Source organism: Saccopteryx bilineata, chromosome 4 (genome assembly GCF_036850765.1).
Source record: "Saccopteryx bilineata isolate mSacBil1 chromosome 4, mSacBil1_pri_phased_curated, whole genome shotgun sequence".
Lineage (NCBI taxonomy): Eukaryota > Metazoa > Chordata > Mammalia > Chiroptera > Emballonuridae > Saccopteryx > Saccopteryx bilineata.
The window spans coordinates 165,597,288-165,812,277 of NC_089493.1; the positions used below are offsets into that span (position 1 = coordinate 165,597,288).

At 44.9% G+C, this 214,990-nt stretch overlaps 2 protein-coding genes, 1 long non-coding RNA gene and 2 other non-coding genes across 9 annotated transcripts; 1 reads left to right on the top strand and 4 right to left on the bottom strand.

The window, feature by feature from the left end:
• Window positions 1–4,169: 4,169 nt before the first annotated feature.
• Window positions 4,170–62,877, top strand: LOC136333480 (uncharacterized). The gene is made up of 3 exons (XR_010731044.1): window positions 4,170–4,298; window positions 29,557–29,778; window positions 61,792–62,877. It is a non-coding gene; the product is annotated as an uncharacterized lncRNA (long non-coding RNA).
• On the bottom strand, window positions 18,926–19,071 carry LOC136336873 (U4 spliceosomal RNA). Its single transcript, XR_010731622.1, has one exon. It is a non-coding gene; the product is annotated as a U4 spliceosomal RNA (small nuclear RNA).
• On the bottom strand, window positions 60,293–158,194 carry PFDN1 (prefoldin subunit 1). Of its 4 annotated transcripts, none has more exons than XM_066272688.1 (5): window positions 158,127–158,194; window positions 154,251–154,417; window positions 126,497–126,581; window positions 106,343–106,485; window positions 75,845–76,781 (listed from the first exon to the last, which is right to left on the bottom strand). In XM_066272688.1, the coding sequence occupies exons 1-5, from the start codon at window positions 158,157–158,159 to the stop codon at window positions 76,751–76,753; spliced, it is 459 nt and encodes a 152-aa protein (XP_066128785.1). In that variant the 5' UTR covers window positions 158,160–158,194; the 3' UTR covers window positions 75,845–76,750. The 4 variants fall into 4 exon arrangements, with proteins under 4 accessions (XP_066128787.1, XP_066128785.1, XP_066128788.1 ...); XM_066272691.1 differs by having other exon boundaries at window positions 158,021–158,157; XM_066272690.1 differs by lacking the exons at window positions 75,845–76,781; window positions 106,343–106,485 and adding an exon at window positions 60,293–60,552.
• TRNAS-GGA (transfer RNA serine (anticodon GGA)) lies at window positions 141,712–141,787 on the bottom strand. Its single transcript has one exon. It is a non-coding gene; the product is annotated as a tRNA-Ser (tRNA).
• Window positions 158,195–187,972: 29,778 nt separating the features above from the next.
• On the bottom strand, window positions 187,973–200,671 carry HBEGF (heparin binding EGF like growth factor). 2 transcript variants are annotated; one of them, XM_066272694.1, is made up of 6 exons: window positions 200,335–200,671; window positions 199,960–200,133; window positions 196,713–196,890; window positions 190,667–190,822; window positions 189,747–189,837; window positions 187,973–189,392 (listed from the first exon to the last, which is right to left on the bottom strand). In XM_066272694.1, exons 1-5 carry the CDS (start codon window positions 200,378–200,380, stop codon window positions 189,765–189,767), a joined length of 627 nt encoding a protein of 208 aa, XP_066128791.1. In that variant the 5' UTR covers window positions 200,381–200,671; the 3' UTR covers window positions 187,973–189,392; window positions 189,747–189,764. The 2 variants fall into 2 exon arrangements, with proteins under 2 accessions (XP_066128791.1, XP_066128789.1); XM_066272692.1 differs by lacking the exon at window positions 189,747–189,837.
• Between the last annotated feature and the right edge of the window lie 14,319 nt (window positions 200,672–214,990).

Here is a 214,990-nt window from a genome sequence, read left to right on the forward strand (position 1 = left end):
GTAGTATTATTATCCCTATTTTACAGATAAGTCTGAGGCTCAAAGAAGGCAGTAGGGTGACTTGCCCAAGTTCACAAAACGGTTATATCTCAGAGCAGTCTCCCAACCACTGTGTCATGCTGCCTCCACAACTGGATGGTTCTCCTGAGTTCACAAGTGTTGAAAATTCATTATAGTTCTGTAGCTAATGGACTTTCACAGAAAATATGCTTTGTCAGGGCCTTCTTTCTGCACAGACATTTTTCTCTATTTCCAGGAATGGAAAGTCACTGCTGTTGTAAAGGAACTTGGTAAAGCTCTGGCAATTTCTGCATCTGGCCACTGCTTAGTCCTGGGACTTAAGGTCTAATCCGAGAAAAGAGCCACGTGGAATGCAGTCCTTGGCCACGTCTCTGGTTCTTGGATGCAGCCAGCAACAACTGCGTACTCATGTAACACTCCCTCCTCACAGTGGAGGGGGGAGGATATTCTATTTTTTCTTTGATGGTTATCCTCTCTCATGACCAACCAACTTAGTAAAAGGGAATTAGCCAGAGACCTCATTGAAAACATGTCCTACCATCTCTTCTCCCGCAGCACTGCCAGCTCCCATATGGCCCAGCTGCCGGCTGCCTGCCGTACCAAGCTGCTGGGAGAAGCTTCCCTCCCTTCCAAGATAGTTATCCCTGCTTTCTTCCCCCATCCTCACCTTGCCCTGCCCCGATTAGAGCCTCAGAGGCATGTGCTTTCCCCAAGGGCCTGGAAAACTTCCCAGCCCCAAAGCCCTAGTGTCAGAATGCAGTAATGGATGTACTATCTCTGCTCTTCTCGCTGTACTATCTCTTCTCAGAAGGTGACTCTTGTCCCTTCCCATGGTCCAAAGATGGTTTTGGGGAGTGTGTGAGCAACCTCCCTACTCAGAAGCTACCAGACAGTGCTGTACTCTCCTCCAGCCTCTGAAGGTCACTGCCTGCTTTTTGGTCTGGAGGAGACAAAAATGTCAGCCTACCCCAGACTCTGCCCACCTGTTCCTCCTTCCCCACAGTCCTCACTTCTGTAACCTCCCAGCCTCCCTTCTCTTATTGCTGTCAGCACATGCTGTGTTAGGTATCTCTATACCTCACCCATCTTTTCAGCAACTCTTCCCCAAATCCTGGGCTGCTTCTCCTCCTTTCTCTCCATCCCTCTCTCCCTTCTCTCTGCTCAAGCACTTTCACCTCCATTCTGACCCAACTCTCCCCCCCCCCATTCCTCCCTGACCTCCAGTTATAGTTCTCTTCCTCAGATCTGCCCACCACCCCAGATCTGGCTGCCCATACCCTGCTCCCACCATCTTCCTGACTAGCACTGATCTCTGCCACTTGGGCCCTGGCCTCATATTTAATTTCTTTAAGATTTTAAAAAAGATTTATTCATTTTTAGAGAGGAGAGAGAGAGAGAGAAAGGAAGAAAGAGAGCCCTGGCCGGTTGGCTCAGTGGTAGAGCGTCGGCCTGGCGTGCAAGGGATCCCGGGTTCGATTCCCGGCCAGGGCACACAGGAGAAGCGCCCATCTGTTTCTCTACCCCTCCCCCTCTCCTTCCTCTCTGTCTCTCTCTTCCCCTCCCGCAGCGAGGCTCCATTGGAGCAAAGATAGCCTGGGTGCTGGGGATGGTTCCTTGGCCTCTGCCCCAGGCGCTAGAGTGGCTCTGGTCGTGGCAGAGCAACACCCCGGAGGGGCAGAGCATCGCCCCCTGGTGGGCAGAGCTTCGCCCCTGGTGGGCGTGCCGGGTGGATCCCGGTCGGGCGCATGCGGGAGTCTGTCTGACTGTCTCTCCCCTTTCCAGCTTTGGAAAAATACAAAAAAAAAAAAAAAAAAAAAAAAAAGAAAGAAAGAAAGAGAGAGAGAAGGGGGTATCAACTCCCTTTTGTGCCTTGACCAGGCAAGCCTAGAGTTTCAAACCAGAGACCTCAGTGTTCTAGGTCAACACTTTATCCACTGTACCACCACAGGTCAGGCATCATATTTGCAATCTCTTATCCTTTTTTAGTACAATTATTTCTGGTTAAAGCCATCATTCTTCTCTACCTTTAACACTGTCTTCCCTCCTCCTTCTTTTATACACTAGTTTATTTTTTAAATAACTGTGTAAAAGTAAAAAAAGAAAGTTAAGTAAATAATAAACAGGACAGGTGGTACTTGGATATTAGACATGCTACTCATAAACTCGTGATCTTCAAGTACCATGTGTCAATCATCCTGGCATGGCCCAATGCCAGGCACCAAATGGCTCTCACTAGATGTTGATTATAGATAACATTTTGGTCTAAAATCCCATAATCTGACAGCATGAAGCCTCCACAGTGATGCAGGGTATAGATGAGTAAAATATAGATGAAACTCAGGAAAAAGAGAAGAGATGAGAGAGAAGCAGTGACTCTCAAACTGGGACCTCTATCAGGTGTTAAATTTTTATTTTGAAGCTGATGGTCTATGTCCAGAGACTCGAAAGTCACAGAGTAAATATTCCATTGTGTATATTTACCTCTTCCTTATCAATTTGTCTATGGATGGACATGTAGATTGTTTCCATATTGCGGCTATTGTAAATAATGCTGCAAGGAACATGGTGACGCAGGTATCTTTGCAAACTTGTGTAGAGGTGTAGGCATACGATTATATCAAGCGAGGGAATTTGAAGGGAAAATCAATTTCTAAAATGAAAAACAAAAATTTTTTCAACGAGGATTTGCAGGCATGTTCTAGGATTTGCTCTGGGACTGTTTCAGTGATTTCTCTTTCTGTTGGAACAGGAGAAGGAGGCCTTCAGGACAGGCCTGGGCTTCAGCCCCTGTCTTCCCGTGTCCTTCCTCCCCTCTCCTAAATGAATGAAGTCTAAATACATTCTCTGTGAAAGGCCGCACTATTTGCTGTGAGGTTTAGGGGGATAAAGTTGCCAGAGAGCAATCCAGGTGTCAGCCTCAGCCCCAGTCCTCCCAACTACAACTCCGAGCCTAGTTGGGTCTAGATATGAGGAGGAGCAGCCTATAACTAAACCCTATGTGCCATTCACTGGACCGGGTACCAAGGGGACAGAGACCCTGCCTTCCAGGTACTTGCTCTAGCAGAGAGGGGTATCGTTTGGAGTCTCAGAGAACTGATCCAACGCGAGGCGAGAGCCTGTTGTCATCTCAGGCATCCAGCCCAGTGTACAGGCCTGAGCAGAGAGGCCAGAGCCCGATCTCTAGTCCCCGCAGTGCAGGCGGCTGGATAGCATTCTCCTCCGCACCCGCTGGCTCCAGACTGGGGCGGGGCCGTGCTGTGACACCACCCCCTCCTCGCCCCGCCCCGCGAGCGTTGCCAGGGTGATCAGGTGACTCGCAGTTTGCGGCTTTTGGGGCTGCTGTGACGTCAGGCGTGCCGCGGCTCCTCACTCACTCGGAGGCAGGTGCGGTGCCGCCTGTGCGGTCTCGCTCAGTCCCGTCCGCTCCCGACCCGACGGGTACCCAGCTTGTTAGTGGAGAGGTGAGGCTCGGCGTTCCCGGACCCGGCCAAGCTGGGACCAGGGAGGGGGTGAGGCGCGGGCAGGGCCCTTACCGGTTGTGTGCGTCCCGGAGCTCCCCAGAGTGAGCTCCAGGAGTGGCGGGGAGCGGCGTGGGATGGGCCCGCCTGGGTGGGGGTTTGCGCAGCCCCCGGAGAGGGGTGAGGATCCCAGAGAGCCTTCCGATGCCCACCCGGGTGTCTCCCCCTGTACACACCCTCACTCCGCCGGCTGTTCCCCCGGCGCCGGGTCGCCGCGCTGGCGGAGGCTGGCGGGGGCTGGCGGGGGCTGGCGGGGATGGGGTGGCGGTGTTCCGGCGCCCGGCCTCCGTGCCGGAGACTAAGGCGCTCGGCGTTACAGTGGTCTTGCAGCTCGAGGAGTCGGCGAACTCCGAGCGAGACTCGCCACACCCCGTCTCCGGGGACGTCTGCGGGAGGCTTCTGCATCTCTTTGCCTTGGGCTGCGATTTCTGGGCGCTGCCCGGGACCTACTAGGTGCTCTGAGCCGGGCCTGCGGGGGGCGGGAGGCCGCGCCCCAGCCCGCGGGTGGGCGCAGGGCCGGGGGTGTTCAGACAGGGGCTGCGGTGGGGAGAGATCCTGACGGTTGAGAGCGGTGGACTGTGATCTGAGACCTGTTGGGGGAGGTGAAATCTGAGCGGAGTCCTGAGGAGTGGCGACTGTTCTCCCGGCCACCGCCGGGGACTGGAAGAGCAGAGGGAGAGAGAAAGGAGACCTCCGGAGGAGACCGTAGTCCTTGCCTTGGAGGAAAGACGATTCTGTGACTGGACTGAATACTAGGGTGTGTGTGTGTGTGTGTGTGTGTGTGTGTGTGTGTGTGTGTGTGTGTCGGGGGGTGGGGAGTCTTGGAGAATTAGGTTAGGACGGGTTAGGAAAACTCTGGAGTGCCCAGGGGAGGGTTTGTGTGCTGCCGGAGTCAATGGAGCGTCGGCAGGATTGGTGTAGGAGGCTCACTGGGATGGGGAGACACTGAGGAGGCTGTTGTGACAACCTGGGAAAGAGGTGACAACATCTGGGACTCTGGTGTGATGGGATTCTGCGAACCCGGTTTATGAAATAGTTATAACGGACAAGGATGGGGGCGCAGGCAGCCAGGTGCGTACACGCAGCCCATTGTTAGCAGATTAAAACAAAAATTCTTAATTATGAGAGAAAGGAACCACCAACTTCATTTTATCTCATTTGGCTAGATTTAATGACTACCTGAGAGCTTTGTGCCCTTCTGCAGGGTTGGGCAAAAGTAGGTTTACAGTTGTGAGTACACACAACAGTTTGTTCTTGTTTAATTTATTATTGTATTTTTTCTGTACAAACTGTAAATCTACTTTTGCCCCACCCTATATATTCATGGTGGTTGGATTGTCCACAGCACTTGTTCAGAGGTTTCAAACTGTTTATAAATACCTCTTGTCCCCAGGATGAAACCCAAACTCTAAATGACAGGTAGGAGATTTAGTGGGGGAAGTTATTAAAAGATAATCAGTGCCCAAAATGTGAATCTCGGCATTGGGGAAGCTGCAAGAAGGCCTTGCTCTTTGTTAACTGTAGAACAAAGCGTTCCCCTTTTCTACCTGTTCCCCACAGCCTGTGGGCTTCCCAGTGTTGGACTGCTTTCAGACTTCTTATGTGGTAATTGGCCATTTTGCCTTAACTTCCTGAGAAACAGGAAGAAAATATTTTTATTACTGGAAAGGAATGATTTGGTGATTTATGGTTTTTCCCAGCTCTGGAATTTACTGATTCTGTGACTCAAAAATAAATAAATAAATAAATTTATAAAGCACTGATGTCCCTTTGGTAATGAACCTTAGGAACTTTCGTTTTCTGGGAGGAGGTGAAATGGATGAATCTTTTCCATCAATTTGTTTTGTATTTGTTTGACTCCTGAAAACAGAATTGAACCCCCAGGGATCTCATACAAGGCAGTTTAGGGAATTGCTGAGAATTTGGGAAGGTGGCTGTAGCTGGTTGGTGTGTAAACGTAGAAACATGCCTAACACTCAAGAGAGGCAAACCAAGAGTGGTGGCATCTGGGGAGAGCTAACTTCCAGGGAGCTTCCAGTCAGGTCAGTGAAGTCATTTTCTGCAAAAAAACAAAAACAAAAACTCTTAAGGTAGGTAACCTGAACAATGTGTTTGCCACACATTACTACTTATCCGATGAGTCTCCAACCCCATTCCTCCTGGTTATGATAGTGATTTTTAAGGGGCTTTGAAGGAGCCTCATAATGTTAAAAATCACTGGAAATTAGATTTCTTAGACACATTTTTTAAAAAAATTGTTAACCATTCTCCCAATCTCTTTGGAAATATTTGAACCGGCCAACTAATCATGCTTCCTTTGGAAAGAAACAGTCCACCCCCTGTCCCCCAAACCCTATAACTGGGTGCTGTCAGGGTGGTTAGGTAGGCCTAGAGTTTTGGGGAATTTTCCACTTTCATGCACTCCTGCTGCCTCCACAAGTTTTCCCAATCATAGAGCATTTAAGACTTCATTGTCAGGGGGGAAAATGTTAGTGCTTTCCCTAAAGGAGACTCACTGGGGCTGGGTGTTGTGCTGAGAAACTGCAATGCCCTCCCTGAAAGGGTAGCTGGGCCCAGGTGAGAGGCAGAACTAAGGTAAGAGCCAGAGACCTTCCATAGAACATTCACCTTTGTCACCCAAAGCCTTGGGCAAGGCCCTTCTTTCTTGGCACTGAAATATTCTTCAACCTTGAAATGAGAGAATGGTTAGTACTCCCTTCACAAAGGTACTAAGGAGGAGTAACGAAAGGCTTATATGAAGTTTGAGCTCATCCAAAGCAAATATTTTAATTCTTGGATGAATGTTAAATTTTGAGATGCAGTGAAATAAAGAGATGTGGATATTCTACAGTTTTATAAAAGCCTCTTTTAAACCCTAAGGCTTTTTTGTTGTTTTTTTCCTGGAGTATTTGGGCTTGGTTACTGATAGGCCTGTAATCAAGATCTGCAGGCCTGGTGATAAGTGCATGTTTGCATTTCACATGTAAATCAGTTCAGATTTTTCCCTACTCTTTCCTCTAGCCTTTTAGAGTGCCTGGAGTAAATCAGTAACCTTATAGGGGTGCTTTAGACCCAGCACCCTTTCAATCCTAAAGGATTTTGTTACTAAGCTCATCAGAGACAGAAGTGAGTAATAAAACTCACTAAATTGAATGAGTGAAATAGTCATTTTTAAAAATTACCCTGTCCTATGTCAGTCCACTGGTCCTACTACTTAGTCATATAGAGATTCAAGTATTTGCTGATGTTCCCAGAGACTGTACAGAATTGTTACATCCATATCTTAGACTTTAGACATATGTTGGGCAAAATTCTTTTTTTTTTTTTGTATTTTTCTGAAGCTGGAAACGGGGAGAGACAGTCAGACAGACTCCCGCCTGCGCCCGACCGGGATCCACCCGGCACGCCCACCAGGGGGTGACGCTCTGCCCACCAGGGGGCAATGCTCTGCCCCTCCAGGACGTCGCTCTGCCTCTACCAGAGCCACTCTAGCGCCTGGGGCAGAGGCCAAGGAGCCATCCCCAGCGCCCGGGCCATCTTTGCTCCAATGGAGCCTTGGCTGCGGGAGGGGAAGAGAGAGACAGAGAGAAAGGGGGGGGGGGGGTGGAGAAGCAAATGGGCGCTTCTCCTGTGTGCCCTGGCCGGGAATCGAACCCGGGTCCCCCGCACGCCAGGCCGACGCTCTACCGCTGAGCCAACCGGCCAGGGCCTGTTGGGCAAAATTCTTAAAGGCGAAGAAGAGGCTTCCTGTTTTTCTTGCACTGAGCTGAGGGCTGTGTCCCAGGCCTTCAAGCTCCCCACGCTTGGCCAAAGCTACTAATTGGCTTGGCTATAAAATGGGAGTCAGCAATTAAAAAAATATCAGCATGTGTAGAAGAGGATTGGTGGATGTAAGCTGACCCTCCAGCCAAAAAAGTTTATACCATTTTGGGCACTATATCCAAAGGGCACTTAAAAAGGACGTGAGCTGTGAGCTTGGAATTATTTCTTTTTAGTACTTTTTAGGAGACGTGGAATATTTGTACTAGTTAGGCCTCAAGCAAGGGAAGTAAATGGTTTCAGTAGTCTCTGTGGTCAGCAAGCCTGTGGTATGACTTTGCCAAAACCAACGGATGATATATATTTTTCTGAAGCCTTCTAATTAAATGGTTTAAAGGAGAGTTTGTAGTCATAGTGGGAAGAGGGCTTGGTTTACCTGCATTTATGCATTGGAAAGTAATGCCTTATTAACAGGTTAGTTCTCTGATTTATGCTAAAGAAATGTTAGTCCCTAGAGAATTGTTCCAAACTGTATATTGTTACCTGACATGATCTGACCACATGATCAGTGTTCAAAGAAAAGTAGGGATGGAGAACAACTGAACTGCAGAGATTTGGGGGGAGAAGAATTCCCAGAAGTGGTGCTAGACTTCTGCCACATGAAATTTCTAATGCTGCCTGCAGTATTTACCAGTCAGCTTTCAGTGTCTGGACCTTGGGCAGGATCATTTGGGGAGGATAGGTACTGCCTGCAGCCAAAGATATGACTAAGTGAATTTTTTCAGAGGTCAGGAGGCAGGTGGTAGGGATGGTTTGGGGTAGGCAGGCCTTCAGGGCAGGCCCCTTAAGTCCTATGTTCTGAAATTTCATGTGCCTCTATAACACCAGGAAGACAGCAGAGTGAAGAATATAGGAGTTAAAAAAAAATTAATGCAGTCAGTGTAAAACCACTGGTGTTTTTATATGAAATTTGCCAAAAGGAGGCGGAAGCGGTGGTGTGACTGTATGCTATACCACATTCTAGGCCCTTCACTGGGGGTGTGACTTCATTGGCATATTGTTCTTTCTGTGCAAGTATGCTCTTGGAAAACAGGTTTTAGTTCAGGGTGGATGCAAATTTTTGTTTAACTCATCAATACCCCATACTTTGAGCCCCTTGTCTTCCACATACATAGCTCTTTATGGATATTATTAATGACAGAAATTTGAAGATATCCTAGCATTTGTGTTTTCTAACCTTTGTGGTCCATAATGTCTGTTCCTTTAAAAATCCTATGAAAATGAAGAGAAGAAAAGCAGGAGAGAGTGGCTGTCCTGGGGTTGTCCATGGTCTAGGAGTGCTGCACATGGTCAGCGTGAGTGGTACTTGCTGGTGTGAAGTGAAATTTACTCGTCCATTAAGAGCCACCCTGCAGCGCTGGCTAAGCTGCAGCTTCCTCCAGGGGTCAGGAGGGGCGTGCTTAATGGGGGAGCAAAGCCAGGGCTGGTTTGGAGTCCCTCAGGAACCAGAAGTTCAATTGCCAGCACATTAAGCTGTAGGGGCCTCTTTCTAAGCCATCAAGATTTCAACTTTCCCACAAAGCGTAATCTAATGCTGGGGGTGGAGAGGAGTCAGGCAAAGACTGTCTTTCAGGGGCTGTGCTGGGGGTGGGGGGGACCTGGCCCGGGAAGTGGCCTTGTCAGGCTTGTTGGGAAGGATGGACCATTCCCCTTTGTAGTGTATCCCCCCAATGTGGCAGGGGGCAGAGCCATCCCTTTTCTCTCTATGCCTAACCTACCTTTTATTTCCCCAGCTCACTTGTGTTAACAGCTTTCTTCCCTCTCCTTTCTCTTCTGTTCACTGCTGCTTTCTCTTTCTATCTGCCCTCTTGCTGGGCCTCATTTTCTCTCCATTGTCACTTAGAGGGCTGGCTATTAGAAGTTCCAGAGTTACAGCGCTATCCTGTATGTCCCAGTGACTAGATGTAATTCAGAGGTCCCCAGCCTTTTTTTTTCTGAGGAGGAGCAACCTTCACTTCCCTTCCGCTTTCAGGTAGCATTGATGGGGTACTGATGAGAGCCCCTGACCTGAGTCAGTAGATGAGATTGAGGTGCCTCTCCCTTCCTGGGGGCCCCAGCAGTGTGGGAAGGGGGCCATGGGCACGATTTGCTGGCAGTGTAAACTGTCAGACAAGGGACTGAGGTCCAACGTCAACGAGTCCTGCATCCAGAGTCCTCTGGCTTCTGTAGAGAACCGTACATTGCTAACGAAGGCTGGGAAAGGGGCTCTTGGTTAGGTGGGCCTGGAACTCATGGGACTGTTTGTAACTGTGGATCCTGCCCTGTAGCTGGGTTTTCCAAGGCAGAGTGACTAGAGCAAACTGTGGTAGCTGGGTGGTTATTGGAAGCATCGCGAAGCATGGCTTTCCTGCTCAATGAGTTCAGAAATGGATTTTTTCTCCTAAAAGCTATGTGGCAGACTTTACTTAAAAATGATTAGCAGGGTTTTTTGTTTGTTTGTTTGTGTTTTGTTTTTTTTTACAGAGACAGAGAGAGAGTCAGAGAGAGGGATAGAGACAGACAGACGGGAACGGAGAGAGATGAGAAGCATCAATCATCAGTTTTTTGTTGCAACATCTTAGTTGTTTATTGATTGCTTTCTCATATGTGCCTTGACCGCGGGCCTTCAGCAGACCGAGTAACCCCTTGCTCGAGCCAGCGATCTTGGGTCCAAGCTGGTGAGCTTTTGCTCAAACCAGATGAGCCTGCGCTCAAGCTGGCGACCTCGGGGTCTTCCACATCTCCAGTCCGACACTCTATCCACTGCGCCACAGTCTGGTCAGGCATTAGCAGGGGTTTTAACGTTCATTGTTAACTATGTAAAGAAAAAATATATAACAAAAGTGCAGTTTAATGAATAATTATATTCATCAATATAACTGTAATCTATTCAGGTCTAGAAACGGAACTTTACTTTTAAACCCAAATGGATAGTAGAATGCTCTGTGTTGCAGTTTGCTTTTTTTTTAACTGTGTTGGCACTTTTCCATACCGGCACATGTGATTCTACCTCATTCTTCTTCAGGGTCACATAATAGCAGTTTCATGGTTTAGAAATTTCATGGTTTATTTAATCATTTCCATATTGATGGACCTTTGGGATTTTATATAGCATATAAATATGTATGTGTATATGTATGTTTTATATATATACTATATGCTATTATAAACAAATACAACAGTAATCATGTGGTATAAAATTATGTGTATATAATTTTTATTTTCCATTGTATCAGTAATATATAAATTCCTAAAGGTAAAATTGCTGGTTTAAAAAAATATGGTGTTTTTATTCATTTATTTGAAGTTTCACTTAAAAATATGTCTTTGTTAAAGAATTTGTAAGGAAAAAAAGATGGACTCAATAAAAAGAAGGCTGTTTCTTCCAAACATTAGGGGAAAATGGGGTCTAGTGCCTGGGCAGCTCAGGAGTAGGCCATTATTTTTTTAGGGCTGTTTAGTAAATGTTATAGATCTTATATCTCATAGAGCAGAAGGTTCTGGATCCTGCCAGAAGTTCTATATAGAAAAGTTTATGAAAAAAAGATTTTAGCAGATGATTTGTTATCCTCTGTGTTCCCTCAAAGTCTTCAAGGCCAGAATAATGCTAAAAAGTACATTACCAAGTTTAATGTTGGAGGGAAGCGAGATTGATTGGCAATATCCATACAGGATGTAGCAAAAGAAGTTTACTGTTGTTCATCTGGAAAAGAATTGATAATAGTACAAGAATAGGCCCTGGCTGCTTTGCTCAGTGGATAGAGTGTTGACCCGGTGTATGGATGTCCTGGATTTGATTCCCAGTCAGGGCACACAGGAGAAGTGACCATCTGCTTCTCTCCCTATTCCTCCCATTCTTCTTCCCCATTCCTCCCCCCTACTTCTTCCCCCCACCCTTTCTCACCCCCATTTCTCCCTCTTCCCCCCTCGCAGCCAGTGACTTGATTGGTTTGAGCATCAGCCTGGGTGCGTCAGCCTCAGGCACTAAAAAAAAAAAATTGCTCCTTTGTGCATTTTCCTCCAGATACAGTACCAAATAGAAAAGATAATTTTATTTTTATTAGCAGTACTGAAAAAGAAGAGCAAGCCAGCTAAATAGAGTTTTTTCTCTCATATCCCCAGTGCTTGGCCTGTCATGTAGTAGGTATTTATATTGATGAATAAACAGTATTAGGTTTGCCAGTAGTATCTGAAAAGTAAACATAAGTTACATGAAATCTTTTAAAAAGAGATAAAGAATAACTATGGAAAGGAAGCTGCAATAGTCCTGAAATGATCCTATTCTTAGCAAGACTGTTTGTGAGCTGAGCCTTTGGCCTCATCCCATACCATCTGCTTCAGCCATAATGAACTTGTTCAGTTCCTCAAATACATTCAGCCTTTTCTCAGAAATTGTTACCTCTGACCAGTGTGAGTCTGCTTAACCCTCAGGTGTTCATCACTTCCTCTCAGAAGCATTCTCTGACTTCCCTGATCTGTAGTCTCTACTTGGAGCTCACGGCACCAAGTGTTTCCTCTCTCTTAGCTTGGTTTCATAATTGCTGATGTTAATGTCTTTCTCACTAACCTGAGCAGAAATTGTCTCTCGCTTAGAGTGATCTCGGTAGTGCCTGGAACCACTAGTGCTGGGTCCACAGGTTTACAAACACTGTGAACATGAGATGATAGAATAGCACAAAACCAGTAATTCTAAAGCTTTTTTTAGGCTAACAAACCATACCCAAAATTATGGGTGTCAGAGTTAAGAAAAATTGAGGGACCTAGAATATAAAATAACCTATTTATAAAGATCCTATTAAAAGACCAGCTAATCAGGGAGTTTTAAAAAGACACATAAGAGGCCCCTGGCCAGTTGGCTCAGCGGTAGAGCATCGGCCTGGTGTGCGGGGGACCCGGGTTCGATTCCCAGCCAGGGCACATAGGAGAAGCGCCCATTTGCCTCTCCATGCCCCCCCTCCTTCCTCTCTGTCTCTCTCTTCTTCCCCTCCCGCAGCCAAGGCTCCATTGGAGCAAAGATGGCCCAGGCGCTGGGGATGGCTCCTTGGCCTCTGCCCCAGGCGCTAGAGTGGCTCTGGTCGTGGCAGAGTGACGCCCTGGAGGGGCAGAGCATCGCCCCCTGGTGGGCAGGGCATCGCCCCTGGTGGGCGTGCCGGGTGGATCCCGGTCGGGCTCAGGCGGGAGTCTGTCTGACTGTCTCTCCCCGTTTCCAGCTTCAGAGGAAAAAAAAAAAAAGACACAGAAGAGGTCTTTAGAATAAGATCTGCTCTCATGTTTTTAAACTTTAAAGACAATTTATAAATTCCCAAGAAGGATGTGTAAGGATGGAAGAATAAGCGTGACTTCTGGCTTTGACCATAGATCATTACAAGGTGGGAAAGTCTGCATGTGATCAAGAGAATTTTGCTTTTTATCCCACATCTAATACTTAGCTAAGTGACCTCTCGGTTTGAAGCAGAAGAAAACATTTATAGAACTTAGGGAGCTGAAGTCTCTTGTGAAAAAAAGAATCACCATTTTAAAACTGTAAGAAGCAGTGAAAAGTAGATGTAAAATAGGTTCCCAGAAAGGGGAAGATTAGTAATAGGAAGGGAAATTGGGGTACTGGAAGTGGATAGAAGATCTACAAAGGCATTGTAAACATTTTAAAAAAAAGTGAACAGTGTAGAAAACACTAAGAAGACTTAATTTTTTTCTGACTATATAGGTTGCCTTAGTCAAACTTCCAGAAATACAGAAGAATATAAATAAATAACAATTGCTTTTAATTCCAGCCAATTTTTCTCTTCTAGCCAAATTTTGTCTGTCTGCTGTTACTGTACAGCTTAAAGTGTGAAAATTCTTAATATACAACTCAGTGTGTTTATAGCACTCATATAAACATGACTCAGCCCAAGATGAGAATATTTCTATTATCCCAGAAGGCTCTCCTTGTGCCTCTTACAGTCAGTATTCATAGACTCATTTTGGCTGTTCTTGAACCTTGTGTAAGTGGAATTATACAGTGTAAAGTCTGTAGAGTCTGGCTTCTTTTGCTCATCTTTGTCTGTAGGATTCATCCACATTGTTGTATGTAGTATTCTATCTTTTTTTTTTTATTGATGAACAATTTTTTATTATATAACTACACTATAATCTATTGGTTCAGCTCTTGGTGAACATTTAGATAGTTTTTAGGTTGGGCCTATTATAAACAAAGCTGCTTTGAATGTTGTTATTTATGTCTTTGGTGGACTTATGCACTCATTTCACCCCAGTATATGTCTTTAAGAGTCAAGTTGCTGGGTCATAATACTGTCAATGTCATGAGGATATTACATACTTCTAAAAGCTTGATTGTTTTAGCTTTTATATAGTCAGTGATATAGTGTGAATTATTTTTTTGTTAATAAGGATGAAGATCAAGGTTCATCCCTCCACTTTTGCAAGAATATATATATATATATATATTTATTTTTTTTTTTGTATCTTTCCGAAGCTGGAAAAGGGGAGGCAGTCAGACAGACTCCCGCGTGCGCCCAACCGGGATCCACCCAGCATGCCCGCCATGGGGCGATGCTCTGCCCATCTTGGGGCATTGCTCTGCCGCAGTCAGAGCCATCCCAGCACCTGAGGCAGAGGCCACAGAGCCATCCTCAGCGCCCAGGCAAACTTTGCTCCAGTGGAGCCTTGGCTGCGGGAGGGGAAGAGAGAGACAGAGAGGAAGGAGAGGGGAGGTGTGGAGAAGCAGATGGGCGCTTTTCCTATGTGCCCTGGCCGGGAATCGAACCCGGGACTCCTGCACGCCAGGCCGATGCTCTACCACTGAGCCAACCAGCCAGGGATTTTACAAGAATATTGTGGAATGAACTCAGAAAGAATCTGGAGGCGTTACTACAAATAAATACTAAAGATTTATTCAAAAATTGGGGTTTACAAGTCCAAAACACAACTAGGCAATACTGAAAGTGTTTTGAAGAAGAGAGAAAAGCTAAGATTTCTTATAGTAAAAAAGTACATTCTTAAGAAGAGTTAGTCTTGCCTTCTTAGCCTCTGGAATTGTCCAAGATAATAATCTTCTGGATGACTGTTGGTCTGAATAATAGAAGTCAGGTGGTTCAGATATTGAATGTCAGATGGTCTGGATATCTAGATAAGTGAACATTCTTTCCTTAGTCCTTCAGGGGCCAATCAAAGGGTTGTCTGGGGATTCGATGTATATCCAGCCATTGATGTAGTACTAGAAATTTAAGTTTAAGTTTCCAAGCCAGTTAAAATAAGAATAGAATAATTCTTGTTTTAAGAATTTAGCAACTTGACTATGATGATTCCATTTTATTTCTTCACTCTATTCTTTTTTCTCACTTTTTTTTTTCTTGTGGGAGAGACAGAGAGAGAGGGACAGATAGGGACAGACAGACAGGAAGGGAGAGAGATGAGAAACATCAATTCTTCGTTGCGGTTCCTTAGTTGTTCATTGATTGATTTCTCGTATGTGCCTTGACCGGGGGCTACAGCAGACCAAGTGACCTCTTGCTCGAGCCAGCGACCTTGGGCTCAAGCTGGTGAGCTTTGCTCAAACCAGATGAGCCCACGCTCAAGCTGGCGAGCTCAGGGTCTCGAACCTGGGTCCTCTGCATCCCAGTCCGACCCTCCATCCACTGCGCCACCACCTGGTCAGGCTTATTTCTCACTTTTGATCAGTATTTTTCTCTCGCAAAACATCATAGATTAAACAAAGCATTTTAAAGTCCTTGAGCCAAAATGGCAATACTTTCTTTGTGTCCATCATGTCCCTTGGGAGGCAGATATGAGCTAAAGACATGCTTGCCAAATATGAGTTTGTAGTGAGCTCAATATTTGTGTCAATTTTTAGGTGGAAGCTTTAGGAAAGAACCAGTTAAGACATTATTATTATATATCAGTTTTAGAAACTAGTCTCAGTGTTGAGAATAAGTTCAGTTAAACAGTTGTCTTATTTCAGGAGGTCATGATGCTGGTGACTCCAGAAGTTAGGCATATAGTACAAGCCATCAGTTATTTAACAAGAGGCATCTCTATGGACACAAAAGAAAACAGTGGTTAATGATAGAAGCAGACTATAATCCCAGTTTCTTAGTTGGGAAGATTGCTAGATGTCTGGCTCTAGCAACTTCAATTGGAGTAAGGGTAGACAATGACAGTCCGACAGATTTTACTGTCTGCAGTTTGAATGTTTCTTGTGATCTCTCTGAGATTTATATCAAGTTGTCCCATTTTAGCTTGCATGGCTTTGGGAAAAGGGGAGTTATAGTTCTCACTGATTCTAAGTCAAAAGATGGGAGGAAAAAATGGAAATAGTAATTTGGAGAGTAAGAGCTAGATACTGAAGGAAATGAGAATAATTCAGGATCCAATCCAGTTTATAAAGTAGGAACAAAACTTCAAAAGACAATGAGTAGCACCAGAATCTACTATCCAAAAAGGCTATTACTAAAAACACAATTTTTCTTTCCAAGATCACCCTTATTTTTATAAAAGAACCAAATTAAGACCAATTTATATGCAAATAAGGCTAGTGTCAATTAACTTGACCTGTTATGCACATAGGAGCATCAAGAATAGAATAGTAATTAACCATGCCTGACCAGGCGGTGGCGCAGTGGATAGAGCATTGGATTGGGATGTGGAGGATCCAGGTTTGAGACCTTGAGGTCGCCAGCTTGAGCGCGGGCTCAGCTGGTTTGAGCAAAGCTCACCAGCTTGGACCCAAGGTCCCTGGCTCGAGCAAGGGGTTACTCGGTCTGCTGTAGCCCCACGGTCAAGGCACCTATGAGAAAGCAAACAGTGAACAACTAAGGTGTCGCAATAAAAAACTAATGATTGATGCTTCTCATCTCTCTCCCTTCCTGTCTGTCTGCCCCTATCTATCCCTCTCTCTGTCTCTGTAATAATAATAATAATAATAATAATAATAATAAAAAGAATAGTAATTAACCTTATAGGCTCTTTTAAATCTGCTTTGCTGGAATTTTTCATACTGAATCTTCAGATTGAACTTCAAAAGACCTCTTGAGGCCAGAAAAGCCAAGGCAAGTACTTACCATCAGACTTTACCTGCAATACCTATAGATTTGGGTGAGGTCCTCTCTTCTCAAGGTCCCCAAAATACCTTTAAGTTCCTGTACCTGCTAGGAAGTGGCCTTTCTTACTCACCTGGTAAGGCTGCTGGGAACCCAGTAAGCAAGTAACCAGGCTGATACTTTCAAGGGTTTTATTAGCTTCCTTAAATCAATCTTAATTCTTTAAAGCTGTCTGGTCCTATGTGAGTCTATGCATGTTTCTCTCAAATGTGACATTCTAGTCAAAGCCTTGGTAACATAATCAGTTCACAATTGTGTCCTGTTGCAAGGAAAATATTCTTATTATGCAAATAATAGTTTTGCCATGAAAATAAGAATACTCACTGAGAGTTTCTGAATTCTAGAGGGAGCAGTTGACAAATAAATTTGCTCTTCTCTGTATCACACAACATTTTAAGATAACTAGAATTGCAAATGAAAACATAGTATCACAGGACATTGTAGATCCTTAGAAATTTTATATAATTTCTAGAACATTTATTTTAACAACAGTAATATGTACATACACTATAATTGTTTATTTGACAGTACTTCTTGTGTAGTTTTAGTATATCAAACAGGCCTAATTAGTTTAAATTCCTTCCTTTATAAAGAGAGAGAGAGAGAGGAATTTTCTTTGATCTCTCTGAAAAATTATAGTTATTTTCAGGTTAAGAAAAACAATTTTGGGCCTGACCAGGGGGTAGCTCAGTGGATAGAGCATTGACCTGGGACACAGAGGACCCAGGTTTGAAACCCTAAGGTCGCCAGCTTGAGTGTGGGCTCACCAATTTGAGCATGGGGTAACTGGGTTGAGTGTGGGATCATAGACATGACTCCATGGTCACTGGCTTGAGCTCAGAGATCACTGGCTTGAGTAAGGGGTCTCTGGTTCGACTGGAGCCCCCCAGTCAAGGCACATATGAGAAAGTAATCAATGAACAGCTAAGTTGCTGCAACGAAGAATTAATTCTCCTCTTTCTCCCTTCCTGTCTGTCCCTATCTGTCCTTCTCTCTTGCTAAAAAGAAAAAAGAGTCTGACCAGGCGGTGGCGCAGTGAGTGTAGGACTGGGATGTGGAGGACCCAGGTTCCAGATCCCGAGGTCGCCAGCTTGAGCGCGGGCTTAGCTGGTTTGAGCAAGGCTCACCAGCTTGAGCCCAAGGTCACTGGCTCGAGCAAGGGGTCACTCGGTCTGCTGTAGCCCCCCAGTCAAGGCACATATGAGAAATCAATCAATGAACAACTAAAGGAGCCGCAATGAAGAATTGATGTTTCTCATCTCTTTCTGTTCCTGTCTGTCTGTCCCTATTTGTCCCTCTCTCTGACTCTCTCTGTCTCTGCCACAAAAAAGAGAAATAAATAAATAAAAGGAAAATAGGGCCTTGGCTGGTTGGCTCAGCAGTAGAGCATTGGCCCAGCATGTGGAAGACCCGGGTTCAATTCCCAGTCAGGGCACACAGGTGAAGCAACCATCTGCTTTTCGCCCCCCCATCTCTTCCCCTCCCACAGCCATGGCTCAAGTGGTTCAAGCAAAGTTGGCCTCGGCCACTGAGGATGGCTCCATGGCCTGGGCCTCAGGCTCTAAAATAGCTTGGTTGCTGAGCAACGGAGCAGTACCCCAGATAGGCAGAGCATTGCCCTCTAGTGGGCTTGCTGGGTGGATCTTGGTTGGGGCGCATGTGGGAGTCTGTATCTGCTTCCCCCATCCACCTCTCACTTAATTAAAAATAAGAAAAATAATTTTGGCCTGACTGGTGGTGGCACAGTGGACAGAACATCAACCTGGTATGCTGAGATTCAAGGTCTGAAACCCCAAGGTCGCCAGCTTGAGTGTGGGATCATCCAGCTTGAGCACAGGCTCACCAGCTTAAGTGTAGGGTCACTGTATTGAACATGGGATCAGGTTGCTGTCTTGAGCAAGGGGTCATTGGCTCAGCCTGAGCCCCCTGGTCAAGGCACATATGAGAAGCAAACAATGAACAAGTGAAGTAACGCAACTATGAGTTGATGCTTCTCATCTCCCTTCCTGTCTCTCTCACAAATAATAATAATAATAATAATAATAATAATAATTTGGCCTGATGTGCAGTGGCTTAGTGCATAAAGTGCTGACCTGGAATGCTGACCAGCATTTGCTTACTAGGTCTTCAATGGTTTGAGACCCTGATCTTGCCCAGTATAGGCACATATGAGAAGCAATTTGATGCTTCCCATTTCTCCTCCTATCTCTCTCTCAAATCAATCAATAAAATATATATTTTTTTAATTCTGAATTTTGGGGAAGTTTGTTAAACATCAAAAGTTTTAAAACACTTAAGCATTTCCGTACCTTATATCTTCTACTAAAAACACATATTTCCTTTTATATTAATTAGAATTCTTAGCTCTTAAGAACCTTAATTTCATTTTTTCCCCAAAGATTTTATTTATTGATTTTAGAGAAAGTGGGAGAGAGGGGAGAGGGAGAGAGAGAAAGAAAGAGAAAGAGAGAGAGAGAAGCATTAGCTCATAGTTGTTTCACCCTAGCCATTCATTGATTGCTCCTTATTTGTGCCTTGACTGGGCAAACCTGGGTTTGTTTGTTTGTTTTTCCAATTAGCAATAATTGTGCCTTGGATAAACCTCATTGGCTACGATACTGCCACTGCGCAAAGCTAAGCCTGTGGTTTTGAACTGGCAATCTCAGCATTCTGGGTCAGTGCTTTGTCTACTGTGCCACCACAGGTAGGCAGAAGAAACCTTAATTAATTTAATGACAGCTAAAAAGTAAGCAATTATCATTCCTTAGATTAACAATTTTATGAATACATTTCATAATCTCTGGAAACACAGGTCTTTCAATCTCATATTTTTAGAAACATATATTTCCTCAACAAAGCACAAAACATTTATTAACAAATCCAAATTTATCTTTTAGTTTCTCTAATACAGCGGTTCTCAACCTGTGGATCACGACCCCGGCGGGGGTCGAACGACCCACAGGTTGAGAACCGCTGCTCTAATAAGAAGTCTAAAGTAGATAAACTTAGACTTACATAACAATTAAAAGTTTCAGTATATTATCTTATTTAGAAATAATCTAGATAGTCAATGAATTTAACTTGCCTCATCATTTGACTTAACTTGGAAAAACTAAGTTTTCAAGTTACCAAAAGATTTTGAGAAACTAAGCATGCCATGAAACATAATAATGCTAGAAAGTTTACCTAAAAACTTTATCCCATCTATATCTTTACTTGTTCTTAATAATTATGGTTAGGTTACTTATGAAAATTTTATCATACCTAGTTTTTCTTGCTAATACATTTTGCAATAGAGATAACATGAACTTATTTGACGAATAAACCCAGGTAGAATAAGAAATATTATACTTAATGCTGATACTCTAAAGACAGACCTGTTTAAACCAAACGAAACTCAACCCAGCTTTCATGTCAATTATTTCCCCACACATGTGATCCTGAAAAGCATTTGTGTTAGTTTCTATTGTATTTTTGAGAACTTTTAATATAAGTTTTTAGTTCCTTAAAGCCAGTTAAACGGAGCTTTTACAAACTAAGTCTCGTAATACCCTCCAGAAATAGACATACACGCACACATATTGAGAGATGCAACCGGAGAGACCTGACAGTTTCGTCTTCAACTTTCAACCATGAAACATGTACAATAAAAGGCAAAACCCCACTAACTTGGAACAGTTGCAGTAAGTTATTTGTTCAGATGGCCATGGCTTTTTCTTAATACTTATGGAAAAGACAGTGAAAATTTGTATTTCTTCCTTGGCAAGGAGTCTTGGAGCCAGAGCAAGAGTTTGTGCTTTTTTAAAACAAATAATCCAAAAAACCCTCACTTTCTTTTTTTTTTCTTTTTTTTTTTCAGTCTTAGGAATTGAGGATAATAAAGATAGGTGGACTTTGAACTTATTTTAGAGTTATGTTTCTGGTTATACGAAGATTTGTAAGATAAGGACAGTGGCTCTCAGTTTCCAAAGAATTGGGTTGTAATTTAAGTGACATCATAGGTTGACCTACCCAACCAGCTACATCTTCTTGGTTGTTCTTTCCCTCTGGATACCTAGTTTAATTTTAGTTTAGGGGAAAAGGCTCTAAAATTTTTTCCTATCAGGCTCTAATTTTTTTTTTTTTTTTTTTTTTTTTTTTTTTTGCATTTTTCTGAAGCTGGAAACAGGGAGAGACAGTCAGACAGACTCCCGCATGCGCCCGACTGGGATCCACCCGGCACGCCCACCATGGGGCGATGCTCTGCCCACCAGGGGGCGATGCTCTGCCCATCCTGGGCGTCGCCATGTTGCGACCAGAGCCACTCTAGCGCCTGGGGCAGAGGCCACAGAGCCATCCCCAGCGCCCAGGCCATCTTTGCTCCAATGGAGCCTTGGCTGCGGGAGGGGAAGAGAGAGACAGAGGAAGGCGCGGCGGAGGGGTGGAGAAGCAAATGGGCGCTTCTCCTGTGTGCCCTGGCCGGGAATCGAACCCGGGTCCTCCGCACGCTAGGCCGACACTCTATCAGGCTCTAAATTTTTAGCTTCTAATTTTGCCAAAATTCTGATAAAAAATTATTAAATTCTTTCAAATATCTTATCAGGTTAAGGCAAGAGAAACAAATTTTTAATGCACCTGCTCAGATGACCAACATTTTTTTAGTACCCTTTTAGAGATTTTTTAAATCATTTTGTCTTTTAAAAGCTTCTACATAGCCTGACCAGGCTGTGGCACAGTGGATAGAGCGTTGGACTGAGATTTGGAGGACCCAGGCTTGAGACCCTGAGGTCACCAGCTTGAGCGTGGGCTCATCTGGTTTGAGCAAAGCTCACCAGTTTAGACCCAAGGTCACTGGCTCTAGCAAGGGGTTACAGTTATTGATCGACTTACGACCTATGCAACTTACAACCATTCGACTTTGTGACCACAATCGCTAGCCACGAGTGCTCCACGTCTGGCAGTGCAAGCATTGCCCAGTTGGGCGTAAGACAGTGAGGACCTGCTTCTGGCAGCACTACCATCTCTGCGTGCACCATTTCAACTTATCCCAGACTCAGTACAGCAATTTGTGTTTTATGTCTTGGATATTTTTCATCAAACCCCTCCCAAGATGTCAACCAAGAGGAAATTGTCTTTGTCTACACCTCAGCCTGCCAAGGAGGAAAGATGGGCCATCGATCTCGACACGAAAATGAAGGTAATTAAGCAGTACGAAGGAGGAAAGAAAGTGAATGTGATCACACGTGGTACGAAGTTATCACACTCGACTGTGTTGATGATTTTGAAAGAATAGAGAATTCGTGAAGCTGTGAAAGGTTCTGCACCCATGCAATCAACAGTTATAACAAAGCAACGAAGCGGGCCCATCCACGAAATGGAGAAATTGCTATATATTTGGATGGAAGATCAAATTCAAAAATGGACACTATTAAGTCTTTTTACTGTGCAGATGAAGGCAAGAAGTCTATTTCAGACTCTGAAGGAGTGTGCTGGAGAAGATTACAGTCAAGAATTTGGCCTGACCAGGCGGTGGCGCAGTAGATAGAGTATCAGACTGGGATGCGGAAGACCCAGGTTCGAGACCCCGAGGTCACCAGCTTGAGCGCTGGCTCATCTGGTTTGAGCAAAAGCTCACCAGCTTGAGCCCAAGGTCACTGGCTCAAAGTAAGGGGTTACTCGGTCTGCTGAAGGCCTGCGGTCAAAGGCACATATGAAAAAGCAATCAATGAACAACTAAGGTGTCACAATGCGCTACGAGAAACTAATGATTGATGCTTCTCATCTCACCGTTCCTGTCTGTCTGTCCGTCCCTGTCTATCCCTCTCTCTGATTCTCTCTCTGTCTCTGTAAAAAAAAAAAAAAAAAAAAAAAAAAAAAAAAAAAAAAAGAATTTGTAGCAAGCACTGGCTGGTTCCAGAGATTCAAGAAAAGATTCCAAATGCATAGTTTTCAAGTGACTGGAGAAGCAGCGAGTGCGGATGAGGAAGGAGCACGTAAGTTTGTTGATAGTCTGAATGAATTAATTACAGATGAGGGATATCTAGCAGAACAGATTTTCAATGTTGATGAAACTGGATTATTTTGGAAACTGATGCCAGCACGCACATATTCACAAAGAGGCCAAAAGCATGCCAGTATTTAAAGCATTTAAGGACAGGCTAACTCTGCGGCTTGGCGGGAACATCGCAGGGTTTAAGCTGAAGCCGTTCTTAATTTATCACTCAGACAACCCACGTGCGTTCAAGAATGTTAACAAGCGCACACCCACCACATCTAGGCGATCTCTATCCAGATGTAAAATTTGTTTTTCTTCCGCCAAACACAACTCCACTCATCCAGCCTATGGACCAAGGTTCGATTGCTACTTTAAAGGCCAACTACAGTATCTCCAAACCACCTTCGCTCAAGCAGTATCCACTATAGATGCTGACTCAGAACTAACATTGCGAGATTTTTGGAAACACTACAACATTTTGATGTGTATCAAGAATATCGCTACCGCCTTGGAGGCTGTGACGACAGTGCATGAATGGCATCTGGAAAAATTGTGTTAAGCGCTATGTTAATGATTTTGACAGATTTGACAGTGAACATGAACTTGAAACGATTCAGAAAAAAAATAGTAAAACTTGCAAAAGACCTTTCTTTGGAGTGTGAAATGGAAGATGTCAAAGAGTTGCTAGACAAAGAATCCGGAGAACTTACAAATGAAGAGCTAATCAAACTGGGAGAAGAAAGAGTGGCGGAAGAAGAAAGAAGAGGAGAAGCCAGAAAGAAAGTTCACCACTAAGGGATTATCAGAAGGTTTATATTTACTGAATAAACTTCTTATACATTTCAAAGCAATGGACCCACAGACATCGAACGGTTTGCAAGGATTGAACAGATGGTGCATGATGTGTTTTGTCTGTATCATGAAATTTATGAAGAAGAAAAAAAACAACATACAATTCAGACAAAGCTCACCATGTTTATGAAAAAACCAATTCTGGTAACCCAAACTGCTGCCTCAGATGACAACATCAACGATCCGCAGCCAAGCACCAGCAGCCAATAAAATGTTTCGTACATGTTTATATATTTTTATATGTTTTGCAATTGGGAAAATGTTTCCTATGGTTATTTTTTACACCTGTATTTTGTATTTTTGTATGCACTTGTATTTTGTAATTTTGTATTTTTACAAATATTAAACCAGTTGTACTGGTAATGCAGTGTTTTAAACCTGACGAATGTAAAAATAAGAAACAATGGTGTAGAGATAATACAAATGACATAAAATGAACAAAGAAAATTATGATATATAACAATAATGAAAGAAAATTATAAAATATGACTTAAAGATTTTTATAACATTTCACAGTACTGTACATATAGCCTACTCAACTCACGACCAAATCATGTTACGACAGGTCTGTCGGAACCAATCGTGGTCGTAAGTCGAGCACTAGCTGTACTCGGTCTGCTGAAGGCCCGCGGTCAAGGCACATATGAGAAAGCAATCAATGAACTAAGGTGTCGCAACAAAAAACTGATAATTGATGCTTCTCATCTCTCTCCGTTCCTGTCTGTCTGTCCCTATCTATCCCTCTCTCTGACACTCTCTCTGTCTCTGTAAAAAAAAAAAAGAAAAAGGCTTCTGCATAAGCCCTGGCTGTGTAGCTCAGTTCGTTAGAACATCATCTTGATTCACCAAGGTCCGTATACTGAAAAGTACATTCTTGAAAAAAATCATTTCTGTATTCTTAACCTCTGGATTTACCAAGGTTGTAATCATCTAGATTAGTGTTTTTCAACCACTGGTCCACAGACTGGTCCTCAAGAAATTTTGTGCTAGTCCATGAAAAAGTTAACTACCCTGATGTATGAGATTATAGACTCAATCATCTTAGTCAAATTCACTTATGCTCAGGGTAATTTCTGCCTTAGTGGCTCCCGAAATAATTCTCCTATTTTCACTGGTCCCCAAGTATAAAAAGGTTGAAAACCACTGATCTACATATTCATTGGTCTGGATAATGAATATCAGGCAGTCTGAATATGTGAACAGTCCTTCTGTAGTCCTTCAGGGGGTATTCAGGGTTATCTGGTTTGATATATATCGGCATTTATTTTAAAGAAAATTGGGATCATGCTGAATATGCATGCAGCTTTAATTTTTTTTTTTACACTTACTATTATATAATGCTTCAAAAACAAATTAAAATGACTGCAAAATAACTAGATGTACTATCATTTATTTCACCCTTTTGTTGGATATTGAGTTTTTTTTTCTTTTTCCTATTTTGTTTTGCTCTCTTTTATGTTGCCAGCTTTCCCCAAGTGTCTGATAATCTTTGTCCGTTCATTTATGTATGAGGTAATAAGAAGTCGATTAGAAGTTCTGTGTGTATGGGCTTTACTGATGGATGACTGAATGCATCTCTTCAACTATTAATATTGATAATTTTTTTCCAGGGGAAAATTCTCCCGAGTACTGACTGCAGGTTTAATGCCAATCTTGTGCTTTTTAAAATATTGAATAATAACTTTAAAACACTCTTTCCTGCATCTCTGCTTTGATGATGTTTTTTATAGTGATCTTATCTCCATGGGCCATGTCCCCAAATGGTTTCTGCTTTTTTCATTGTATTGTTGAATATCTGCTAATCCTGTGACTGAGAATGTCTTGAATGGGATCTTCGGACAGCAGTGGTCATTCAATACAATCTATTAATGGATTTTGGTTGCTGCTCGATTTGAACTCTTTTGGAGCTCTGATTTGTCTTTAACGCTACAATTTCCACTGTTTACATTTGATCCTCATAGTAGGACTTATGTTTCACCTAAGCAGATTTATAAAGCCCATTTGTGTTTTATGTTAAGTGGTTTGTACTAGACAGTGTTAGTGTTAAGTAATCTTTTTTTATGTTGCTTTCTTTCTGTATAAGCTTGGGAATGATTGAGTCCCACTGTGTAAAGTCTTGCTTTTCAAAAGGACTTTGATCTCAGCATAGATTCTGTTTCTGTGACTTTTGCTATTCTCTTTCTCCTACTGTTCTTTTTTGCCTTGTTTAGAGGAAACTGAAAATAGATCCAGATATTTATTCCTCTAAGATGACGGTGTCTTAGGAACACAGGGAGAATGTGTGTATTGGTGGGGGTGGGGAGGCTCACGGCCTCTGGAGCATCTGTATGGCATATGCTCTTTCCAGTGTCCCTGTGAATAGTACATGCTCATTGTTCTTACAAAAACAATGTCTTCCAAGAAATATAGTTTCAAACTTTGCTAGAGTGAGGCTAATCATTACTGCAGGCTCTTGTTGAACTAATCAAATTAAATTATGATTTTGGTAGAACTAGGTCAGTCTGAAGAACCCTTCTCCCCCAATACACACACTGAATTTCAGGAGAGTGTGAGCTATGGTAGCTGTGTTCTACTTCTGTGACTTAAAAAACAAATACTGGAGTAACCATGGAGGGGTTAACGAAACTGATTCCTGTGCTGACCAGGGTTCACTAGGTTTTCTGCAGGTTTACCAAAGTGTTCTCCGTGGGTGGGAGAGAGGAAGTACAGAAGCAGTCAGCAGTTACGCATGCCCAAGCTCATGTGATAATCGTGGTGTCGGTCACAGTGAACCTTTGCTTAGGGTAGGGAGAAAGGCTGTTCCCAGGTCGGAGTGTGGCTCCATGTTGGCATAGACCAGAGAGCAGAGAAGAAAAGAATTCTAGTTCCCTGTCAGATCCCTGGGAAAATAAGGGTCTCTAAAATGGGGGACAGATTACAACTGTGGTCAAAATAGAGACCCTCAAGTTATTCTGACTCTATATTAAAAAGTTTCAACTTATAATCACCTCCCTCAAGTGCCACTCTCCTCACTCCTTCCTTCTCTTACTGGGTTTAAGCCCCTGCTTCCTACCCAGCAGTCTATTTGACACTTTATTTTAAGGTGAGAGAAGGGGAGATAGTGAGGCAGATTCCCACATGTACCCCAACTGGGACCCACCCAGCAACCCCATCTGGGGCCAGTACTCGAGTACTGAGCTATTTTAGCACCTGAGTCTGACATACTGGAACAGGGGTCCCCAAACTTTTTACACAGGGGGCCAGTTCACCGTCCCTCAGACCGTTGGAGGGCCGGACTATAAAAAAAACTATGAACAAATCCCTATGCACACTGCACATATCTTATTTTAAAGTAAAAAAACAAAACAGGAAGAAATACAATATTTAAAATAACAAACAAGTAAATTTAAATCAACAAACTGACCAGTATTTCAATAGGAACTATGCTCCTCTCACTGACCACCTATGAAAGAGGTGCCCCTTCCAGAAATGCGGCGGGGGCCGGATAAATGGCCTCAGGGGGCTGCATGCGGCCCGCGGGCCGTAGTTTGGGAACCCCTCCACTGGAACCAACCGAGCTATCCTGAACGGCCAGGGCCACACTGGAACCAGTGGAGCCACTGGCTGTGGGAAGGGAAGAGGGAGAAATGGAGGAGAAGGGGGGGAAGAGTCACTTCTTCTGTGTGCCCTGACCAAGAATCAAACCCAGGATGTCCATATGCCAGGCCAACACTCTATCCACTGAGCCACCGATCAGCGCCTTGCCACCTTTTCTAAAGGTCGCTATTCTTATTGTTTGTTTTTTAAAACCAGTTACCCAGGAGAAGAGTATGAGCCATATTCATCTTTCTACCCCACCACTTAGCACAGTGGCAGGCACAGTCAGCACTGCCTGGTGCTTGGTTGAATGCCACTCGGAAGGATTCATTAGCTTACCATACTATTGGTTCCTAGGACTGGAAATTCTATGGAGGCAATTTAGGTTAGGATGGGATTCAGTCTGATCTTTGAGCTGTTATAAAGTCATCTGGAGTCCCATTCCTTTCCTCCTTTCTGCTCTGCCTCCTTCATCTTAAGACTGGCTCCCTGAGGTCTACACATTGGCTGTCAGCAATTTTGTAGGACATGTCCTTGCTAGACTTTGTGCATGCCTGTGTTAAGGGGAATTGAAACTTGGGAGTTTGTTAAGAGAGCCCCAAGTTTTTATTTTATTTATTTTATTTTACTTTATTTTAGTGAGAGAATGAGACAGAGAGAGGGACAGATAGGGACAGACAGATAGGAAGGGAGAGAATGAGAAGCATCAACTCATAGTTGCAGCACCTTAGTTGTTCATTGATTGCTTTCTTGTATGTGCCTTGACTAGGGGGCTCCAACTGAGCCAGTGACACCTCCGTCAAGCCAGTGACCTTGTGAGAGCCCTCAAGCTTTTAACTGATCAAACCACTTCAGAACCAATCCCAGTGGCCAAGAATGCTATTTATGATTAGCTTAATCCTGATTCCTTTGAATCAGTCTTGATGCAAAGGAAGGGTGACCTGGATTGACTTAGGTTGCATTGGGTTCTCCTGGGAGCTGGTAAAGAATGAGCCTCCTTGTAGCAGATGAAATGTAGGGAGAATGGATGGATACCTAACTGGGAATCTGACTACTGTTACAAACAAGGATATGGTTGTTGTGTGGGCAACCAGCAAAGTTGGTTAATTCAGATTACCATTTTAATTCAGATTTTTCTGGGGACCCTTACTTAATGGCTATTTTGTTCTTCATAGAGAGGCAGTTACTACTTGTTGAGTGCATGTTGTGAAAAAGAATTTAGTATTTACTAAATTTTAAGTAGTTACTGAGTATTTAGTAATACTCAAAATAGTAACTTTTGAGTATGAGACTCTCCTCTCTATTAACTTACTATTTAGTTGGGAATAGAAGACACTTAAATAAGTAAAAAGTTAAATAGCAATACAAGAGATGGGTCACAGTACAAGACAGCAAGATGACAGGTATCATGCTGTTCATCCAGCATTTGGACTTTGCATTCCCCAGTAATGCTTTTACTCTAAAGTCATTGTGGAGGTTACAGAGATGATGGAAAAAGAGATGTTGGCCCATCAGACTTGAAGCCCAATCAGGAGAGTGGTTAACACACTTGGAGGCTGGAAAGCAATGGCCTCTGTCATAGAAGCAAACCACTGAGAACAGGAACCTGTAAACACTAGTGGGAGTTCCTGGTGAGCCCTCCAGAGTCCCTGGAGCCTGGGTGGTCAGGAGAGATATTCAGCGTCCTCTATAGACAGCTCTGCCCTCTGTCCAATGATGACTGAGCATGCTGCTCAGAGCTGTGGTCTGGATAGGGGCCAACCAGATCACCCCACTGCCCTGGGCAGTGGCAGCCATTACACTCTTTGGTAGGTCACTGCTGGCAGTGTTGCTTGTTAGAAGACCTCGTGTGCCCCAACCCTGTTTATTGGAGGATTGTTAGTACTGAGTTAGCATCTGCTGATTTGTCTCATTATTACTGCTTTTAGCCTTTGTGTCTTCTTTTTAGAGCTACTCAGTCACATTTATGGACATTTCAGAGAATTGGAAAACAAAATAATATCCTGTTCTTCAACACATTTATTGAGGGGCTGGCCTTGTGCCAGGCACTGTGCTAAGCTCTAGGGTCATGGTGATGATTCAGAATTGTCCTGATCCCTGCTGTCACAGCCTACAGTCTAGAGGGGAAGGCAGCAAAGGCAAATAAACAGATTCATGAGAAATTTGCCAATTGTGATGGTGAGAAGGAAACAAAATGGACAGAGCTGAAGATTTGCAGGTTTGAGATACCTTTAAGGCATTTTAATTTTTCTGAAGCTGGAAACGGGGAGAGACAGTCAGACAGACTCCTGCATGCGCCCGACCGGGATCCACCCGGCACGCCCACCAGGGGGCGACGCTCTGCCCACCAGGGGGCGATGCTCTGCCCCTCCGGGGCGTCACTCTATTGATACCAGAACCACTCTAGCGCCTGGGGCAGAGGCCAAGGAGCCATCCCCAGCGCCTGAGCCATCTTTGTTCCAATGGAGCCTCGGCTGCGGGAGGGGAAGAGAGAAACAGAGAGGAAGGAGAGGGGGAGGGGTGGAGAAGCAGATGGGTGCTTCTCCTGTGTGCCCTGGCCGGGAATCGAACCCGGGACTTCTGCACACCAGGCCGACGCTCTACCACTGAGCCAGCCGGCCAGGGCCCCTTTAAGGCATTTTATAAATGATCTCTTGAGTTGAATTTATTTCCCCTAATACTGATTAAATGCAAATAATTTTTATTGTTTGTCTCTTAGGTACATTTGGCAGGTCCCTAATGAACCCAGGGAACCCTCCACCATATCCGGGCCCCGGTCCGACGGCCCCGTACCCACCTTATCCACAAGCACCAATGGGGCCTGAGGTGTACTCTCCAGGAAATATGGGAGGACCTTACCCACCTCCTCAGGGATACCCCTACCAAGGATACCCGCAGTATGGCTGGCAAGGCGGACCTCAGGAGCCTCCTAAAACCACAGGTACTGTGAGGGGGCTGCATGTAGGTGGATATGTGTCTGTGTGTGTGCACAGTCCCATATCACCAAAGGAAATGTTTGCCTGTTTTCTTTGGCAGAGAAGAAACTCTGGTCTTTGTGTGCTGAGGTTGGCATTCTCAAAGCTTGGTGACTGTCTAGGGTGGCTTCTTACTCCTGAGAAGGACATCTTTCTCAGGAAACCTGAGTCAGTTTTGCCTACTTACTTCATTTCTCTTGTTCCTCTTGGGGCTGATGACTTCTTGGCCGACATGTTGTCTTAGGGCACGTCCAGGGCACCAGTGGGGGAAAGTACCAGTTGGGTTCTTGCCCTGGCCATCAGTTTTGTTTTTCAGATTTAGCCTGTTGGGATTATTTTATCTCAGCTTGTTGACCATCAAGTCATCCTCTTGCCCCTGCTGTTGGGGTTGCTTTTCTTTACTAGTATGTTTTCTTAATTCTATTTAATCTGCCAGCTTAGTTTTCAGCTGGCTTATGAGACCCTGTGTGCTGAAACAGTGCTACTCAAAGTTCATTCTGCAGACTAGTGCCAGTCCATGAACGGCTACTGGGCTATGATGAGATAAGTACATAAAGTGAGAGTAAACATTTAAAAACCTTTAGAGCAATTTGACATTTCTTTGACATTCAAGCATGTGATCTTGCATTTTACAAAATGTATCAATCCGTGAAGGGCTAGAAAGGACACATCTTGAGCAGCACTGTGCTAGATGTCTTGGTGACTGCTGTGACTGTTCCATGACCTTTTGGTTTGCGGAGTGGTTCCCTCTCATAGTGCTTTTGGCTTAGTTCATACTGAGTGCTTATTGTGTGCCACGTGGTCTCCTAAGAGCTTTATATACATTAACATTTAATCCTTGCAACGATCCTAAGAGGTTATTCCCATTTTACAGTGAAGTCATTGAGGCGCAGAGTGGAGTAATGATTTGGCAGAAAGTGGTGGATCCCAAAATTGAATTTTGATAGCTTGACTTAAGAATCTGTACCTGAAAAAAAAGAGAATCTGTACCTGTAACTTCTTGCTGTCTCTTGTCCCTCTCCTGTCTTTTCTGACCCACATGCGTTTGAGTTTAGGGCCTTAAGCTGCCTTAGAGATTTTCCTATAGCTTAACCCCTTATTCATCAAAAGTAGTAACAGAATTGATGGCTTGTTTTATTCCAGGATTTGAGGATTCTTTAGAATGGGTTGATGCCATGGAGAAAAAATATGTTTAAGAGGAATTTTGCACTCAGTACGGGAAAGATAATATCAATACTTTTATAGTGTCAAATGAGAGGCTGTGTTAAGAATGAATAGATTTGAATACCTTTATTTATTTATTTATTTATTTATTTATTTATTTATTTATTTACAGAGACAGAGAGAGAGTCAGAGAGAGGGATAGACAGGGACAGACAGACAGGAACGGAGAGATGAGAAGCATCATTTAGTTTCTTGTTGCACATTGCGACACCTTAGTTGTTCATTGATTGCTTTCTCATATGTGCCCTGACCGGGGGCCTTCAGCAGACGAAGTAACTCTTGCTGGAGCCAGCGACCTTGGGTCCAAGCTGGTGGGCTTTTGCTCAAGCCAGATGAACCTGCACTCAAGCTGGTGACCTCGGGGTCACGAACCTGGGTCCTTCCGCACCACAGTCAGAGGCCCTATCCACTGCGCCACCACCCGGTCAGGCGATTTGAGTACCTTTAAAAGATTTACTTATTTTGCCTGACCAGGCGGTGGCACAGTGGATAGAGCGTCGGACTGTGATGCAGAGGACCCAGGTTCGAGACCCCGAGGTCGCCAGCTTGAGCGCGGGCTCATCTGGTTTGAGCAAAAAGCCCACCAGCTTGAACCCAAGGTCGCTGGCTCCAGCAAGGGGTTACTCGGTCTGCTGAAGGCCCGCGGTCAAGGCACATATGAGAAAACAATCAATGAACAACTAAGGTGTTGCAATGCGCAATGAAAAACTAATGATTGATGCTTTTCATCTATCTCCGTTCCTGTCTGTCCCTGTCTATCCCTCTCTCTGACTCACTCTCTGTCTCTGTAAAAAATAAAAAAAAAAATAAAAAAAATAAAAAAATTTACTTATTTTGAAGGAAAACTGTTACAACCCAAGATTTCTGTTTGTTGTCAGGTTTTATTTTGTTTTTTTGTATTTTTCTGAAGTTGGAAATAGACAGACTCCCGCATGCGCCCAACTGGGATCCACCCGGCATGCCCACCAGGGGGCGATGCTCTGCCCATCTGGGGCGTCAATCTGTTGCAACCAGAGCCATTCTAGTGCCTGAGGCAGAGGCCATAGAGCCATCCTCAGCGCACGGGCCAACTTTGTTCCAATGGAGCCTCGGCTGCGGGAGGGGAAGAGAGAGACAGAGAGGAAGGAGAGGGGAAGGGGTGGAGAAGCAGATAGGCACTTCTCCTGTGTGCCCTGGCCAGGAATCGAATCTGGGACTCCTGCACGCCAGGCCGATGCTCTACCACTGAGCCAACCGGCCAGGGCTGTTGTCAGTTTTAATAGCACATGGTCAGAAGAGTGCAAGAAGTATAACCTATATAATTAGAGTAGTTGGCATGCAGGTCTGTGACATCAGAGGGGAATTTCCTGAAAATAAATTGCAGTTTCTGGGTTTTCCACTTCAAGACAAGGTAGCCCTATGATGAATGAAAAAGGCAGACCAAAAAGACCAGATAATGAATGTATGATTCATTTATGAGAAATTCAAGAACAAACCAAACTAATCGATGGTGATGAAGATCAGAATTGTGTTTACCCCTGGCTATGGAATAGGGAGCAAGAGTGGGGTTTGTTATTGATTGGCAAGGGCACAAGGGAATCTTCTGGAGTATTAGGAATATTCTTTACCTACCTGGGTATAAACATTCTTCAAGCTATACACTTACTATTTGTGCACTTTCCAAAATGTTTTATGTCAATAAAAAGTAAAGTCATCCCAGCATTTGGTTTATCCAATAGATTCAGCCCAGTGCCTACCTGGAGTTGTGTCCTTCACCCATAGCCCTCATGGTCTGTGGTATGTAGGCCATTCCTGGACCTGCATTGTTTATATTGACTGTAACTAGCATTTGAAGTATATGGAACTTTATATAATTTGTCTAGAATAAGTGCTTCTTAGGCTTGGTAGACTTTGTCCCCTCATGCAGAATATACAAATTTCGTTTTCTTTCTTTACTTTTGGTGTAATTTAAGTATTATGTCAGCCTTTTTGAGAAAATAATATCTTAATTCTTCTTAGGGTTAAAAGACTCTGTTTATCTTGATTTCATAAACACAGTTGAAAGTTGTTTAATGTCCTTGCCTACAGGATTTCTTTCCATGTTATCATCTTGTGAATTGTTAACTGTCAGGTGATGCCAGATGGCCAAGTTCTTTTCTCACCTGGGGTCCAGGTTCTGTGAATGGGACTCCTTTATCCCCTCACTAAGGGATGCAACCTTTAGGGACCCATTTCATTCCTTGCTTTTTATACTGCTTCTGGGATCCTCAATCAGAGTCATTCTTGGGGCTTATATTCTGTGCCATGTCTCTGAGCTTTCTATGGAAATTTAAGGGTGTTTTTTATTTTATTTATTTATTTTTAGAGAGGAGAGAGAGACAGAGAGGGAGAGAGAGGAGAGAGAGACAGAGAGAGAGAAGGGGAGAGGAGCAGGAAGCATCAACTCCCATATGTGCCTTGACCAGGCAAGCCCAGGGTTTCAAACTGGCGACCTCAGCATTTCCAGGTCAACGCTTTATCCACTGCGCCACCACAGGTCAGGCAAGGGTGTTTTTTTTCCAACTGGATGAATTTAGATTTATCTACTACTGCAGATATCATCTCTCAGACAAGTTCAAGTCCATTCTGTTAACAGCTACCTCCCTGGAAATGACTTCTTTGTCAAAGGAGGGAGGGTCTTCCTAGCCATTCTAATTGATGTCTGATAATTAGTAGGGACTTAATAAAGGTGTGTTGAATGGATGGATAGGTGGGTAGATGGCTAACCAAAGCAGAACCTACTTTGGTAGTCTGTTTATGGTTCAAAGTTCATTCTTCAGAAATTATAGTTAAGAAAAACCTTTGTTTTTTCTCAGTAAACCAGCTTTTTGGAAATTGTGTAATTGGAAGGTGATTGTGGGAATAGGACTTCCCAGAGAGCAGTATGTCAAAGGTCCCCTGGGGTGATTTTTAATAATAATAATAACTATAACAACTACTGTTTCTTGAGCACAGTTCCAGGTACCAACCTTATGTAATCTTCACAACAATCGATAGCATTAGTCCCATATTACAGTGGTGGCATCTGAGACTCACGGAGATTGTGTTTCAGTTAGCTATTGTTTGGGATATTGCCCCAAAACTCAGCTGAAAAAATAACGATTTATTACTTCTCATGATTCTGTGAGTTGGCTTCATGTGATCTCTCCTAGGGTCACTTGCATGACTTCATTTAGCTGTCAACTTGGCTGGGGCTGGCATGTCCATGATGGCCTCACTCACATGACTGGGCCCTGGTCTGCCTCCCTGAGGCCTCTCCCTGCACAGCCTCTCATCTCGCCTGAGTGTCTTTACAGGGCAGCTAGCTCCCAAGTGGGTGAAAGTAGAAGCTGCCAGGCTAATAGCCAGGCCTAGAGCCGGCACAGCATCAGTTACCCAGTATGCTGTTCAAACAAGTCACAGGGCTGGCCAGGTTCAAGAGGAGGGGAAATAGATGTCATTCCCCCACCTTTTTTTTTTTAATAAAAACTTTATTGAGATACAGTTTATAGACTGTATAATTCCCCCACTTAAAGTATATAATCCAGGGGGGTTTAGTATGCTCAAAGAGTTGTACAGCCATCACCACTGTCTGATTCTAGAACATGTTCATCACAACATAAAGAAACCTGGTACCCTAGCAATTACTCCCTGTTTCCTTAACCCTCCCCCTCTGTTAATCTACTTCTATCTCTATGGATTTGCCTGTTCTGGACATTTCTTATAAATAGAATCATATAATAATATATAGTCTTTTATGACCAGCTTTTTTCACTTAGTATAATGTTTTCAAGGTTTATCCACGTTGTAATATGTATTCATATTTCATTCTTTTGTACCACCAAATAATATTTAATTGTGTGGTTATACCACATTTTTATTTATACATTTATAGTTTATCCATTTATTAGCTGAGGTCACCAGTTTGAAACTCTCGGCTTACCTGGTCAAGGCACATATAAGAAGCAATCAGTGAACAACCAAAGTGAAGCAACTACAATCTCGTTCCCTCTCCCTCTCTCTCTTCCTCCCTGTCCCTCCTTCTTTCTCTAAAATCAATAAATAAGTAAAGGCTATTATAAACATTCATGTAAAATAAACTCCATCTTACTAAGAGGATTGGCATGCGAATACAGGGTGAGAGGAATTGTCGATGACGATCTTGGCAGGCAGTCCACAACATTCCACTCTTTGCTTTCAACAATTCACATCTCCTCCATGTGCAAACTATAGCCACCCCCGTCAAGACCGCCAGACGTCTCATCCAATAACTACATTGGCTTGACGTCCAGGATGTCATCATTTAAGTAGTCTATGTGTAGATAAGGCTAACCCGCCATGCATCTCTTTCCATAATCAGTTTTTGTGTTCTGTCTGGTTTACCTCTTTAATGTCTGAATTCAGTCATCCTTGCTCTTGCTGTCTTACCTTAGGCTTTCAGCATTTATGTTAGTCAACACTCAAGGCTGTAAGGTGACAGAACCTCAGCCTTAGATATTAACCAACAATAGAGGATCACAAAGAGACCTGAGGAAAACCTCAAAAATGATAGATGATAGCCAAAACAGATTAAAAAGGGACTCTGAGGGAACAGAAACCATGCAAGGAAGAACCCCGTTACAAAAGAGGGCGGAGACCTCTAATGTACTTTGACATACAGGAAGATAAATCTTATTGAAGAGTAGGGTGCTGTATTGAAAACAGAAAGCACAGAAACTTATGGTCTTCTATGACCAGCTTCTTTCATTTAGTAAAATGTTTTCCAGGTTCATCCACATTGTAAAGCTCAAAAAACAAAAGCACTTGGCAAAGGAGAATCTGAAACTGACCTCAGCCCAAGAATTAGGTTCAACAGACACATTGGACAGCCAAATCTTGCCAGACCAGAATTTAAGGCTTTTTGCCACAGGTAGACATTTGTACATACTTTTTTGGTTATCTATTGCTACATTACAAACCACAAATGTGAGATATTCTGTAATTTGAGTAGGGCTTGGCAGGAAGGCTTCCTTTCTGCTCCCCATGGGCGTGTACTGGGGCTGGAACATAGACGATAGCCAGTGTGCTGGCTTTGTATTCATAGCAGGTCCAAAGGGGTACACTATGGGTTTGTCTTCCACCTGTAACACGGAGGAGGTAACCATGTGGCTTGGCAGATGTTCTGAAGGGAGAGAAGGCAGGGAGTGGAATGGCAATTACTGCTGGGAGGGGTCAGAGAGACCCATACTGAGATGCTGTTATCCTGTGTGTATTCCAAACCAGTCTTCGGCTTCTCCACTCATATTGGCTTTGGTTGACCCTCTTAACTTCCCTTGAAGGTTTAAGTTCAACCATAGTCTATCAACGGTTTTAATTTCGGTGAACTCTTATACTTCTGGTTCATATAACAAAAAATTATTCTTTCAAATAAAAAAAAACCTCACACATCTGGCATCTTTCTTTCTCCCTCCCTCCATGTGGCCTTCCCACATGGCTAGCATGGGCCACTTCACAGCATGATGGCCTCAGTAGCTAGGCTCCTTTCATGGTAGAGTGCAAAGGTGGAAGCTGCCAGGCCTTTCTTTAAAAAGGAAAAGAAGCAAACAACTTTTTCTTTAACTTAAAAGCATTGCAGAAATAGTTCAAACGACTCTACATACCTTTCACCCAGATTTCCCCAAACCTTACATAACCACAACAGAATGCTCTGCCAGGCTGTGTGGCAGATCTCTGAAGTCTCAGAACATCCCTTCCGTCACTCTTCTGTTGATCAGAGCAGCCTCAGGTCTATCCAGCATGAATTCTAGGGGAGGGGAAATAGACTTCACTCCTTGATGGGGGGACGTGGCAAAGCCACATTGCAAAATGGCGTATGGTTGGGGGATCTTTGGGAACATGATCACAAGTCCCAGTGGTGATAGGCGAACTCCTGTTAGTGAAGCATTCTAAAGAACAAAACTTGGGCCTGACCAGGTGGTGGCACAGTGGAAAGAGCATCGGACTGGGATGCAGAGGACCCAGGTTCGAGACTCCGAGGTCGCCAGCTTGAGCACGGACGAGCTCATCTGGTTTGAGCAAAAGCCCACCAGCTTGAACCCAAGGTCACTGGCTCCAACAAGGGGCTACTCGGTCTGCTGAAGGCCCGCAGTCAAGGCACATATGAGAAAGCAATCAATGAACAACTAAGGTGTTGCAACGCGCAGTGAAAAACTAATGATTGATGCTTCTCATCTCTCTCCATTGCTGCTGTCTGTCTGTCCCTGTCTATCCCTCTCTCTGACTCACTCTCTGTCTCTGTAAAAAAATAAAATAAAATAAAATAAAATAAAAAAGAACAAAACTTGGACTGACCTGGGTTGGCGCAGTGGGTAAAAGCGCCAACCTGGAACACTGAGGTCACCAGTTTGAAACCTCGGGCTTGCCTGGTCAAGGCACATGTGGGAGTTGATGCTTTCTGCTCCACCCCCCTTCTCTCTCTCTGTCTCTCTCTGTCTTCTGTCTTCTCTCTCTAAGAAATGAATAAATAAAATCTTAAAAAAAAAAAAAACTTGTTCTAGGTTCTTGTAAAAATGCCATAGCAACAGAACTGTTTAAAGTTAAAAATTAAACAACAGTATCTCCAGTTTCGTATCAGGAAACAGGCAGTGTCTTTTTAAGGAACATTCTATGAATTGGTTAAAAACTCATGAAAGAAAAGGTTTTAAATTCTGTCACCAAAATTAAAATGACTCCATTCAGACACCTTAAATCATCAGAAGTGGGAGAGTCCTCAGATGATCACCCCAGGTTAATCTCCATTCCAAGCTCATGGCAGACATCACTAATCAATCTTGGCTCTGTCTGCTTAGCCCAATTGTGCCTTCAGCCACTATGAATAGGTTTGAATTGTTAGGAAAGAGGAAACCATTCACTATTCTTGTTAGGCTAACCTCTTTTTAGAGATACTCAAAAGCCCAGAGAGGTGTAGTGAGTTTTGGCTGGGAAGTTAAGTCCTGATTCCCAGCTAAATGCACACGTCCTCATGACTCCTTGCTGCTGTAACCAGCACAGCTTCCACGACGGTCAGCAAACACCCACCTACAGAAAACACCTGCTTTTCTGCCCACTCCCTGTCCTGTCCTGTCAACCCCCCCCCCCGAACCCACAGAAGCCTGGTAATTACAGCAGGGTGCCAGTTTTCTTGTAGACAGAGGTAAGTGGAGTGTGATTAAGCTGGATTCCAGTTCCCTTCACGCTAGGACCAGCAGGTTACTTAGCCTCCTTGGGTTGAGTGTGCCTGCTTCCCCTTGTAAGCTTCACAGAGGCAGTCTTTTCGCACCTTCAGCTGTGCCCGGAGCATCTAGAACAGTGCTGACACAATGTGTATGCTCAGTAAATGTGTGTTGGATAAATGGAAATACCATTTCGAAAGGTTGTGATTTCATGTTAGGTATCTGGCCTACTCCCTTTGAGACCCTTCCCTTACTCTTTCAAGTCCAGATATTAGGGTTTTATACATGCTCTTCTGGGTTAGTACTGTGGTATCAGGCAATGTATTGATTTAAAATAAATTCTACTTCGAGTCCTTGGGATGACCCCATGGAGATCAAAAGCCCGGTCTTTGCCTGGGTTTCTAAGCCTGTAGATGGAGAACTAAAAGTAAGTCTGTCAAATTTCTTTGTAATTCGAAGAAGCAAAAGCAGAGTGCCTATTCCAGGAGTGCCCTGCCAGGTCACTGCCAACCAGGAAGAAGTTAGGAGCGGCCTCTCCTTCAGTCCACAGCACAGACGGGAGGGGAGGGGTGCTAGAATGGCATGCTTCACCTTCTGCACACTTTCTTGGTGTCTGACTTTCATCAGTCAGCATGAGGACAGAGGAAGGAATTTAACGGTCTGGCATCTCTGGCTAATTGGCTCGTGGTATAGAATTACAGCTTGGCTTTTTCGAGCCTTTTATGCCTCTCTTTATCATAAACTGATCAGGCATTTTCATTGCCCTGAGAAGCCTTTCTAGCATGAAATCCAGCTCAGTACCTTCTTTCTTTGCCAGGTATCAGATGACAGAATGTCCCAGCAAGGGCGCTGCATGGTGCCACTATAAGCCGTGTTGGTTTAGGAATCTAGGTATAGTTTCTCCAGTTCCCTGGGCTTCTGTTTCCTTATCTATGAAACTGGGATTACAGGAATGTGGTGAAGAATAGAGCAGTGTGCTTTGTATAGTTAATGGCACCTTGATGGGCACTGAGGAAGTTAGTACCCTATTTCAGCCTACAAAAATGTTCTGAATTTTTGCTTGTGGGTGGATGGGGGTGGTGAAGACAGGAAGCTCTCGTGGGAAAGGTGGGGAAGACAGTGGTTGAGCATTATTCCTGATCTACCCTGAGAACGCCCACTGGCCCGAGGCAGCTGTGGGGCAGTCCCAAAGTCATGTCATCTGCAGGCACAGCCACACAGCTGGTCTCCTTCTTCTTGCCCCCGCCGTTTCCCACCCAGACCCCCAATAGCTTCCTGTGTCACTCAGATTAAAAACCAGAATTTTTACAGTGACTAGCATAGCCCTACCACAGAACCCAAGTTTGTATGCCCAATGCTTTGAAAGGCCAAAACTCAGAACGCCAGAGTTTGGAGTTAGGAAAATTTTCCCGATCAAGAAGGTGTCACTGAAGATGGGACACCTAACAGTGCCTCCATTCCATTGCACTCGCTGGGCTAGAGTCACGCTGGTGGGGCAAGTTTTAACTGGAGGACCTTGGAACTTGGCCATTTATGGTAAGGGACGTCAGCACTGGATCTTCCTGGACAGTGGACCCTTTACTTCTGTAAGGATTCTTGTCTTCAGGTTCTGGTCCTGTCCTTTGGTACTGTGGTGGGGGTGGGGAAGAGGTGGCAAGACTGGTTCCAGGTATAGCTGGAGGTCAAAGTTCTCTTCTCTCACATGCTTCAGCTGCAGAACATGCTGTTTCAGTCTCATGTCTGAATAACAAATTGGTGTCTTGTTGAACAGAATGGGACCATTTTGAGCTGGCTCTGCAGCTACACCTGCACTCTCTGCTCCACTTTTACAGGCCCTCAATTCACTCACCAGCCCACCATCACAGCCCGGCCACAGCCGAGTCTTTGTACCTGGCAGTCCTTTCCTTCTGCCTTGCGCTTGCCTCAGAAATCTCTGCGGTTCCGTCCTCTCTCGGTTCCGCCGTCACCTAGTCAGGGGCCTTCCACCCACCTCCCCTCTCCCTCCGCCCCCTTTAATGTAGCGCCCCAACTTGGCTCTCTGGCCTATTCTTCCCACTTCCCTGCTGAACATAGTTTCTGTGGTCCTTGGCCGCCTTTTCCCTCTTGCTGGAATATAAGCTCTTCAAAGGTAGGGATTTTGTATGTTACTCCACTGCTCAGTTCCGAGTAGTTGTTGAATGGTTGTGTCTCCGCCCCAGCATCCTCTGCCCGCCTGGGTATCTTGTGAGGCATTCTCCGTCAGGCCTTACCTTGGTTCCTGTTCCTCGTCTCCTCTGTCAGGATCCTGCGAGTGGCCCTAAGCTCCTGCTAACTGAGGTTTTGCTGCTCTTGTGTTAGGCCTTGTGTAAAACACTGTATGTCCCTCGTCATTTAATTGGCATGACAGCCCTAGAAAGTCTATCTTATTAAAGAGTTTACAGAAGGACAGAACTGGGCAGTGGTGGAGCAAGCATTCTAATGCGGGCTCTGACCTGAGAGCCTGCTCTCTGTGACAATACTGCCTCCCAGGCTCCAGCTCTGGGACAAGCGGCAGCACCAGTGGGCTCTGCCCCGTTGCTACCTTCACACCTGGCTGAGGTCCATGCTTCGTGCACTTTGTGCCAGATTTGCTTCTTCCTCCTTGGCCTCCTAGTTCATCCTGGTCTCTGCCATCTTCATGGCCTGAGTTACCATCTTGCCAGACACTCCTTTGTATCTTACCCTCAGTTTATCTTGTTCACTCCATTTCCCCTCCATCCTTCCTCTCGCATTTCTTAGCATATACTTGGGACATTTGTTTGTATCTTTTTTTTTTTTTTTTTTTTTTTTGAGAGGGAGAGAGAGAGAGACGGGGGGAGGAGCAGGAAGCATCAACTCCCATATGTGCCTTGACCAGGCAAGCCCAGGGTTTCGAACCGGCGACCTCAGTATTTCCAGGTCGACGCTTTATCCACTGCGCCACCACAGGTCAGGCACTGTTTGTATCTTCTAATACCCAAATTTCATGGATTCCTTGGGAAAGTGCCCTTATGTCTCACGAGGGCCTGAGCCAGCGTCTTGATGACTTTAGTTAGGCCTGTCAGAATTGAAAAGTCATGTTTCTGACCCAGCAGTGGGTCTAGACACAAACACACTCTGCTGGGAGAAAAGAGACAGATCCAGTAGCCACGGCAGGGAGGCCTCTAGAGAGGGGGAAGAAGATGAACAAGGAAGGAGTATGAGGTGGATACTGTGGTTCCAAGACCTAGCACAGTAAGGTCATAGGACTTCCAGAAAGATCTACTGAAAGAATGAATCCTCAGGTCCTGTGCAGAATAAAGCACAGAACCTGCAGACACATGGGAGAGGTGGTTTGATCCAGCCTGGGCTTGGCCCTCAAGTAGGAGAAGAGGGGCTGCTTATGGAGCCCTCCTGGGCTTTGTGGCTCTTAATAAGGGCTTTGACATCAGATGTTTCTTTCAGCCTTGCCCTGCCCCAGAAGGGCACAGACCTTCATGGTTCACTGAGCTCAGAACTTGCTGATCCTTGCTTTGGAGGGGAAACTGCTCCTAAATTTTTACAGCGTTCTTTTGGCTTCTGTTTCATTTGGAGGCTTAGCTGCTGGCCTGGGTTTTCTGTTATAGGTCAGAGGTTTTGGTGGGAGCAGTTTCTCACCTAACCCTTGGGCATGCCAGCATAAGAACTCTTCATGTTAAGGGCTTGAACCTTTCTTTTGATCTCCTTAACAGTTTTCTGTCATTAGAATAAAAAGCAACATTCCAAAAGGCTGCCAGGCCCTCATGCTTTGCGTAGCCACTGTTTCAGTTTTCTTCCCCAGCCTCCTCAGGCCTCTCCTCCCACATGACTTTTGCAAATGGTGTTTTCTCTATATGGCCTGGAATTTATTTATTTATTTATTTATTTTGTATTTTTTTGTATTTTTCTGAAGCTGGAAACAGGGAGGCAGTCAGACAGACTCCCGCATGCGCCCGACCGGGATCCACCTGGCATGCCCACCAGGGGGTGATGCTCCGCCCATCTGGGGCGTGGCTCTGTTGCAACCAGAGCCACTCTAGTGCCTGAGGCAGAGGCCATAGAGCCATTCTCAGCGCCCGGGCCAACTTTGCTCCAATGGAGCCTTGGCTGCGGGAGGGGAAGAGAAAGACAAAGAGGAAGGAGAGGGGGAGGGGTGGAGAAGCAGATGGGCGCTTCTCCTGTGTGCCCTGGCCTGGGAATCGAACCCGGGACTCCTGCACACCAGGCTGACGCTCTACCACTGAGCCAACCTGCCAGGGCCGTCCTGGAAATTTTTTTCATACATCTTGTGGCTCAGGAAAAGTACCCCGTTAATCCTTTCCATTCCCCTCCACTCCCCCAGTCTGGGTCGGCTTTCCTGTCTTTCTAAGTACTGTCTTCAGTTTGTCATTGTACAGTTGTAGCTCTCATATAGAGTTAAGGTCTTCCCTACTCTGAAAGCTGCTTGATAGCAGAGACCTTGTCTAAATTGACCACTTGCTTCCTTGGTAGCTACTTACTGAGTGACTACGACGAAGAAGAGTTCAGAGACATGCAGAAAGATAGGATGAAATTCTGGAATAAGCTTTTTTAAATTGTTAAACTCTGCATTTGAATTTGCAGAGAACACTGCACTATATTTCCCTTCCTCACGTTATTCGTTTTCTTTGGTCAGGGATCTGAGCAGAATAGTCATTGTGTATCAGGGGGCAGAGCACTACTATAATGCTAGCAGGCATAGATACGTGAATCCTCAAAACCAGCATCACCCAACTAAAGGGGTCCATTTATCTGAACACATCACAGCCCAATAAAATACAAAACAGAGTTTGCAGCAAAGAAGGTAGAAGTTGCCCTGGCCGGTTGGCTCAGTGGTAGAGCGTCGGCCTGGCGTGCGGGGGACCCGGGTTCGATTCCCGGCCAGGGCACATAGGAGAAGCGCCCATTTGCTTCTCCACCCCCCCTCTCCTTCCTCTCTGTCTCTCTCTTCCCCTCCCGCAGCCAAGGCTCCATTGGAGCAAAGATGGCCCGGGCGCAGGGGATGGCTCCTTGGCCTCTGCCCCAGGCACTAGAGTGGCTCTGGTCGCGGCAGAGCGATGCCCCGGAGGGGCAGAGCATCGCCCTCTGGTAGGCAGAGCATCGCCCCCTGGTGGGCGTGCCGGGTGGATCCCGGTCGGGCGCATGCAGGAGTCTGACTGTCTCTCCCCGTTTCCAGGTTCAGAAAAATAAAAAAATAAAAAAATAAAAAGAAGGTAGAAGTTTATTAGTTAAGGAAATGGTGTCAAGCCAGGAGACACAGGTAAGCTAGCACTCTAAAACCTGACTTCTCGATGGCTTGATGGGGACAGATTAAATCTAGGGGAAATGATTGATCATGGTGACTAAGGGAGTTGAGGTCCTGAGCTCTGCTGATTGGTTGGGGCCAGGGTAGGGAGTAGTTGATCATTGCAACAGGTCCTGATGTCAGCCATGATGGTAGCTCTGTCTCGTTTTGTGAGGGTATGGTCTGCTTTCATGGGTGAGGGGCTTAACCACAACTGAGGTAAAGAAGTTATCCTTAGTTTGACAGAAATTCTGTTTCTGTGGTCTCCAGACCTGAGGCTATCTTCTTAAGACAGTTTGATGCTAACCAGAATCTGATGTCTTAAGGGCTTAACAATTAAGGAAGGGAGTGGACGGACAGAAAGGAGATAGGATCATGTTAAAGAAATGGCGTTTTGGTGCAGTTACACCAGATGACCAATGTTTGGGTCATTCTTTCCTCCACTGAGTCTTGGCCCTCACTCTTTTTTTTTTTTTTTTTTTTTTTTTTTACAGAGGCAGAGATAGACAGGGACAGACAGACAGTAACGGAGAGAGATGAGAAGCATCAATCATCAGTTTCTCTTTGCACGTTGCGACTTCTTAGTTGTTCATTGATTGCTTTCTCACATGTGCCTTGACCGTGGGCCTTCAGCAGACCAAGTAACCCCCTGCTGGAGCCAGTGACCTTGGGTCCAAGCTGGTGAGCTCTTTGCTCATGCCAGATGAGCCCGGGCTCAAGCTGGCGAGCTCGGGGTCTCGAACCTGGGTCCTTCCGCATCCCAGTCCGATGCTCTATCCACTGCGCCACCACCTGGTCAGGCGGCCTTCACTCTTTCTCTGGTCCTGAAACATAGTAATAACACTCAATGAAAAAAATTTTAAACTCCCCTCATAGTCTAAATTTTTGTGTTCTTATTTCCTAGGCAGTTCTTGCTTCCAGGCACCTGTCCTTTGTGCCTGGCTGCCATTGTAGTCTGCTCGGTCCCCACGCCCAACTTTGCCATAAGCAACTTTCCTACAGGGCAGGATTTCTCAGCTTCAGCATTATTGCCATGCGGGCTGGATAACTCTTTGTTGTTGGGAGTGGGTCTGTCCTGTGCTTTGCAAGGTGTTTAGCAGCACCCCTAGCCTCCACCCACCAGATACGGGTAGTACCTACTCAGTTATGACCATCAAAAATATCTCCAGAAATGACCAGATGTCCCCCTAGAGGCCTGAATCACCTTCCTTTGAGAACCACTGCAATAGAGTCTTCATAATGAAAAATTTAAGCTGGCCATTGCTTTTGAGTCCAGTGGAGGAAAAGGCCTTCCTAATCGGCTTCATCAGCAGCTGAAAAATACATGACTTTTTCTGGTGGTTTGCCCAGGAAGAAGGCTCCGGGAACTGGGAACTACAAAGCACTCCCTCTTAGCTCTGTCTGGACAGGCTTTGCTTCTGAGCCTCTTTGTAGTTGGGGACTAGAGAAACTGGGTGCTTGATACCAGTTTCTAGATTAAAACCCAGAACAAGAAGAGTTTATATATTAACTCATTTGGGCCTGAAAACTACCCTCTGAGGTAGGTCTTTTCTTATCTCCTTCGTAGAAATGAAGAAACTGAAGCATAGAAACTGATCCATACTTCAGTCAAACTGAAGAAACTGGTCCATAGACACACAGCTAGGAAGCAGTGGAGCTGAGACTCACACCGATCAGTTCAGCCCCAAAGCCTGTGCTTCTCAATGACTCTGAGCTCCTATTAATGTGCCTGACGCTGGGCTGAGAGCTCTGTGGGCGTGGCTTTGATTCTTGCACTAGTCCTTCATCTTTTTTCCCTTGGAATCACCACTAAATTCAATAATTGTTAAATACCAGTTAAATGCTTTCTGTAATTTAGTGCCAGGTACTAAATAAAGTCAAGTAGTAACTCATCGAGCCATGAATTGAACCCAGGTCTGGTCTGTCAGATTTCAAATCGTAGTCTTAATTTTTATGCTCTTTTGTATTCCATTATAAATATCCTTGAAACAGTTCATAATTAGCAATGACAGGCATTGTTAACAGCAGTAAAGAGCCAGGTGCTCTGGGGACTCAGTTGCCACTCTCTTCCTTGCTTTTCATAAGAGCAGATGAGATTGGTTTTTAGTGAGTGCACTGGGCTCTTAGACCAGTTATGACTCTTAGCCCACATACGGTGACTTCAGGCTTTAACTTGGCAGGTCTGCTCAGGTAGGCCCAGTGCTCTGATGAAGTCACCAGGTGACTGCACTAGGTCTGGTGGACCTGAGGGTCATGAGGACACTGGGGGACTGTAGGCTCCTGAAGATGGCCTTGGGATTTTTCCATCTTCTCAGAGAGACAGTCTGTTTTAGTCAAATACTTTATGCAAAACATTCTTTTTGCTTTTCAAAAGCCTTGGCCTGCCCAGCACTTCGGGACAATGGAGTATAAAAAGGCAGCTACTCTTTGCAGACCCAGTTTACTCAGCTGACCACGGGGCAGTGCCCGTGCCTGCTGACTGCCCACAGACTGGGCACAGGCTGGGCTGGCCAGACCTGGCTGGCCTGGGCAGACAGAGTGGTGGAAGTCCTGCCCTGCTCCCAGGCCAGTTTGCCTCATTGTCCTTCTTAGCTCCCTTCCATCCAGGTGCAGCCTGGGTTTTCTGCTCTAATACTTGCCCTTCGCTTCTTACATAAGCTTTTTAAAATTAGGCTGATGTAAACAATGAGGAAGTTGGTTTGATGGGCAAGAAAGAGAAGACTGCTTTGGGTAAACCCTTCGAGGGAAGTGGAGGGTGCAGGTGGGCTAGAAGAGGCCTGCCGCTAGGACTCGAGCCAGGGCAGTGGTTTCGGGCCCTCCCTGTGAGTGTGGGGTCACTTAGAGTGGCAGGGAGCCTTCCTGGAACTTACCCTTCCAAATAATACTGAGGCATTCATAATTAATGAGACAGTAATACTGCCGAGGGCCAGCTCCAGGCTCTGTGCACAGGTGTGTGGCATGGTGCCTGTAGGCACCTGGCTCCTACTTTCCAGTGGTCAGTGTGGTTAGCCACGAGGGAAAAGCTTTATTCTGCTTATATTGCGGCTCTCCAGGGTTGAGATACTCTAAAAAGCAGGACACGCATGACACGGGATGATTGTAACTCAAATGCTGATGGTGAAGATAAGGATTGGTGTCCGAATCACCAGTGAGGGCTTAGCAGGCATAACCGGGGGCAGTGACCAAGTCTGGCACTGTTGGGGGCTAGAGAGTGGCTTCTCCCAACTGCAGCTTAATGTGGCTCTGCTTTACCTCAAGCTGCGACTCCTGGGTGACACCTAGGTTCTTGCACACAGAAAAGGGGCCTTGTTTTTGTTGTTGTTGTTGTTTTAATTTATTGATATTACAGAGGAGGGGGAAGCGAGAAGTATCACTCATAGTTTCACTTTAGTAGTTCGTTAATTGCTACTTTGTATGTGCCTTGACCAGGCAAACCCAGGGTTTCAAACCGGTGACCTCAGTATTCTAGGTAGACATTCTGTCTACTGTGCCACCACAGGCCAGGCAAGGGGACCTCATTTTTAAAAGTACTTTTTTTTTTTTTTTTTTTTTTTTGAGAGAGAGAGAGAGAGAGAAGGGGGAGAGGAAGGGAGAGAGATGAGAAGTATCAACTCGTAGTTGCGGCACTGTAGTTCATTGATTGCTTCTCATATGTGCCTTGATGAGGGTATGGGGCGGCTCCAGCTAAGCCAGTGAACCCCTGGCTCAAGCCAGTGACCTTGGGTTTCAAGCTAGCAGCCTTTGGGCTCAAGCCAGAAACCTCAGAGTTTCAAACCTGGGACCTCTGCATCCCAGTTTGACACTTTTATCCACTGTGCCATCACTGGTCAGGCTTAAAAGAACTTTTTTTTTTTTTTTTTTCATTTTTCTGAAGCTTGGAAACAGGGAGAGACAGTCAGACAAACTCCCGCATGCGCCCGACCGGGATCCACCCGGCACGCCCACCAGGGGCGATGCTCTGCCCACCAGAGGGCGATGCTCTGCCCATCCTGGGCGTCGCCATGTTGCGACCAGAGCCACTCTAGCGCCTGAGGCAGAGGCCACAGAACCATCCCCAGCGCTCGGGCCATCTTTGCTCCAATGGAGCCTTGGCTGCGGGAGGGGAAGAGAGAGACAGAGAGGAAAGCACGGCGGAGGGGTGGAGAAGCAAATGGGCGCTTCTCCTGTGTGCCCTGGCCGGGAATCGAACCCGGGTCCTCCGCACGCTAGGCCGACGCTCTACCGCTGAGCCAACCGGCCAGGGCTAAAAGAACTTTTTAAATTATAGAAATACCTCTTTTTAATAGAAAGTAAATAATACCTATACATTGCTACCAGAGATATTTGTCAGCATCTTGGTTTACATCTTTTGGTGCATGTTTATGGTTTTTTATGATGCAGCTCCTTTTTGAAATTCTACTAGTATGTTCGTCTCTGTTGAGGGTATATATTTGCAGGTAATATGCTACATAAAAGTATTGTTGGGTGTTTTTGTTTTCGTCTTCATTTTAAATTCATCAAGCCTGGGTATCCTTGGCCCCATAGAACATGCAAGTCCTTTCTGAGGAGTAGCGATCAGTTTTCCTTGAGGTCTCCATTTCAAATGTCAGAGTCTCAATGCTGCTGATCATGGAGGGGTTTTATTTTCCCCAGCCTAAATTATTATTCTTTTTAAAAATCTTAGTACAAAAATGAAAAAGAAAATAAGACAAAAGAAAAAAATATCCTAGTACGGTGGAAAGCTCTACAGTAGAGATTGTTTTTCCATTTAGCCCTTTATCTAGTTTATAGCCATTATTGTTGCTGCTGTTCTGTAATTTATTGTCTGTTTACTTTGTGCTAGGCAATAAACTGGCTGCTTTTTGAGGAGTTAATCCTATAATCTTTATAAAAATTTCAGAGGTCAGTGCTGTTATTGTTTCCACTTCAGGTGAGGAAGCTGAGTCATTGAGAAAAGTTTAAGGGAATTGCATTTTACTTAAATGGACTGTACCAGGTAGAGCTGGCATAACCCCCGAGCCCAGCAAACCTGTATGTGCAGGAGCTGGACTGGGGAATACAGGGGTAAAGAGGCCCTGGTTCCTGCCCGCTGAGCTGAGCTGACAGATGGGGATAGACTAGTGGGTCATGGCAGTATTTGCGGCCTGCCCTGTTTCTCTGCTGTTCCAGACTTGCCCTGGCTTCCTCCTCCAGGGAGCGGTGACTTCCCAATGGATTCATAGGGAAGCCTCACCAGCTCGCAGCCAGGAAGTTGCTGCTGTTAGGGCTGCTCCCCTCCTGTTCCCTCTGTGCGGCTCCGAGGCTTTCTCCTCATTTGCTCTAAAGTATCTTGCAGATTCAGGCTGGGATCCTGATGAGAAAGGGGGCACACTCCCTAGGAATGCCCTTGCCCAGCCTTAGCCGCTTTACACTCGGGAGGTTTCTGAAGCTGGAGAAGGGGGTAGAGCCCTGCCCCCACCCTCCACACATAACACGGACACAACACACACATGAGCACACACAGTCTTCTAGGGATCGCACCTGCTGTGTGTGTGGTGACATGAAGAGCGTTCTCCTTGTGGTCCCAGGTGTCAGACCCTTTTCCCAGAGTCACACCTGCTTAAAGACCAGCACTTGGGAACAGCCAAGGAAAGATTGTGATGCCTTTTCCTTAAGGAGAGAAATCTCCATTAGACTTCTTTTAGTAGTGTCTCCATTCCCTCTGAGCTTTTCTGTTTACCTGAAATAAGTTCATGTGGTGGCCAGGGCGGCCTTGTCAGCTGGAGTATTTTAGGGTGACTGTATGAGATTGTATCTGAGTTATTCCTAATGGGTAAAAATAGATTTTTGTTTTGGGGGGTATGTGTATCATGGGTAGCTCATGAGAGATCAATTATCTTTCTATCCCAGCCCCTAATAAAAAGCCCTGTCCATGTCCCCTTGGGCAGCTGTGGGTAACCATGAACTCCTGAAGGCTCCCAAGGGGCCCCTCTGGAGACCATGTCTTCTGTGACTGTGGGGCCCCCTCTCCCTGGCCCAGCCAGGCTCAGGACCCCTGAGCTCCCTCTGCTCGCTTGACGCTCTCCTAAGACCTCCTCTGAGACAGCCTGATCTCTTCTGGGTTAGAGTAATGGCTCCACTACCAGGGGCTGCCCTCAGCCATCTCAAGAAGGAGGGGTCAGGATGAGCTGAGATCTCCTGAAAGGTTTCAGCTGACAGAAGGAGTACTCCCTCTCTCTGACAGGGTCTTCATTTTTTTTTTTAATTGATTTTTGGAGACAGGGAGAGTGAGAGAAAGGGAGCGTAAGAGCAGGGAGAAGCAGGAAGCATCTACTCATAGTAGTTGTTTCCTTATGTGCCTTGACCAGGCAAGTCCAGGGATTCAAACCAGCGACCTCAGCGTTCCAGGTCGAGGCTTTATCCACGGTGCCACTACAGGCCAGGCAAGGTCTTCATATTTTTAGTTAGTAATGCCTTGCTGTTGCTTGAGAAAATAGACTCAGCCCATATCTGCAGCCTACTTACAGGGCAGGCTGGAAACAGCCTTTCTTACTGAGGTGAAAGGTGCAAGGTAGGTTGAATCTTTGTTTGTTCATTCGTTCATTTACTAATTTTTAGTTCATTTGTTCTTTGTTTCCTATTTGCCAGGCCTACTGAGTGTGCCCTGTGCGAGACTAGGGGCATAGAGTAGTAAGTGACACCAGAGCCTTCAGGATTTTTATCCAGGTAGAACTGGGAGCCACGGGTCACCAGGGTTCATCTCAGAGGTCAGAAGGAATTCCTGAACAGAACCATTCCTTCCCCTGTCCCAGTGTGGGAGAAGGACGGTGAGGCAGGGGTTGGTGGAAGGGTTCTTGGTGGTTGGTGGGTGCAGGTAGCTAGGAGGGCTGTGTGGTTGGGAACGTCATCAGGAGGCAGCGCTCCTGCCTTCCTGGGACATCGCCCAGTGGCCTGGCACCCACATGGAGATGGGCTCCGGGGTATTTAGGGGAAAGAAACTCCTCTTACCCCATTTCCATGTCTTTTGTTCAGTCTTTATAAAGATCTCAATTCACTGAGTAGAATGAAAAGCTGTCTATAGATCTATCACCAGCCTCACATAATACCCGTGTTGCTCCTAGATGTCTCATCCAGTAGGGAGTCCTGCCTTCTGTCCTTTTGGTCTCTGTCTTGGGAATAATAACAGCAGCTAACACGCTGAGTGCCTGCTGTCCGCTGATCACAGGCCTGTGTGGATCAGCTCACTAAGTCCCTGAAGAACCCAGTAAGGGAACAGGTGCTATTATTATCCCCATTTGACAGGTGAGGAAACTGAAGCTGGGAGAGATTGTCACACCCTCAAGGTGGCATTGAGCGTGGACCCCAGGATAGCCAAATCTAGAGCTACCTCTTCCCGTCTCTCTACAGTATTTCTTGGCAAGCTGCTTGGCCCAAGAGATTGGGGTCTGCTTGTGCTGCAGTCTGGGGAGGGCCACCCCACTAATGATGACAGCAGGGCTGCCAGAGTGTGCCCTAGCTTGCGTGTGAGTCTGCTGAGTCCCTCCCTTCTCCAGACTGGTGGTGCTATAAATAAACCCGCCACTTTCAGCAGCTAAGCCCTGCTCAGTGGGTGGGGAGCAGTGAGATGTCTTCTGTTATTTCTGACACTGGAGGCTCCCTGCATACCCACTCCGCCTCCACAGCAATCCCATCGGTTTCCCACCAAAGGGTTTCCATCACAAGGATTAGCTGTTTCAGTGGAAAGGTGGTTTGGTTGGTCATGACGTTGGAGACTACATCGAGCTTCAGTGACAAGCTGACTAGAACTGGGAGAGCTGACCATGGAAGGAAGTCCGGCCCTGTCTACCAGACTAGCAGAGTTCTAGTCCCGGTCACAGGCCAGGGCACCCGTCCATCTCCCTTTCCCCACTGCGGGAGTCTCTGGCTTCACATTTGCCAGATGGCACATCTCAGTGGGTGAGGTGGCGGTTTCCAGGACCTTTGGTCGCTGACTTCTGGGTGGCTGTCAGCGTGGAGCAGTGCTGTAGAACAGCAGGCAGCTGTGGGGAACGGGGCTGAGCCTCCGCCATCCCATTCTCTCCGGCTCTCTAAGGATGGCCTTTGTTGGTCTGAAATGGTGGGCAGTGTGCTGTGGGGAGTAGATGGAGGGGTGGGGACTGTCCTTACAAGGGAGGTCTGCCTTGAATTGCCTCTTCACCATGTTCATTGAGAGTGGTCACCGTGTCCCCTCCCTGACCTTAGAACTCACATGTACCAGGCCTCTGAAGTGCATTCAGGTGAAAACACAACTATTTTTACTGTCGCCTGACAGTGGAGGAAGAAAACAACCTGCGGTGTTTTGCATAAATATATCTTTCAGAACTGTTAATCAGTAACGCAGGAATCTCGTACGTGTTGAAGCCGGTTGTGGTCTGTAGACCTAAGATAACACGTGCTTTGTGTTCAGTAAAAACGATATGGTAATATTTGCCTTGTTCAAACCACAGCGAGTACTGTTTGAACAAGACTCCTGAGGCCGGTACTCAATGTGAGTCTGACCAACACTGCCGATAACAGATCGGTATCTGTGCCCACCTGTGCCTGGACACCAACTGCTAGAACCAACAGCTAGCTACCTCCTTGGTGATCTCTGCCCATCTGGATAAGTTCCAAAGAGCCAGCTCCCCTCAAAGTAACCTCTCCACCACCTCTGCCTCCCCCAATCCAGTACCTGAAAACCAGGAAAATAATAGTTTTTCTCATTTCAATTTAGCTTCTAAAATATTGGCAATCGTTTTATACTCAGGGGCCACTGACATTGGGAATTTGTGGTTTCTGAGGCTATTTCTGTTCTACTTTTGCTTTTTTTTCTCACTTTGTTTCTGTGGTTCCAAGAATCTTTCCTTCTGCTCAGCAGGGAATGAACAGAACGTGTGTTACTCCCCATCACCACCATCCCTCCTTGGGGCCCTAGCAGTCAGGCCACGGTGACTGTGCTCAGGAGAAGCCAGGGCTGTGGGAGCTGGCTGTGTCCATTTCTGGGGGAGCCACTCACCAGCCATCGTTTCTTTACATTTTCTTGTATCAGCATAAGGGGAGAGAAAGAAGGGCAGGGCAGTGAGAAGGTTGATATTCCTTAGCTCATTGTAAGGATCTGCCCCGATTTTTTTATCTGGTTGTGTTGATTACTAGTCCCACTCAGTGTGGCATGGACGGTGCTTCCTCAGTAGGTCTTTGGCTTTTCTTTCCAAGTGGGCTGTGAGCTGCCTGAGTTGGGGAAGACGTCTTTTATTCCTGGAATCCCCTGCAGGGTTGGCTGTCAGGAAAACGAGAAGTGAGCACGTGAGGTGGGAGAGGGACCGAGCATAGTGTCAGCAGCGGCATCTTCTCCCTCCTCCTGCATATCCTCTGTGAGGTGCACTTGGAGCAGTCTGGAAGAGCCTTTGGGCAGGAGGGTACACAAGCAGGCAGGGCGGACTTTTTGGATGACTGCGATGTGCCTCGAGCTGGCTGGAGTCCAGGCTGGCCCCGGGGACCACAGGATTGATTCATGCTACCAAATGGAAGAGATCTGAAACTGCTGCAGAACAGGATGTCCCGAGCCACCAGCATACAGAGTTCTGCGTGCCGTGAGGCTCAACTCTGGTGTCTTTCCTCCCTGGGGTGCTGAGGTACTTGGAACCCTCAGTAATAAGCAGAGGAAGCAATGTAGAGTTTTTTGTGTGTGGTCAAATATTGATAACATAAAAGTTATCATTCTAACCTTTTTTTTTTTTTTTAACAGAGACAGATAGATAGATAGGGACAGACAGACAGGAACGGAGAGAGATGAGAAGTATCAATCATCAATTTTTCGTTGTGACACCTTACTTGTTCATTGATTGCTTTTTTATATGTGCCTTGACCGTGGGCCTTCAGCAGACCAAGTAACCCCTTGCTCAAGCCAGAGACCTTGGGTCCAAGCTAGTGAGCTTTGCTCAAACCAGATGAGCCCGCACTCAAGCTGGCGACCTCGGGGGTATGGAACCTGGGTCCTCCGCGTCCCAGTCCAATGCTTTATTCACTGTGCCACCACCTGGTCAGGCTCATTCTAACCATTTTTAAACATACAGTTCATTGGCATCAAGTACATTCACATTTTTATACAACTGTTGAGAATCTGATGCTGAACACAGCTGTGAACAAATAACCTGTTCAAGTCTCTACTTCCATTTCTCCTGGCTAAGAGTTTTAAAAGACCGGAGCAAGGTGTCTTTCGGGGTCAGTTGCTGATGAATCACCCTTCTCCACCAGGGCCAGACTGGCAGACCAAAAGTCAGCTTTACTCACCATCTAATTTTAGATGCCAATATAACCACAACTGGTTACTTGTAACATCACATTTCATTTTGATATTTGATAGGCTTTCACAACATGTTACAATTCCAGTTTTACACATTGTCTGTCATTGAACACTTAGTTGTGATTGTGGGGGCACCCCTATCACTCAGGTGGGCATGGCACACAGCAGTGCACCTCATTGTAGCTGGCTTGCTCCCGGGGTGCAGGTTCCAGCCAACTTCGCCCCTTCTGACCCAGTCGGGTGGATCTTTTGGCCATGTCCCCAGACCAGGCTCCATCTTGGGACTGGAACCCTGAGCCCACTGACAGCCAAGGCTTGTCTTCCACTTACAGTAGTGTCCTCCATGTCTACTGGTTCTTATAGTCTGTTTTTGTTTAGTCCAGTTCTTACACAACATTTAGCATAATTAGATTATATGTATATTTTTTTCCTAGGGAGAGTAAAATCTTCTTCTGAAATATCATACCTTTGCATTTGGAGTTGCCATAAGGTCTGGTTTTCCCTGCACCAGCTTAGAGCCAGCCTTAGGGCCCTCCGGAACTAGTGAGGTGCACGCTCCTAGGGGATAGTGCGCTTGTGATGGATTCAGCTGTCCTGTCATGGGTCTCTCTACATCTAGAAAAGACTTCCTTAAGCCAATGCCCCTCTCTATTTGCCAGACTGGTTAGGAAGTAAAGCTGGCTGGTTGTGAAAGTCTTATCTTGCCTGACCTGTGGTGGCGCAGTGGATAAAGCATCGACCTGAAACACTGAGGTCGCTGGTTCGAAACCCTGGGTTTGCCCGGTCAAGGCACATATGGGAGTTACTGCTTCCTGCTCCTCCTCTCCCTGTTGTCTCTCTCTCTCTCTTTCTCTTCTCTAAAATGAATTTTTAAAAATATTTTTTAAAAAGTCTTATCTTAATGGGTACAGGTTATTCTCTGTGTTAGAAATTGACCAAATGAACCAACTCCAGCCTCTTCTGCATAGCGAAGGACAGTAAGGATGATCACCAGTGTCCCAATAGACTTTGTGCCCATGATATGGTGAGGACCTAGTCCGTGAGACCCACGACCTTTGTGAGGGGGGCGGGGACACTGTCACTGCCCACTATAGCTACCTGCCCCTGGCTGGAAGGCTTTCCGCGCTGTGTGTTGGCTGCCCCTGCATGCCCCTGGTTCCTGTTCACCTCGTGCTACCTTCCCTTGTGTCTCAGGCCCAGGGGGGGTGGCTCATGGAGAAAATCTGTACCCTGTATCAATCAACTCTGAGGCTAGTTAGGCAATTGGAAACCCTGATGATAAATGAGTCATTTCCGAGAGAGTCCTGTTTTCTCGTTCTCTTCTAATGATACAAGACTATAAACCTTGCTGTCATACGGAGGGCAAGTCTCCTGTTTTCCCCCCAAGCTCTGTGCTGGGTGCTCTGTAACACATACTGACTGTTCTGTAGCCTACCCTTCTCATCTGAAGACTTCCTTTGGGCCCCTCTCTGTCTCGGTGCCGCATTCTTCTTTAGGACCGCTTGGTATTTATAAGGCTGTTTTTGAGAGATTGTAGTGATAGTGTGGTAGCAGCAGTTCTGAGTCAGAAAGATCTTGAAGGGCAGGACTCAGTCAGGAAGGCCTCTCAGCAGAGATAGCAGGGAGCCTTTGGGTGGCAGACACCCTCCAAATTGGTGATGCTTCCTCCTCCTTCTGCTCTTTTCACGATGATGACTCCTTCTCCTGCCACTCACCACGTGCTGCAGGGCCAGGAGGGGAGAGGACAATGATATGTTGCCAATGCATTTTCCTCTCTTTGGAGCTTCACTACAGACACCACTGTCAACCCAGCTTTTCACAGGTCAAGACACTGAAGCCCAGAAGTAAAGGGGAGGGCCCACCTTGGGACAAGCTCAACTGGAGCCTAAACCAAGAGGGAAGGAAGGAGTGCAGATGAGTCTGAGCTGGGGATGAATGGAAAAGGCACCAGTTCATGCTTACAGTGGCCAGTGGCTGCTGTGTTAGGTCCTTCGTGGTTGCCTTATTTGGGTTTGTTTTAGATGCTGGAAGATGAAGGGAGGAGTCTACCAGACTGCAGATCAGATGCTTCTCAGAGAATCAGAAAGGTCTGGGTGGGGCTGGGAAAATCCTTTCACATAGTAACTCAGGCTCAAGCAACTCAGGCTCAAGTAACTCTGGCCTAAACCTGGGCGGGGCTCACTAAGTCAGGCTGCTATTCCTAGAGGTGCCGTGGAGGAGATGGGAGCACTCTTCCACCCCGCAGCGGGAGAACCATTCCTCTGGCAGGGAAAGAAGGAAGAGGTGTTCGAGGGGTGCACAGCCATACCCTGGAGGTGGCTGGTGTCTGGTCACAGGTGTCATTTCCAGAAAGCTAAGGAGGGTGGCTGGTGTAGGCAGGTGTCTGTGAAACCCACTGTGGCTTTCCTGCTGGGGTGAGCGGCCACAGAGCCAGGGTACCCAGGCCTTCAGTGGACGGGGCCGGTTGTCACTAGGCATGGGCCTGGTAGTCAGGATGCAAGGTCTGTCTGTGGCACTTGGGTCATAGCCCCTGTATTGCTGCCCTGTTTGTTCCCATGTTAGCTAGGTCCCTCTTCTGTCCCAGGTTCAGTATATCAGCTCCTTCCTCCTGCCCTGGGAAGCTGCTCTGTCCTGACCCCTGTCCGAACTTCCCAGAGTCATACTTCTCAAAGATGTGACCATGTCTCCCCAGCCTGAACCTGGGTTCTGATGCCATCTGGTTGGTTGAGGCCAAAGGCAAGGTGACAGGGAGTATGTATGTGTGTGTATGAGTTGGGGTACGGGCAGACCTTGAGTTTCTGGCAGTTCCCCCTCCAGCATTCTTATGTTCTCCCTCCCCAGGTCTCATGGAGACGGGGCCCTGGCTCTGTTTGCTCGCTCCCTCAGGCTGGCCCTGTGACCTCGGTACAGTGAAGGCCTAGCTGGTCTTGCAGGCCCTTTGCTCCCGGAACAGCCTAGGACTCTGCCTCCCACCTCTTGTTTGTTTCTGAAGCTTCTCCCCAGAGTTGGGGTGAGCCCTCCTTCTCTCTGCCTATCTGGGTCTGTCTACGAGAGACCCGTTCCTTACTCAGTCATGGTCTTCCTGAAGGGTCCTTGTCATTTGAATACAGTAATAACATCAGTGAACATTTATTGAACACTTTACGATGTGTTAGGCACTGACTGCTAAGTATTTTGCATACCTGGTCTCTTCATTTCCCCAGCAACCCTGTGGCTTGTAGATGACTAATGTTACCCCTATTTTACAGCCGAGGAAATTGAGGCCAAGGGAGGTGGTCACCTGCCCAAGGTTACATGGCCAATGAGTAGATGAGCCCGTTAAATCCAATTTGATATGTCTTATTAAAATCTCTGCTCTAAAATCCTAATTGTGGTTTCTCCCACTAAATTGGAACAGTTTCTAGGAATTGTGCCCTGGGCTATAATGGCATCAGGTAGGGAGGTTCCTTCCCTGCTTCTGTCCATAATCTAGTGAGATCACACTGCTTATCCCCCCACACACACATCCTACCCACCCACCCACTACTTCTTGCTGAACCTCAGGTTCCTGGGAAGAGATATTGGAACTGCTGGGGCCAGTGTTGATAGGAGGAGGTCTGGGGAGGTGGGACAGAGTTTTTCTGAGAACACAGCTAGTGCTGCCACGACTTGTCATTTTGTGTGTTGCAGGGTGGGGCAGTCTCTGCCACCCAGAGGGACATGCTGACACACACCTGGCCCGCTACAATCACCAGCACTGCTGGAGGTTCTGGGTAGCTGTCTCTGCCCTGTGAATACAGCCCTAAGTCGGCTCCTGCCTCCTCTCAGCAAAGCTGTTCCCACCCAGCTGTCCAGAGACCAGAGTTCTACAACCACCAACTGCAGGCCTTGGTGCTGGAAGCCCAGCAGAATTTCAGCACATAGAATTAACACTTCTCTTTGATTAGTCAGCCAAGTGCCAGCCTTCACACTGTGCCTGTGCCTAGAATTGAGTTCCCTGACCCAGGAAAAGAGCTTCCCAAAGAGCACTCAAGTCTCCTGAAGGGAGATGTACCATGTGAGGGTTGAGGCTGAGCCGTGCCATGCCAAGAAGCATATGATCCTATAGGATGATCTGGGTCTTGCAAAAGCAAGGGAGTTTGGCTGTGAGGTACCTGAGGCCCTTGTGGGTAGGACTAGACAGTGGGATTGCTGAGCATGGCCAGATAAAGACCCATGGGACCCATGTGATCTGTGAACACTCTAAGTGGCCAAGGAGAAAGTGCTGTAGGAAGGAGCCCAGATGCTTTTGAGCAAAGGAGTGACATGATGGGCGGTTAAGTTTAGAACAATGGGAGTGTGCTGCATGAGGAGGCAGGCAACCGACATGTGAAAGCCCCCTTCTGGTTGATTGTGCACATGCCGTGTAGCCCTCCTCGTGCAGTTGCCTCCTCTATGAAATGGGACCACAGTGTGGTCTCTGCCTGGGAATGTGCAGGCACACAGACTTCAGCCTGAAATGATGAAAAGAATGATGCGGGCTGGGGCTAGGAGCAGCAGGCAGGTGCTTGGGCTGAGGAGGCTTTGGTCTCATGTCCTCTGCCCAGAGGCAGAGCAGAAATGTGAGGGGGACAGCTTCCTGACAAAGAAGACGATGAGCCCAGTGAGTGTTGCTGGTGTCAAGAGAAGAGCAAGAGGTGGAGTGGGTGCTACCTTCCCGGTTAGGTGAACAGACACTGGAGTTCCTGACACAGTACTCTGGGGTGACAGGCAGGCAGCGGTGGCGAGCAGCAGCATGGGCCCCAAAAGAGGGGTCCCAAAGACCACTGAATCCTCAGGGGTTTGCAGAGGCAGAGGCTGACTGCATCTGCTCACTTGCTGCCCTCTCTCTCCGGGCCTGGGCTTCGGTGGGCTCCTACCTAAGCCCAAGGGGAGGAGGTGAAGAGGACGGGGTTTGTCTGGTAAATTTTGAATGCTGTCGGCTGGTGTTGCTGGAAGGGGGCCATGAAAGAGGAACCCCAGCAGTGGGCTGTTTGGGACCTGGCATGTCAGGGGGTGTGCCTGCCTCCTGGGGCTCAGCCTTAGGAACCGCGCCAGTGCAGGGGCGCTCTGGTCTGAGCTGGAGGGAGGAATGCCATTTGATATATTGCTGCTCCCCAGTGTTTGCCCAGGGTGGAAAGTCAGCAGAGCCTGAGGGAGGTGTCAGAACTTCATTGCGGACATCTGATAGGTGGGACTCTGGTCACAGGGGCCAGACCAGGCCCTGAGAGGAGCAAGAATAACTGGAAACACAGATGAGATGGAGTTGGGCCAAAGGTGTTGAAAAACTCAGTTTTTCAACCACTGGTCCACAGACCAATGCTGGCCCACCAGAAATTTTGTGCTGGTCTGAGAGTTAACCACCCTGATGTTGTATGAAGACCAGTTCGCCGTACTGGAGGTTGAAAACCACTGGTCTAGGCAACAGTGACATGCCCGCGGGCTGCATGCAGCCCCCTGAGGCCATTTATCTGGCCCCCCACCGCACTTCTGGAAGGGCCACCTCTTTCATTGCTGGTCAGTGAGAGGAGCACTGTATGTGCCGACCCTCCAACGGTCTGAGGGACAGTGAACTGGCCCTCTGTGTAAAAAGTTTGGGGATCCCTGGACATGAGGAAGGTAGTCCAGGAATGAGGCCAGTGCCACCAGGGAGCCCAAGTCGGGCAATGCCCGCTGTCCCAAAAGGCCATGGAGCTAGTACTTGTGGCAGAGGCCAGAAGAGGTCCAAGGTGTGCAGAACCGGACAGTCCCTCCCCCCTGCCAATAGGACTCCAGCAGTGACAGTAGAGGAGCAGCTTTGAGTGTGGCTCTGGAATCAGACAAGCCTGGATTTGAGAAAAATGTAAAATGCAAAGTAAAAGTTTCTGGCCCTCTCCACACTCTGAACTCTAAGTTTCTTGTATCCTTTCAGATACTTGTGCATGGATATGTGTGTTTATATGTATGTCCTTTTCATTATGCAAATCAAAGCATGCTATATAGCTTGCTTTTATCCTTTGCTTAATTTTTTTGGCAACATGGGAGAACCACTTAGTTTTGTTTTGTTTTTAAGATTTTATTTAAGGCCCTGACCGGTTGGCTCAGTAGTAGAGCGTCGGCCTGGTGTGCAGAAATCCCGGGTTCGATTCCCGGCCAGGGCACACAGGAGAAGCGCCCATCTGCTTCTCCACCCTTCTCCCTCTCCTTCCTCTCTGTCTCTCTCTTCCCCTCCCGCAGCGAGGCTCCATTGGAGCAAAGATGGCCCGGGCGCTGGGGATGGCTCCTTGGCCTCTGCCCCAGGCGCTAGAGTGGCTCTGGTCGCGGCAGAGCGACGCCCTGGAGGGGCAGAGCATCGCCCCCTGGTGGGCAGAGCGTCACCCCCTGGTGGGCGTGCCGGGTGGATCCCGGTCAGGCGCATGGGGGAGTCTGTCTGACTGTCTCTCCCCGTTTCTAGCTTCAGAAAAATACAATAAATAAATAAATAAATAAATAAAAAGATTTTATTTATATTGCCTGACCGGTGGTGGCGCAGTGGATAGAGCATCGGACTGGGATGCGGAGGACCCAGGTTCAAGACCCTGAGGTCGCCAGCTTGAGCGCGGGCTCATCTGATTTGAGCAAAGCTCACCAGCTTGAGCTCAAGGTCACTGGCTCGAGCAAAGGGTTACTCGGTCTGCTGTAGCCCCACGGCACATATGAGAAAGCAGTCAATGTACAACTAAGGTGTCGCAACAAAAAACTGATGATTGATGCTTCTCATCTCTCTCCATTCCTGTCTCTAAAAAAAAAAAAAAAAAAAAAAAATTTATTAAGCCTGACCAGGCGGTGGTGCAGTGGATAGCATATCAACCTGGGACTCTGAGAACCCTGGTTTGAAACTCCGAAGTAGCCGGTTGAGTGCAGGCTCGCCAGCTTGAGTGTGGGATCATAGACGTGACCCCATAGTCAGTCACTGGCTTGAGCCCAAGGTCACTGGCTTGAGCAAGGGGTCACTGGCTCAGCTATAGTCCCCCCCCCCCATCAAGGCACATATGAGAAAGCAATCAGTGAACAACTAAGGTGCTGCAACTATGATGCTTATCTCTCTTCCTTCCTGTCTGTCCCTCTTTCTCTCTCACTCTTGTTAAAAAAAGGGGGGGGGGGTTATTTATCAATTTTTAGAGAGGAGAAGAGAGAAATAGGCAGAGGAGGAGCAGGAAGCATCAACTTGTAGTTGCTTATCTCATATGTGCCTTGACCAGACAAGTTGGGGTTCCAAACTAGAAACTTCAGCATTCCAGGTCAATGATTTATCCACTGCACCACCACAGGCAAAGCCCACCTAATTCATTTTAATAGCTGTTTTGTATTCTATGACCTGGTAGGCACTGATTTAGCTAATCAGTGTCCAGTGGACAGACACTGACATTATTGCTAGTTTGGGCTTTGGATACAGCAGCAATAACAGTGTACACTGGGAGAATTATTTTGTAGAAAAACCCTAGATACATATTTTCTGGGTCAAAGTTGTATGTACCCCCACCCCAATTCTCTTTCAAAAGTGTTCCACCAGTTCACACTCTGCAAACAGTGTTGAGAATCATACATGGTGATAGTAACACAGCGCTGTTGTGAGGATTAAATGAGATAATGTGAAAAGCTTTCAGCCAGTGCCTGCCACATCAGGCCACAGGGCCTGGCTCACAGCACGGCCGGGGTCACTGGTTGCGCACCAAGAAAGGTGCTGGTTTGGGCTTGTCAGCTCAGGGAAGGTTAGGCAGTCTGACAGTTGCCGAGCGGATGGCATCTTTATTCACAATTCAGGAAATGGTGTGCCAGACCCTGGTGTGAGAATGGACAGTGAACCAGGTAGGTGTGGCTCCCACCCTGATGGAGCGGCAGTCTGGAGACAGCCAACATGGCTCCACAGAGTGTGTGCCCTGTGCTATCCGCACAATGCTGCTGCTCTATTCCCCCTGACCGGCTCTCTCTCTTCCCGCCCGCCCCCACCCCTCTTCTGCCCCTCCCCTACCCCCAGTGTACGTGGTGGATCAGGCAAGGAAGACGGACGACACTGGCTGTCAGGCAGCCTTGGCTGCATGCTGGGCCGCCCTCTGCTGCTGCTGCCTCCTGGACAACCTTGACTGAGCAGCCAAGACCCAAGTGCTCCCTCCAGGCATGCTGCCTCCTGTAACCGGAATAAACTAGTGCTGCACAATTTCCATGTTTTCTCTTGAAAAAGACCTAATCTGCAGACTTTAAAATTTTAGTACCTATGAGTGTGAAATGTTATCTCACGATTCCAATTTACCTCCCCTCATTACTGGTAACCTTGAACATAAAATAGAAAATTTTGGTGTCTTGCTTTTTCAAATCTTGAACTGCTTTTATATTTTCTTAGCCCATCTTTTTCTTACTGTTTGTTTTTCTTACTGATTCTGTAGGGAGTTTTAAAATAGTCTACATACTAATATTTGTCACTTTTATAGGTTTGCAAATATCTTCTCCGTCTCTTACTCTTTCTTATATTTTCTAGTATGAGTTTTAAAATTATATTTATCAATCTTTCCTTCATATTTTGTCTTAGTCTTTGAAAAATAATTTTCTATTCTAAGGTTATAAAGATAAGCCTGTATTCTAAAAATTTTTACATAGAATCTTTGGTCCACCCAAATTTATTTTTATTCTGGTATCAGATAAGGTTCTGGTTTTCTTTTCCCATTTTGACAGTTCCAACACCATGTACTGATTAGGTCATCCTTTACCCATTGATTTTGATAGAGACTCGTCATACCTAAGTTCCCACATGCAGCTGGGCTAGAACCAGAGTTTGGTATGCTAGGCACCTACCCCAGCCCCAGCACATGCCCATTTTTCTTCCTCAGAATTTTCTTGGCTGTTCTTGGCCTTTCACTCTTAAATCTGGACTTTAGGATGAGTGCATCCATTTCTATGGAAAGCCACCATGTTTGGCTTTAACTGGGGTGACATGTAATTTATGGAGTAATTGGGAAAAGAGGTGGCAAGTTTACGTGATTGTCCTCCCATCATGAACGGGGTATCCCTCCACTTATTTTGGTCTGCTTTTACATCCTCAATAAAGTCAGATAATTTTCTTCACAAAGCTTGTGCATATCTTTTGTTGGTTTTAAAATTGGATTTCTTCTGAGGTACATTATAGTTTTCATACTACTGTGAATGAATTGTTTTTGTAAATTATTGCCTTTTTGGTAAAAATTATTTCTTCACCCTAGTGGGGTCCCAGATTAGAAGATTCTAACCCAGTTTTATCACAGCATTGCTTTGGGGTGCTTTAAACTGGGAGGAGCAGTCCTTCAGTCTGGCCCTTGCATTCTCCCAGAGAAGAACCCCGTCTACCAGGACCCACATTCACTCAATAAATGCTGAACAGCTCTGGTGTACTAGGTGATGGACAGAAAACAGACCCCATCTCTGCCCTCATGGGGCTGACACTGTAGAGAAGGAACCAGATATTAAATAATCCCACAGGTAATAATTGACAATCTATTTTCCTATGAAGAGAAGATATATATTGCTAAGAAAACATAAAAGGGGGACCACCTTGCAGTCTGAAAGATAAATAAGTGATAACAGGCAAAATGGTTTTAGGAAGAGCAGGTGCAAAGGCCCAAAGGCAAGAGAGAACATGGCTATGAAAAACTAGAATTGGTGTGGCAGAGAGCAATTGGATGTTGGGGAGCAGATGAGAAACAGGCAGAAGCAAGACAAGGGGCTTATAACCCTAGTTTGGGACTGTTGTTTTTGTGCTAAGAGTGGTGGGAAGCCATTGGAGTATTTCAAACAAAGGAATGACATGATCAAATTTGCATTTTAAGAGATTCCTTTGGCTTCCATGTAGAGAATGGTTTGGAAGGGAGCTCAAGTTCACATGGTGATGATGGAGAGACATCAATGCATTTGAGACATCTGGAAGTAAAATCAACAGGACCTGATGGATTGGATATAGGGATTGAAGAAGGGAGTCAGGAATGACTCTGGGCTTCTGACAAAGTAGATGAAAGTGGTGGTATCTGGGGAGGCTGGGAACCAGGAAAAGGAACTATGTTTGGTTCAGAGGAGGAAAATCAGGTTGAGCTCCAAACATGGTAGGCTGAAGTGTCAAGGTGACTATGAGACATTCAAGTGGTGATGTCATGTAAGAATGTGTGTGTACACCTGGAGCTTGGAGGTGAGGTTGTGCTGGAGATGTAAATGCAGAAAGCACTGGCATACTGGTGGTAATTGTACTGTGGCAGTGAATGCGATCAAACTGGGTAGAAACATGGAGGGAAAAGAAAAGGGGGCATGTAGGGCTGAGCTTTAAGGAAAACAAGTGGACCTGTAGATGATGAACGTGCAACGGAGTCAGAGATGAAAAACCAGGAGAATGGGGCGTCCTAAAATGGCTAGAAGACTTTGTCTTAAGAAGGGAGTGATCAGTAGCATCAAGTGTTGCTGGGAGGTCAGGTCAGGTAAGAACTCAGAAATGTCTGTTGAACTTAGCCACACTATTACTGATGAGGGTGGACTTCTTGCCAGTGCCTATTCTGTGGAGGACACCAACAGAGGAAATATAGGACTACTAGCACCAGAGACTAGGCTCCTCAGGTCTGGAGGAAGGCAGACATTCTGTGGGCATGGAAGAGACAAGCCCAGGGGTACAAAGAACCAGCTGGGCATAATAAGCATGCAATAAAACCTCAAGTTCCAGAAAGGCCAGACACCAAGTAAGAGAGTCAGGCTGATGTCACTTAGCTTTGAACCTAGACAGAGAAGATATTGCTCAAGCAGAATATGTCCCCTGGGGTGGTTGTTGGAGGGTCCATCAGGATAACCAAGCATTTGACTATCTCCATGCTCTCGGGAAGCCCCGCTGAACAGCAACAGTATAGATCCTTTGTGCCTACCATTTCAGACTTACTGATAATTTTTCAATTTTTCTGTTTTCAAAAGAAACTACATTCTGCTCCAGTACAGGGAAACATACACTATGGAATTGCCCCGGGACCTGAGGAATACATTTGAAAGCCTTTGATCTTTACAGATTTTCCAGTATATTTGGCCAAGCCTAGGGAGATTTCAGCTGGATTTTCTTTTCCCAGGCTGTTTGGGTTTTGCCCTCTAATATCCTTCTGGGATACTGCCTCACAAGTGAAATCAGTGAGTAACTGCTGGTGTGTTGTTAACATCTGGAGGGTTCTTTATTGCTGGGTCATTTCCACTTTTTGGCAATTATAAATTTTTAGGTCTTTCTGTAAACGTAATTTTCATCTTTAAGGGGAATAGAATACCCAGGAGTGGAATTTCTGGATATGATCAAGTGTGTGTTTAAGAAAATGCTACTGATTTCCAGAGTGGCTGTCCCATTTTGTATTCCCATCAGTAATGAATGAGTTCTAATTGCTCTGTTGATATATTAATATTTTCCCATTTTAGCCTTTCTCGTAAGTGTAAGAGTGGTATCTCATTGTGGTTCTAACTTCCATTTTTAAACGCCTAATGATGATGTCATGTACTTACCTGCCCTCCTTATAGTCTCTTTGGTGAAGTGTCTGCTCAAGGCTTTTTGCCCACTTTTATTTTTTTATTTTTTATTTATTTAAATATTTTATTTTTATTGAATCCAGAGAGAGGAAGGGGGGTAAGGGGGAGACAGAAGCATCGATCTGTTTCTGTATGTACCCCGGCCAAGGACTGAACCAGCCACCTCTGCATTTTAGGACAATGCTCCAGCCAAGCGAGCCATCCAGCCAGAGCTATTTTTATTTCTTTTAAGTGAGAAGAGGGGAGATAGTGAGATAGATTCCCACATATTTTTCCCACTTTTAAGTTGAATTGTTCTCTTACCGTAGAGTTTTGAGTCTTTATTAATACTCTAGCTACAAATCCTTTATTAGCAACTGTCCCCTTAAGTGTCTTCCACAGAGCCAGTTTTAAATTTTGATTGTCTGACTTTTTCTTTTTTTAAATTTTGCCTGACCAGGCAGTGGCGCACTGGATAGAGCACCAGACTGGGACACGGAGGACCCAGGTTTGAGACCCGGGGTTGCCAGCTTGAGCCCAGGGTCGCTGGCTCGAGCAAGGGGTCATTCAGTCTGCTGTACTCCCCCCCCCCCCCCCGTCAAGGCATATATGAGAAAGCAATCAATGAACAACTAAGGAAGCACAATGAAGAACTGATGTTTCTCATCTCTCTCCCTTCTTGTCTGTCTGCCCCTCTCTCTGTCCCTGTCGCCAAAAAAAAAAAAAAAAGGGGAGAGAGAGCAACAACAGAAACCTCGGTCTGTCCCTGTATGCACCCTGACTGGGGACCAAACCAGGCAGCCTTTGCGTATTGGGACGATGCTCTAACCAACTGAGCTATCCGGCCAGGGCCTTTTCTTCTTTACTAGAGAATGCTCTTGTGTTAGGTCTGAGAACCCTTTGCCTAACCCAGGTCATGAAGATTGTTTTCTTTTAAAAGTTTCAGTTTTGTGTTTTACATTTAAATCTATGATCCCCCTTGGGTTTTTATGTAAATTGTGAGATTTAAGATGGTTGAGGTTTATTAGTTTTTGGTATGCCACTTTTTCACAGCACTTGAAGACTGCCCTTTCTCCATTGAATTACTTTTGTGTGTCTGTCAAATATCAGTTGATCATGTTTATGTGGGCCTGTTGTCTCTGTTTCATTTCTTTGATTTGTGTGTCTGTCCCTTCCCAGTACCACACTTGTCTTGATTGTAGCTTTATATTAAATCTTACTTAAAATAAGGTAGCAGGATTCCTCCAGCTTCTTTTTCAAAATTATTCTACTTCTCTTGCCTTTCCATAAGTTTTAGAATCAGTTTACAGAAACTACTGGTGGAATCTGATTAGAATTGGATTAAATCTAGATCATTATGGGGCCTGATGGGTTGCCGTTCAAATACACCATAACCTCTGACGCAAGAAAGCGTGCTCCTTCCTTCCTATGCTGTGTTGTGATTACTCCTGAGTTCAAGGCCCAGCTTATGACTGACAACACTGGTGTCTTTTGAAGTTTAGCAGTAAATGAGCTGTGGTCTATGTCACATTGGGTAGGAACAGCTGTGGAAAGATAACTAGCATGATGAGGGGCTTGTCAGCCAGACCAGGCTCTGGGTCAAGTAAGCCACCATCATTCACAGCCTTGGTTTTCATGAGTCTCAGTTCTGAGCAGTTTGTGAGCAAAATCATGATAGTTTGCCAGCCATTAGCGGAATCTCCCTGCCCTGGGGTCATAGAACTGTTGTGTTATGGGCATGATCAGATTTTGTTCCTCTGGATTTTCCTTGATTTCTTCTGCCTGGCATAGCCCCACTCATACTTGTTTCTTCAAAAACTGCATTAGAAATATATTCGTGATACAATGAATTGCTTCCTTCCTTCTGCTGTCGTAATGTAACCCATGACATTTGGGCTCCTCATATTTGTTGACACCACTCTCTCCTTTGATCCCTTTTTAAAAATTTTTTATTTTTTTAGTGAAAGAGACAGAGGGACAGACAGACAGAAAGGGAGAGAAATGTGAAGCATCAATTCTTTGTTGTGGCACCTTAGTTGTTCATTGATTGCTTTCCCATGTGTCTTAACTGGGAGCCTACAGCCAAGCTACTGAGCCCATGCTCAAGCCAGCGATCTTGGGGTTTCAAACCTGGGCCCTCTGTGTCCCAGGCTGACGCTCTATCCACTGCACCACCACTTGGTCAAGCCCCTGTGATCCTTATAGTGATACCTTCCCCAGCTCACGCCCAAGGTTTCTCTCGTCTGTCTGATACAGCCTTCCAACAGAGCAGTGGGGTGCCTGGGAAGTGCCTGTTCTTGTGTTCTCACCCTGTGCCCTCCTGCCCATTACTGCCCACCACCCCGTCTCTTGGCTGACATCAGGATAAAAGAACTGTTTTCTACTCTATAAACAAGATACAGGGGCTCTTTTAAGGCTCTTCTCTTCCCCTCTGGGTATATGAGATTATTCACTGACATCTTGTGCAACACAAGTGGGCTGTCACCCTAGTAAACCATTCAATTTACCTTTTGGTGGCTTCTGTCACCAGTATGAGAGGCTCTTGATTATCTCCTCAGATTTACAAAAAAACCTAAAATTATCTGTAAGTCTTTCATTTTATAAACTCATCTGGACAGACCCATCCCACCCCCAAGGTCTGGGGGGTGCGGGTCCCTGTACCCTCGGGCCTGGGTGCGTGCTACCCGGCTAGCATCATGAGTGTAGATCTGAGTCGGAGCGCCTGGCACCTCAGGTCCTTAGCTCTTGGACATGAGCAGTGGACTGTATCAGATGATGGATACATTTGAAAGGTACTGTATGATCTCACTAAGCATCCCCATGATGAAACTTTCCTGTTTGTAAACTAAGATCTTTGTCCTTTTCTTTTTCTTTTTCTTAGCAAGAAAGGGATGGAGACAGGGAGATGAAAAGCACTTATCTCCCTGTCACTTTAGTGACACTTTAGTTCACTGATTCTCATTTGACTTACTACCCGTCTCTGTCATTTTCCCATGTTCTATCATTCAGCAGCTTCTACAACTATCTTTCCTTTCTACAGAGGAGGAAGTGGAGGCTCCAAGAAGTTAACTTACCCAGGGTCACCCAGCAATGAACAGAGCCAGGCCCTCAGCTAGGGTCTGCCCACCTCCCAAGTTTGTAGCAGGGATGTGGACTGGTTTTGACCTTTTTTGTTGGTACTAGCGTGTGTGGTGGTGGGGGGGTGTATTTTCTCTGTGATTTAAGTGGGGTGAGTTCCACTTTCCTGCCTGCAGAATAGCATGGTCTCTCCTGAACAGTGTCTTTGGGTGGCTGCCAGTACTGCACTAAGTGTTACACGAGGAACGTGCACTGTGCGTTCTGACACACTTGCTCAGGCTCCTCGGTGACCTCCTTGTCTCCTGCATCTCCATCTGAGAGGTGAGAGTGTGGGGGGAGGAGGAAGAGGATGGTCTTTTCACCTTAATATTCCATGAGCATAGACAGAAAATACCGTCAGCTCCTTTACCCCATTTCTGCGTTTTCTTTTCCTAGACAAAAAAAAAACAGACTGGAGAGAAAGCTGCCTCTTTAAAGACACCATCTAGTCCTCAGAAAATTCAGTCCCTTTCCTGAGTCAATTAACAAGGCCACCAGTCTTGATGGAATTTCTGAGATGCAGCTGTGAGCTGATCACACACAATTAGCTTTCTTCTTTTTTTCAAGGCATAAGAAAAATACCTTACTCTTCAGTTTTAGTCTTTTAAGTATGTACATTCCTTCTGACTTGACTATTCTGTGTTTCATGTCCTGTTCTTCCTATGTTGTCTTAATGATCGTCACAGACAGTTTTGGGCAGTTTCTTCCGTAGGATGTCATCACATTGTGACTTCTGGTTATTAAGTCCTCCCTCGTTTTATGCCAGGCCCTAGGTCAAGCATTTTATATTCTCTCGTTTTTGTCATAAAAATGTAGGCTCTTAGGCATGACTTTTTCCAATTTTCTTTATATATGTTTATTTTATTGATTTTAGAGGGAAAAGAAGAGAGAGACAGGAATGTTGATCTGTTCCTGTATGTGCCCTGACCAGAAATCAAACTGGCAACCTCTCCACTTCTGGCTGACACTTTAACCAACCAAGCTACTGGCCAGGGCTACTTTTTCCCATTGTTCAAGTGAGAAGACTGTGGCACAGGGAAGCTGTGACTTGTTTAGGGTCACACAGCCTATTGGTGGCCATGTCAGGATTGGAACTTGGGCAGTGCCCCTCCAGAGCCCACCTACATAGCTACTGTCCTTCAACAATGAAGCAACCCAAAGGGTGGGTGGCGAGGAAAGTGTAAGTAGAGCTCTTTTGGGGGAGGGGCAAACCCCCTCTCCTCCCCAGCCCCCAGTGGTGCCTTGTTCTGAGCCAGCAAACACACCCACTCGCCTGCCTAGAGACTGCGAGTGGCTGCCAGGACAGACCTGACATTCCCTCGTCTCCCAGTTGGTTCCGAGCTAATGGGCACTGACCCCCTGGGGACATCTCTGGAGCACAGCAAGGCCTAGATCTTGCCCTCCTGCATAGAAAGGCCTTTTACTCTCCAGCCAGCCAGGCTGCTGTCTGATGTGAAGTGAGCCTCCTCTTGGTGTGGAGAGCACTAGTCCAGGACTTGGTGACAAGCCAGGACCTGCCTTTGATTACCAGGTGACCTCAGTCAAGTCACTTTCCTCTTTTGAGCTGCACCCTCCTCTTACTAACAAATGACTGGCCATCATGATCCCGGGTCGTTTCAGCTGCAGCTCTGTCATCCACGGTATTGCAGCTGTTCCCGGCCCCCCACCTGTCCTAGTTGCCCCAGTAGGTCTGGCCCACAGACAGGGCCCCAGGAGGTGATGGTGCAGTCCTGCTTACCAGCTGGCTCGGTGTCAGTGCTCCCAGGTCTACTCTTCACAGGGCCGAATGGGGTGGACAGGGCAAAAGCACAAGCTGGCCTGTGACTGAGCCCAGGGTGGGCCTGGCCCCTCCCTCCTGGATGCTTTGCGGGAGACAGACCTGGGGTTCCCTAGACTCTGACCAGTCTCTTCAGGTTATTTGGTCAGCAACTGCCGTCTCTCATAGGGTGATGGCAGCTGCACTTCTGGAGATGGAAGAACAGGGACCCACACACAGGTCAACAATCCACATGAACACTTAACACTGGAGTGACGGCAGGCAGCATGACTGACCAGCTGGGTGGCGGTCAGTGATGTGCAGCTCCCAGACTGTTCTACCTTGAAGTGGGTATCTTGGAACACTGAAGTGAGAGAGGGACAGAGCTGGGAGACATGCTGACTCACAGCTTCACAGAAGAGACAGTAAGGCCAGAGCTGAAGCTACAGGAGGAGGCATGAGAAGCAGGGCAGGCAGAGATCCAGGAGGCGTGGGGAAGGCCCCCAAGCTTAGCAGGCACAGGCAGCCGCTGCTGCAGAACCTGGGCTAAGGCTGTGCCAACACTGCCAGCCCCGTGTCCCACCTCCCTGGAGAACATGGATAGTGGAAGATACTCCTAATCTCTCCTGCTCTTAACCCTCAGCCTCCAGTGAAAACTATACACCCTCGATCGCCTCTGCGATTCCTGGCCACCCCTTCCCCATCTTGCTCCCCCCAGCACACTGACCTGGTGCTCATGGGCTCGCACAGGTGGCCTGGCCGCACTGCTGCAGGGCCACTCTCACCAGTGCACCTCCTGTGCAAAGTAACAAGTGGTCTCACCACACACACACATCAAAGGAAAGAAGTGAATCCTCAGCAAGTTGTGTGCACTCCCCTCTGCCCTGCGTGGAAAGGACAGGATCCATCCTGTAGCTACCTTGAGATTTTCCTTATTCCTAAAATGCTTACAGATTTCTCTCCTTCCCTGCGTCTTGGTCTGAGAAGGAGGGCTGTTCCGCATCCGCTGACACCTCTGGAAGGCTGGCTGGGCATCTTCTGTTTGCTTAAGGGCAACTGACATGAGTTCAGGCTACAGGCCTGCTGCCTCTGGGAAGCTGTCATTCCCACTGAGGGCATTTCTGAGAAGGTGCCGGGGCTGTAGTGGTCTTAGCAACTGAGGAGCAGCCCTGGGTGCCATCACTGGTCAGGGCCACAAGAGGCCAAGGTGTGGCTTTCGCGTTCCTGGAGCAAGAAGGCCCCAGATAAAGAACTCTGTGGGAGGCCCGTCTTTTTGTTTGCTTCTCCTTATTAGCCATCCTGGGTTGGGACTACTACAGGTACATTCACAAATGGATGGGCCTGGGCCTGATAAGGCTCAGTTACCACCAGCACTTGATTAATCATTTAAAAAGTCTGAGCCGAGTATGTAGCGGTTTCAGATTTCAGGAAGGAGCTGACTGAGGAGCCTTCAGCTGAAAAGGCCTCTGCTCACATTTCTTGAGAGTTATCTCTGCATGGCCCCCCTGTGGCCTGGACTCCACCTGCCTATGGCCTGTCCAGAACCAGGTTTTGTGAATGCACCCTGGGGTGCACAATACAGTAGTCCTAAAACTTGGTGCTGCTGGGCTAGGTGGCTGTGGGCTGGTGACCTTGTAGAAGACCTGGGCTTGATGCACAAACAGTTGGGCACAGAGGCAGGAGGGGAAGTGGGAGCCTCTGCTGGACACTACTCTGCACCCAGGACTTGCTGGGTCTTTCTGACCTAGTCTAGGCCTTTGGGTCACAACTGTATGCTCATGCACCCTTCCCCCCTCTGTTCCACTTGCATTCACATGGCAAAGCCCCGTTAGGCCCCACCCTGGGCTGAGAACACTGAAGGTGGGTGCCAAGGGGCTGTTTGGGGGCAGCCAAGACAAGACGGTGAAGGGTTTCCCTGGATCTGAGCTCCACTCAACCGCAGTTTTCTGGGAATGGAGAATCCCCTGTCCCTTCTTGCCTAGGGCAGGGCACAGGCTGCTGGTTGAATAGGGTGGTCTTGGCTACTCAGACACTAGACAGGGAATGGGAAAGTTAGCCTTTTGGCTGATGTGTATGTAAACTGACCACAAGGGGGCACTTGATCTCCGAGGAGGAGCAGTGGTCGCCAGCTGGGTGGTGTCAGGGCAGACTGAAGCCATGCAATTCAGCATAGCAGGCACCCTCTGGGGTGCAGTGCCTCAGACCCCCCATGTAGGTAAGGCATCTAGGAGTATACAACTATAAAATGCACCATTTCTGGGGCCGGTAGTGGTGCTGTGAGGAACTGTGAGGCCTTCCTCAGAGCAAGTCACTCTTACTCCACTCCTGCCGTCCCCCCATGCACTCTCCCATCGCCCCTCATCCTGACAGCCCTGTCCTCAGCTAACGAAAAGGAAAAAATCCTCAGGGCTTTGGAAGACTTGGTGCTCCAGGAAATAAGGGATTCGGGTCTCAAAGGTACGTACAGCGCCGACCACCCTATCAAGGCGGACGCAGCCCTCCGGTCAGAAGTCCTTTGTCCCACAGCCAGACTGACACCTCTGTGGGCCCATCTGGGAGCAGCGAGCTCCAAGTGCCCATCACCCAGGCTTCAGGGTATGCCGTGTGAAATACGCCCTGGCAGGGACAAACTGAACTACAGGAGAAAGTGACAGAGGAAGAGAGACTGGGACATTTGTTTCCCTGACTCGGCTGCCTGGGGTTCAGTGGTTCTGACAGAGGGAAGTGGTGAGGAGACAGGGTTGGGAGGCTCAGCGGGACTGTGCGTGAAAGGCCCTTGGCGCGAGTCAGGCCCATGTGGGACCCGCTATAAATGGTGGCTTAAGAGACAGGACCTTTCACATGGCAACCCAGCCCTGGGCTGGGTCTCAGGCCTGGGTCAAGCAGGCTACTTCTAGAGCCGGCAGGGGAGGGGGCCTTTCCAGCAGTGGCAGCAGAGCCAGCGCTCTGGTGGGAGACTACAGGAAGGGCTTATGCAAGGGTTCCGCAGCCAGCTGTGCCCTCGGTTTCCCTGTCCAGAACTGCCCATACAGAATCAGGGGACTTTGGGGACTTGGGCCCATCTTCTGGGCAGATGGCAGGTGACGCCTTGCTTGGGGCTTTCCTCCTGTGGTGATCCTAGCGTCTGAAGTGCCCAGGCCTTCAGTGCATAGGGTGGGCTCTGGCTGGGGGAAGAGATGACTGTCTGGAGCCTGTTCATTCCTGGACCCTTTTCTACCCCAGCTGGGCCTGAGTTTGGGTCCTGCCCCTGGCTGGCCACGTGGGTTTGAAGAAGAGACTTAATCTCTTCAAGCCTAGAGTCCCTCACCTGTGAAACAGGAATGATGGTAATACCCATCTCGAGGTTACTCTTAGGACTAAATCTGGTAATATAGCTCACCAGGCCTAAGAATAAACAGGTTGTCGTCTTCGACTAGACTTTCCTCTTGGTGGGTACTTTGCTTGTGTTGCTGAGTGGGGCCACATAGCAGCGGACTGAGATTAAACGTGTGCCCTGGAGAGAAGGGAAAGGGACGCCTCTGGAGGGCAGGACCAGGGAAAGCTCAGTACTAGCTGGGCGTGTTCCAGCTACTACACCAGGCTCCAGAGGGAGGAAGTTACCGAGGAGGAGGTATAAAAATAGATGTGCAAAAAGAGAACTGACAGACTGTGCAAGGGCTGGTTTAACTTATAAGATTCACGTATTCACAAACTTCCAAAAAGTTTAAAGTCCTCACTGCTAAAAGCGGCCACAGATTCTCTGAGGCCAGGGTTGACCATCGCCATTTTAAGGATGTCCTTACGGGAAGAGGCTAATGTCAGCTGCAAGTCAGCTGACAAGTAAGGGTGGCCCTATGGATTTATTTTGCACTCAAATCTCTTAACAGAGTACTTAGTCCTGACAGGACTCAGATTTCCAGCTCCTTCCTGAGAAAAGGGAGTGAAGTGTGCCGGGCTCCTGCCTGCTTTGCTGCTCTGAGAGCTGGCGGTGGGGGCCATCCTGACACTGTGTACTGCCCAGGTGTGAAAAACTAAGACCCTTGGTTATTCTTTTAATGATTCAAACCCCTTTCTAGGAGATTTTGGTTACTCGCACGCTTGGGAGAGAGCTTAACTGCTTCTGAAGAAAACTCCTCCCAGGCTGTGCAGGGAACGGAGCCTAGTGCTTGTCAGTGTATAAAGCAAGCTGGGTTAGCCAACACTGCCAGAGAGTAATGGACATTTCTTATCACAGCTCTGGCTGCCTAGGTGCGAGGCAGCTGTAATAGGTTGCCTAGTGCTTGTTCCTGTAGGGATGTGTCCTGAGGAGGGGAAGGAGCTCAGACAGCCTCCTCCAGTCATCATCACAACAGCACAAGCAGAAAGGCCGGGCTGCTCCCGTGTTCTGGGAGGCATGGGTTCCATAGGGCCCAGGGTCGTGCCAGGTTCAGTCTAACTGTCTCGCCTCTCTCCACTCCAGTGTATGTGGTGGAAGACCAAAGAAGGGATGACTTGGGCCCATCCACCTGCCTCACGGCCTGCTGGACTGCTCTCTGTTGTTGCTGTCTCTGGGACATGCTCACCTGACCAGACCAGCCTGCTGTCCTGCCAGTGCTGCAGCCACCTCCGAAAGGTGTGCCTGCCCCCCATCTCTTCTGATTGCTGAAACGACTAGCTCTGCAGACACTTCTGCCTTCAACACAGCGGGATTCTAGATTAGCGGGCGCTGCTGTTTAATTCAGTGACTCTATCTTTCTAATGTTCAAAATCCATTTCCTGTTGGCCTTTCACAAATGTGCTAAATGACTTTACTTCTATTTTTTTTGGCCAAAGCCTTAGTTATGAAATATATATTTATAATTTTAAAATTATACATTCAAGGTAGTGGCATAATGTAACACCACTGAATGATTTCTCTGCTAACATCCTGTATGTTTCAATAAATTTGTGTAAACCTCAACTGTCTGAATTATTCCAGATAAAATTGAAGCCCTGTGTATCGCAGCTAGTGGCCCCTGTCCAGTATGAGGTGAGGGGCCTATTTACCTTTTCATTCTGGCTGCTAGATTTCTTAGGAAAGTGGGTCCCAAGGCTGGGAGGCCTTGGGGCAGGTAATGGGGCCCTTGTGGAGTTAGTATTCTTCCCCTAGTCTCAAGATGGGGTTATCAATAAGCCATATCTGCATTTACCCAGAGCTAGGAAAGGGCCACTTGGTAACTGTGGGCTCTGTTGCCCACAGGGCAGGGAGATCAGGAGCCCACAGGCAGGGTGGGCTAGACCCAAAGAATTTTTTTCCTGCAATCCCTTCCCAACACCCACCCACCCCCTTGTCACACGTACAAGAGAGAAGAGCTGTCACAATTCACACCAGGCAGTCGGGCCGCCCATCTCAGCTTTGGCCACAGGGTGGCGCCGAACTGCCATAGCAGCAAGTCAGCTTCCCTGCCTGGGGCAGTCGGGGCCTGACTGCGGAGTCTGTCTGCCTGCCCCACCTTCCCTCTGAGCAGTGATGTGCTTATAAATATTTAACTAGCAGCTCTCTCTCTTCCCAAACAAAAACCCACAATTCTGTAGCACCTGATTTCCATGGTGTCAACAGCCCCACCACGGCTGATTTCAAGCTACGAGGATGTCCTGGAGTTGGGCAGAGAAACATGGAGTGCACTGTTAACCTCAAAAACACAGATCATGGGCAGATTTAGTTATTAGGAAGGGATATGTTTTGAATATTAACTTTATTCTTTAATAACTTAATTGTAAAGTTACATCATTTAATTTTTAATAATAGTTGTTGCACAACTGGCTTGCAACAAAATTCCTAAAAATTGAGTGACTGGCTATCCTGAGCCAGAGTCACCAGCTCCAGCACACCAAGGGGACGGTCCTGGAGGTGCTGGTTTATTACTAAATTTCCTTCTGGAATGTTTGGGACGAAGCAGGAAAGGAATCTTGAGGCAGACTGCCACCAGGGATCTGCTGTCCCACTCTAATTCAGTTGTACCCTGGTCTCCTTTCCCATTGGTCTGCATGTTCCATGGAGGCTGGGAACCTGAGGGGCTTACTGGAAGGATGAGAAAGGGAAAACGAAGAGGGGGAGGCTTCAATGCAGAAGGATGAGGGCCAGAGCCCCAGGGGGGGACAGGGCGGAGCTCAGGAAGGGCTCGCTTCTGCCTCTGTTCTCATTCTTTGGCTCAAGAAAAGCAGGCTTAGCAATGTGGCACAGATGCCTTTTATTAATCTGACCAGCATGACTAGCAGGGGGTGTGGGCAGAGCTCCCCAATCTGTCCTGGCTCCCTTCTTCTGGGACTTCACGACTTCCCTCCAGGGGAGAGCAGTGTCTTAGGCAGGGTGGTAACAGAGCCAAGATAAAAAACACAGGACTTAAATTTGAAAGGGGCTCAGGGCGATGTAGAAAACACAGGTTACCAGACATCCCAATAAAACGTCCATCTGGGTAAAGCAGAGGCCACTTCCCCACATGGCCCTGTGTCCTTGCCAGGGATGGGAGGGGTCAGGAGGAAGCCTAGTCTGACAGGCCTGGCAGGGAAAAGCTTCCCCCAGAGGCTTCCTACTGTGCCCTTCGTGCCATCAGCATTTCCCGGATGTTGTCCTCGGCTTCCTTCACACTGCGCTCCAGATAGGATTTTTTCTGCTGTAATAGGAGAAACAAGGATTAGGTGAATGGGCCGGGTTGCCACATGTGACTTTATGCCCAATGGTCACAGCCTCTCTGTGACCAGTGACCGACTTTCAGGAGCATATTGTCAACTGGGTGCCAGGTACACACACCTGCTCCCCTCACCCTACACACAGGGAGGAGTTCACTTGATACAGAAAGCAGAGTGCTCTGCAAGACAGTGGCTCTTTCCCCAGAAGGAAGTGGACTCTAAAAACAGGTGTCTGGGTACATGAAGTTGTACCAAGCAGACAAAGGCCAGGAAATTCCAGGAAAAAACTCTGGCCCCGCAGCAAACTCTGCAACGTTTTCCACGGCCATGGCCAGGTCCTGTAGCCGCCACTGCCGATCGGACAGTGTGCCCTCTGCTCTGTCCAGCAAGATGACAGGCTTCATGAGTCCTAAAAAGCTGTATCACGTCTCACCAAGGCAGATGAGTCAGGATGAAATCTGCTTTTCTAATGAAACTGCTGCCTGCCAGGAATCCAAGACAGTGACACACTGAGGAAAACAGACCTCTGGAAGTTTACCTCCTTCCCATCTGAGTCCTCAATTAAACATCTCAACTTAGACAAAGAACTTGACTTTCAGAAGCCACATCTGGACCAGGACTATAGAAGATGAGTCAAAGGAAATATTGTCTGCACATTATTTGCCCTGCAGTCACCTCAGAAGTATGGTGGCTTCATCACTGGTTCCTGCCCTGAGAACATAGTTGTGGCTCCATTCCCGCTTAATGGACATGACCTGAAGGCTCCCTTTTTGAGAACACTCATCCCATACAAGGATGCACGTGGCTGAGCCACACAGGAGCCAGGAGTGCAGAGCCCTGGCCCAGGCGCCCAAGTGCAGCCAGTGCCGTCTCAAACCCACCCTCACACGAGCATCTGTGGTTTCACGCTGACCACTCAAATGCCCAGAAGATCTGGGCTAAGGCTAGGGTAGAGGGCAGGGGAGCAGCCTGGTCTGACAGGCCTGGCAGGGAAATGTCAATGAATGCCCGTATGGCTCAAGGCCTATACCAACATACCTCTCTACGTATCCCTGCCTCTAACTTCTCCACTTGGCCCAGATACTCATTCAATGATAGAGACTTTTCCTCGTAGGTGCCAAATGCTGTGGCATCCACAAATCTTCATCAGTTTTGTGTGAACCCCCAATTCCTGTTCGTCTTCAAACTTTCTGAAGACAAGAAACAGCCATATCTCTTTACTCATTCTCCCAAGTGTCCGACTTGTACACGAGTCCTTGCAAACAGGAGCACCATAAAGACTCATAGTGACCAGAATTTGTTGGTCACAAATGTATGTTATTGCTACAGAATTTCATTTAATCACATTGCTATACCCGATATAATCCTATCATTGTGATATCAGAGTGAGAATTTCAGCATCCTTCAATAAACAACTCTTAGACTGTACTTGAGATTATAAGAGGGAAATGCTTATAACATCCAACAATAGAGCACTGAAGAATGCACTTGTCCAGGTGTTGTGCAGAAAGGGGGCAGCAGCCGGACAGTGAGTGCCACATAGCGTCGGCCCCGTGGGGCCCTACGGAACAGGCCTGCACTCCTACAGCAGTCAGCTCCGGCCCAGGAGACTGCATCGGTCTCTGCCACCTTGCTACCCCCGCTGGCAAAACCACACACTTGGAATATCAGCAAAAACTTCTACTTATTGCCCAGGCTTCTGGACAAATTCAGTATCAACTCAGACCAAATTCATATCAACATCAAAGTAATTCTTATTTTCAAGTCTTCATTCTATAATGTCTATTCCTTCTGTCTTCCACGTCCAGTTACACGAGTTTTTCATGATTTTACCACTGCATATCATGATGTCTTCCAGTTTCAAAAAATAATGCAAAATGAACTTGTCTATTTTTAAATCTTCAGTTTAAAATTGCTAGACACAAAACTTTTTCATCTCAAGAGATGGGTGTATGGCCAGTGGCCAGGGCCACCACCATCACAGCAACCTGGCCCATGCAGGTTTGCATTGGATTCTGACAGACGGTAATGAAACAGAGCCACGAACTGGTGGGCCATTATCTTTAATCCTAGCTTGCACCCGGCGGGTAAGTAAAAACACTGGGCTCCAAAACCCACTCATTCAGTGCTCACAAACCTACTGACTTATCCGAGTTTCCTAGAATCAAAGGTTTCTAGCTCACTAGCCTCATTCTCCTTTGTTCCCCATCTCCTTCTCTCTACACAAACTCTGCACTAACTGGCTTCTCTTTCAACATCTGCCATCTTGGCTGCCTCTCCTCTATTCCACGTGGCCTCTCTCTGCTCTCCTCTCTGCTCTCTCCTCTAATGCTAATCTCAGGAATCCAGAGAGCAAGCTCCTGGTCTGCCCCACTTTATAGTGCAGAAATCAAACCTTTAATCCAATATACAAAATAGGGAAGTCTCTAACAGGGGTCTCCAAACTTTTTACACAGGGGGCCAGTTCACTGTCCCTCAGACCATTGGAGGGCTGCCAAATACAGTGGTCCTCTCACTGACCACCAATGAAAGAGGTGCCCCTTCCAGAAGTGCAGTGGGGGTGGATAAATGGCCTCAGGAGGCCGCATTGCGGCCCGCGGGCCGTAGTTTGGGGACGCCTGCTCTAATACAAAGTCACTTATCTGAGGCATGATGGAATTGCACCACCCCACATCAAAAAGGGTGGGAAAGGCTTAGTCCTAAAACCAAGCCCCAGGCCCTGGCCGGTTGGCTCAGTGGTAGAGCGTCGGCCTGGCGTGCAGAAGTCCCGGGTTCGATTCCCGGCCAGGGCACACAGGAGAGGCGCCCATCTGCTTCTCCACCCCTCCCCCTCTCCTGCCTCTCTGTCTCTCTCTTCCCCTCCTGCAGCCGAGGCTCCATTGGAGCAAAGATGGCCCGGGCGCTGGGGATGGCTCCTTGGCCTCTGCCCCAGGCGCTAGAGTGGCTCTGGTTGCGGCAGAGCGCACCCTGGAGGGGCAGAGCATCGCCCCCTGGTGGGCAGAGTGTCGCCCCCTGGTATCCACCTGGCATGCCGGGTGGATCCTGGTCGGGTGCATGCGGGAGTCTATCTGTCTCCCTGTTTCTAGCTTCGGAAAAATACAAAAAAAAATAAACAACAACAACAAAAAAAAACCCAAGCCCCAGGCTACAAGGATCCTGCCTGCCCACAGCCCACCCCCAACACACATTAATATCATCTGGGCGACAGGCTTCCATGTGGGCAGCGCCATCTTTAACAAAGTGAGCATAATATATTATATTTTATCTGCCCAACAATCCACCCCTATGCTCACTTTACTACCCACAATCTACATCACCGCATCCCTGTGCAAGGAAATTAGGCATATTACACAAATTACAACATGACAAATCATACAATTTCAACAATCAAAAAGGTACACTTCACCAGTCTGAGCACTTTGCCAAAAGCGCAAAATGTCCTCAGCCTTCTTTCTAGCCATGGGAAAAGCTTCCCGGGGCAGAGGAAGGGCCTCTAGCAAAGCCGCCATCATGGTATTTCACAAGGTCCAAAATCCGTAAGTCCATCCAACAAAGGAGCCAGTGCTCACCCCGGTTGTAGTCCAGGAAATCAGTCCACGCACATGGGGCCTCAGCCACCCTTCTCATCCCTGCCGTCCTGGCAGGTCTTACACTGTCACAAAGAGGAGCACATGGCAATGCAGTCAGCATTTCCATCTCTGCTCCGGACAGCATGATGGCAGCCACCCCTATGTCCCAAAATTGCAGACCTACCAGGGGCGTAGTAGGTACTCCTTGCTGCTGGGCTCTCACCTTCTAGAGACTGAGGATTTCAACTCCAGCCCAATTCTCCTCATCCTCCAAAGAGGAACTGAAAACACCAGCTCCCGCTGCTGGGCATGAGCCCCGGGCTGCCACCGCCTTCTGCTCTGCAGACCTTGCAGCTCCGGGCCCGGCCTCAGCCTCAGCCTCAGCCCCGGTCTCCTGTTGCTGCTGGCTCTCCACAACATCCAGGGCAAGCTGCAACTCACGAACCTGTGCTTCCTTCTCCAGCGTCTGCTCCATTTTCAAACGAATCTTGTGTACCTGGTTGGCCTCCTCCGGTGCTTGCTTCAGCTCCAGGGTCAGCATCTGTTTCTCCCATGTTTGCTCCAGCTCCTTCCACTGCTCGGTTTGCAGGTCCTGGACAACCTCTTCCACAGAGCTCTTGGTTTCCTCACACATGGTTGTAAAAGTCAGCCAGCCTATGGCCCCCAAAAGGACAGCCATGGGGAACCATAACAGCAGCCAGTCCTCTACTCCACTGCTCAAAGGTGGTGGTGGCTCCATACCAATCTCCGAATCCTGCCACAGACTACGCCAAATGTAAAGCCAGTAGCCCCGGCCACCATCACAGCTGCCTGGCCCATGCAGGTTTGCATTAGATTCAAACAGATGGTAATGAAACAATGGAGCCAAGAACTGATGGGCTTTAATTCTAGCTTGCATCCGGCAGGCAAGTAAAACACACACTGGGCTCCAAAACCCACTCATTCAGTGCTCACAAAGCTACTGACTTATCCAAGTTTCCTAGAATCAAAGGTCTCTAGCTCACTAGCCTCATTCTCCTTTGTTCCCCATCTCCTCTCTACACAAACTCTGCACTAACTGGCTTCTCTTTCAACATCCGCCATCTTGGCTGCCTCTCCTCTCCTCCACATGGCCTTACTCTGCTCTCTGCTCTAATGCTAATCTCAGGAACCAAGAGAGAGAGCAAGCTCCTGGTCTGCCCCACTTAATAGTGCAGAAATCAAAACCTTTAATCCAATATACAAAATAGGGAAATCTCTAATAAAAATTCACTTATCTGAGGCAGGATGGAATTGTACCACCCCACATCAAAAAGGGTGGGAAAGGCTTAATCCTAAAACCAAATCCCAGGCTACATGGATCCTGCCTGCCCACAGCCCACAGCCCACCCCCAACACACATTAATATCACCTGGGCGATGGGCTTCCATGTGGGCAGGGCTGTCTTTAACAAAGTGAGCATAATATATTTTATCTGCCCAACAATGAAGCATCCCTCGCACGGAGGGATCTGTTTTCTAACTGTATTTCAATATGCCCTGTCTCATTTGCAAACACATCTAAGCCCCAAAGACTCTCATAATTGAACGTAGACCAAAGCATCTGTCATAGGTTGAATTTTTTCTCATAAAACAGTATGTTGAAGTCCTAACCCCTGGTAACAGTGAATGTGACCTATTTGGAAATAGGGTCTTTGAAGATGAAATCAAATTAAGATAAGGTCATACTGGATCAGGCAGGTCCCTAAATCCAATGATTAGTGTCTTTAGAAGAAGGCCACATGAAGACAAAGAGACACACAGGGAGAATGCCATGCATCGATGGTGGTCGAGATGGAGGGCTGCATCTATAAGCCAAAGAAGGCCAAGGGTGGTCAGCAACCACCAGGAGCTCAGAAGACGACCCTTCACTTTGCAACTGTGCAACACCTTGATTCCAGACTTCTAGACTCCAAAACTGTGAGACCAAATTTCTGTTGCCTTAAACCACCCACTTTGTGGTAAATAGTTATGCAGCCCTCAGAAAGCAGCATAGCTCCTGAAATGAGGGATGCCCCCAGAGACAGTCTACCCCAAGCTCTTGTGAACCCACAGCCTCTGACCACACTGAACTATACAGGCATGGGTAACATGGGTAAGGACCCCCAAAAGTATTACGTGCCCATTCTTCTCCCTACCAAAACTGGTACAACCCACCCAAATACAAACCAGACTGTCAGAGAGAATGGGGATTAAGGAACCACAGATTAAGTCAAATGTTTTCCTCCTTGGATCTCCACAGCTTCTTCCTAAAACTACTTCCCCATTTCTGTAAATGACAACTCCATTCCTGCAATTGCTCAAGACAAAAACTTTGGTGTCATCTTTGACTCTTCTGTTGGCCCTATCTCAAAATGTATCCAGAATGTGACCTTAACGAACAGCCTCGTAAGTGGTCTCCTTTCTTCTGCCCTTGACCCACTTCAGTTTCTTCTCCATAGTGGCCACAGTCATCTTTTAACACTTAAAACCCTCCTGTGTGTTTTACTCAAAAGTAAAAGGCAAAGTTTTTTCCAAAAGCCATGTTGTCTTGTTCTCACTCTCTGACCTCCACACCACAACTCCCTCTCACTCATTCACAGCTCCAGCCACCGTAGCCTCCGACTGTCCCTCCAGCCCACCTGTCGGCCCCAGCCGGGCCTTTGCCCTTCAGCTCTCTGCACAGGACCTCTTTTTCTCAAAGAGCTGGTTACTTGCTCCCTCGCTTCCTTCAGGCCTTTCTCAACGTCACCTTATGGGAAAGGCCTTTCTCTTGATTACTTGCAGCTCCATACTCTCTTTTCTCACCCTGCCTTTCCTCCAGAGCACCTCTCACCACCGGAAGCAGAAGCTGTCTGCCTATCCTCCCTTCTGAGAAAAGGTCCACGTGGGCAGGTACCCCTTCTTAGTTCTCCCTGCCGACCTGACTGAGGAACACCCACCAAAGAAAGCAAAGGCGGAAACGAGCCATCCTCCTCCAAGGGGCTCTGCAGTTTTCAGCACCTCTAACCTCTGCCCCTGATTATACATAGGACTAAAACCCAAACCTCACTGATCCCACTGGGGACACCAAAACCTCACTCCCGCCTGGCCTGTGGTGGCGCAGTGGACAGAGACTAGACCTGGAACGCTGAGGTCGCTGGTTCAAAACCCTGGGTTTGCCTGGTCAAGGCAGGTACAACAAGGAATCAATGAACCTAAAGTGAAGTAACTACAAGTTGATACTTCTCGTTCCTCCCCTGCCCTCCTCTCTGCAAATAAAATCTTTAAAAATAGGAACTTTACTCCCCCAAGCAGAACAGGCCCTCACGCCTCACTTATCAGGCCACCTTGTCAAACTAAAACAAACCACCCCAGTTCCCCACGTGCTGAAGTGGGAAGTCCTAGAGAAACCGCTCAGGAACAGGCTGCTGTGAGCGACAAGGGAGCTGTGCTGTATAAACTCCAGGAGGCATTTTACACCCAAGCCTCCACCAGGCTCCTGGGGAGGCATCTGCTGGCCTCGCTGCAGCATTTTTCTGTCTTGCTGAGCAATCTCCCTCAGAACCCTTTCCCTAGGAAACTGTCTAGTGGCATCAAACCACAGAGCTCTGGGTGCAGCGACATTCTTGTGGGGCCTTGTTCTCATGTGAAATTCTGAGACTTCCTGTGGGCTCAGCGGGGCCGGGGAAATAAAATGGTTGGACTTATTGCTCATCAGCTTGAGGTTCTTTCCAGGAGTCAGACTGAGGGGCTGGTGCTTCATTCTTATCTTCTCATGGAGGGAAGAGGCTCAAACCCCAGAACTTCTCTGACGTGACACAATCTCTCAAATAGACTCCTGAGGTCATTCATCTTGTGACGCATTCTACAGATTTTTTTTCTTAGGAAGTCTGTCCTCTCTTTCTCTGCATGAATACTTCTCCAGTGGGTCATTCCTTGGGGTACAAAAGAGTTTTCCTCTCTCACGCTCTACTGGTATTGATTTGGACAATACCAGTGGTCCCTACTCCACCATTTTTGTTTTTATCCTTTTTTGTTTTTGTTTTAGTGAGAGAGACAGAGAGGAAAGGAGAGATGAGAATCATCAACTCATAGTTGTGGCACCTTAGTTGTTCACTGATTGTTTCTCATATGTGCCTTGACGGGAGGGGGGGGCACCAGATGAGCCAGCAACCTTTGGGCTCAAGCAAGTGACCACAGGGTTTCAAACCTGGGACCTCAGCATCCCAGGCCAACACTCCATCCACTACGCCACCGCCTCATCAGGCTCCCCCATTTTTCTTTAGTCATAGAATTCTTTCTTCAAATGAACTCTTGTCTTACAGACAAAATAAATAAGACAGGTACAGTGGAGCACAGAGGGGGGAGACACAGCAGAAAGCAGACCTGGCTCGCCCCTGCCTCCACTCTAGTCTGCAGGGGCAGCAGACCCGGCAGTCTTGGTTCCCTTTGCTCCTGTTATTCTGTGAGATCTGTGCTCAGAGACCCTCTGCTCTGAGCTCCATGTCTTTTTTTTTTTTGGTGACGGAGACAGGGACTGATAGGGACAAATAGGAAGGGAGAGAGATGAGAAGCATCAATTCTTCGTTGCAGCACCTTAGTTTTCATTGATTGCTTTCTCATATGTGCCTTGACAGGACGGAGGGGGCTACAGCAGAGTAATGACCCCTTGTTCAAGCCAGTGACCTTGGGCTTCAAGGCAGCGACCACAGGGTCATGTCTGTGATCCCACGCTCAAGCTGGCAACCCCGCGCTCAAGCTGGTGAGTCCGTGCTCAAGCCGGTGACCTTGGGGTTTTGAACCTGGGTCCTGTGTCCCAGTCTGACAATCTATTCACTGTGCCACTGCCTAGTCAGGCTCCATGTCTCCTTTTAAATTTTTTATTATTTTTTTTAGAGAGAGAGGTAGGGGAGAGGAAGGGGGAAAGGGGAAAGGGGGGAAGGGGAAGGAAGGAGGGAGGGGGGAAGAAAGAGGGGAAGGGGAGAGGGGGAGAAGGGAGGGAGGGAGGGGGAGAGGGGGAGAGGGAAGGAAAGGAAGGGAGAGAGAGGGAGGTTGGGAGGTAGAGAGGGGGAGAGAGAGAAGCATCAATTTGTTGTTCCACTTATTTATGCATCATTGGTTGAGTCTTGTATGTGCCCTGATGGGATCGAACCCACAATCTTGGTGCATAAGGACGACACTCTAACCAACTGAGCTGCCTGGCCAGGGCTGACCTGGAGTTTGTCTGCCTTTGCTGAATCCACAGCTCCTATGGACAACTGCCAACTTCAAGCTCTCTTATTAATCAGAAAACTCGAGGCAAAGGCTACCTTCTCACTGTCTCTCCCATGACTTCCAAATTAAGAACCTAAGAGCCTCAATGATTCTCATGTCCTCTCAGTTTGCAGAACTGTGAAATGGCCAGAGGATGCCAGCTGCCCACATTGGGGAAGTTTAGCAAGAGGCCAAGAACTCACTGAGGGCTGAGGAAGCACATGCTGGCAGACAAGGGGAAAATGTGAAGGCCAGAAAAGAAGAGGAGGAAGAGGAGAAAAAGAAATGCAATGAGGGGCACAGTCAGAGAAGTCAGACAGGGAGAGGAGCAGTACGCAGGAGCTGCCGGAGCTGTGAGGGCGGAGCCTCAGCAGAGGCAGGAGAGGCCGGGCCTGCCCAGAATTAAAGCTCAGAGCACTGATCCAAGCACAGGGCCAACTTGTGGACTCATCCAGTACATCCACTTCAGCATTAAGGACGCAACTAAGCATAAGGCAACTCTGAACTATATGACTAGGAAACAAGCTCCAAGAAAGGGAAAGCAGTTCTGGCGTGGAGCATGAGAACACAGAGAAATCTAAGAAGGGGTTACTGTCTCTGCGTCTTTTAGAAACTGCTTTCAGAGCATCTTCAAGAGGTTCCTCTGCTGAAAGAGATAAAAGAATCAGTTCGGCCGGCTGACCTTGTTTCTCTCCCAGGTGTTCTTTTACCCAAGAGACTGACAGGAGCACTGTACAGGGTCAGACTCCCAAATGAAAAACATGCTCAATCTGTCCCAGAAAACTTTCCACTACTCGAGCACCTTATAGCAGAAACACCGGTGTGGGAACTTACGTCCTCCAAACAAGTTGGGCCCCACAGTCCTGCTAGGGTTGAGGTGATCTCTACCTACTCTTTCTCTCCTTAACGCATCGGCTTCCAGAGAAAGCCCAGTCCATCAGACAACCCGGGGAAGTTAAGTAGAAAAGTGAGCTCCCTGGAAATTTTTGCAGCACAAGCAACACCTGGGAACTTACTAGAAATGCACATTCTTGGGCCCAAACTGAGACCCACTAAATCAGAAATTCTGGGGTGGGGCCCAGCGGCCTGTTCTCACAGCCCGCCAGGTGATGCTGGGGCACACCAACGTTTAAGAACCACTGTTCAAACGTGGAAGCCAGCCAACGTTTTCTATAAAAGACCAGCTAGTAAGTATCTTCGGCTTTGTGGTGTAGTCTCTGTCACAACTACTCAACCTGCCATTGTAGCCACCGTAGCCAGTATGTACACAACGGTGCGGCATAAATGAACGTGGATAGCTGTGTGCTACAAACACAAAGACAAGCCGCAAGCCAGAAACCGCCAGCAGGCTATAGTTTGTCAATCTCTGTTCTTAAAAAGGAGAAAGGTTTTTGGTTTTGTTTATTTTTAGAGAGACAGAGGCAGGGAGATAGGAACATCAGGCTGCTCCTGTGTGTGCCCTGCCTGGGGAGCAAAGAGGGTTCCGTCTGCAGTGTGCGACGATGCTCCAACCAACCGAGCTATCCAGTCAGGCCTTTTCTTTTTTAACTGATTTTTAGAGAGAGAGGAAGGGGCGGGGTGGGAGAGGAGGGAAGCATTAATTTGTTGTTCCACTCAGCTGTGCATTCATTGGTGGCTCCCATGTGTGACCTGAAGGGGGATTGACCTGCAACCTTGTCGTTTCAGGATGACGCTCTTAACCAACTGAGCTAACCAGCCAGGGCCTGCCTCCCTCTCTCCCTCCCTCCCTTTGACTTTATTTATTGATTTTACAGAGAGAGAGAGAGGAGAGAGGGGCGGGGGAGCAAGAGTATCAAATCATAGCTGCTTCACTTTACTTGTTCCCTGACTGCTTCCTGTGTGCGCCCTGACCAGGCAAGCCCAGGGTTTCGAACCTGCGACCTCAGCACTTCAGATGGAGTGCTGCGCCACCACCAGCCAAGAAAAGAGGGAGTTTTTGAAGAGCAGAACTGAGTCCAACAGTTCGAGATTTCAGAGATTTTTAATTTTCAATGAGAGCTACCTAACAAAAGCAAAAATTTCCATCCATCCTTGTATTCACCCCTTCAGCCAACTGCCAAACCATTTCTCCTTTGTCCCTCCAAAAACTCTGGTTCTTGAAATCTGTGCATCATGCTTCTTCACCGTCTCCCCCGTCCTCACGGCTGCAGTCTCACCAGCATCCCTGGGGACTGCCCCTCACTTGTCTTCCTCTCCCCATGGCTGCATCACTCAAGGGGACTTCAATAAGAATGTAGATGATCCATCAATCCCATGACCTCCTTTCCCCTGACAATTTTTACTTTGCCTCAACTCAGCAACCCAGCCTGTGGCCATACCCTGGCAATCCTGTCAACACCACTAACGGCACTGCCTCTGAAACTTCAGTTTCACCACCTCCACTTCCCAGTTCTTCAGGTTACTTCTGTCAGATATCGCTCCAGCAATTCTTCAACCTCATCGCTCAGCAACAACTTTTTCATTATCCGTTATGCTTCCAGGGCCTTTCCCCTCCTGCCCCGTTTAGCTTCCCATCCATCATATTTTTTCCCTTGTAAAGATCCTTGTCTCCTTTTTGCCCCCCTCTCCTTCTGCTTGCACTGGCCTGGCTGAATGCCAACCCAACTTAAACCCAACCAGCTACCTACCTCATGCTTGTACCTGAACAGCAGCATACTGCTGGTGTAAAACACTTAACTGTGCAGAATAGTTTCCCTTTAAATTCAGGACCTTGAATCTAAATGGGCACTTGACACTGTCTAAAAATTCTATTAAATTTCTTTAATATGTTCACTTGTCTGCTCTCCAAAATAACTATTTCATAACTTGTTCTCTTCAACTCTCCTATATGCTCTCCCCTCCTCCCCACCCCTTTCATCCCTAGCTCACTGAGAAAATCTGATGAGAACTCCCTCTTCTTCCTACTACCAGATTTACTACCTGGCCTCCACCTATACATACACTCCCTTCTTTCCCTGTTGTTAAAATGGAGAGAGTGCTCGATCTCCAGTCAGGGTACATGCAGGAGTGGATCGATGTTCCTCCCTGTCTTTCTGTGGCTCAGTGGATAAAGCATCATCCCATTGTGCTGAGGTCACAGGTTCGATCCCCAGCCAGGGCACGTACAAGAATCAGCCAATGGCCCCAGCTGGGAGGCTCAGCGGTAGAGCGTCGGCCTAGCATGCGGAGGACCCGGGTTCGATTCCTGGCCAGGGCACACAGGAGAAGCGCCCATTTGCTTCTCCACCCCTCCGCCGCGCCTTCCTCTCTGTCTCTCTCTTCCCCTCCCGCAGCCAAGGCTCCATTGGAGCAAAGATGGCCCGGGCGCTGGGGATGGCTCTGTGGCCTCTGCCTCAGGCGCTACAGTGGCTCTGGTCGCAACATGGCGACGCCCAGGATGGGTAGAGCATCGCCCCTGGTGGGCAGAGCATCGCCCCATGGTGGGCGTGCCGGGTGGATCCCGGTCGGGCGCATGCGGGAGTCTGTCTGACTGTCTCTCCCTGTTTCCAGCTTCAGAAAAATGCAAAAAAAAAAAAAAAAAAGAATCAGCCAATGAATGCATGAATAAGTGGAACAACAAATCAATGGATCTTTTTCCTCTCTCTGAAAATCAATTTAAATTTTTTAAAAATCTTTCTTGATCTCACATTCCCCTGTAGGAACTGCCCCCTTTATCTGCTCCCCTTCGTAGCAAAACTTCTTGAACCATTTGTTTTTAGTAGCTGCCTCCACTTCCTTAATTCCTATCTGTTCCTCAGAACGTTCTAACCATGTCCGCCTACTCTATTAAGTTGACTGTGGTCCAGCTCACCAATGAGCTCTATGTTGCCCAAAGCAGTAGCGACTTCTCTCTTCTCTTCCTACTCAACCCATTCTTACTCATCAATAGCATTCAACACAATTCTTAAAATACTTGCTTCTCTTAGCTGTCATGATACCACACTCCTATTTTCCTCCTACATCACAGGCTATACACTTTCTAAGTTCTCTTTTGCTGACAACTCCTCCACTCAACTTCAAAATGTTGACATTTTCCAGGAAGCTGTCCCAGAACTTCCCTTTTCCCCATCCACACTTTCTCTTAGAAACTCTCATCTAGTCTCATTGTTTTAAACATTTAAATGACTCTCAAACTATATCTCCAACCCTAACCTACCTTTAATTCCAGATTTACACATCCGATTGCTCACAAAATATATCCTCTTGGACAGTGGTAGTCAACCTGGTCCCTACCGCCTACTAGTGGGCGTTCTAGCTTTCATGGTGGGCGGAAGCGGAGCAACCAAAGTATAAATAAAAAGATAGATTTAACTATAGTAAGTTGTTTTATAAAGATTTATCCTGCCAAACTTAGCAAAAATCCGATATAAAGTACTTGATAAGTAATTATTATTATATGCTTTAACTTGCTGTAACTCTGCTTTATAAATTTTATAAACTAAAGTTACTTCCCTACTTTATAAATCACCATTACTGTGGAACCAGTGGGCGGTTAGAAAATTTTACTACTAATAGAGATACAAAAGTGGGTGGTAGGTATAAAAAGGTTGACTAGCCCTGCTCTTGGATGTCCAACCCAAACATGTCCAAAACAAACACAACTGATTTATACTGACCCCACCCCCTCCCTGTCCTCTCCATTTTGGTGTATGGCACTCATCCAATTGCTCAACTTAAAAACCACAGAAAACAAACCAAAAAACCCTAGAAGTCACCCCAATTCTTTTCTCTTTCACTCTCGCTCTTTTTTTATTTAGCACGCACACAAGAGAAAGAGATGAGAAGTATCAATTCATAGTTGCAGCACTTTAGTTGTTCATTGAGTGTTTTCTCATATGTGCCTTGACTGGGGGGCTCCAGCCAAGCCAGTGACCACTTGTTCAAGCCCACAACCTTGGGCTCAAGCCAGCGACCTTCGGGGTCATGTCTATGATCCCACACTCAAGGAGGATGAGCCCACACTCAAGGTGGTGACCTCAGGGTTTCGAGCCTGGGTTTTCAGTGTTCCAGGTTGACACTCTATCTACTACGTCACCACCTGGTCAGGCCTTTTCTCTTTTAGACTCAGCATGTGTTACAACATGCCATTGAGTTGCCTCTGACTCCTGGCTACCCTATAAATGAGTGATGTCCACAATGCCCTGGCCTCAACAGCCCTTCTCAGGTCAGCTCCTATAGAGACTCATGTCTACAGTTTCTTTTATGGAGTCAAATTCATCTTTCATTTGGTCTTCCTCTTTTCATGCTGCCTTCTATTTTTTCCAGCATTACTGTCTTTTCCAAAAGAACACGGCCTGAAGTAGAACAGCTTCAGTTTTGACATTTTTGCCTCCAGCGATGTTTCAGGAGTATTTTGTTCCAAACCCACTTGTTCCTCTTTAGGGCCGTTCAGTGTATCTGTAGGGCTCTCTTCACGTCTTATTTCAAGTGAATCAATTTTTCATATTAGCCTTTTTCACTGTACAACTTTTGTATCTGTACACAGTAATTGGGAATACGAGGGTATGGATGATCTTTGCCTTCGTTTCTAATGACATATCTTTTTTTTTTTTTTTTTTTTTTGTATTTTTCTGAAGCTGGAAATGGGGAGAGACAGTCAGACAGACTCCCGCATGCGCCCGACCGGGATCCACCCAGCACGCCCACCAGGGGCGAAGCTCTGCCCACCAGGGGGCGATGCTCTGCCCCTCCGGGGCGTTGCTCTGCCTCGACCAGAGCCACTCTAGCGCCTGGGGCAGAGGCCAAGGAGCCATCCCCAGCGCCCGGGCCATCTTTTGCTCCAATGGAGCCTTGGCTGTGGGAGGGGAAGAGAGAGACAGAGAGGAAGGAGGGGGGGGAGTGGAGAAGCAAATGGGTGCTTCTCCTATGTGCCCTGGCCGGGAATCGAACCCAGGTCCCCCGCACGCCAGGCCGACGCTCTACCGCTGAGCCAACCAGCCAGGGCCTCTAATGACATATCTTTGATATTAGTGACCTTTCCTAATTCTTTCATTGCTACCCTTCTGAATCTCAGCCTTCTCATCTCCTGGCTGCAGTCTCCATTTGAATTGATGACTGAACCAACGTAAGCAAAATCTGCAACAATTTTGGAATCTTCGTTGTCTGTGTTAAAATTGTGTATTTCTTCTGTAGTCATGATTTTTGTCTTCTTGATGTTCAAATGAAGTCCTGCTTTGGTACATTCTTTCACTTTTATCAGAAGTTATTTAAAATCACTGCTGCTTTCTGCCAATAAGATGATGTCATCTGTATATCTTAAGTTATTGATATTTCTCCCACCAACTTTCACCCCTCCTTCCTGAGTCTAGCCTAGATTTTTTTAACTGATTTATTTTATTTTATTTTTTTAAGTGAGAGGAAGGGAGATAGTGAGACAGACTCCCATATGCACCCCAGCCATGATCCACCCAGCAAACCCCATCTGTGGCTGATGCTTGAATCAGCTGAGCTATCCTCAGAGCCTGGGGCCGACGCTTGGACCAACTGAGCCACTGGCTACAAAAGGAGTAGAGGGAGAGAAGAGAAGAAGGAGAGGAGAAGGGATAGGAGAGAAAGTGGAAGGAGAGAGGATGGAGGAGGGAGTGAGGAGGAAGAGGGAGGGGAGGAAAAGCAGATACTGTAGTCACTTCTCCTATATGCTCTGATCAGGGATCAAACCCCGAGACATCCATATTCCAGGCTGATGCTCTATCCACTGAGCCAGAGAGAGAAAGAGAGACAGAGAGGGGAAGAGGGAGAGAGGGAGAAGCATTCGTTTGTTGTTGCACTTGGTTGCTCATTCATTGGTCGCTTCCTATATGTGCCCTGACCAGAGACTGAACCCAGAGGTTGTAGAACCCTTGTGTTTCAGGACGATGCTCTAACTCATCAAGACCTAGCCAAGGTTTTTATATGTTCTGTGTATAAACAAATCTACACGATTAAACAAATATGTATATGTTCTATAAAGATTAAATCAAACCCCATATTCCCTATCCAATGCATCAACAACTCTTAGTTCCACATATATTCTGAAATCATATTCTTCTTTCTATCCAGCTCCACTATTATCATCCTAATCCAAACCACCATCATCCTGGCCTGAACATTTGTCATGAATTTTTAATATGTAAATCAGATTACTTTCTGCTCAAAACCTTGTAATGTCTTCCTATGACAATCAGAATAAAATCCAAACTCCTTACCCTGGGCAATAAGGCCCTGCACTATTTGGCCCCTGCCAAGCCCTCCAACCTCCTTCCCCCTCTTTGCCTGCTCACACAGCTCCATCAGAATGATTCCAACCTTAAGGCACCACCTGTCCCTCCACTAGAATGTTCTTCCTCGAGATACTTTTAAATGGCTGGCTGTTTCTTTTCATTCAAAGCTTAGCTGAAATTTCACATTTTCAAAGAAGACTTCCCTGATTACTCAATTTAAAGCAATAACTCTCTAAAACATCACCTTTGCTACATGATACTTCCTTGCTTATTTCTTTATAAGCCCCATAAGAGCAGGGACCATGTTGGACTTGATTAATGCTTCATCCCCAGCACCAAGAATTAACTCATAATTCACTTAACCAACATCTATTGAGCAACCAATATGTTATACCCAACAAGCACAGGGATTAGACCAGGGAGCAATCACACACTTATTCAGAAACTATACCGATGCAGGGCATATGGCCATTTAACTACCACTGGAACAGGACTCTGAGAGGAAAGCACGGTGTCTAATGAAGGATACACCTGAAATAGTCAAGGAAATCACAGAAACACTTCTGAAGCAGCTCTGAAGGATAGGAAGGAATCTAACTAAGTGGATAAGTCAGAGTGTGGGAAAGAGCAATTCTAGGCAAATGGAGCAGCACCTGCAATGGTCAAACAGAGCATGGCACATCTGGAAACTAAATGACAGTCAGTGAGGCTGAAGGGGAGAGGGGGAGAGAAGAAGGGGGAAAGGGTGGAGGGGGAAGAGAGGGGGGAGAGGAACGGGGGGGGGGAGAACAGAGGGGAAGAGAGAGGGGGAGATAGAGAGGAAGAGAGAGGGGGAGAAAGATGGAGGGGGGAGAGAGAGGGAGGGGAGAGGGGGAGAAGGGGAGAAGGGGGAGGGGAAGAGGGAGAGAAGGGGAGAGAGCGGGACGGGGAGAAGGGAGGGGAGAATATGAATATATGAGAATGAATAAACACAGAAGGGTGAGGCTGGTGAGGCTAATGAGGCTAAGTCATATCATGCAGGGTCTTATGCCACAGTAAAAAATTTAATATTTACCTTCAAGATAATGAAAAACCACCAAATTTTAAGTAGGAGTGACAAAAATCAAATTTCCATTGAAAACAAAGTATCACTCTGGCTACAGCACAGAGAATGAATTAGAACAGAGCTTCCCACAGAATGCCCTTTGTATCATGAATAGGTAACATATGTGCCCAAGATACTGACCTCTTTAGTCCCTAGAGTGACTGGGCAAACAAAGCCACTCTAAGCAGTTGCCTCTAACCTTGAACACCCTTTGTCCATACTACCCCAATGAATCATGTAAATACAATTTCCTGGCGCTGTGATATAAAAAAGGTTGGGAAGCACTGGACTAGAGAGTCCACATGTGAATGCTGAGAACCCTATTAGGAGGCCATTGCAATAGCCTTGAAAAGAGGCAATGGTATCTTAGTGGTGGTGATGGAAATGGAGAAAAAGAGGTAGAGTTAAGAAATATTCATAAGAAAAATCAACAAGAGGACTTGGCCAAGTACTTCACTATAACCTTCATTAGGTATTAGAAGTTGTGGGGGAGGGGCTGTGTGGCAGGTGTGTGTCAAGAGTAACTCTAAAGATGATCAGATTTGGAAGGAAACATGAGTTTAGTTTCAGACACTTTGAGTTTAAGTAAGGTCATCCTCCTTTAGGGAAAACAGTCCTTCTTTTGTAAGTTATGTTCTCCCTAGAAAAGTGTTCTCCTACATGTCCTCCTTTTTGATATTGGAAGACTAAGCTATAAATGTCCATATTCTATCGATGCAGAGTCGATCCATTGTGTGTGATGTGATGTATTCGTATTTGACATGACAATTCGTCAAGGATCAGTACAGTGCGGCGAGATGGGATTATGAGACGCATGCGCTCCGCATGGGAGACCGTGAGAGAGCACATGATATACCAAGCGCACAAATGGCTTTGTGTACTTCTTACTGAAACACAACATGGCACATATGACATTGTAGACTCATGATTATTTCTTTCTTAGTGAATATTCAATCATAGACAGGTAAGCATAATTCATGTTTTATTAATTCATTATCTATTTAATAATTTCAAATACATATAATTTTATTTTAAGTATTTTCCCAAAATTCAAGTTTTAAAGTAGAAATCTAACCTCAAACCATATCTATTAATAATGCATTTTGATTAAACAGTTGCATAAAACAGACTTTTTTAATTAGAAAATGATAAATACACCCGAATATCACTCCAAATTAGTGGTTTTGTTTGATATTTAGTTTTACTAAATACTTTTTCTTACAATTATTAAAAATTAGCCTGACCTGTGGTGGTGCAGTGGATAAAGCGTCGACCTGGAAATGCTGAGGTCGCTGGTTCAAAACCCTGGGCTTGCCTGGTCAAGGCACATATGGGAGTTGATGCTTCCAGCTCCTCCCCCCCTTCTTTCTCTCTCTCTCCTCTCTCTCTCTGTCTCTCCCTCGCCTCTCTAAAATGAATTTAAAAAAATTATTTAAAAAAAATTTTTTTTAATTAAAAAAAAATTAATAGGCATGTAAGCATAATTACAATATAAAATATTACAAATGTTTTTATTATGTATTTATCATAGTATATTATTGTTGCAATGAATAAAATGTTTCTTTTATTTACAATATTGTTTTCTTCTATTTATTTTTGTCCTCCTTTTCACTGTAAAAAAGTTGCTCACCTTAGTTTAAGGTATCTGTAAGACATCCAAGTGAAACGTGAGAAGAAAACTAGAATGAGTCTGAAGTTCATAGAAGTCTGGGCTAGAAGTACAATTTTGCATACAGATAGTACCTGAAGCTATAAGAAGATTGAAATTTCTAGAGAAAGAACACAGAATAAGAGGATTACCTACTCTTGCAGAAAGTCAACATTTAATAAGACTGAAAAGAAGAGGTGGCCAAACCTGTAATGGTGTGGCACAGAGAATGTCGACCTGGAATGCTGAGGTCATCAGTTCGAAACCCTGGACTTGCCCAGTCAAGGAACTAATGAGAAGCAACAATGAGTTGATGCTTCCCACTCCTACCCCCTCCCCTTTCTCTCTCCTTTCTCTAAAAATCAATCAATAAAAAATCTTAAGAAAAAAAAAAAAGAGGTGGAACCAGCAAATAACACTACACGGGAGGAAAATGTGTCAGAAACCAAAGAACAGTTCAGGGAAAAGGATGAGATCACTAAAAATTACAGTGGCCTCTCTATGGCTACTTGAGACCTGACCCAAGAACTCCATGAAGGAAAATGACCTGATAAATGAATTGTCACAGATTAGCCCCAGGAGCACACATACTGAAGTGTCAGGACAAATAATTTTACTTCCTGTCTTCAATGAGACACTGGGCTCTGCACAGATCCAACACAAGAGTTGTAGAAGTGTCAGTATAATTATGCCCAAGGCAATGATTAGCAGAGCTGAAATGCTTCATTCAGGAAATAAAGGAGCAAAGAGAATGTCCTTCAGAGACTACTAAATGCCACAGCTATGAATTGTGTGCAGTATAAATGTACTGACGGTGTAACAAACATGACAAGTACCTGTCCGTTTTAGGAACTTACTAAAGGATATAGGAAAAGGATGCACAGAGACTACCACCAGTAACACAGCCCTGGGGTCTCCAACTCCTTTCTAAAATGAAACAAAAATAAAAAATTCTAAAATTACGGCCCAGATAGAATACTTTCCTACGTTCCATCCATCACAGGTGAAAAAATATAAAATAAATGTATACAGTACATAATAAAGAAATCTCATGAAAATCTATTTTACAAAAGCAAGAAATTTCCCAATATTCATTGTTTTATTTCTGCTTCTCCAGAATCAGAAAGCCAAGTCAGTAAAGACTATTAAAACTCTACAAGTCTCCAAATAAGCATATAAAACAAGTTTTACTGTTACAGTTTGTCCCTAGTTTGCCCTAGTCTTACAAGATCAGATCAAGATCAACAGTATTTACTGAGGAGTTTGGCCTGTAGGCATGGTAAAGGGTAGGTGAATAGGGTGTGCCCGCTGAGAGAGGAAGTAAGGGAACACCTTGCATTCTTGGAAGTGGAGGTGTAACTGACTCAGCTATGGGGGCAAAATTAGCACACAGGTATGCACAGCAAAAGCCTGAAGTCAGTCCCATACTAATCTCTGGCCAAGCAAGTCAAGAATTTTTATTTTCTTACAATTTAACAACAAAATGACATACAACCTAATCTAAAAATCAGCAAAAACTTACATAGACATTTCTCCAAATAAGATACATTAGTGCCCAATAGCACATGAAAAGATGTTCAACCTCACATTAGTCATTAGGGAAATGCAAATAAAAACTACAATGTGATACTACTTTACATCCACTACAATGGCTAAAATCAAAATAGAAAGTAAGTGTTGGCAAAGTCGCAGAGAAATTAGAACCACCAATATTGCTGGTGGGAACGTAAAACAACGCAGCTGCTGTGGAAACCCTTTGGCAGTTACTTGAGAAGTTAAAAGACAGAATTACCATATGACCCACCAATCCCACTGCTACATATATATCCAAGAGAAATGAGAAAGATGTTCAAACAAAAACTTGTGAATGTGAATAGCAGGATTATTCATAATAGCCAAAAGGCAGAAATGACCGAAATGTTCAGCAGCTGATGAGTAGAGAAACAAATGTGGTATATCCATATAATGGAATATTAGTCCGCTATAAAAAGAAATGAAGTAGTGATAAATGCTATGTGGTATGACAAGATGAACCTTGAAAACATTCAGCTAAGTGAAAGAAGCCAGACACAAAAAGCCACATATGTATGACCCATTTACATGAACACCTAGAATAGGCAAATCTATAGAAACACAAAACAAATGAATGGTTCCCAGGTACTGGGGTGAAGGAAAATGGGCAGACTGCTTACTGGGTAAGAGGTTTCTTTTTCTGGGGCAGGGGGGATGTTCTAGAATCAGACTGTGAATTTTAAAAATAAAAATAATGCCTAGTCTTCTCAAAATGCTGTATCACAAAGAAGAAAAGGGACACAAAATTCCTGTTTTAAAAACAGGCAATGACAAGGCAGTTCCTAATGAATTATTTTCACAGCAAATCAATCTTTACTCCACCCAAACACTTCAGAGTAACACACACACAAACTGGCAGGGTAAAATAAAATGACATAATTAATTTCTGAAAATTAACTTTAATGTTATCAGCAGAAGCATAAAACATCCAGTTAATGAGTTAATGAGGCACCCTGGGAGCGCCCATGGACAAACAAGGGTAAGGAAACTTCTATGTGATCACAGCACTACTTTCCAATCAAGTAACATATTTATACAACTAAAAAAATAGAGATATGGCAACCGGAAGCCCTAAAAGGACCTGGAGACGGTGAAAACAAGCAAGAACTCGGAGCCACCATGGGCACAGATGAAATGACTCATCTGATTTGTGTAGGTCCACAGAGGGCAAAAGTGGAGAGTGACAAATACATCCAATATCAAAGGGCTATTTATAAAGCTTTCAAAAAACCGTCCTTTCTTTTCATTAAGAGAAAAGGAAAACGCATAGTTAAACCTGTCAGTACTATCAAGAAATCGCTGTACTCTAACATAAAGCTAAACCTCTAGGTCAGACCAGCAACCCAGGGTCTTAGCTCCTATCACTCTAAGTGTTTAGAAGAGCATATGATATTTCTCCATAGATGGTGATGCAGGGCTCATATCATGATGAAATCACTCTATAGACCAGACGTCACGCTGCCACTTATTCCTAACTCACCAAGTTACCATGGAACTGGTACAAACAAGAACAGTTTAATACGCTATTAGTTCTGATATAAGTGCTGACATAGCAGCAATTAAGTTTATAATGACACTGGAATAATAAAAGAACTTGGCACACTTTTTGCAAACATGATTCAAGGCGTGGTTTGCATTTTGCCCTTTCTTCAATTTCTAGATGCTAGGCCACTTAGAAGCCACTTAAAATCTCTTTACTGTAAGAGTTGGTGTTTAAGGAGCTTACTATTTTATATGAAAAGGACCACTAAAATTAGAAGGCTCAGCTACTGGGAGTATCCAACCATGGCCTAGGAATCCCCATTTATTTCCAAATAAAAGTTAATGATACAGTAGTTGGAATCTAGAATCTGGAATCCCAGATTCCCACTCTGATCTCCCTCTCCATCTCTGACTAATTATGGCTCTGGGTCTATGAAACACACACATGATCTCTATTTCTAAAACATGGGCAAAGGTTCCCAAGTTTATGTGATGGCTTCACCACAGAATCCACGGCTATTAAGAAACACGAGCAACAGATAGCACCTCCCTGCTGACACCCGCATCTTGAGCCCACTGACTAGCCCTACCAGTGGAAGAAGTCATCAGGTCCTTTGGCTACACTTATATGGTATGGTGCATACTGAAGCTATCAACAATGGGTCCTTTCAATAAAATATAGAAAGATATATGTTCTTTTATAGATTACCCGACAGCAATTAAATGAATTAACTATGTATATTTATTAGTGTGGGTAGAGCTTAAAAAAATAAAAAGGTTAATGAAAAATATGAATACAGGAGTTAGCAAAAGTAGGTTCACAGTTGTGAGTATGCAAAACAGTTGATTCTTATATTATTTATTAATAATTGTATTTATTATTATTAACCTACTTTTGCCCACCCCTTTGATGTCCTTTGTTGAATACAAGAAGTGATGAAACATGCAATGAAAAGCCACACACAAATTAAATTCTCTGTCATTCCTGGTGAATGGGATTAAGACTGAGGTGGGTTGGGTTTTGTTTTGTTGTTTTTTATTTTTGTATTTTTCTGAAGTGAGAAGTAGGGAGGCAGAGAGACAGACTCCTGCATGCACCCAACCAGGATCCACCCAGCATGCCCACCAGGGGGTGATGCTCTGCCCATCTTGGTGGGCCATTGCTCCATTGCGAACAGAGTCACTCTAGCACATGAGGCGGAGGGCATGGAGCCATCCTCAGCACCCGGGCCAACTTTGCTCCAATGGAGCCTTGGCTACGGGAGGAGAAGAGAGAGATAGAAAGGCGAGAGGGAAGGGTGGAGAAGCAGATGGACGCTTGTCCTGTGTGCCCTGGCCGGAAATCGAACCCAGGACTTCCACACAACGGGCCAATGCTCTACCACTGAGCCAATCGGCAAAAGCCAAGACTGAGGTGGGTTTTAAAGGGCTGTAACAAAAGAGACTTCAATTTCATTAGCATTGTTTGATTTCTTTTTCTTTTTTTTTTTTTTTTCATTTTTCCGAAGCTGGAAACGGGGAGGCAGTCAGACAGACTCCCGCATGCGCCTGACAGGGATCCACCCGGCATGCCCACCAGGGGGCGATGCTCTGCCCCGCTGGGGCGTCGCTCTGTTGCATCCAGAGCCATTCTAGCACCTGAGGCAGAGGCCACGGAGCCATTCTCAGCGCCCAGGCAATCTTTGCTCCAATGGAGCCTCGGCTGCGGGAGGGGAATAGAGAGACAGAGAGGAAGGAGAGGGGGAGGGATGGAGAAGCAGATGGGCGCTTCTCCTGTGTGCCCTGGCCGGGAATCAAACCCGGGACTCCTGCACGCCAGGCCGATGCTCTACCGCTGAGCCAACTGGCCAGGGCCCATTGTTTGATTTTTATAAAAACAAACCAAAAAGTGATATTTGTTATCTGGATGGTGAGTACACAAGTGTTTGCTAAATTAGCTATGCACATTTGTAAATCTCTAGTTTTTTTTCCAAAATGAAAAAAATCATTATCTTATAAGCATTTGGTGGCAATATGCCCAAGCAGTAAATAAATACTGAGCATCCACCACGTACAAATAACAAAGCCTGCTCTTACCGAGTATTTCCTGTGCAGCAGGCACAGCACTGAGTGATTTACACGTGTTACATTACAAAGTAGGTAGGTGCTTTTTGTTGGGGAGAAATGCTTCTACTCCTCACCTCCAGTTTTAATTAGCTATGGTCCTGGCCTCCTCAGTCTACTCTCAGGAAGACTAGAGGCTTTGTCTGCGAACAGGACTGTGGCTAGGCTCCTTGCACTCCACCAGGATCTGCCTTGCTTGCAGAAGGTATACATTTTCCTCATGAGTCTGACAGCAGACAGGCTCTGACTGTCCCAGCAGAGAGAGTACTATGGTTGTCCCACACTCCGAGAGATTTGCTGGTAAATTGATCAAGTCTGTATGCCTAATTCTGGACCAGCATTAGAAACCATTATTATGGCTACACACCTAAGTCACACTCTTCAACCTAATCTTTATCAGTAGTGAAAGTAAAATATATAAAAATGTTTATGTCAATCTGCCTTTCAGTTGGTTTCATACTCAGGCAGGAGATAAAGGGGTTACTTATTGTCTCTCTCCATCAACACTGTTGTTGCTGTTGGGGCTTAGAGACACTAAGTAATTTATCCAAGTAGAAGTGGCAGAGTCAAAGTTCAAATTCATAGTCATTTGATTCCAGAATTTGTATTCTTTTCTTAAATTAAATTTACTGGGATAACACTGGTTAATAAGATTATGTAAGTTTCAAGTGCACATTTCTATGATCTATATACTGCATTGTGTGCCTAACACCCAAAGTCAGATCATCTTCCATCACCATATATTTGGTCCTGGCCCTGGCCGGTTGGCTTAGCGGTAGAGCGTCGGCCTGGTGTGCGGGGGACCAGGGTTTGATTCCCGGCCAGGGCACACAGGAGAAGCACCCATTTGCTTCTCCAGCTCCCCCTCCTTCCTCTCTGTCTCTCTCTTCCCCTCCCGCAGCCAAGGCTCCATTGGAGCAAAGATGGCCCGGGCGCTGGGGATGGCTCCTTGGCCTCTGCCCCAGGCGCTAGAGTGGCTCTGGTCGTGGCAGAGCGACGCCCCAGAGGGGCAGAGCATCGCCCCCTGGTGGGCAGAGCGTCACCCCCTGGTGGGCGTGCCGGGTGGATCCCGGTCGGGCACATGTGGGAGTCTATCTGACTGTCTCTCCCCGTTTCCAGCTTCAGAAAAATACCATATATTTGGTCCCCTCTACCCTCTACCACTCCCCCACCCCTTTTCCCTCTGGTAACCACAATACTACTGTGTCTATGAGTTTCAGTTTTATATCCCACATATAAGTGAAATCATAGGGTTCTTAGCTTTTTCTGACTTATTTCACTTAGCATAATATTCTCAAGGTCCATCCACATCACAAATGTCCAACAGATATATGAAAAGATACTCAACTTCAGCAGCTGTTAGGGAATGCAAATCAAAACTACAATGAGGCCCTGGCCAGTTGGCTCAGTGGTAAAGTGTCGGCCTGGCGTGCAGGAGTCCTGGGTTCGATTCCCCGCCAGGGCACACAGGAGAAGCGCCCATCTGCTTCTCTACCCCTCCCCCTCTCCTTCCTCTCTTTCTCTCTTCCCCTCCCACAGCCAAGGCTCCATTGGAGCAACGTTGGCCCGGGCGCTGAGGATGGCTCTGTAGCCTCTGCCTCAGGCGCAAGAATGGCTCTGGTTGCAACAGAGCGACGCCCCAGGTGGGCAGAGCATCGCCCCCTGGTGGGCATGCCAGGTGGATCCGGTTGGGCACATGTGGGAGTCTGTCTGACTGTCTCTCCCCGTTTCCAGCTTCAGAAAAATACAAAAAAAAAAAAAAAAAAAAAACTACAATGAGACACCACCTCACATCTGTTAGAACAGCTATTATCAACAAGACAAGTAATAACAAGTGTTGGAGAGGTTGTGGAGAAACAGGAACCTTCATTAACAGCTGGTGAGCACGTAAACTGGTGTAGCCACTATAGAACAGTATGGAGGTTCCTCAAAAAATTAACACTAGAGTTACCACATGACCCAGCAACCACTCTTTCGGGTATCTCTCAAAAATCTGAAATATCTATGTACGTCTACATTCATTACAGCATTATTCACGGTGGCCAGGATGTGGAAACAACAGTGTCCTTCGATAAAGAAGATGTGGCACATGTATATAATGGACTCAGCATTAGAAAAGATGAAATATTACCAGAATTTGTATTCTTAATTATTACATCAAATCATTATGCTATGCATATCAGAGCAAAGAAAACCAGTACCTAATACTAAGAATCATTAAAATCAACTCAAAAAACATTCTAAAGGTTAAAGCTTTTATCAGTACACATTGAAAGAGAGTAGGAAAGTGCCTGTATGCGTGTGCATGTGTGTGAATATGTATAGCAAAGCAGTGAAGGTGTTAGTTATGACAAATTCCTTTAAGTGCCTGACCAGGCAGTGGCACAGTGGATACAGCGTCAGACTGGGACGCAGAGGACCCAGGTTTGAAACCCCGAGGTTGCCAGCTTGAGGGCGGTATCACAGACATGACCCCATGGTTGCTAGCATGAGCCCAAAGGTCACTCACTGACTTGAAGCCCAAGGTTGCTGGCTTGAACCCAAGGTCGCTAGCTTGAGCAAGGGGTCACTCGCTCTGCTGTAGCCCCCCCCCAATCAAGGCACATATGAGAAAGCAATCAATGAACAACTAAGGTGCTACAATGAAGAACTGATGCTTCTTATCTCTCTCCCTTTCTGTCTGTCCCTATTTGTCCCTCACTCTGTCTCTGTCTCTGTCACACACACAATAAAATCTTTTAGGGAACTTTTAATCTTGAAAATGAGTTGCACGTTTGCTTTCACCCATGTACATATCCACTTCCCTCAAATTTTACTGAAGCGACCACAGATACTGTAAGCGAACTGTATCCAACCACTCCCTACATTACAGTCCCAAGCTGTGAGTCTTACTTGATGTCAGTCTCTACCTCCCCTCCTTGAGGGAACCAACCTGCTTCCCTCAGCAGACCAGGCCTGTCCAGCTCCAGAGTCAATGCTAATCAGAGAAGGCCACAAAGCATTTGCAACTCAGGTCTAACTACCCTGCCAGTCTCTGCTGCCACAAAACCAAGGGCCTGGCAGCCCACTCACCACGGAGGGAAAGGATCCCTTCAGGTGGGCCCCTTCTCAGCAGAGGCTTGCCCGTGGGGTGTGTACTCAGTTCTGTGGACTCGCTGCACGATCCACAGCTCGATCAAGTCTTACATCCTGCTGCAGTGCCCTTGAACTTGGTCCATGAGCCTCGTTCATGCCTTCTCTAGCTAACTTTTCTCCTTAGTTGACCTAACTCAATCCTATGACTTCAACGGACAATTTCTAGACAACTCTCAATTTTATTTCACTAGCCTGGAGTTCCAGATTCACTTATTCCACTGTTTAATAGTATCTCAAAGTTTAATATGGCCCAAATCAAACTTTCAATTTGTTATAAAAGGAATTTTAAGTTTATTTATTGATTTGAGAGAGAGAAACATCGATTTGTTCTTCTACTTATTTATGCATTCACTGGTTGACTGTCATATGTGCCCTGACCAGAGGATCTAACTCACCAACTTTGGCATATTGGGATTATGTTCTAACCAACTGAACTACCAGGGCTCAATTCACTTTTAAAATTACCTTTGAAACTCAAAAAATAACTAAGTAAACACTGATGTATGAATTATAAAGAGCACATCTGTTCCCATGAAAATATGGAATCTCTGTGAGCCTAGTACACAAGGACTGCTGTGTGGAAACCACACTATCTGAATAGCACTGGCACTGGAAACAACTACTTGTCCCAGAACTAACAGTACTTAACAAAGTGAGTAAAAACAATGCTGACTTCATTCACTTTAGCCTTAATTCCTCCCTTAGACATTTCCAGCATTTCTCACTCCAACCCTCCATTCCCCCACTCCACTTCCAGACTTTTGTCCACACTATTTATCTGACTTCTACTCTTCTTGCCCCCTATAATCTATTCTCAACACAGCAGCCAGACTGGTCCTTTTAAGATATAAATCAGATTATGTAATTCCTCTGTTCAAAACCCTCCAAATATCCCCAAACTCAGAGCATAATCCAAAATCCTCATACAGCCTACAAGGCCCTATATACTCATTACCCTGATACCTCTGATCTCATTTCCTACTATTCTCTACCTAACTCACTCAGCGCCCGCTGAACTGGCCTCTGCTGTTCCCCAACTCGTCCACTGTGCCCTCACTGCCAGGTTTTTATACTTCCTATTCCCTCTGCTTGGAACCCTCTTCTCCCAGATGTACACAGAGTTTGCTCTTCAGGCCTCTGCTCAAATACCACCTTATGAGAGAAATTTCCGTCAACACTATATAAAACAGCTTCTACACTCCCAACATTATCTCCTTACCCTCTGTTGTTTTTCTTTTTAGCATTCATTAATCATTTCTCATCTGTCTCTCTTCCTATCCTCCAGAATACAAGCCCCATGCCATCTGGGCCTTTGCTGCTTTTGTCTTTACTGCCTATAATAGTGCATGGCACACTGTAAGTACAATAGACTGCAGGTTCCTCAATGCATTAAGATTGAAAGCAAGAACAAAAAGCCTTCATAATTAGATGTAATCCCAAAATAATCTGTATAATCAAGACACCAACAGGACTTCTGGGAAAATGGCAGCATAGGTGAAAGTAGTACTCTCATCTCCTTCCACAACCACATCAGAATTCCAGTTAAACTACAGAACCGTCATTCAGAACTGCCTGAACCTGGCTGAATGGAAGTCCTACAACTAGGGAATTAGAAGCCACAATGAGACTGGTAGGAGGGGCAGACACACAGAATGGGATGGTCCCACATCCATGTGTGGCAGAAAAAACTTGGGTGGGATATCTCAACTGCAGGGGTCCCCCCTAAGAAGCAAGAGGTCCCAGCTGCACACCAGGCCCCCCGGATCCCAGGGTTCCAGTTCCAGGAAGAGAAGTACCCATAACTTCTGGCTGTAAACACAGCAGGGATTGAGGCTGAGGGAGACCAGGGGCTGCTGGAGTCCCAGGCAGTTCCTCTTAAAGGTCCTGGCACAAGGACTTACTTGCACTCACTCCCTCTGAGCTTCAGTGCTGGGACAGCAGCTGTCCAGCATCAAGGCAAGAGCTGGAGCGTGAGGGGGCAGTTTTCTCTCAGGCAGAAATGCTGGCAGAGGCCACTGTTCCTTTGATGAGTCCTCCTCCAAGAGAGCTACAAGCCATGGCATATCTGAGGCTCCATCAACCTGGCTCACACTGTTTGCCCCACCCTGGAGATTCTCTGAGGTCCCGCCCCACTCACCTTTCAGGTCCGGCCAAGGTGTTTCCAGTGGCTTTTCCACAAGAATGGCCTGTCTTGGATCATATTTCAGATTTTCCTAAAATCTCTCAATCAAACAGCATCTGGCCTCAGTATGCCCCATACCTCTAGCTTAATGGACCCAGCCCCAGCACTAGCAGCAGCCAGCCTTGGTTCGCGGCGTGGCCTCTCTTGGACACCTTCAAGCCCAGCACAAGTAGCAATCATCTGCAGAGCACTTTGTAGTTCACACTGGGTGGCCCTGGGCAGAACACACGCAGCACTGACCTTGACCTGCACTTTCCTGGAGGTTCCAGAGCCAGCACACCCAGTGAATGGCTTCAGACCCTGTCGAAGCACCACCCAACCACATCCACAAGCAACATACTCCAGGGGCAGACTCAGCGGACACCAGAGCCTCACTGAAGGAAGTCTTGCTCTGCCGGGTGGGTCCCTGCACAACTGATCCTCCACGGTGGCTGGAAACTGGTGATGGTCAGTGGTTGCAGCCAATCTTTGCAGCTGATCAATCTAGAGGTAAATCCCAAAAGCAATCAAGGCTCAATTATAAGAGGAGGGTGTACACAACCCACATGGGGAGCACACTTTGAGTGCCCAGCTTAAATGATCAGGAAGGTTGTGGCACTGGACCCTAAGAACAACTACTACGTTAGGTTACTCTACCGAGTCCAGGAGTCAGAGAGCTCTGCCTAATACATAGAAACAAACACAGGGAGGCTGTCAAAATGAGGAGACAAGAAAATATGTCCCAAATGAAAGAATAGAACAAAACTCCAGAAAAAAAGCTAAACAAAGTGGAAAGAAGTAATCTACTAGATGCAGAGTTCAAAACACTGGTTATAAGGATGTTCAATGAACTTAGAGAACCTCAACAGCATAAAAAAAGGACCAATCAGAAATGGATACACTAACTGAAATGAAGAATAATTTAGCCTGACCAGACGGTGGTGCAGTGGATAGACTGTTGGACTGGGATGCAGAGGATCAAGGTTCAAAACCCTAAGGTTGCAGGCTTGAGAGCAGGCTCATCTGGCTTGAGCATAGGCTCACCGGCTTGAGTGCGGGGTCCTTGGCTTGAGTGTAGGATCATAGACATGCCCCCATGGTCGCTGGCTTGAGCCCAAAGGTTGCTGGCTTGAAGCCCAAGGTCACTTTGAGTGCCCAGCTTGAGCCCAAGTTCACTGGCTTGAGCAAGGGGTCACTCGCTCTAGCCCCCTGGTCAAGGCATACATGAGAAAGCAATCAATGAACAACTAAGGTGCTGCAACGAAAACTTGATGCTTCTCATCTCTCTCCCTTCCTGTCGGCCTATCCCTATCTGTCCCTTTCTCTGTGTCTCTCTCTCTGTCACAAAAAAAAGTAATAATTTAGAGTGAATCAACAGAAGAGAAAGTCAAGAATCAAATCAGCAATTTGTAATATAAGGAAGTAAAAAACACCTAAATCAGACTAGCAAAAAGGAAAAAGAATTAAAAAAAAACAAAAACAAGTAAGTATACGTAGTTAGTGTAAAGAGCTTCTGGGACAACTTCGCGAACCAACCACATCATGAGGGTGCCAGAAGGAGAAAAGAGAAAGCAAGAAATTAGAAATCTATTTGAAAAAATGACAGAAGCCTGACCAGGTGGTGGTCAGTATATACAGCATTGACCTGGGACTTCTGAGGACCCAGGTTAGAAATCCCAACGTCATCAGCTTGAGCGCAGGCTCACCAGCTTGAGTATGGGTTTGCTGGCTTGAGCATGAGATCACAGGCAAGATCCCACAGTTGCTGGCGAGTCCAAAGGTTGCTGGCTTGAAGTCCAAAGTAGCTGGCTTGAGCCCAAGGTAACTGGCTTGAGCAAGGGGTCACGGGCTCGGCTGGACTCCCACCCCAATTAAGGCTTCTCATCTCTCTCCCTTCTTGTCTATTACTCTCTCTCTAAAAATAAATAAATAAAGACAGAAAACCTCCCTTACCTGTGAAGGAAATAGATATACAAGTCCAGGAGTTGCAAAGAGTCCCAAACAAGATGAACTCAAAGAGAGCCACACAATACAAATTATAATTAAAATGCAAAAGGTTATGGTCAATCAATATTTGACAAACGAGGCAAGAGCATACAATGGAATAAAGAGTCTCTTCAATATGGCGCTGAGAAAATTGGACAAGTATATGCAAAAAAACCCCGAAACCAGATCAACAACTTAAACCATATACAAGAATAAACTTGAAATGGATAAAATACTTAAATGTAAGTTGTGAAACCGTAAAAATCACAGAAAAAAACATAGGCAGTAAAACCTCAGACAGCTCCTACAGCAATATTTTTGCCAATATTTCTCCTTGGGCAAGGGAAACAAAGAAAAAAATAAACAAATAAGACTACCTCAAACTGAAAGCTTTTGCACAGCAAAAAAAACTATCAACAAAATGAAGAGGGAACCTGCTGATGGGAGAACATATTTGCCAATGATACATCTGATAAGCGGTTAATTCCCAAAATACATAAAGAATGTATACAACTCAACACCAGGAAGAAAAACAATCCAATTAAAATTAGGGCAAAGGACCTGAATAGACACTTCTCCAAAGAGGACATAAAGATGGCCAACAGACATGAAAAAATGCTCAAAGTCACTAATCATCAGAGAAATGCAAATTAAAACTACAATGAGATAGCACCTGTCAGAATGGCTATCATCAATAACTTAGGCCCTGGTCTATGGTGCAGTGCATAAAGCATCCTCCTGGAGCAGTGAGGTGGCTGATTCAATCCCGGGGTCATCAACTCAATCCTGAGGGTGCTTGTTTGAACTTCAGTCAGGGCTCAAACCTGAGGGCACTGGCTCAATCCCAAGGTCACTGGCTTAACCCTCAACACTGCCAGGTGGAGTCTCGGTCATGCCATATATGAGAAGCAAACAATGACACAACTAAGTGGAACAACGAATTGATGCTTCTTTCTTTCTCTCCCTCCCCCCACTTTCCCTTTCTCAAAAGAAAAAAAAATGCTGAAGCCCAGGCCAGTTGGCTCAACAGTAGAGCGTCAACCCTGCATGTGGAAGTCCTGGGTTCAATTCCTGGTCAGGGCACACAAGAGAGGCGACCATCTGCTTCTCCACTCCTCTCCCTTCTTTTCTCTATCTCTCTCTCTTCCCCTCCCACAGCCATAGCTCAATTGGTTCGAGCGCATCAACCCAGGCACTGAGGATGACTCCATGAAGCCTCCACCTCAGGCGCTGAAAACAGCTTGGTTGCAAGCATGGCCCCAGATGGGCAGAGCACTGGCCCAAGATGGAGGTTGCTGGGTAGATCCCAGTCGGGGTGCATGTGGGAGTCTATCTCTCCTCCTCTCACTTAAATTTTTAAAAAATGTTGAAATACATCAACAAACAAATGCTGGCAAGGATGTAGAGAAAAAGGAATCTTCATGCACTGTTGGTGGGAATGCAGACTAGGCAGATTGGTGCAGTCACTGTGGAAAACACTATTGAGTCTTCTCCAAAAAGTAAAAATGGAACTGCCTTTTGACCCAGCAATCCCACTTCTGGGAATATATCCTAAGAATCCCGGAACATTAATTCGAAAGAATACATGAACTGCTGTGTTCACTGCAGCACTATTTACTGTAGCCAAGATCTGGAAACAGCCTAAGTGCCCATCAGCAGATGAGTAGATTAAAATACTACGGTACATTTATACAGTGAACTACTATGTGGCCCTAAAAAAGGAAATCTTACCTCTGTGACAGCATGAGAGTATTATACTAAGTGAAATAAACCAGTCAGAGAAAGACAGGTACCATATGATTTCACTTATATGTGGAATCTAATGAACAAAATACACTAACAAACAAAATAGAAACAGACTCACAGATACAGAGAACAGACTGACAGCTGTCAGAGGGGAGGACACTGGGGGGCTGGACGAAAAAGATAAAGGCATTAAGGGGAAAAAAACACCTCAGACATACACAACAGAGTGGTGATTACCTGAGAGAAATGGCGGGGGCAGGGGCATGTAGGAAAGGGCAAAGGGAAGATAAATGGTGACAAAAGGAGCTTTGACTTTGGGTGGTGAACACAACAATACAATATGAAACAATACAATATGAGGACAATGTATTATAGATGTGTACACTGGAAACCTATATAATTTTATTAACCAATGTCACCACAATAAATTCAACAAAATGTCTTTTTTAAAAAAAGATACCTACAAACATTTAATAGTGCTTAAATATGCATACCTTTTCATATGCTTTAATATGCACACCTTACTTCTGGCCTATCTAACAATTATTGGACAAAGCCTTATGCTATGAATCTTGTTTAGTCATCCCAAAGGAATGAAAACATCAGTTGTAAGTGAAAAAGTTCACCCTTTGACACTGAAAGCATCAAAGCTTAAAAATTTTAATGTTTTACAAATATTAAAGCTTAAAAATCAGTATTTTACAATTCAGTTCAAGATCTGATCCAGCTTAAGACTTCACTACAGTACCAGAAGCTCCACCTTCCTCTCCTTTCTCCAATATCACCTGCCTTTTGTTGCCCTCGCATGCCTTCTCCAAAGAGAGAAGACTCTGCATTAGGAAGGTTTGGATTCGAACTCCAAAGACAGTCTAGGCTCTGAGTGGAAACAAGTTTTTCTTTACAGATTTCTAGAGCTGATTAAACTTAACCAAGAATGATATGTCTTGTGCTACTTATAAAGATTTTTTTCCTCAAATTTTTATTTATTGATTTTAAAGAGGAAGGGGGGGCACTGATCTGTTCCTATATGTGCCCTGACCGCGGACTGAACTGGCAACCCCATGCTTCGGAACGATGCTCTAACCTACTGAGCCATCCGGCCACGGCATGTAAAGGTTTAAGCACTACCACATATGTCATTCCACATGATTCACAGAACTCTATCATCTATAGCAGTGTTTTTCAACCAGTATTCCACGGACATGTCCAACAGAAATTTTGTGCCAGTCCACAGAAGTTAACCACCTTGATGTTGTATGAAGATTATAGACCCAATGATCTTAGTCAAATTTGCTTATGCTGAGGGTGATTTCTGCCTTAGCAGTCCCTGAAATAATTCTATTTCCATCAGTCCCCAAATATAAAAAGGTTGAAAACCACTGATCTATAGGGTATAGATAATTTTGAATACTGTGTTCTGAAGTATACATTTGAGACCCATTAGTTCAATTAGAATGATTATTTCATGAAATTAGAGAGTAAAGAAGATTGGTAACTTAAGAAATGTCTAAAAGTAAACATTCCCAAAGCCTGCATGCAGTGTCCAAGTGCTCACCTCTCAAAGCTTTAGGTAAATATTAGGATCTTCATTAACATAGGAGTTCACTACCCTCACTACCGCCCCCAAGACTCTCCCATAAAAGCAATCCATTTTTTCTCTGGTCCAAAAGTAGTCAGGTTCAGACTGTACAAAAAAAAAATGCACAAAGGAAAGGATTTCAGATAGGATGTCAGATATGAAAAATCAATATGCAACTTCAGAATATAAAAATCAATATGCACTCAAGTGAGTCAACAAAGAATGTACAACAGAACACCAGAAATGTAACTGAAAATTTGCTCCTAGTTTTGTCGCACTCCACCAGTAAACACACAGCAGGGGATACGAAAGGCATTTAAATCATTCCTTCAGTGATACTCAACAGTTTTACAAACAAGTACTAGATGGCTATCTCTGCCTTGCAGAAAGTTATTTCTATTATTAGGAAGAAGTTAAAGCACAGAGAGGTCAAGACCCAAATCCAAAAAGAACTTTATGCTGGCAAAGTGGGTTACAATTAAATGCAGGTGTACTGGAGTCACATGTATGGTTAATTTCCTCAAACAACCTGAGTCCCTCTGAGCACTGAGCTAGGGGAGAGTGCTAAACAGAAAAATTTCTTAATTCTCAAACTCCCCCATTTTAACCACCATCCTCTCCCTCTCACTCTCTCTCACATGCTACCTGCACATTCCACTGTCAAAGCCACATTAAAAGATGAACAGACCACAATCACCTGGTTAATCTCTGACACAACCACTGATCAGAGTATGCTCCTTAAGCCCCACTGCCAGCTCCATAATATAGTGGGTGGGGATATAAGCCCTATGGGGTTTAGGAAAAAGGAGAACTCAAACAATGTTCTTGTCAGCAATTTAAACAAAAAATCCATTCAATGAGAATGGCACCATGTTCCTTTTGCCCTTTCTCCCTAGGAACTAAATTAAACAGATTACAGACAGTGGCAAGAGCTAGCCTTAGAACAGCCTCCCCCTTATTTGTTATTTTTAGCAATTTAGTCCGACAACGCCCTACAACTAAACATGCCTGGAATAGCTAAAGGGAGGGGGGATTATCAGATACTACCAGCAAAAAAACACTAGTCATCACTTCCTCCAATGCTAAGAAGGAATCATTTTCCATGTCTTTATAGCATCACACACAGTGTGAGCTTTTAGAGTCTTCTATAAAAACAGAGTATGCATAAAACATCATGGAAACTGATAATGCTTCCTGACCTAGAGTATTGTTCCACTCTCACATGTGTTTTCTTAAAAACAAAAGCAGAATAAAATAAACTAAGTTGCTTTACACAAAAATTAAGAGTACAGTGCATCTGTGTCCACTTTGGAAAAATTCCTCACAAGATAATTATGTACCAAAAGAATGGTTGCATGAATAGTGATGGGAATTCAAATATTTTTATTATACTGATGGCAGTCAAGAGATTTGTTTGAAAGCAAGACAAAAATGAGGTGGCAGAAACTACTCTAATTAATCTTAACTTGCAAGACAGTATCACTAATAGATACTCTATAAATGAAATAATGTAGTAAAAATTCTGAGAAATGAATAAAATGGTAAAATAAAAATAATAAAGCCCTAAGTATATCTATCTGCATCACCAAATTAAAATACATAAAAATACATTTTAGAAAATTTAATAAGATAACACTTATAAAAATGTCCATATAGTCCATATATATTCAAGGAATTTAATAAACTTATCAACATTTTCTGAACAACAATTTTTGCCATTATTCTAAGTATCATGTATTTTATAAGAGAGTATAGAATAAAGCACCATAAATGAATATAATAATGTCTTCCTAGGTATGTTATTTTAATTTACGTATATGGAGTTAATAAGCTCTATCCAAAATTATCTCGAAAACAGGTGATGCCTAATATAAACTACCTTTAAGCCATCAAATGCACATCTCTGAGATTTCAGTAATTTAAGCAACTCCTACAAACATGTCAAAGGACGTGCTGTCACCATGTATTGCACTTTAGCTGGCAAAGCTGTAGGCAAACTAGTTTTATTTTAGCTTCAAAAATAGATTCCGGCCCTGGCTGGTTGGCTCAGTGGTAGAGCGTCGGCCTGGCATGCAGAAGTCCTGGGTTCGATTCCCGGCCAGGGCACACAGAAGTGCCCATCTGCTTCTCCACCCTTCCCCCTCTCCTTCCTCTCTGTCTCTCTCTTCCCCTCCCGCAGCCAAGGTTCCATTGGAGCAAAGATGGCCTGGGCGCTGGGGATGGCTCCTTGGCCTCTGCCCCAGGTACTAGAGTGGCTCTGGTCGCAACAGAGCGACGCCCCGGAGGGGCAGAGCATAGCCCCCTGGTGGGCAGAGCGTCGCCCCCTGGTGGGCATGCCGGGTGGATCCGGGTCGGGCGCATGCGGGAGTCTGTCTGACTGTCTCTCCCCGTTTCCAGCTTCAGAAAAAGAAAAAAAAAATTAAAATTATAAAAAAAAATAGATTCTGAGCCCTGGCCGGTTTGCTCAGTGGTAGAGCATCGGTCTGGCATGTGGAAGTCCTGGGTTCAATTCCCGGCCAGGGCACACAGGAGAAGCACCCATCTGCTTCTCCACCCTTACCCCTTCTCCTTTCTCTCTGTCTCTCTCTTCCCCTCCCACAGGCAAGGCTCCAATGGAGTAAAGTTGGCCCAGCTGCTGAGGATGGCTCTATGGCCTCTGCCTCAGGCGCTAGAATGGCTCTGGTTGCAACAGAGCATCGCCCCCTGGTAGGCATGCTGGGTGGATCCCAGTAGGGCACATGCGGGAGTCTGTCTCTCTGCCTCCCTGATCTCACTTCAGAAGAATGCCCCCCCCAATAAAATAGATTCCAATTTACTTTTTAGATTAAAGTAATGATCTGGAAATAAAAGAAATCTGATTTTTTATTTTGGCTCCCACCATCTTTTCATTTGGAGGTGGCATTCTTGCTCTTAATGTGGCAATTCATAAAAGACCAAGGTTATAGCTATAAAGTTCATAGAAGTGGCCCTAGATATCTTCTAATCCGGTGCTCTTGTTTTTACAAAAGAGGACACTGAGGCTTAAAGTAGGCAAGAGCTAGAATCCAGAACTTTTAGCTCAACAGAAGATATTTAAATAGGAATTTGGGACAATGAATGTAGACTTGGAGAACTCCATTTTATTGTTCAAACATCAATTTGCATCTCATTGTTCATAGCTGACATGCACAGTGTCCCCAATAGTACAGGTGTGGCCTTATCCACATTGAGTACTGAACAAGTCACTTCTTCTAGCCAGTATCTATTACTTAAAAAGAACTGCCCTGGCCGGTTGGCTCAGCGGTAGAGCGTCGGCCTAGCATGCAGAGGACCCGGGTTCGATTCCCAGCCAGGGCACACAGGAGAAGCGCCCATTTGCTTCTCCACCCCCCCGCCGCACCTTCCTCTCTGTCTCTCTCTTCCCCTCCCGCCGCCAAGGCTCCATTGGAGCAAGGATGGCCCGGGCGCTGGGGATGGCTCGGGTGCTGGGGATGGCTCCTTGGCCTCTGCCCCAGGCGCTAGAGTGGCTCTGGTCGAGGCAGAGTGACGCCCCGGAGGGGCAGAGCATCGCCCCCTGGTGGGAAGAGCATCGCCCCTGGTGGGTATGCCGGGTGGATCCCAGTCGGGCGCATGCGGGAGTCTGTTTGTCTCTCCCTGTTTCCAGCTTCAGAAAAAAAAAAAAAGAACTGATTTGCTGTTCAGAGTAAGAGCTGTAAGATCTCAGGTAAAGTATACTGATTAACTTTGCCTTACCATCTAGTTACAAGAGCAGGGAGGCATACAATAACATAAAAAAATATTCAAAGTCTACCTCATCAAAAGCAGTCATTCTCTAAACAGGCTGAAAATGACCAGAGGAATCTCAGGCATGGGAGGAAAGGGGGCTAAGGACAAATATTTATGGTAAGACACAGAAAAGTATAGACCACAAAAAGCATACAGTAGAGAAGACTGCCCTTTGAATGCTTCAAAGGGAGAGTGCAGTGTGGGTATTGACAAGTATTGCAAGGAAAGGAATCAAGGATGCCTGGGAATATATCCTGGAAGAAAGAATAACCAAATCAAGATGCAATAGGCTAACTCTGGGCTAAATACAATCAAGTCCTTTATCTTGATCATAAAATGAAGATGTACATCAGTGAACAGATCAAATCAAAGGAGTATGTGTGTGTAAAAGATCTGTAATATGTATTTTTCAGAGAAATAAGAAAGCCTGTCTAGTTAGTAGGGTAAATCTATTTGAATTATTTACATGTAAGTTCTCACCAGACCTGAATTATTTCTATTGAGGAAATTAAATATACCATAGAAAGTTTACATATGGGCAAATATTAGCACTTGGATCATAAGACACACACTAACCAAGGCATTCAAAATACAAGAATGGGCAAAAGTAGGTTTACAGTTGTAAGTACACAAAACACAATTTATTCTTTTCTTTTCTTTTTTCTTTTTTTTTTGTATTTTTCTGAAGCTGGAAACGGGGAGAGACAGTCAGACAGACTCCCGCATGCGCCCAACTGGGATCCACCCGGCACACCCACCAGGGGCAGCACACCCACCAGGGGCGATGCTCTGCCCACCAGGTGGCGATGCTCTGCCCCTCCGGGGCGTCGCTCTGCCTCGACCAGAGCCACTCTAGCGCCTGGGGCAGAGGTCAAGGAGCCATCCCCAGCGCCTGGGCCATCCTTGCTCCAATGGAGCCTTGGCGGCGGGAGGGGAAGAGAGAGATAGAGAGGAAGGAGGGGGGGGTGGAGAAGCAAATGGGCACTTCTCTTATGTGCCCTGGCCGGGAATCGAACCCGGGTCCCCTGCACGCCAGGCTGACGCTCTACCGCTGAGCCAACCGGCCAGGGCAAAACACAATTTATTCTTGTATTATTTATTTATATTACAACTGTAAACTTAGTTTTGCCAACCCTATGTAACCTAATAAAGAATACTCAACCAAGAAAAAAGAGCATATACGGACTTTTCAGACTCATGCCTATTTTTCTGAGAGCCACAGAGGAGGATTACACAGCTACATTAAGCCTTAAGACAACAGGACATAGAGAACATATATAGTTCACCATAAACTCTACAGTTTCCAACCATCAGTCTCTTTTAGACTTAAGTCTTAAATAACTAAAAACTATTTTAAAACAAACATCCATTTTTATAAAAGTTGAGAATGCAAATGAACTCTATAAAGAGATAAGAAGTCATATCTGAAGTCCCAATGTATGGGGCAATAAGAGAAACTCCTACTAAGACTCCCCAGGTAAAAAAAAAAACAGAAAAGAGATAAATTTACTAACTTACAACTAGTTTGTTGTTGTTTTTTAAAGGCATTCAGTGGTTCCTGGCTATCTATCGATAGCTACTACTGAAGGTGCAAAATCATCAAGCTAATTTTTAAAGTAGAGACATTGTACACTTCCCTGCAGGACTCAAACTTTCCTGGGTTGAGTTAGGAGGATATCTGAAAAAACAGCTCCCCTCAGCAAGAGGCTAAGAGGTTTAACTGTGCAAACATTCTATGAGAAAATCTTGATTTGTTAAGGGTAAAAATGGACAGTCTGGAAAGATAAATTGTGGTACATCTATATAATGGAACACTATATTAGCAACGCAAATGAACAAATCACTATCTCCAATAACATGAACGTACTTCACAAATGCAAAAGCAGCAAAGCAAAAAAATATATAGCGATTTTGTTCACACAAAGTTCAAAAACAGGCAAGTTTAAATCATGCTGTTTTGGGGACACACAGTTAGATAGTAAAACTATAGTTTAAAAAAGGAAATAATTATCTCAAAAGTTAGGGTAGCCCTGGCCGGTTGGCTCAGCGGTAGAGTGTCGGCCTAGCGTACGGAGGACCCGGGTTCGATTCCCGGCCAGGGCACACAGGAGAAGCGCCCATTTGCTTCTCCACCCCTCCGCCGCGCCTTCCTCTCTGTCTCTCTCTTCCCCTCCCACAGCCAAGGCTCCACTGGAGCAAAGATGGCCCGGGCGCTGGGGATGGCTCTGTGGCCTCTGCCTCAGGCGCTACAGTGGCTCTGGTCGCAACATGGCGACGCCCAGGATGGGCAGAGCATCGCCCCCTGGTGGGCAGAGCATTGCCCCATGCTGGGCGTGCCGGGTGGATCCCAGTCGGGCGCATGCGGGAGTCTGTCTGACTGTCTCTCCCTGTTTCCAGCTTCAGAAAAATGCAAAAAAAAAAAAAAAAAAAAAAGGGTAGCATTTGAGAGGAAGGCAGGGATGGCACTGTGATCAGGAAGGGAGGGGTGAGGAGGGGCTCTGGTGTCTTGCCAGGTTTTTGTGGCCTGGATGATTGTTATAGGTGTTTGCTTTATAATTATTGATTAAGCTATATGTATTTTAATATATATTTCTATATTTCCATAAATGCTATATTTTACTACAAAATGAATGACTAATTTTTTACTGGATCCTAAATGTTGAGCTACGCAAGCAGAGGAACTATAATATTAGGTGTGATCCTTGTTTAATGTATTACAAACATGCTATTTCTGGCTCTGCTTGCACCTGCCCTTCTCTCTTCACTGAAAACAGACAAGAATCAGTGCCTTTCATGTCGTAGGGTCCACTTAACACCACCTCCAAGGAAGCTCCCATCACATGCGTAACAGTACCAGCTCTAAAATGAAGTACTTAGGGCAAAAACTGTACACCCACCCAAGTGCCTACCAGTCACCACCCGTGCTATGGAAAAAATGACCCTCAACAGACTGAGTAAAATCACCTCAATCATGAGAACTCCTCCAAAACATTTTCTCATCAGAGTCCCAGAGCTCAGCCAACTGCAGAGCGTCACAGGCACCTCCTTTCCAGTGCTCTTGCCATGACTCTTCCTACTTGTTTTAGGAACCACTGTCTAACCAAAATTGTCATTTCTGTGAAAGAGTCAAAATTTTTAGTTTCTTAGATTTTTAGTTATATCATTGGCTGGAGAGCTATTTCACAACCCTGGGTTTGTAACTTCCTGCGTCAAAGGGGGTATTTTGCAGGCCACAATGTCCTGAGTTTCCTTATTCTTATTTTTATTCTGTCATAATTGAGCTAACCAGGGTGGTGAAAGGGATGATAGCCATGTCAAAGACACAGGAAAAGAACATGTCAACCAGTATATGAGTGTGACTAAAATACAACAAGGCTTTAGACTGAAAGCTGATGAGCCAGAAGCAAGCAGTACTTGTTTGGCCCCCACCTGGAACACGGGAGAGAACATGAGTATAGTGGTCAAAACGTGTTCAAATACATCACTGGAAATTTAGCTATCTCAGGAATTCCCAAATAATTGGGATTCATAAGGCAAGGGCTCAGAAATTGAGTTCTAGCTCATCTGAATTCTGAATCTAAGTTTCCCTAACTGCAAAAGAAATCCATTATTTCCTTATTGCCCCGCAAAAGTGAGCAAAAATATAGGATATATTTTTCACTCTATATATCTCCTCAATCAATAGGTTTTAACCCAACTTTAAGGAAAATTGAATTTTCTATTTAAAAAAATTGACTTTTTTCACTTTGTAGCAAGCTGAACATTTCAAAGAAAATTATTTTTACAAAGACTGATGTGTTCTTGGTCGGGTAGCTCAGTTGGTTGGAGCATTATCCCAGTGCCCCAGCATTGTGGGTTCAATCCCTGGTCAGGGCACATGCAGGAGACAACTAAGGAATGCATAAATGGGTGGAATGAGTCAATGTATCTTTCTATATATCCCCCTTCCTCCTCTCTCTAAAGTCAATAAGTAAAATTTTTTTTTAAAAAGACAGCTGAGACTCAGTCATAATTCCAAATCCCAATTCTAATCATATCATTTAAATAAATTATGCTTTGTACTTTTCTAATAACACATTTTATTATGTATTGCACATTCAGCCATCTTTTTATTAATATTTCTTTAAAAAATAAAATTCCCTCAATGACATAAAGAACATGGTTACTATCGTACCAAAGCCACCATTCTATATTTCCTCTTGACAAGAATTAGCATCATGATCTACTAATCACCATTAGGATGAAATGGGATTTTCCCTCCCAGAATCTGATCTATCATCTTTGCAAAAGTAAAAAATCTAAATAACATTATCATATCGTGCATCTGTTATGAAATTATTTCCTAAACATTCCCACTGAAGTGATTCTAGTCTGAAGAATAACCCAATATAGGGGTATTAAAATGTCAACATGAAGTTTTAAAAAGAAAAACAGTAAGACAACCTTTCCAAGGTTAAAACAGTACTTGTCTTTACCTTTCTAGTAAGTAATATAACTCCCTATCAAGAGGACCTGAGGGCAGGGTTATAGTATCCCCCATTGCTGCTCTGTAAGGGTCAGCACGTAAAGCCACCAACTTAAATTGACAATGTAGACACACCATAACACAGTTATCAAAAGCTAAACAAATTCTAGGTAAGCTTTGTCTTCATAAATAAAGACTAGGGGAGAAAATCTGGAGAGGGCAAACTTAAAGAACAGTAAGAATAGGGGTGAATAAAAGGGAGTCCATGACACATTAATGGAAATGAGCTCTCTAATTAGATAACCCAAACCAGACCAACACCAGATCATGGAAAAGGCTTATCCATAGTGTAATTTATATAGACATCCATAGAGTAATTTATATAGGGAGAGAGGAGGCATACACACAGTAGGCCAGGTTAACTGCTTTGATCAGAAACTGGACCTATAGATCCAGACCAAAAACAACCTTACTCCTTCAGAGATGAAAAACATGCTAAATAGTCTATGGCCATAGGCGCCCTCGAATGTGTCTGATCTTGTATGAAAAACATACTAAACAGAAACAGCCTGGTCTTTGCCTGCAGAGTTATGTATAAATTGTCCCTCCCCAATTTAATTGTAAAAAAATATGAGGGCAGAAATTAACAACGCTAATGATAATGAAATAGGATTAAGACAAAACAGGTTTGACTTGCAAGAAATACGAGGACCCAGAAGAGACTGTGTATTTGAAAGGAGGGGCAACGACTGGGAGGCCTCAGGGAAAACTACTGAGCACTCGGAATCTCTATCTAGCTTTGCAAGTAATAGGAAACCACATTTGTAATTTCTTCAACTATTGATAGCTCAATGCCCAAATCCCCACATTGTGCTATGAAACTTAGGAGAACAAGGAAAAAGCACTTAATTTAAAACTGAGGAATCAGAAAATGCTTCTCAGAAGAAATAGCCCTAAACTAAGATTATAAGAATTAATAGATGGAGCTGGTAAGAGCAGGAGGAAGAAGTTTCCAATTAGACAGAACTACTTTTACAAAGACCTGAGTAGAAACAAAGAAAACACAGCAAGTTCTAAAAGAATATTTCTGCACAACTGAAGCATACAGTGTAAGAGACGGCAGAGGAAATGAGAAAGGTGAGAAAAATAAACAGGAGTCATTTCATATAGACCTTAAAGGTATGTTAACCTAAGGTAATCAATTGTCCTCCTTTAGGGAGGACAGTCCTGCTTTTGTAAGTCCCATCCTCCCTCGAAAAGTGTCCTCCTACATGTCCTCCTTTTTGATACTGGAAGACTAATCTGTAAACGTCCATATTCGATTGATGCAGAGTCGATCCACTGCCTGTGATGTGATGTTTTGTATCTAAATGAGTAGTTTTTTCTTATAATTATTATTAAAAATTAATAGACATGTAAGCATAATTACAATATAAAATATTACAAATGTTTTTATTATGCATTTATCATATTACAGTGTATTATTGTTACAATGAATGTTTATTTTATTTATGATATTGTTTTCTTCAATTTATTTTTGTCCTTTTAATAGTAAAAAAGTTGGTCACCTTAGTTAACCAGTTTGAACTTTTAGCCTAAGAACAATGACGGATGGGTTTTACAAAGAGCAATATAACCAAATTTAACATTTTAGAATGGCCATTCTAACCTAAATATATTATTAACAGGATTGGAAGGGGGGAAACGAGATGGAAAAACCAGTTAAGATGCTACTTTGCAGATGATTGGGGCAGCTGGGTTTAAAGGTGGGGGTTAATTCTATAAGGAAATACGATTTTGTTTTTCTGTGACAGAGACAGAGAGGAGGACAGATAGGGATGGACAGGCAGGAAGTTAGAGAGATGAGAAGCAGCAATTCTTCATTGCGGCACCTTAGTTGTTCACTGGTTGCTTTCTCATATGTGCTTTGACTGGGGGGACTACAGCAGACCGAGTGATCCCTTGCTCAAGCCAGTGACCTTGGGCTCAAGCTGATGAGCCTTGCTCAAACCAGATGAGCCCACTAGCCGGCGACCTTGGAGTTTCAAACCTGGGTCCTCCACGTCCCAGTCCAATGCTCTATCCACTGCATCACTGCCTGGTCAGGCCATAAGGCAATACGATTTAATAAAGAAAAGAGAAAAGTGGTATTCAGAGATAACAATTTTCCAGAATTGATGAAAGACACTAATTCTCATATTCAGAAAACCCAAATTAATCCAAGTAGAATTAAGAAAAAAATAAACCTGACCTTTGGTGATGCAGTGGATAAAGCATCAACCTGAAATGCTGAGGTCATCGGTTCAAAACCCCAGGCTTGCCTGGTCAAAGCACATACAGGATACAACTACTACAAATTGATATTTCCGCTTTAACCCCCTTCTCTCCTTCTCTCTCTCCTCTCTCTAAAATCAGCAAATAAAATATTTAAGAAGAAAAAAAGAAAAAGACTAAATCCACATTTAAACATATTCCAGAGAAACTATAAAGCATGAAAGAAAAAGAGCATTAAAAGTAGCCAAAGAGGCCCTGGCTGGTTGGCTCAGTGGTAGAGTATTGGCCTGGTGTGCAGGAGTCCTGGATTCGAGTCCCAGCCAGGGCACACAGGAGAGGTGCCCATCTGCTTCTCTGCCCCTCCCCCTCTCCTTCCTCTCTGTCTCTCTTCCCCTCCTGCAGCGGGGGCTCCATTGGAGCAGGGTTGGCCTGGGCGCTGGGGATGGCTCCATGGCCTCTGCCTCAGGCACTAGGGTGGCCCTGGTTGCAGCTGAGCGACGCCCATCGCGACGCCCCGGACGGGTGGAGCATCGCCCCCTGGTGGGCATGCTGAGTGAATCCCGGTTGGGCGCATGCGGGAGTCTGTTTGCCTCCCTGTTTCTAACTTCAGAAGAAATATTTTTAATAAAATAAAAATAAATAAATAAATAGAAGTAGCCAAAGAGAAGTAAAAAAGAAGGAATAACACTTAAGACTGATAGATGACTTTTCAATAGCAACAATGGAAGGCAGAATTCAATGGAACATTATCTTTTGTTTGTTTGTTTTTTTCATTTTTCTGAAGCTGGAAACGGGGAGAGACAGTCAGACAGACTCCCGCATACGCCCGACCGGGATCCACCTGGCACGCCCACCAGGGGCGACGCTCTGCCCACCAGGGGGCGATGCTCTGCCCATCCTGGGCGTCGCCATGTTGCGACCAGAGCCACTCTAGCGCCTGAGGTAGAGGCCACAGAGCCATCCCCAGCACCCGGGCCATCTTTGCTCCAATGGAGCCTTGGCTGCGGGAGGGGAAGAGAGAGACAGAGACGAAAGCGCGGCGGAGGGGTGGAGAAGCAAATGGGCGCTTCTCCTGTGTGCCCTGGCCAGGAATCGAACCCGGGTCCTCCGCATGCTAGGCCGACGCTCTACCGCTGAGCCAACCGGCCAGGGCCTGGAACATTATCTTTTAAAAAGCTGAGAAAGTCCTGAATATTTAAAGCAAAATGAAACATCCTCTGAACTACACGTACAGTAATAACGAGCACTTAAAGCACCCAGGTAGTAGTTTCTAAATACCATTGCTCACTAAACTGAAAGACTAAGGAGGAACTGATAAACATCATCACAGAGGAAGACTTAAAACCTCTCTCTCAATAACTAAGCAGAAAAAAATAAGGAAGAAAATCTGAACACTACAACTAACAGTGTCTGTGTGTATGAGCGCACATGTGGGTGTGTACATATGCATACATTTCAGGCTGAAGTAACAAAGCTATAAATATGGCAGTGGAAAAGTATAGAATTGCTTCAGAGAAGACAGTCTGTAGTGGGTGATACTATTATCCATACAGGTTATGGCAACTGGGAGAACATACTAAATGCAGAGGTAGGGTAGGGTTCATGCAATAACTGAATGTTGAGGTAATAAAGAACCTACAATGGTAGGATAAATGGAAAACAAGAAATTAAATATAAACTAGATTTATATTACTAAAATGGAAAGATAAATTATGAAATGATGAAAAAGCATATATACAGAATTACTCATCACTTTTAAGTGTGCATATATGTGTATGAATATGTTTATAAAATAAAAGGGCGTTTGGAATGATACACACCACTGCAGAGGTGATATATGGGGGTGTGCAAGGAAGAAGGTTGTATTTTCATTTTATTTATTTTTTTTACTGTTTTCTTCTTTATAGTGCACTTATAGTGTTTTTATAATATAAATAATAGTAAAATGAAAGATTAAAAAGAAACAAGACAGCCTGACCAGGTGGCACAGTGGATAGTGTTAGCCTGGGACACTGAGGTTTAAAACCCTGAGGTCCCTGGCTTGAGCACAGGTTCATCTGGCTTGAGTGCAGGCTCACAGCTTGAGCGCAGGGTCGCTGGCTTGAGTATGGGATCACAGACTTGGTCGCTGGTTTGAGCCCAAAGGTTGCTGGCTTGAAGTCCAAGGTCCCTGGCTTACATAAGGGGTCACTGGCTCAACTGGAGCCCCGAGTCAAGGCACATATGAGAAAGCAATCAATGAACAACTAAAAGTGCCAGAACTATGAGTTGATGCTTCCCATCTCTCTCCCTTCCTGCCTATCCATGTCTATCTGTCTTTCTCTCTGAAAGAAAAGAAAAGAAAAGAAAAGAAAAGAAAAGAAAAGAAAAGAAAAGGGAGGGGAGGGGAGGGGAGGGGAGGGGAGGGGAGGGGAGGGGAGGGGAGGGGAGGGGAGGGGAGGGAAGGGAAGGGAAGGGAAGGGAAGGGAAGGGAAGGGAAGGGAAGGGAAGGGAAGGGAAGGGAAGGGAAGGGAAGGGAAGGGAAGGGAAGGGAAGGGAAGGGAAAAGGAGAGGAGGGAGGGAGGGAGGGAGAGGAGGGAGGGGAGGGAGGGGGGGAGGAAGAAAGAGAAAGAAAGAACGAACTTCCTAGAATAGAGGCTAGAGTTTAACTCTGCTAGTTTTTTTTTTTTTTTTGTAGCTATAGTTAGGATTTCAAACAGGTACCAACAAGCCAGCAAACCTACTTTTATTATCTGAGTTATCAGGATGCTTATTTAACCAGTACTTGCCACTTTATGAAAGAAAATGTTTTAAAAATTTCCTAGGCCTGACCAGTGGTGGCGCAGTAGATAAAGTGTCCACCTGGAATGCTGAGGTCTTAGGTTCAAATCCCTGGGCTTTCCTGGTCAAGAGACATACAGGAAGCAACTACAATTAGTATATGCTTCCTGCTTCACCCCCTTCTTTCTCACTTTACCTCTCTTTGTCTCTTTCTCTATCTCTATCCCCCCTCTCTGCAAAATCAAGAAATAAAATCTAAACAAAAAATAAATTTCCTAATACTCATCAGAACTGAATAGTATGCTAAAATCATGATCTGTAGAAATTTTATCGTGACAATTTTTAAATTGTAAAAGTTAACACATACTTGATACAATTTTTCCCCACACGGAGATTATAAGAGAATTATATACACATTATCTATCAGGACAATTTTTAGCCATATTTACCTACAGTTGCAAAATCACATTTTTTTGTTATCTACCTGAAACAGTTGTTATTGGAGTTAACATACTTTTGTTTGAAAACACTAGAGAATGTAACATCCAATCAAGAACAGCTGGGCTGACAAAAATAATAAAATAGGACACAATAACAACCTGATTATGGCAAATTAACATTTTACTTTTTTGTTTTGTTTGTTCACTTTTTTGTTTTCTTTTTACATCTTTCTAAACTACAAATCTATTACCAAGTTTAAATTATTATCAGTAGTCAAATAAAAATAAGCCTAAGTAACCTAAGACACTACCAGCTCATCCAGGCCATGCCAAGTCAGCGCCCCTGAGAAGTCCCCAGAAGGCGAGGGGGTGTCTCTTATTCAGCAGAGAGCTGAGTCAGATTCTGAACCACTGCCTCTAATAGTACTCACACAAATTAGATAAAGTGACCTATGAAGTCATTGCATCTACCCCATCAGGAAATCTTGGTCCCAAAGAAATAATAACCAGTCTTGTTGTCCAGTCCAACTTTATATACAGAAATGTACTTTTCACCAAAGCCCAAGAGTACTGGATGTATATTCTTAATGTATAAGGACATTTTAAATAAAGTCCAATTTTCCACAGATTTACTAAGCTATTCTTACCTATAATGTTTTCCCTAAAAAATAATAATAATTTGTTTTCCTCACTGGAGCACCATCCTCAGATAATTAATTATACTTGGTCCTTATCTAGAACCCAATCTATGTTAATTACATTACAATGTCTAAAAGCGACATATATCAAGATCCTTTAAAGACTATTATTCCTATCCATGCTCCTGCCCTACCACCAGAATATGCAGTGTTTAAATATATGTTGTTTGTTGTTGTTGTTTTGTTTTTAGCAAGCAAGAGACAGAGACAGAGACAGGCAGGAAGGGAGAGAGATGAGAAGCATCAACTCGTAGTTGCGTCACTTTTAGTTCTTCATTGCTTGCTTCGTATATGTGCCTTGATCAGAGGGGCTTTAGCCAAGCCAGTGACCTTGGATCATGTCTATGATCCCACACTCAAGTCAGCAACTCTGAGCTCAAGCTGGTGAGCCTGCACTCGAGCCAGATGAGCCCACATTCAAGCCAGCGACCCTGAGGTTTCTAACCTGGGTCTTCAGCACGCTGGGTTGATGCTCTGTCCATTGAACCACCACTGATCAGGTCGTTGTGTTTCTATTTTTGTTTTTTAAAAACAGATATATTCATTCAAAGGCAAGGGAGAAAATACACTCAGGATAACAGGATTCTATCTTCTTCAAAATTCTCTTTAATTTCAAAACACTGTCTATACACTGCCATAAATATGACTTGCTTGCTTCATAATTCTAACACAATTAGAAAAAAATAAAAGTAATAATGACATTACCTTAGCAGGAATATATTTTAATTTAATATGACACAATGAGATAATTACATTTTCCTAGAAGTTGACTACTTATTGTCAATATTCACTTAAAACTTACTTCCAATTCTTTAATTTTTTCTTCTGCTATTTTCTGTTTCTCTAACAGCTGATTGTGAATTACCTCCTTGGACTGAAGAATAAACCTACAAAACACAGAAAGGTTAAAGATTAAGCAACATGACCACTTTATTCATCAAAAGCTATATACCACAAATATTAAACTAAGAAAGCTAAAAGAATAATTTCCCAATTTGAGGACCAATTATATGCATTGTATACTAATGTGAGAAATTTCAGAAACCACCACAGGTTTAAGCTCTCTTGGCAGAGAAGGAATAAAAGCTTAAAAGTATATTCTGACTTCTTATCTAAGAGAATCAGTCTTCCAGTAAATTCATAGATAAAAGGAAAAAACGTAAAGGGAAAACTAAAAGAAAAGTTAACAAACAATAAAAATCCCCCATAATTTTTATTTTTCCAGTTATCTGTATCAACTTTCATCTAGATATTTTTTAACAATATTTATAAATTAAGAGTTCTCCTCCGATCTTCTTTTACTTATTTACTATTTTGTAACAGCAGTAACTCATGACCTTTTAAAGTCACAATCAAGTACTGTGTTAGGATCAATGCATTAGTGTTTATATGAGTTCCCAACACAAAAAGCACTGTATAAAGCCTAGAATCTTTTATTATTATTTCCAGAATATATAATACCTCTGAAAAGCTCAAAATGCACAAGTAGAAAATTTCAACTTTTTCCATTTTACAGTCAGGCATATTATTTACAACTGATGAGAGTGGAAATATGAGGAAGCTTTAAAAATTAACACTGAATCTGTTTTGTGACTTTATATTCATAATTCTTGCTGCAGGGAAAGGAAGAAAAAACTATTTTATAACCTCCAGTAAGTGAAGTGAAATATTTCCCTTCACCAGAACCAAGGGAAAACCTCAAATACTCAAATCTCTTTCAGGATTGTCCAACGAGGCTACAACCGATTTCAATTAAAGATTACAATCAATTAAGCAGACTGTTTCTTCTCTTTGTACATAACTTAAGTGTTTCTAACAAAGAATTAAACATCTCTTAACAAAAAGCCAAACAAGAAAACATACCAAAGTAGCAAGTAATGAAGTTTTTTCTACCAACCTCACAAAAACAGTCTCAACAGGTTCTTAGCAAGAGGGTCTATTATACATATAAGTAAAAACAGACCAGAAAGGGCAACTCTTGCTTTGCGCAGACACCTGTGAGGAAACTGCTTTCTCTGCCCCCTTCTTCATGAATATACCTTGGCACACGTATTACACTTTTTTTTTTTTTTTCATTTTTCTGAAGCTGGAAACAGGGACAGACAGTCAGACAGACTCCCGCATGCGCCCGACCGGGATCCACCCGGCACGCCCACCAGGGGTGACGCTCTGCCCACCAGGGGGCGATGCTCTGCCCATCCTGGGCGTCGCCATGTTGCGACCAGAGCCACTCTAGCGCCTGAGGCAGAGGCCACAGAGCCATCCCCAGCGCCCGGGCCATCTTTGCTCCAATGGAGCCTTGGCTGCGGGAGGGGAAGAGAGAGACAGAGAGGAAAGCGCGGCGGAGGGGTGGAGAAGCAAATGGGCGCTTCTCCTGTGTGCCCTGGCCGGGAATCGAACCCGGGTCCTCCGCACGCTAAGCCGACGCTCTACCGCTGAGCCAACCGGCCAGGGCTTATTACACTTTTTTTTTTTTTTTTTTTTTTACAGAGGCAGAGATAGGGACAGACAGGAACGGAGAGAGATGAGAAGCATCAATCATTAGTTTTTCGTTGCGCGTTGCGACTTCTTAGTTGTTCATTGATTGCTTTCTCATATGTGCCTTGACCGCGGGCCTTCAGCAGACCAAGTAACCCCTTGCTGGAGCCAGCGACCTCGGATCCAAGTTGGTGAGCTTTTTGCACAAACCAGATGAGCCCACGCTCAAGCTGGCAACCTCGGGGTCTCAAACCTGGGTCCTTGGCATCCCAGTCCGACACTCTATCCACTGCGCCACCGCCTGGTCAGGCGGCACATGTATTAATATGGTCTGGTGAACTTCTCTTTCACTCCACTAAGCCAGTGTCCTGATGTGGACTGTCCAATAAAATTTAACTGATCATCCTACTCTTCAATTTTAACTTGATCCTTTGTAAAAATCTTAGTCATATATTTACTCATATATTCATGCAAAACAAGGATTACTCTATAATCCTTTCTGTCCAAATATTCTTATTTTTAGTCCAGGAAACAGGTGCTACTTTTATAAGATTATGGTCTATAAAATATTTTTCTCAGAAATATAGATTTATGATGGTATGAAAGCATTACACATATTACATGAGATATTCAACACTTTGCTATAAAATAGACTTTATTTTAGATGACTCTGCCCACTGTAGATTAATGTCTACAGTGTTCTAAGCATGTTTAAGGTAGACTAAGCTAAGCTATAACATTTAGTAGGGAAGATGTACTAAATGCAGTTTTTTAGAATTTTTAAAAAAATTTTGTGCCTGACCTGTGGTGGCGCAGTGGATAAAGCGTCGACCTGGAAATGCTGAGGTCACCGGTTCAAAACCTGGGCTTGCCTGGTCAAGGCACATATGGGAGTTGATGCTTCCAGCTCCTCCCTCCCTTCTCTCTTTCTGTCTCTCCTCTCTCTCTCTCTCTCTTTCTCTCCTCTCTAAAATGAATGAATAAAAAATAAAATAAAAATTAAAAAAAAAATAAACAGCCGAAGACCAGATGTGATCTTTTTTTTTTTTTTTTTTTTACAGAGACAGAGAGTGAGTCATAGAGAGGGATATAGATAGAGACAGACAGACATGAACGGAGAGAGATGAGAAGCATCAATCATTAGTTTTTCATTGCGCATTGCAACACCTTAGTTGTTCATTGATTGCTTTCTCATATGTGCCTTGACCGCGGGCCTTCAGCAGACTGAGTAACCCCTTGCTTGAGCCAGCGACCTTGGGTTCAAGCTGGTGGGCTTTTGCTCAAACCAGATGAGCCCGCACTCAAGCTGGTGACCACGGGGTCTTGAACCTGGGTCCTCTGCATCCCAGTCCGATGCTCTATCCACTGCGCCACCGCCTGGTCAGGCGACCAGATGTGATCTTTAAAAAAAAAAAAAAAAAAAAAAAATTTGTTTAGAGCCTGACCAGGCAGTGATGCAGTGGATTGAGCGTCCGACTGGGATGCGGAGGACACAGGTTCAAAATCCCAAGGTCGCCGGCTTGAGTGCAGGCTCCCCAGCTTGAGCTCAGGGTCGCCGGCTTGAGTCCGAGGTCACCGGCTTGAGCAAGGGGTCACTTGCCTCGCTGTAGCCCCCCAGTCAAGGCACATATGAGAAAACAATCAATGAACAACTAAGGTGCCACAACAAAGAATTGATGCTTCTCATCTCTCTCCCTTCCTGTCTGTCTGTTCCTATCTGTCCCTCTCTCTCTCTCTCTCTGTCAAAAATAATAGTAAAAATAATCATTTTATTTAGAAATTGACTGCTTTCTCCTATGCACCTTGAGTGGAGAACTCCAACTGAGCCAGTTACCCCCTTGCTCAAGCCAGTGACCTTGAGCTCAAGCTGGCAACCTTGGGCTTCAAGCCAGTGACCTTGTGGTCATGTCTATGATCCCACGCTGAAGCTGATGATTCTGCATTCAAGCTGATGAGCCCACACTCAAGCCAGTGACTTCAGAATTTTGAACCTGGGTCCTCAGCATCCCAAGTAATGCTCTATCCACAGTGCCACTGCCTGGTCAGGCTTAAATGCATTTTCAATTTACAGTGGGTTTATCAACCATAATCTCATTTTAAACTGAAGAACATCTGTGTCGGGCACAGTATTTGAAAAGAGTTGTTTAAAACTGTAGTAAGACTCAGAGACACCATGTAAAAAGTACTAAAATCTAGGCTTATGAGTCACCAAATTATGTCATTATATGCAGGATTTTTCTAAGAAAGTCTTTTAGCCATGGAAATCATTTTCAGAGTAAAATATACATTTTTTAAAATAGCACTGATAACTGGGCAGTGAGTAGTATTCTCAAATAATAGGTCATCACACATTATCTTTATTAGTGTCTGGGAAATTTTCAAAGCTAAGATTAGAGGTCAAGTCATTACTTATGTGGCCTTTAAAAATAAAGTATCTGAACAGATACTAAATCCCTTGAGCAGAAAATAAAATTACTAGAAAGCAAGAACACTCAACAACAAAAACATGTTTTTCCATGCCCCCCCCCCCGAGGTAGCTATATCGGACTGTGCCAACCTCAAAGGTCAAAGAGGTATCTCTAAAGCTGGCCAATGTACTTATATAAGCCTAAGGACATCTGAGCAATGACAGTTTTAAACAAAGATGAATAGTCAATTCAAATGTCTACCTTAAAAAGTAGTTACATAGTCAAAATTCAAACAAAAAGATTATGGAAAATTTGGTTTAGTCCTCAAATTCAAAAATGCCAAAGATACAATCCCGGTGACCTTGGGATTTTGAACCTGTGTCCTCCGCATCCCAGTCGGACGCTCAATCCACTGCATCACCGCCTGGTCAGGCTCTAAACAAAAATTTTTTAATGGTATGGAGATTGAAAAGGGCCCAGGAAACATTTGGCTTTCTGGAAAAATTCTCTAGAAAATACTTTAAATATTATTAAAAAGGCAATTAATTATCAGACACTATTTTGAAGATAAAGGATATACCATGACAATGTAATTATGAGTCATATATCATAAATAAATATTATGTACACAGTTTCTCCAAGCAGAGAATCTCTCAGAGATCCTGCCTGATAGTTTATGGAAAGCCAAACGGCAGAAAAAAATTCTGGACTTCAGAATGTGCCACAAAGGAAAAATAAACCATGAAGAGGAAAATTATTTTTATATGACAAATTATATGGCCAGTATGTGCTTACAATACTCAGGATGACATAATCTTGACGAGAGTCACTGCTTTGTAAAAGGCCTCTGCATTGGAAATCAATGTCGCCCTGCACTGTCAACTCTCAAGGGCTTGTAGCCTGCTTTTCATTTCCTCATTTATTTGCAATTATGCCATTTGAAAAACATAATTATATGATTGCCTTTGGTTTTGTTTATTTGAGAAACATCAGAGGCTGTTCTGAATTGTCCTGCAGATTGGTACATGACTTCCTCTTTGATCATGTACCCAAAACAATCCAAGATCAGTGACAATGATGTCTTGTAACCTTTCAAAGTATGGTCATCTGGACATTCACTATTCAGAGCGATCACAATAAGCTTGAGATAGTGTATTTTGTTTGGGAGGAGAATTTTTAGAGAACATCTGAAAACATATTCTAATGGCATTCAGGGCATCTACAAATTAAGTATCACAGAAAAAGGTGAAGAATGAACTTATCTTGCAACTTTGCATCACTCCATGGGTGATAAAAACTACTTGCATGTGAACAAAATCTATATGCAAAAAAAATTTTACTCCATAATTTCTTAGCAAAAGGAAGGAAGGAAGGAACCTAATTCCCTTAGTAAGGAAGTAATTAACAAATTATGGTACATCTATACATTGAGGGCTGCTGAATGAGTAGAGACTTCTGTTTAAAGCATAATGAAGAGTAGATACCCCAAACACTTCCTGATTTAAAACATAGCCAAAAAATTCTATTTTAAACATTGTGCTGAGCAAACACAGATGAAAGATTCTATGAAGACCCAAAACGTGGTGAAATAGAGAATTCTGGAAGGTAAGAAAGCAATAAATTCCCTTTCCTGAGAAACCCCTGAGAATTTCTGCTGAATTCTAGAGACCCTGAGGATCCACAATGGCACAGAAACAGATATAAAACAAGATAAAATCTAGGGGCCATCCAGCCTGACCAGGCAGTGGCGCAGTGGATAGAGTGTCGGCCTGGGACACTGAGGACCCAGGTTCAAAACCCCAAAGTCACTGACTTGAGTGTGGGCTCACCAGCTTGAGTATGAGGTTGCCAGCTTGAGCACAGAATCATAGACATGACCCCATGATCGCTGGCTTGAGCCCATAGGTCACTGGCTTGAAGCCCAAGGTCGCTGGCTTGAGCAAGAGGTCATTCGCTCTGCTGTACCCCCTAGTTAAGGGGGGCTATGAGAAAGCAATCAATGAACTAAGGTGCCACAACTATGATGAGTTGATGCTTCTCACCTCTCTCCCTTCCTGTCTGTCTGTCTCTTTTGTATAAAAAAAGGTGTGTGTGTATATATATATCATAAAAAAACAGGACAATCACTACACTAATAAATTTTTTACTGAGGACTAACAAGCCAACAGTAAGGTAAAATAGAATCATAAAAAATAATCTAAAAGAATGCAGAAAAAGAAGGCAAAAAGAGTAAAGAATGGCCCTGGCTGGTTAGCTCAGTGGACAGAGTGTCAGCCTGGCATGTAGACAGCCCAGGCTCGATACCTGGTCAGGGCACACATGAGAAGCAACCATCTGCTTCTATCCCCCTTCCTCTCCTCCCTCTCTCCCTCTTCTACTCCTACAGCCAGTGGATTGACTGGTTCAAGCATGGGCCCCAATCGTGAGGATAACTTGGATAATTCAAGCATTGGCCCTAGACAGGGCTTGCCAGGTGGATCCCGGTCAGGAGCACATGTGAGAGTCTATCTCACCTGCTCTCACTTTAAAAAGAAACAAACAAGTAGTAAGATGGTAGACTTAAATCCAATGATAGCAATTATTGCTTGAAATATAACTGATCTAAATACACCAATAAAAAGGCAAAGGTTGTCAGACTGAATTTAAAAGCTTGACTCAACTATATGCAATCACCAAGAAATCCACTTTTAATTAAAAAAAAAAGAGAGCCTGACCTGTGGTGGCGCAGTGGGATAAAGCGTCGACCTGGAACACTGAGGTTGCCGGTTCGAAACCCTGGGCTTGCCTGGTCAAGGCACATATGGGAGTTGATGCTTCCTGCTCCTCCCCCTTCTCTCTCTCTCCCCTCTCTCTAAAAATCAATTAAAAAATCAATAAAAAAAAATAAAAAAAAAAGAGAGAGAGATTCAAAGTAAAAGCACAATCATACCCACTAGGATGGCAATAATCAAAAAGACAGATGATAACTGAGGCACATGCTGGCACACAGGGGGAAAATGTGAAGAAGGCCAGGAGAGAGGAGGAGGAAGAGGAGAAAAAGAAATGCAACGAGGGGCACAGTCAGAGAAGTCAGGGAGACGAACCAGAGACTGCAGAGCCACAGTACGCCGGAGCTGTGAGGGCGGAGCCTCAGCAGAGGCAGGAGAGGCCGGGCCTGCCCAGAATTAAAGCTCAGAGCACTGATCCAAGCACATGCGCCCGCTTTGAATTTACTGGGCACATCCACTTCACCGTTCTTCTCAAGTGCACATGGAACATTTTCCCAGATAAATCATATGTTAGGCCACAAAAGAAGTCTTACTGAATTAGACTAAAGAAGATTAAAATCATATCAAGCATCTTTTCCAACAACTAGAAATTAATGACACAACACACACAAAAAGGAAAATTCACAAATAGTGGAGATTAGACAACATGCTACTAAACAACCAATGAGACAAAGAAGAAATGGGTCAAACTGATGGGTCAAAGAAGAAATCAAAAAAAAAATTAAAGAGAAATAAAAAAAAATACCTTGAGACAAATAAGAATGGAAATGTAACATCAAACTTTATGGGAAGGCCTGACCAGGCAGTGGTGCAGTGGATAGAGCGTCGGACTGGGATGCAGAAGACACAGGATCGAGAACCCAAGGTCACCAGCTTGAGCGTGGGCTCATCTGATTTGAGCAAAAGCCCACCAGCTTGAACCTAAGGTCGCTGGCTCCAGCAGGGGGCTGTTCAGTCTGCTGAAGGTCCGCAGTCAAGGCACATATGAGAGGGCAGTCAATGAACAACTAAGGTGTTGCAACATGCAATGAAAAAAAACTAATGATTGATGCTTCTCATCTCTCTCCATTCCTGTCTGTCCCTGTCTATCCCTCTCTCTGACTCACTCTCTGTCTCTGTAAAAAAAAAAAAAAAAAAAAAATTATGGGAAGCAGTTCTAAGAGGTAAGTTCAGTGATAAATGCCTCAAGAAACAAGAAAAGTCTCGAACAACCTAACTTTACACCTAAAGGAACTAGAAAAATAACAACACAGGAAATCCAAAGTTAGTAGAAGAAGGAAATAAAGATTAGACCAGAAATAAATCAAACAGAGACTAAAAAAATTAGAAACTATCAATAAAACTAAGAACTGGTTTTTTGAAAAGGTAAACAAAACTGACAATCCTTCAGGTAGACTACCCAAGAAAAAAGAAAGAAAACTAAAATAAATAAAATCAGAAATGAAAGGGAGATACTACAGCTGATGTCACAGAAACACAAAGGGTAATAAGACACTACTACCATGTTTCCCCAAAAATAAGACAGTGTCTTACATTAATTTTTGCTCCTAAAGACGCGCTAGGTCTTATTTTCAGGGGATGTCTTACTTTTCCATGAACAAGAATTCACATTTATTGTTAAACAAAAAATCAACATTTATTAATATACTGTAGTCATGTCATCACAAACATCAGCATAACCAGCCAAACTCTGAAGTCCATCAGGAATTTCTTGTGACTCTATGTCCACATACAACAATCTACCCTGTTTCCCCGAAAATAAGACAGTGTCTTATATTATACATAATTTTTGCTCCTAAAGACGTGCTAGGTCTTATTTTCAGAGGAGGCCTTATATTTCTAAGCTTGAAAAAAATTGCACTAGGTCTTATTTTCAGGGAAATGGTATAAACAAGTACACACCAACAAATCTTACTAGAATGGATAAATCTCTAAAAACATACAACCTACCAAGACCGAGCTTTAAATAAATAAAAAGTTTTAATAGACAAATGACTAGGAAGGAGATTGAATCAGTAATCAAAAATCTCCCAACTAGAAAAATATAGGGACAGTTTGTTACACTGGTGAATTGTACCAACATTTAAATAATTAACATTGTTGAGGTCACCAGTTTGAAACCCCAGGCTTGTCCATCAAGGCACATACGAGAAGCAATTACTACGAGCTGATGCTTCCTGCTCTACCCCACCCCTATTTTCTCTCTCCCTCTCCTCTCTCTAAAAGAATAAATAAATAAAAAATAATACCAATTCTTCTCAACTCTTCCTCCAAAGAGAGAAGAGGCAGGAACTCTTCCAAACTCATTTTACAAAACCAGCATTACCCACAGAAGGATGCCACAAGAAAATTACAAGCCAATATCCCTGATGAACATAGATGCAAAAATCCTCATCAAACTGAATTCACCAATATATTTAAATAATCATAATGGGACTTATTCCAGCGAAGCATGAATGGTTCAACATCTTAAAATCAATCATCATAGGCCCTGGCCGGTTGGCTCAGTGGTAGAGCGTCGGCCTGGTGTGCAGGGGTCCCGGGTTCGATTCCCAGCCAGGGCACACAGGAGAAGCGCCCATCTGCTTCTCCACCCCTCCCCCTCTCCTTCCTCTCTGTCTCTCTCTTCCCTTCCCGCAGCCAAGGCTCCATTGGAGCAAAGATGGCCCGGGCGCTGGGGATGGCTCCTTGGCCTCTGCCCCAGGCCCTAGAGTGGCTCTGGTCGTGACAGAGCCACGCCCCGAAGGGGCAGAGCATCGCCCCTGGTGGGCAGAACGCCGCCTCCTGGTGGGCGTGCCGGGTGGATCCCGGTCGGGCGCATGCGGGAGTCTGTCTGACTGTCTCTCCCCGTTTCCAGCTTCAGAAAAAAAAAAAAAAAATCAATCATCATACACTCTATCAACAAAATGAAGGATAGCCTGGTTTGTGGTGGCGCAATGGATAGTGTCAACCTGGAACACCAGGTCAAGGCACATACAACAAGCAATCAATGAAAAATTAAAATGAAGCAACTATGAATTGATCCTTTTCATTCCTTCCCCCACCCTCTGTAAAATTAATAAATAAAATCTTTTTTTTAAATGAAGGATAAAAACCATTGAATCATCTCAATAGATGCAGAAAAAGCATTTGACAAAATTTAACATCCATTTATAAAAAAAACTCTCAACAAAGCAGGTATAAGGGAAATATACCTCAACATAATAAAGGCTATATATAACAAGCCCACTGCTGGTATCACACTCTGTGGTAAAAAGCTGAAAGCTTTTCCTATAAGATTAGGACAAGACAAAGATGTCCACTCTCACCACTTTTATTCAACATAATACTAGAAGTGCTAGTTAGAGCAATTAGGCAAGAAAAATAAAAGGCGGCCCTGGCCGGTTGGCTCAGTGGTAAAGCTTTGGCCTGGTCTGTGTGAGTCCCAGGTTCAGTTCCCAGTCAGGGTACACAGGAAAAGTGCCCATCTGCACCCCCCTTCTTGCTTCTCCCTTTCTTTTCTCCTCTTCTGCTGCAGCCATGACTCAGAGCGAGTTGCCCCAGGCACTGAGGATGGCTTCATGGCCTCCACCACCTTGAGCACTAAAAAATGATTCCAGTTGCAAGCAAGGGCCCCAGATGGGCAGAGCATCACTTCCTAATGGGCTTACCGGGTAGATCCTGGTCAGGTCACATGCGGCAGTCTGTCTCTGCCTCTCATCAATCAATCAACAGAAGTAAAAAGCATCCAAATCAGAAAAGTAGTTCAACTGTCACCATTTACAGATAACATATTATATGGAAAATCCTAAAGATATTATATATAAAAAACCCAAAAAACTGTTAAAACTAATGAACAAATTTGGTAAAGTTGCAGGATACAAAATCAATATACAAAAACCTTTTCCATTTCTTTACACTAATAATGACTTTTAAGAAAGAGAAATTTTAACTTTATTCAGTTTTTTTTTTTAGAGACAGAGAGAGAGAGAGAAGGGAGAGGAGCAGAAAGCATCAACTCTCATATGTGCCTTGGCCAGGCAAGCCCAGGGTTTTGGTGACCTCAGTGTTCCCAGGTCGACACTTTATGCACTGCGCCACCACAGGTCAAGAAAGAGAAAATTTTTTTAAAAAAAGCAATCCCATTTACAATTACATGGAAAAGAATAAAATACCTAGGAATAAATTTAACCAAGAAGGTGAAAGACCTGTACAATAAATACTATAAGACAGTGATAAAAGAAACTGAAGAAGACACAAATGAAAAAATATTCTGTGCTCACAGACTAGAGTAATATTGTTAAAATGTCCATACCTCCCAAAGCAATCTTCAGATTCAATGCAATCCTTATCAAAATTCTAATGACATTTTTCAGAAAAATGCAACAATTCTAAAATTTGTATGACATCACAAAAGACCTGTTCTGTATATTTAAAAGTTGCAGAGAAGCCTGACCAGGCAGTGGCGCAGTGGATAGAGCATCGGACTGGGATGCGGAAGACCCAAGTTCAAGACCCCGAGGTCACCAGCTTGAGCACGGGCTCATCTGGTTTGAGCAAAGCTCACCAGTTTGGACCTAAGGTCGCTGGATCCAGCAAGGGGTTGCTCGGCCTGCTGAAGGCTCGTGGTCAAGGCACGTATGAGAAAGCAATACAATGAACTAAGGTGTCGCAACGAAAAACTGATGATTGATGCTTCTCATCTCTCTCCATTCCTGTCTGTCCCTATTTATCCCTCTCTCTGACTCTCCCTGTCCCTGTAAAAAAAAAAAAAAAAAAAAAAAACCACACACACATAAAAGTTGCAAAGAAGTAAATCCTAAAAGTTCTCATCCCAAGAAATGTGTAATTATGTGTTGTGACTACTGATCCTAACCATTGGTCATTTTGCAACATATACTAATATCAAATCCTTATGTTGTACATGTGAATCTAATATATGTTAATTATATTTCAATTTCAAAGGAAATCAATACCAGTTTGGGCATTTAAAAAATGGTATGGTCTCACCAGACATAAACAAACAGGAAAATGTGACCCAGAGCCAAAAAAAAAAATTCAATCAATAGAAATAGACTTCAGGCCTGACCAGGCAGTGGTACAGTGGATAGAGCATCAGACTTGGACACAGAGGACCCAGGTTCAAAACCCCAAGGTCACTAGCTTGAGCTCAGGCTAATCCGGCTTGAGCATGAGCTCACCAGCTTGAGTGCTGGATCACTCACTGGCTTGAGTGTGGGATCCCAGACAGACCCATGATCATTGGCTTGAGCCCAAAAATTGCTGGCTTAAAGCCCAAGGTCACTGGCCTGAGCAAAGGGTCACTCGCTCTGCTGTAGCTTCCTTGGGTCAAGGCACATATGAGAAAGCAATCAATGAACAACTAAGGTGCTGTAACAAAAAACTGATGCTTCTCATCTCTCTCTCCCTTCCTGTCTGTCCCTCTCTCTGTCTCTGTCAGAAAAAATAAAAGGAATAGACTCAGAAAGGAGAGAAATAATGCCACTAGCAGATAAAAGCTTTAAAAATGCTATATTAAACATGATTAAAAATTAAAGGGCCTGACCAGGTGGTGGCGCAGTGGATAGAGCAGGCGTCCCCAAACTACGGCCTGTGGGCCACATGCGGTCCCCTGAGGCCATCTATCCGGCCCCCGCCGCACTTCCGGAAGGGGCACCTCTTTCATTGGTGGTCAGTGAGAGGAGCCTAGTTCCTATTGAAATACTGGTCAGTTTGTTGATTTAAATTTACTTGGTCTTTATTTTAAATATTGTATTTGTTCCCATTTTGTTTGGTTTTTTTTACTTTAAAATAAGATATATGCAGTGTGCATAGGGATTTATTCATAGTTTGTTTGTTTTTATAGTCCGGCCCTCCAACGGTCTGAGGGACAGTGAACTGGCCCCCTGTGTAAAAAGTTTGGGGACCCCTGGGATAGAGCATTGGACTGGGATGGGGAGGACCCAGGTTCGAGACCCCGAGGTCACCAGCTTGAGCGCGGCCTCATCTGGTTTGAGCAAAAAGCTCACCAGCTTGGACCCAAAGGTCGCTGGCTCAAGCAAGGGGTCACTCGGTCGGCTGAAGGCCCGCGGTCAAGGCACACATGAGAAAGCAGTCAATGAACAACTAAGGTGTTGCAATGCGCAACGAAAAACTAATGATTGATGTTTCTCATCTCTCTCTGTTCCTGTCTGTCTGTCCCTCTCTCTGACTCTCTGTTTCTGTTTAAAAAAAAAAAAAAAAAGAATTAAAGGAAGCGGCTCTAGCTGGTTAGCTCAGCGGTAGAGCATCGGCCCGGCATATGGAAGTCCTGGGTTTGATTCCTGGTCAGGGCACACAGGAGAAGTGCCCATCTGCTTCTCCACCCTTCCCCCTCTCCTTCCTCTCTCTTCCCCTCATGCAGCCAAGGCTCCATTAGAGCAAAGTTGGCCAGAGTGCTGAGGACAGCTCCATGACCTCTGCCTCAGGAGCTTAGAATGGCTCCAGCCACAATGGAGCAATGCCCCAGATGGGCAGAGCATCGCCTCCTGGTGGGCATGCTGGGTGGATCCTGGTAGGGCACATGCAGGAATCTGAATACTTCCCCGCTTCTAACTTCAGAAAAATATAAATAATAATAATAAAAAGAATTAAAGGTGACAAACTAAAAAGAGGCAAGTGCTACTTCTGGTGATCAAAAATACAGCATTTAAATTTAAAAATTCACTGGATAAGCTTTATCGCATATTAGACACTACAAAAAAAATCAACTCAAAGATAAATCAATAGAACTATCAAAACTAAGCAGTGTGGCCCTGGCCGGTTGGCTCAGCGGTAGAGCGTCGGCCTGGCGTGCAGGGGACCGGGTTCGATTCCTGGCCAGGGCACATAGGAGAAGCGCCCATTTGCTTCTCCACCCCCACCCCCTCCTTCCTCTCTGTCTCTCTCTTCCCCTCCCACAGCCAAGGCTCCATTGGAGCAAAGATGGCCCGGGCGCTGGGGATGGCTCCTTGGCCTCGGCCCCAGGCGCTAGAGTGGCTCTGGTCTCAGCAGAGCGACGCCCCGGAGGGGCAGAGCATCGCCCCCTGGTGGGCAGAGTGTCGCCCCTGGTGGGCGTGACGGGTGGATCCCAGTCGGGCACATGCAGGAGTCTGTCTGACTGTCTCTCCCCGTTTCCAGCTTCAGAAAAAAAAAAAATACAAAAAAAAAAAAATACAAAAAAAAAAAACAAAACTAAGCAGTGTAAGGAAAATAAAAGGATATTAGCTGTCAAACCATGAAAAGACAAGGAAGAAACCTAAATGCTTACTGCTAAATGAAAGAAGTCAGGACGAAAGGCTATGGATTCCAATTATGACATTCTGGAAAAGGCAGAACTATGGAGACAGTTAAAACATCAGTGGTGCCTGACCAGGCGGTGGCGCAGTGGATAGAGCGTCAGACTGGGATGTAGAAGACCCAGGTTCGAGACCCTGAGGTTGCCAGCTTGAGCGAGGGCTCATCTGGTTTGAACAAAAGCTCACCAGCTTGAGCCCAAGGTTGCTGGCTTCAGCAAGGGATTACTCGGTCTGCTGAAGGCCCACGGTCAAGGTACGTATGAGAAAGCAATCAATGAACAACTAAGGTGTTGCAATGCACAATGAAAAACTAATGATTGATGCTTCTCATCTCTCCATTCCTGTCTGTCCCTGTCTATCCCTCTGACTCTCTGTCTCTGTAAAAAACAAACAAACAAACAAAAAACACATCAGAGATCACTTGGGGTATGGGGTGAGACAGAGGGACTAATAGGTAGAGCACAGGATATTTTGGGGACAGTGAAACTACTCTATGTCAGTAGTTTTTAACCTTTTTACAATTGGGGACCAGTAAAAGCAAAATTATTTTAAGGACCATTAAGGCAGAAACCACCCTAAGCATAAGCAAAATCAACTAAGATCATTGGGTATATAAACTTCATACAACATCAGATGGTTAACTCTTTCGTGGACCAGCAATGGTCTGCCCGTAGGTTGAAAAACCACTGCTCCAAGTGATACTATAATGACAGACCTACATTTGTCAAAATCTATAGAACTAGACAAAGCTGTAAATCTTTTTTTTTTTTTTTTTTTTTGCATTTTTCCAAAGCTGGAAACGGGGAGGCAGTCAGACAGACTCCGGCATGTGCCCGGCCCGACCGGGATCCACCCGGCATGCCCACCAGGGGGCGATGCTCCGCCACTCTGGGGCATCGCTCTGTTGCATCCAGAGTTATTCTAGCACCTGAGGCAGAGGCCAGAGAGCCATCCTCAGCGCCTGGGCCATCTTTGCTCCAAGGGAGCCTCAGCTGCAGGAGGGGAAGAGAGAGACAGAGAGGAAGGAGAGGGGGAGGGGTGGAGAAGCAGATGGGCGCTTCTCCTGTGTGCCCTAGCCAGGAATTGAACCTGGGACTCCCGCACTCCAGGCCGACGCTCTACCACTGAGCCAACCGGCCAGGGCCCAAAACTGTAACTCTTAATGTAAACTATGAACATTGATCATAATGTATCAATGTACCTTCACCAACTGTAACAAATGCACTAACCGATTTCAACATTTTAATAGAGGAAACTGGGGAGCTGAGTGGAGGTGGTATGTGAGAGCTCTCTACTACCTGCTCAATTTTTCTGTCAACCTAAAACTGCACTAAAAAATATAGTTAGTAATTTAAAAAAGCAAACAAAAGGTTGGGGACATGTTAAATAAAAGGTTACAGAAAACAACCTGAAAGAGTCAATGGCCAAAATAGAATTGTTTGAGCAATAAAATAACATAGTATTTGGCCCTGGCCGGTTGGCTCAGTGGTAGAGCCAGTGGTAGAGCGTCGGCCTGGCGTGCAGAAGTCCCGGGTTCGATTCCCGGCCAGGGCACACAGGAGAAGCGCCCATCTGCTTCTCCACCCCTCCCCCTCTCCTTCCTCTCTGTCTCTCTCTTCCCCTCCCGCAGCGGAGGCTCCATTGGAGCAAAGATGGCCCGGGGCGCTGGGGATGGCTCCTTGGCCTCTGCCCCAGGCGCTAGAGGGGCTCTAGTCACAGCAGAGCGACACCCGGGAGGGGCAGAGCATCGCCCCCTGGTGGGCAGAGCATCGCCCTGGTGGGCGTGCTGGGTGGATCCCAGTCGGGCACATGCGGGAGTCTGTCTGACTGTCTCTCCCCGGTTCCAGCTTCAGAAAAAAAAAATACAAAAAAATAATAATAATAATAACATAGTATTTGGCCTGACCTGTGGTGGCGCAGTGGATAAAGCGTCGACCTGGAAATGCTGAGGTCGCCGGTTCGAAACCCTGGGCTTGCCTGGTCAAGGCACATATGGAAGTTGATGCTTCTAGCTCCTCCCCCTTCTCTCTCTCTCTCTCTCTCTCTCTCTCTCTCTCTCTCTCCCCCTCCCTGTCTCTCTCTCCTCTCTAAAATAAATAAAATTAAAAAAAAATAATAACATAGTATTTGATTGTAACCCAAAAATATAGCACCTAAACCTACCATTTCCCAGGCAAAAGAAATCTACAGAACACAGTATGTTCAAATCTAATTCTGAGAAATACTGCTACATCTTGGAACTATGCTATACATGTTCCCCTCATCAACCCATCCTGCCTTTTCTCTTCCAGAGCTCCTATTGCAAACATTATATAAGGCTCCTAGCTAAGCTATCTTTCCCCAAAGTCCCTCCAAGAGTTCATTTATTTTCAAGGCTTCAACTTGGCTAATAAGCCTCAAAATAGTACCAACCCCTATTACCTGACTACAGCTGCATCACCTAATGGTCATTTCTACTTCTATGTTCCATACCTCCTCAAATCTGGCATGTCCCAAATATAACTCATTTTATCTACCCATACCAACATTCCCTAAAAGCAGTTTCTCCCTCTCAACTTCATCTTCTATCAATGATACCACCCCTTGCCCACTTACCTAAGTCCCAAACCTACAGGTATTCTCCTTGTCCCCTTTCCAATTTATCCAACTCACCACTTTCACACCGACCCTCTTCCTCTCCATTCCACTTATGTTGCCTTAATTTATGCCCTTTTAATATACTCCTGAGTTACTTCAATAGTTCCCCCCTCGTACTTCCTCATTAAACTCCCCCTAATTCATCCTAAATATATTATCAACAGTTTTCATGCAGCTAGCCCTCAAATGTTGGTCAATTTATTAATTGTTGTTAATAGTTTTAGCAGACACTAATGGTCAGCTACCCTATATCCACTCGTCCTTGTTAAAAGAGCCCCAGTTTTGTTTCGGTGCCCTCTACTTTCCCAAGCGACTCAGGGAAGTGAATCACGGGGTAAATCTTGACTGATCTTTCTCAATCATGGTAGTCCCATCTCCCAAGATATAGCCCAAGTATGTGGCTCAGGTCTTGTCGTGAAATGTGAGAGATGGCCCTTTTGAAGACTTCTGGGAAACATTTCTTTCATCCTAAAAAAGATGACATAGAAAACATGGTGCTTTTTAATTCTGGATGTTGTCACGTCTGAATGAAATCCTTGGAACTCCTTCACCCAACCTGAAAATGAAACTGGCAAGCAGAGGGAAGAGGGCAGAGGCAAAAGTACTGAAATAAATGAAACTGAAGCCCAACCTACAGTCCCTGAGGTGGTCTGATAAACGCATCACAGATAAAGTATGCTAAGTGAAAAATGCCAAACAAAGGGGTACATACAGTGCTATAATGATTCTATTTATATATATTCCATATAAAGTTCTAAAATACACAAAATTAATTGACAGTCATAGAAATCACATTATCAGTTGCTTAGAGAAGGATCTGGATGAGGAGAGAACTGACTTGGAAGAAGCAAGGAACTTTTTAGGGTGATGAAAATATTCTATATTGTTAGATTTGTCCAAATTCACCCAACTGTACTCTTTTTTTTTTTTTTTTTTTTTTTGTATTTTTCTGAAGCTGGAAACAGGGAGAGACAGTCAAACAGACTCCCGCATGCGCCCGACCGGGGTCCACCCACCAGGGGGCGACGCTCTGCCCACCAGGGGGCGATGCTCTGCCCCTCCGGGGCGTCACTCTGTTGAGACCAGAGCCACTCCAGCGCCTGGGGCAGAGGCCAAGGAGCCATTCCCAGCACCCAGGCCATCTTTGCTCCAATGGAGCCTCCGCTGCGGGAGGGGAAGAGAGAGACAGAGAGGAAGGAGAGGGGGAGGGGTGGAGAAGCAGATGGGAGCTTCTCCTGTGTGCCCTGGCCGGGAATCGAACCCGGGACTTCTGCACGCCAGGCTGACGCTCTACCACTGAGCCAACCGGCCAGGGCCACCCAACTGTACTCTTAAAATGAGTATATTTTACTGTATATGACTTATAGCTCAATAAAGTTGATTTAAAAAGAGCCCTAGCCAGGTAGCTCAGTTGGTTAATTATCATCCCAATGTGCCAGGGTTGCAGGTTCAATCCCCTGACAGGGCACATGCAGGAGTCAACCAGAGAATGCATAATTAAGTGGAACAAATCAGTATTTCTCTCTAAAAACCAATAAATAAAAATGTTGGGAAAAAAAATGAGATAATTAGTACTATAGTATATGCCAAATGATTATAAGTGCCATGGAGAAAATAAAGCCAAAAAACAAAAAAAAAAAGGAAAAAGGGCAGGAGAAAGTAAAGAAGGCAAATAGGTTGGAATAGAAGTAGGTCTACAATAAAATAGTGATGAAAGGCCTCAGTGCCTTTTTAGCAAAGACCTGAAGAGAAGGTGTAAGCCATATATAGCCATCTAAAAGAAGGCATTAAGAAGAGAGACCAGCAACTAAAAAAAGCCTTTTGTCTTTTTCACTGATAAAATAGAAAGCCATCTAAAGGTTTTGACTAGAGTGATCTGACTTGTGTTTGAAAATGATCACTCTCGTTGCTCAGCTGAGAACAGCTATAACGTGGTAAGAATGGAAGCAGACAGCCTAGTTAGGAGGCAACTGCAATAATCCTAGGGAGTATAGACCAGACTGGTGACAAGTAGACATGTACAGATTCTGGACAACACTTAAAGATAGAGTCTTTGCTAATGTGTTGAATTTGAAAGAGAAGAGTCAAAGATGAGGCCAAGATTTGGAAGAAACGAAAGGATAGAAAAGGCACTAACTGAAATCAGGAAGACAGAGGGAGAAACTGGTTTATTTGAAATCAGTGACAATTTAATTTTAGTCAAGTTAATATTAAGATGCCTGTTATACCATCAAAAGGAGATATAAAGCAGGCAAGTGGATATTCAAATTTGGAGTTCAAGGAAGGGGTCTAAGCTAAAGACAAAATTCTAGGAGTTGTCAGTACATAAAAAAGCATTTAAAAAGGTAAGCCTGGATGAGATCAATAACAGACTGAGTACAAACAAGAAAAAAAAAATTCAAAGGCTGGGCCCAAGGTCAATCTAATATTTGGAAATGGGAAAGAAAAGGAGACTGAGTAGGAATGGCCAGGGAAATTAAAGGAAAACCAAAATGTGGTGTCCTGGAGCCAAGGGAAGTCTTTCAAGAAGGAAGAAAATGAACTGGACTAAATGCTACTGATTGGTCAAATCAGATGAGGACTGAGAATTGACTCATTAGAGAATCATAGTCTCTCCAGGAACCCAATCCCATGTAAACATTCTTTGTTCAAAATGAGTAACTCACACACTGCTAGGTTCAATCTGTACTAATTAAAAATCACTCTGTATTTTTAAATCAAACTGTTACTCCTGAAATGGAAGCAGTAGTATGTTAATCTATTTTAAACATGATGCTTATTTTTGGTCACTATTTGGTATTCTAAGTATTCTGGTAAATAATCACCTCTGATGTTTACCACTTTTACTCTGGCTTCATCAAGCCCAGAACATTTCCACATATACGCATCAAATTGTGCTACAACTTTTCCAAGATGTGATCTTTATTTCACTAGGTTAAACTGTAACACTGAAAGAAATATAGCCCTTGAGTAGTAAAAAATTACTACCCAATGAATACTGAAGGCTACAAACAAAACAAATGACTCCTGGTACAAACGCAGAAAGTCACAGAAAAATATAAATATATTTGGCACAAATGCAAAGACTCAGACACACACATACAGGATGCATATTGTGATCCAAATCTTTTTACCCTTAGCCAAATAACACAAAAGGCTCGGCTTAGTAAAGCAGTCATGTCCTTATCTATTTAAAGATACACTTTTAATACTGGGCTCCTGCTGCTATGCAAATTTTGATATGAGAACATTTCAAGTCCTCTTTCAAAGCCAAAGGAAAAGTGTCTTCCAAATAATCTGGTCCATTTCAAGGTAGTTGACTTTCCTCAGAACAAGAGTTAGTAATGAGAGTTCCCGGCCAGGAAAATGAGATATTCTCCCAGACATGTCCATTCAAACTTAAATTCTAAAAACAAAATAAGCATACACTCTTCACAAAGCCACAGGAACTAAAGGTGCATGCAACACACCACAATCCTAATTATCCCATATGGGCAAAGAATATTTACACTTCACAGCAATTCCTGATATAAGTAGTAAGAAAAGAATACTAAAAAAGTCATTATCAAGTCTGTATTCATATATGGAGACTGACTTGAACCTTTTAGGTCAAAATATTTTTCTCAAGCTTTTTGGCTGTTTCATTAAGCAAATCTATTCCTTGACATAAGCATAAACACTTCAGTACTCTCTCATACAGATTAGATAGCAAGTTGTTCCTAAATCTGCCACTATGAGACAAGTGGCGGTTAAAATCAGAAAATTCTTGGTACAACATAAAGTTGTTTTTAGTTTCAGAAAAATTCAGCTAGAGTTCAGTTAGAGCACATAATTCCCCATTGACATAGTAACAAAGTTCAAGATTATTGCTACCTTTATTTTTCTTTACATAGGAACAAGGTAATGGTACTTTTCACTCTTCCCTCAGTTAACTACATTGATTCTTGCTTATCACCAATAAGAATACAGTGTAGTATTCTCTTGTGTTGTTGAATAATTGCTACTTTCATGCAACAAAAGATTTTAATTCTTTGTCAGCTTAAAAAAAATAAGATCAGGCCCTATGATGTCAGGAAATGCAGAACCAAAGTCCTCCAAGTAACTAAATGAATCAATTATATTTACATTTTTCAAAATAAGTTCATGCCTGCCTGACCTGTGGTGGCACAGTGGATAAAAGCGTTGACCTGGGAATGCTGAGGTCGCCGGTTCAAAACCCTGGGCTTGCCAGGCCAAGGCACATAAGAGAGTTGATGCTTTCTGCTCCTCTCCTTTCTCTCTCTCTCTCTCTGTGTCTCTCTCTCTCTCTAAAAAAAAACTGAATAAAGTTAAAAATAAAATATTTTTAAAAAAATAAGTTCAAGACTAAAGTAAGTAACCCTTCAAGGACACATTAAATAATACATTTAATAATAATAATAAGCATACTTGTACATCCTAAGGTAAGTATAACAACCTTCTTTGTCCTTTTCTACAATAGACTAATTAGCACAACCTTTTCAAAATTAATTTCCTATGTTTTAGGGAGATTATTTGGATCCTGGAGGACATGGGAGGGGAAGAAGGGAAAGAATTATTAAAATCCTCTACTGCAAAAGAAACAGGGCTATGTAATTCCTACGCAATGTTTGTTAACTTCCCTTAGCATAAAAACAGTGATGTCATTCTACACAGCAATACAGCAGACTTATAATGAACACCAAGTTTTTAAATCACTGACAACTTAAGGAAATTAAGAATATTACTCAAAAATCTCCTCTCCCTAGAGTACATCTGTAGAAGAGAAGAGTGTGCCCAACTGGGGTTATATACATACTCATCATCAACAAAACTGAAGTCATTTTCCTTGCACAACAGGAAAAGTGTTTTTTTTTTCCCCTTAGAACTCTGAGCAATGAAAGCCATGACTTTAAATGGCTCCATATAAAAGCACATGCAGGGTGGGTCATAGTCTATTAGTAAAAGCAGCTCAACATCAAGAACTCCTCTTCCTTTAAAATAAAATCTAAAAAAATAACTAAAAAATTTCTTCTTACCTTTGAAAATTATTTTATCTTTGCTTATTTACCCTAAAATACAGAATAATACCTTTAAAGAGAAAAAGGAGCTTATAAATTTGAAATTGTAATGTGCTCTCACACCAAAAGTAATTTGCACATATTTTTTCTCCTATAGTAAACACTAAAAATATGCAAACTTCATTCCAGTGAGAACAATATAAACTATTTTTACTATATCAACAATATTTACTACACCACGATTGTGGTTTATTTCCTAATCTCTTAGGAATGAATATAGTACAACTATTTCTTCAGTTTTAAAATTACCTCAGATTGCCTGAAATATCAGCTGTACAGCTACACAAAATTGTAAAACGTTGCAAAACTTGAGGCAGCAAGACTATATCCTTTCCTATTAATATTTAACATAACTAAACTTAGAGAAACTGCAAAACTTTCACCCTGGGTTTACCAAATGTCACGATTCAAATTACAGGTCAACATCCAAACTTACAATTAAAATCACTACAAAACCAACATAAGATTTCAAACAAAGAGCAGTTCCACCAAGCTGTCAGGATAGTTCAGATTTCCACATCCTAATTAGTTGAAAAATTACTCAACTTTTTATATAGTTTTTAAAATGTATTACCTGTCAAGAATAGACCTACTGTCTTCACTTTCTACCTGTGCCACATTTATCTTAAGTCTTACACTTCTGGATCTTTTAACCATTAGAGATCAACCCATCAAATTACTTCAACAAATAGAAATAGCAACACCGCTCCCAAACAGCAATTCCTGCATTGCTAGACACTTATCTAGTTGGTAGATTTATACCATTGTTCATTCTTAGTTCCTTAAATGTAAAAAATACTCACAGAATGGTGGCATACCTCTAAATTAGTTTAAATATGGTACAAAGTTATTTTTAGTTAGGTTCAAGTTTTAAAAAGGCACAAACCATTCTTCTCAAAGGCTAATCTACTCAAGTTCCCCCATATTAAAAATTTTGAAAGCTTAATTTGTCTCCTTTGGAAAGAAGAAATGTTATTTCTATAATATTCAAGCAAAAGGATATTAGAATAATAGACCTGACATCAAATCAGGGTCAGGATAATACCTATTGTTAATAAAAATAAGTTTGACATTTATCCTAACGATAGTCCTTTCAAACACTAGCATGGCTAAATGTCATTTATGTGTACTTTCAAATGTAATTCTTCTTTCAAAATAAATACATTTATGCAAAGGAAAAAGGAAAAAAACCATTATATGTCAATATAAATTGGGTCTTATTCGTGAAAGAAAAGATACAACAAACATTAATGTAATACTTGAGATCTAACATTTATTTGATTCCTTCCTTGCATGCTAGAAAGATGCAAAGACAAACATTTCCAACTATTCAGACAGATCATTCCACAGTTGTAACTTTCATCATAGTTCTCAAAGCAGTATGGTGAGGTCAGCTCACAAACAGCTTAAGGAGTAAAACTAGAAATTGGTGGTAGTAGGATCAGGCTACATAACACCCTCTCCAAAGAATATGAAGTAACAGAACTGAAATGTGCTGGCAACATGCCAAGAGACTGGATGGAATATAGCTTTGAGCAACAAATACACAGAGCTTACAGTATATACCAATTCATCATCTCTTACCCTGCAGTTTGATTTTCCTTGTTTTAAGCCTAAAATAGCGATACATAAGAGGTATTTAACACTACCAAATTCTTCGTATTTGTGACTTGAAAGGCATCTGGGCTTGCAATGGTTTGGTAAATTAAATACATACCCTAAAAAGAAAAATCTGACTTTCATACTACATGAAGATGAGAAAGGTAAAATTGATACAATTATATTGATATTATTCTGCATAGAACAGTCTTTATTCTCCAAGGATTATATTACCCTCAGCTTAATTTCAAAGGCTTAGATTTTTCTATATTGATAGTTCTAACTGAATATTTCTGCAACTGGTTGGTATTTGGAATTAGTTAACCTTCTCAACAAATTTAATCAAGAATTAATCCGGCCCTGGCTGGACAGCTTTGTTGGTTAGAGCATCATCCCAATGCACAGAGGTTGCCAGTTTGATTCCCAGTCAAGCCACAGAGAGGAACAGATTGGTGATCCTGTCTCTCCCTCTCTCTCTCTCCTTTCCTCCCTCACTAAAATCAATAAATAAAAATTTTTTAAAAAATTACTCCTGTCAGATCAAATGACATAATTTTGATCAGAAACAATTCCTTTGACCTTAGTCAAAATGTTACATTTATGATTTCATCTTTATTGAATCATATTAAAACAGAGTAGTAACACTTCCTAAATTTATTTTCTTTCTAAAGAACCAAAAGAAAATGCAGTTGTTTTAGGCAAGAAAAAGAATCACATTCAATTCAAATCAATACACCTTTAACATCTATTATATAACTGATAACTGAAGAAATAAAGATAAATGTGTATGTCTGTGGTCTCATAGAGCTGACACTGTAGGTAGAGAGACCAACCCATTTAAAAAATAAATCAATCTCTTTCTTTTTCTGTCTTTGTCTTTCTCTCGCTCTGCTCTACTAGCTATACGAACAAAAGCCCTAGAAACGTGACTGTCCACCAGGGAAGATTTAAAAATCTTAGCTATGTCTTAAAGGATGAGAATTTCACAAGGGAAAGTGGGATATCACAGGCCAAGAAGGAAAGAATGAACAAAAGCAAGAAAGCACAAAACATGGCAAGTGTGAGGAAGTCCATGTGGCAAGAGTAGAAATAACGGCCTGACCTGTGGTGGCGCAGTGGATAAAGCGTCGACCTGGAAATGCCGAGGTCGCCGATTCGAAGCCCTGGGCTTGCCTGGTCAAGGCACATATGGGAGTTGATGCTTCCAGCTCCTCCCCCCGTCTCTCTCTCCTCTCTCTCTCTCCTCTCTCTCTCTCTCTCTCTCCCCCCCTCTCTCTCCTCTCTAAAATGAATAAATAAATAAATAAAAAAAAGAGTAGAAATAACAATTTCTGATATATGTGCTACTTCATGACAGACATCACTAATCAATTAAAGCATCTTTAAAGTCCACATGGCACTCAACTCCTCAACAGGTAATCCAAAAATGGAAAGAAGGCAATCCATGAGATGAAATGTATAAATGTATGTGCTATCCTGAATCTGGAAACACAGATTCAGGATAGCACAAAGAGGTAGGACTTGAGGCTAGAAGGATAAACGAAGGACAGATTATGAATGACCATGAATGTTAGGCTAAATTGAAATTTCATCCTGTGGGCAACAGAGGAGAACAAAGGATTTTATGAAGAACACTGACGTGATCAACTCTGGCAGATGTATAAAGAATGCATTTTGGGCCCTGGCCAGTAGCTCAGTGGATAGAGCGTCAGTCTGGCATATGGACATCCCAGGTTCGATTCCAGGTCAGGGAGAAGCAACCATCTGCTTCATCCCCTCTTTCTCCCTCTCCCTCTTCTTTCCCTTTTCCCCTCCCGAGGCCAGTGGCTCCACTGGTTCAAGCATGGCCCCAGGCACTGAGGATAGCTCGGCTGGTCAGAGTGCATCAGCCTTAGGTGCTGGGGATAGCTTGGTACTCAAGCATCTGCCCCAGACAGGGTTGCTGGGTGGATCCCAGTTGGAGTGCATGCAGAAGTCTGCCTCACTACCTCCCCTACTCTCACCTAAATAAATAAATAAGACTGCATTTGGACAGACAGAAGAACGGGAGAAAGAACAGTTAAGATACTATAGCAAAAATCTAAGCAAGATATAATGAGGCCTGGATTTTATAATCCATGGTTTTAGCACAACAGTTGGAGACAAATTAGTATTCTAATTAGGATTCCCAAATAATACTCAAAAAGGAAAAGATAAGACAACGTAAGGTAAAGACTAGAATTAAAGAAGTGAATCACAATGATACTCAAGATTACCCAAGACTATAAATTCAGAAATAGATATTTCAGGTTTAGCATCAAGAAAGAGAACGTCCTCATGACCAGACTAATACTCAGCAAGTCTTTTCTTCCTGAGGGCACTAATACTCTAGCCAAGCAACAAACACTATTCACCTCACATGCCCCTAAGATGCAGGGTCAAATGCACACTCCCAGTCAGATGCAAAAAGCACAAAAGTCAAATCTGAAACCAAAGTCTGAAATCATTGAGAAGTTCCACTTTAAGCAAACATTTAAAACTACACATTTCTTTTTAAAAACATAAATACTATGATATAAATCTTCTGGAAATACTATATTGTTCTACCACTGATTCATATACCAGCCTTTAAACTCTAAAATTCTTTTGTGTGGAATGCAATCTATCTGTAGCATACTTTGAACAGTATGCAAAAAAAAAAAAAAAGCAAGAGTCTATCACTTCTGCAGAATGTTTAATAAATGCAATTATTCTAATTAAAAATTAAAACTTCATTGTAGCTCAAAAGGCCAAAGATAGAGTTTTTCTATTTTGGAAAAAGATTTTTTAGCTGTTGCAAACAAAGGCTAATATGTGATATGAAATCCAAGTACAACATGTTAACAAGCATGCTGGAAAAGCTAGCATTACTGTTTTAAGACCTAAGAATATTCACATTAAGGATAAAATTATCCTGTCCTGAATGCCAACAATGCACTTCATACTATATAGACACATATTCAAGGATTCCACTTTGTTCTCAACTCAATTCTTTTTGTGTCTTAGTAACAAACTTTCCAATTAGGATTCTCTTCCTCTTAAAACAAGCTAAAATGAAAAATATGAACTCTGCAGTAAATTTGTGGTATATTGTTTATTCTGAAAAAGAAAATCTGATGAACAGTTTATCATAATCCACCTCTTTTCCAAAAAGAGATGGATTAGCTAGTCAGGAGCAGGGTCTACTTCCCATGATGTCATTCCAGAGTCATTACTAAATGTTACACATGTTATGCTTCCTTCAAATCAATAACAAAACAAATCATCCTGAGAGAGACTGAGGTCAAATTCCATTCCAACTTAAAGCTCTCCAAACTTGAAGTAATGGTCCATTTACTAACAAAGACCAAATTCCAGGAGAACCCTCCTCCTGTACTTACCCCCCTAAAATCAGTCTTCTCCTTTTAGCTCATTGTAATGGAATGTGACCTGTTGTTAAGGGCTTTTCCATTCCTTCCTTACTGCTCAAAGGACATGACGCATATCTGTTCTCTCTCAGAAAGGTAATGCATGTTTTCAAAGAAAAAAGTGGTGTTATTCTAAGTTAATCACATAACAATTAAACAAAAGGTAAATTGGTTTACTAGATTTCATAATTATGACAGCTAGAACAAGTGTATTTAAATGACAACTGAGCCTGATCGGTGGTGGCGCAGTGGATAAAGCGTTGACCTGGAAATGCTGAGGTCGCCGGTTTGAAGCCCTGGGCTTGCCTGGTCAAGGCACATATGGGAATTGATGCTTCCTGCTCCTCCCCCCTTCTCTCTCTCTCTCTGTCTCTTTCTCCCTCTCTGTCTCTCTCTCTCCCTCTCTCTCTTCTCTCTAAAAATGAATAAATAAAATAAAATTTAAAAATAAAATAAATGACAACTGAACACTTTTATTTCAGGAAACTGGTCAGATATCTAAAAGATTTATGATTTATATGACTCCTAATAAATTAGGTAGGGAAGCGGAGGTTAAAACTACAATTACTTAAATACTACAAATATCTTTTCATGACAAATCATATTTTTACCATTCAAGTAACATACTTTTAAGTATCTAATCGTAGAAAGAAGAGGGAAATATTTAAGAAATGTACTTCAAAATCTAAAATTAAACACTTCTATATGGGATTCAGTTTCTCATTTTTAAAAAAAGAAAGTATTTGACTAGATGATCTTTAAAGCTACTGTGCTACTTTAACCCCAATTTTAAAATGAAGGAATTCTATGATTTAATTCAGACAAAACATCTCCCAAGATAACCCCCTTAAGGGTATATTTTACTTACATTCTTCCTACACCTTCATACATGTTAGTCTCGTCTACCAAAGTCATTATCTCTGTATCTGTAAGATGGGCATGCTTTTTCGTTCTGTTTAGCTGTTCAATCTGTATGTCTGCAAGCTTCACCTTCTGTTGAGTGTCAATAACTTTGGCTTGAAGCTCTGTGAAAGCCTAATAAAAACAAGTCCTTGATTTAGAAGGTGAAATATTTTACAGGAAACATTTAAGTCAAATCCAAAAATATTAAAATAAAGCATGCTAACCAGAGACAAAGCTATAAAATTTACTGAAGCAAACATCAATAAAAATTAGTATTAACTGTAAACAATCAAGCCACTAGGCTAAATACCAATTTTACCCTGTTCTCAGAAGATGGCATCTATTTGAAGAAGCAGAAACAAATGCACACTGAATAATAATTATAACAAGTAGGAGGTACCCAAGGAGTAATAAAAGTAATGAATGCAATTGTCAGAGGATGAAACCCAGATAAAACAAGAACCATAAATGGAACAACTCTCTACATTTGTATTACTCAACTATGTTCGAAACATTTTCCCACATTTGTTTCAAATATTAATATAGGAATATTAATATGAGAACACTGAGTAAATATCTTATTTACTCCTCTCAAATCCTATTGAGTTAGGATGGCATTTTATCATAACCATTTACAAATTAAGTAACTACCGTATTTCCCCATGTATAATAAGATGCACTTTTTTTAAAAAAAAATTTGGGGTCCAAAAACTAGGTGCGTCTTATGGTTGTAGATTTTTTTACTTGCATTTCCCGCTTTTTCGCACTTCCTTTTGCGTTCATTGTTGTAGATAAATAAAACTTGAGTTGAGTTCAATAACTTTATGTAATACATTTTTTTTCAAATTTCGGGTCCAAAAATTAAGTTGCATCTTATACATGGGGAAATACGGTAAATGTATTCAAGAGATATAAAGTGGTTTGCGCTGGGTTGAACTATCATGTAGAAAGGCAGGTAGTTAAACCCATTTCTTCTGACCGCTAGTTCAGAAATCTTTCCATTCTGCTGTCTGCAGTAATATCCAGAATATAAATATTTTAAAGAGAAAGACTATTTTAAAATTTTGAAGCATTGGTAAAAGAATTGCATCATTATCTTCATATACACAAACCAAGCCAAATTTGACCCTTGTGTATACTTAACTCAAAAATAAAAACAGTTCTTGGATACTCATGTTGAAGTGCCTGGAATGACTTTCACGTGTTGTCAAATATATGCCTTAATAACATCTGAGACAGCAATACATGGCAAAAGCTACTACTTAAGCTTTTATTGACTTTGTTCTCACCTACTAGTAAGGTTTCAAAACATTTCTTTTGGGAGAAGGGAGGAGCCTGAGATTTCCTATTAGTCTCCACCAGGCAAATAAATAAATAAGATAGAATCTTTAAACTATTTATTTATTTATTTATTTAGAGAGAGAGAGAGAGAAGGGAGAGAAGCGGGAAGTATCAACTCTTAGCAGTTGCTTCCTGTGTGTGCCTTGACCAGGAAAGCCCAGGTTTTGGAACAGAGACCTCAGCATTCCAGGTCAAACATTTATCCACTGCACCACCAAAGGTCAGGCTAAACAAGTTTATTTAGTTAATTGGTTGTCAAAACTATCCAATTTAAGGCTGAACCTATTTTCTTAGTTTGCATTCATTGTCCACAGGTTTCTTAGCAGTAAATTCAAATACTGGGAGGTAAGTGCATTCACAGCTGCACTGGATTGTTAGCTTTTAACCCTGACTTAAATTTTAACTAAAAAAGGTAAATTTTCAGAATGCTTAAACTTTTTTTTTTTTTTTTTTTTTGACAGAGACAGAGAACGGGACAGACAGGAAGGGAGAGAGATGGGAAGCATCAATTCTTCATTGCAGCACCTTAGTTGTTCATTGATTGCTTTCTCATATTTGCTTTGGGGGAGGGGCTACAGCAGAGCAGTGACCCCTTGCTCAAGCCAGCGACCTTTAGGCTCAAGCCAGTGGCCATGGGGTCCTGTCTATGATCCCAGCTCAGGCCAGCAACTCCACGCTCAAGCCAGATGAGACCCTGCTCAAGCCAGCGACCTTGGGATTTCGAACCTGGGTCCCCTGCATCCCAGTCCGACGCTCTCTCCACTGCGCACTGTCTGGTCAGGCACTTGAAACATTCTTAAAAATGAATTTTGTTCTGCATGTAAAATTATAGATATTACCTGATTGCTTGGTACAGTGTGCTAAGGAAGCTAGTATACTGTTAAAGCTGAGATGCAGGCATCCCCAAACTAAGGCCCACGGACAGGCATGTGGCCCCCTGAGGCTATTTATCCGCCTGGCCGCATTTCCCGAAGGGGCACCTCTTTCATTGGTGGTCAGTGAAAGGAGCACTGTATGTGGCAGCCCTCCAACGGTCTGAGGGACAGTGAACTGACCCCCTGTGTAAAAAGTTTGGGGACCTCTGTAAGGGGCAAATTTACAAGTTTCAAATAAAAATGACAAAATGTATGACACCCACATAAATCCTCAGGGCAATAACAAACAGCTTCATTTATTAGGATCAACAGTTATTTCAGCTGTCCTGTGGCTTATGCACAGCAAACTGATCAGAGGTAGCCTTAAGTAAAATCTGCTCTGATGAAGAACCTAAATAGCCAAAAGGTGTGGAGTAAAACAAGTGATACTGGATGCTAAACCAAACAGTCTTGAGGCTAATCAAGAAAAGACTTGACTGAGTCTTTTCTGGAACTCAGTTTCCTTTTCTAGAAAAGAATAGGTTTAAAGTGGATGACGCCTAGGCTTCTTTTTCATCCACATCCTCCTCCCCTCCCCACCAAAAAATACGATTGGGCCTGACCAGGCAGTGACGCAGTGGATAGAGCATCATACTGGGATGCGGAGGACCCAGGTTCGAGACCCCGAGGTCACCAGCTTGAGCGTGGGTTCATCTGGTTTGAGCAAAGCTCACCAGCTTGGACCCAAGGTCGCTGGCTCGAGCAAGGGGTTATTCGGTCTGCTGAAGGCCCACGGTCAAGGCACATATGAGAGGGAAGTCAATGAACAACTAAGGCGTCACAACAAAAAACTAATGATTGATGCTTTTCATCTCTCTGTTCCTACCTGTCCCTGTCTATCCCTCTCTCTCTGACTCTGTCTCTGAAAAAAATAAATTAAAAAAAAAAAATACGGTTGGGATCTGTAGTGGTGTTAGGATTCTGACAACCCTTTGGTAGTGAAAACGTTTCTGAGTAACAATACATTTATAAACAACTGAAGAGAGAAACCTAACTCCTACTGATATCAATTTTATTTGTAAAACTTTACAGGAATTGTTTCTTTCTTCAACAAGTCTTCCAAAAACCGTGAGGGTGGGAAGACAAAGCCCTAAGATGAGCATTACTATGAGCATACCTGACTCTAAACTGTAGTGCGACCTTTCAAGGTTTGGGATCGAAAAAGTGGCCCAAAAGCACATGTTGGACTTGGAGTTTCTCAATGCAAATGAGGGTACAGCATTATAGATGCCTCAGCTCGCGCAAGCCGTCCTAAAGGGCTCCAATTTGAAACGCTCCCTTCAGGCCTTACTATAAAACTGAAGACTCCAAGCGCAACGAAACAGCTCTGAACAAGGCGACAAGCCAATTATCGGCCCACCAGACTTAACCAAGCACACAGTCTAACCGGCTCTTCTCCGGCAAAAGCCGCTCGCCCCCCACCCTAATCTAAGGAGACCCGGTCCCGCCTTAGGACTCCGGGAAATCATCCCTCAGTTACCTGAAACCCTCTTCCTTACGCAAGACTCAAGCCTCCTCAATATTTTTGTCCACAGTCCCTGTAGCTACCAAAGAGAAGCCTTGGCCTGCTCAAGACGCTCTTTTACCTTCTTCAACTCCAGATCCACGGGGGCCGCCATCTTGGGTCACTCTATGCGCCTGCGCAGTGGTAAAAGGCCGGAAAGTGTGTGGGGGAAGGGTGCACTTGTTCTTTTCTTTCTGCGCCTGCGCATGAGTCGAAGTAGGCTTCTCCCATTCAATGAGGCAGTAGCTCTTGTAATATTTGGGATTCTGTTTCAGTCTTTGTTCTCCACTTGATCTCTCAAGCCTGATCTGCTTCTCCACATTCTTCCAGATGCAACACAACACGCAGATTTTGTTTAAGGTTTTAAGCATGCTGACAAATAGCTTAGTTTGTGCTGCGAAATTGAGATGTATGTGCATCAGGCCAAAATCTCTTTAGTCATAGTCATTTAGCTAGTCCCTGCGCTGTCAGAAATGAGAAAAAAAATAAGCCTGAGTCTCAGCCATGCCAGTATGGAGAAGACTAGAATGCTATTGAACTGTTTTTCCAAAGAACTATTTCTATTGAACACTCCTGGAAGACGTTTTGACACAGTGGTTCTCAAAAGAGGACAAATAAGTTTGTTTAAAAAAAAAAAAAAGGTGCCCTGGCCAGTTGGCTCAGCGGTAGAGCGTCGGCCTGGCGTGCAGGGGACCCAGGTTCGATTCCCGGCCAGGGCACATAGGAGAAGCGCCCATTTGCTTCTCCACCCCCCCTCCTTCCTCTCTGTCTCTCTCTTCCCCTCCCGCAGCCAAGGCTCCATTGGAGCAAAGATGGCCCGGGCGCTGGGGATGGCTCCTTGGCCTCTGCCCCAGAAGCTAGAGTGGCTCTGGTCGCGGCAGAGCATCGCCCCCTGGTGGACAGAGCGTTGCCCCTGGTGGGCGTGACGGGTGGATCCCGGTCGGGCGCATGCGAGAGTCTGTCTGACTGTCTCTCCCCGTTTTCAGCTTCAGAAAAAAAGAAAAAAAAAAGGTCCTGGCCGGTTGGCTCAGTGGTAGAGCATCGGCCTGGCGTGCGGGAGTCCCGGGTTTGATTCCTGGCCAGAGCACACAGGAGAAGTGCCCATCTGATTCTCCACCCCTCCCCCTCTCCTTCCTCTCTGTCTCTCTCTTCCCCTCCCGCAGCCGAGGCTCCATTGGAGCAAACTTTGCCCGGGCGCTGAGGATGGCTCTGGCCTCTGCCCCAGGCGCTAGAGTGGCTCTGGTCGCGGCAGAGTGATGCCCCTGATGGGCAGAGCATCGCCTCCTGGTGGGCGTGCCGGGTGGATCCCAGTCGGGCGCAGGTGGGAGTCTGTCTGACTGCCTCCCCGTTTCTGGCTTTGGAAAAATACCACAGAAAAAAAGACATTGCTGGTTCGATTCCCCAGTCAGGGCACATCATAGAGGAGCAGAGCAGCTCATTGTTCCTGTCTCTCTCTCTCTCTCTCTCTCTGCTTCTTCCAAAAAACAAAAATTGTTTTTCTCTGGTCCTCATCCCAAATTTACTTAGAATCTTTGAGATTGGGGTCCAGAAATTTGCACTTTTGCAAACAATCCTTGTGACCTAATGCAAGTCATCTACAGACCACAATTTGAGAATTTTCTATAAAAGACCTAGCTTTTGAAGTAGAAGGATGGATAAAAATTGGACTTTTGAAAATGGAAGAAATGGACATTTTACCTACTCTAAAAACTTGTGAGGGAGGGAAAAAAGGTAGGAATTTGAAACCACCAGATCTGGATTGAAGGTTTGGTCTACCTTGAGCCTAAATCTGTCTGGTTCCATTTATTAGTTGTGTGGCAATATAGTTTGTCTCCTAAGTTGATGTAGTTAGCATTATCGTGTTTCTTTTTCAAGGTCCAGCAAATAGGTCATCTCCTCCATTATGTCTTTTTTTTATTTTTTTACATCATTCATTGCACAGATCAACAATAATCTCTCCCCTGAAGTCTCTTCAAGATTACATGTGTTTTGCCTGACCAGGCAGTGGCACAGTGAAGGGAGCATTGACCTGGGACTCTGAGGACTCACGTTTGAAACCCCAAGGTCACTGGCTTGAGTGCAGGCTCACCAGCTTGAGCACAGGGTCACAGGCTTGAGCACAGGTCATGGGTCATCATAGACATGACCCTATGATCGCTGACTTGAGCCCAGAGATTGCTGGTTTGAAGCCCAACATCACTGCCTTGAGCAAGGGGTCAGTTGCTCAGCTGGAGTCTGCCAGTCAAGACACATATGAGAAGTAATCAGTGAACAACTAAAGTGCCACAATGACGAGTTGCTTCTAATCTCTATCCTTTCCTGTCTGTCTACCCCTGTCTGTCTATCCCTGTCTGTCTCTCTGTCTCTCTCTTGCTAAAAAAAAAAAGAAAGAAAGAAAAGAAAAGAAAAAGAAAGAAAAACTACATCCTCTCTCAAGGTATATGATACTTTCTACTTTAAAAAGATTTTTTCTTCTTATTAGACTGCAAGGCCCTTGAAATTAGGAACTATAGAATAATTGTTCTCCCAACTCTTCTACCCATAATATCTGTTACAGTGCCTTACAGTAAAGGAATACAAATTAAACACTTAATGACAATGAATTCTTCAGAAGAAAAATTGTCATTACTCTCTAATTTGAGGATAAAAAGAGAGGGCCTAATTCTACTCTGGGATCTTCTTAGAACTTCATTATAGATTATAAGTATTGATAAATACTGACAATATTAAAATCCAAAGAAAGTCTCAGGTACTTACCTATACATAAAATTTGGTACCTCATGAGATTTTGAAATATTCTTCATTGAGATTTGTAGAATATAAAAATTAAGAGCATGGAGTAAGGTGTCACAACTGGGTTCAAGTATTACCTGCACAACTTAACAGCAGTGTCACCTCAAGTAAGGGTCCTCTCACTTTCTTTGGTCATTATTCCTTCTTGATAAAGTAAGGTTTAGTAGATTCTTTCAGGAACAATCTTTGAAGGGTAAACTCTCTTAACCTTTGTGTTATGGATTGAATTGTGTCTCCCTCCAAAAAAAAAGATGCATTGAAGCCATACCCCAGTGGTGACCAGTGGTAGTGCAGGGGATAGAGCGTCAACCTGGAATGCTGAGGTCCCAGGTTCAAAACCCCAAGGTCACTGGCTTGAGTGCAGGTTCTGGCATAAGTGCAAGCCCACTAACTTGAGCACAGGGTCACCAGCTTGAGCGTGGGATCATCAAAATGACCCCATGGCCCAACCTGTGGTGGCACAGTAGATAAAGCCTTGACCTAGAATGCTGAGGTCACTGGTTCAACAAGAAGCAGCTGCTGTACTATGAGCTGATGCTTCTTGCTCCTACCCCCCTTCTCTCTCTCTCTCTCTCTAAAAATCAATACATAAAATTTAAAAAATAAAGAAAGAAAGAAATGATCCCATGGTCACTAGCTTGAGCCCAAGGTTGTTGGCTTGAGCCTTCCAGGTCAAGACATGTATGGGAAGCAATCAATGAACAACTAAAAATTATGCAACTACAAGTTGATACTTCTCATCTCTCTCCCTTTCTGTCTCCTTCTCTTTCACGATAAAAAAGGAGGAGGAGGAGGAGGAGAGGAGGAAGTGGTTCTACACCTAGTACCTCCAAATGACATCTACGTATTTGGAAATCGAGTGTGTGTGTGGGGGGGGGGGTTAAGCAAGAGGAGGGGAAATAAAGAGACAGACTCCCACATGCGCCCCAACCAGAATCTACCCGGCAACCACCACCCACTGTCTTGAGCCAATGCTCAAACCAACCAAGCTATCCTCAGCACTGGGGCAGACACTTGAGCCAGTCAGGCCACTGGCTGCAGGAGGGGCAGATGGAGGAAGAGAGAAACAGACGATTGTTTCTCTTGTCTGTCCTGACCGAGAATCAAACCTGACACGTCCATATGCTGGGCCAATGCTCTATCCACTGAGCCAACCAGCCAGGGCCAGAAACTGAATCTTTACGGAGGTAATCATGTTAAAATTAGATCTTTGAGGTGGGCCCTAATCCAATGTCTTAGTCCTTCAGGGTGCTGTAACAAAATACCACAGACTGGGTGGCTTAAAAATCGCAAACATTTGTTTCTCCCTGTTCTGAAGACGGGAAGTCCAAGATCAGGGTGCCAGCATGGTTAGGTGAGGGCCCTTTTCTGGGTTGCAGACTGCTGACCTCTTGCTATGTCCTCACTTGGTGGAAAAGGAGAGCAGTCTCTGTAGGGTCTCTTTTCTAAGATCCAGCAATCCCACTTCTGTTATATACTCAAAAGAATTGCAAGCAGGCACATGAACAGGTATTTGTACAGTATATCCATGTTCATAGTAGCTTTTCTTTTCCATTATGATATATAATGATACAATTTTGCCTAATTGTGAACATAATTAGAATATAATGAACAAAATAACTTTAAATTTTCTGGCGTGATCTCTCTCTGGAGCACACCCATGCCTTCCCCCACCCTGTTCTTTCCCCAGGCCCATTCTCTCAGGAGCCTTACCTCTCCCCTTCCCTCAGGCACATTTTCTTTGCCTTTATCTTTCCTGAGCTCTAACAACTTTCTTTTGTCTCTGTCACTTGTTTCCTGAATCCATGCAGCCCAGCTGGCTTGCTTCTTCTACCTCTGTGACTTTCCAAATAAACTTTCATTTGTTAAAACAAAAATAAAGTAAAATAAAATAAAAATGCTTTAAACATCTTAAAACTTGAGTTTTGGGGGGGTGTGAATTCTTCCACTGGGAGTATCTGCTGGTCTTTCTTATGGCAGTTGATTTTCTCATATGACTCATAAGTTTTTTGACAAAGAACCTATCTTCAGTGTCTTATATGCCCTGGGCTGTGGAAACATCCCTAAGGATAGCATCATGTTCATTTCTACCAAAGACCTATGAGATTCATGGCTCCAGACCAGTTCTTATGTGAATTCTTGAAACCACACAGGTGAAGCAAATCCAGGGAAATATAAAATTTTCTCAGAATGTAAAGTTGGCAAAATATGATATACATTTATGAACTGGAAGTCACTGTATTGTTTTTCCATATCTCATTTTCACTGGGGTCTTCAAAATAAAGTTATTTCCTTTCTCTCTCTCAAGCTTCCAAAATGGCAAGAAAAGACTAACCTATAAAAGCCCCGAATACTTTGCAGTGCTTGGACACTTGGCTAGAGAATAACCAAAATGTGCTTGCTTCTATTACTTTCATAGAAAAAAACAGACTTCACACTGAAGGCTTCACTAGTACAGGAATATACTACTCACGAGGTTTAATCAGTAGTGGAATTAGAAAGGTGATCACCTATTATCCCTCAGCTCCTCTTTCCCCGTGCTTAATATACTTATTTATTCCTTCAACAAATCTTTTTTGAACATTGCTTAGGCATTGATGTAGGCACTTTGGATATAACAGTAGCAAGAGACAAACTCCCTGACCTCATAGAGCACATATTCCAGTGGGAAATAATGAGCAATAAACATGCACACAGATAATTTTATAAATTAAAAAATGTTATTAAGCCTGACCTGTGGTGGCGCAGTGGGATAAAGCGTCAACCTGGAACACTGAGGTCACTGGTTCAAAACCCTGGGCTTGCCTGGTCAGGGCACATGTGGGAGTTGATGCTTCCTGACCCTCCCCCTTCCCTTCTCTCTCTCTTTCTCTTTCTCTCTCTCTCTCTCTCTTTCTCTCCTCTCTGAAAATTGGTACTTAAAAAAAATTATTTTTAAATGTTATTAAGGAAGAAAATAGCAGTGTAGTTAGAGATTGAATGGGTAAAGGCCACTTAGGTTTCGGAAGCTCTCTGGAAGGAGATGAGAAAATTGAGAATGAGCCAGCTATGCAAAGAGCTGTGGAGACAGCACCCCAGACAGAATGAATAGCAAGAGCAAAGGGTTTAGGATGGGAACAAGCTTGGCATATTTGAAGAACAAAAGGAAGAAGCTAGCCAGGGAGAATGGTGACATCAGAGAGTTGGACAGAGGCCCAGACTGTGAAAGGCCTTGTAAGCTATGGTCAGGGGTTAGAATGTTATTTTGAGTGTGATCTGAAGCCATTGAATGATTTCAAGAAGGGGATTGAAATGATCTGAAGAGATTGATATGATCAGTGTGGGTTCTAGGTGGAGAATGGACAAGAGGGAGCAAAGAGACCAGTTAAAGGAAAGAGACGATGGTGGTTTAGGAAAAGATGGTATCAATGGAGATAGAGAAGAGTAGATGAATTCAGATAGAGGTTACTGAGCTTGACAAAGGAATCGATTTGGAGCAGGGGGGTGGCAATGAAAGAAAAGGAACAAGCCTGACCAGGCGGTTGTGCAGTGAATAGAGCATTGGACTGGGACCCAGAGGACCCAGGTTTGAAACACCAAGTCACCAGCTTGAGCACAGGCTCATCCAGCTTGAGCAGAGGCTCACCAGCTTGAGCGACGGGTTACTGGCTTGAGCATAGGATCACAGACATGACCCCATGGTCACTGGCTTGAGCCCAAAGGTCACTGCCTTGAAGCCCAAGGTTGCTGGCTTGAGCCCAGGGTCACTGGCTTGAACAAGGGGTCACTCACTCTGCTGGACACCTCCCCCCCCGTCAAGGCACATATGAGAAAACAATCACTGAACAACTAAGAAGCTGCAACAAAGAATTGATGCTTCTCATCTCTCTCCCTTCCTGTCTGTCTGTCTGTCCCTATCTGTCCCTCTCTCTGACTCTTGCTCTGTCTTTGTCAAAAAAAATAAATAAAAGAAATCAAAGATCATTCCTAATCTCCAAATAATTACACTGAGTGAAAGAAGCCACAATAAAAGAATAACATATAATTCTCTGTATTTAAAGTTCTAGAAAATATAAAAAATAAATTTTCTAGAAAATATAAACAAATCTAAAGTGACAGAAAGTAGAAAGTTCATTGGTTGCCAGATAGGGTTGGCAGTGAGGGGGTGTAGGGAGGAGGCAGAAGGAAAGGATTACAAAGGAATGTTAGATAGCATTTGTGGTGATTGGTATGTTTATAAACTTGATTGTGAAGATGGTTTCTTGGGTGGGAACTTATCAAATTGTATACTTTAATGTATTGAGTGTATTTTATGTCAATTATACCTCAATCAAGTTGTTTTAAAGACTTTATTTATTCATTTTAGAGAGGAGAGAGAGAGAGAGAGTGAAGGGGGGAGGAGCAGGAAGCATCAACTTCCATATGTGCCTTGACCAGACAAGTCCAGGGTTTTGAACCGGTGACCTCAGCGTTCCAGGTCGACACTTTATCCACTGCGCCACCACAGGTCAGGCTCAATCAAGTTGTTTTAAAAGGAAAACAGCCATAAATAAATAAATAAATAAATAAATAAATAAATAAATAAATAAATAAATAAATAAATAAATGGAAAACAGCCCTGACAGATAGCTCAGTAGGTTAGAGCATCGATGTAGTACACAAAGGTTGCCAGTTTGATCATGGTCAGCGCACATACAGAAATAGATCAATATTTTTGTCTTTCTCTCTCCTTTCCTCTCTCTCTAAAACCAACAATTTTTTTTAAAAAAAGAAAGTCTTTTAAAATAAAATAAATAAAAGGAAAGCAAAGACCCCTAGGTTTTTTGACCTGAGCAAACTAGTTAAATGGTAATGTCTTTTACTGAGAAGAGAAAGTTCATTCTTATGCTATAGCCTACATGTAGTTTCAAAGCCACTCTGTAGGAATAATAATAATAATCCATTTCCTGCTGAATAGACTATATTAGTTAAGAGTATAGGTTCAGCTGCTGTAACAGACATCCAAAATAGCAACAACTGAAACAAGATAGAAGTTTATTACTCTTTGTCACAACCATCCAGGCATAGCAGTGTTGTGACAAAGAGTAATAAACTCTTTATAGTATGTGAGTTCCACAATGCCAGAGTTCCCAGCCCCCTTCTGTCTTATCCCTATGATCCAAGATGATTCATCACCACCATGTCTACAGCCTAGCTAAAAGGAAAGGGGGAAGTAAGGGTAGGCTCACTCCTTCTCTTTAAAGGCATGTCCTCCTAGACATTGTAGATGTGGTTCTATTCATATGACATTGGCCCTTAAAGAATCACATGGCCATTCCTGGCTGCAAGAAAGGCTGAGAAATGTAGTTATTATTATGGACAACTATATGCCTAGTTAAACACCAGGAATTCAATTATTATGAAAGGAAAATAGAAAACAGCTATTGGGGGAAAATGAGCTTTTCTTCTTATAAAGCCATTTATCTTCATCATTTGATTTTCACAACTTTGTAAAATAGATAACCTCCAGAGGGTTAATTCAGTTTGAGAGGAAGTTTAGAGAGTGGTTAAGAGGATAAGCTTTGGGCCCTGGCCAATTGGCTCAGTGGTAGAGTGTCAGCCTGGTGTGTGGATGTCCCAGGTTCAATTCCCAGTCAGGCCACACAGGAGAAATGACCATTTGCTCCTCCACTCCTTCCCCCTCCCCCTTCTCTCTCTCTCTTTTTTTTTCCCCTCCTGCAGCCATGGCTCGGTTGGTTTAAGGACATTGCCTGGGATGCTGTGCTGAGGATGGCTCAGTGGAGCCTCCCTTCAGGCGCTAAAAATAGCCAGGTTGCAAACAGCCCCAGAAGGGCAGAGCATCAGCCCCAGACAAGGTCACCATGTGGATCCTAGTCAGGGCACATGCAGGAGTCTTCCTATCTTTCCTCTTCTCAATTGGAAAAGAAAAAAAAAGAATATAAGCTTTGGAATCTGACATCCCACTTAAATCCTGTTTTCTGCCAAGGATGTCAGACTCCAAGGAAAATTATTTAACCTCTCAGAGCTTCTGTCTCTTCAACTGTAAAATAGACATAATAACAGTACCTATCTCCTAGGTTGTTAGAAGGATTAAATGTGGTAATGCATGCAAAGTGCCTGATATAGTTTCATCCAATCAACATTAGTTATTACTATGTTTCAAGTACGACGAACCTATAGCTAAATATAAGAACAGTTCCCAGTACAGGGGAGGACATAAATAAACAGAGAGTTATCGAAGAATATGACTATTCTGCTGTAGAGGAAGTGACCCCAGGAGCTAGAAGAACACAGAGAACAGGCTTCTAAACCTGGAGTGTTATAGGAAAAATGGGAGTTTGTGGCAAGGAAGAGAGAAAGGATATCCCTAGAAGAGAGACAAAACACCAAGGCAAGAGCCTGGCTTCCTCAGGAAAGTACAAGTTGTTTGGTATAGCTGAAGCACAGAAGCATGTTAACCACTAAGAGAAAGAGACAGAGATAGATGAGGACCAATGGTAGAGGGCCTGCCAAGTCAAGGTCAAGAACTGGGGTTTTATCCTGTGGTCACTAAGTACAATGGGTGTTCTATGCAGAACTGGTCACACTTACCCTCCAGAAGATTTCCACGGCTGTTTCATATGTAGTGATTCCCAGAAGGCAGAAGAGAAATCAGAATTAGAGCAGCCATCCAGACACTGTGGGGCTTGACCTAAAGTAGTAAAAGAAGAGGAGAGCCCCAGAGTTTGTCTGCTCTTCAAAATTCCTGTCCTGTCTTTAGTGCCTCCAAAAGTTTTTAAATTTATTTTTCATTGTGAGAGCTAAAAACTTTAATATTTTCCCTGTTTTCTCTTAACTCTGCCTTTTCTTGGCTGCTTTTGCATCATTTAAATTACTAGAGAAACATCTTTGTTGATAATATTTCTATAAAAGTTGATCAACGATCCTTGTTCATTCAAGACTATACCAGTTTTTGCACTGAAAGTCCTGGGTTCTGGGAAACCCCTCAGTCTTGAGCAGGCTGGGATAGTTGGTCACCTAACCTTTAGAACCTTATGGAGGGCAGTTTAGTGTCTGGAAACCTTCATATATCAAGTATAGGACCTTAAGCAAGTGACTTTACTTCTCTGTAGTTGAGTTTCCCCACATGAAAAATGGGGATGATGTATTGTAGTAATTACCTCACAGGGCCCTGCGAAGATTAAATTAATTACCATATTTCTCCATGTATAAGATGCACCTTAATTTTGGGGCCCGAAATTTGAAAATAAATGTATTACATAAGGTTATTGAACTCAAGTTTTATTCATCATAAAATTCATACAACTCCTCATCACCGTCAAAACTCCCATCCATTAGCTTGTCTTCATCTGTGTCTGAGGATGAATCACTGTCCTCATATATTGCCTCATCCTCAGTTTCATCTATGGCATTTGAAATACCACAACCACTGTATAAGATGCACCCAGTTTTTAGACCCCAAATTTTTCAAACAAAGGTGCATCTTATACATGCGGAAATATGGTAACTAGGTGTTTAGAATGGTGCCTGGAACATTGTGTTAGCAATGAGCATTTTGAAATGATAGCTGTTATAAACCGACTGCCTTCTGGCTTATTTTACTTCTGTCCCATGCATGTCCTTGCTCTGTCATCTTTTCTTGGATATCTCCAAACCCTTCACTCCAAGCACTCACTCATCCCATCCAAGGCGAGGAAAAGGTCTGTACCAAGGAAACTCTCTGGTCTGTGGGTAGCCTTGGAGGGTATTAAGTTGAATTAAACAGAATTGAAGCTTTTTAAGACTTTCTTCCCAGTGGGCAGACTCCTGATAACAGGGACATCTGTACCTGTTTCCTTTGAAAATAAATTCTTTACAACTGTCTGCCTAGGAGAAGCATGGGTTGGGGTGAGGCATTTGTAAGGCTTGTATGATAGTTCTTTGAGGGGCTCAGAGACAGGGATGGAAACTGAGCCTCCCGAAGTGACACATTTGCCAAGAAACTCTGAGGTAGCTCTTCTAGTTGACAAAGTAAGGTTTGGGACTGGGATCTTCCTAGGAGGGAAAGGGGGCTTAGCTGTGACTACCAAATGAAATAGTCATTGGAAACTCTGCAAGGAGAGGAAGTGAGTCGTAGGCAGGAACTGGTGGTGGCTTTTCCCAGGCACCTTGCCACATCTGATTCAGTCTGTTTATGACAAGTCCAAAGAAAGTGAATATAAATCAATTGGATGATTTAAACTTTTGTAAGAGATGAAGCGGGGTAACACAGAATAACAAAGGCTGGGCTATTTATGCCATTGCTCACCAGAGAAAGTAATGGTGTCAGGCCTACCAAGGGTGAAAGCCAAGAACAGGAGACTCTGCCTAAGAATAGGAAAGGAATAAAATCAGGGAAATCAAAGACCTACTGTAGAATCCACCAGCTCACTCCAAGCAGAAAACATCCACAGTCCTTTAGAACAGGAAGAGGAATACAATGGCCTTGAGTTGTAATCTGGGCAAAACTCACCATGCATTTTATAAATAGGCACCGAAAATTACCAGTGAAAAGGAATGTTTTTCAACCCTTAGAGCTGTACCTAGGACAAGGTGACTTAAGCTTTTCCCCAAAGCACCAACATTTAGTGCCTCCAAAAGTTTTTAAATTTATTTTTCATTGTGAGAGCTAAAAACTTTAATATTTTTCCTACTGTAAATTAGAAGAACATGAGTGATTGTAGCACCTAGTAAGCAAGAAATTTAGTTAAAATAGGAAGCCCCACATAGTCTACCTTGCTACTCTCATATATAGACATAAGCAACTCCAGTTTAGCCTCCAGGGTGAAAGAGACAATGCCTCTTTCCTTTACAATTCCAGAGAGAGCACCAGGATTGGATTTCTCTGGCCTACCTTGGGTCATGTGCCCATCATTGAAACAATCACAATAGCCAGAGACTTGGAATGCTCAGATTGACCAGGTGCAGTGCAGGTCATCTAGCCATTGCAGGAAGGCTAGGAGTATCAGCTCCACCTACAAAACACAAGGACTGAGCTCAAGCTGGGAAAAATGTCCTCTTTACAAAAGAGTCAAGTGTAACTATCAAAAGAATAGGTGATGGGCCCTGGCTGGTTTGCTCAGTCGGTTAAGAGCATCATCCTGAAACAACAAGGTTGTGGGTTCAATCCTCAGTCGGGGCACACACGGGAAGCAACCAATGAATGCATGACTGAGTGGAACAACAAATGAATGCTTCCCTTCCCCCTCCTCTCTCTCCCTTCCTCTCTTGGCCTCTCTAAAAATCAATTAATAATGGCCAGATAGCTCAATTGATTGGAGTGTCATCCTGGTGCAAAGTTCAGTCCCCTGGTCAGGGCACATATAGGAGCAGCTCAATGTTCCTGTCTCTCTCCAAAAAAAGAAGAGATGATGGATATCACACACATACACACACACAGAAATCTCCACTATATCTTATCAGCTAAAATCTCAACTTTTTCAATCCTCTCTTCTAATGAAAAGCCAATTTCATTTCAATGGTTATTTGAACTTCATGATGGTGAACCCCCATTCTTACCCAGATAGCACTGCTCAGAGACCTCAAGGTAACAGTCCCCATCCAAGGGGACTAAATCTAAGACTTAATATTGTTGGGCTTTTCTAGCTCATTACTAAGTGCTGTCTCTGTTTCATTAAAGACAAATTATAGCAGCCAGTGTTAATAGGATTGCGGAAGTTACCACTTCCTTTCGTCCCCTCAGCTAAGGTCAGATGCCTCAGCCTGTGTTTAGGAAGATGGTACAGCATGGCTGGCTGTGGATGAGTAGCCTCTATGACCTCACAGTTCTTTCCTTCTAACCACAGTGATCTGTAGATTGCATAAGAGGTCACTAGGAAGAATACTTATCCTGGAACAGCAGAATCTGAGGGCAGAAGGCCATATAGAATCATGGGGAAAACTGTCCCAGGAAACTCTACTAGTCTATCCATTTGTCACATATCTTCACTGTGTTCTGCCATCTGAAATACAAGGTCCTGTATAAAAATTTCAGAAAAGAATCCAAGATTCAAAGGGCTGGAAGGCATATTTGAGTTCTTCTAGCCTACCCCCTCACTTTATAGTTGAGAAAAATGAGGTTCACAAGGAGAAGCGATTAACCAAAGACATAGCAAATTGGTGTCCAAGCTAAGAGTAGAGCCCAAGCATCTTGGATTTCCTTCCAGAGTTCCTTCCATTTAACCCTGTGGCCTCTCTTGGTGGATTCCAGTACTTAGTCCCACACAGAAGAATTGGGAGTCAAGAGGCTCCATTTGTCTCAGGAATATGGAGGTCCTTTTTGTAGCCACTTACCTTCTGAGAAGTGATTCATATAATAACCACATATTAAGTGAAAACATTATGCCAAATACCATGAAAAGAAAATTAGCTCCCTGCTCCTGACCCCTGATTCTTAGGGTTTTTTTCCCCATAGGCAAATGCTATTATCACTTACATTCTATAGATATTCGATCTAGTTTTGTGGGTCCATGTCATCATTTATTAAGTGGTTGTCTCCTCTACTAGGTTGAGGGTGGGTACTGTGTCTTTTGGTTTGTTGCATTATTCTTGACTTGTCACATAATCAGCACTTTAGAGGTTTTGGTGAGATGAATGAACAGGTATGAAAATAACAGAGAGATTGGGTCTACGTTTATCTAAATGGCCAACTCTTGTACATCGTTCCTGCCCCCACTCAGTGCTGAGCACACAGTCAACTTCATTGATGTTCCTCAGTTACCCTAACTCTCATTTTATACCTCTGTGGGAGCAACTTCTCACATGGTGCTGAAACTATAGTCCTCTTGCCTGCCTGTCTCCACCAGGAGACTGTGAGCTCCTTGAGGGTAAGGACCACGTTTTACTCCTCTGGAATGCCGTGCTAAGCCTCCCGGAAGTCAATGAATAATTTCTGACTGACTGCTGATCTAACCTTACTCATCAGACTGTTGGGCCCTTTGTCACTCTGCTCTCAAGCTCTGCCCATTTGCAGCCTGTGAGAGCAGCTCAGAGCTGTTATTTTTCTGATAAAGACTAGTGTTTTCTTCAAAATCTCTAATTTAGAGAGATGGACTTCCCTTGTGCCTTATTGCAGATTCTCGTTTCTTTTTTTTTTTTTTTGTATTTTTCTGAAGCTGTAAACGGGGAGAGACAGTCAGACAGACTCCCGCATGCGCCCCACCGGGATCCACCCGGCACGCCCACCAGGGGGCGACGCTCTGCCCACCAGGGGGCGATGCTCTGCCCCTCTGGGGCGTCACTCTGCTGCGACCAGAGCCACTCTAGTGCCTGGGGCAGAGGCCAAGGAGCCATCCTCAGCGCCCGGGCCATCTTTGCTCCAATGGAACCTTGGCTTCGGAGGGGAAGAGAGAGACAGAGAGGAAGGAGAGGGGGAGGGGTGGAGAAGCAGATGGGCGCTTCTTCTGTGTGCCCTGGCCGAGAATCGAACCTGGGACTTCTGCACGCCAGGCCGACGCTCTACCACTGCGCCAACCGGCCAGGGCCAGATTCTCGTTTCTTTTAGGACTGTTTTCTCATCTATAAAATGGGAAAAATTTTGCCAACCTTCCAGGGTTATTGTGATAATTGAACAAGGTCTTGTGTAAGCATCAAGCACATCAAGGCAGTTGTTCATTTCCCCCACCCCCTTCAGCAAAAAGAAGAGTCTCAATGCCTGTTGTGCTAAAAAGGAGACGAGGTCTCTGCATGGAAAGTATGGTCGGGCAGACAGAAACATTCATTGCAACCTCAATTCAAACATCGGTAAGATAATGATGTGAGAATCACTAACAGAGGCAAAAATTGCCCTCTTTAAACAATGACTTGAAGTTTAATGTTTGCGTGTCAAAGAAGCTGCTGAGTGATGCATCCTCAGAACAAAACACAGAGACCTAGAAAGTCCCTCAGGGTCACATGCAGTCTGGACCCTGCCTGCGCCTTCTGTCCCATCTTGCAGCATTCCCCCCTTCCCTCTAGGCTCCAGCCACTCTGAACTTCCTTTGTTCCTCCTGCACCTTTCTGATGCAAGGCCTTTGCACATGCTCTTTCCCCCTGTCTGTCACTCAGCCTATAATTCTGAACTTAAAAATGTCTTCCCCAGGAACACCTCTCTTGACCTCCTGAACTAGATGTCATCACTGTGCTGTGAGCCACCCCCATAGAACACCGTTCTTCCCCTTTCATAGCACTCATTACAGATATGAGCTCCCAAAGGGACCTTTATTCAACCATCTAGTTATTTGACAATTATTTCCAGAATTCTTGCTTTGTACCAGGAACTGTTCTGGAGGCTAGGGATACATCTGTAGGCAAGATAAACAGCAGACCCCACTGATGATACTTACATTCTAGTGAAAGAGACAGACAGTAAACAAATAAGCAAATTAACATAGGGACCTCTGCTTTGTTCATTGCTACATTCATAGAAGTGGACATTGTACCCAATACATAGCAGACACACAATAAATGCTTGTTGAGGTGAAGGAAAGAGAAGTAAGGATCAATGGCCTCAGTGGAGGCCAATGTCAGAGCTAATTTAACTAACTAGTAGAGGATCATTGTACCCAAAGGTCTGCCCAATTTATACAAGGGACCAAAATGTGTTGGAGCCTACTCTCTCCAATTGGTATCCAAGAATATGAATCTGAGGAGGGGAAAATGTGGCTTCTCTTCACTCCTGTGCCTATGTTGGCATGTAAAAATGGGGACATGTGAATGAGTGCAAGTCCCAGATTTGCAAAGTGATCTTATCTACTCCTGAGCCTTTCTGTGCCAGTGGCGGGCTAGCTAGTTGCTAAACCCATTTCCTCTTTGTCATGGGCACCCACTTGGACTGCCTTTCTCCATTTCTCTTGCAGTTGTTGTGACCGTGTGATAAGCTTTCATCAGTGGAATGTTGTTGCCAATGATAAATCTCCAATGCATGACCATTCATGCACTTTGCCCATCACAGTGATCTTGGAAGCCATGTACTGAAGATGGCAGAGAGACACAAGATGGAAGGACATGAGTCCCTGAACTAGTAGTTGGGGAAGAGTCTCCCATTTATTAAAAGCACTCATTTTGGACTTAACCTGAGCAAGGAATCAACTACTGTGATAGGTCCCTGAGGCCGGGAATTTACCTGTTAGAGCAGTGGTTCTCAAAGTGCACTGGTGTACACTAGAAGATTTCCAGGTGCGCCCTATAATATTCCAGAGAAATATGTGCCTGTTGGGGACCAAAAAACCAACAGGGTTTTTGGAGTTTAGGCTTTTGGAGGACAGAGGTGTGGGGAATTGGCTGTAAGCTGACAGTTTGCCCCCCCACACACACACCTCATTTGCCTGATTAGGTTGCAAAAGTCTGTTAAGCTGTGGTGCTGGATTGTTTACACTACTCCCCCTGTTCCCTGGAAAGACTGGAGGCAAGTTTCTTCTACCTTCTGTTTGGTGTAAAGTTAAGAGGATATGTATGGTGAGGGTTTTCTGCACTCAACACAATTAAGAGTAAAAAGAGAGAGATTCTTCAATGTATTGATGAGGAAATGGGAGTTTGGTTTTCAAATATGTGCCCAAACATTGAAGAAATCACTAGGACACATCAGGCTTATGTTTCTCATAAACACAAGAATGAAAAAAATTAACATATTCGTGCCGGGACCTGCCGAATTTACTAAATCTTACTAAGAATGTATCTAGATATACAGTGTGTCCATAAAGTCATGATGCACTTTTGACCAGTCACAAGAAAGCAACAAAAGGCGATAGAAATGTGAAATCTGCACCAAATTAAAGGAAAACTCTCCCAGGTTCATACCTATTTAATGAAGTTTGATGTGGGCTCATGCACAGATTTTTTAGGGCTCCTTAGGTAGCTATCCCGTATAGCCTCTACAGACTAGTCACTGATTGATGGCCTACCAGAATGGAGTTTCTCCACCAAACTGCCGGTTTCCTTCAACTGCTTATCCCACCGAGTAATATTATTCCTACATGGTGGCGCTTCCTTATAAACGCACCGATATTCACGTTGCACTTTGGTCACAGATTTGAATTTAGCGAGCCACAGAACACACTGAACTTTCCTCTGTACCGTCCACATCTTGACTGGCTTGGCTGTGGGCTGCTCCACTGTATACGAGGTGTTACGTCATCATCTGCGCATGTGCACATGCTGCCACATCATCCTACAGAAACTGGGAGGGTTTTCCCTTTATTTGGTGCAGATTTCACATTTCTATTGTCTTTTGTTGCTTTCCTGTGACTGGTCAAAAGTGCACCATGACTTTACGGACACACTGTATAAAAAGATAAGTTTTTTGTCGTTTCTTTTATTTTTCAACCCCAATTCTTTAAGAATTCTAAAAAGCATAACTCAAAAAATATAACATAAAAAGTTTTTTAATGTCAGAATAAATTTAATTTTGTTGTATTTATTTTGTTTAATTACCATAAAAGCATGCTTGGTCTTTATATTTTTTCTTTACTATTTGACTTAATTATTATAACATTTCTCAGAAATTTGTATACAGTGCGCCAACAATTACTTGTAGGATTTTAAATGCATCCCGACTTCAAAAAGTTTGAGAACCACTGTGTTAGAGTAGCTAGCATCATCTTAACTATACAGTTCCTTATTCTCTCCAGGACAATGACAGCTCTCTGACCCAGAGCCCTTCCCTGGGCTTCAGACTTGGCTCTACAACTGTGCATTGGGCATCCCTACTGACATGGTGGGCACCACTTCAGACTTAATGTGACCAAAACTAGGTTTGATATTTTCACCCCCAACCAGCTGCTCCTTCTCCAGTGCAGCCCATCTCAGTGGATAGCACTGCTTCCCCCCCAGGCATGCAAGCCTAAATTTCAATGTTGCCCTTGACTCCTTCTCTCTTTCTCTTACCTCCCACATAGATCTTTTTTCTTTTTTTCTTTTTTACAGGGACAGAGAGAGAGTCAGAGAGAGGGATAGATAGGGACAGACAGACAGGAACAGAAAGAGATGAGAAGCATCAATTATCAGTTTTTCGTTGCGACACTTTAGTTGTTCATTGATTGCTTTCTCCATATGTGCCTTGATCGTGGGGCTACAGCAGACCGAGTAACCCCTTGCTTGAGGCAGCGACCTTGGGTCCAAGCTGGTGAGCTTTTTGCTCAAGCCAGATGAGCCCGCGCTCAAGCTGGCGACCTCAGGGTCTCGAACCTGGGTCTTCTGCATCCCAGTCCAATGCTCTATCCACTGTGCCACTGCTTGGTCAGGCCCACATAGCTCTTACATTTTTCTTCAATTCATATACTCCTTCCCCAATGCTACTACCGTCAGACTACCTAGACACTGTAACAGCCACCAACTAATCATTCTCCGTACTCTACTGTGGCTACCCCTCTAGCCCATCATTCTCCACATTACAGCTTGAGTCATTTACCCAAAGTAGATCCCAACATGCCGCACTCAGTTTGAAACACTCAGCTGGCTCCCCATCGTCCTGAGGATCCAGTTCAAACCCATTAAAAGCTCTGTATGATCTGTCGCGGTCTTCCTCTGCAGCCTCTTCACCGCTTCTGCAGACCCTAACCCAGCTGTCCCTACTCCTGTCACACTAAACTCATGTCACTTCCTCATTCACCGCATCTTCCCACTCTGCTCTGTTGCTTCTGCCCAGACCCTTTCCCTTAGACAATATCTGTTCATGCTTTTGGCCTTAGCTTGAATTTAACTTCCTCCCAGAAGTGGCCTCCCTGAACCCTGGAGCAGGCTCAGTCCCTGGCACCTACTACTGCCTATGATAACTCTCTTGACTGTTGTGACTTGTTTAATTGTCTATCTTTCCTGTTAGAGTGCAAGCTCCTAGAGTTCATGCCTTTGTTCTCAGCTTCTAGAACAAAGTAGAAATCACTGTACATCTGTCCAGTGAATACATGTGAGCAGTAAACTAGTTGCAACTTAAAGTTGCAATATGACATCTCTCAGCAGCCTCTTAGAAATATCAGTGCTCATTTGTGATAGCAAACAGTTAATTCCAAGTGTTTCTCCACCATCTGAATCAGGCGGATTCGCCCTCCACTTATTAATGAGGAAACAACCCCAAGGCAGCAGGTGCTCTGCCCCAGGGAGGGAGGGAGAAGAGACAGTCACAGGGCTCGACTATGACCACACTAAGTCCACCTCCCCCTCCTGTTTTTCTTGTTTCTGAGCACCGGGCGGAAATGTAATGTCATGACACATTGGGGGATTTCTTTCTTCCCCTGCATTTTTCTGATGTGACTCCAGCCTGGGGGGTTGGGGGAACACAGGCCACGGGAGGAGGGAGGCGGGTGTTGGGGAGGTTAGCCGTGGCATTCCTCAGCGGCCTCCGTTTGCATAGCTCTGAGAAAGAAGAAAGAAGTCAGCGAGCTTTGGCAGACGCACTGGGCATTCAGCTCCTGTTCTGGCAGCTGCAGAGGCAGGGCCGAGCACATGCTCTGCCAAGGCCGGGAGGCAGACTCCCTCCCAGCCCAGGCTGCCAAGATGAGGTGGAGGGGGTCAGGACCTCTGCCTAAGATGGAAGAATCATAGAAAGGGTCCCCTTCTTTCTGCCCAGCCTGGCAGCCAGTTGGCCATGAGCCATTAAATGTGTGTGTGTATGGGGTGGGGATAGGGGCACAGTATCAGGACCTCAGTGCAAATCCTTTCAGGCCCAAAGGCTGGTGTGGGCATCTGATATCCCAGGGGGCCAACTCAGCAACTCAGCCTCTCTCCCACCCTAGAGATCTTGGAGGGGCAGACTCTGGGCAGACGATCCCACCCAGCTACTAGCGCCACTGCCACCACATTCTAGAGCTGGCCATGAGCTACAGAGGGTGGCTTGAGAAAAAGCATGAGGCCCTACTCACCAAGGAAACAGGCTCCCTAGGAAAAGGTCACATATTTGATGTGGGGGTCATCTGGACACCTTAAATGCAGCTCTGTTCTTGTTTTCCTGAGGGCGCCCGCCAGCAAAAAGGCCTAAGACAATGGGGTGACAGCTGACCTGTTTGTGCAGCTGTAAGACCCTGTCATAGTTTCCCTTTCTCAACAAAGCCCAGTGCTGTACCCACTTACACAACCTGACCCCAACTTATACCCACTGGGACAGTCTTGCAAGCCAAGCCCTGAGTTTGACAAGGACTTCGCTGTGCCAAGAATCTAGAAAAGGAGGTGCCAACATAACTAGAAGTCAGAGCTTGATAATAGCTATCACATATTGAGTCCTTACTCCATGCCAGACATTGTTATAAAGGATTTACATGCACTATTATCCTCACAAAAATCCTAATAAGGAAATAGAATCTCTGACCTGTGGTGGTGCAGTGGATAAAGCATTAACCTGGGACACTGAGGTTGCTGGTTTGAAACCCCGGGCTTGCCGGGTCAAGGCACATACAGGAAGCAACTATTACGAATTGATGCTTCCCACTTCTCCTCTCTCTCTCTCTCTCTCTCTCTCTCTCCCTTATTTAGAAATCAATAAATAAAATCTAAAAAAAAAAAGAAAGAAAAAAGAAAAGAAAACTGAGGCTCCAAGAATTTAAATATTATAACTTATTCATGATTATTATACAAGCAGAATACAGAATGGGCAGGATTTGAACCCAGATTGTCTGATCCAGAGCCAAGACTCTAACCTCCATCCTGTTTTCATTCATTCATTTGTCCAACTGTCCAGTCATGCACGTATGCTTCAAGGCCTAAACGAGAGCCTTTGCTGTGCTAGGAACTGCTCGGGGCGCAGGCACACAGGGCTGCAAAAGGACACACCCCATGAACTCTAAGAGTTCACAGTGGGAGAAACAGATGAGCAAACAATGATGAAAACCATGAGAGAGGGACACCAAAGCTGCTCTGGGAGGAGGACCAATTTCCCTGCATTGTTCAGGACCCAGGGCTGTGGAGGCACAGACAAGGAGCGACTAACCCATCTGGGACTGGGGGTGGGTGACAGACTTTCTCCAAAGGGTGTCCAGACACACACCTGGAACAGGATGTCTGTACTTGCAGGGTTGAACTTGAACTTGGGTCAAATTTCTCAGATCTGGAGCCTCAGGATCTGTAGTTGCATCCACTGGACAGGAGAGAACATTTACTCCCAAATGTACCTGGTCAGCCCCTTCTTACCAAACACAGAGCCACCCAACCCAATCAATACCACCAGAGAAACAGAAAGAAGGTAAGCCTTCCTAGAGAGCCCTGGGTGTGGCATGGTTTACACAGCCTGCCTGATGTAAACACTGGTGGTGTGAAGGAAGAACAAGCCAGAGCTTCTTCCTTATTTCACATTCCCATTGACTGCTGCTGTCAAAGCTGGGGGACAACAGCAATAAATCTAGTTCCTTATTATAGGGAGACCAACCCAACCCAATGATTTCTAGATTAGGTAAGGAAATAAGGGTTGGAGAAAAGGGTGACTTAATTCCTCCCGTCTGTCTGGTTCCTATACCCACATCAGATGTCTTTGGAGAAGCCTCCCACACAGGCTATGATCCACTAACTGCAGCGCTCCAGTCCTGAAAGGGGCCCTTTTCCTTAGATGCCCTGCTGGTTAGTAATGGCCAAGATGCAGGGAGGGGACATGGAGGGAGGGAGGGATGTCCTCTGTAGAGCAAGAGGGCAGCTGGCTTCCTTCACAGCTGTGTGGGTGGCAGTGAGCTAAGAGGCCCCTGTTCTCTTCTCCATCAATCAAGGGGGCAATCAAGAAAAAATGTGCAATTTTAAAAGTTCAAAAAGAAAATCCAAACCACAACAACCTCTAAATCATTTTCATTTGATGGTGGCCTGACATTGTGGAAATCAGTCACAGAAAGGGGTAATTCTTAAATTTCTCCTCCTGCTCTTGGACAAGGTTAGACTTTTTTTCTCTTTTGGGGGTTGGTCTCCATAGAATGACAGATACTGCCTAGTGCCCTGTTCCCTGGAAGCCTGGCCTGGCTTGGGCACCTCACCATAGCAAGAAGGAAAACACAGAGAGGTCTCCTCTTTGGAGAATGGTGGCCAAGAGTCTTCCTCATGGTCAATGAGGAGCCTGGGCCCTCCTGGAAAATGTTAGCATCAAGCCAAGTTGCAGCCTGACTTGAGGTGGCGCAGTGGATAGGCATCCACCTGGAATCCTGAGGTTGCTAGTTCAAAACCCCGAGCTTGCCTGACCTGTGGTGGCGCAGTGGGATAAAGCGTCGACCTGGAACACTGAGGTTGCCGGTTTGAAACCTTGGGCTTGCCTGGTCAAGGCACATATGGGAGTTGATGCTTCCTGCTCCTCCCCCTTCTCTCTCTCTCTCTCTCTCTCTCTCTTTCTCTCTCACTCCTCTCTCTCTAAAAATCAATAAAAAAAAAAAAAAAAAAAAAAAAACCCTGGGCTTGCCCAGTCAAGGCACATACCAGAAGCAACTACTACTACAAGTTGATGCTTCTTGCTTCCCCACCCTCCTTTCTCTAAAAAAATCAATATATAAAATCTTTTTTTTTTTTTTTAATTTAGTTAGAGGAGAGGAGGCAGAGAGACAGACTCCTGTATGCTCCCAACTGGGATCTACCCGGCAAACCCACTAGGGGGCAATGTTCTGCCCATCTGGGGTGTTGCTCCGTTGCAACTGAAGCCACTTTTTAGCACGTGAGGTGGAGGCCATGGAGCCATCCTTAGCGCCTGGGGCCAACTTGTTCCATTCGAGCCATGGCTGCCAGAGAAGGAAAAAGAGAGCAAGAGAAAAAGAGCCAGAGAGAGAAGGGAGGGAGTTGGAGAAGCAGATGGTCGCTCACTTCTCCTGTGTGCCCTGGCTGGGAATTGAACCCAGGACATCCATACACCAGGCTGACCACTGAGCCAACCAGCCAGGGCCATAAAAATCTTTAAAAGAAAAAGAAAGGCAAAATTGCATTACTTAGTAATAGCCTTGCGCAAGGTGCTTCACTCCTCTGAGTTACAGGACCCTCACTCATTAAACTGGTAATAATACTACCCACCTCCCTGAGGCACTGTGAGGATTAAATAAGATTCTGTAAGAGAAGTGTACTTTACAGCTGTGAAGCACCATTTAATCAGGTGTCCATATTTTTTCTTTTTTTAAAGATTTTATTTATTGATTTTAGAGGGAGAGAGAAAAGGGGGTAGGAGTGGGGAGCATCAAGTCCTAGTTGCTTTGTAGTTGCTTCTAATATGTGCCCAGGGTTTCAAACCGAAGACCTCAGCGTTCCAGGTCGGCACTTTATCCACTGCTCCACTACAGGTCAGGCAGGAGTCCATATTGTTTTTTCCTGTCTGCAGGTCCTTCTTATTTAGAAATCTTTTGCCTCTTTTTCCCCTCCTCCTTGCATTCCTCTTTCTCCAACTGCCTTCCTTCACCCCATATAGGCTTAATATGTTCACAAAAGAATTCTTGATTTCTACAGCCCTTCTGAACTTCCTTTTCTTTCCTAACTTGATGAACAGCATTTACTTAGTTTCTCAGGCTAAAATCCAAAAAGTCATCATTGATTAATTTTTCTCTTTCCCATAACACCTACATTCAATCCATCAGCATGTCTTTTTTTTTTTTTTTTTTTTTTACAGAGACAGAGAGAGTCAGAGAGAGGGATAGACAGGGACAGACAGACAGGAACGGAGAGATGAGAAGCATCAATCATTAGTTTTTCATTGCGCATTGCAACACCTTAGTTGTTCATTGATTGTTTTCTCATACGTGCCTTGACCACGGGCCTTCAGCAGACCGAGTAACCCCTTGCTGGAGCCAGCAACCTTGGGCTCAAGCTGGTGAGCTTTTGCTCAAACCAGATGAGCCCTCACTCAAGCTGGCAACCTCTGGAGTCTCGAACCTGGGTCTTCCGCATCCCAGTTTGATGCTCTATCCACTGCGCCACCGCCCAGTCAGGCCCATCAGCATGTCTTATAGGTCAGTGGTCCCCAACCCCTGGGCCGCAGACCGATACTGGTCCGTGGGCCATTTGGTACTGGTCTGCAGAGAAAGAATAAATAACTTAAATTATTTCCATTTTATTTATATTTAAGTCTGAACGATGTTTTATTTTTGAAAAATGACCAGATTCTCTCTGTTACATCCGTCTAAGACTCACTCTTGACGCCTGTCTCGGTCACGTGATACATTTATCCGTCCCACCCTAAAGGCCAGTCTGTGAAAATATTTTCAGATATTAAACTGGTCTGCGCCTGACCTGCGGTGGAGTAGTGGGTAAAAGCATCGACCTGGAACACTGAGATCTCCGGTTTGAAACCCTGGGTTTGCCTCGTCAAGGCACATATGGGAGTTGATGCTTTCTGCTCCTTCCCCTTCTCTCTGTCTCTCTCTCTGTCTCTCTCTGTCTCTCTCTCTCTCTCTCTGTCTCCTCTCTTTAAAAAAGGAATAAAGGGTATAAAAAATAAAAATTAAATGAAAACAAACCGGTCTGTGGCCCAAAAAAGGTTTGGGACCACTGCTCCAACTGACTAAAATAACGGGCCAGGGCCAGCAGTCATATTTTTTTTTAATTTTGTTTTTTATTTATTCATTTTAGAGAGGAGAGGGAGAGACAGAGAGAGAGAAGGGGGAGGAGCTGGAAGCATCAACTCCCATATGTGCCTTGACCAGGCAGGCAAGCCCAGGGTTTCGAACCGGCGACCTCAGCATTTCCAGGCCGACGCTTTATCCACTGCACCACTACAGGTCAGGCCAGCAGTCATATTTTTAAGACATAAATCAAGTCAGATCACTCTTTTGCTCAAAACACTCCATTGGCTTCCAAATTGTGACAAGGCCTCGTGTGATATGGTCTTGCCTTCCTCTTCAACCTCCAATTACTGTGCTGCAGCTCAGGGGTCCCTTTCTGTCCCTCATGCATATTAAGCTTATTTTGTCCCAGGCCTTCACATGCCTGATGCTACCTTATCCCAGTTCAGAAGTTACTGTCTCAGAGTGACCTTCCTTGAGCTGCCTATATAAATTAATTCTATCCTGCTGACTCTTGAGCACATTACTTTTTTGTGTGTTACTTATTTATGAAATTATACTACCTCTTTATTTATACACATATTGTTGGTCCCTGTGTGAGTCTTGTTCCTATTCTCCAACAAGAATAATATACATGGCACCTTATAAGCACCCAATTAATGTTTGTTTGTTTGTTTGTTTTGAATGAATAAATGAATGCCCTGGCTCCAAAATTACTCTTATTGATTGATTTCCATAGCCCTTCTGAACTTCCTTTTCTTTCCTAACTTGACAAACAGCATTCAAAATGCCCTCTCTTTCAGAGCATGAATCTCACGTGGAAGGTGTCAGGGAGGCCTCCACAAATATTTGCTGAATGAATGAAGCTAAAATAAATTACACCAACAAAGAATGTCAGCATCTTAACGCTTGGCTATTCCCAGGAGTATTAGCATTCTCAAAGAGGAAGCTTGAATTTCAGGCATTGTTGACAAAGAGAAGAATTTCAGACCAGCCAGAGTTGAAGTGATATATTTGGACATAGTTGCTGTTCCATGGCTTCTTAAGTCCACAAATATTTAATACCCTTTGGGGCTCCTTAGAAATGAAAGCTGACATTAAAATGTAAAATGGTGATTTTAAAGCATTGTTTGTTTCTAAGGAAAGAACTGTGGATGGGGAATCAGAGGGCTGGGTTTTAATCCTGGAAGTGTGCCACTAATTAGGTCCTTGGACAGGTTGCTGAAGATAACCAACATTTACTGAGCATCTACCATGTGCCTGGCTCTGAACTAGTCACTTTACTCACACATATCAGTTTTGCAACTCTTCCAGGTGGATATTTTTATTATCTATATTTCATAGATAGGGAGACTGGTTCAGAGAGGTCAGGTATCATGCATGAGGTACTCCCTAATGCACATGAAGCCAGGACTCAGACTCAAGGCTTTGACAGCCTGGATTTCGTTCCTTCCCCTGCACCCTGATACAATACCTCAGGCCTTCTTCTGTGAATCTGTTAACTGGTGCAGAAGAAGAAACTCTTGGGCTCTAAGGAGTTGCTCTCTAAGGTTCCTTTCATAAGATTTCTTTATTAGACCATTTCTGGATAGAGGAAGAACAGAAAGTAAGTCTAGCACTGAGAACTAACTCATTTGGGAATATAGCTTAGTGGTTAGAGTGAAGGCTTAGGAGGTAGGCTTCCTGAGTTCACATCCTGCCTGTACCACGCACTTTCAGCATCTATAACACGAGTAGAATCAGATACCTACCTATACCTACCGCCCATGTTGTGATGAGGCATAGCTGATGCCCGTAAAGTGTGCAGCCCAGTGGCCAATGCTCAGTGAACTGGTCAATTCTGAGAAGCGGCTGTAGGTTCAGAGGCTCCAAGAGTCAGCATATCAGCCAAGAAGATGCCCAGGGTAGCTCGAACAATGCCAAGGAGAACTCCCATCATCAGCAGGGTGGGAGGAAAGAGTAGCTGAGAGGCAGGAAGCCTAGAGCCCACAGGAAACATTAGCTGGAGAAACAAAGTGTGTTCAGAGAAGCCCAGCCCCATGTGAGGCTGAAGGCTTGAAGCATGGAAGCAGGAAAGGGAGCCCCATGAAGAGTTCAAAGTAACTCACTGCTTCACTGTTATTTTTGTCATCTGTGCTATTTTCTCTGATTACCAAAGTAATACATTGGTACTTTACCAAGCTTTATATAATGCAAGTAGCAACAGGGCTTCCTAATCAGGTTTTTAAAAAATGTTTACTTATGTTTAAAACAGATACAAAAATGCACAAGTCATACTCAATGAATTTTCTCAAAGAGAATACCCCCAGTTGGCCTGCAACCAGATTATGGAACATAATGTTATCAGACCACCAGAGCTCCCCTATCTGCCCCCTCTGGTCATTACTAATCCCAACAGGAATCCCTTTCCTGATTTCTTTCCCCTTAGATAAGTTTTGCCTGTTGTTAATTTTTAAATAATTGAAATGGCATAGAATGTACCCTTTTGTGTCTGGCTTTTTTCACTCACCATTATGCTTTGAGATTCATTTATATTACTCTGCAGTATTTCATCATATAACTTATCACAATTTAAAAAATTTGTTTTTATTTATTCATTTTAGAGAGGAAAGGGAGAGAGAGAGAGAGGAGAGACAGAGAGAGAGAAGGGGGGAGGAGCTGGAAGCATCAACTCCCATATGTGCCTTGACCAGGCAAGCCCAGGGTTTCGAACCAGCGACCTCAGCATTTCCAGGTCGACGCTTTATCCACTGCACCACCACAGGTCAGGCCTAACTATATCACAATTTATTTATTCATTTCATCGTCAAACACTAATGAGTATTTGGGTAGTTTCCAGTAATTGTAAATAATGCTAAAGTCACTCTTATACATATATATCTTTTGTGGACATACATACTCTTTCTCATCTATATCCCTAGGAGTGGAATTGCTGGATTGTAGCATGTGTATGTTCAGCTTTGGTAGTTATTGCTGCCCAAAGTTTTGAAAGAATATTCAAAGTATCTACAAAATCTCTGTGTGGGCTCTCAGAGAAATTTCAGAGTGTGACAGCTCGCTAAGAGAAGAGAATGAGGAGGGAGCAGTCCAGTGGCACTTGTGCAATGACCTCCCAATAAGTCTCTGTTTCCATTCCAGGACACCATAGCCACATGACCTGTCCCAAATTCCACTTTCATCTTGTCATTCCCATCCACTCTTCCCAATAAAGACCCTTCTTTAAACCTAACCATACTTCCAGGGCAGCACTGGATCACATTACCTGTTCACTTCCTGGCCTTGGAGTAGATTTTCATCATTTCTTATGTTCATTCATCCATGCAACAAATATTCAGAGCTTATAACTCAATTACATTGTTTTAGACCTGAGGTTGGAGAAATGTACCCATACCCTGATGGAACTAGCATCCTAGTAGGAAGAGAAAGACAATAAACAAATAGTATGGCCTGACCAGGCAGTGGCGCAGTGGATAGAGCGTTGGACTGGGACACAGCGGACCCAGGTTTGAAACCCTGAGGTCTGGCTCATCTGGTTTGAGCACAGCTCACCAGCTTGAACCCAAGGTTGCTGGCTTGAGCAAGAGGTCACTCGGTCTGCTACAGCCCCACGGTCATGGCACATATGAGAAAGCAAACAATGATCAACTAAGGTGTGGCAACAAAGAATTGATGCTTCTCATTTCTCTCTTCCTGTCTGTCCCTATCTTTCTCTTTCTCTGTCTCTGTCACCAAAAAGACCAAAACAAAACAAAACCACACACACAAAAAGTATGTTAGTGGTAATAAAGGCTCTAGGGAGAAATAAACAATACAAGGAAAAGAAGAACGTGATGGGGGGAATGTGCTATTATATGATATATAACTGAGTGCTCAGGAGAGATCTGTAAGGCAGACATTGTTTTAAATGGTCACTCTGGCTATTACATTGGAAATGGGCTATGTGGGAGCAAGGTGAAAGAAGAGAAAGGAGGCCATGCAAGAGTCTAGACAAGAAATAATGGTGAATTAGACTAGAGCAATGGCCATGGCAGTGATGAGATGTGGCTGCATTTGGCATCTATTCTAAAAGTAGGACTGATAAGACTCACAGATGGATTGGCTCTGGAGCAGGAGAAGGAAGTCAATGGTGCTTTGTTCCCCCAAGGGCAATGCCTGCTTGCACACAGAGCCAAGGATCAGGGCCTGTTGATTGATTGAATGGGTAGGTGATTTTCCTGGTTACAGCCAGCCAAACTTCTGATGTAAAAGGTCTATTTTCTTTTGTCTCAGAGGTAGTGCAATGCAAGTATTTACAGTGTGTCCGAAAAGTCATGGTGTACTTTTGACGGGTCACAGGAAAGCAACAAAAGATGATAGAAATGTGAAATCTGCACCAAATAAAAGGAAAACCCTCCCAGTTTCTGTAAGATGATGTGGCAGCATGTGTGTATGCGCAGATGATGACACAACACCGTGTATACAGCGGAGCAGCCCACGGCCATGCCAGTCGAGATGTAGACGGTACAGAGGAAAGGTCAGTGTGTTCTGTGGCTCGCTAAATTTGAATCCGTGAACAAAGTACAATGTGAATATCGGCGTGTTTATAATGAAGCGCCACCATATAGGAATAATATTACTCGGTGGGATAAGCAGTTGAAGGAAACCGGCAGTTTGGTGGAGAAACCCCGTTCTGGTAGGCCATCAATCAGTGACGAGTCTGTAGAGGCTATACGGGATAGCTACCTAAGGAGCGCTAAAAAATCTGTGCATGAGCCCACATCGAAGTGCACTAATAGGTATGAAACTGGGAGAGTTTTCCTTTTATTTGGTGCAGATTTCACATTTCTATCGTCTTTTGCTGCTTTCCTTTGACCTGTCAAAAGTGCACCATGGCCTGTGGTGGCGCAGTGGATAAACCTTCGGCCTGGAATGCCAAGGTTGCTGGTTCGAAACCCTGGGCTTCCCTGGTCAAGGCACATACAACAAGCAAACAATAAACAACTAACATGAAGCAACTATGAGTTGATACTTCCCACTCCATGCTCCCCTTTCTCTCCTGTCTCTGTAAAACCAATAAATAAAGTATTTAAAAAAATATATATTAAAAAAAAAAAAAAAAGTGCACCATGGCCTGACCAGGCGGTGGCACAGTAGATAGAGCATTGGACTGGGATGCAGAGGACCCAGGTTCGAGACCCCGAGGTCACCAGATTGAGCGCGGGCTCATCTGGTTTGAGCAAAAAGCCCACCAGCTTGAACCCAAGGTTGCTGGCTCCAGCAAGGGGTTACTCGGTCTGCTGAAGGCCCGTGGTCAAGGCACATATGAGAAAGCTATCAATGAACAACTACTAAGGCGTTGCAATGTGCAATGAAAAACTAATGATTGATGCTTCTCATCTCTCTTCGTTCCTGTCTGTCTGTCCCCGTCGATCCCTCTCTCTGGAAAAAAAAAAAAAGTGTACCATGACTTTACGGACATACTGTAGTTAAATAATTAGAGTCAGACTACCCATCCTAGCTGTCGCTTACCTCCTATGTATCCTTAGGCAAGTGACATAACTTCTGTGAGCCTCAGTTTCCTTTTTTGCAAAAGTGGGACAACAATAGCACATCCATTACAGGATTATTGGGGATACTGAGGTAGTGTATATAAACAGGCCTGGCATAATTCTTATATCAAACCGGAGCTTAGAAAATACCTATATCAAACCAGTTCCCTGTTAAAACAAGCAGACAGAAGGCTACGGAGTAAGGGTTATCTTTATTTGAATTTCAAAGTGTAAATATGAACCAGTTTTGGAAATACAGGTTGTAACAGTTCAAAAATGGCACCAGAAACTTCCAGAAGGGACCATGACAGCATACTTTCATAGTTTTGGTGAGGTGGGTATGTTTACACAAAAGCCGTCCTCACCTCCAACTTTCTCTGTTGCAACTGATCAGTTATTAATTACCAAGAACAGTCAGCTCCAATGTTTCCTGTTCCTCCTTAGCCTTTTTTTTTTTGCTAATATCTTCTCTCTATTATCCTCTGCTGCACTGACCCCTGCATAGAGTAGCACCAGAAAAATGGCAGGAGTAAGAGAAATGTCTTGACACAAGGAAGAGTAAGTTCCCACTCTGTGGGCCTGAGGCTATGGGGGGAAGGGGCGAGGAAAGTGCAGGCCTAGAAGCCCAACCTCTTCTGAGATTTGACAGGGAGAGGACACAGGGAAACACCAATATCCATTATACTTTGACATCAGCACCTTGGGCTTTCAAAACACAAATGGTAGACAAAACTGCCTAGGTAAGACTGCAGTCCAACTCATAGAGCGGATGTGACAAAGTTAACTCCTATGTCCTGACCATACAGACCGCCCCCTGTGGCACTCTGATCATGGAAGATCTTCAGAAATGTGGACAGACAATACATTACTGCAGATGGGTAACAGAGCCATCTCAGATTTGCAGCAGAAGAGGGTGATAATGAGCCAGGTGGTGGGGGAATGCGGGATGGAAGGCCAGGAAATTGCCATTGTAACAGTCTAGGCACTTGAAATATTATTGTTAGAGTGTTAAAAACTAAATAAATTAACATACATAGAATAAAATAAATATATAATTTAAAGGCATTTTACAAACAAACAAACAAAAAATAGTTGTTATTTTTCCATTTGGGTAGAAGTCCCAAAATTCAGAGTTCTCAGGCTTGTGGTATTTCACAGTTAGCTCATCAAATCCAGCGCTGGAGGGTCCAAATGGCAGATCCCTTGGTGACTATCTGAGTACGTGGCTTTTCAATCTTTGTTACTTTCTTCTAGTCCCCAAATCTTTCCTTCTCCCTCTCCTTCTTTTTTCTTTTTCAGTCAAAGATCCTGGAGCATATGGAATTTAACTGGCATCTTAATCCAGAAGACAATGTTTAAACAAACTTTATGGGGTTAAGTGGGTTTGGTGGAGGGAAACCAGCAGGGCATGAAGGTCCCTCACTTTTGCTTCCTTCTGACCCAGATCCCATTGGACATATTCTGTTTGGCACTTGAAGGCTTTCGGAAAGCAATTATGGGAGGCCCAATCTAGATGACAACTGGGGATGAAGTCTTCATGGCTGGTCGTGAAGTCCTTCCCCTCTGCAGGGTCTGTGATCAGCTTGTGTCTTCTTGGAGGTAGCAGTCCCCAGCTGATTCCTAAAGCACAAGAGGAAGAATTTGAAAGCTAGATCCAGTCTTAAGAGGTCTTAAGAGTCTCCCAGGTCCAGTCTTAATAAGTGGAAACAGCATCTGGGGGGAGGTGACAGAGAGGGGATAAGAACAGAAGAAGCTGTCCTCTCAGGCATCACTCTTGGGTATCTCTCTAGCAACTCTGACCCTGAGTGGAGATGGAGTACTGACATCAGCTGGAAAACAATGGAACCCTGTCTCTATAGTAGCCTGCCCTTCCAGGGCAAGCCAACCCCTGGCTCAAGAGAAGAATTCAGCATGCTTTGAAACAGACCCAGGAAAGGTGGTGATGGTGCCATGGGGCAAAGAATGGACCATTACCTTGAGCACAGGTCTCTCTCAGTGGGAAGTAGTCATGCCCAACTTCACTTTCTCTTCATTTTCCACATCATAACCTCCTCTCCTATGGTACCTGAGGAAGGTTAAGTTTTGTGAGCAAGCTCTGCCTACTACAACAGAGCGCTGGTCCCAGAGAGGGGCCTTCTAATGGATGCTGCCATGATGGTTCCATTCACTACTTGGAACAGGCCTGGGGATGGCAGCCCAACAAACCTCTAGTCAAAAGCCTCACTACCCCAAGGGACCCGAATGGTCTCTAACATGGTCTCTACCAGCAGGCTACAATTTACTAAGAGATTTATATCTCATTTACATAATCCTCCCAGCATCCTTGTGAGATAGATGGACAGCAATTACAATTACTGAAAGATTACAACCCTCAGAAAGACAGGTAACTTGGTCCAGGTCTCAAAAAAAAAAAAAAAAATGAGTTGTGCTACTTGAAAAATGAGCACAGAGTACTTGGTAGGTCTCCCCCAACCTAGAACATAACCTGCATCGGAAGAATGGCCTGAGATCCCAATGCCTCAGAACTGGAAGGATACACCAATAGCACTACTCATGCCTTGACAACCAAACCACATGCTAATGCCATCAAAGAACAGAGCCAGCAAAAAGAACTGTGTGGACAGGTGGCTCCACAGGTGGGTTCCGGGCCTACTGTGAGTAGCAGGGTCTGCTGTGGACTGGCGAGTTTTACCCTGGACTCTAGACACTGGACTCATGTCATGCCAGAGAAGTCAGGTCCTTGGAGAACCTATCCTCAGGAATGCAATCAGAGCCTCGCCCAGAATTTGGGGAGGTTGGAGGTCATGTTGTGGTCACCAGATAGAAGACCCAGAAGGACGAAGAGAAATTAAAGTGATTTGCAGAAACAGCCTGCAGGGGCCCCCAACACTCACCTAAACATGAGAAGCCCCACAATGACGAGCAGACAGACAGACGACAGCACCACGGCCACCACAGCCAGGATGGTTGTGTGGTCATAAGTAGATAAGCGATTTTCCACCGGGAGGCTCAGCCCGTGGCACCGCTCTCCATGGTAACCCGGGTGGCAGCTATTCCAGACAGAACAAAGGAGAGATGAGGTTAGTGGGCTGCTGCTCACTCTTGTCATCGGCCCCCCTACATGAGCCAACCCACTCCTCACACCCTCAGCCTATCATGACCCTGCATTTTATCCTTCCCTAGTAGGGACTTTTTTTTTTTTTAAGATTTTATTTATTGATTTGAGAGAGAGAGAAAGAGAGAAAGAGAGAAAGAGAGAAAGGTGGTGGTGGTGGGGAGCATCAACTCATAGTAGTTGCTTCTCGTGTGTGCCTTGACTGGGCAAGCCCAGGGTTTCAAACTAGCAACCTCAGCATTCTAGGTCAACACTTTTATCCACTGCACCACCACAGGTCAGACCCCAGCAGGGATTCTCTAAAGGCCCCTCACACCTCACTCCTCACCTCCCTTCCCCACTCCCTCTGATTTTCTGGCCTGAGATTACTGCTCCAGGCAGGGAAAAATGGAGGGAGGACTTCAAGGTCCCAGCTAGATATGTTCCGCATGTGGCTGATTTGTTGCATGTGTGTGGAGATGGTCTATTCCAGCTGGACAAGAGGACTTGGTCAAAAGAGCTGGGGGGTTGAGCTGAAGAGATTCAGTATCGCTTCCTCTAGTGAGGCCCCTCAACACTCTGACCCAGAAATAAACCCTCCTTCCTCATCAATGCTTCCCGAGTCCAGTCCCTCTCTGCCACTGCCCAGCCTATTAATAGGTCCTGTGCCTTTGCCAGGAGTCACTTTTCTCAAGTTCCTTTCATTTAACTCCTAGCTCAACTTGAGTGTTCAACTTTGGCCCCTGGCCTCTGAACGCTGAGCTATGTCTTTCATCACAGGACAAAGCAAACAAACCAAGGTAACATCTTGCCCAGCAGTCCTGCCAGAGCATGGAAGAATGTCAGAAACAACCGCTTGGCTCTTCTCACTCTAGAAATAAATCAGATGGCAACGGCCTCACCTAACACAAAGCATTTCCTGGAAGCTCTTAGGAAGACTCGTAAGTGCTTACAATTGAACAAGCACGTTTCTGTCCCTTCCTTTCTCTGAGCTCCAGGAGACTTTGATGTAGGGAGGAATGCCATGGGCATGCAGCAAGGCAGAGCGATTTGCCCCACGGGCATGCAGCAGGTCAGAGGTATGGACTGGACTGTCTGACTCTGAGCTCAGTGTGGCATAGTTGCCCACCACAACCACGGGGAGCAGTGCAGTCTGCCAGGCACTAGCTACTGAAGGAAGGGAACCTAGGGCCTCTATTTGAGCTCAGCCTCCCTCTGGGAGCTTGATGCCTCAGAACAAGGAGTCCCTTCTTCCTCCTGAGAGGCACCCGGGAAGCGGACCTGTTCCGTCTGGCAGCGGCAGAGGGGCCAGGCTGCCCCTGCCTTCTGCCAGCACCTCTCCTGGCCCTAGATCCTCCTGGGTGCTTTGGGTAACCCCTCCCTGCAAGATAAATATATATCAAGCTCTCTATACACGCAGCACAGCACACTCCATGCATCTGGCTCATTGGCTCAGGTAGGAAAAACCACAACCCTACCTGCCAGGACGTTGAGGAAGCTCTCAGGAATGCCCAGGGAAAATCACTTCTGTACAAAGTTAACAGTTTATAACACACGATCCTTATCTACAAGCTCAACTGAGACCCATAACACCTTGGTAGGCAGGTGACAGATCCATTTTACAGATTGAAGGACTAAGATTGAGGGTCAGAGAAACTGATTTGCCAAAACTCAAACAACTAGAAAGCAGCAGAGCTTAGACTGGAAACCAGTCTTGGCAGAGTCCAAATTCATGAACAGTGTAGGTTATCTCGAGAAAATAGACATCTGATGGGTTGATGGGTTCCTAGTGCTGTTTGACCCTGCTCTCTGCTACTATTATTATTGTTGTTGTTATTGTTAACTTTAATAAGTGAGCAAAGTACTCTGTGCTAGTTTCTTTACAAGGAACATTTCATTTAACATTTTTTTAAAAAAACTGATTTTAAAGAAAGAGGAAGGGGGCAAAGGGGGAGGGAGAGAGAGACAGACAGACATCGATTTGTTGTTCCATTTGCACTCATTGGTTGATTCTTGTATGTGCCCTGACCAGGGATCAAACCTACAACCTTTGTGTATCGGGACAATGCCCTAACCAACTGAGCTACCTGGCCAGGGCTCATTTCTTTTTTTTCTTTTTCTTTTTTTGTATTTTTCTGAAGCTGGAAACGGGGAGAGACAGTCAGACAGACTCCTGCATGCGCCCGACCGGGATCCACCCGGCACGCCCACCAGGGGCGACGCTCTGCCCACCAGGGGGTGATGCTCTGCCGCGACCAGAGCCACTCTAGCGCCTGGAGCAGAGACCAAGGAGCCATCCCCAGCGCCCGGGCCATCTTTGCTCCAATGGAGCCTTGGCTGCGGGAGGAAAAGAGAGAGACAGAGAGGAAGGGGGGGGGGTGGAAAAGCAAATGGGCGCTTCTCCTATGTGCCCTGGCCGGGAATCGAACCCGGGTACCCTGCACGCCAGGCCGACGCTCCACCGCTGAGCCAACCGGCCAGGGCCCAGGGCTCATTTTTTTTAATCTTAACATCTCTATGAAGTAGGAATTACTATCCCCATTTAAAAGATGAAGAGACTGAGGCTTAACTGCTTAGCTTGCTCAAGGTTACACAGCTAGTGAGTAGTGGAGCGAGGATTCCACCCAGCAGTCTAGATGCCTTCAGAGATTATGCTCTTCTGGGGGAAGGAAGGCTGAAACTGAGCCTGTTTTTCACTTCCAGCCCATCATTCAAACCCCACAGGTAGTTACTCAGATGATAGAAATAAAGCCTGGCCTCAGAGTCCTGCAATTCAGTTACATAATCCCACCACTCCCACCCTGAGTCAAAAGGATAATCATGTAAACATCTTAATATTACCCACCTCCCCCTCCTGGCTTCCCCAGGGAAGGAGGGAGGACGAGTGCATTCCAAACACCCCAGGGTGGGGGCAAGAGCACGTGTCTTCCCCAGAGCCAGAGAATGAGTGACCCATCAAACTGGGACATGTCCCTCCTACCCATGTCTGTGACCCATTTCAGAACTTGTATAACAACAGAAGTAAGAAGCCTGTAGTTTCAGAGACATCTTCCAAACTGGATTTCTCCACCTCTACTCCAGGCGCTGGAGGGGGCACCATTTCATGCAGGGTTCTCAGAATATATGAGTTCCGGACTAGTTCTGCTGCTATTCTGACCCAGGCAATCTTTACCAGGTCACTTTTACCTTTCCAAGCTTTGGTTTTCTCATGTAAAATACAGGAATAAATGCCTACCTCCCTAGAGTGTCGAGAAGGGCAAATATAGATAGATAGAAGAGTAATAAAGAGTCTAAGTCCCATGCATGTGTGCATTATTATTTATATATAATCAGACTCCAGAGGGTACTATGACCCACGCCTGAGAAATGGAGCACCAAAGTCAGAAAGAGCCAAAGAGAAGGGGCTTGCCATTCCTTCTCGGCACCCAGCAGTGAGGCAAGTAGAGCCCCCAAGCCTGTCCCAATGCCAGCTCTGAGTCCTCCTCAGCCCAGCTGATGGTAGGTTTCCTTCAGCCACAGGAAACTCTGCAGGAATATCTGGGTCAGTAGCCAGTCCAGAGCCCCGGGAAACTGCTCTTTGAGGGCAACTTTTGGCTAGTGACACAGAAGAGTTTTCCTGTGGATGGTGGCTGCACAGGGCTGCTTTAGGAAGTCAGCTGGCCTCAAGCTCACCACAGCAGCCCAGACACACCCTCTGGCGCTTCCTGGGTCTGGAGGCAAAGAGGAGCCACAAAGGGCCCCAGATGTAGGTGCCCAGATGTCACATTTCCCCAAGCCAGGAGCTCTGCATTTTCTTGCTGCCTCTGCCCTGAATACCAAGGGCTGGAGGCAGGAGGCAGCCACACCGGGCACAGAACCCAGCCCCTTGAAACTATGCCTAGGAAGCAGACACAAAGTCTTCGTATCACTGCCGTTCCTTTCAGTTAGTAAAAGACTTCACAGACCGCTGGGCTGACAGCTGCCCTCTATAAAATCCTGCTCAAACTCTGTAAGGACAGACATGGAAGAAGGATGCAAGCCAACACCCAGGGCAGCCCGGGGACATAAAAAGCATGTTGGACTGGAAGTCAGGCACCTGAGTTCCTGTCCTGTTTCCATCCACTTATTTAGCTGTTGATCTCAGGCAAATCACTTCCTACTTCCTGGCTCCAATTTCTTCATCTTTCAAGTAGAGGTGGCAAGCACTGCCTACCCAGCAGAGGGCTTTTGAGAATCCCATGACAGGGGTGTCATGGGATTCTCAAAAGTTGGCTGGCATCAGTAGGTGCTCAACATACACCTGTTGGGCTGAACTCAAGTCAAATGTAAACTGTGAAGCTTCAGGGCAAAGGAGAGAAGCACGGTCATGATTATCATCACCACCTTAAGGGCCTCTTGGGCCCTGGGCCCTCTAATCCTGGTTCTCTGGGCTTAGATGGCTGGTTAAGCCCAGCTCTCCAGGGGAGGAGTCTTACAAGGATTCTTCATTGAGCAGTGGAAGTCCATCCACCAACGCCCTGAACCAGTTTGGCCCAGACAGATTCCTGGCCTCAATCCCTCTTGACTACCCTCAGAGTCACTGCCTCCACCCTGTGCTAATGATGCCATTTTATAAATTTAAGACAAACATTTCCTGCCTTGTCCCAAGACCTTGGGAAGTACAATATGGAGATTGTCTATGTCACTCTTAAGCAGCCCCTCCAATACTAAGCTCCCACGAGGATGTTATAGGAGACAACACACAAGTGACAGGAACATGGTAGGGAGTAGTGAGCCTGTGCCACTTGCTAAGTACAAGGCAGCTCTGCTACATGAGAGCAGGTGGGACAAGGAAGCTTTAAAAGCCAAGGGATCTGCACCATCACAGTAGAAGGGAGGCCAGGCAGCCAGCCTTCCTGACAGGTTTGGAGGTGGTCTGCACCCAATAGTCCCCTAGCTCTGTCCAAAGTCTCCCAGGTCACAGAGCCTGCCTCCCCATAGGGCCTCATGCCCAGCAGCAAAGAGTGGATGTTTACAGCCTGATGCGGGTGTTGGCCTCAGGCACACTGGTGACATTATGCCTGCCAGAGAGCATGGCAGTGCCGTCATCCCTGAGGGGTTGCCAAGACAGCCGTTTACTGGGCTTGGCCTAACAGATCAGCTGGGGAACTCATGGCCCCTCCACCCACACCCCTGCCTAGGGAAGGGTGGTGCTACATGACTGGGGGCTGATGCCTACTGGGTCAGGTTCCATTTCCTGTTAATCTTGCACAAAGGAAGTGTTCTCCTACCCCATGGCCAAAGGCCAATACCCACCCTGTCCCCCACCTCCAGGCCCAGGCTGGAGGGGAAGGGGAAGAAAGGAGGAGGGGCTCCTCCCCACTCCCATGGTGATCACTCTCTGTGCAAACTCAATCCACATTACTCATTCCTGTGCAAGCATGTTCAAGTATGCACACACACCTGCACAGTATGTGCCCAAGTGCACCCCATACCTGCCTGCAGGGCTTGGGAAAGGAGGCCACGGGAGCTCTGCCCCACCAAGAAATACTCTGCTGTATTTCCATCTGGAGTAGGCATGAGGCAGGAATGAAGGACCTGTCTTCAGGTGTCAGATCTCCTGGCCACACACTTATTTCTGAGCAAGCAGGCAGGAAATGTTCCCAAGGATGAAAGAACATCACAGACCCACACCACAGGAAATTGCATCCTATGCGGGGGGAAGCCCCTTCCTCTGACTAAAAATATTTCCCTTCCTCTCAACTTCCGCCCAGAGGTTAAGAAGAAACTGGGTGGAATTATGAATTCAAGGAACAGTGACAACTAGGAACAGTCACGTGGTTGACAAAGTGTGTGCTGAGAGTCAGCCCGAGGGCAGGAACACTTACATGCAGGATGGAGCCCGGAGCTCCTTCACGTATTTGCATTCTCCGTGGATGCAGAAGTCCTTGTATTTCCGAAGACAGGGGTCCCTTTTTTTTCCTAACCCCTTGCCTTTCTTCTTTCTTTTCCCACGCTCCTCCTTGCTGGGTGTGGCCAGAGCTTGTGGCTTGGAGGAGAAAGCAGCTGCGGGAGAAAAGCACTCTGTTAAGTCTTTGACTCTCAGGAGAGAAAGAATTAGAACAGCACAGCTTCTGGAAGGAGGATATACACTTTGATCACACCTGAAGTCACAGGCCTGGGAAGGCTTGTTGGCTCAGTGCCTCCCAAGGGCTGAAGGAAGACTGGGCAGAACCACCTGAAAGTGGTGGAGGAAGTAGAGACTAGTGGGGGGTCCCAAGAAAAGCATTTCCCAAATTCAGTTTAAGAACCTCATTCCAAGAATGCTAGCTTCTGTTGAGTAACTGCAGCTGACGGGGCGATTGTGCCAACCTCACCCCCACCCCACTGTCCATCCCCATCTCCTATTCCCCCACGTCCACTGGTTCTATTTTGGCCTTAAATCAACCTCATTTCCTGATGCTGCACTCAGTGACCCACTTGCAGGAAGACTGTGTCAGAGTTAAAAATTGCTGCTGGAGAAGGTTCCTGGAGGGGGTTTTATTGGGGGGGGGTCTCCAAAATAAGAACAATTCCCAGGCTCACGTGGCCTCCTCTGGGGTATCCATTAGCACCAGGGTACCATGAGCCCAGTGCAGAGCCAGGCTCATGGACAACAAGAAAGCCATCCTTGGTCAGGGCCTTGCGTTTCGCACTTCAAGCAAAACATTTACCTTGCTCTGTGCCCTTTGCAGCTCAGTACTTCTCTCAAAGGTCCATTTACATTTATTCCCAATGTCCTGTTTATAGCACTCTAGGATGGGAAGTACAGTGTGCACAAGCAGTATTAAGATGAAAAGTAAGGAACTATCCAGAGGAACTGGAACAACAATGACTTCCCATTCAAAAAGGAAAAACCACCTCACACAGACAGCCAACTAGAACCGACCATGGGCTATGTCCATCGGCCCACGGGTCTGATACTAGCCCCCTTTCCTGACCCAGCAGAAAAATAGTTGCCATTGTCCATGGCTGTAGCCACATGTCTGGTAGATGGGTAAACATCAAACATCAGACTGGAGACCTAGGATTCTCAAGCTGGAAGTGACTTCAAAGACTATCATGGCTTCCCATTTCAAATGAAAAACTTGAGATCCCAAAAGGTAGTGACTTGCCCAAAGTCATACAGGGTTGGGATCAGAAATACAATCTCTGAACTCCATATCCAGTGTTTTTTCCCCATATACCAGGCTGCCTTGCGCTCCCCTGCCCCTCCCTCAGATAAATCTAGATGTTGCTTAATCTCTCTTAATCTTGGAGTTCTTGGTAAAAAATGGACAGAGTTCCCATCTCAGAGGATTACTATAGGAATTAATTAATCCACAATAACATGTGGAGCGTCTAGAATATAGTAGGCACTTAATAAAGAAATAGTAAAAAAAAAAAAAAGTAACATTTGCCTGACTAGGCGGTGGCACAGCGGATGGAACGTTGGACTGGGATGAAGAGGACCCAGGTTCGAGACCCCCGAGGTTGCTTGAGCACAGGCTCATCTGGTTTGAGCAAAAAGCTCACCAGCTTGGACCCAAGGTCGCTGCCTCGAGCAAGGGGTTACTCAGTCTGCTGAAGGCCCGCGGTCAAGGCACATATGAGAAAGCAATCAATGAACAAATAAGGTGTCGCAACGAAAAACTGATGATTGATACTTCTCATCTCTCTCCATTCCTGTCTGTCTGCCCCTATCTATCCCTCTCTCTGACTCTCTATCTCTGTAAAAAAAGAAAAGAAAGAAATAGTAACATTTATTTTAAATGATAGGCTACCTAGACCTGAAAAATAGTCTTTACCCAGCAAAGCCAAGAGAAGGGAAGAGAGACAGGTGCCAGTAGTCCCCCAGCCTCCAGTTTCCTCCAGTGCCGACCCAGGCCCCTTCAGAGCTCTGAAGGTGAGGCAGATGCTCAGAGGAACTCAGTGACCAGAGCTGTGGTAAAATTGAGGCAGAGAGCCCAAGCCAATCAGAGAGGGGAGGAAACGAGGGACAGGGTGACAGCCAGTCTCCTGCCAGGGAGAGAGAGCAATGAGTCAGGTCTACAGAGGTATGAGGAGCAGTTGTGTGGGTGGAGGGTGAGTCACACACCCTGCTCTGTGCAGCCTAGAACGAGAGGGGCAGCAGCATTCGGGGTGACCCCAAAGGTCCACTATGAGAGGATGAGAGGTGGGAGTCCTGGTTCAGCTTTGCAGCAGACCTTTGATTTGTAAAAAGCAGAGACAGCTCCTAAGATAAGCCCTGGGTAAGAAGGGAGATGGGTAACTGGGGGCGGGACTAGAACAGGTGGATCTCTTTCCAACCAAATATAGTCATTCCGGTCCTCCAGGGCTCAGCTCCAGCTTCACTCTCAAGAATTGCTGCAGGTGGCTGGGGCCAGGGAATCGGGCAATGCCAGAGCTCTGGACTCTGCCCTCTCTGTGCCTATACTCAGCCACAGCCACATCTGCTGGTTGGAGGATCCTACTGGGCGCTTCCTCTCTTGGAGTTTCTTTCAGGGACTCAAGGTGGTCAGGAAGTCTCCATGCTTTGAGTAAGATTTGTAGACACCCAGCATTTCAATATAGCTCCCCTAGGGACCCTGTGTTCATCATTCATAGCCTCTCCAGAAAAGTGCTGGCTCCACTTGGGGAGACCAAGAGTTTCTCATCCCCCTCTGTTTTCCCAACCAGAAGACAAGTGGATGGAGAAGACTAACACCGCATACCTACTATGTGCCTAGCATCTCCACATCTGTTACTTTCTACATAATAGTTATGTTATGTAAGAATTAGGACTTGTGCCCATTTATACATAGAAACTCTAGGGAAAGCATCTCAATCATTCCTTGTTCCTACCACTCAGTTTACCTTACAGGATGTAGACACCAGACACCTTGCCTGTCTTAATTTGCTCCAAGGTACCCAAAAGAGCAGCAACTTTGCAGATGGAAACCAAGGGCAAGAAAGAGCGGGACCCATATTCCAGGATCCCTCAGGCCAAGCAGCTTTTCCTTGAAGTCCTTCATGAATATCCCAAACCCAGAGGTGTGCCCAAACAACATGAATCCCGGATATACTTATTCTTCACCGGCCCACCAGTGTCTAGGGCTAGGTGGCCCCCATACCCACCTCTGAGAAGGTCCAGGTCGGCCTCTTCCAAGTCCAGGACTTCCCGGCCCCGGCTGCCTCCCGGGGGCAGCAGCTGGGCCGTAGATTCAGTAGGAGATCCCAGATTGCTGGTTCCACCCGCCAGCCCTCTCCGAAGCCGCTCCAGGCTCTCTCCGGTCACCAACGCCGAGAGCACTACGTGTGAGGGGGAGAGGCCGCGTCAGACCCTCCGCCCAGACCCCCGGTCACCACACACCATGCCTGCGCCCGCCTGCTAGGGAGCACGGGCCCCACCAAGTGGCCCATGCCGGGGGCGCTGCAGCGACCTTCCCCCGTACCCCCAGCAGAGCGTCCCCATCCCCCCCCGACCTCTGGGGATGCCGGCAGCCCTCTTACCTGCAGCCAGAAAGAGCTTCAGCACCACCGACGGCAGCAGCTTCATAGTCCCGGACCCGGCGGAGGCGAGGAGGCAGCAATCACTTTGGAGGCGGCGGCCACGGGGCGCTGGCACGGGAGCCGGGGCGGGAGGAGCGCAGGAGATTCGCTGGGCACAGTCTGCAGCTGGCCTCTGGGTGCAAGCCTTGCCGGGACCTGCGCGGAGCTAGCGGCCACTGGACGTCTGTCGGCTCACTCCGTCGGTCGGTGCGTGCGTCCGCCCGCCCGAATCCCTGTGCCTGGATCAGGTTGGCCAGGCGCGTGATGCGCACAGCTCCCCGGGTCGACTGAGCGCTCCCGGCGCGCGGCCGGGAATAAGGCTCCGGGAGGCGCCGACGCTCCGCCCCGCCCCGCGCCGCCGCGCGCCGCCCCCTCCCCCTCCCGCGCTGGGACATTCGCCCGGCTCCCGGCGCCTGCAGCAGAGCCCCCGACCCGGAAGGCGCGGCCGGGAAGGGGGCGGGAGTAGGGGCGGCGCTCACATTTTTAGTAGGACCAGGCTAGGGCCTCCACGGTCTGGCTGTTTGCAAGACTGGTGACCAGGAGGTGGCAGGGACCAGTTTCTACCTTTCTTCAAACCCTTGTCGCGCTGCAACCTTTGTAACTGCTGAGCTGAGCTCTGCCCTTGGACAACCTTCGTTCCTTACCTTCTTCCAGGCCCGATTGCTAAGGCCATCCCTGCTCCAAACCAGTGCTCTCCACCATTTCAGCTCCTGAGTTTCGGAAACACGCTTCTTTGCCTAGCGATACCGCAATTAGTAAATAATAATACTGTACATTTAAAAATCAGACACAAGAATGCCAGCAGGTCTCATGAGCCCGGAATAACCAGACTTGCAGTTGCAGGGTTGGTATTAAACGAACAAAAAGCAAAGGAGATTAGGATTCTTCCAGCCAGGTAGTGGCTTCCCTCATTTTTTCCCCAGAGGATATAGTACCCATTAGGATATTTGGACTATGGATTAAAATTGCCAGATTTCTGGGATTGGAGAGACACAAGTTGTGAAACAAGCCTCATACTTTGACCTGCCTTTGAGTACCACCTTCTTCTTCAACATAAACTAAGCCCCACTGCCCTGGCTGGATAGCTCCATTGGTTGGAGCATCTCCCAGAGCTCTGAGGTTGCGAATTTGATTCCCAGTCAGGGCACATGGAACGAATCGATGTTTCTTTCACTCTCTCTCCCTGGCCCTCTCTAACATCAATGGATAAATTTAAATAAATAAGCAAGCTGAGCCCAACTCCCGCAGGATACAGCTAGTAGCCTCATGTTGCTTTGTCCAACAGGTGCCAGGAGATTGATTTGTTTCTCTTCCAACATGGGTCTTCTGGATCAATGTCCTGACCCAAAGAAATTACTCTCAGTATTTCACTCCGAGGGACGTGCTAGAGAGGTATTTGTATGACACAGGGCTAGGTTGGCATGCAGAGCCCTCAAATTGTGAAAGATAGAGCTGCTTGCCTGATTCAGCCCGTGTGTAGGGATAAAAACAGGCCTGCTATACACATCTATCCCTCTGATCCTCCCAATCCCCACTTTTGTAAGGGTCAATCAGGCCCTGCCCTCTTAACCGGCCCCCAGAGGTCCTCCCCTGGCCTCGATTCTAAGGTGCGCTGGAATCACTACAGCCCTAAACTGGAATCCTGCCTTTCCCACTTACTGTGAAAATTTAGACAAGATATTTTATCTCACTGAGCCTTAGTTTCCACATCTCTGAAATGGGAATAACAGTAATACTATTAATGCCTACTTTGAAGAGAGGATTTTGAAGATTGAACAAGGGAACACATATGAAGCAGGTAGTACAGTGCAAGGCATATTATAAATCCTCAATAAATGCAACATCCTCCTCCTCCTCCTCCTCATTATCAGTAAGCATTCCACCTTGACCACTCCCTTCCCTTAGAGGCCTCTTTTCTCCCTTTTCCACACAGGTTTGAGGTTCTCTGCTTGGGTTGGGCTGGTTTCAGGCGGAAGCTTACCTGTCACCTATCTGGCCAAGTGCCACTGTGGAATTATTCCTCTGGATGATTGGTACCGGGCCTAGGACCTCAGCAGATGGTTGCCACGCAGGCCACACCTTTGTTCTCCCTCAGCAGCTGCTTCCCCAAAACAAAGCCACCTTGGAGTCACCCAGGGGAGGATGGAGGAAAACACTTCTGGACACACAGCCAAGTCACCCCCCTTCCCCAGACCCAAGGTCGGGTTCACGCCCTGCTGTTCTGTCCCAGCCTGCCTCTCCCTTCGCATGCTCTTCCGTCTTCTCACCCCCACATCAGCCTTAGTCCCACTCATGGGGCAACACCAAGCTTTCATCACACCTGGAAGCCTCACCCCCAGCTAGGTTTGTGTGTCAGCCAGGTTTACGGGAAGGGCCTGGAAAAGAAGACAGAAGATCTGGAATGTATTTGGGACAGTCATTTCTCCTCTCAGAACACTGTGTGTCCCCTGACCAAAAAAGAAATTGCAGTGAATGCCATGGTAACCTCATTAACTCATCTATTCCACGAACATTCTCTGAATGCTTTTCAGGCAGTAGGGGCACAGCAGTAAATCAGACAGCCAAGGACGTGCTTTTGTGGAGCTTATACTCTGTCATAGGTGGAGACAAGCAGGACAGAGTCAATAAAGAAGGAAAAAATGGATGCTATGACTACAAGTGCCAAGATGGAAGTTAAAGTGCAATGATGTACTATAAAATGGTGTGTCCCAGTGCCTGGGATGGCAATTTTGATTCAATGACTGATTAGCAAAGGTCTAAGACTGTATGCCAAGGCATGAATAAGAAGGAGGAACCAGCCTGACCAGGTGGTGGAACAGTGGATAGAGCGTCGGACTGGGCTGCTGAGGACCCAGGTTCGAAACCCTGACATCACCGGCTTGAGCGTGGGTCGCTGGCTTGAGCCCAAAGGTTGCTCGCTTGAGCAAGGGGTCACTTGCTCTGCTGTAGCCCCCTGGTCAAGGCACATATGAGAAAGCAATCAATGAACAATTAAGATGCCACCACGAAGAATTGGTGCTTCTCATCTCTCTCCCTTCCTGTCTATCTGTCTCTATCTGTCTGTCTCCCTGTCTCTGTCACACAAAAAGAAGAAGAAGGAGGAGGAGGAGGAGGAGGAGGAGGAGGAGGAGGAGGAGGAGAAGGAGAAGGAGAAGAAGAAGAAAAGTAAGGAATCAAACTTGCGGCCATCCGTGGCAAAAGCAATCCAAGCTATGCCAGTAAATGCAAAAACTCTGAGGTGAGAACAAGTGTGGAGCATTCAAGGAATAGCAAGAAGGCCAGAAAGGTAGGAAGGATATGACATAACATTGGAGTAAAGGCTAGGGTTAAGTACCAAAGGATGTTATAGGCCACTGTAGATGCTGGATATTATTCCTTATGAAATATGAATGGGAAATTACAGTTATGCGGGATACTTTCATATCTTCCCCTACTTGATTTCTGGTTGTCAGGTGCCAGAGACACACTTCTAAGGAAGCAGAGTCCAAAAGGGCCACTTCACTTTCCCTATGTATTGACCATGAGAAAACTGAGGCTTGGAGACTTATTGGCCCTGGTACACCCACAAGTCAGGGTGGGTTAAAACCCTGGCATTCTGATTCCCAGCCCAGGTGTCTGTGGAGGCAGGCCCATGATACTCCGAGTACCACTTGACTCACTGCTAACCAGGGTAGACTTTGATTTGGGTAGAGCACTCACAAGCCAGTGGGGGGAGCTCGGCAAAAAGGGTGCTGGCAGTGACAAGAAAGGGGAGAAGAGGACTTAGAGAGGAACTAATCTGAGTCTCTTTACCTGTGGCTGAGATGTCTACAGTAGCAGATTGGTTTCCTCAGATGTGGTAGTACATTAGAATCCCCTGGGAATTTATTAAAGATAAAAAGGTCCTGCCCACTCCTTCTAATTCAAAATCCCCTAGGCTGGGGTCCAAGCATTTATACTTTTGGCAAGTAAAAGTAGGTTCAGAAGCACTTGTCTGTGTAATTAACCAGGTTCAGAAGCACTTGTCTGTGTAATTAACCAGATTCAGAAGCACTTGTCTGTGTAATTAACCAGGTTCAGAAGCACTTGTCTGTGTAATTAACCAGGATAATGTGTCAAGCATCTGAGCAAATTCTGAGCCTCTATGGCACTTTCCACGTATTCAACATGCCACATGCATTATCTCAAGTGAACCTTCCAACTGCCTTATACGACTAGGCAATCCTCTCTATCTTAAAAGGCTGTAGTTTCAAAGAGGTTAGTACCAACCCAAAGTCACCCTACTTGTAAGAATCTCAGCTTCAATTTTTCCTGGGCTTGTGCTCTTCAGCTCAACATTACCCTGAATAAATGGGTGAGGTGATAGTGGCTTTCTCTCTCCTTCTAGCAACAGTAACATCATCAGTTTTACTGAGGCTCAGTGCTCCATCTGGCCTGGGGGTGAGGATAAGAATCTCTGCCTCACAGGCTGGAAGGAGGATTAGGTAAGAGCAGCAGGGCAGCTAGTGAAATGGGTACACTCTTGGGAGTCAGACAGCCATGGGTTCAAATTTTGTTTCTGCTATTTTTTTAGCTTTCTAACTTTGGACATGTTATTCAACTTCTCTGACCTACAGTTTGCTCATTTGCAAAATGAAGATAATAATAGTAGCTATTATTATAGGACCCTTGTGATGATTAAATCAGACCATGTGTATAAAGCAGAATATGATGCCTAACCCATAGTAGGTGTTTATTGGTGACAGCTGTTAACAAGAATAAGTGTTTCTTCTTCTTTCTTTCTTTCATTCATTCATTCTCTTTTCTTTCTTTCCTTCTTTCTTCTTTCTTCTTTCTCTTTTTTCTTTCTTTCCCTTTCTTTTTCCTTCCTTCCTTCCTTCCTTCCTTCCTTCCTTCCTTCCTTCCTCCCTCCCTCCCTCCCTTCCTCCCTCTTTCCTTCCTTCCTTCTTTGCTTCCTTCCTGTAAGAACTTAAATAACATGCTGTTTTACCCTGGGTCAGCCATCTTCAGGGCTGAAGTGGTCCTTCTCTGCCAATTAGATGGCCATCTTTCTTGATGAGATGGGGATCTGCAAGGCCACTCAGAGTTTTGGAAACCTCCATCCCAAAAACAACCCTGGCTCAGAGCTCAGAGAGAAGCATGGGCTCCCTGGGGAAGGGGATTCAGCTACCTTCTTCCAGTCTGACTAGGAAGTGAATCCTAACAGACCCCGAGCTCTGCTAGCTGGGAAGAGGGGTAAAAGAAAAGAGCCTCCATTGAGGATATGTCTACTAACAGGTAGCATGAGCCCAGAGTTAACAAATTTGGAAGCTCAGGGTAAGGCATTGTTCCTTTGCCCCAGGCAGGCTTCCCTTAACCCTGCTCTCTATCCCAGCTGAACCAGCTGATCAGACACATGGTACCAGATAATGCTTCACTCAGGGGTGGACAGGCTCTCATGTCCCATTACCTGGTTCAGGCACCATTTGAATAGGATGAAGAATAAGAATAGATGAGGTGGGCCTGACCTGTGGTGGCGCAGTGGATAAAGCGTTGACCTGGAAATGCTGAGGTCGCCAGTTCAAAACCCTGGGCTTGCCTGGTCAAGGCACATATGGGAGTTGATGCTTCCTGCTCCTCCCCCCTGTCTCTCTCTCTCCTCTCTAAAATGAATAAACAAAATTAAAAAATAATAATAATAATAATAATAAAAAAGAATAGATGAGGTGGGAAGAGTGAGAGGGACAGGAATTCTGCTATTCTCAGAAGATTTTGAAGAAAGGACATTTATAATAATGTACTTTGCTTAGGCTTGAATTCCCAGCTACCCTTCTCCATTTGGGGGCCCATTTCTGTGGCTTTGAGGAAGTCCAGTCCCAGGACTCTGCCCCTTCCCCTAGCACAGATGGCTCTTTGTTAGCAGCGAGGGGGCAAATGATTCCTCACTCACCTATCACACATCCCATCTCTCTCTTCAAGCCGCAGGTTCCTCATATATAAAATGAGGGTTGAAACAATTGTTCTATTTCAGGCACTGGCCATGCCATCCATCATGAGTTGTTTGTAGTCATGCCCTGTCAAAAAGCTTGCTGAAGCAATTCTTTTTTTTTTTTTTAATTTTTTTTTTAATTTTTTATTATTGATTCATTTTAGAGAGGAGAGAGAGAGAGAGAGAAGGGAGGAGCAGGAAGCATCAACTCTCATATGTGCCATGACCAGACAAGTGCAGGTTTCGAACCGGCGACCTCAGTATTCCAGGTCAACGCTTTATCCACTGCGCCACCACAGGTCAGGCTACTGAAGCAATTCTTGACAACCCATAGTGCCTGATCTACATGGCGTGATAACCTTTCTCTCTGTGCCTTGGATTGTCATCTATAAGAGGGGAGAATAGCAGTCACCCAAAAGGTTCTTGTAACAATTAAAGGAGAAAGTGCTTGGCAAATGGAAAGCTCTATATAAATATGTCAGTACTGTTACTAACTTCTCCAGGGCTCAACCTTGGAATGAGGTCACGGCATATCCTAAACCAGGACTGTATAAGTTCAGTTCCTCTTAGGAATGCTGTCACAGAGCTGCAGTTTAACAGTTGAACATTATCTATTTGCCCTTCTTAATAACTGAGGGTTGATCTATGACAGAGGTTCACAAAGGAAGAAACACTGACCTCTAGAGGACATTCTAGGAATCTCTGGGGGAGTTTTTGTCACGGGAGTTCTCAGGCCATTGAGGGGGAAAAGTTGTCAGGCCCACACAATTAAGAATTGCCTCCACAATCCACACTGCTTTTAAGTGTCCCCTCAGCCATTCATATGGGTTAAGAATGTGATTATAATTACTTGAGCTGAGAATGATCTTTAATTTACACAAAACACTTGAGTTTTCCAGGATAAAATTAGAGTGAATTGTTCATTTTGATGCTATTTCAATGGCCAAACATTACAGCTGTACTAGTCAGTATTTGTAGCTGTCACATTCAAAATAAGTCTGTGCAACCAATGGGCTACTTATTTGAGATTACTAGAGCATTTGTGACCAAGCATTTGCATATTCAAAGATTTTAAATCATTTTCCCTTTCACATTAATTAGGGTACTGACTTTCTTTAAAGAGAAAATGTGCAGGCCCTGTCCAGGTAGCTCAGTTGGTTAGAGCGTTGTCCCCATACACCAAGGTTGTAAGTTTGATCCCCGTTCAGGGCACACACAAGAATCAATTAATGAATGCATGAATAGTGAAACAACAGATGGATCTCTCTCTCTAAAATCAATACATAAAAACATTAAGTAAAAATAAATGTACAGTTAGAATATTACTTGTAAACTTTATTTCAGGATAGTATACAAGTATTAACAAGATTTATAAAAAGAAAACATTGGCCTGACCTGTGGTGGCGCAGTGGATAAAGCGTCAACCTAGAAACACTGAGGTTGCCAGTTCAAAACCCTGGGCTTGCCTGGTCAAGGCACATATGGGAGTTGATGCTTCCTGCTCCTCCCCCTTCTCTCTCTCTCTCTCTCTCTCTCTCTCTCAATCTCTCTCTCTCTATCTATCTATCTCCCCCCTCCTCTCTAAAATGAATAAATAAAAATTAAAAAAAAAAGAAAAAAAAAAAGAAAACATTGATTTTGAAAGGATGAAGAACCATTCACACAAGAGATATTCAAATGCAAATCTTTTTTGTATCCTTTGTTAAAATGCTGTGCTAGATGCTATCACACATAAGGTCCCTGACCAGTGCCTGAATAAAGTGTAATGCATTCTTCTTGTAGTTCAGTGTTAAGAAGTTTGGCTCATGGCTGTCTGCTATAGATACCTCTTTTTATTAGCTAATGACAGGTACGGAATTCGTGTGTTCCCTCCTTGCAGGAAGATCACAGGTGAGTTCCAGTGCTCATTTGCAGTGATTATCCCTAGCCCAGCATTTTGAGTGCCATTCTTTCTTTCTTCTCTAGTTTGATTTCATTATGAGACTGTTTACTCATTCTTTACATATTTACTGGTATCTATGTCTCTTGTGACCTTTGAATCTTTTCTGGAAGTAAGGAGAGCATAATTGGTGTGAAATTCAAAAGCCATCTGTTTAGCTGCAGTTGCCTTCTGAGTATTTCCTGAGTCTGAAAGTCCAGGTCAGAGGTACCTGGGAAGCCTGCGGCAAGCTCAGGTGGCTTTCCTCTGCAGCCCCGATCTCTCTGACACCTCTGCCTCTTCCCCCTTCAAAGGGGTGTGGGCATTGTCAAGAATGGAATCAGGGCCAGACCAGGCGGTGGCGCAGTGGATAGAGCGTCGGACTGGGATGCCGAGGACTCAGGTTCGAGATCTCAAGGTCGCCAGCTTGAGCACAGGCTCATCTGGTTTGAGCAAAAAGCTCACCAGCTTGGACCCAAGGTCGCTGGCTCCAGCAAGGGGTTACTCGGTCTGCTGAAGGCCCGTGGTCAAGGCACATATGAGAAAGCAATCAATGAACAACTAAGGTGTCTCAATGTGCAATGAGAAACTGATGACTAACTGTTTCTCATCTCTCCATTCCTGTCTGTCTGTCCCTGTCTATCCCTCTCTCTGACTCTCTCTGTCTCTGTCAAAAAAAAAAAAAAAAAAAAAAAAGAATGGAATCAGGGTCCAGCTGGTGGGGCCCACTCCAAGTCTTGGCTGGATCTTGGTGATCAGGGAGGGGTCAGAGTGGGATCAGGGAAGGGCACTCCAGCTCCAGCTGGAGAGACTCACTCTCCATGCATACTCCTCTAGCATCTTGTCTGACTCCTTCAGAGCAGAAGCTTTGAAGTTCCTGTGGAGGTATGAGACTGATCTCTTTCTCAACCCTGGGTCCACTGGCCCCTAGCTCTGATTTTGGGCAAGCGTCTTCTCTGAGCCTTAGTTTCCAGAAATGGAAATGATACCCACCTCAAAGGGCTGTCGTGAGAACTCACTGAGATAACCACGAGGTGCTAAGGCAGCGCGTTTAGAACATAGCAAGCTCTCAAAGCCGGCAGAAGCTGCTCACCGGGTCTGCGGAGACTGTGTTACTCATAGGCCTGTCTGCTGCCCCCCAGCGGTGAGCACGTGGAGGCAAGAGTGCATTAAATCTGAGCTCCTCAAAAACAAGTTAATGAGAAAATCTCTACTGGATAAATAAAATGTGGTCCATACATACAAAAGAATGTTGTTTAGCAATAAAAAAAGAACAAAGTACTCACACATGCTATATAGATAAACCTTGAAAACATTATGCTAAGGAAAAGAAGCCAGTAATAAACGACCACATATTTTATTATTTCATTCACATGAAATATCCTAGATTGGAAAATCTATAGGTAAAGAAAGCAGGAGCCCAGGCTGGATAGCTCAGTTGGTTGGAGCATCATCCTGAAGCATGGAAGTTGCTGGTTCGATCCTTAATCAGGACACATACAGGAATGGATTGATGGTTCTGTCTCTCTTTCCCTCCCTTCCTCTCTCTCTAAAATCAATCAATAAAATATTTTTTAATTATTTTTAATGTTTATTTTATTGATTTTTAGATAGAGAGGAAAGGAGAGAGAGAGAGAGACAGAGATGACAGGAACATTGATCTGTTCCTGTATGTGCCCTAACTGGGGATCAAACTGACAACCTCTGTGCTTCAGCACAATGCTCTAGCCAACCAAGCCACCTGGTCAGAGCAAAAAAAATTTTTTTCTTAAAAAAAAAAAAAAAAAAAAAAAAAAAGCCCTGGCCAGTTGGCTCAGCGGTAGAGCGTCGGCCTGGCGTGCAAGATTCCCGGGTTTGATTCCTGGCCAGGGCACACAGGAAAAGCGCCCATCTGCTTCTCCACCCCTCCCCCTCTCCTTCCTCTCTGTCTCTCTCTTCCCCTCCCGCAGCCAAGGCTCCATTGGAGTAAAGTTGGCCTGGGTGCTGAGGATGGCTCTATGGCCTCTGCCTCAGGTGCTAGAGTGGCTCTGGTCACAACAGAGCGACGCCCCAGATGAGCAGAGCATCGCCCCCTGGTGGGCATGCCGGGTGGATCCCGATCGGGCACATGCAGGAGTCTGTCTGACTGCCTCCCCATTTTGGCTTCAGAAAAATACAAAAAAAAAAAAAAAAAAAAAAAAAGGCAAGTGAACGGTGTCATGGAAGGCAATGAAAAATGACTGCTAATGAGTATGGGGTCTCTCTTGGGTATGATAAAAATGTTCTAAAATTAGATTGCAGTTATGGTTGCACAACTCTGTTAATATATATTTTAAAACATTAGCCCTGGCCGGTTGGCTCAGCGGTAGAGCGTCGGCCTAGCGTGCGGAGGACCCGGGTTCGATTCCCGGCCAGGGCACACAGGAGAAGCGCCCATTTGCTTCTCCACCCCTCCGCCGCGCTTTCCTCTCTGTCTCTCTCTTCCCCTCCCACAGCCAAGGCTCCATTGGAGCAGAGATGGCCTGGGCGCTGGGGATGGCTCTGTGGCCTCTGCCTCAGGCGCTAGAGTGGCTCTGGTCGCAATATGGCGACGCCCAGGATGGGCAGAGCATCGCCCCCTGGTGGGCAGAGCGTCGCCCCTGGTGGGCGTGCCGGGTGGATCCCAGTCGGGCGCATGCGGGAGTCTGTCTGACTGTCTCTCCCCGTTTCCAGCTTCAGAAAAATGAAAAAATGAAAAAAAAACAAAAAAAAAAAACCATTGTATGTTATATACTAAATGGGTGATGTATAATAGGCACAATTATACCTTTAAAAAGTTGTTTAAAAATGAGAAATAATAAATCTCAATTCTTCATAAGCTCAGTGCCTATGCAAATTGCTTAACCAACCCCTCTGAACCTCTCAGTATTTGTACAACAAAGTGGGAATAACAAAATGTACCTCAAATTTGTGGTGTAGCCCTGGCCGGTTGGCTCAGCAGTAGAGCGTCGGCCTGGCGTGAGGGGGACCCGGGTTCGATTCCCGGCCAGGGCACATAGGAGAAGTGCCCATTTGCTTCTCCACCCCCACCCCCTCCTTCCTCTCTGTCTCTCTCTTCCCCTCCCGCAGCCAAGGCTCCATTGGAGCAAAGATGGCCCGGGCGCTGGGGATGGCTCCTTGGCCTCTGCCCCAGGCGCTAGAGTGGCTCTGGTCGTGGCAGAGCGACGCCCTGGAGGGGCAGAGCATCGCCCCTGGTGGGCGTGCCGGGTGGAACCCGGTCGGGCACAAGCAGGAGTCTGTCTGACCGTCTCTCCCCGTTTCCAGCTTCAGAAAAATACAAAAAAAAAAAAAAAAAATTTGTGGTGTAAAATTCTTAACACTGGTTATTTTGGGGGTAAGGACATCGTGAAATTTTTATTTTATGTTATTTTTACTCTTATGGTAATTTTCTGTGTTTTTCTAAAACAAGTATGAATGATTGATTGATGGATTTTTTTTTTTTTTTTTTTCCTGAAGCTGGAAACGGGGAGAGACAGTCAGACAGACCCGCATGCGCCCGACCGGGATCCACCCGGCACGCCCGGGGCAGAGGCCAAGGAGCCATCCCCAGCGCCCGGGCCATCTTTGCTCCAATGGAGCCTTGGCTGCGGGAGGGGAAGAGAAAGACAGAGAGTAAGGGGGGCGGGGGATGGAGAAGCAAATGGGCGCTTCTCCTATGTGCCCTGGCCGGGAATCGAAAGCGGGTCCCCCGCACGCCAGGCCGACGCTCTATCGCTGAGCCAACGGCCAGGGCCATGATTGATGGATTTTAAGTCACTTTTCAAAATATGCTTTTTCTTTTAAAAATAATTATTTTATTTTATTTTATGAAATGAGAGGCAAGGAGGCAGACAGACAGACTCCTGCACATGCTCTGATTGGGATCCATCCAGCACCCCTGTCTAGGGCTGATGCTATGCCCATCTGTGGCCCCTGCTCTGTTGCTCAGCAACTAAGCTATTTTGGTGCCTGAGGCAAGACCTTGGAGCCATCCTCAGTGCCTGGGGCCACCTTGCTCATTCAAGCCATGACTGCAGGAGGGGATGAGAGAAAAAAGAGAGAGAGAGAGGGAGAAGGGGAAGGAGAAGAGTGGAGAAGCAGATGGTCACTTCTCCTGTGTGCCCTGACTGGGAATTTTTTTTTTTAATTTTATTTATTTATTCATTTTTAGAGAGGAGAGACATAGAGGGAGAGAGAGGAGAGAGAGACAGAAAGAGAGAAGGGAGAGGAGCTGGAAGCATCAACTCCCATATGTGCCTTGACCAGGCAAGCCCAGGGTTTCGAACCGGCGACCTCAGCATTTCCAGGTCGATGCTTTATCCACTGTGCCACCACAGGTCAGGCCTGACTGGGAATTGAACCCAGGACTTCCACAGCCCAGGCTGATGCTCTACTGCTGAGCCAACTGGCCAGGACCAAAACAAGCTTTTTCTAAATAAATAAATAAATTTATTGAGTGCTCTCATTACATTTTAGGTATTATTCGGAGCATTTTACATACTATCTCTCTCTCTCTCTCTCTCTCTTTTTGCATGCATGTATGCATGCGCACACGAGAGAGAGAAACAGGAAGGAAGAGAGATGAGAAGCATCAACTCATAGTTGTGGCACCTTACTTGTTCATTGATTGCTTTCTCATATGTGCCTTGACTGGGGTGGGGGTCCAGCTAAAACAGTGACGACCCCTTGTTCAAGCCAGCGACCTTGGGCTTAAAGCCAGTGACTTTTAGGCTCAAGCCAGCAACCATGGAGTCATGTCTAAGATCCCATGCTCAAGCTGGTGACCCTGTGCTCAAGCTGGTGAGCCCACCACGCTCAAGCTGACAACCTCGGGGTTTGAAACCTGAGTCTTTAGCATCCCAGGTCAGTGCTCTATCTACTGTGCCACTGCCTGGTCAGTCACATACTATTTCATTTAATTCCCACAACAGTCCTCTAAGGAGGACTGTATTATCCCCCCATTTTATAGATAAGAAAACCAAGGCTGAAGAAGATTGAGCAATTTGCCCAGTTTTCTGTAAGTGAATCTATACATGTGATAAAATTTCAAAAAAACTACACACACTCACACACAAATGAGTGCATATAGGAACTGGCGAAATCTGAAGAAGACCTGTAGTCTAGTTAACATTATTGTACCAATGTCATTTTCCTGGTTTTGTTATTGTACTATCCTTACATAAGATGTTACCATTGGGGAAGGCTGGATGAAAAGTACCAGCTGGAGACCTCTCTGTACTTATTTTTTTGCAACTTCTATATTCTTTCTTCTACTATTAGACTCACATAAATAAACAGTTTATAAAACAAGTATTAAAAATTAAAAGTTTTTAAAAAGCTGGTCCTAAGAATTACATAAGAAAATATGCCTAGCACAATGATTGGATACAACTGGCATTTCAGTGTATGATATTTTCTTTCTTCCTCACCCTGGGAGTGACTATTTTCATAGTTATATAATAATTACAGCCCTCCCTCTATTGTGTTAACTATGGACCATGTCTATTTTCAATGCATTATTTTATTCAATAAAGCCTATGAAGTAAGGACTTTTATTATTCCTCTTTTGCCGGTAAGAAAACTCAGGTAGGGCTTTGCTCAAGTACACCCAATAAGTCTGTGACTGAGCCAGGGAGAGACCCCAGTTGGAGAACTCCTGGGCCAGTGTATCTTCCAGTGCTCACGCCCAGGGCTCCTCACCCACACAACACACCTTCCCTGTGGCAGACTGCTGGTGCCCACAGGCAGGCCTTTGGGGCCCTTCTCTCATCCCTCACCAACCTGCCCAGCTCAGGGCACTCAGGGCCCAAGAGGTGGAAGTGAAACCTGTAAAAAGTGACAGCATGGTGGCCCTTGACAGCATGATGGCCCTCTACTAGAGGCAGTCTTGGGAGCCAGGGTATTTGGTGCCATACAGAGGGCAGGGCAGACCATTTGAACTCTGGCAGGAGTAGGGGCAAGAAGGGATGGTGTGTGTGTGTGTGTGTGTGTGTGTGTGTGTGTGAGGGGATATTCATGCCAAGCCCATGCTTCTGTCTCTCTCAGATTCCTTTGAGTCACTTGTCCCTGAGCTTGGGGCACATTCTTTAAGTGGGTGGTCACAGGATTCCAGGCCCTTTCAGGCCCTAAACCAGTTTCTATTCCTCCTGGGACTGAAACCAACTCCCCCCTCAAACTCAGCACCCTGTCCCCAACTGGTAATGATATAGTGACTCAGTCCTCTAATTCTTGCTCTGTGAGCTTCTTAGACTAGGGGCAAATCTCTCCAAGTCCAGGCGAGGGTTGGTGGGAGTGGCTAGCGTGAGTCCCATTTCCCAGGGAGGAGAGAAGGGTCTCAGGTGTCTAGTGAGGATTTTGACCGACGTTCCAATGAGTCTGCTTGGCCCTTTCTCTCCATCCCTGTCGTGCTCTCCAACACCCCATCCCATCAGGCCAGCCAGCCAGGGCAAAGCGGAGGATAGAGGAGCTCTCCTTTGCCTTCTTGCCATGTCCACGCCGTGGCTCAGCGCGCCACTCCGCCCACTGGAGCGACCCCACCAATCCAGTCCGCGGGGTCTAGCGCCCTCGTGTGGCCTCCAGGAGAAGCGCGTCTCATTTCCCAGCCCCTCCACTTCGGCGCGCTCATTAAACAGAAGTATTAATATTGAGCGCCAACCACTAGATGCTCCAGGGGTAGCGATGACGATGATAGATAAAGTACCTGCTCTGTGGACGGTACATTCCAGTGTGTGCGTGTGTGTGGAGGAACAAGTAGT

Coding starts and splice junctions, on each gene's coding strand:
- PFDN1 (XM_066272688.1), bottom strand. CDS start 158,159: ATGGCGGCCCCCGTGGATCTGGAGTTGAAGAAG. Junction 154,418..158,126: donor TGGATCTGGAGTTGAAGAAG/GTAAAAGAGCGT, acceptor TGTTTTTATTAG/GCTTTCACAGAGCTTCAAGC. Junction 76,782..106,342: donor CCGCTGAGTCTGCCCCTGGA/GTATGTTGCTTG, acceptor CTCCTATTACAG/CAGAAAAAATCCTATCTGGA.
- HBEGF (XM_066272692.1), bottom strand. CDS start 200,380: ATGAAGCTGCTGCCGTCGGTGGTGCTGAAGCTCTTTCTGGCTGCAG. Junction 200,134..200,334: donor GAAGCTCTTTCTGGCTGCAG/GTAAGAGGGCTG, acceptor CCTCACACGTAG/TGCTCTCGGCGTTGGTGACC. Junction 190,823..196,712: donor CTCCGGGCTCCATCCTGCAT/GTAAGTGTTCCT, acceptor TGTCTGGAATAG/CTGCCACCCGGGTTACCATG.